At 40.2% G+C, this 265,561-nt stretch overlaps 5 protein-coding genes and 1 long non-coding RNA gene across 8 annotated transcripts; 3 read left to right on the top strand and 3 right to left on the bottom strand.

Annotated features, from left to right (window-relative positions):
- Window positions 1-19,198: 19,198 nt before the first annotated feature.
- INSL6 (insulin like 6) lies at window positions 19,199-32,769 on the bottom strand. The gene is made up of 2 exons (XM_019463728.2): window positions 32,412-32,769; window positions 19,199-19,607 (listed from the first exon to the last, which is right to left on the bottom strand). The coding sequence occupies exons 1-2, from the start codon at window positions 32,692-32,694 to the stop codon at window positions 19,249-19,251; spliced, it is 642 nt and encodes a 213-aa protein (XP_019319273.1). The 5' UTR covers window positions 32,695-32,769; the 3' UTR covers window positions 19,199-19,248.
- A 40,249-nt stretch (window positions 32,770-73,018) lies between these two features.
- Window positions 73,019-78,566, bottom strand: LOC109261743 (prorelaxin). Its single transcript, XM_053907752.1, has 2 exons — window positions 78,229-78,566; window positions 73,019-73,455 (listed from the first exon to the last, which is right to left on the bottom strand). The coding sequence occupies exons 1-2, from the start codon at window positions 78,434-78,436 to the stop codon at window positions 73,118-73,120; spliced, it is 546 nt and encodes a 181-aa protein (XP_053763727.1). The 5' UTR covers window positions 78,437-78,566; the 3' UTR covers window positions 73,019-73,117.
- On the top strand, window positions 74,137-151,192 carry LOC128778546 (uncharacterized). The gene is made up of 3 exons (XR_008424114.1): window positions 74,137-74,548; window positions 111,091-111,235; window positions 151,082-151,192. It is a non-coding gene; the product is annotated as an uncharacterized LOC128778546 (long non-coding RNA).
- PLGRKT (plasminogen receptor with a C-terminal lysine) lies at window positions 97,061-139,914 on the bottom strand. 2 transcript variants are annotated; one of them, XM_019463730.2, is made up of 6 exons: window positions 139,808-139,914; window positions 138,512-138,611; window positions 136,584-136,670; window positions 101,800-101,930; window positions 101,113-101,222; window positions 97,061-97,356 (listed from the first exon to the last, which is right to left on the bottom strand). In XM_019463730.2, the coding sequence occupies exons 3-6, from the start codon at window positions 136,662-136,664 to the stop codon at window positions 97,235-97,237; spliced, it is 444 nt and encodes a 147-aa protein (XP_019319275.1). In that variant the 5' UTR covers window positions 136,665-136,670; window positions 138,512-138,611; window positions 139,808-139,914; the 3' UTR covers window positions 97,061-97,234. The 2 variants fall into 2 exon arrangements, with proteins under 2 accessions (XP_019319275.1, XP_019319276.1); XM_019463731.2 differs by having other exon boundaries at window positions 139,804-139,874.
- CD274 (CD274 molecule) lies at window positions 151,193-174,069 on the top strand. The gene is made up of 7 exons (XM_019463729.2): window positions 151,193-151,289; window positions 155,864-155,919; window positions 156,793-157,134; window positions 165,392-165,679; window positions 167,826-167,936; window positions 169,649-169,708; window positions 171,125-174,069. The coding sequence occupies exons 2-7, from the start codon at window positions 155,868-155,870 to the stop codon at window positions 171,145-171,147; spliced, it is 876 nt and encodes a 291-aa protein (XP_019319274.1). The 5' UTR covers window positions 151,193-151,289; window positions 155,864-155,867; the 3' UTR covers window positions 171,148-174,069.
- Window positions 174,070-206,773: 32,704 nt separating this feature from the next.
- PDCD1LG2 (programmed cell death 1 ligand 2) lies at window positions 206,774-264,826 on the top strand. 2 transcript variants are annotated; one of them, XM_019463734.2, is made up of 7 exons: window positions 206,774-207,177; window positions 219,247-219,312; window positions 228,480-228,785; window positions 237,394-237,663; window positions 244,753-244,887; window positions 250,193-250,242; window positions 261,720-264,826. In XM_019463734.2, exons 1-7 carry the CDS (start codon window positions 207,156-207,158, stop codon window positions 261,723-261,725), a joined length of 855 nt encoding a protein of 284 aa, XP_019319279.2. In that variant the 5' UTR covers window positions 206,774-207,155; the 3' UTR covers window positions 261,726-264,826. The 2 variants fall into 2 exon arrangements, with proteins under 2 accessions (XP_019319279.2, XP_019319280.2); XM_019463735.2 differs by having other exon boundaries at window positions 219,172-219,312.
- Window positions 264,827-265,561: the final 735 nt, after the last annotated feature.

The raw sequence follows: 265,561 nt of genomic DNA, 5'->3' as shown, positions 1-265,561 counted from the left end.
GCTCCAAACAAAGGAATTTAAGTGGACAACAATTTGATAAGCTGTAGAAAGTAAGTCTTTACAGAAGGAGCAGTATAAGGGATAATACTACTTTTTGCTGGATGATGAAAGAAAGTTGAAAGTAAGTGAATTTGGGGGGCACCTGCGTGGGTCAGTCAGTTAAGCATCCAACTCTTGGTTTCGGCCCAGGTCACGGTCTCATGGTTTCATGAGTTCGAGCCCTGCGTCGGGCTCTGTGCTGGCAGCTCAGAGCTTGCTTAGGATTCTCTCTCTCTTCTTCTCTCTCTGCCCCTCCCGCACTCATGCTGTCTCTGTCTCAAATGGATAAATTAAAAAAAGAAAGTAAATGGATTTTTAAAAAGTTTGGACTAGGCGACCTTTGTCTGTGAGAGTACTCTGCCAAAATACAAGGAAGCATTATTTAAATTGAACACTCTTGGGGCGCCTGGGTGGCTCAGTCGGTTAAGCGGCCGACTTTGGCTCAGGTCATGATCTCACGGTCCGTGAATTCGAGCCCCGCGTCGGGCTCTGTGCTGACAGCTCAGAGCCTGGAGCCTGTTTCAGATTCTGTGTCTCCCTCTCTCTGACCCTCCCCCGTTCATGCTGTCTCTCTCTGTCTCAAAAATAAATAAACGTTAAAAAAAAATTTTTTAAATACACTTTAAAAAAAAATTGAACACTCTTGGGGCACTTGGGTGCCTCACTCCATTAAGCATCTGACTCTTGCTTTCATCTCAGGTCATAATCTCATGGTTTGTGAGATTGAGTGCCTGCTTGGGATTCTCTCTCTGCTCCTCCCTTGCTCTCTCTCTCTCAAAAGAAATAAACTTAGGGAAAAAAATTTTAAGTAAATAAATAGTACATTCTCAAGTCAAGACATATCTTTGGTTGCTTGAAGAACTGAACCATATTTTCCAAAGTGACCATAATTGCTACATGAAGAAGTATTACTGAAATGTGATAAGAGAATCCAACATTTAGATGAAACCATATTATGGCTGTAGAAGCCAAATCCAAGGAAATTACTTTAACTTGCAAATGTCACAGATTTGGTCAGGAGCAGAGCCAGGCTAGAGCCCAGGTCTTCTGGCTCTGACTGATGCTTTAAAACATTTTTTTTAAATGTTTGTTTATTTATTTATTTTGAGAGAGAGAGAGAGAGAGAAAGTGCACACACGTGCACATGAGTGAGCGGGAGAGGGGAAGAGAGAGAGGATCCCAAGCAGGCTCTGCACTGTCAGCACAGAGCCCAGCATGAGGCTTGAACTCTTGCACCGTGAGGTCCCGACCTGAACTAAAATCAAAAGTTGAACATTTAACCAATTTGAGCCACCTAGGCGCCCCTGATTGAATGCATTTGATACTCAACATGCTACATTACCTTATTTTTAAAGAAGTGAGCCAGGGTTATAAGCAAGCCATAAACTTATTTAGTCTTTTAACAAACCTTTTTTTGAGGACCTACCGTGGAGACGTATGCTAAACATTGTTGGTGAACAAATATGTTCAGATAGATGGGGTTTTTAATTGAGGAGGGACCAAGAAGTATCCTTAGCTTTAAATTTTTTTTTTTTATGTTTATTTTTGATAGAGACAGAGCATGAGCAGGGGAGGGGCAGAGAGAGAGAGGGAGACACAGAATCTGAGACAGGCTCCAGGCTCCGAGCTGCCAGCACAGAGCCCAACACGGGGCTCAAACTTACAAGCCGAGAGATCACAACCTGAGTTGAAGTCAGACACTTAACCGACTGAGCCACCCAGGTGCCCCTGTATCCTTAGCTTTGAAAAGACAACTTGCAAATATGTCCAGGGGAATAAAGCAGAACATTAAGCAGCAACACACCTCTAAAACAATGTTACTTGTGATGAACAGTACAGGAAAATAAGTGGTAGGTAAAAAATGAAGCAGCATCAGTTATGCATATAATATAGCAGGTGGGTATTTAATATGTTTGAATCAAACCAATAATCTGGGAAATGTTAACCTAGAACCAAGATTGCAAATCTATTTTGTATGATATTGAATGACCCAGAGAATTACACCAGCTAAAGCCATACTAAGAACTGTTCACAGCTAGCAGTTCAAAACTCTCAGAACTCATCGTATTTTCTCCACAAGAGTTTCTTTTCCTAAGGTACTTAGTCGTAACAATGACAACACAATTCTCTTAAGTCATCAGAGCTCAGAGCCCCTGAGTAAAAACCTTTGACTATGGTTTTTATCTCTTGCACTCTCTTTGCATTCTTTCTTCTCACTGTCTTCTTCACCAGTCCCCTGTAACTTCCTACCTGGACTATCGTAGTAACCTAATTAGTCTTCCTACCTTCTCAGTCCTGCACATCACTGTCAGGTCTTTCTTCCCATAGCACAGTTTTAACCATATCCCTTTTCTGCTCAGGCTTTACACCTCTTCCCATTTCTTAGAGCATGAAGTCCAGCACCCCAGGCTGTCACTAGAGGCAGAGCCATAGTTTAACATCAATAGGTGTAGGGCTTGCCCTGTGGGTTGGAGAGGAAGAAAGTGTTTCCCCCCTTTTTAAAAGACACCATCCTTTGACCACCTTTTCCACTTGGCTCCTGATATTACTTTCACACTGCTTTCGCTAGCATCTTTTTTTCATAATCTTAACAACCGTTATGTCAACATACTTTAAATTACTGAAAAAGCACCACTTTTCAGGAGAATTATCCCCAGGAGGGATAACTCCCTCTGTTCTCCCAGAAACCAGGCTTCTGTCTGTCATTCCAAGTCCTCCAACATGAGTCCCAAACTGACTTACCTAGATTTATCTCTTAATACTCCTCAACAGTAATTTCCAATCCAGCCAAACTGGTTTATTCACCATTCATTCCCTGGAAGTATCTTGTACTTTCAGGACTAGGGAGGTGTGGAAAGAAATGGAAAAAAGTAGAAATGGGTCCAACTGATGGATTGGATGGAAGAAATGACAGGAACAAATCAAGAATGTTTCCTTGGTTTTGGTTTATGGATGAGCTATTTATTTATGTGGGGGAGGAGGGAATTTGGACAGAATTCCATTTGGGACATGTTAAGATGTCCATTATTTTTCCAAGTAGAGATGTCATGTAGGTAATCATTTAAAATAATGGATATAGTTAAGGTCACATAAGGAAGTGTTGTTACAGAAAGGAAATGAATAGAGGATCGGGACCTGAGACAATCTAATATTTAGAGGTTAGGTTGAGGATGAGTCAGCAAAGAAAGACAGAGTGGTCAGTGAAATAAGAGGAAAACAAGCAGGGTCGAATTTCATGAAAGCAAGAGAAATGGGTTTAAGTGGGAAAAAGTGGTCCGTCATTTCAGATGTGTTTACTGAAGCATCAAGTAATAGGAGCTTTGTGAATTGGCCACGGTGAACTGATGGGTAAATTCAGTATAGTTGGAGGACAGCTTCCAGACTGGATCAGGTTGAAGAGGTTACGAGGTTGGTAAGGAAGTAAAGACAGTAACTGTAGATCACTCTTTGAGAAGTTTTTCCATGAAGGGGAACGGGAAAATAAAGTGATAGTGGGCAAGAAGAGAAAATTCTTGAATTTTATTTGAGAGATAGTACATCAAGTTTATATGCTGATGGGGTGAGCCATGAAGAAAGAGACCGATGGAGTGAGAATTTTAAAAGGAGTGAAATTTTGAATGGGATCCAGAGCACAAGAGAAAAATGAGTCTTTAATACATCACGGACACGTCTCCATTTGTAACCAGAAGGAAGATGGTAAAATGGGGTAAATACAAGTAGGTTTTAGATTTGGTAGTAGAAACATGAGAGCATTTTCCTCTGATTAACTCTATTCTCACTGAAGTTTAAAGTGAAATACTAGTCAAAACTGGTAATTTGATGGTGCACCCATGTCTGGTTTGATTGCCTTTTTTTTTTTTTAATGTAGCTAAAATTTCTGCTTTTGGCCATGATGGAGGAACTTGAACCAGATGTGCCCTTCCCCTATAAGCAACTAGAAAACTGGTCAAATAGGAAACATCTAAATACAGACATTGGATAATTGGCTCAACTGTGATCCCTAAGGGAAGAGAAATAAATGATGTGAGCCTTACGATAGTTTCAACAATAGAAGGTATCTAGACTGAAGCACAATGAGAAAAACAACAACAAACCAGTCTCACTGTGCTGTGGGTTACTATCAGGCAGTATAACATCTGTGCCCTGGAGTCCCAAAATAAAAGGGGAAGGGAAATTTAAAAATTATTTAAAGAATGAAATTTTCTAAATTCCAAACAATAAGCCTACAAAATCAAGAAGATCATGAATCTTAAGCAGAATGAACATAATACATCAGGGCACATTATAAACTGTAACTTAGAATTATATTTTAAAAATCCTTAAAGACTTTTTAAGAAAATCAGGGGCGCCTGTGTGGCTCAGTCGGTTAAGCAACTGACTTCGGCTCAGGTCATGATCTCACGGTTCGTGGGTTCAAGCCCTGCATCGGGCTCTCTGCTGACAGCTCAGAGCCTGGAGCCTGCTTCGGATCCTGTGTCTCCCTCTCTCTTTGCCTGTCCCCCACTTGTGCTCTCTCTCTCTCTCTCTCTGTCTCAAAAATAAATAAAATGTAAAGAAAATCAAAGGTGAGAAGATCTATCCACTTACTTGTACTCCCAGAAATAATAAAGGATATTCTTCAGACAGAAAATTACACCACATGGGAACTTGATCCGACAACAAAGAAATAAAGAGAGCCTTTGGTGAATATGAGGGCAAATATAAAATGTTTTATTTCTGATTTCCATGAAAGAGAATTGGATTGAGCAGAGCCATCCATCCCCCACTTTCCAGTGCTGCTCTCCTCCTTCATTTCACTTCTTCCACCCCAATGGCCATGGCCATTCTTGGCATCCCCTATGAGTGATGACATCTCATCAGGGCAGACCATAGAGATCCTGAGCTTCAGTGCTGTCGCAAAAAAGATGGTGGAGCACAAGAAGATCAACAACAGTCTTAAACAGTTAAGGGAGCAATTAAAAGAACTTACCGATCAGTATGAAAAGTCTGAAAATGACCGAGGGACCTACAATCACCCAAGTCGGGTCAAACTGCGTGAAGTACTTTAGAAGTTAATTGAAAAATTCGTTGTTGGAAGAGCCAAAATATATTGTCAGTTGTCATGGTTAGCTTGAAAAAAGCGGCATCCAGGAACAAGAGTTGCTTTGGATATGATTACATCGATATTTGCCAAGATTCACTGATCTTACAGCATGTCTCATAAGGATGTAAGGAATATTTCTTTTTCTGAGGTGGAGGGATTATCTGAACAGATCGGAGAATTCAGAGGCAATACAAGTACCTCTTACAAACCTAGAATTATTCCAGTATAGGAATAATATCTCCAAAAGGCTGTTTGTTATCTGGGCCGACAGTTAGGAAAAACACTAATGGCAAGAGCTGCTGTTAACCAACTGGAATGCAATATCTTAATCGTAGTATACAGTTGTACTGTAGACAAGTACACTGGTGAAAGCACCCATTTGATCAAAGAAATGTTTACATTAGGAATCATCAGTCATGCATCATTTTTATGGATTAAAAAAAAATGCCATTCATGGATACTGGTCTCCCGGAAGTACTTCAGCTGATAGGTTGAGAGGACTTTATGAGCTACTCAAATGGATGGATGTGATACTCTGCATAGTTAAAATGATCATGGCTATCAACAAGTACAGTGGATTCTGCTTTGCTGTCTCCAGATAAATAGAAAAAATATACATTTATTTATAAGCAAGTTTAGATATCCCCCAAATCTACGGAGGTACCATTACAAAGCATGATAAAATAGATTATTAGAAACATTTATAAGGTTTTCAGATGGCTGTAATGGAGCAGACCTGAAAAATGTTTGCACTGAAGCCGGCATATTTATAATTCATGCCGATCATGAGTTGGTAGTATAGAAAGACTTCATGAAAGCAATCAGAAGTAGCTGGTTTTAAGTAGCTAAAGTCTGATTGGACTACAAACCTGAAATCCAAGAAGCTAAAGTATCAATTGGATTGGAGATTTTTGATAGCTATATGACACATTGGCTTAATGTAATAATCAGTTATAGATGTATGTATGCGATGGCAATAATGATTAAAAATGTATGAATAAAAATTATTTAAAACAAAGTAATGAAAATTTATTATGCAATTTGTAATAGATGTAGAGTAAAAGATATAACAAATAGAAAAGACAGGAGGGAGAAATTAAATATATTGCTGAAAAAGTCTTAAACTGCCTGTGAAGTGATATATTATTATTTGAAGGTAATCTGTGATAAAGATGTATATTGTAAGCTCTAGAGCAACTACTAAATATCAAAATTATCTAACTACTAAATATCAAAAATTAAGAGAAATAGCTAAGTAGTATAGGAGATAAAATGGAATTATTAAAAAAAATCACCCCAATAGAATGCAAGGAGAGAAAAATAAAGATCAAATGAGACAAATACAAAATAGCAGGAGCGTAGATTTAAACCCAAATCATATTGATGATTAAATTAATCAATGATCTAAACATTCCAAATACAAGACATATTGTCAAATTCAGTGAGAAGGCAAGAACCAATTACATGCTGTTCACAAGGGACCAATGTTAAAGATGAAGATACATAAGAAGTAAACAGGTGGAGGGGTACCTAGGTGACTCAGTTGGTTAAGCATTGGACTCTTGATCTCAGCTCCGGTCTCAATCTCAACATTGTGAGTTCAAGTCCTGCAGTGGGCTCTGCACTGGGTGTGGAGCCTACTTCAAAAACAAACAAACAAAAAATATGGAAGAATTATATACAATGTGAATGCTAATCAAGTTGGGAGTGACTATATGAATATCAGGAATATGATAAAGGGAGACATAATAACCAAAAGCAATTTGTCAAGAAGACATGGCATGCGCCTAGTATTATCAGCATTTTGAAAGACATGAAATATAAGTAATCTAAAAGGACAAATCAACAAATACACAGTTCTAGAAATTTCAACACTTCTAATTGACAAAGCAATAAGAGGAGAGCAAGATCAGTAAATATATAGAACATCGAACACAATGCAAATCAGCCAACTTGACCTAAATGACATTTATAGAACACTCCACCCAACGAGAGCAGAATACACATTCATATCAAGTACACATAGAATAAGCATCAAGATGAAGCATTTGCTGAGCCATACAACAATTCTCAACAAATCTTGAAAGATTAATATTCTTCTCTGTCAACAACGTAACAAATCAATAAAAGGAAGATATTCAGTACATGCTGTGAAACACAGGACACTTAAACTGAGTCAAAGAAAAAATACAAGAGAAAATAAAAAATATTTTGTAGGTGCACCTGGCTGACTCGGTAGAGCACATGACTCTTAATCTCACGTTCATGAGTTCAAGCCTCATGTTGGGCATAAAACCTACTTTCAAAACAATTGTAATGAAAACATAAAAATACGTATGCAGGTAAGCTGTGATAAGAGTGACATTTATAGCTTTAGATTCCTCTATTAATAAGGAAGAAAAGTATAAATAACTTCAGAAACAAGAAAACAAAGGACATTTTTAAAATGTTTTTCATTTATTTTGAGAGTGAGAGCACAAGTGGGGGAGGAGCAGAGAGAGAGAGAACCCCAAGAAGACTCCATGCCTAGCACAGTGTGGGGCTTGATCCCACCAATGTGAGTTCATGACATGAGCTGAAATCAAGAGTCAGGGGCTTAACCAACTGAGACACCAATTGCACCAGAAATTAAATTCAAGTAAGTAAAGAGGAAGAACTAAAGCTAGGAGTATAATTCAACAAAACAGGAAAAAAAAAAAAAAAAAAAAAAAAAGAAGGAATACAAGTGAGAGCAAAAGCTGCTACTTTGAAAATATCAATACAGTTGATAAACTTCAGGTAGAATTATCAAGAGAAAAAGTTTAAAAGGACATAGATGACCAAAATCAGTAACTAAAGAGGTTATTATTCATACCCTACTAACATTTAAAGGATCATGAGGGAAATATGAACTTTATGCCAATAAATATGACTAAGGACTTAGACACAACTGATTTCTTGAACAAAAAAATGCCAAATAGACTAAAAAAATTTTAACTTAAAAGGATGCCTGGGTGGCTCAGTGTTTAAGTGGCCAACTCTTGATTTCAGCTCAGGTCATGATCTTACGGTGACATTGAGACCCACCTCAGGCTCCATGCTGACAGCACAGAACCTGCTTGGGATTCTCTCTCCCTCTCTCTCTGCCCCTTCCCTACTCACAGTCTCTATAAATAAACAAAAAACAAACATTAAAAAAATTATAGTTAAAAACTTGAATCCAAAGTCACTGTAAATTTCAGGAAATAAGAAATAAGATAATTCTACACAGATTCTTTATGAAAATAAAAGCCAACACTTCCCTACTACCTTCATGAGGCCCCCATTACTCTAATACCAGAAACAAAAAGATATAAGAAAACTATACACCAGTATTTCTTATGAGTATTGACACAAAAACCTTTAACGGGTAGCAAAAAGATCCAGGAAAAAGGGAAAAAATATGATATGAATATGTCACCACAGATACTTTAGATTTTATCTGAGGAATACAAAGTTAGTTTAACCTTCAAAAAAAATCAATGAAATACACACCATATTGACAAGATAAAGAAGAAAACCTATATAATCATCTCATATGCAGAGAGAGCAGTAAACAAATTCAATACTCATGATAAAAAACCCTCAGCAAACTGGGAATAGAAGGGAACTTTTTCAATTGGATAAAGTGCATCTGCAAAAATCAAGCTAATATCACACTTAGTGGTAAAAGAATGAATGCTTTCCCCCTGGGACTGGAACAAGGCAAGGATGTTCACTCCTTAGTCTACATTGTACTGGAGGTCCTAGGCAATGCAATGAGGATGAAAACAGAAATAAAAGACCTCATACTGGAAAGGAAGAAATAAAATTGCCTCTACCCATAGATGACATTATTTGTGTAGAAAATCCTAAGCAATTTACAAAACAAAAAACCTACTAGACCTACTAAGTGAATTTATTATATTGTAGGATGACCAAAATACAAAAATTTACTATTTTTATATACTAGCAACAATTAAAAAGTAAAATTATTCAAAATACCACTTAAAATAACATAGAAATAAAATACTTAGGTATATATTTAACAAGATATTTGTAAGTACCATACATTAAAAACTACAAAACCATGTTGAAATTGAAGGCCAAAAAATGGTCTACGCTATTTTGTAATTTTTAGTGTACAATACTTACAAATATCCTGTTAAGTGTATCCCTAAGTATTTTATTTCTAAATGGAAAGACATACCATGTTCATACATCAGAAAACTCAATTCTCAAAATGATCTGTAGGTTCAATGCAGTACCAATCATAATCTCAGCAGAAAGTTATAAAAATGAACAAATATAAAATTTATATGGAAATAGCAAGGACCAAGAATAGCCAATACAATTATTTTTATTTATTTATTTATTTATTTATTTATTTATTTATTTATTTATTTATGTATTTAAAGTACTCTCCTCGCCCAATGCAGAGCCCACCAAGGGGCCTGAACTCACAACCCTGAATTCAAGCAAGACCTGAGCTCAAGACCTGATCTGAGATCAGGAGTCAGACACTTAACCAACTGAGCCAAACAGGAGGCACCCTGGCAATACAATTTTTAAAAAAGAAAACAAAGGTGGGAGGACTTAGACTACCTGATTTTAAGACTTAAAATAAGGCCATAGTAATAAGACAGTGTAATGTCAACATAAGAATAAATGTAGAGATTAATGAAATGGAATACCGTATCCTAAATAAACCCACTCATACATATGGTCATTTGATTTTTGTAAGATATGCCAAGGCGACTGGATGACAGAACAGTCTTACAATTAATGTGCTGGAACTACTGGTTAGCCACTTGGAAAAAATGAACCTTGGCCTCTATTTTCACCATACACAAAAATGAACTCAAATGGGTTATAGACCTAACATAAAAGCTAAAACTATAAAACTTCTAGAGGAAAATTTAGAATATTGTAACAAAATTGGCAAAGATTTGCTAGCTACAAAATGCAGAGTACCCCAGTTATAGGAGAAAAATTGATAAATTGAACATCATAATTTAAAATTTCTCTTTTAAAGATACTTTAAGGAAATGAAAAGCAAATCACAGAGTGGGAGAAAATATTTGCTTTTCCTATAGCTGACAAAGGACTTGTATGAAGAATTTATGAACAGGCAACAACCTCTTTGACTCAGCTGCAGGAACTTGTTACTTGACATGTCTCCAAAGGCAAGGGAAATAAAAGCAAAAATGAACTATTGGAACCTCATCAAGATAAAAGTTTCTGCACAGCAAAGAAAACAATTAAAACTAAAATGCAACCTACAGAATGGGAGAAGTTATTTGCAAATGAAGTATCAGAAAAAGGGTTAGTATCCAAAATCTATAAAGAACTTATCTAACTCAACACCCAAAAAACCACACCTAATCCAGTGAAAAAATGGGCAAAAGATGTGAACAGACACTTCCCAAAGAAGACCTCCAGAGGCTGACAGGCACATGGAAAGATGTGCGACATCACTTATCATCAGGGAAATACAAATCAAAATCACAATGAGATACCACCCCACACCTGTCAGAATGGCTAAAATTAACAACTCAGGAAACAACAGATGTTGGTGAGAATGCATAGAAAGGGAACCCTTTTGCATTGCTGGTGGGAATGCAAGCTGGTGCAGCCACTCTGAAAAACAGTATGGAAAATAGTATATTAAAAATAGACCCAGCAATTGCACTACTAGGAATTTGTCCAAAGGATACAAAAATGCTAATTCAAAGGGACACATGCACCCAATGTTTATATAGCAGCACTATCAACAATAGCCAAGTTATGGTAAGAGCCCAAATGTCCATCAACTGATGAGCAGATAAAAAGATATGGTGTGTGTATACACACACACATACACACATAATGGAATATTACTTGGTGATCAAAAAGAATGAAATCTTGACATTTGCAACAAATGGATGGGACTAGAATGTATTATGGTAAGTGAAATAAGTCAGTCAGAGAAAGATAAATGTATGATTTCACTCATGGAATTTAAGAAACAAAACAGATGAACATAGGAGAAAGGAAGGAAAAATAAGATGGGGAGGCAAACCGTAAGAGACTCTTAAAACAGAGAACAGACTGAGGGTTGCTGGAGGGGTGTTGAGTGGGGTGATGGGCATTAGGGAGGGCACTTGTCGGAGTGAGCCCTGGGTATTCTATGTAAGGGATGAATCACTAAATTCTACTCCTGAAACAAAGCAAACAAAATTTATGAAGACCTCTTACAATTCATTCATAAAAAAACCTAAAACGATGCAAAATATTTGTACAAACACCATATAAGAGGAGATGTGTGAATGGCCAATAAGCATATGAAAGGAGTCTCAACACCATTACTCATGAAGAAATGCAAATTAAAACCACAGTAAGATAGCACAACATCCTCACTACAGTGGCTAAGATTGAAAAGACTATGTCAAGACATATGTAAGTCAGGATCCAGTCTTTTGCACTTTATGGCTAAATATATTCAAAACTCAGGTTTGTAAAAGATATAAACGTAAAAATTTGAAAGACTGATAATACTAAGTGTTGGTGAAAAGGTGGGACAACTGGAGCTCACTTTGGAAAATCACTTGACAATTTCTTACGAAGTTGAATATACATTTATCACATGCCACAGCATTGCCACTCCCACAGATTTACCCAAGAGAAATAAAAACACGTTCACAGTAAAACTTGTACGTGAATTTCATAGCAGCTTTATTCCTAATGTAATGGAACGCTACACCAAAATTGAAAGGAACAAATTACGGATTCGTGCAACAACACAGATGTATCTGAGAAACCTTATGCTGAGTGAAATTAGCCCAGCATGAGTATGTACTGTATGACTCCATTTATATTCTACAAAAGGAAAGACATCCATACTGGTAATGGTAATCTGGGCCAGGATTGACTTGCAAATGGGCAAGCCACTACTAAGCATTTCGAATTTCCATTTGAGATGAAATCCGTTTACTACCATCCTTGCCTTAAAACAATTCAAAACCACTTTCTAAACCAATGTCAGGCGCTTTATCACTCAAGCCCACCCAAGAAAACATGAATCACATCAGGTATTTGAACAGTAAATTTAACACAAAGAGTTAGATTTGTATTAGAGGACCAAAAAAGAAGTCAAATAGCAAAGTAACACAGAGATTAGAAAACAAAACAAAACAAAACAAAACAAAAAAACACATAAAACAAACTTTAGGAGGCAGCTACCATGCCTACACAAAGGAAAGACATTAAGGTTATCAGAACATGGAAGCTTAGAGGAAGGGCACCCATGGAGTGGGGACCCAGATCTCTGAGGAGAATGTATTGTCTGCCCAGCTGGTGCTGGTACTACAGGGCCCAGGAAGGGCCCCCACAGAGATGGGGCTCACATTTTTGAGGAAGGGGTGGCAGTCAGCTGGCATTGGTATCTCTCAGGGAAGGTGATGATGCTGGTTGTGGGAGTTGAGGATAAAATGAAAAAAGCTGTCACTGCTAATGGGTAGAAATGCTGCTGGGTGATTTTGAAAGAAATAGGGAGCGAGAGGGGAAAGGGTTCCCTCCAGTGCCCCACTGGCAGCATCTAACAGGAAGCCAGCTAGTAAAGGCAAAATGTGGTGTACAGGATCCGAGTAGCAACATCACAGAAAAATACAGGAGATTTAGGGCTGAGAGCCAACGACTACTAGCCAACAAATCAAAGTAGAAATCAAAGCAGAGACCAAATCAATGAACACCAAACAAATATGTGTGAATGATTTCAGCTCATGATTTTATTGACCCGAGGGTTATTGAACAAGATGCTGGGATCAAAATCTTGACCCAGCTCTACTAACTAGGAAATAACATAAAGGAGCCTCAAAAAGTTGCTTACTCTCAAAGTATCACAGCTTCCATTCATTTTTTCCTGCTTCAGGATTGTTCTAAGGAGTCTGTAAGAAAAATGTGAGTATTGCTTCGAAATGCACAAAATCATTGCTAGCACAATTATAAATATTACAAGGTAGACATTAAACCAAAGAACACATTTAAATCATCCTAACATACAAAATATTAAAGTGAGTAGGGACATATACAGCTATGCAAATAACACACTTGGTTATTAATCTCATACTTTTCTAATTCAGACTTTTCATGTGTGTATATCAGTATGCTAATAAACTGTACTTTTATTCTTTTTATTGTTCTCAAGGTAGCTAACTTCTAACTAGCTTGAATCTAGCTTCAGGATAGATTCCAGTGATTCATCACTTACATGCAACACCCAGTGCTCATCCCAACAAGTGCTCTCCTCAATGCCCATCACCCACCCCCTGCCCCAACAGCCTCTAGCACCCCTCACTTTGTTCTCTGTATTTGAGAGTCTCTTACGGTTTTCCCCCTCTCTTTTTATCTTATTTTTCCTTCGTTTCCCCTAAGGTCATCTGTTAAGTTTCTCAAATTCCACATACGAGTAAATACGTGATATTTGTCTTTCCCTTACTGATTTACTTTGCTACTTTGCTAGTTAATAATACTATTAAAAGTATTACTTTTAATACCCTCCAGTTCCATCCACGTTGTTGCAAATGGCAAGATTTCATTCTTTTTCATCATCAAGTAGTATTCTAGTATATGTATATATCCATTCATCAGTTGATGGGCATTTGGGTTCTTTCCATAATTTGGCTATTGTTGATAGTGCTGCTATAAACATTGGGTGCATGTGCCCCTTCGAATCAGCACTCCTGTTTCTTTTGGATAAATTCATAGTGGTGCAATTGCTGGGTCTTAGAGTAATTCTATTTTTATAATTTTAGAGGAAGCGCCACACCATTTTCCAGAGTGGCTGCACCAGTTTGCATTCCCACCAACAGCGCAAGAGGGATCCTGTTTCTCCACATCCTCGCCAACATCTGTTGTTTCCTGAGTTGTTAATTTTAGCCACTCTGATTTGATGTGAAGTGGTGTCTCAATGTGGTTTTGACTTGTATTTCCCTGATGATGAGCATCTTTTCATGTGTCTGTTAGCCATCTGGATGTCTTCTTTGGAAAAGTGTCTATTCATGTCTTCTGCCCATTTCTTTACAGGATTATCCCTTTTATTTTGTTTTGTTTGATTGCTGAGGCTAGGACTTCCAACACTATGTTGAATAACAGTGGTGAGAGGGGACATCCCTGTCATGTTCCTAATCTCAGGGGGAAAGCTGTTATTTTTTTCCCATGGAGGATGAGATTAGCTGTGGAACTTTCATATATGATTTTTATTATGTTAAAGTATGTTCCTTCTATCCCAGCTTTCTTGAGCGTTTTTATTAAGAAAGGATGCTGTATTTTGTCAAATGTTTTTTCTGCATCTAATGACAGGATCATATGGTTCTTATCCTTTCTTCTATGTGATGTATCACACTGATTGATTTGAGAATATTTGTGATGTATCACATATGTGATGTATCACACTGATTGATTTGAACCAGACCTGCAACCCAGGAATGAATCTCACTTGATCATGATGAATAATTCTCTTAATATACTGTTGAATTTGAGTTGCTAGTATCTTGTTGAGAATTTCTGCATCTATGTTCATCAGGGATCTTGGACTATAATTCTCCTTTTTAATGGGGTCTTTATCTGGTTTTGGAATCAAGGTAATGCTGGCTTCATTGAATGAGTCTGGAAGCTTTCCTTTCATTTCTATTTTTGGAATAGCTTGAGAAGAATAGGTATTAACTCTGTTTTAAATACCTGGTAGAATTCCCCTGGGAAGCCATCTGGTCCAGGACTTATTTGTTGGAAGATTTTTGATAACCAATTCCATTTCTTTGCAGTTATGGGTCTGTTCAAATTGTTTCCTCCCGTTTGAGTTTTGGTAGTGTGTGAGTGTCTAGGAATTTGTCCATTTCTTCTAGATTGTCCAGTTTGTTGGCATATAATTTTTCATAGTATTCTCTAATAATTGTATTTCTGTGGTGTTGATTATGATCTCTCCTTTTTCAATCATTATTTTATCTATCTGGGTCCTCTTTTCTTTTTGAGAAGTCTGGCTAGGAGTTTATCAATTTTGTACAGTCTTTCAAAAAACCAGCCCTTAGATTCATTGATCTGTTCCACTGTTTTTTTTTTTAAGTCTATATTGTTTATTTCTGCTCTAATCTTTATTATTTCCCTTCTTCTGCTGGCTTTGGGCTTTTTTTGCTCCTTTAAGAGCTTCTAGCTCCTTTAGGTGTGATGTTAGGTTGTATGTTTGGAACCTTTCTTGCTTCTTGAGATAGGTCTGAAATGCAATGCATTTTCCTCTTAGGACTGCCTTTGCTGTATCCCAAAAGGTTTGGGCTGTCATGTTTTCATTTTCATTTGCATCCATGTATTTTTAAATTTCTTCTTTAATTTCCTGGTTAAGCCATTCATTCTTTAGTAGGATGTTCTTTAACCTCCATGTATTTGGGGCTTTCCAAATTTTTCCTGTGGTTGATTTCAAGTTTCGCAGTGTTGTGATCTGAAAATATGCATGGTATGATCTCAATCCTTTTATACTTGTTGAGGACTGTTTTGTGACCCACAAATGGAAAATGTTGCATGTACACTTGAGAAGAATGTGTATTCTGCTGCATTAGGGTGAAAAGTTCTGAAGATTGGATGTTAAGTCCATCTGGTCCAATGTGTCATTCTGAGCCATTGTTTCCTTATTGGTTTCTTCTTAGATGATCTGTCCATTGCTATAAGTGGGGTATTTAAGTCCTCTACAATCTTGGTATTGTTATCTGTACATTTGTTTATGTTTGTGATTAATTGATTTATATATTTGGATTCTTTCATGTTGGGAGCATAAACATTTATAATTGTTAGCTTTTCTTGATATCATTAATTATGATGTATTGCCCTTCTTCATCTCTTGTTACAGTCTTTGTTTTAAAATCTAGTTTGTCTGATATAAGTATGGCTACTCTGGCTTTCTTTTGACATCTAGTAGCGTGATAGATGGTTCTCCATCCCCTCAATTTCAATTTGCAGGTATCTGTTGTTGGGTATTTGGCTACTCGATCCACTGGTCAGTCCTTTGCAAAGCTCCTGCTTGCTCATTGTGGTGGATTGTTTGGACCTTCCACCAGGTGCGCTTTGATTTGTTTGTTTTAGTAACCCTGGAAAAAAGGAAAGTGTGTGTGTGTGTGTGTGTGTGTGTGTGTGTGTGTGTGTGTGGGAGGGGAACCTGATACCATACAAAGAGAAAAATGAAAGGGGTGGGAAAAAAAAAGACCAAGCAGAGCATCAAAGAAACTGTAAGGCTTAATCCAGAGAGAGAGAAAGGAAAGTAAAGGAGATATAGAAAAGGTGCAAAAAGAATAGAGTAAAAATGCTTCATTAAACAAACAAAACAGAGAAATATATATATAGATATAGATATAGATATAGATATAGATATAGATATAGATATATAGGAATTAACCAAAAATCAAGTCAGAAACTATGAACCTTATTCCAAAGGAAATAAGAAGGTAGAAAGAAAAAGAGAAGAAAAAAAAAAAAAAAGGCAAGCAGACTAACATACAAAACCACAGGTTAGTTGTCTGTTGGTGCCTGGGACCGTGGCCGTGCTGGTCTGGAGGAGAGGCTGTCTGTTCGCTCATTGTCAGTCTCGCTCTAGTAGATAAGCAGTTGCCAGGCACGGAGGGGCAGGGTTTAGTGTTAAATGTCCCACCTCCACTGGGGGCCGCTGTATCGTTCCCTGAAGCCCCACCGTGTTGGTGATGGGGAGAACAATGGCTATGGTGACACCCCAGTCTCTCCTCCCCAGACCTGGTATCTTGAACCATGTTGTTCAGGCAGCCCTCCCCGAATAGTGGCAGTCAGCTTGCCCTGCTCTGTGGTCCCCCACCCGTCCTAGGCGCTGGGCTGGAATTCAAAACCCTATGTCTCAAAGGGCCCTGCACCTGGCAGGTTCTGTTCTGCCATAGCACCACTCAGCCTTGCTGATCAAAGGCCTAAAGGGCCGCCTGGGTGGCTTAATCGGTTAAGCGGCCCGACTTCCGACTCAGGTCGTGATCTCACAGTTTGTGAGTTTGAGCCCCGTGTTGGGCTCCGTGCTGACAGCTCGGACCCTGGGAACCTGCTTCCGATTCTGTGTCTACCTCTCTCTCTGCCCCTCCCCCGCTCATGCTCTGTCTTTCAAAAATGAATAAATGTTTAAAAAATTAAAAAAAAAAAAAAAGGCCTTTGGCTGGTGCCTGCAGGGTCTTTTATCCTTGGGGAGGCAATAAACCCTGTTCCCACAGTACTCAAGAAAGGAAACTGTTCTCGCCCAGTGTGCCCCTGAGACCGTCACTGCACCCAGGGCCAGCTCCCTCCCCACCAGAAGTGTGCTCACACGGTGGGCTGAAAACTCCAATCTTCAGCTCCTGAAGCTATTTGCAAAATCGAAACTGGCACTCTCCTTATTCCCCGCTCCCCAGTCCCTGGTCCAGAGACGTTTTTCTCTTGTACTAACACAATACCACACTTCCACAGCCTGTCTCTTTTGTGTCTCCGCAGAAGGGGTTCCCTTCCCTTCGCGCCTACACCGTTTTAGCTCTAATTCCTATACTCACACCTCTGTCCCGGCCAAGCCGTCTCCCTCCACCTGTGGAGATCTGTCACTCCACAGACTGATTTCCCGGATGTTCCAAGTGATCTGACCTCAACATAGCTGTGTTTGAGGGCCGAGGGAAATCCTGGTCCCCCTATTCTCTGCCATCTCAACTCCTCTGTCTCCTGTATTTTTGTTCTTACACTATAAGGACAAACCTATAATTCAAACTGGACTCAAGTGCATCGCCGCGTTTTGGTCTGAGCACAGGCGATTCTTGCTGTTGCATTTTCATCTAACGCTCAGAAGACTTAATCCACCACTAAACCATGATGTGATCTGTCATTTTGTATCTAAACAGGTGGCTCCCCATGTTTAGAAAGGTAACTGAATGTAGACTACCCAGGAACTGTTCAAAAAGTTCAGACATATTTATTAATGCATTATAAGTGTATATGATATAAATACGTGTGAAAAAGAACCTTTGTCCTAAGAAATAACAGCACCAAATAGGAATAAAAAATTTAATTGTAAAGAACATTAACAGTACATATTTGAGAAACTGAGAAATATTTCAAATGATGCTTACTTCCTAATTAACGGTGGAAAGTTAAGAATTCCAATTTGGATTCTATGGATTAAGTTTTTCTCTGATTTGTACCATTAAAAATATTTCACATGTGGACAAAGAGTGGAAAAAATACACCAAAAACTTCGTGTTATAACATCATATTGAGTTGAGATATGCAAGCACATAAATATAGGATTTCAACAATACTCCATAGGACTTTTGCCAGTGGTTCTTGACCTTTAACCGACATCAGAATGAGCTGGAGGGCCTGTACCAATGCAGGTTGCTGTGCCCCACACCCAGAGTTTCTGATTCAGTAGTTCTGGGGTGGGACTCGAGACCCGCATTTCTAGCAGGTTCCCAGGGGATGCTAAGACTGCCGACTAGGTCAGCACTCTATTCTGACCAAGCCAAAAGGGAGTATCACATTATATCAGTACCTTCACAGCAAAGACATAGTATCCTGGAGAGATTTGTGTAATCTCGAGACATTCACTGAACTTTCTTTAAGTCCTCAATAGGAACTTTCTGACCAGTTACTATAATAAAACTCAAGGAATTAAAAGTGTACCTACTATTGCAGTATAAGAGCTCCTACTAGGAGTGGTAGTTGGTTAGTTATTTTTAACGTGGTCGGACAGATGTACTGGCATACTGGAGTGAGCCTAATGGTCATCGGCATCAGTCTGTATGTCATACAGATGGAATGCGGAACATTCCATACTCCATTTAAATGCAGCCTGAGAGAGTTTCAAGCACAATGACAAGCATGAACAGATAATTCTTAAGGTGTCTACATGGATCATGCCACTGCCAGTAAGATCTTCTTCAAATATAAAAATATATGAAAAATAGGGGTTACCAAAGAAAATACCAAGATTTCCTATTAACACAGAAAGTATTATTAAGTGCCCGCAAGTACATTCAGGTGGTATTCACAGCAAAGAACCCACAAGGACAATTACCAAAAATAAAGTAAAATAAATATATTAAGCTTTTATTAAGTTAGTATCATTCCTATGATGGTTAGTATATTTCAGTCACAACTGATGGTGCATGTTTCTGTAAGTTTTTATAATCAATATATGGAAAGCATGCAATGCTGAGTTCTTCTTTGGTGCATCCTTTAAGACAACACTTTTCTGAGTATCCCCTGCGCTTTCTTTGGGGATGTTTCCCCCAAAACACACTGCTTAAGGTTTTAATTTTGTTTCTGTTCATCTTCTGAAATTCTAAGATCTCATGAATATATTGGTTGATATCTTGTGATGAGGACAATTCTCTTGTCTTATCTGGTGGCAAGTTGGCCCTTTTATATCTGTACTTAGGCAGTGACGACATCTCCAAACTGTTTATTGCTTCTTCCTCAGAGGCAGAAGTAGAAACTGTTGAGAGACAAGAAGAAAATCCTACCTTGTTAAAATCTTCCTTTAGCTGAAAAAATTAATAATACTAGAATACTAAAGTCTGCTAATTATTAAAAAGAATCACATTTTAAATAATAAAATGGTTTTCGAAAGCAATATATGTATTTCAACTAAAACAGCTGTAGGTAGTATTTTCCTACAAAAAAGCTTAGAAACCTTTACACATTTTTTATGCAAAAACATTTTTTATTGAGATATCAGTCACATGTAAAGTCACATATAAATTCAGTATTTTGAAGCATACAATTCAGTGGTTTTTAGCGTATTCACAAGGTTATGCAACCATCGCCACTGTCTAATTCCAGAACATTTGTATCACTCTAAAAAGAAGCCCCATACCCATTAGCAGTCACCATTTCCTTCTTCCTCCAGCCCCTGGCAATCACTAATCTACTCTTCGTTTCTAAGGATTTGCCTATTTTGGAAATGAAATCATACCACATGTGGCCATTTATGTCTGATTTCTTTCACTGAGCAAAATGTTTTCAAGGTTTATCCACGTTGCAGCATGTATCAGCATTCTATTTCTTTTATGACTGAACAGTTTTCCATTGTATGGATATACCACATTTTGTTGATCCTTTTATCAGTTGATGGACATTTGGGTTGTTTCCACCTTTTGGCTATTATGAATACTGCTGCTATGAATATTCACATATAAGATTTTGTTTCAATGTATGTCTGTAATTCTCTTGGGTGTATACCTAGTAGTACAACTGCTCGATCATACGGTAAATTTAACTTTCTGAGAAATCACCGAACTGTTTTCACAGTGTCTACGCTATTTTACAGAGCTACCATTGATATACTAGGGTTCCAGTTGTTCCACACCCTCATCAACATTTGGCATTTTCCATTTTTGATTATAGCCATCCTAGTGAGATGTGAGGTGGTGCCTGCTGTTGCTTTGATTTGCATTTACCTAATGACTAATGATGTTGAGCATCTTGTCATGTGCTTATTGTATATCCTTTTTGTAGAAATGTCTATTTAAACTCTTCGCCCATTTTTAACTTGGGTTACAGTAATCTCTTCTTATCAGCAATTTCTCTTTCCCTGGTTTCAGTTACCTGTAGTCAACTGTGGTCTGGAAGCAGATGACCCTCCTTCTGACAGAGCTTCAAAAGGTCAGTAGTAGCCTGATGCTACATCACAATGCCTACATCATTTACCTCGCTTCATCTCAGCACACAGGCATTTTATCATCTCGCATCATCACAAGAAGGGTAAGGACAGATAACATATTTTGAGAGAGACCACATTCACATAACTTTTATTACAGTATATTGTTTTATGTTATATTTTATTATTAAGTTCTTACTGTGCCTTATTTATAAATTAAACTTTATTGTAGGTATGTATGTATAGGAAAAAACAGCATATGTAGAGTTTGGTACTATCCTTGGTTCCGATAGCCACTGGGGGTCTTGGAGTACATCCCCTGCAGATAAAGTGGGATTGCTGTATTTGTCTTTTTATGCACATCTTATAACTAAGGGGCTAGTGGAAGCCATTTTGGTCTTTGTTGAAATACAAGGAAATGAAGAAGTGGTGATATGCTCAATGAACTGATTGCTATTATTCTGCTCTTAACTCAGTATTATTGGAAAAAATCACAATCAATCCAGAAGGTAATTATTTGGAGGCTTGTTGGATTTCCATCATTGCCCTTGCCTATCTACTATCCCTTCTAGAAGGATATATTTGCCTATAATCACTGCTGTGGAGCCAGCCCTTAGACAGTCATGTTCTGAACTACATGATTCTACCCTATAGCCACAGTTGAACAGACTGGAGATTGTTAGTACCTGACCCCAAAGAAACCAATCAACTATGGTGGCCAACAATCCATGCCATGTGAAAACATGAGTTGGCCCAATCAATTTCCTCTCTGTGAACTTACAACTAAGAAGTAATGAGAAAAAGATTAGTGAGAACCAAAACTGAAAGGGGACTGTGAAGCTTGTCATGACAAGCTAAAGCCAAAAAGGAACGTAAATACTAGAGGAGAAAAGATTCAGAGAGAGAAAAAGAGAGAAAGTGGTTTTTAAAGCTGATGCAATTCCTTAGGCTTTCCAGAGCCTTTCCAAGTCTTTTCCTACCTCTTGTTTCTATAATAACTATATCCCCTATCATTTTTTCTTAAGGTTATTTAGATAAATTATAGTTAGAGTCCTATTAGAACACCTTTTACTAATTTTATATTTATATATGTATACATGCATGTATTTATTTTTAAAATAGGCTCCACACCCAACATGGGGCTTGAACTCACTACCCTGAGATTACCAGTTGCATGCTCTACCAACTGAGCCAGCCAGGTGCCCCACTAACTTTGTATTTAAAATGCTGAAGCTGAATTGTGGAACATTTAAACTTTAGGATAGATATTAAAGATACTGAATAGTAAGTCATCTAAGACAGATAAATACGTGATTGATTAAAATGGGTCATAATTAACAGAGTACACTGAAGGGAGAAAGTAAATTAGGTTGTCTAGGCACATTGAAGGAAGAGCTTCCTGTTGGGATGTGCCAGGTTCTGTCACTCAAAGAGTAAAGAAAAAACAAGAAGAAGGAAACTCTTTCACGAGTAAAGGCAGCTAAAGACTAGTCAATGAACTACATGTCAAATTGGGGAGGGAAATTAAGGAGAAACAAGCTGTACTCACAAGAAAGCAAGAAAGGTTAACATGAGCATTCAGATAAATGGATTTGAAAAAAGAGTAACAGAGGGGACCCAAATAGTGAAAAGGTAAGAAATCAGTGAAATACAAAACCCAAACACTGTGTTTAGAAACCCAAAACGGGTTCTTTAAAAGGATTAATAGATACAACTCTAGCCAGACTAATCAAGAAAAAAGAGATGAAACGGACTACAAAAAAGAACAATAGTTGTGTTTTTTAAATAAATGAATATGAGGAATGCTTATACATTTAAAAATCAAGATGAAATGGATGAATCACGAGAAAAATATGAGATGCCTTAACTGGCACAGAAAACTTAGAAAGACAGACATGGGTGGTTTTAGAAGTAGGTTCTACCTGCTTTTCAGGAACAGTAAATTCTAATCATATACAGGTTGTTCCAGGAAAAGAGGAAAAAGGCAAAACCTGGCATCTTTTGTGAACCTAGTGTATGCTTTATTCCAAAACTGGATAAGAGCAACACGATTTAAAAAACAACAACACACGAGCCTATTTACTTATAAATGTTTATGTGGAAGTCCTAAATGAGATATTAGTTAACTGAATCCATACACGTATTTTACAAACCATATCAAGAAAGTGTTTATTCCAGGAATTCAAAGATAGGTCAATACCCTAAAAATCTATCAATGCAATTTACCAAATTACTAAGCCCCCTACTCACTCTCAGTTGGGTTTGCTCTCTACCTAAAAGAAAAGGAAAGCAATCATAAGAGACTTGCATTTGGTTCCTTCACCATTTTTTTTACTCACCTTTACAGCCTGCACCCATACATTCTGCCTTCCTACTGGTTTACACAGGTGAGCTACGCACTCTAAAGCCAGTTCCTCCATTTATGGACTGGATCTCATCTCCTCTCACCACTCCAGCAATGCTGTTCTATATCCTTCATCATCAACGCTTCATGCCTATTGAATACGCCTATAAGCACACAAAATGTTATTTCTCCCACTTAAAAAAAGCCAAAACCATGTCTCCTGGCCTTGCTTACCTTGCCAGTTACCATGGCAAAACTCCTTTATCGTGTTCTATTATTTGTTCATTCCTTTTCTCTCACTCTGCCTTAAACCCTCTCTAATCAGGCTTTTCCTGCATTGCTGCACCAAACTTCTCTTTTGAAGGTCACAAATGATCTCTCTGTTGCTAAATTCAACAGCCAATTCTCATCTGACTCACTTTCTTCACTTGGTTTCCAGGACACCACCTTCTCTCTTCTTCCCACCTATTTGTTCCTTTTCTGTCTCCTTTGCAAATATTTCCTCTTCAGCTTTTTAATCTTGATCCCCTAGGGCTCAGTCCTTGGTACTCTTTTCTATTTACACCTCTTCTCTTGGTGATCTCATCCAGTCTTATGGCTCTAAAAATCATCTATGTACCTATGATTCCTAAATTCCTATCTTCAAGTAAGATTTTTTCCAACCCCCAGATTCTTATGTCCTACTTCCTTCCTACTCACTGTCTCCACTTCAGTGTCTCAAAGTCAACATGCACCAAACTGAACTACTGATAGTCTTCTAGACCTGTTCCACGTGGGGCCTTTATTATCTCAGTTGATAGAAACCCTATGCTTCCAGGTGTTCAAAGCAAAAATTCTGGGATCATATTTCAAAAAAATTATTGGGGGGCCCCGGGGTGGCTTCGTAAGTTAAGCGTCCTAATCTTGATTTTTGGCTCAGGTCGTGATCTCATCGTTCTTGGGATCGAACGCCATGTTGGGCTCTGTTTGACAGCATGGAGTCTGCTTGGGATCCTGTCTCCTCTGTCTCTGTCCCTCCCCTGGTGTCTGTCTGTCTCTCTATCAAATACCTCACCCTGCAAAGCAGGGCTCTGCTTCTGATCCTGCCTCCCTACAACCTGTCCTCAACACAGTAGCCAGAGTGATCCCTTTAAAATGCCAATTAATGTCATTCTTCTGCTTGAAAGCCTTTACTCAGAGTAAAGCCAAAATCCTTAAGATTGGTCTAAACAATCGCCCTAGGCCTGCCCAGTACCTCTCCCTCTGCTCTAGCCACACTAGCCTTGCTGTTCCCTGCATAAACGGGGCAGAGATGTATTTACTCTCCTCTTTCCTCTGCCTAAACACCCTTTCCCCAGCTGTCTGCTTGCCTGAATCTTTTACCTCCTCCTTTCTCAAACCTCACCTTTTCAGTGAGCCCTGACATGACTACACTATTTAATCCTATAACCCACCCTCCAGCTGCCCTCACTCCTGATCTCCCTTATTATCCTCCTTCACTCTTTATTTTTCTATAGCTCTTATTACCTCTGAATATTTACTCATTTATTATGTTCACTTCCTACACAAGCTCCATGAGGCCAGACATCTTTGCTTTGTTCACTTCTATATCCCAAGTGCCTGGCACTTAGCAGGTACCCAAGAAGTATTTGGTGAATTAACAAGTAAAAGAAAAATCATATTAATATGCAAAATGATGTCCCCCAAAAGGCCTTGAAAAAGTTCAGCCCTACTTTTAATGATTAAAAAAATAGCAACTCCTTTATCTTGGTGGAGATGATATAACATAAACCTATAAACATTATACCTAATGGAGATATTTAAATGCATTCCCCTTTAAAATTGGGAACATGACAAGACATCACACTGTTACTACTACTTAACAGCACTACAGGACCTGGCCAATGCTAGAAGGAAAGAAAAAAAGACTGGTGTAAGGTTTAGAAAGGAAGTGACAAAACTATCATTTGTAATTGATAGAATCATCTATAGAAACAAACTCTTCGAACTATGAAGATAGTTCTGCATAATTACTGAATAAAGATCAACCTGTAAAAATCCTTTGCATTTTTCTAACCAAAAATCACTCACAAAAATACAATTAGCAACAAAACAAAGTATTAAGGATTATACAATACAGAAAGTCTCTCCTGAGAAAACTTTAAAATTCTAATGATAGAATATGAAAATATTCCACACTTACTTTAAAAACTTTTTTTGTGTGTTTATTTTTGAAAGAGAGAAAGAGAGACAGAGAGTGAGTGGGGGAGGGGCAGAGAAAGAGGGAGACACAGAATCCGAACCAGGCTCCAGGCTCCAGGCTGTCAGCACAGAGCCTGATGTAGGGCTTGAGCCCACAAGCCTTGAGATTATGACCTGAGCTGGAGTCAGATGCTCAACAGACTGAGCCACCCAGGCACCCCATGCTTACTTTATTTTCAAAAGATATAAATCTTCTTCAAATTAATCTATATATTCTATGCATCTCAATTAAAATTACACATGGATTTTAATTTTATTTTTTTATTATACTATGCTCACCACAAGTATAGCTACCATATAGCACCATACAATGCTGTTACGATGTCATTGACTGTATTTCCTAGGCTGTACCTTTTATTCCCATGACTTAGTCATTCCAAAACGGGGAGCTTGTATCTCCCACTCCCCTTTACTGATTTTGCCCATTCTCTCCACATCCTTTTCCTCTGGCAACCATCAGTTTCTTCTCTGCATTTATAGGTCTGATTCTATTTTTGTTTATTCATTTATTTTTGTTTATTCATTTGTTTATTCATTTATTCATTTGTGTATTCATTTTGTTTATTCATGTTCACTGGAATCATGTGGTATTTGTCTTTCTCAGTCTGACTTATCTCACTTAGCATAATACCCTCCAGGTCTATCTATGTTGTCACAAATAGCAAGATCTCATCCTTTTTATGGTTACATAATATTCGTGTGTGTGTGGGGGGGGGGGGTGTATACCACTTTTTCTTTGTCCACTCATCTATCAGTAGACACTTGGGTTGTTTCCATTTCTTGGTTATTGTAAATAATGCTACAATAAACATAAGGGCACATATAACTTTTTGAACTAGTGTTTTTTGTTTTTTTTGGGTAAATACCCATAAGTGAAATTACTGAATCATATGGTATTTCTATTTTTAATTTTGAGGAACTCCATACTGTTTTTCACAGTGGTTATACCAATTTACATTCCCACCAACAGTGCAGAAGAGTTCCTTTTTCTTCACATCCTTACCAACACGTTATTTCTTGTCTTTTTGTGTTTTTTTAAAGTTTATTTTTGAGAGAGAGAGCGGGGTGGGGCAGAGGAAGAGAGGGAGAGAGAGAATCCCAAGCAGGCTCTGTGCTGTCAGCATAGGGCCTGATGCAGGCTTGAGCCCACAAACCATGAGATCATGACCTGAGCCAAAATCAAGAGTCAGACACTCAACCAACTGAGCCACCCATGCACCCCTCTGGTCTTTCTGATTTTAGCTATTCTGATAGGTGTGAGATGACATCTCATTGTGGTTTTGATTTGCATTTCCCTGATGATTAGTGATGTTGAGCATCTTCTAATGTGTCTGTTGGCCATATGTCTTCTTTGGGAAAATATCTACTCAGGTCCTCTGGCCATTTTTAAATTGTTTATTTTTTTGGTGTTGGGTTGTCTAAGTTCTTTCTATTTTTTGACTGTCAACCCCTTATCAGATATATCATTTGCAAATATCTTCTCTCATTAAGTAGGTTGCCATTTTGTTTTGTTGATGATTTCCTTTGCTGTGCAAAAGTTTTTATTTTGGTGAAGTCCCAATAGTTTATTTTTGCTTTTGCAAAAATATTTTGCTTGCCTTAGGAGACAGATCTAGAAAAATGTTCCTCTGGCTGATATTAAAGAAATTACTGCCTGTTCTCTTCTAGGAGTTTTAAGGTTTTAGGTCTCACATTTAGGTCTTTAATCCATTTAGAATATATTTTTGTGTATGGTCCAGTTTCATTCTTTTGCAGGTAGCTGTCTAGTTTTCCCAGCACAATTTACTGAAGAGACTATCTTTTCCCCATTTTATATCTTTCTTCCTTTCTCATAGATTGACCATATAGGTATGGGTTTATTTCTGGGCTTTCTAGCTTGTTTTTATATTGATCTATGTGTCTATTTTTCTGCCATTCTGTTTTGAAACCATACTGTTTTGATTACTATAGTTTTGTAGTATATTTTGAAATCTGGAATTGTAATTCCTCCTGCTTTATTCTTCTTTCTCAAGGCTGCTTTGGCTATTTTTTTTTTTTTTTGTGGTTCCATAAAAATTTTAGTGTTATTTGTTCTAGTTCTGTGAAAAATGCTGTTGATATTTTGATAGGAATTGCACTGAATCTATAGATTGCTTTGGGTAGTATGTACATTTAAAAAACATTAATTCTTCCAATCCATAAGCATGGAATATCTCTCCATTTGTTTGTGTCATCTTCAATTTCTTTCATCAATGTTTTTATAATTTTCAGAACATAGGTCTTTCACCTCCTTGGTTCGGTTTATTACAAGATATTTTATTCCTTTTGGTGCAAAACTACATGGGGTTGTTTTCTTAATTTCTCTTTCTGCTACTTCATTATTAGTGCATAGAGACACTACCAATTCTGTGCATTAATTTTGTACCCTGCAACTTTACTGAATTTATTTATCACTTCTAATAGTTTTTTTGGTGGTGTCTTTAGAGTTTTCTATGTATGGTATCATGTCATCTGCAAATAGTGACAGTTTATCTTCTTCCTTACTAATATGGATAGCTCTTATTTCTTTTTCTTGTCTGATTTCTGTGGCTAGGACTTCCAGTGCTATTTTGAATTAAAGTGGTGAGAGTGGGCATCCATTTCTTATTCCTGATGTTAGAGGAAGGTCTCTCAGTTTTTCGCAATTGAGTCTGAAGTTAGCTCTGGATTTTTCATACATGGCCTTTACTGTGTTGAGGTATGTTCCCTCTAAATCCATATTGTTGAGAGTTTTATCATACACGGATGTTGAATTTTGTCAAAATATTTTTCTGCATCTGTTGAGATGATCACAATTTTTATCCTTCATTTTATTCACGTGTCATGTTGAATGATTTGCAAATACCGAATCATCTTTGAATTCCCAGAATAAATCTCATTTGATTGTGGTGGGTGATCCTTTTAATTATTGTTGAATATGGTTTGCTAATATTTTGTTGAGGCAGACAGATTTTTTTAATGCTTATTTATTTTTTTAGGGGGTGGGGCAGAGGATCCAAAGCAGGCTCTGCGCTGACAGCAGAGAACCCCATGTGGGACTCGAACTCACAAACTGTGAGATCATAACGTGAGCTGAGACCTTATGCTTAACTGACTGAGCCACCAGGCACTCCTTGGCGGATGGATTTTTTAAAAAATTCAGTACACTTACTCTTAAATATATAGGGAAGAATAAAGGTCGAGAATTAGCTTAGTGGATCTTAAGAAGAAAAAAAAAACAACATTGGAGATGTGCCCTCCTATAAATGACATCCTACAGAGTCATATCATTAAAAACAGTATAGTAATTGTACGAGGTCAAACAAAAAGACCAATTAAATAGAATAGGAAAACTCGGGCAAACAATAAACAATAAAGGTAAGTCTAGAAGTCAATGGGAAAAAAATTATTATATAGTAGATGGTGTTCAGAAAACTAGCTGCTTTTGTAGAGCAAAATAAGACTTCTTGAAAAAACTAAGATAGTAATCCTTGCCATAACAGACACAGTGGTCTCCAGAAGAATTAAGAACCTAATGTGAAAAGTAAATCTATAAAGTTGGACACTCAACTGACTGAGCTACCCAAGCGCCCCCCAAAAAGTTTTTTTGATATCACTGCACCAAACTATCTTTCTCTATGTCAGAGTCAAATAGATCATCAGAAGATTAAAATTGTTGGTAACTGACTTGATCTAACATAGAAATGTGTCCTGCTAGTACAAGTTAAAGTTAATCAACTTTTCAAGCCACATTCAAATGCAAAAGAAATGGCATAATTATACATTCTCTATTGGAAACACATACCTCTCTACAACTTATAATTATTCACTGGAAATTAATAGGATAGATTGTCATCTTATAGATAAATAATTTTTAAAAATTTGGCACAAATTCAAGACAGATATATAATTTTCACTCATGGAATTTGAGAAACTTAACAGATGAACATAGGGGAAGGGAAGGAAAAATAAGATAAAAACAGAGAGGGAGGCAAATCATAAGATACTCTTAAATATAGAGAACAAACTGAGGGTTGATGGGGGTGGGGGTGGGGGTGGGTTAAATGGGTGACGGGCACTAAGGAGGGCACTTTTTGGAATGAGCACTGGGTGTCATATGTAAGAGATGAATCATTGGGTTCTACGCCTGAAGCCAGGACTATACTGTATGTTAACTAATTTGCAAATTAAAAAAATGAACTTGACGCAAATTCGTATTGATAACTTAAATCCATTTGTCATTCTCCCACACATTTTAAAACAACTGTAGCTTTATTGCCACATGACATTTCCACTTCAGAAAACTGTCCTTTACATAGTTCCCACAATAACATGTTTCCATGAACATGACAGTTCTAAAACGTTGTAAGATACATTTTTATTTCCAGGGTGCCTGGGTGGCTCAGTCATTTAAGCATCCAGCTTCAGCTCAGGTCATGATCTCAGTTTGTGGGTTGGAGCCCCGCCTCAGGCTCTGTGCTCACAGCTTGGAGCCTGGAGCCTGCTTGGGATTCTGTGTCTCCCTCGCTCTCTGCCCCACCCCCCCTTGCACTATGACTCTCTCTCAAAAATAAATAAACATTAAAAAATTTTTTAAAAAGAAGATACATTTTTATTTCCTACAAATCTTGTTCCACTGAAGCTCCCTCCTCATTGAATTACTGGCATTTATTCCTCCAGGGAAGTGTGAATAATACCTGAAACAAAGGGGTCATTAATCAGCTCTGAGTTTTAAAGTTACTCTGAAAAAATTTAATAGCCTTGGGGCACCTGGGTGGCTCAGTCAGTTGAGCATCCGACTTCCGCTCAGGTCATGATCTCGGGGTTTGTGGGTTTGAGCCCCGCGACGGGCTCTGTGCTGACAGCTCGGAACCTGGAGCCTGCTTCCAATTCTGTGTCTCTCTCTCTCTGCCCCTCCTCCGCTCACTCTCTGTCTCTCTCTCCTTCGGAAATAAATAAACATTAATTTTTTTTTTAAACTTAATAGTCTTCAGAGCAGGCTTTGATGAGAAAAGGGATTCCAAAGCTCCTTTTAAATAACAAACTCAAGCTTGTTGGGGCGCCTGGGTGGCTCAGTCAGTTAAGCGTCTGACTTTGACTCAGGTCATGTCGTGAGTTCCAGCCCTGCGTCGGGCTCTTTGCTGACAGCGCAGAGCCTGGAGCCTGCTTCAGATTCTGTGTCTCCCTCTCTTTCTCTGCCCCTCCCCCATTAATTGTGTCTCTCAAAAATAAACCTTAAAAACACTTAAATAAATAACCAACTCAAGCTTGGATGTCTGAACGTAAAATTTGGACTATAATATAGGTAGTGGGAACGTCAGGCATCTCTGGGAGTTTGCAAAAATGTGGACTGTCAGGGCCTCCCCCCAGCCCCTCCTGAATGAGAACCTGTGTGTTCACAGTTTTTGTTCCCCAGGTGAATCATATGCATGTTAAAGTGTGAGAATCACTGAATTAAAGTACAAGTGGAAGGCTGGGGAGAGACCCTTCTTCCATTATAAGAGCAAAATAAAGTGAGTTTACATTAGGTAGGTTTAGTGGTAGAAAATGATCAAGATTCAGTCTGATGGTTTCTGCTATGTCTTTCAAAGTTTTCATCCCCTTAGCAGCAATAGGAAGAATGGAATGAGTTCTGTTCATTCATTTATTAAATAAGAAGTTAACAAGCACCTATGATGTGGGAGGCAACTTAATTTGTTTCAGTCATCCACAGGAAGGTGTTTTTTTGGCATGATAGTCCGTTTCCTTCCTTAATTTCAGAAATCTTGCCTGTAGCAAAATTTGTCCAAATCAAATTAATTACTTTAAAGGCAATAATTTCAATGACACTGTGCTATCGACAACCTATACATAAAGTTCATTTTCTTTTAAAATGGCAAACCATGTTGGTACTAAAATGTACAACTACAGTTGGAGGAGACCAGTGAATCTGAAACAAGAATATTCTTCCTAAAGACTGTAAAAATATTAAGTATACATTCAGCATATATTAAGCACATACTATGTGCCAGGCCCTCTGCTAGGCGTTTCAGATAAAAACGTGCATGAAACAATCCCTATAATATGGTATGGTATACAGGACTGGCCTTATGGGGGTGAGACTTGTGCAGTCACACAGACCCAGTGCTTAGGGGAACTTTGCATTTTCCTTAATGCTCTATTGTCGCAGTCTTGAACGTCTCAAAAATTTTATCTTGCAATTGAAGTGTACTTAAGTATGGGAACTTTTAAGTGAAGTCTGATGGGACAATGGACCGTGTATGTGAGCAGCGGAGACACAAAAAAAGGGGTGGGGGAAGCTTTTTATTTTAGTACCTTCAATGGCCCTTTCTTGCTTTTGAATAAGGCGCCCTGTATTTCTCTTCTGCACAGGGCTGGGCAGATTATGGGGCAGGTCCTGATGATGGTTAGATAGATCTACTGTGTTAGGCATTGTGGTAGATGGAAAATGGAGTGAGTAGCTACGAAAGAGTCAGTGATGACCTCACAGGGAAAATGAAACCTAAGAGTTTTTGAAAGACAAAGCTGAGTTTGCCAGGTGACAAGTGTACTCCAGAAAGGGAAAGCTAGAGAAGCAGCAGCATTCTTTTTTTTTTTTAATTTTTTTAAACATTTATTTATTTTTGAGACAGAGAGAGACAGAGCATGAACGGGGGAGGGTCAGAGAGAGAGGGAGACCCAGAATCTGAAACAGGCTCCAGGATCTGAGCGGTCAGCACAGAGCCCGACGCGGGGCTCGAACTCACGGACCGCGAGATCATGACCTGAGCCGAAGTCGGCCGCTTAACCGACTGAGCCACCCAGGCGCCCCGAGAAGCAGCAGCATTCTTACATAAATGTATAGATTTATGTGTGTATACTTATTTCCTCTAAGTTAAAAAAAAAAAAAAAAAAAGCTTCATTGTCTGCTGGCAATACATTGGCTTATAAAATTTTTTATTTTTCTCGGTACTAGGCACAAATTCCATTACCCGAGGAAGCTCACCGCCTGGTAGAGCAGATTTGGGGTAAAGAAATGTACAAGGGTGAACAACCACGCCTTTGGTTTATATTTTTACCTGGGTTTGTGCCTCTCGCCCAGGCTGGGAAAGTGGTTTGGGAGCTTTCCAACCGGTCGGGAATGAAGGTCTCAATCTTCTCGTTGGCCTGGGGAAACAGCTGGATCTTGGGGGTTTCCTCCTTCAAGAAGTGCCAGCTGACATTGCCACAGAGTTTTATTATTTCCTTCATGAGGTGCCTGCCGCACAGCCTCCTAGCTCTGCTGATGTCGCTCAGCTCACGGGAGAACCGAACTAACGGGAGCCCCAGCCACAGCAGACACAGGCAGAGGAGCCGCGGCATCCCGGGGCCCCAGCAGCCAGGTCCGCGGCGCGGTGTAACTGCCTCCGGGCCGCCCGGCTCCTCCCGGCACCTGCGCTCGTGCCCGCGCCCCCGCCCACCGGCGCCGCGCACGCGCACCTGGCCGGCTTCCGAGCGCGTGCGGACCTCGCGAGAACGCTGAAGCGCGAGGCGTGAGGTGCGAGGCGGCCGCCCTGCGTGGGCTCCCAGAGCCGGGTAGGTGGCGGGCCGTAGTTCTTGAAGTCCTTCATTCGTTTTTCTTGTCCTCCCCTGTAGAGAGACGCATCCGCGAGCCGTGGGGCGCCGGTTAACTGGTAAAATCAGAAAAGGCGTTGCTCCTTCTAGCGGAGTGCCTTTGCCGCCCTTTTGCCTGGTTGGTCCCGGGGCGTCGCTTCCTCAGAAACACGTTCTCTCGGCTCCCCGTCGGGGTGCACCTCGGTTTGTTCGTGCGCTTGTTTGATACCGTCTGCCCCCAAGCCCCCCAGCTGCGTGCGGGCATGTTTGCTTCCCCCTGTACCCCAGGGCCTGGCGCGGTTGGCGTCAGAGGTGTTGGCGCCCCCGGGCGCGCTGGAATGTGCGAGTGTGAGTTCCCCCGGCCCGATTCGGGTTCCGAGCGGCCCGAGGAGAACCCCGCCCGCCCCTCCGGGAGGGCAGCTGGGATGCTAATGTGCCGCCGTCGCGAGAGATTACAGAGGATTGTCTGTTGCCAAATTGTAACAAGCCTGCGACGGGGACCCCCTACGGGGTTTGCCTTCTAAGAGTAACAGTATTTTGCTAAAGTAGGAGCGGGGCGGCGGGGAAGGGCAGGCAGCGCGGTGGGTACCGGTCCTCGGTCCGTTTGGAGAAGATTGGATTGGATAAGTGCAGTGGCTCGGAAGGATGCAGTACCGGCCAGCAGGGGGCAGTCGGGGGCCGTGCGGGAGGAGGAGTGAGCGGCCCCTGGATGCCCGAGACCCGCGCAGACCCGCGCAGACCCGCGCGCGCCGTCCGTGTAGACTCCCCGTCTCCCTCTCCTTTTTGCCGCCCGCCTCTGCGTCTTCATCTCCGTTCTCCCTTTTCCTTTCTCCCAGCGTTGCCCTGCTTCCCCTTGGCGTCAGGGGGCGCTGTTCAGTTAGCTGGGCTCGGATTTTTTTTTTTTTTTTTTTTTAAGATCTATGTGATTTGATTAGCACAATGTCATGACCTTCCTGGAAACACAGCGAATGTCCAAACTGTAGTGGGCCGTGAGCCCTGCGAGAACGGAAGACATTCATTAGACTGAGAGGAAGGTTTAAAGCCCACAAAAAAGCCTCTCAAGCAATGTATGTCAGAACCTGACCAATTTGGTTTATACCCCCATTCACTCACTTTGCACTCTCTGTATCCGCGCCCTGCTTTGTGTTTCTCCATATGCGATTCATTGCAGACTGGCATACTATATATATTTTATTTCTCTACTTGTTTACTGTCTGTCTCCTCCTACCAGAACGTAAGCTCCGTGCAGGCAGGGATTTCTGTTTCATTTTCTTTGATATCCTCTGCCTTGAACAGTGTCTGGCACATACTATGTTCTCAATAATACATTAATGTTAATAATTATAACTGATAATATATATAGCAAATAATAAGTGAAATGTTAATAGCATTAACACTCGTATAATATTTAGTGGATCGATTAATGAATCCTAGAGAATTGACTACTTGTTCCTTTTATACCCTATTTATTTCTTACTTTTAGAGAGAGAGAGTGCATAGGGGCTAAAGAGAGAGACAGGAGGTGAGGGACACAGGGAGAGAGAGAGAATCACAGCTGAGCGGAAATCAATAGTTGGAGGCTCAACCGACTGAGCTCCCCCCCCCGCCCCCGCACCCCTTTATACCCTGTTTCATAGTTATGTCATAATTATGGTTCTTTACTGCACTATGGTGAAATTTTCTTTTAATTATGTACTTATCTACTAGTTGTAAGATCATTAAGAAGTAGAACCATTTTTGTCTCATATTTATTATCCAGTGCCTAGGAGAATACCTACTAAATAGACCGTTAATAAACATTTTTGGAATGAATGAACACATTCTTAACTACTAATGTTCGTTGTTGTTCTTTTACCTTTTTTAGTTTTTTTTCTTTTTTTTTTTACTTTTTGTTATTTTATTTTATTATTATTTGTTTTAATTTACATCCAAGTTAGTTGTCATATAGTGCAACAATGATTTCAGGAGTAGATTCCTTAATGCCCCTTACCCATTTAGCCCATCCACCCTCCCACAACCCCTCCAGTAACCCTCTGTTTGTTCTCCATGTTTAAGACTCTTATGTTCTGTCCCCCTCCCTGTTTTTATATTATTTTTGCTCCCCTTCCCTTATGTTCATCTTTTCTGTGTCTTAAAGTCCTCATATGAGTGAAGTCATATATTTGTACTTCTCTGACTAATTTCACTTAGCATAATACCCTCTAGTTCCACCTACATAGTTGCAAATGGCAAATTTATTCTTTTTGATTGCCAAGTAATACTCCATTGTATATGTACACCATATCTTCTTTATCCACTCATCCATTGATGGACATTTGTGCTCTTTCAATTCTTTGGCTATTGTTGATAGCCCTGCTATAAACGTCAGGGTGCATGTACCCCTTTGAAACAGTGCACCTGTATCCCTTGGATAAATACCTGATAGTGCAATTGCTGGGTCATAGAGTAGTTCTATTTTTAATTTTTTGAACCTCCATACTGTTTTCCAGAGTGGCTGCACCAGTTTGCATTCCCACCAGCAGTGCAGAAGAGATCCTCTCTCTCCACATCCTTGCCAACATCTGTTGTTGCCTGAGTTGTTAATGTTAGCCATTCTGACAGGGGTGAGGGGGTATCTCATTGTGGTTTTGATTTGTATTTCCCGATGGTGAGCAATGTTGAACATATTTTTTTATGTGTTGGTTGGCCATCTGGATGTCTTCTTTGGAGCAGTGTCTATTCATGTCTTTTGCCCATTTCTTCACTGGATTGTTTTTTGGGTGTTGAGTTTGATAAGTTGTTTATTGATTTTGGATACTAACCCTTTATCTGATATGTCATTTGCAAATATCTTCTCCCATTCCATCGGTTGCCTTTTAGTTTTGCTGATTATTTGCTTTGCTGTACAGAAATTTTTATTTTGATGAGGTCCCAATAGTTCATTTTTGCTTTTGTTTCCCTTGCCTCTGGAGATGTGTTGAGTAAGAAGTTGCTGCAGCCAGGATCAGTGAGGTTGTTGCCTGCTTTTTGCTCAAGGATTTTGATGGCTTTCTGTGTTACGTTTAGGTCTTTCATCCATTTTGAGCTTATTTTTGTGTATGGGGTAAGAAAGTGGTTCAGGTTCATTTTTCTGCATGTTGCTGTCCAGTTTTCCCAGCACCACTTGCTGAAGAGACTGTCTTTATTCCATTGGGTATTCTTTCCTGCTTTGTGAAAGATTGGTTGGCTCATTGTTGTTCTTATTAACAAGATCCAATGAATTTACTGAACAGAACAAATTATTAGTGAAGTGACTTATTTTGAATGAATGAGTTACAGTTATTACTAAATGAACTCCCAACTTATTCATTAGTATCCTGTCCTATTTTATGCCAGGTTATTGCCATAAAGTGGGAGCTACCTAATAAACCACATTTGAGTATGTATAAGTTTTTTTTTTTAAAAAAATACTTTCTTTTAAAGTTTATTTATTTATTTTGAGAGAGTGTGCACAAGGGGGAGAGGGAGAGAAAGAGAATGAGAGAGAGAGAGAATCCCAGGTAGGCTCTGCATTATCAACGTAGAGCCTGATGCAGGGCTTGAACTCAGGAACGGTGAGATCATGACCTGAGCCGAAACCAAGAATTGGATGCTTAACCCAGGCGACCCTTGAGTATTTATAAATGAGAATTTCATTTATGCAAGATAAAATATGGGATTATTAGGAATTATACTAGAATATTCGTTTCTCAAGTTATTTTTAGCATTTTATGTTGATACCTTAATATGGGAACTAGGATTCCCATATTTAATTCTTTCAATTTTTAGGTTTAAAATTTGTAGGATACAATTAATTATAATAATTATAAGCTTGCTTGATTATTGTTATACAGGTAATGTCTTCTTTACCTTCTGCTTTCTGTCCAGTTTATTGTGTGTCTCCTACTATAATGTTGGTCTTGTTAACACTTTATTTTTGGTGTTTACTTCAGGTATGTATTCCAGAATACATACCAATAGTATGTATTTAAAGATACGTTTTGAAAGAATGTTAATAAAGCACTTATGTGTTGAGGAATTACCATGTCAGGAATTATTATACATATTCATTTATATGTATTCTTGAATACATACAAGTAATACATATCCAAAGATGTGTTTTTGAAAGAACGGTAATAATAACATCATTATTGAGTGATTACTAAGTGCTTGTCCATTTTTACCCCATTTAATCTAAGTGCTTGTCCATGTTTTACCCCATTTAATCCTTGTAGCAATCATATCAAATAGTACTGTAACTGTCCCCATTTTATAGATGAAGGAGCTCAGACATAAAGAGATTAAGAAACTTGCCGAAGATGACAGAGCTAGCAAGGGGCAGAGGCCTGATTAGAAATAGTCTCGCTCTGGAGCCCAAACTCTTAACCTATGTTATATAACCATAATTTGTCAAAAAAATAAAAAGAATGTGGTTTGGTGATGATGGTACATGATATCATAATATCAAAGCAAATCTTTTGAGACCAAAACCTTATATGAAAGGAAACAATAGTTCGGGGGGAAAAAAAAGTCACACAAAAACAAACAAAACTAAGGTAGTGGCCTCAGAATGGGTTTAAAAATTCACTCCATTGAGGGGTGACTGGGTGGCTCAGTCATTTAAGCATCTGACTTCGGCTCAGGTCATGATCTCACAGTTTGTGAGTTTGAGCCCCGCATCAGACTCTGTGTCGACAGCTCAGAGCCTGGAGCCTGCTTTGGATTCTGTGTCTCCCTCTCTATCCCTCCCCGACTAGTGCTCTGTCTCTCTGTGTCTCTTAAAAATAAATAAATGTAAAAAAATAAAAAAAAAATTCACTCCATTGATAGTAAAGACACTTAGTGCCTGATCCCAGCTATCAGACTAGGTAGCTATACAAACCTGCAGAAATCATATACCACAGGTTACTTATGTGTCTCGTGAGTATAAGAACATGTGGCAGAGGTTAAAGGCAGATAATAATAGTACCTTCTGATAAAGCTATTAAAGGGTTAAATCAGATAATGCATTAAAATGAGATAATACATGAGCCAATAAATGAGAAAATACAATGCCTGACACATAATACTCAGTAACTATCAGCTGTGGTAATTATTGCCAACTCTATTTTTGTTGGAATGTGAGAATCAAATAAAATATTATGTATAATACTCTTCTAAAAATGTTGTATTCTATTATATATCAGATATCAGACTTTTAATTTGGCAAGGGTTTGAGAGAGTGCATTTGAAGTCAATTTTCATGTTTTTATTATTAGTACAAAAAGGATAGTATGCAGTCTATATAGTCTTGGTCCAGTCCTAGAAGAGATTTTCTGTTAATTCGGTTGGGGGGAAAAAGTCTTTGGTGTTTAGGAGTTATAAATGAAATAAGTGAAATAACTTTAAGTATAAGAAGCTTAAACTTATTTTAATTATGTTGAAAACATAATGGAGTAAAAACATTACTGGTTAAATGTTGAAATTAACTGTGGAGAGTTTAACTAAAATAATTTATGGAAGGGAAGGGCTGGTGTAGGCTGCAGTGGTCCTGGAAGGCTTCATCTAGGAGACAGAAACTAACTGGGCTTTGATGGAAAGGTAGGCAGTAGAGAGGCAGGGCTGACATCTCAGGAAGAAGGGAACATGGCAGGTGCAAAGGCATGGATGGAACTGAGCGAGACATAGTCTATGGAAATAACCTAGATAATACTTTATGTTTGGGATTAGTAGGAGATGAAGTATGGCAAGAGAATAAAGAAGACTTTAAAATTCAGACTAAGGAGTTTGGATTTTATTCTGTTTATCCTATGGCAAGTAGGAAGTTATCAACTAATTGGGATAAGGTCTGAACATGGTGAAATTAAAGCTTAAGGTAAATAATTTAACTCTATACAGAAGATGATGGAGAAGAAAAGAAAGTGAAGAAACCAACCAGAAGTCCACATTATTGATCCATGAATTTTTGGTGAGAGCTAGGAATAGGATGGAAGGAGTGGAAATAAGCCAAAAGGACTGATAAGAGTGATTTTTAAAGGAAGCATCATAGGATTTGGTGGCTGGTTGAATGTAAGCTGGAGGTAGGAGAGAGAGAGGAATTTAAAAAGACTGGGGCTTTGAGTTATGGAGAATGAAAAATGCTGATGACATTGAGGAGAAATAATGAGGGGAATTGAATTGCACAGTAAAATTTAGACATGACACGTTTCAGATGACTATAAAACATTGAAGAGGAATTACCTAATACAGTAAATGGGAATATGGTGCTGAAGGTATGCTGAGATTTCCAGCCTGGAGATCCAGATTTGGAAGTCAACAGCAAAGAGTTGTGAGATGAAGCAGTAACAATTCATCATCTCTTTAATAGATGAGTAGGGTATACAGTTTCAAGACAGAAGAGGGACTTTCATGTGGGAAGAAGCAAGGAAGGAATTAAAAGAGAGAAGATAAGAGAAAGGATGTAAACACAATGATGTCATTTCATAAAAGCACAACAGGAAGTAAATGTAAAGAGAGGGTCATTAATGGAGTGAAATATCAAAGAGAAGTCAAGAAGATGAGAGTTAAGATTGAATTTTGGGATTGGAGGCTAGTGTAGAATCTCACAGGATCAGTTCATAGTGGGTGCTAAAGTGCTTGGAGCAGTTCTCTTGGTTTGGCAGAGGAAGGGTTGATGCAAAGACAGTTTTCTTTGCTTATAAAAAATATTAGGAACAGAGGAAGATTCCTATGCAGAAGGGGAAGTTGATAATGTATAAGGTCAAAGTGCATAGCAAGATAATTAACTGGGTTATTACTTTTTCTTCTTAGATATCTCTTTGCTTGTATTTTCTTCTTGTGTATTTTCTCCCATACCATCTTTTCACTTCAAATTTAAACCAAGTATCCAGAGCCTAAGTCTTTACTTCTCTGATAGACTTTTGTGTGGCAGAAAGCAGAAGCTGCTTAAAGTTGTTCCCCCTATGGCCTATAAATACCCAAGTCAACCAAAAAGTATGGAAGCATGCCCAATGGACAAGTAAGAGTGAGAGAATAAGAGTAAGGGAGAGGAGAGAGAGAAGATTTACATTAGAAAGAGGTTGAAGTCCTGGATTCCTGAAATGACAATTTACTGCTGTGTTAATGCTCAGTGACAGTGCTGTGGAGAGGTGGAGACCTCAGAAGGGATGGCTTTGTGATATACCTAGGGAAACAGGATTCTGAGCAGAGAAACAAGTCCCCTTGGCAGAGTTCTGTTGATCCCCAGTGAGGGAGGCAAGCACCTGAATTGAGGGGACCATGCAGGCTGGGTGGTAGGTGTCACAGTGGTGAGCCATTGAAACCTATGGGGACTTCATGCTTTGGTGCTAAGACCCTGGGTTTCAAACACAGCTTAATGGGGGAGTTCCATTAGAATAGTGTCTGATGCTAAATTCTCAACCCAGTGACAGAATTGGATTTATATTGATTTGTTAAAACTAAAGAAGAGGGGCACCTGGCTGGCTCAGTCAGTAGAGCATGCAACTCTTGATCTCAGTCATGAGTTCAGGCTTCATGTTGGGCGTGGAGCCTACTTAAAAACAAAACAAAACAAAACAAAACAAAAAATAAAGAAGCTAGGTATTTCTTGTTCAGCAAACACCATGCTTGCAAATTCATACCTGTTAATCAAAGACACATTCTTTTAGGAATTATAAAGGTATGGGTTACATCTCACACAGGCAGGCAGAAGGGTTATATTTTGGGGGGCACTTTTCCATCTATAATGGAGGAAAGATAGGGTAGGAGAAGTGGTATGTATGGAAGGTGAGAGTAACTGAGTCACCAGATGGTCGCGAAGGACCTCAGTGTAATCAGTTCAATATGATGGGAGAATAGTGGGGTGCAGAGGGGACCTTGGAGCAAATGGAGTTTTGGAATTGACAATGAGCAATGTGCTGGGGAATAAATAAGATACAAATGGAAGTGTTAAAATCAGCAACAAAGTTTCCATGGTGAAAGTGTGACTCTTGAAAAATGTTGACTTTCTCCCTGAAGAGTTATAATGTATAGGTCTCTGCTTCCTTAATGAGAAGAAGCTCTTCAAGGTGGCCTCAGGGAGGACATGATGAAATTCAGAGGCTAGGTTGTAATTAGCCATGTCTTGGGATTTGGAATATGGGAATTGGTGTCTTCAACTCTTATAATTCTGACTAAACACTAAGATGATACCATTCTAACAAATGTTCATATCATTTCACAGATGATTTTGCATCCATAAATGTTCTTTAACTTCTGAAATGGTTAGCCTGAATGTGCTCCTTTACCAATCTAGCTCTCTTCTAGGATAAAACATTATTTATTCACTTATCTAGAGGACTATTCATTTATGTCACTTCTCTTAGAAGCATGAAAATACCCTAACCTGCAAAATAATTGAGTTTATTTGGGCCCCAAGTTCCAAATGTATTTGGTACTGAACCTGACTGTTTTCAAACATGATTTCTTTTTTTTTTTATTTTTATTTTTATTTTTTTATTTTTATTTTTATTTTATTTTTTTATTTTTTTTTTATTTTTTAATATATGAAATTTACTGTCAAATTGGTTTCCATACAACACCCAGTGCTCATCCCAAAAGGTGCCCTCCTCAATACCCATCACCCACCCTGCCCTCCCTCCCACCCCCCATCAGCCCTCAGTTTGTTCTCAGTTTTTAACAGTCTCTTATGCTTTGGCTCTCTCCCACTCTAACCTCTTTTTTTTTTTTTTTTTTTTTTTCCTTCCCCTCCCCCATGGGTTTCTGTTACGTTTCTCAGGATCCACATAAGAGTGAAACCATATGGTATCTGTCTTTCTCTGTATGGCTTATTTCACTTAGCATCACACTCTCCAGTTCCATCCACGTTGCTACAAAAGGCCATATTTCATTCTTTCTCATTGCCACGTAGTATTCCATTGTGTATATAAACCACAATTTCTTTATCCATTCATCAGTTGATGGACATTTAGGTTCTTTCCATAATTTGGCTATTGTTGAGAGTGCTGCTATAAACATTGGGGTACAAGTGCCCCTATGCATCAGTACTCCTGTATCCCTTGGATAAATTCCTAGCAGTGCTATTGCTGGGTCATAGGGTAGGTCTATTTTTAATTTTCTGAGGAACCTCCACACTGCTTTCCAGAGCGGCTGCACCAATTTGCATTCCTATCAACAGTGAAACATGATTTCAACAAGACAAAAATTATAATTGGGCTTAAGTAGAAAATTGCAAGTTTTGTGGTTTAATGTTCACATGGTCTATCTTGGCAAGATCAATTAAAACATCTTGTTACTTTTGTGTGTACCTGGTGTTAGGTGTGTACAAAATGAGTTATATTGGGTTAAATAATTAAGCTTTTTATAATCATTATGAAGTTAATAAAGTTAAAAATGTAATTGATGCAGTGATTCCATTAATTAAAAACAAACAGACTTTTTTAGCATTAAAAAGATTGAAAGGAAGCACATTGTGGAGGGACTGTATATTGTTACAGAACAAATGAAGAATGTAAACACTAATAATGATTCCTCATGTTCTAGTAACCATTCATGACTGATTGCGTTGATGGATGCATCATGGAGAATATACATGATGATAGGTGAAAAATCGACAATTACTCTATTGTGCATATTTTCAGAAAAATTTTTTGTTACAACCTTTTTTACAACATAATTATATTGATAATTTCCTTGTCCTTTTGTTGGGAAAGTAGTGCCTCCCTCACAGAGAGGTGCCTCTCAGTGATGACTTCAGCTTCTGTGGCAAATTAGGAATGTTTTGTGACATCATTTTTAAGGTTCCTGCATGTTGGCTGATGGAGGGTGATAAGACTTGCGGTTAAGAAAGATGGGTGGGAGATCTGGAAAAATAAATCTGTGTCAAGGAGAATCAGGAAAATTATAAAACTTTGTATAGGCCAAAAGTTAACCATTGCCTCAAGATAATTAAACTTGCAAGAGCATCAACAAGCTCACCGTGACTTACTATACAGTATTTCCAGGGTTCGGTCGCCTCGTACTCTTCCCCCTGGTGCTAATGCTTGCACAGTGATGCTTTTAACCCCGCTCGCACGGTGACACTATTTGGATAGATTGCTGCTTGCATTTGCACGTGTAGAGTGGGGCTGAGCTCAGGCAGTCAGTGAGGTCTGGAGCCAGGCCCCACGGGCCGCCGCCGTCCCCATTAGTTGACAGCCTGACAGCAACCAAGGGGAGATGCAGACCTGCAGGGGCAGGAGCTCTCCCTCCCGGCTGCTCCAGATCCCCTAGCAGCTCCTCAGGGATGTTGGAGATCCTCCCGTGGTGTTTCTCACACAAAATCATTATGTTATCTAGGAATTCGGTGTCGGGTAACCTCACCTTTTCGTCGCTTACCACTAGGCCGTGCTTTCTCTACAGAGTAGGCTCAGCAGCAGCCAGGCTCCCTGCCCGCCAGCCCGTGAGATTAAAACAGGCCAGCATCCTGGATCGGGTCTCCCCTGCTCTGGCGTTTCAGTCTTTCTCTCGGGACTGCAGCTGCTGTTGCCTACTGCCCTCACCTGTGTACCTGTCCTGGGCTTCAGAATACTTTCCCTTCCTGGCTCCAGGGAACTTTTATAGCCTTTGGTTTAATAACACTCAGCTCTTGAGTCAAGGGTCCCAGCCCCACCCTATTTCTCCAACAGGTTCCACAAAATTTGCTTCCTCAACACTGTTTCTCCCTCTGCACCTCCCCTCCCCTCATCCCATTTCCCTACGTGCTCTCAATATTCTTCTACTCCTTGCTTGTTTTAAAATTTGAATTTACCTCTTCTTCCCTCCTCTACAACTATTTTTTATGCTTAAATATTTGTAATTTTTAATGCCATTTTCTTATTTAAAGGTATGTTATGGTTATTATAGAAAATATAGTTTGAGAGAGAGAGTAAAGTGAGTGATGGGCATTGAGGAGGGTACCTTTTGGGATGAGCACTGGGTGTTGTATGGAAACCAATTTGACAATAAATTATATTTAATTAAAAAAAGAAAATATAGTTAAAAAAATAAAATGGACCTTGTAAACTCATCAGCTAGAGATCATCTTAGTTTAATACTTGCTGCACAACCTATTATTTTTACAAACTACCCTGTTTATATGTATTTCGTCTTCAAGCATTAAAAAACCGTACAACAGTTAGATTGATTTCTGTAGTTCCTTGCACATTAGTCTATAGTATTGTGATGGATGGACAGAAAATTGTTCACAAAAGAAAGAAACCTGATGATGTTTAAACCAAGTCCTGTGAAAAGTATTAAAATTCCTAAAATATCACTTTACGTTTGTACAATAATGTGTAAAGTTTACATGGACTTTTCTATTCCATATTGCAGGGGACGGGAATCCTAAGATTAGAGGGATCTTCTGCTCTCTGGAGATCCTGATAAGGGTTAGGAAAACACGTGGACCTCTGGTTTTGTCTCTTCAATCTTAGCACCAGATTGAGGATCTTACAGTGGTGGGTAATCAGATTGTATCACTTTCTACCAATTTCATTTTCTTTTGATTTCCCTGGGTGGTTGGTGAGTTGTTACTAGCTATCTGAATATTTTTTATTTGAAATTGTAATTATCATCTCTAGATACCGGAGAACACACACACACACACACACACACACACACACACGCACGCACGCACACACACACACGCACACACACCCCAAGGAAAAATCAATAGGATTTCACAGTTCCAGGAAGAATATGTTGGTGACACATATTTGTATAAAACCCTTTTATCTTTATGATGGATTTATGGTATTCTGTGATTGTTGCATTTTGTGATCAGGTTTTTGTCACTTTTTAAATTTTAAAATAAGTAACACATCTGGCGGAAATGGGCTCATTAGATGACTCTCAGAGTATACATAAACTTTTAAATACAAATTGGATCACATGTTTATAAACCTGTTTTGTTTGTTCAAAATCCAGTCAGACTAGATCTGCTCCACTCAGGTAAGCCTGAGGGCTTACTGGGGAAGTTATAGTACTTTTGGAATAAGCTAATAAAGATTCTCAGTTTCCAATAAAAATATATGATTTAGATCTCTCATAATTGGAGGAATGCTATTTGTCAGATACTGGCCATTGTGTAACTCTTCACATAATATCTGTCTAGAGCTATGGGATGGTCAGACAAGTCATTTTAGATACATTTTCATTAAGACAAGCAGTTTAGGAGAGGCTTTTAAAAACTGACGTTTTGAAGGTATTTTTATGGGTTGACCAATTTGGATAACAGACCATGTGCCATAAAGTTCCGCAAAGTAATTGATAATTTAATGTATATTTTTAAAAGTCTATTTTTGTGAAAAAGAGCAAGCATGAGCGCAAGGTGGTGGGGGAAGAGCAGAGAGCGAGGGAGACAGAGAATCCCAAGCAGAGCCCGACCTGGGGCTCGAACTTAAAAACCATGAGACCTGAGCCAAAACACTTAACTGACTGAGCCACCCAGGTTCCCCTGTAATTGATTATTTAGAAATGAATTTCCAGGTGTCTCTTCATATCATGCTGAAAATTCTTTATAAACCTTGTTTTCAATTTTATATGTTCTAGATATTAACCCTAGATATTAACCTTGTTTTTGATTTGCAGTTATTTTCTCCCATTTTGTGAGTTTTTATTTCATGCTCTTGATAGTGTCCTTTGATACATGAATGTTTAAAAATGTTTTCTTTGGGGAGTGCCTGGGTGGCTCAGTTGGTTGAGTGTTTGACTTTGGCTCGGATCATGATCTCACAGTTCATGAGTTTGAACCCCACATCGGGCTCTGCGCTGACAGTGTGGAGCCTGCTTGGGATTCTCTCACTGTCTCTCTCTGCCCCTCCTCCACTCTCACTCTCTCTCAAAATAAATAAATAAACTAAAAAAAAGACAGGAAAAGCTATTTACAAAAAATATTTTTCAGTGTTTTCTTTGGGAGTGCCTGGATAGCTCAGCTGGTTAAGCATCCGACTTCAGCTCAGGTCATGATCTCAAGATATGATCTCTATTGTATCACTATCATGATCCTTGTGGGCTTGAGCCCCATGTTGGGCTCTCTGCTATCAGTGTGGAGCGCACTTCAAATCCTCTGTCCTTCCCCTCACCCCCATCTCAAAAATAAACTTAAAAATTTTTTTCTTGAAATCGACTTATTTTTATTGTAGTATAATTAACATACAATGTCATATTAATTTCAGGTGTACAACATATTGGTTTGGTAATTCTATACATTACTCACTGCTCACCACAATGTGTATTCACCATCTGTCACCATCAATGTTATTATAATATTATTGACTAAATTCCCTATACTGTACTTTCTTCATCTCTATAACTTATTTTATTACTAGAAGTTTGTATCTCTTTATTTCCTTTATCTATTTTCCTATACCCCTACCCTCTATACCTCTGGCAACCACCAGTTTGTTTTCTGTATTTATGGGTCTCTTTCTGCTTGTTTGTTTTATTTCTTAGATTCCACATATAAGTGAAATCATACGGAATTTGTCTTTCTCTGTCCGACATATCTCACTTAGCATAATACCCTCTATGTCCATCCCTTTTGTTGCAAATGGCAAGATTTCATCCTTTTTTAATGCTTGGGTAATATTCCAGTGTGTATGTGTGTGTGTGTGTGTGTGTGTATCCATTCATCTGTTGATGGACACTTCTTTATCCATTCATCTATTGATGGACACTTGAATTACTTCCATATTTTGGCTATTGTAAATGATGGTTCAGTAAACATCAAGATGCATATATCTTTTAGAATTAGTGTTTTTTTTTCTTTGGTAATTACCCAATAGTGAAATTGCTGGATCATATGATATTTCCATTTTTAATTTTTTTGAGGAATTTCCATACTGTTTTCCACAGTAGCTACACCAGTTTACATTCCCACCAATAGTGCATGAGGGTTCCCTTTTCTCATCTTCATCAGTATTTATTATTTCTTGTGTTTTTGATACTAGCCATTCTGACTGGTATGAGATATCTCTTGTGGTTTTGATATTCATTTCCTTGATGATTATTGATGTTGAGCATCTTTTCTTTTTTTTAAAAAAATTTAATGTTTATTTATTTTTGAGAGACAGAGAGACAGACAGACAGACATGACCAGGGGAGGGGCAGAGAGAGAGGGAGACAAAGAATCCAAAGCAGGCTCCAGGCTCCAAGCTGTCAGCGCAGAGCCTGATGTGGGGCTCGAACTCATGAGCTGTGAGATCATGACCTGAGCTAAAGTAAGATGCTTAACTGACTGAGCCACCTAAGCACCCCATGTTGAACATCTTTTAATGTCTGTTGGCCATCTGTATGTCTTTGGGAAAATGTCTATTTAGGTCCTCTGTCCATTTTTAGATTGCCCATTTTGGATTGTTTGTTTTTTGTGTTAAGTTCTTTATATTTTTTGGATATTAATCTCATATCAGATGTATCATTTGCAGATATCCTCTCCCATTCAGTAGGTTGCCTTTTTGTTTTGTTGATGGTTTCCTTCCCTGTTCAAAACCTTTTTATTTTGGTGTAGTCCCAATAGTTTATGTTTGCTTTTGTTTCCCTTGCCTAAGGAAAATATCCATAAATATGTTGCTCAGGACAGCGTCCAAGAGAACAAATGTTTTAAATTTTGTTGAAGTCCAATATATCTATTTTCTTTTGTTGTCTATGCTTTTGGTGTCATATCCATAAAATCATTGCCACATCCAATGTCAACAAGATTTTCTCTTGCATTTTCTTCTAATAGTTTTATTTTTAGCTCTTACCTTTATGTCTCTGATAAATTTTGAGTTAAATTTTATGTATCATGTGAGGACAGTGTCCAAGTCCTTCTTTTGCGGGTGGATATCCAGTTTTCCCAGCACCACTTGCTGAAAAGATTGTCCTTTCTCTATTAAATCGTCTTGGCACCCTTTTCTAAAACCATTTGGCCAAACCAAGAGTTTATTCTTGGCCTCCTTGTTCTGTTCCATTGATTTATATGACTGTCCTTATGTCAGTACCTCACTGTTTTGATTACTGCAGCTGAAGCTTTGTAGAAAGTTTTGAAATCAAATTTAAGGGAAAAATAACTTTATTATTATTTATTTTAGTTCTATTTCTGCCAAAAAAAAAAGTCATAGGCATTTTGATAGGGATGCCACTGAACCTGTAGATCACTTTGGATAGTATTGACCTCTCAACAATATTGAGTGTTCTGATCCATGAACATATGTGTTTTCATTTATTTATGCCTTGTTTAATTGCTTTTAACAAATGTTTTGTAGGTTTCTCTTTGTTTAACTCTATTCCTAAGTGTTGTATTGTTTTTGATGCTCTTGTAAATGGAATTGTCTTCTCCATTGCATTTATGGATGTTCATTGTTAGTGTATATAAATATAGCCAATTTTTACATGTTGATTTTGTATCCTGATACTTTATTGAAATTTTTTATTAGCTCTAACAGTTTTGTGGAATCTTTAGATATTTCTCTGAATAAGATCATATTGTCTTCAGGCATATAATATTTTATTTATTCTTTTCCAATCTGCATGCCTTGTCCTCCCTTTCTGTTATATTATTTTTCTGGCTACGATATTGAATTGAAAGGCTGAAAGTGGTCATCTTTTCCTTGTTCCTGATCCTAAGGGATAAGTTTTCAGTCCTTCACTATTGAGAATGATGTTAAGTTAGGTTTTTCACACATACACTTTATCATCTTGAGGAAGAGTTTTTCTGTTCCTAGTTTGTTGGTAGTTTTTTTTTTTTATCATGAAATGGTGTTGAATTTTATCAAATTCTTTTATGACATGTTTTCCTGCCATCATTCTATTAATGTGGTGTATTACATTAGTTGATTTTTGTATGTTGAATTGTCCTTGCATTCCAGGAATAAATCTCAGTCATGAGGTGGGTATCCTTTTAATACTCTGTGGAAATGAGTTTGCTGTTTTTTATTGAGGATTTTGTTGTCAGTATTCATAAGGGATATTGGTCTGCAGTTTCCTATGTAGTGTCTTTGTCTGGATTTGGTATCAGAGTAATGTTGGTCCCTGAGAATGAGTTAGGAAGTGTTCTACCTCTTCAAGTTTTTGGAAAATTTTGAGGTTTGATTTTAATTCTTCTTTAAAGGTTTGGTAGAATTTACCAGTGACACCATCTTGTCCTGGGCTTTTATGTTTGTTGCCAGAATTTGATTACTGATTCAGTATCCCCACTGGGTATAAAATTATTTAGATTTTCTATTCTTCATGATTGATTTTGGTAGATTAATTTTCTTCTAGGAATATATTCATTTCATCTTGTTATCCCTTTTATGTGCATACAGTAGTAAGTAGTATTCTGTTACAGTACCTTTTACTTGTCTACAATCAGTAACATTATCCCAGGCTTCATTTCTAATTTTAGTAAGTAGAGTCTTCTCTCTCTTTTTTAATCAGCATGCTAAGTGTTTGTCACTTTTGTTGATCTTTTCAACAAAAATTGAAATATCCAACTTTTGTGGTAGAGCTAATTATTCACTGAATTTTATCAGTGTTTACTTCATAGATTTGGGGGCTCTGGAGATTGTTACATATATGTTTGTAACTGTTATATATTCTGAATGAATAAGCCCCATTCTTAATATTTATTGTTATTTGTAACAATTTTTGACTAGAAATCTATTTTATCTGATAGGAGTATAGAATCTCAGTCTGTTCGGTCTGCTATAATAAAACACCACAGACTGCATGGCTTATAAGCAACATTTCTGCCTCACAGTTCCAGAGGCTGGAAGTCTGAATTCAGGGTGCCAGCATAGTTCAGTTCTGGTGAAGGCTGTCTTCTGGGTTTCAGAGTGTCAGCTCCTTGCTGTGTCCTCACATAGTGGAAGGGGCTAGGGAGCTCTGTGGGGTTTCTTTTATACAATATTAATCCCATTCATGAGCACCATCATGACCTAAGCACCTCCCCAAAAACCCTACTTCCTAATACTATCACATAGGGGATCAAGATTTCAACATAAGAATTTTGAGGATCACACAAACATTCAGACCATAGTGTATACCAGTCCTAGTTCTCTTTTGGTTCATATTTATATGAAAATTTTTTTCATCCTTTAACTTTCAACCTATTTGTGTCTTTAGATTTAAAGTGAGTCTACTGTAGACTGGATGTACTTACAATATATTTACTCATTCATTCTGCCAATCTCAGCCTTTTGAATGAAAACTTTAATCCATTTATATTTAAAGTGTTACTGATAAGGAAAAGCTTACTTTTCCTATTTTTCTATTTGTTTTCTGTATGTTGTAAAGCTCTTTTTGTCCTTATTTCCTTTGTTACTATCTTCGTTCCTGTTTCTGATTTTTTGGTAATGATATATGTTTATTTCCTTCTCATTTCCTTTTGTGTATATTCTCTCTGTATTTTATTGTGCTCACCATGGTGACTGCAGACAACTTCCTAAAATTATTACATCTAATTTTAATTGATACCAATTTAACTTCAATCCCATACAAAGTTTCTATTTCTATATAACTCTGTTCTCACCATTTTATATTATGGATGTCACAGATAACCTCTTTTTACATTGTGTACACACTACCATACTTTTGGAATTTTTTTAAGTCTTTGTGTCTTTTAATCCTATACAAAATTTTAAAAAAGGAATTTCAAACTACAGTGACAGTAATACTGGTTTTTATATTTGCCCTTGTGTTTACTTTTAAGAGAAATATTTATTTTTCAATATGCCTTTGAGTTATGTCGAGTATTTTTTAATTTTAACCTGAAGAACTCCCCTTAGCATTTCTTTTAGGGCAGGTGTGGTGGTAATAAATTCCCTCAATGTTTTCTTATCTGATATGCCTTATTTTTCTTTTACTTTTTTATTTTTTGAGAAAGAGGGTGCAAGTGAGTGAGGGACACAGAGAGAGAATCCCAGGAGGGGCAGAGAGAGAGAAAAGTGGGCTCATCCAAGTGGGCCTCGAGCTCACCTGAAGCAGGGCTTAAGCTTACCTGATATGGGACTCAAACTCACGAATTGTGAGATCATGACCTGAGCCAAAGTCAAATGCTTAATGAATGAGCCACCCAGACACCCCCTTTTACTTTCAAAGGACAGTTTGCTATACATAGAATTATTGGTTGTCTGTTTTTATCTTTCAGCACTTGAAATATGTCATTCTACTAGTTTCTGGGTTCTGAGGTTCTCACTGAGAAGTAAAATGATAATGTGATTGAGGGGCCCTTGTATATGACAAATAACTTTCCTCTTGCTGCCTTCAAGATGTTTTCCTTGCCTTTGCCTTTCATTTTTTGCTTCATTATGATGTGTATATTTGGTTTATTTTGTATTTATCCAGCTTGGAGTTTGCTGAGCTCCCTGGATTATACATTCTTGTCTTTAATCAAATTTAGAAAGTTTTAGTCATTATTTCTTCAAATATATTTTTTGCTACTTTTTCTCTCTTAATCTTATGAAATTCCCATAATGTATATAGTGACCATTTGATAGTGTCCCAGAAATCTGTTAGGCTGTGTTTATTTGTCTTCATTCTGTTTCTCAGACTCAATTATTTCAATTGTCTTTTCTTCACATTTCCTGATTATTTCTTCTGAGTGCTCAAATCTGCTAGTGATACCCATAGGTAACTTCTCAACTTAGTAATTTATTTTTTGGCTTTTTCATATTTTCTCTTTGTTGATATTCTCATTTTGTTGACACATTAATTTATTAATTTTCTTTAGATATTTGTAGTCATTTCCTTTAGTTAATTCAGTATACTTAGAACAGTTTTACTGAAGTGTTTGGTACATCTAGTGTCTGGGCTTCTGCAAGGATGGTTTCTGTCAATTTATATGGTTCTTTTAAATGATCTTTGTTTTCATCTTTATATATGCCTTGTGATTTTTTTGTTGTTGTTAGAAATGAGGCAATTGGAAAAACTGCTCTTCCAGTTTTAGCAGGTTGTCTCCGAACTGATATGACCTTCCACCAATGAGCTAGACTTGCTCTGATCCTGAGAACAGCCAGAAGTGAAAGCCTATTCTCATATCTTTTCTGAGCCTGTGTCTCGCCTTGTCCTTCCTGTGAGTTTCTCCATTACTCTGTGTGCGCAGGTGCTTTAATGTGTTAATTCCATGAAGAGTTTTGCCCCACTTCTTCTCCAGGCTTGAGATTGTCTATTTTAAGTCTCCACCCATAATCTCTTGCCTCTGGTGTTTTGTGAGTCTGTAGACTCTTTGCAGATTTCATAAGCAGTGCCCTCTGCTTTCCCACTTGAGATCTGAGGTGGGTTAAACAAATGCCAGTCTTTTGGATAGCTGTCAAATACAATAACTTACAAATGTCAACTCTTCACTCTGGTTCAAGAGAGGGAGTTACTAGACTTCCCCCTCTTCCAGGCCAAGACTAACACTTCATGTGAGGGTGGGACAAGAACAATTAAAATACCACAAATCACTAATGTTGTGAAGGTGACATTCATTAAGCTATCATAACTAGATTGTTTTCATGGTTTTCAGAACTTTTCTGCAGTTAGTTTGGCCAGTTTCTGCTTATGTTTCCACAGGGGAACAAGAGCTTGTAGCTTCACAGTCTGCCATTTTGCTATTTTCTATTATTAAAGGACATTTTGTAAAATATCTTTAATCTCCCTAAATGGAAATAATACTATGCATAAATAGAAAAATATTCTCTACAAATATATTGAAGTCTTTGCATTGAAAATATAACTGTAAATTATTTCAAGTTTTTACAATTTTACTTTTTCATATATGTTTTATGATAATACATAATTTTAACATGTCTTGGCTTTATCTGAAGAAGCATCTTGTTTCTTTTGCAACTAAGAAAGGTCATGCACATTGTTTTTTTGATGTAGCATAATTTTTTCAATTGCTTTTATTTTTGACTTTGAAATTCTGTCAACTGGCAAAAGAAACTACTTCAGTATCAACTCATTTCGAGTAAGAAATAATTGAATAAAGCATCAAAGAATTATTGGTTTAGACAGTCATTTATAATGTACCTAGTATGTAATAGGCACTGTTCTAGAAGATGTAAAGAACATGAGTATAAAGTTTTCAGTTCAAGGACTCATAAAATGTTTAGACATATTTCCTGAGACCTGGCCATCTTGATGAACAAAAGTTAAATGGATCATAGAGCATCTCTAAGCAGACCATAAGGTTAGAACTGAGAAGAGAGAAAGAACACAGATATATTGAATTCTTGACTAGTTTGTGGGCATCCTACATGACTCATCTTTTGGAGTTCTCACTATCGTCCATTGATGTGGACATTTCCTTTTTTTTTTTTTACAAAGAAGACATCAAGTTGAGAAAGGTGAAAGACCTTGTCAAGTATAACTTTGGCTTTCACATGTACAATATGTGGGCTTACCCTACAGTTGAGGGTCACTGAGAAATTCGGGATTCACAAATTTGGGGCACAACTAACGTGTTCACATGTCCTTGAAAAGAGACAAAGAAACCTTTTTAAAGAAAAGATACAAATGTTCTAATGAATATAGCTGTTAAGTGCTGGATCTGTAAGTCCTACCCCATGTCTACTGGATTCTAACATCTCCTTTTTTGCTACTGTATCCCTTGAATCCAACTTGTGTTGGAGTTAACTAAAATGATGAAGGTGAATAGATACAGATCAGTATCTTTGAATGAATCATTTGTGGTGTAAGAGCCACAGGCATGATCAAAACTTTAGGTTGACTTGCCCAATCCCCTTTTTCATCTCTTCTTTCAGCTTACCTCAGCTCTTTAGTCTGTCAGTGCTAGGAATGATTTCCCAGTGTCTCTTAATAGAGACACTGTGTTTCCCTCCCCAAAATTTATTTGTTGGATCCCTAACCCCCAGTACTTTAGGATGTGACAATTTTAAGAGATTGGGCATGTCAAAAGGTAATTAAGGTTAAATGAGGTCATAAAGGTTGGTCCTAATCCAATATTACTTGTGCCCTTATAAGAAAAAAAAGAGGGACATGGAGTTGTGTACACACCAAGAAAACACCATGTGAGAATATAGCAAGGAAGCAACTATCAGCAAGCCAAAGAGAGAGGCCCCAGGAGAAATTAACCCTGCCAGAACCTTGATATCTTTCAGCCTCAACAATGTGAGAAAAAAAGTTACTGTTGGCCATCCGGACTGTATTGCTTTATTATGGCAGCCCTAGCAAATGAATACAGATTTTGGTATGGAGAAGTGATTGTGATTAAAATCTAATACGGTGCAAGTGGTTTTAGAACTGAATAATAGTTAGAAGCTGGATAATAGAGGTTTTAAGAGAATCCGAAAACAAGTTTAGATTGCCTTGAAGAGATTGTTGGTGGGAACATGAATGGTAATGGTGGCTTTCTGTGTGAAATCTCATACAGAAATGGAGAATATGTTATTGAGACTATAGGAAAGATGATTCTTGTTATAAAGTTGCAAAGAATTTGTCTGAGTTTTCTTCTAATGTTGTGTGGAAAGTAGAAGTTACAAGTGATGAACGTGGATATTTAGCGGAAGAGATTTCTCAGTGAAGTGTTTAAGGTGCTGCCTGTTTTTGCCTCTGTGCTTATAATACAATGCTAGAGGAGAAAGATAAATTGAAGAAATTGTTAAGGAAAATGGACCAGAACTTGAAGATTGGTAAAATTCTCAACCTATCCATATTGCAAAAAAACAAGAAATTTTCCTGGAGAGGCCATCGAGAATATGGCTTGATGATGCAATAACTCCATAAAGAGATTACCCGTGGATCTAAGCAGAAGCCAGAAATAATGACGGGTCTGTGCCAGCAGAAATGTGTCCAGATTGGACTAAAGGAACAAATGTGGAACAAAATGAAAGAAGCCTTGAACTTCTGGGATTCTACAGAATGGAAGAGTAGAACTATTCCATTATGAATATTATTCTTCAGGAAAAGAAGGTAGGGCCTTACCTACAAGACATTTAACGATGATTCAGGGATTAGTAGGGCTGCTTCTGCACCACAGGTCCTGGGGCAAAGCTGCTTCCTCCTTTATTTCAGAAGACAAGACTGCTATCTCCCATTGTCTCATGGGTAAGACTTTTGCCCAGAGTTATGAGAAAGTGCAGCTGCCCAAGGTAGAGCCCCAGCAGGTCCAAAAGGCAGAGCATCAAGCCAAAAAGGATTATACTTGAGCATTAAAATCTAAAGGAATTTGCCTTGTCATGTTATATATACACTTGCTTGGAACCCATCACCTTTTCTCTTTTTTATATTTTTCCCTTGTGGAATTGGGAATGTTTATCCTATGCCTATCCCATTGTTTCTCACCATTGTGTTACAGAACATATAAACTGCCTGATTTCACAGGTTGTCCTGCAGAAAGGAATTTTGCCTCAGGATAAATCATACCTTGAGTGTCACCCATATGTGATTTGGAAGATCTTCAGATAAGACTTCAGACCTAGAATTGATGCTAGAATGGGTTAAGAATTTCGAGCTGTTGGTGCGTCTGGTTTCGTCTCAGATAATGATCTCATGGTTTGTGAGTTTAAGCCCTGCATTGGGCTCTGCGGTGACTGTGGAGCCAGCTTGGGATTTCTCTCTCCCTCTCTTTCTGTCCCCCCTCCTCCCGCTTGAACTCTCTCTCAAAAAATAAACGTTAAAAATTTTTATTAAAAAGAATTTTGAGCTGTTGGAATGGGAATGAATGTCTTTTGCATGTGAGAAGGTCATGAATTTTGATGGGTTAGAGGATAGAATGTTATAGACTGAATTGTGTACCCCAAATTAATATGTAGAAAACCAAACCCCAAACCCCAATACCTTAGAATATATTGTGTTTGGAGATAGAGTCTTTCAAGAAATAATTCTGGTTAAATGTCATGTAGGTAAGGCGCTAATCAAATGTGACTGGTTTCCTTATAAGAAGAGGAAGAGATACCTGGAATGTAAGCACACAGAAAGAAGGACATGGAAGGACACATTGAGAAGGCAGCTGGCTCCTATCTAAGGAGAGAGGCCTTCAGGAGATACCAATCCTTCCAGCACCTTAATCTTATACTTCCAGCTTCCAAAACTATGAGGAAATACATTTATTTCCTTCAAACCACCAAGTCTCTGGTATTTTGTTATTGCAATCCTAGAAAATTAACACAGGCAGGTAGCAGTGCTTGTGTGATACACTTCTGACCAATGCAGTGTAAGAACATATGTGAAGGTTTCTGACAAAGCCTTTGCTTTTCTGATCCAGGCACTAAGCCTTCTCATGTCCCCTTCTTTCCCTATTTATAATGTACGCTGATACTGGGAGATGCAGCAGTCATCTTGGAAGCATGAGGTGGGAGCATAGGAAGAAGGCCTATATGCTAAGCTTACAGCTTACTGGAAAAGTGAGAGAAGCCTGCTGGCATCAGTGGCATGCTAGATGTTTACTCCATAGGCTTCTTTAAGCCACTGTTACATTATATTCTGTTATTTACAGAGAATACAGTCCTAACTGACACAAATGTATAACTGGTATAATTTTTTTATGTGAAATAAGCTTACATTTTTCAGTTTCTCATGAGAGTATTAGGCATGCTTTGTAAGCACTTGAAGTAGGTATTTAAAGAGTGAATCTCCTGGTCTTTCATATTTCACAGTCAGTATCTTTCCAACTACTTTATATCTTCCATGAATTCCTACCCTTTTATCTGATTGTCCACAGGAAACAACCTACACTTACTCCCTCTGATTCTTAGGGCTTTGAGGAATTTTTAAAATTGTAAAATTTGAAAATCTTACATTTTGAAATCATAGAAATCCACATATGTGAATGTAAGAAATCATGCAGCAAGGGGCGCCTGGGTGGCTCAGTCGTTCAACTCAGGTCATGATCTCATGGCTTGTGGGTTCGAGCCTTGTGTCGGGCTCTGTGCTGATAGCTCAGAGCCTGGATCCTGCTTTTAATTCTGTGTCTCCCTCTCTCTCTGCCCTTCCCCCGCTCACACGCTTTCTCTCTCTCTCAAAATAAACGTAATAAAAAAAATTTAAACGGTCATGCAGCAAGATCATGTTTATGCTCTACCCAGTTTTTCTTGATGGTAACATCTTGTGAAATTATAGTATAACACCACAACTAGGGTATTGACATTGCTATAGTCTAGTTATAAAACGATTCTAAAGATTAGTTGGCCAACTAATCTTTGACAAAGCAGGAAAGAACATCCAATGGAAAAAAGGCAGCCTCTTTAACAAATGGTGCTGGGAGAACTGGACAGAAACATGCAGAAGGTTGAAATAGACCACTTTCTCACACCATTCACAAAAATAAACTCAAAATGGATAAAGGACTTGAATGTGAGACAGGAAACCATCAAAACCCTAGAGGAGAAAGCAGGAAAAGACCTCTGACCTCAGCCGTAGCAATCTCTTACTTGACACATCCCCAAAGGCAAGGGAATTAAAAGCAAAAATGAACTACTGGGACCTCATGAAGATAAAAAGCTTCTGCACAGCAAAGGAAATAATCAACAAAACTAAAAGGCAACCAACGGAATGGGAAAAGATATTTGCAAATGACATATCGGACAAAGGGCTAGTATCCAAAATCTATAAAGAGCTCACCAAACTCCACACCCAAAAACAAATAATCCAGTGAAGAAATGGGCAGAACACATGAATAGACACTTCTCTAAAGAAGACATCCGGATGGCCAACAGGCACATGAAAAGATGCTCAATGTCGCTCCTCATCGGGGAAATACAAATCAAAACCACACTCAGATATCACCTCACGCCAGTCAGAGTGGCCAAAATGAACAAGTCAGGAGACTATAGATGCTGGAGAGGATGTGGAGAAACGGGAACCCTCTTGCACTATTGGTGGGAATGCAAATTGGTGCAGCCACTCTGGAAAACAGTGTGGAGGTTCCTTAAAAAATTAAAAATAGACCTACCCTATGACCCAGCAGTAGCTCTGCTAGGAATTTACCCAAGGGATACAGGAGTACAGATGCATAGGGGCACTTGTACCCCAATGTTTATAGCAGCACTCTCAACAATAGCCAAATTATGGAAAGAGCCTAAATGTCCATCAACTGATGAGTGGATAAAGAAATTGTGGTTTATATACACAATGGAGTACTACGTGGCAATGAGAAAGAATGAAATATGGCCCTTTGTAGCAACGTGGATGGAATTGGAGAGTGTTATGCTAAGTGAAATAAGCCATACAGAGAAAGACAGATACCATATGTTTTCACTCTTCTGTGGATCCTGAGAAACTTAACAGAAACCCATGGGGGTTTCAACTGAGGGTTGATGGGGGTGGGAGGGAGGGGAGGGTGGGTGATGGGTATTGAGGAGGGCACCTTTTGGGATGAGCACTGGGTGTTGTATGGAAACCAATTTGACAATAAATTTCATATATTGAACAAAAAGAATTAAAAATTAAAATGATTCCAATACTACAAAGATCTTCATAGTCATACCAAATTCCCTCCCAGGCTTCCCACCACCCCCCCCCCCCCCCCACCCCCAGCCTACTTCAGTAGATAGGTCTTTGTATAATTGTGTCATTTTAAGAATCTTTATAAAGGAATAATGTAATATGTAACCTTTAGGTCTGCCTTGTTTCACTTAGCTTAGTTCTGTGGAGATTCACCCAGGTTTTTGCATGGATCACTACTTGGTTGCTTTTTATTGCTGATTATTATTCTATGACACAATGTACCAAACTTTGTTTAAACACTTACTGGATTTATAATCTTTAGCTGTTTATTAGGAAAAAAAAGTAACTTTCCAATGAAGTCTATCTTCTATAACCTGGATTCTCTTTCTCAGTAGCATGACTTATGTTTGAGTTCAGCCACTGGTCTATAGTCCTTCTCCTACCTTAGGCCCTAAAACCCTGCCCAGTGATTCCCCAATGTTACAGCACATTAGATTCACCTAGAGAACTTTCAATAAAAATCCCATGCCTGTGTTGCTTGTCAAAACAATTAAGTCAGTATGTCCCAGTGTCAAAGCTAGGCATCTTTTTTTTTTTTTTTTTTTTTTTAAGGATTTCCTCTTGTCTCCAGTTTGCTGTAGAATTGAGGAATCACCACCTAGTGACTGCCCAAGACCCTGATGCAACATCTTAATAGTAATCCATTTACTTTTAAGTTGCCTATATATTCCTCAAGAAATGGCAAAAGTTATAAATACACCAACCATTAGCAAGAATTAGTGGAATATCAGGAGGACTAAAGAGCATCTTCCTAAAACTGCTCTTTCCATCATTTGTAAATGCCCAGTAATTCTAAAGATTTTGCAGATACTTCTCACAAGGTATAAGGAAGAGACACGGATAAGTGTATTGACTTTTCTTATCTCTATATACATATGGAGAAGGAAAATATGATCAAATATATATGAAGTTGAATTCTTGGGTTTTGCTATACTGCTCAGTAGTCTTTGAATGGACTTGACATGTTGATGTGTAGTTCACGTCCCTTGCTTTGATTAGTATTCAGTAACTATCCATATTGTCTTCTTTTTCAAATACTTGTGTACAAATCTGTTACATAATTCAAGTGGGCTCACTTGAAAGCTCTGAGACTCTGGGGAACTGAGAATTTCAGAAATATCTTCTGTGTTTGATGCTTTGATGCTAAGACCCCATGTTTCAAGGCACAGCTTAATGGCAGAGTCCTATTAAAATAATGTTTAAGTATGATATTCCCACCCAGTGGCAGAAGTTTAATTTATGTTCATGTGATTAAAATGAAGAAGTTAAATATTTCTCACACAACACAGAGAGTGCTTATAAATTCATACCTGTTACACGAAGAAAGAGTCTTTCAAGACAACTTATTTTATCACTTAAAAATGCATGCTAGAATCTCTTCGAAGAATGAAAGAACCCTAGTTTAAAAAACAACTGAGCTGTGATGTCACCAAATGGCGATGTAGATTGTTCCTGACTTCACTCCCTCTCCTAAGAATAGCAACTGACACCTACCATGGACAAGACACGCTGAAAGAACATGGACTAGGACCATTAACAGGGGAATGAGGCTGAAACAACCCCCTGTACCACAGAGACCAAGACTACATAGAAGAGTAAGAGGAATAGCTATACCTGATGGCATTGCCCTTCCCTCAGGCTCACAGGGCACCTTGCTGAGGAGTCTCCTCTGAGCCTACAGTTCCTCCAGTGGGTCAGAAGAGTCCACGGGGGATATCCAGCTTCACCAGCATTGTGGGTCACTTCATGGGAGTTCCTGCACTGGTTGCACTCCAAGAGTATCCTGGGGAATCTGCAGTACTCAACTAGGGTCAATCTGTGTTGGAACCATGGGGAGGGGCTGCAAGCAGTTAGTACTTGGATCTTGGTGGACCAAGTTCTTATCTGTGAGCTCAAGTAGGGGGCCTAACCAGTGATTTTGCTAATATGCAGAGCCAAGTCAGTAGTATACTCTGACCAAGGAACTCGGTGGGGTGCAGGTCTGCTTGATTCAGGTCCTCAAACAAGGAGTTTTGTGAACCTTGGATCCTAGTCTGCTCACTCCCAGGCAGAAGAGCTGAATCATAGCCCCACCTAGTGTAGAGTATGGCTTCCAGCCCCATCTGACAGGAAGGGCTGACGAAAACACTTAGAAGCTTCTCAGTAATCTAGCATTGCTTAAACTGAGAGATGGGTGGGCAGAGTTTATTGCCCTCAGAGCAAAGTCAGTGCTTCTGTTTGGACAAGGAACTTGAGTCAAGAATACAAAGAACCTTGGTGGCCTTGGAGCTGCTTCTCCTGTTATGCCTAGGGAGGGAAACTATTTAATAGCCCCATTTATTGTTGAATACAAGCCTTCAGCTTGCCCAACCAGAGAACCTTACCAGAGCACACAGGAAGCTGCATAGCCCAGCCATCAGCCATGCTTACAGTGGCACTTGAACAGAGAACACAGCTTGTGGGTTTCCCTTCTGCAGAGCAAAATTGGTGGCCTCACATGACCAGGATATTCCGTTTATACTCTTTCCTGGTTCAGGTCCCACAACAATGATCCATGCAGGCTCTGAGTTCTGTATTGCAGCCCCATCAGGGCAGGGGAGATAAGTCATAGCCCCACCTACTGTTGAGTCGAGTATCCAGTCCCAAGCATCTACTAAGCCTGACCAGAGAATTGAGGCAACTCTGGAGCTTATCCTATAGCCTCACTTGGGCAGGGAACCAAGCCAGTGGTCCTATTCAGTTATTCTCAGTCAGTGGCACATACCTCCCCACACCTGCCCTCAAGAGCTTGAACAGTTGCCTCACCCAAAAATAAGCCCTAATAGGAGATACCACCTGCCCCTGAATGTTACCTAAAGACATGTCCAGAAATCCAGATTGAACTGACTGGTGAAGAAATGTCTGCCAAAGCAAACCTGCAAAGTTTGGATATGAGGAGAATGCTTACTCAAATAAGCAGATACCAATGTCAAGAATCAAGAATTATTTAAAAATCAGTAAATATTGCACCAAAGGAAACTAATAAATCTCTAATAACTTATCCTAAAGAAATGGAGGTTTATGAGAATTCAGAAAAGGAATTCCGAAAAAGTCTCTTAAACTTAGCCAACTGCTTGAACACAGACAACTAAACAAAATAAGGAAAATAATGCATGAAAAAAAAATTCAACAAAAATAATAGAAACCATAAAAAAGAAAGAAAGCAGAAATTCTAGAGCTGAAAAATACCATAACCAGATTGAAGAATTCAATAAGGACCTTCAAAACTAGTCTCAATCGTGTAGAAAAAAAGAATCATTGGCCTGGAAGATAGGACATTTGAAGTTACCCAGTTGGAGGAGCAAAAAGAAAAAAGAATAAAAAAGGGTGAAGAAAGAAAGCCTGTGGGACTTCTGAGACACAATGAAAGAAACAATATTCTAAAAGGAGAAGAGAAAGGAGAAAGGGAGAGAAAGTATATTTAAAGCAATAATGGCTGAAAACTTCCCAAACTTGGGGAAGACATCCAGATCCAAGGGGTCCAGAGGACCCCAAAGAGAGTGAATACCAAGAAACATTGTAATTAAACTTTCAAAAGTCAAAGACAAAGAATTATAAAAGCAGCAACAGAAAAAGGAGAAGTACATGCAAGGGAGTAGTCCATCAGACTACTGGCAGACACTACTGGCAGATTTCTCAACAGAAACTTTTCAGGCCACAAGAGAATGGGATGACAATATTCAAATTATTGAAAGGGAAAAAAAAACCTGCCAACCAAGAACACTATACCCAGTGAAGCTGTCCTTCAGAAATGAAGGAAAGATAGATTTTCCCAAATAAATAAAGGTGAGATGATTTATCACCACTAGAACTGCCTTATAAGAAATTCTAAATTCTAAAAGAATTCTTTGAATAGAACTAAAATAATGCTAATTAAAATTGTAACATAAGGCATTATAAAACTCACTGGTAATGGTAAATGTGTAGTCAAAGTTAGATTCTGTAATATGGTAATGATGGTGTGTAATTCACTTAAAATTCTAGTTCATATGTTACAAAACAAGTGTAGTATAAATAACTATAAATAAACAATCTATTATTAGTTACACAATATAAAAATATGTAAATTATAACGTTAATAACTGAAAATGTGAGGAAGAGAAGTAAAAGTGTAAAGCTTAAGAATTCTATTGTGGTTTAGTTTGTTCTTAGTTTAAATTAGGGTGTTATAATAACCTTAAGATATTTTATGTAAGCCTCACGGTAACTACAAGGGAAGAGCCTGTAGTAATTACATAAAAGAACATGATAAAGAAGTCAGACCATATTGATACAAGACATCAAAATGCAAAGACGACAGGTTAAGCAACAAGGAATGATGAATCCAGAATACAACCAGAAAACAGTTAATAAAATGGCAATAGTACGTCCTTACTTATCAGTATTTGCTTTAAATGTAAGATGGCTTAAATTCTCCAAAAGACATAAAATTGCTGAATGGATTAAAAAAAAGTTCCAACAATATGCTACCTACCAGAGACTAACTTTACCCTTAAAGACACATTATACTGAGAGTGAAGGGATGGAAAGAGATATTTTAAGCAAATGATAACTACAACAAAAAAGCAAGGGTAGCTATATTTGTGTCAGAAAAAAAAAAAGACTTTAATCTAAAAGTGGTAAAAAAGACAAAGAAAATCATTATATAATGCTAAAGGGGTCAAAATTTCAAGAAGATATAACAATTGTAAATATTTATGCACTAACATTGGAGTACCTAAATACATGAAGCAAAAACTAACAGAACTAAAAGGAGAAATAAACAGAAATACAATAATAGTTGGGGACTTAGTACCCAACTATCAATGATGGATAGACCATCCAAAGAATTGAATAGCAGTATAAGCCAAATGGACCTAATAGACCTACACAGAAAATTCTATCTGACAACAGTGGAATATACATTCTTCTCCAGCATATGTAGAACATTTTGTAGGATTAACCATATGTTAGCCCATAAAACAAATCTTAGTAAATTCAAGAAGACTGAAATCATACCAAATATTTTTTCTGACTACAATGGTATGAAACTAAAAATCAATAAAAATAAAACTAGAAAATTCACTAATACATGGAAATTAAACAATAACCTTCTGAACAACGAATGAATCAAAGAAAATTGAAGGGGAAATAAATATTACAGGCATACTTTGGAGATCTTGCTGGTTTGGTTCCAGACCAAAGTCTTGCCTTTAAAGAAAATCCATTGGAACTTCCAAATGCCTGACAGCATCAAACTTACTTTCATCTGTAATTGGCTGAAGGACACATTGCCCTTGATTCTGGTTCCCTTTAGTGTCTCACTTAGTCACCCTGACACCTTTCTTTTTTCTAGCCTCTCTAAGATAGAACATGAATCAAACACACGAATCAAATAGACATTGTCAAGAGAAATTTTAAAATATGTTGAATTTAATGAAAATGAAAACACAACTTGTAGGATGTAGTAAAAGCAGCACTTACAGAAAAATTTATAGCATTGAATGCATGTATTAGAAGGAAGAGATATCCAAAATGAGTCATCTAACCTTCTACCTTAGGAGACTAGAAAAAGAATAGCACATTAAGCACAAAGCAAGTAGAGACAATTAGGCTAGAAATCAATGAACATGAAAACAGGAAGTCAATAGAGAAAATCAATGACATCAAAATCTGGTTTTTAAAAGATCAATGAAATGATAAACCTCTGGCTAGATTAAGAGAAAAAGAGGGTAGACACAATACAAATATCAAAAACGAAAGAGAGTCCATCATTACAGATATTATGGACATTAAAAAGATACTAAAGAAATGCTGTGAACAACTCTTTGCCCACGAATTTGATATAATAGATTAAATGGACCAGCTCCTTGATAGATACAATCTTCCAAAGCTCATGTAAGATTAAACGGATGATCTGGGGAAGATTGTGGCATAGGAGGACCTAAGCTCATCCCATTTCATGTTTACAACTAGATATCATCCCCATCCAAGTAAATAAGCCAGAGAGCAGTCCAAAGCCTGGCAGAACAAATCTACAATGATAGAAACTAAGGAAAAAATACAACATATCAATGAAATCAGGAGCTGTTTCTTTGAAAAAATCAATAAAATTGATAAACCTCTAGCTAGGCTTACCAAGAAAAATTACAAAGAACTCAAATAAATAAAATCACAAATGAGAGAGGAGAAATAACAATCAACATCTCGGAAATATAGTTATAAGAGAATATTATGAAAATCTGTATGCCAACAAACTGGACAACCTAGAAGAAATGGATAAATTGTTAGAAACATGTAAACTGTCAAAACTGAAACAGGAAGAAATAGAAAATTTGAACAGACCAATAACGGGCAAAAAAAAGGAATCACTAATCAAAAACTCCCAACAAACAAAAGTCCAGGGCCAGATGGCTTCACAGGTGAATTCTGCCAAACATTTAAGGAAGAATTAATGCCTATTGTTCTCAAACTATTTCAAAAAATAGAAATGGAATGAAACTTCCAAATTCATTCCATGAGGCTAACATTACCATGATACCAAAACCAGATAAAGACTTCGCTAAAAAAGAGAATTACAGGCCAATATCTCTGATGAATATAGATGCAAAAATCCTTAACAAAATACTAGCAAACCAAATTTAACAATACATTTAAAAAAATCATTAATCATGATCAAGTGGGATTTATTCCTTGGTTGCAAGGGTGGTTCAATCTTCACAAAAGAATCAACATGATACATCATGTAAGAGAAAGGATAAAAACCATCTGATCATTTCAATAGATACAGAGAAGCATCTGACAGAGTACACCGTCCATTCATGATAAAAATCCTCAACAAAGTAGGGTTAGAGGGAATATACCTCATTATAATAAAGGCCATATATGAAAAACCCACAGCTAACATCATCCTCCATGGGGAAGAACTCAGAACTTTTTCCTTAAGGTCAGGAACAAGACAATGATGTCCACTCTCCCACTTTTATTCAACATAGTGCTGGAAGTCCTAGCCACAAGCATCAGACAACAAAAAGAAAAGGTGTCCAAATTGGTAATGAAAAAGCAAAACTTTCACTATTTGCAGATGACATGATACTATATATAGAAAACCCAAATACTTCACCAAAAGCTGCTAGAACTGATAAATGAATGAATTCAGTAAAGTTGCAGAATACAAAATCAACCTACATAGATCTGTTGCATTTCTATACACCAGTAATGAAGCAACAGAAAGAGCAGTTAAAACAATCCCAGTTACCTAGGAGTAAACCTAATCAAAGAGGTGAAAGATCTCTACTCTGAAAACTATAAAACACTGGTGAAAGAAATGGAAGATGACACAAAGAAATGGAAAGACATTCCATGCTCATGGATTGGAAGAACAAATATTGTTAAAATGTCTATACTAACCAAAGCAATCTACACATTTAATGTTAAAATGTTTATACTACCCAAAGCAATCAACACATTTAATGTGATCCCTGTCAAAATACTACCAGTGTTTTTCACAGAGCTAGAGCAAACAATCCTAAAATGTGTATGTAACCACCAAAGACCCTGAATAGCCAAAGCAGTCTTGAAAAAGAAAAGCAAAGTTGTAGGCATCAAACTTTTGAACTTCAAGTTATATTACAAAGCTCTAGTAATCAAAACAGCAGGTACCGGTACAAAAATAGATCAGTAGAACAGAATAGAAAACCCAGAAATGAAACCACAACTAAATGGTCAGTTAAAATTTGACAAAACGGGAAAGAATATCCAATGGGAAAAGGATAGTCTCTTCAACAAATGGTGTTGAGAAAACTGGACAGCAACATGCAAAAGAAACTGGACCACTTTCTTACACACGAAAATAGATTCAAAAGGAATTAAAGACCTAAATGTGAGACCTGAAACCATAAAAATCCTAGAAGAGAACACAGGCAGTAACCTCTTTGACATCAACCATAGCAACTTTTTTTTCTAGATATATCTTCTGAGGCAAGTGAAGTAAAAGCAAAAATAAACTGTTGGGACTAACATCAGAATAAAAAAACTTCTGCTCAGTGAAGGAAAGAGTCAACAAAACTAAAAGGCAACCTATTGAATGGAGAAGATATTTGCAAATGACTTACATAATAAAGGGTTAGTATCCAAAATCTGTAAAGAATTTATAAAACTAATGTCCAAAAACCAAATAATTCAATTAAGAAATGGGCAGAAGACATGAATATACATGTATTCCAATGAAGATGTCCAGAAGGCCAACAGACACATGAAAAGATGCTCAACATCATTCATCATCAGGGAAATGCAGTTTAAAACTACAATGACAAATTACCTCACAGCTATCAGAATGGCTAAAATCAACAACACAGAAAAACAACGGATGTTGGTGAGGATGTGGAGGAAAAGGAACACTCATGCACTGTTGGTGAGAATGCAAGCTTGTACAGCTACTGTGGAAAACAGTATGGAGGTTCCTCAAAGAGTTAAAAATAAAATAACCTATGATGCATCAGTCTCATTACTGGGTATTCACCCAAGGAATACAAAAACACTAATTCAGAAGGATATATGCACTCCTTAATATACATTCATACATACAGTGGAATATTATTCAGCCATAAAAAAGAATGAAAATTTGCCATTTACAATGACACGGATGGAGCTAGAGAATATATTGCTAAGTGAAATAAGTAAGTCATAGAAAGAGAAATACCATATCATTTCACTCATATGTGCAATTTTAAAAACAAACAACCAACAGGGAAAAAAGAGAGGGAGAGAAATCAAGAAATAGGCTCTTAATTATAGAGAACACACTGATGGTTACCAGAGGGGAGGGTGGTGGGGGGGATGGGCTAAATAGGTGATGGGGATTAAAGAATGCACTTGTGATGAGCAGCAGGTGATGTATGGCATTGTTGAATCACTATATTATGTACCTGAAACTAACATAACCTTGTATGTTAACTAACTGGAATTAAAATAAAAATTAAAAGAAGAAACTGCTGATCTTAATACAAGATGTTAATAATAGAGGAAACTGTTTCTGTGAGTGAGAGGGGTAAATGGGAACTCTGTACTTTTTGCTACATTTTTTTGTAAACTGAAAACTTCTTTAAAAAATAATGTTGAGGCAGAAAGTTAAGATGGTGGAGGAGTAGGAGGACTGAGATTTTCTTTGTACCTCAAACATGGCTGTATTGAGGTCAGATCACTTGGAACACTCAGGGAATCGATCTGCAGTGTGACAAAGGATCTCCACAGTTGGAAGGAGACAGCTTGGCAGGATCAAGGCACATGTATGTGAATTTGTCTCTGTGGAGAGACAAAAGGGAGAGAGCAGTTGTGAAAGTGCGGCATCAAGCGAGCACAAGAGGAAAACCTCTCTGGACCATGGATTGGGGAACAAGAAATACAGAGAGTGCCAGTTTATTATTCGCAAACAGCCTTAGGAGCTGAAACTTGGAGGTTGGGAAGTGCAGGACTTTCTCTGGAGCAAAGCCGGAGCCTTGGCGCCTGCTCCTGGGGAGGAGGGAGCCAGTCTGGAGTATATAGAGCACAGTAGTGATCACAGGGGCACATTGGAAGAGAATAGTCCCCTTCCTGGAGTACTTTGGGAAGAGGGTTTATTGCCTCCCCCAGGACAAAAGACACTGCAGGTGCCAGCCAAAGGCCTTTTATCTGCAGGGCAGAGGGGCTCTACTCTAGAACAGGGGAGAGGAGCTACACCAAGCTGGGTTTTGAATCCCAACCAAGCGCCTAAAAGGCATGGGAGAACTGTGGAGCAGGGCAAGCTGACCGCCCGGGTTTTCTGTAAGGGCTGCCTAAACAGTGTGGGTTGAGATACCCCATATAGAGTGGAGAGATGCCATCTCGCCCCCAACGCCAACATGGTGGGACTTCAGAGAGCAGCAGACCCCAGCAGAGGCAGGACACACACACACCCAACCCGCCCCTTCGTGCCTGGCAACTGCTTATCAACTGGAGCAAGACTGACTGACCCAACGCAGCTGGCCTCTCCTCCAGAACAGCAGTCACGGGTCCCAGGCACCAACAGACAGCTAGTTTTACTTTTTTTTTCCTTTCTTCCCTCTTCTTTTTTTCTTTTGGGATCAGGCTCATAGTTTCTGGTTTCTTTTTAGTGCCTCTCTCTCTCTCTCTATGTATGTATATATATATGTCAATATTATATGTATTATTATATATTGTATGTAATATATAGTATATGTCATATATACTATTATATATTATTTGATCAATATATATGTTGGTCAATATATAATGTGTGTGTGTGTATAAATGTATATATATACACACACACACACACATATATATATATATATATAAATTTTTTTGACAAGTCATTTTTGTTCTATTTTTGTTCTATCTTTTCTCTTTCTTATTCTTTATTTTCCTTTCTCTTTCTCTGGACTTAGACTTATGGTTTTTTGATTCTCTGGCTCCCCTTTCATTTTTCACTTTTTATGGGATCAAGCTGAGCCCACTGCCTTTCCTTTTTTTTCCCCAACAAATTGCTTCAACAAATTGAAGTGCATCTGGTTGAAGTTCCAAACACTTCACCACGATGAGCAAGGAGGAACTCTGCAGAGGACTGGTCAGTGGGATAGAGCAGCCAAAATGCAACACAGAGTGCATGAGATGTACCAAAAAAACACTTCCTGAAGTGCGAGGCCCTGGACAGCGTATGACCCCTTTTTAATATATTAACTTATATATTTAATATATATATTAATATGTGTCACACTCTCAAGTGTGGGTGGCATAACAGGTTTTAAAACACACAAAGACAGAAACCTAGCCAAAATGACAAAATGGAGGAATTCTCCACAAAAGAAAGTTCAGGAAAAAATCACAGCCAGAGAATTGTTCAAAACAGATATAAATAATATATCTAAACAAGAATTTAGAATAACATAAAACTAATAGCTGGGCTTGAAAAAAGCATAGAAGACACCAGAGAAGCTCTTGCTGCAAAGATCAAAGACCTAGAACTAGAACTAATATAAAAATGCTATAACTGAGATGCAAAATAAACTAGATACAGTGACAATGAGGATGGAAGAAGCATAGGAGAGAATAGGTGAAATGGAAGATAAAATTATGGAAAATAATGAAGCTGAAAAATAGAGGAAAAGGAATTTACTAGATAATGAAGGGAGAATTAGAGAACTAAGTGATTCCATGAAACAAAAAAATACCCATATCATAGGAGAAGAAGAAGAGTGAAAGGGAAAGAAGGTTTATTTGAACAAATTATAGTTGAGAGCTTCCCTAATCTGGGGAAGGAAGTAGGTATCCAAGTCCAAGAGGCACAGAGAACTCCCTTTAAAATCAACAAAGACCGGTCAACACCGCAACTGAAACTGAGAAAATACAAAGATAAAGAGAGAATTCTGAAAGCAGGTAGGGGAAAAAGGTCCTTAACCTACAATGGTAGACACATAAGGTTAGTAGCAGACCTGTCCACTGAAACTTGGCAGGCCACAAGGGAGTGTCAGGAAATATTCAATGTGTTGAATAGGAAAAATATGCATCCAAGAATCCTTTATCCAGCAAGACTCTCATTCAGAATAGAAGGAGAGATAAAGACTTTCCCAGACAAACAAAAACTAAAGAAGTTTGTGACCACTCAACCAGCCCTGCAAGAGATCCTAAGGGGGACTCTGTGAGTGGAAAGCACTAAAGACTACAAAGGACCAGAGAACATCACAAAGAACATGAAACCTACAGATAACACAATGGCATTAAATCCATATCTTTGAGTAATCACTCTGAATGTAAATTGACTAAATGCCCCAATCAAAATACATAGGGTATCAGAATGGATCAAAAACAAAAACAAAAACAAAACCAAGATCCATTTATATGCTGCCTACAAAAGACTCATTTTAGACCTGAAGACACCTGCAGATTGAAAGTGAGAGGACTGAGAAGCATCTATCATGCTAATGGATGTCAAGAGAAAGCCGGAGTAGCCATATTTATATCAGACAAACTAGTCTTTAAAACAAAGACTGTAACAAGAGATAAGGAAGGGCATTATGTAATTAAAGGGTCTATCCATGAAGAAGAGCTAACAATTATAAATGTTTATGCCCCCAATGTGGAAGAACCCAGATATATAAATCAGTTAATCACAAATATAAGGAAAACTTACTGATAATAAGACAGTAATCGTAGGAGACTTTAATACTCCACTTATAACAATGGACAGATCGTCTAAGCAGAAAATCAATAAGGAAACAATGGCTCTGAATGACACATTGTACCACATGGACTTAACAGATATATTCAGAACATTTCACCCTAACGCAGCAGAATACACATTCTTCTTGAGTGCACATGGAACATTCTCTAAAATAGATCACACACTGGGTCACAAAACAGCCCTTGATAAGTATGAAAGTATTGAGATCATACCATGCATATTTTCAGATCACAATGCGATGAAACTTGAAATTAACCACAAGAAAAAATTTGGAATGCCCCCAAATACATGTAGGTTAAAGAACATCCTACTAAAGAATGAATGGGTTAACCAAGAAATTGAAGAAAAATAAAAAAAAATACCTGGAAGCAAATGAAAATGCAAACAGGACAGTCCAAACACTTTGGGATGCAGCGCTGGCAGTCCTAAGAGGAAAATGCATTGCATTTCAGGCCTGTCTCAAGAAGCAAGAAAGGTCCCAAATACACAATCTAACCTAAAGGAGATAGAAAATGAGCAACAAGAGGCGCCTGGGTGGCTCAGTCGGTTGAGCGTCCGACTTCGGCTCAGGTCATGATCTCGCGGTTCGTGAGTTCGAGCCCCGCGTCGGGCTCTGGGCTGATGGCTCAGAGCCTGGAGCCTGCTTCAGATTCTGTGTCTCCCTCTCTCTCTGCCCCTCCCCCGTTCATGCTCTGTCTCTCTCTGTCCCAAAAATAAATAAACGTTAAAAAAAAAAAAAAAAAAGGAGCAACAAATAAAGCCCAAAGCCAGCAGAAGAAGGGAAATAATAAAGATTAGCGTGGAAAAAAATGATACAGAATCCAAAAAAACAGATCAATAAGTTTAAGAGCTGTTTTTTTGAAAGAATAAAAAAAAATTGACAAACCCCTACCCAGACTTCTCAAAAGGAAAAGAGAGAAGACCCAAATAGATAAAATCATGAATGAAAAAGGAGAGATCACAACCAACACCATAGAAATACAATTATTAGAGAATACTATGAAAAAACTTTCATGTGAGAAATAAATTAAGCATACAACCATTAGTTTTGCATGAGGGTTTTAGGAGAACTTTGGTAACATGAGAATTAGATATCTTGAAGCTGTTAACTGATTATTTGAATGTATATAGTAGCTGGTTCACTGTAGACTGTACCACTTAAAGTGTGGTCGTATCATCAGAGGTAGTGAATGCAGATTCTGAGACCAGGAACCCTGCCTTGAGGGCTTTTATGGAGGTACATATCAGGGATGCAGGCCAGGACAGGGTCTTGGGAGATACCTTCTGTATCTAAGAATGCCTCTTCATGTGTTGGGGCTGTAAGTTTCCTGGGTACTGCCGTTATTCTCCTTTGAAGGACTTCCCATTTCAGATAGCATTCTTCCTGGCTTTGTCCAAGATGGCTTATAGCCTCTGAGGTTCTGCAGCTGTTTATGAAGTTTTACAAGGTGGCCTTGGTTAGGACTTAATAAACCTTAAAGGCCTCATTATGGTGAACCATTATGGAGATTTAAAATTTGGGAGAAATTTTTAAATTCTGTTTACAGATATTTGATAGAGATTAACTTGCTATTTAAGTGTACTTTTCTATAAATGCTACCTAAAACTGTATGTGTGTGTAAGTCAAAGGAACTGGCTAAATACTAAGATATTTGTTAACTTACTATTCTAACAAGTTTTCATATCATTTCACAGTTATTTTGTTATAGAAATGGCTTGTAAATTCTCAGTGAACAGAAAGCTTGTTCCCTTGTTAAACAGTTCTGCTGTAATATATGACACTCAGTTGTTCACTCTCTTCTATATATCTGTTCATTTTTCTTCTTAAAAAATAATTTACTTTTAATGTCTTAGATGGTAACATTAGAAGAACCCTAGTTTGAAAAATCCAACTAAATTAAATGGATTTAGTATCCAATCTGATTGTTTGCAATTAATAGTTCAAGAAGACACAAACATCTTTTAAAACCTATAAGAAAAGTCCAAGTTTTGTGACTCTGTATATCTGATTTGAGTTTAAAATCACTAAAAACATTTTGGTCCTTTTTGTGTACCTGGTGTTAGGCACTGTATAAGTTATTTTTTATTTTTATTTCTTTTGCTATTAAAATAATTTGTTTAATATTAAGTAGTGAAATAACATTTGGACATTAGGTCTAGAGGAGAAAGAGTGGGTGACAGATTATAATTTATCAAATACAAATTTTAAAAATAGGCTTATCCTTATTCACTAATGCAAAGCATAAGTTTTTGCTAAGTTATCTATTAAAATTTTTTTAAGTTATTATATGTGTTTAAAATGATAAAGATTATGTCATTTTAAGTTAACAGTATTAAAAAGGCAATAACCCAATTTAATTACCATTAATTTAAAAGGCAAAAATATTTTTTGGAATAAAAAGTTATTATTAACACAAACTATAACAATTCAAGGAATATTTTGTTACACACCAAATGAAAAACCCAAACACAAAATAATGATTTCTCATATTTTAATAATCAGTGGGGTGACAGAACCATCAGTGAATGTGTCAGGAATACATGTGAACACTGGATGAAATACACAATACTTTCATCTCAGCATAAATCAGTAAGCTCTTTCCTGGTACAACCTACGTTACAACACCTGTCACTGTATCTTATATAGTTTGATCTCTTTATTCGAGAATGTGCATCTAACCTTGATCTTCCTAATTGTGAAAGACTTTGGTCTTCAGCTTCATTTTGTCTACCAAGAATACTTTTCTCCACTTCTTCCAAGTTAAGATTAGAATCCTTCAATGAAGGTTGTAGTTCTCTGAATGATGGCTCCCTCTCAGACAGTGTTGCCTTCAGCTCTTGTGGCAAATCAGGAACGTATTCCAACATCCCATTCAAGGCTTCTGCACCACTTGTGATGGAGGAGGACACGATTTCTAAATTAAAAAAAAAAAAAGGAGGGGGTAGAGAAAAATACTCAAGGAACATCAGAAAAAAAAAATTTTGCAGAGACATGAAAGAACGTATTGTCTTAATAGAATTAAACATCAAAACAGAGTTAAGTATCCTGATTAAACAATTTAGCGGATTATAGTTGGGCAGCTTAAATTACTACAGCATTACTAAGATTCTGCTTTACTCCACAGACCTCGTGTCTGTCTTTCTTCATGTCCCCTTAATGCTTTCATCATAGTCTTTGACTCCTTCTGACATTTCTGAAGTCATCTTGGTCATCGAAGAAAACACTCAGTTTGACTCCAGATTAATTTTTCTTACCTGACTAATTTTTTTCTGTTACTAACTTCTGACTTAATTCTAACTTAATCCTCTCAAACCTTCCATGGTGGCAGATTACTGCCTCAGGATAAAGTTAAAAAGGCAGAATTTTCAGCTCCTCTGATCTAAAAGGAGATATTGGTCTCTGACATCCCTCATACATCTATTTAACAATTTCTTTTCTCCAGAGTATTTACTCCAAATCAGTAGTATTTTTTACATTTACTAGAGAAATGGGCTAAAAGAACAGTGACCAAAATACCAGTGACTTTAAGAAGAGATTGGTATCTGTTGTGCTGCGTGTACTAACTAATGTACTTTGTATGACTTTTGTTCCAGTGTTGTGGATCACGCAAGTTCTGCATGTTAAGGGAGTCTGTTCTTAAACACATCCCAGGATGGGCAAATAAGAAGGTTGGAACTTGGACTGGGAACCTGCAGGAACTAGCTGATGTCTTCCTTTTTTTTAATTTTTATTTTTAAAAAATGTTTATTTATTTTTGAGAGAGAGCACGCGAGCGAGCGAGTGGAGGAGGGGCAGAGAGAGAGGGAGACACAGAATCCGAAGCAGGCTCCAGGCTCCGAGTGGTCAGCACAGAGCCCGACACGGGGCTCAAACTCATGAACTGTGAGATCATGACCTGAGCCGAAGTCGGACACTTAACCGACTGAGCCACCCGGGAGCCCCTGGTATCTTTCTTCTTAGATCAGTTGAACCTGCATTGACTGTTTCCATGTCTCTGGCACTGCCAGGTAAGAGATATAATAAAAAGGAAACATATTTCCTGCTCTCAAAAAACTCTCGGTCATGTAGACTCTCTCCTAACCTTACGTATTCCATGTACACAACTTTGAGAGTTTTAGCACCAGAAACATTAGAAACACAGATGAAGTTTAAATTATAGTATAAACCTGTATCAGTTCTTGCTGTTCTTCATGGACAGCCAACTGTCCTTTTCAGCTTACTAATAAAGTGTGGCTCTTGAAACAGTGGAAACAATGAAGCCAAGATATATAAATCTAAACAATGGACTGTAGATTTCTGGGTAACCATTGATGACTATTGATCAGAGGAAATCACACCCCCTCACCCAGGCAGGCATGAATGCTCTGGGGCTGGCCCCTTTCCTGTGAGTTCTTTAGCAAGGGTCTCCATGCTCTCCTTTCAGCCAGTAACAAACTTCAATAGTTGGGAGTTTTCAAGTGAAAGAAAACAAACTCTAGTATTTTATCTTTCCTTCTGATGCTCGTTCTCATTCATGTTCTAAACCTGACAGATGAGAATTTGTACCATTTCTTTGGTAGTCAGAAGTTTTTGCATTTTCCTTCAGTAAGATACCCCAAGTTTAATTCAATCTCCCCATAAAACTGTCCTTGCTCAAACTTAAACCTTCTCTAGTTGGGGCCTTATTGAATGCAGAGAAAAACTAATAGTAACTTTAGTAACTTTCCATATACTTAATGCCAGTTAATGAATTAGGCAAAACAATTGTAGTTTCTGCTGTGTTTATTCATAGGCTGTGTTTTTGGGCATTCTTTTTCACATCTTGACTATTGTGAGCAATGCATGTGGGAGTGGTAACATCTCTTCAAAATTTGGATTTCATTTGTTTTAGATGAATATGCCGAAGTGGAGTTGCTGGATCATATGGGAATTCTTTTGTGTTGTTGTTTTTTGAGGCATCTCCCCAGTGTTTCCCACAGTGCTTGCACCATTTTGCTTTGCTTTCCCACCAGCAGTATACAAAGGTACTAGTATTTCCACATCCTCAACAATTCTTGTCTTTTTTTTTGATAATAGCTATCCTGACAGCTGTGAAGTGATACCATTGTTGTTTTGATCTCCATCTCCCTGATGATAGTGATATAGAGCTTTTTTCTTATAACTGTTGGCCCTTGTATGTCTCCTGTGCCAAAAATGTCTGTTCATGTCTTCAGTCCATTTTGTAATTGGATTATTACCTTTTTTGCTATTGAGCTGTAGGAGTTCCTTATATATGTCGGAAATTAAACCCTTCCAGATATATGATTTGCAAATACTTTCTCCTAATCCATAAACTACCTTTTTACTCTGATTATTTCCTTTGCTCTGAAGAAGCTTTTTAGTATGATGTAGTTCCACTTGTCTACTTTTGCCTGATTGCACTCATTTATTAAAATTATTTTTTAAACTTATTTTGAAACATTTTCCAATCAACAGCTTTACCTTCTCAAGTGTAAATAAAAGATAATATTCTAATCAACCTGAATTCATATAAACATCTCTCTCTCTCTTTTTTTACTGTTTATTTATTTTTGAGAGAGAGAGAGAGACAGAGCACAAGCAGGAGAGGGACAGAGAGAGAGGGGGACACGGAATCTGAAGCAGGCTCCAGGCTCTGAACTGTCAGCACAGAGCCTGATATGGGGTTCGAACTCACAAACAGCAAGATCATGACCTGAGCCAAAGTCAGATGCCTAACCAACTGAGCCACCCAGGGGCCCTCTTAATTACTGTGTTTTGAACTAAAATTACTAACATAGACCTCTTTTAGTTAAAAATATCTCTTATTTTTTAAAGGGGTGCAATGAGTGTTATTTCTGCATACACTCTGGTAAAAAAAAAATGGCTAGCTAACAATAATACAAAACAAAAACTAACAATAGAGGTTTTATAAGCTCATGAATCACAAGTTATTTTGATTGATATGTACTTCCAAAATGATTCTTACCTAGTAATTTAAGCATTTTTCTTGATCTTCACTTGCAGGCAATATTTTGTTAGTTTATTTCCAGTTAAATTATGTACTGGGTAGCAATGAAGACAGTCCTTTTAAAAAACTTTAAAATCGCAATACTCTGCTACAGAAACAGAAATTTGGCCAAATAGCTATATTTAAATGTGCTCAGAAAATCGTGTTTAAGTAACAATTTGGAAACAACCTAAATGTCCACTAAGAATGGTTAAATATATATAGTAGATTTGTGACATAAAATACTATAAAAATTTTTTAAATTCACCAAGGTGGGTCTCAAACATACAACTCCAAGATAAGAGTCACATGCTCTACCCACTGAGCCAGGCAGGTGCCCATACGTTTCTCATTAACAGTGCCTGTCAGTTTCTCATTTAATGTAGATGTTTTCATTTTCTCATTAAATTCACGTATTTTTTCAGAGTCTTTAGTATCTGTGTTTTTTATTTTTTTATTGTATTTATGTGTATGTTTCAGTCTTTAATATGAGCATATTATTTACTGAGAAAAAGTGAATTAACAAAGGAAACACAATGCAGTCTGGTCTTGCCGACTTTGAATGAGTAAATTTCTAAACTCTGTAGTGTAGAATATAAGCATTAGGTAAAAACTTGCATTAAATAAATCAGTCTCTGACCAACAGTATAGAAAAATAAAGTAAATAGCTTTATAATCGTACTTTAAATCCCATAAAAGAGAAGTAAACGTGCTTAGTGTGCACAATGATTTTACGTGAAGGTCACTTAAATATAGGATATATTATGTAGCCTATAAAATATAGTTGTGATTTATCATAAATTGCATACATGTTTTAAACATAAAACACTATTCATAATTGAGCTTGCCTTTTCTGAATTTAATATAACCCATTACACTGATTAGATGTGAAAGTTTGTATTGCTACTTAAACTTAGGTTCCATTTTATCTCTCTAAATAGTATTACTAACAAAGTTGTTTTTTTTTTTTTTTTTTTTTAAACCATTCCAGATTTGAGCTGTACTCAATTCTGAGGGGTCAGGTTTTCTCCTGTAGGGGATCAGGCCTTTTTCTTTCTCTTCAATCCCTTCTCTCGCAAATGAACTTCAAGGCCCATTGCAAAGAGGGTGGGAGGCTAGGCTCTCCCCTTCAATGAAATTTACAAATAAAAATAAAATTAAAAGAGATTCTCGATGGTGTGGGCCACAGTCCAGATTTTTTGCAAAGGAGGAGAGTTGTTAAGAAAACCCTTCATATTTACCACTCCAGGATCCTAGCAGTGGTCTCCGAGTTCGGTCCCATGCACTTTGGCACTCAAACCAGCGCACACGACCGTCTGCTCTGTGCCCTGCGGACTTGACTGTGGTGTCCAACCCAGGTGCGCCCCCACCTCCAGCGGGTCTTTGGGCGACAGAACCACCTCTGTGGCTCCCCCTCGTCCCCATCCCGATCATCCTGACTGCCAGGAGTTGAAGGGCACCAAGTGCCTCTCAGGAAAGGCCTCTGCTGTGCCCGATGCTTTCACTTCCTCTGGTGAGATCCCGGGTGCGACCTCACTAGAAAAGCACATTGCAAGAGAAAATTCCAAACTTTTAGGCATCAGCAACCTCGGAGTCAGGGCTAAGCGCGGGAAGCCAGCGCGGTCTGGAGCCGCCCAGCGCGGGTGCGCCTCCGAACACAGCCAATGGGAAGTGGGGAGCGGCGGGGGCCGGAGCGCTCACCTGGGAGTGCGGCGGGTGCCTGCCGAGGTTCCCGGTGTTGCTGACTCTTTCTTCCCAAGGACGATGAGCCGCAGATCCGGATTTGTAGTCGGACAAACTCCCGGCCGCATGCCTTTAACACTTCCTCCTGCTGGGCTGGGATCTCTCTGGCACGTAGGCTCAGTAGCAGCCAGACTCCCAGCAGGTGGGATAAGAACAGGCGCAGCATCTTGGACCAGAAAGCTGCTGCCCTGGGCGTTTGCTTTCCGCTAGAGCCTGCAGCCGCTGACGCCTACCGGTCTCTGCCTGTGTTCCAATGCTGGACTTTGGGGCTGCTTTCCTGGCCAGGTTCAACCAAGCTTTTATAACCCTTGGGTGACCACTTAGACCTGAGTCAGTGGTCCAAGCCCCACCCTTTTCCCCACCCACCTCCTTGGACTTCCCCCTTTCACTCCTCCCAAACCCCCACCCCCTATCCCACCCCACCCGCCCTCCGTTCACCCTCCCCAACTTTCCTCCGCTTGCCCATCTTTCTGTTCTTGGATCTTTTGCAGCTGTATATATTTTTCTTTTCTTACCTTTAAAGTATTTCACATACTTTAGCTAAAGTTAGTGAAGATTTAAACTTTTCTTTATCATAAAGTTATGCATGGCCCTTACACTAAATTATATCAAGAAAAATAAAATTGAAATCACCTATATTCTCATAGTTCAGAGTTTTCCAGCATGACCATTTGTTGTATAACCTAATCTAAATAAGTTCATTAGAATAGTGTCTGGTATATCAGTCATTAAAAATACAATGAATGAATGGATAAATTACTAACAAAAGAGATATCTGATGACTTTTTTAAAAATCCTGGTTAAAAACATTAAAATTATCAATGCATCACTTTAAATTTGTATGATATCTTAAGTTTACAGTGCACTTTCTCTACTGACTTTCCTTGACTCTTCTGGGAGATAGTCTAATTGTAACCAGTTACTTGAATATTTTAATTTCAGATTGTATTGTTTCTATATCCCTAGAGACTGGAGAACACACACACACACACACACACACACACACACACACAGAAACAAAAAAATGCCACAATTCTAGAAAGAATATTTTGATAATATAGGTTACAGCACAGAAATCATGTCTGTTTTTTTACTGTATTTTATGTTTACTGTATTTAGTGAGCTTCTAATTTAACAGTTTGAGATAATATGCTCATTAAATAATCTTTCTAGATGGACAGTAACTTTTAAGTGTAAATAGGTTCTTTTTTTCAATAATTTATTTCCTTGTGTTCATAATGTATTCAGATTACCTCAGTTCCACCAGGTAAACTAGAGACATGGGGGAAGTTAGGGTAGCTTTGGGTTAAAGTAATAACAATCAGTTACAGATACAGCTATGGGATAGAATATTTCTCATTTCTAGGTTGCTGCTAATTTCAACAGGACCCACTTGGCATTGATCAAATGCTAAGCATTGTGTAATGAAACACACACACACACACACACACACACCAGCCCTGACCAAAGCTATGAGATGGTCAGAGGTAGTGCTTTTACATGGGTTTTTGCTAAAACAAGCAGTTTGGGAGAGGCTTCTCAAAACTGAGGTTTGAAGGTTTTTTTGTGGGTTCACAATCATTGCAAAAAATAATCCATTTGCAAGGCTGCCCTCCAAAGTAATTGCTTGTGTAAAATGTAAATTTCTAGGGGGGAGGGTAGCTTTGGAGGGGGTGGAGTGCATTAAAAATGTAGTAGGTGACTGATACCAGCTTCCTGTGACCATCTCAGATGACCTCAAGGAACAATTAAATACAGGAAGAGCCAGAAAACCAGTTAAGCAAAGGCATGCAAGCAAAATTTTTAAACAATCAGATATGATAGAAACATGTATAAAGATGACCTAAGGGTCTTTCACATGTCTCTGTGGAAGTCAAAAAACCTTAATTGTTACAACCATAACAAATTCTACCTTGTGACTTGTCTTTGTCCTTGTGACTTGGAGAACTGCTTGCAAGCACGCACACCCTTTCTTCTTTTGCATGTAGAGTCCCCTGTATCTAATAAACTTGGGGCAGTTCCACAGAGTAATCTGAAAACCTGTATCCTTGGCTCTCATCTTCAGTAAAACAACAGATAAAAGGATTTACTAGCCTGCTTTGAGGCTGGTTTTCTTTCAGTCATCAGGGGCATTTTTACTTTATCTGTGTCGTCTTGTAGAGTCCTTGCAGTTATCCAGTGAAAGGGCCGTTCTCCCGTTTTACAGGGAGAGGAAGCAAGTTGAGAGTAGTCATGTAACTTGTACAAGTTTGTCTAGCGCACATGCCAGATGGGGGCTTACTCTACTGTGAAGAGTAACAGACAACAGTGGGATTCACAGGCTTTGTAGGCATGGCTAAAAGGCATTTCTTTCATGTTGTTAAAAAACAAGAAAGCCCAAAGAAACCTTTCAAAAGAGAAAAATCAAATGTATGCCATACACACATCTGGTAAGTGCTGGAGCTGGATTCCTGCCCATGTCTTCTGGATTCCAAAGCCCCCTTTCTCTGGTTCTCCTGCAGCCAGCTTCAGTTGGAATTAATCTGCATGGTGAAGGTTAATAGATACTCATGAATGCCTTTAATTGTAGGTACAAAGCGGTAAGCGGAACTATAGATCGATTCTTGAGGTTGTTGAGTTGTAGAAATGGTTTCCAGATGTCTCTTGTAGGTAACAGGGTCCATGTGACACAGTTCTGGTCAGTACAGTCATACGCAAGCAGTGGAAGTTTCTGGCAAAGGCTTTGCTTTTCTGATCCAGACACTAAGCCTTTTTTTGTTCCTTTCTTGTCCTAAAGTGGACATTGAGATCCAGAGGCGCAGCGGCCATCTTGGGACCATGAGTTTCAGCAGCAGAAGGAGGAAGGCTTGCATGCTAAGCATAGCTGACCAGAAAGGGAAGAGCCTGCTACCCTCATTCACATCTAAACGAGTGATTCCCTAGGCTTACGTTTAAAGCCACTGTTGCAGGGTCTTCTGTTATTCACAGAGAACACAATCCTAATTGATAAGTATATGTGTAAGCAGAGTACATTTTTATATGAGAAACAAATGAAGATTGCATTCATTAGTTTCTCATGAGGGTTTTAGGCACATATTAGTAGCACTTGAGATAGATATTTTAAAGACTGAAGTAATCATTTGAGTGCTTTTACAAGATGGCTTACCACAGATTATCTTTGTACCTCTTAAAAGCCAGTCATCTAATAAGAAGCAGTGACTGTAGATTCTGGGAGCAGGAGACCTGCCTCCAGGGATTTTGTGGAAGAGGTGGTAAGGGACTTGGGCCAGGGCAGTTTCTGTGGAATTGCCTTTTGTGTCTGGGACCGCATCTTTGTCCTATCAAGGCTGTAAATTTCCCGGGTGCTGCCCTTGTTCTCTGGGTTGGATCTCCGTGTCACAGAACTTTGTTCCAGGTGGCAGACAACCTCTGAAGTTCTACAGCCCCTTCTTGAATTCCCTTGCTCATGGTCTCCTGCCTGCACTCCATCCAGTTGGGATCAGCCTGTGGTTCTAAGAGAAACTCAGTTTTTTAAAGACATGAGATTCTGCTCTTTTATATTTCACCATTCATCTTTTTCTACCAGTTTTCTATCTTGTAGCAAATTCTCATTGTTTTCTCCGATGTGTCAGTAGCAAACCATCCCCCTCATTTCCCGTGATAATAAGTAGTGCATCAGATCTGGTTTTGTATGTTTCTTCCATCATTTCATTGGGATCTGTGGAAGAAGGAGAGGTAAACCTTTGTATTTTTTCAAGAGTAGTGATCAGAAATCAGTGCTGACTCTATGTCTCATAGACATCCTTGGACTACTCTAGATATTTATGCTTTCACTTCAGGTTATGCTGCTTTATCAAGAAGACTGAAACAAAAACTGAAGGGAAATTAGGATCTTCAGAAAGTTCTCTTATCAGCAAAACTTTGGGAAATCTCTAAATTTTTCTAAGAGATTAGAAGAGATAAATAACTTCAATATTTTCTTATTTCTACTCAAACAACAATGCATGTGCTAAGCGAATGTTGAGAAAGAATTATGCCACTCTTTGTATACTTCATACTTCTTGTGAACAGGGACCTTAGGTTTGTTCACTGATGATACATGTTTGTCATATAGTAGACACTCAGTAATAGGTCCCCAAATATGCTAGTTTTATTGATCCCCATAAATATTAATATATTGGGGCAAAAAATTAAGACCCAACTTCATATGCCGCCTTGACACCTGGTGAAACGGAGAGACTTAAATGGCCTAACCACAAGTTCCCCACCACACTCTGCTCCCACAGTGGAGTCTGGCTTTCCTAGCCAAACAACTCTCCTCAAGAGAACCAGGCCCAGTTCTTACACATCCCTCAGTAGTAGGTTTCATTTTCCTGCCAGCTCATGGCATCACTCAAAGAAGCCAATCACATCCTCTCGTAGTAACTACAGTTTTATCTCACCCTCTTGCTACTACAAGGCCTGCCTCATGTGGCCCCCGGCTGTTCACTGTGTTCTGAGTGCAGCTCCCATTTCGCCTTGTGTGGCTTGCTGTGTCCTCCCACACTGAGCCGTGAGTATATGTGACTAATAAACCGACAGTCTCAGCTGTCCGGTGTCGGGCGTTGAATGTTGTATGTGGCCATCCTTGTAACTTGGGGGCAGAATTTCCTCCCTCACCAATGGGGTGAATAGGGGGTAATTAAAACATTTGGATCATGAACAAGGTGGCCCATTCATGACCAAGGACACCTAGTCAGCTTTAACTAACTCCTCTTGGCTAACTGACTGGTTCCATCATGATATGGCAAAGGCCCCCTCAGACAGAACCGCCAGTTGCCGCATGCTTGTGTTTTGGACACACTTTTTGTCTTTGTCAATATTGCCGTCTCTTCCAACCCTAAAACGCTCTTGTCCCCCAGATAAGAATTGTTGTTAACTTACAATATACCACAGCTTAACATGTTGTTGGGTTTGGCCTGTGTTTGTCTGGCAGGTGGTCTCTGAGCATCCCACCTGTAAAGGCAGAGAAAACTAACTTTAACTAATTATCTCTTGAGGCCCACTTACCAAGGGTCCAGCTACAACAGTGTGGTCACCGCATCCTGGTGACCATCACTGACAGCTTAGGGGCAGCCATGTGGATATTGTGACTGTGCACCCCTGGGACAGGCTCAGAGTTGGTTTTCTGTGAGTTTTGTGGAAAAGGAGGAGACCAGCATCCTGGGGAGAATGAAGCATGGCACCCCAGTTGCAGGCCTGTGGCCAGGTGCTAATGAGAAAAGAAAAGGTGAAGCAGCATTTGGTACCAGCTCCTGCCAAAATACCAGAGGAGTAAGTAAGTCAACACCCTCCTAATGCAAAATCCCAAGCCAGCATACCTGGGTTTTGCTTAGTGTTGCTGATTGCTAGCATGCCAAAGGGCTAATCTGACAATCACGGAACTTGATGGCTTCCATCTGAGCCATAGACCAAAGACCTTATTGTATGTGGACCTTGACCCTAGGGAGATTAACTGACATTCCCTGGAGGAGAAGATGGTTACCTAAGAGGGTGGCCGGCTGCCGGTCTTTTGAACTTTTCCCATAACCACTCAGAAGGTCTGCACTATGGGTGATTGGATCAAGACTGAAACTAAAAGCTATGACTTTTTGCAGTTAGAAATATGAAAATTTTAAATACTGAGAACAAACTGAGGGTTGATGAGGGGTGTAGGGGAGAGGGGAGAATGGGTGATAGGCATTAAGGAGGGCACTTTTGGGGATGAGCACCGGGTGTTGTATGTAAGCGATGAATCATGGGAATCTACTCCCAAAGCCAAGAGCACACTGTGTACACAGTATGTTAGCTAACTTGACAACAAATTGTATTTTTTAGAAAATAGATGAAAACTTTTGAGAGAAATTGTACAGAGAGAGAGAGATGCAGAAAAGAAAGCCAATAGGTGGCTTGTGATTCACATATCCAATAGCAGACAGCACAGCAGGATCCTTAAATACCTCTTCTGCTGCTGCTGCTTCTTATGCTGTTGTCACAACAAAGATCCTGATCCTCAGGGTTACAAGGAAAGACATCTGTGGCATCCCTGTGGCACAGCAAAGGAGTTCATTTAAACTTCTTTAAACCCTATAAAGCAAACATTGCCATGGGGGTGACCACTGAGCCTGATGATACTTGAGACTCTGGGGGAAGATATTTATAAATAAGCATGGGGTAGAGAGGACACCCCCTGACACCAGATTATATTTAGTAGCCAACCAAAAAAGGGAGAGGGAGAAAGAAAGAGAAGGAAGGAATGAATGAACAAACAAACAAATGAACCTGGCTATAGGGGAAGGGGAAGGAAAAAAAAAAAAGAAAAACTGAGGCCCACAGTTAGACCCAATTGGAAGTCTAAAATTTATTAAAATGATGTAAATGGCAAAGAGATAAAAGCATATTTATTGGCTCTTAAACTTCTACAGCACAGGTTCTGAGTTAATTTTAACATCTTCTGAAATGTACCGATTGGTACCAAATGGACATAATACTGGACTCAAATTACTGGTACACCTGGGGATCCCACTACATATTAATATGGTACCCCCTATAATCCTCAGAGGTTACTACATATGAAATGGAGAACAAATAGGTATGTCTCACTTTAACCATTGGAACTGTTGCCTTGCCTAAGTTACCCAATTGCCCTAAAATAGGTCTTAGTGAGCATAGATGCTCTGACCCAATAACTGGTAAATTAAAGTCTTGGGGCGCTTGGGTGGCTCAGTCTGTTAAGCGTCCAACTTTGGCTCAGGTCATGATCTCACGGTTCAGGAGTTTGAGCCCCGCATTGGGCTCCGCACTGACAGCTCAGAGCCTAGAGCCTGCTTTGGATTCTGCATCTCCCTGTCTCTCTACCCCTCCCCTGCTCTCTCTCTCTCTCAAAAATAAAGAAGCATTAAAAGACATGCATTTTCAATGTGATCCTTCCCATCCTTCTTTGGGATAGCATGATTTTGAAAGAAGGAAAGAAAGAATGAAAGAATGAAAGAAAGAAAGAAAGGAGGGAGGGGAGTGGAGGGGAAGGGAGGGGAGGGGAGGGGGGTTTTGGTACTTACAAACTGGCTTGATAGAATGGGACCCCATTGACTCATCTGTACATTTTTACAAACTCCTGGGCAGTTGTGTAAGACTTACCCCAGGGCACCCCTTTTCCCCATTACCCTTAATCTAGCATCTTTTCTTCATTAAGATGACTGATCCTTCAGATTAGCCAATGGTCCGTGGCTCCCACTCCCAATCTGGACCTTTAATCCAGCCCAAAGTTTCCCTAGTATTTCAACACATTAGAATCACCTGGGGTCCTTTAAGAAACAGTAATATTATGTTGCGTGCTAAAACAATTGAATTAGTGTATCCCGGTGCGGGAAGTAGGCATCAGTATTTTTAAGCTCACTAGTTGTCTCCAGTGTGCTGAATAGTTGACAAACTACCATGTAGCCACTGCCCAAAGACTCTGATGAAACATTTTAGGAATAATGCTATTTAAGTTGTTACTTACGCAATCCTGAAGAAATTAATAAAGTTAGAATTCCTAAATATACCAGTCTTGAGCTTAAGTGGGTTACGCAATACTTTAAATGTATTGTAAAGAACTGTCAGTATTATAAGGATATGCTAATATGGTGGAAAACAGATATGTATGTATGCTAAGGGGAATATGTTTCCTAATTTGTCTGAGGTTCCAGCCAGTGTTTTATAGAAACACAGTAATTATTCTACTTTGATCTTTTAACAATGGAACATGTGAAAAATTAATACAAAGGTGTTCAGTCATGACTATTAAGCCCAAATAATCATACTTTATTCCTTCCAACTTGATTTTCAGTGTTAACCTTGTATTTTGCAAGGACATCACATGTCACTTATATTTGAAGAGATTAACAAGTTATATTTTATATTTACTTGTATCTGGCTCAATATACCAACCTTGAAACAGCTCAGAATAATCTTTACTACTATTCTCGAACAATTCTGAAGCACATATTAGCATGCGAGAGAGGACATATTAAAGCTTTAGAAATACATATAATTCTGTTGATATTTAAGGAGTATTATTTTTATGGAAACAATGTTGAACAGAATTGCAAATTGCCCTTCTTATATAGTGAAGTTTGTGAGGGTTGATGGGGGGTGGGAGGGTGGGGAGGGTGGGTGATGGGTATTGAGGAGGGCACCTTTTGGGATGAGCACTGGGTGTTGTATGGAAACCAATTTGACAATAAATTTCATATATAAAAATAAAGGAAAGGACAGTCCTGAAAAGGAATTTCATCCTGGCCACAAGAGTATTTGGCAAAAATATTAATATACTCTACCACATCAGTGATTATTAAAATTTTAGTTCATGTAAAAAAAAAATAAATAAAGTGAAGTTTGTTTAATTCTACTTTTTTTCTTGGTTAATATTGACTGGTAGATGTGATTCTTTTTTTTTTTTTTTTTTTTTTTTGAAAAGTAAAGGTGATGCCCAAAAGCATTTGACAAAAGAAATCATTCTGAACTAAGCTGACTAGTGGAGAAGAAAACTGATGAAAAATCTAGGGCAAGTTCTATGCCTCTGTATTATTGTGAGCTCTCTTCATCTATGATTCAGTGGTTTCTAACAAGTGACTGACTGATTTTTGATGAGGGTGCTTTTCCTGCTGTTTGGTGTGTGTAGAATATCTGCTCATTTAATTACAATGAATGAAGAGACCTTCTTCGTATCTTCTTTCTTGCTTCCAGAGAATGAATGAATCTGACCCAGTAATCAGCTGTTTTGAATACGTAGGACCACTTCCCTAGAAGGCACAGTTTTCTCTGAAAACCCTGTTTTCCTGCTTTCAGGTTTTCTTGTCTATAGGTCCAGATAACTCAGATAATTCTGGATTTTCTACAGCCCTGGTTTCAGTTTTATTCTTTTCAATAAATATCATTTGTTTAATGCATAACTAAATGTTATTTGAATTTTTATTCCTTTTTTTAATGAAGTGTCATCTAAATGCACCTATCAAATATAGCCCCCGACCAAATCACTTTCTCTAGTTTTATTTCTCAAATATGTTCATTGTGTCCATAGAAAATGAATAGTCAGTTCTCTGACAAATAGGGTATACAGTTAATTGATAAACAGAGAAGGGCTTGCAGTCAGCTGTATGCTTGTCCTTTGTCAATTAGAACTCATCAAGTTATAGACTAGAGTGAAAACAGCAACAGACATGGAATACGCGTTGGACATAGGACAGTAGTATTAGGAAATATTGAATGCCTATTATCTGCCAAATACTTTGTCTGCATTATCTCATTTTATCACTCTCAGCAACCTCTGAGCTGAGTAATATTAGTATCACCAAACTAAAATTGAGTGATAGAAGAACAGAAGTTCAGTTACATGTTCAGGTCTGGTGAGCACTGGAGTGAAGGGTTCAAACTGAGACTCAGTCTGCAAAGCTTGGGCTGTTAACACTTGGATACTGACTACAGTTTCCTGAGAAACTTTGTAAACATGATTTCGTTTTGCCCACTCAACAATCAGGTTACACCCAATAGTGGAAATGTTGTAATATAAGCTAAGTACCTTTTAAATTGACATTTTATGCTCCTAGCATCACTGGCTATCTTTTAGTAGTCATCTGTTAATTTTGTATACCTGGAAAGCTAAACAGTAATGGTTATTCATCACTGTTAAGGGAAAAAATATACATTTACAACAAAGATAAAAGAGAGTCTAGGGACATCTGGGTGGCCCAGTCGGTCCAAGCGTCCTAGTCTTGATTTCAGCTCGGGTCATGATCTCATGGTTCATGAATTTGAGCCCTGTGTTGGGCTCTTCACTTGGAGCCTGCTTGGGATTCTCTCTCTCCCCACCTCTCTCTCTGCTCCGCCCTCACTCTCTTTCTCTCTCAAAATAAAGAAATACACTTAAAAAAAAAAGAGAGTCTAAATGATTGAACTGTCAATTCAAGGCAATGGTTCTCAGCTAAGGATAATTTGGAGACATCTTTGATGGTCCAACCAAGATAGAGGAGGTTTGCTATTGACGACTAGTGGGCAGAGCCCAGGAATGCTGGTAAACATCCTACAAAGATGGAACAGCCCCCTACCACAAAGAGTTATCTGGCCCCAAATGTAGTGAGGTTAAGAATCCCTGGACTAAGGCAACAGAACAGTCTCATTTATAACTAAAATTATATGCTATTAAAAACTACTGTTAGAATTATTCAAGCAATTATAAATGCTGAAATGGTGGTTGCTTTAATAAATTTATGAGGCTAATGGTCTGGCATATTGAACGTAACAGTATATTTTGGTGAGTTATAAAATATATTGCTTTAATGCTGGTGTTTAGACTCAAGTTCTCAATTAACTGGCAGAGTAGTAGATATGTAAATATTTCAGGAGCCAATACACTTCTCCAAAGTGTCTACACCTCATATAGAAACTGGTTGATGGCCCAGGACTCAGTCCTATTCTATTGAGGACGGGGTTCCATGGTTACCAGGGGTTTTGTTCCTTGGTTGCTTTGGCCTTAGAATCCTACTCTCTGCTCACTGACATTGCCAAAACAACTCACTGGGATACTTTTCTCCAATAAACACAAATACTCTTTAGTGAAAACCTCTCTATCCAAATTCTAAATAAAAGGATCTAGCCTAGGGGTGCCTGGGTGGCTCAGTCAGTTGAGCACCTGACTGTTGCTTTTGGCTCAGGTCATGATTTCACCGTTATGAGATCGAGCCCTACATAGGGCTCTGCACTGACAGTGCAGAGCCTGCTTGATGTTCTCTCTCTCCCTCTCTCTGCCTGTCCCCCACTCATACCCATGCTCTCTGTCTCTCTCAAAATATTCAAAACAAAGGATCTAGCCGATAAAATCAACATCATTAACATAAAATCTAAAAGTAATTTTGTTTCAAAAATTCTGAATATATAAATTAAATGACAGATGTTAAAATTCAGTTCTTTCATTCTTCTTCCCTTCTCTTTCTGAATAATTCCATGCTAAAGCCATCAGGAAGGGCAGAGCAAAGGAGGTGTCCAGTGGTGGCTCAGAGGAGTGAAGGAGGCCATCCACACTGGGGGCATCAAGGAAGGGAAGGTGGCCTAGTGAGAGGTGTGTGGGCCTGACTGGCTAAGGATGGCTTCTGCCCAGTGGGGCAGGTGAGTGGGGTGAGTGGGTGAGGAGCACATCTGTCTATGTGATGAGTGGCCCAACACATGTGGTCGGAGCTCAAGCAGGGTAAAGAGGGGGATCTGTGATGGAAGGCTTCCCAGCTCAGGATATCGACAAACAGACTGAGAAGTGCAAAAAGAAAATGAGGTGATCTCTTAGGAATACTGATGGAAAATTACTAACAACCAGGAATTTCTGTGCCCAGTCAAGGCATCAATCAAGCATCAGAAAAGAACTGTTAAGGGACACCTGGGTGGTTCAGTCAGTTAAGCATCTGACTTCGGCTCGGGTCATGATCTCACAGCTTGTGAGTTTGAGCCCCGCATTGGGCTCTGTGCTGACAGCTCGGAGCCTGGAGCCTGCTTCAGATTCTGTATCTCCTTGTCTCTCTCTGCCCCTCCCCTGCTCATACTCTGTCTCTCTCTCTCTCAAAAAATAAATAAACGTTAAAAAAATTTGAAAAAAAGAACTGTTAAGTTTAGATACGTAAGGTCTTAACAGGTTTCCTCCATTTACCCTTTCTCGGAAAGCTATAGGAGGATGAGTTCCAGCAAATGAAGGAGCACAACATAGGGTATAGGAAACAAAAGATGCAACACAGGAATAAGGAGAAGAGAACCCCTACCATAGGTGAAGGGAGAGCTGAGTACCAGGTGTAGAGGGAAAACAGTCCAGGTGGGAGCAGGTCAGGAGTCTGCAAGTTTGTTCAAGAAGGAGATACTGATAGACTAACTGATGTGAATGGACATCTTGGGAGAAACTGACTAAGAGTTCATGGCCACAGAAGTGATAAATATATCGAACATTAAGCACATGAAACAACTAGACTTACTAATTCCAGAAAAGCAGGATGCCAAACAAGAGAGAGAACGTAGTATATTTTACTACGTGGCACAGTTTTGCTAAGTGTTCGTCATCATCACAATGTAAGCCCTGAACATTGATCTAACAAAACGATCACATAAGAGTATTGGAAAGACGGGTCAATCATTGGGAAGGGTGCAAGTGTGTGGTATCGAGACGGTATAAGGTGGGAGAGGTGAGACGGTATAAGGTGGGAGAGGTGAAAGCAATTCCTCATGATTTGTATGATGTGTCAAGAAATTATATTTTTAAAAAGTTGGGAACATTAGGAGATAGCTACACTGGAACGTCACTTAGAGATGTAAAGTTAAAGTTACACTGTTGGTATTAAAATATGAATTAAAATATGAATATGCCATTTCAGTTTAAGTTGATCTGACTTCCAATTTGTAGCACCTGCATCTCTTGCCTCCAGGTTTTCTGGCCTCCAGCGCCCACTTTGCCAAAACACCCTAAGTGCTGGAAAGATAATGGACTGGGAACAGCCCTCCACCAATGAACTCAAAAGTAGGTTTTTATACCCCAGCTCTTGCATTTCTGGGGTCAGATAACTCTGGGTGAAGGGGTTATTCTGAACCATTTCTCAGAGTTCCCCAGCAGGGTTAAGTTGCCCACAGAGGTAACTTCCTGGGTAAGATTTCATTTACTAGCTTTTTTCTCTGTCCTATCTTACTCCACCAATTCCCCACCAGAGTTTCTGGGATTATGTGCCCAAGTAAATGACTTGCTCAAGGCACTATTGCAAAATTTGCTTCAGGGAGATCCTATACTGAGACAGCTAAAAGAGATAAAAGTGATTATCTCTGAGGAAAAAGAAATGGGAGGGAGAATGGAATGTCTTATCCATCACCCATGAGGCTATTTGAATTTTTTCTTTTCCTAAAACAATCCTAGTAGGAAATTGATGTCTCTGCTTGAATTGCTGAAGAGAACTTACTAAAGTTAGAAGTTGAACAGAACCCCCTTTACCTGCCTACTTAGATTTTCAGGCTGTTTCAGAGATGGCAGCCTTGTCCTAAGCTTCCAGATCAGACAAGGAAACTGGCTGGAAGATCAGTCCGGTACTCTGTCCGTAGTCCGTGGTTATTGAATTCAGAGACATAACCATCCATAGGCTCAAACTCTATTCAAAACCCAAGTGTCTTTTTGTTGTTTCTAGTTTGAAATAGGTAGCATTAGTTGGAAGCCTTTCAAAAGTTTTAGATCCTTGAAGAGGAAAAGAAAGCATTCCAGAGGCCAACTTTTCTCTGGAGTAATTTAAGAAGATGTGAACTTGTCGAGTATTTTAACCTATATTGGGTCCCTAGCAAGCTCGCTCTCTTTTCAAAATCACCTTGGTGAATAGAATTCACCAAGTAGTTCTATCTTCTACTCAAGTCACATCTTCATCAGCAGTAAATTAATGGTGTGGGGATGGTATGAAGAGAAGGAAAAAAAACACCTGTATTCCTCAAATCCCAATCGTATTATCCTGACATTCTGACAGCTTTTCACAGACCTCCCTTAACACATTTCAATGTATACTAGTATCTCTGATCCATTGACTTTCACATGTATTCAACAACTGTTTCCTTCTAGTTTTTTGAAACCTTCACCAAACCAGAATCCCAGATTGCCAATCCTTTCTAGGACATGAATTCATTGTGGACACATCCTGAACTCTGTTCTTCTAACACCAAATGAAATCCTAATACCAACTCAGGGTCAGTGTCTGCCTATCCCTCACATCCAGGCAGAGCAGAAAACATCCACAGAGTGCTGCTAGCCATAATGGAAGTCCTCCAAGAAAAAAATAAATAAACTGAGGTTAGCAATCCATCATTCAATCCTGTGACACCTGTGGACAGAAAAATTTGAACCAGAAATGTCATCTAAACCTGAGACTTAGCAGCACCATTGAGTCTTTATCAGTGACCTAGGTTTCCAGTTACCTTTATCAGCAGTCATGATGAATTTGTCCTGTCCAGCCACATTTCTTACTGTCTTCCAAGTGGCCAGAGGAACAAGTTAGCACAGCAAAATAAACTGGGCTGCAAGAGAATCCCACAGGTGACTTTGGTCCCTGAGGGGCTCAACTCCCCCTACCAGTGGCTCCCCTGGCAGCCATTTTTGTGCTGTTTACTATGAGGGGCATTTGAGTCAGCTTTATCCCTTCATGAAGACTACTCATTTTTTTTGGCCTTCTTATTTTCTAGGCCTTTCTCACTTTCTCTCCCCCGCCCCTAGTCAGTCTGGGCTTCCTGGTGCACCTGCAGGCCAAGCACTGCTCCAGTCTTCATAAATTCCAAAGTTACCAGTAGAAAAATCATCAGAGATGCTAAGTAGTCATCCCTGAATACTAGAATCTACTTTCTGCAAATTGTACAGTTGGTAGAATGCAGGTATTCCTGAAATCCCCTGTAGGCATCCACAAGGCCAAACCTAAGGAATATTTCCAACCCTCTTGCAGAACAAACACACTCCAAGGCCAAGAGATAGTGTGATCCCTGGCTAGTGGACTTTATTTAATAATATTTTCCCAGCAAGAGTTTGTTCCTTTCCCAGAACAGTGGAGCAGAAACACTATCTAGGTTCTGGCTAGTGTCTCTAGAATATAACCTTTGACCATGCGTGTATTAAATTGTCAAAGTCTATAAAATATATTATGAATTTCAGATTGCTCACATTCAGATTACATTGGTTGTAGATTATTCTTTGTAATTTGAGTCTGCTCCCTCCTCATCTTCTTCTAAACCCTGCCCTTCTTTTTTTTTAAAATTTTTTTAAAAATGCTTATTTGTTCTTGAGACAGACAGAGCATGAACGGGGAAGGGGCAGAGAGAGAGGGAGACACAGAATCCGAAACAGGCTCCAGGCTCCGAGCTGTCAGCACAGAGCCCGACGCAGGGTCTGAACCCACGAACCATGAGATCATGACCTAAGCCAAAGTTGGATGCTTAACCAACTGAGCCATCCAGGTGCCCTAAACCCTGCCCTTCTAATCCCCTCTTCTAAGGCTCTGAGACTGAGTATCTATGATATTATAGAAGCATATTTTTGATTTTGACTTTCATTGTCACTGTTCTTTCAGAGTCAGGGAGAATCCTGCCAGGAATTCAAAACACCAACATTTTAGTACAAACTACCATTACCAGATGTGGAATTTTAGGTAAATCACAAAAAGCCTCCATTTTCTTGAGAAAATGTGAAAATGGGAGCTTATAGTAGACCATTTCCAAGGGTCTTCTCTTTTTAACATCTGGACAATAACTTCAGTATTTGTCATTAAAACTGTTTTCAGTAGATTTAGGACACTTTTATAATCTTTACAAAGTGAAGTTAGGTACTGGACCATAAAGGACCCTTCAGTTTTACCCCCAAACACAAACTGAGTTGGGTATAATATCATATAAACTTAGTTTATTTGTAATTTTAGTGACTGTAATTTTAGTCCCCAGTTCTCTCATTTAAATATGAGTTAAAAACGTTCAAAATGGCTAAGTACTGTGATTTTATAAACTGTTTTTGCTATTATATTATTTTATTATTATAAAGTGATTTGATTTCCAATAAGGGTCATTCTGGTGCAGAAAATTTTGGGGCCCGTATTTATTTCCTTCCCACCACGACTTAACCTCCACGTGAAGGTGAGGGAATCTCTGCATTGCTTTGGTTAGGTCTGCAGTGTCTTGGGGGAAGATGAACAGCCACATAGGATAGGGATGAGATTTTCCCCAGCTTTGTTTCTAATCACTGAAAAGACACTGGGTGAGGTTACCCTTATTCAAATCTCTAAATCTTTGCTTATAATCAGACCTTAGTTTCTTATTTTTCTTCTAATATATTTTCTTACAACAATTTCCTTATTCTTCTTGTAATATCACAAAGATCTGTAAATATAAGCTACCTGAACAAAGACCACATCATGTTCAGTATTTAGAAATGTTAGATGTCTAGGGGTACCTGAATGGCTCAGTTGGTTGAGCGTCCAACTTTGGCTCAGGTCACAATCTCACAATTTGTGAGTTTGAGCCCTGCATCGGGCTCTCTGCTGTCAACTCAGAGCCCACTTCAGATCCTCTGTCTCCCTTTCTCTCTGCCCCTTCCCAGCTCATGCTCTCTCTCAAACATAAAAAAACATTAGAAAATTCAAAAAAAAAGAAATGTCAGATGTCTAGTTGGTAATCAGAATTTAATAATAATAATAATAGTAATTAATGCAAGTATTAACATAAATGGCTAACAGCTCGAGTGTCAGAGCAAAAATGTTTGTCCTTTCAATTATAAATGTTATTATATTTCATAATATAAATATTATTATGTTTAATAATAAGGGGAAAAGCATTGGATAATCAGTAATACAAAAGACAATTGGAATATATTTTAATACAGTTGAATTGCAAAGCCTTTATTTAATAGCTCTGCTTTGATTTTTGCCTCACAATAGGCACAAACAAAAATGTGAGTGTGTGTGTGTTTAGCAGAGGCTCTATTGAGTAATAATTACTAACGAACTCAGGGTTAATGCCAGGGTGAGAGGCCAATACAAATGAATGTCCTGGTGGTCCAGAGGGACCCCAGCCTGATATGTTGCACACTGACACACATCTTGTGTAAGGTCTTTAGCCAGTCAGTCTTTGCAGGACACTTAAGCCCATTCTCGGTGGGCCCTGGCTAGACCGTGTCAGGAATGTTCGGACAGAATGATTGAATTTAAGGTAAAAGAAATGCAATTCCAGATTCTGGCATGGTCTATGAACCAGTGCTAGATGTTAAGTATCCTTTAGACCACCAGTGTGCCTCCTAATCACTACTTTCCCATGTCCTCCAGGAAATCCATGCTAATGATTCAATGAAGAGAACTTACTTTCTTCTCCCTCCACAAACTCAAACTAGTTTCCCAGTTTTGCTATTCTTCTGTGTCACTTTCCTGAACCTATGCTCAAAGCCACAGCCTTAGTTCAGGCCCTGGCCAGTACTCGGGTGGACTATTGCCGTTCTTCATTGCATGGGCTCTGGGATCTTCCCCCTATAGTGACTAATTCCAGTAAAACCCAGTGCAGATATTTCATGCCCATTACTCTCAGGATGCAGATTCCTTAAACCCAAAGCCATTCCAGAGATAATCTGTGCCTCCAAGTGCATTTCTTAACACGTCCCTCACAGGAGGAACCCCCCAGCCTAGGCAAATCGAACCAGCAGCAAATCCCTGGAAGTGACATCCTGTCTTGCCTTTAATCAAGCCTCTTCTTCTGCCCAGCATGTCATTGTTCTGCACCTCCTTATCTTCATGGAGAACTTCAGTGCATCCTTTAAGACCTCACCCAACGTTCTCTACAACTATGATTCTGTCAGAACCATATGTTGATATGTGGTCAGTTGCTTGAGTATAATGACTATTGTTTATAACAATGGCTTGTGTTCCCCCTTCAGATTTCATCTCCTCCTATTCTGCTTGGCCTTTCTATTCTTTGGCCATGCCAGGTCTCAGAGTTTTTCCTCTGGCTCTTCCCTTTGCTGAGATCCTTTCCCTGTCCCCCTAGCTGCTCTTCACAGGACCGGTTAATTCACCATTCAAGTATCAGCCCAAACGTTACCTCTGTAGAGAGGCAGTTCCTACTGTCCCAGATCCATAGTCCCCCCCTCCCCACATGCTCCCAATCACTCTGTTATCCTGTTTTATTTCTACTGGAGCATTCATCACCATCAGAAATGGTCTTGTTTATCTCCATTTTTTTGTTTTTTTTGTTTTTTTTTTTAATTTTTTTTTCAACGTTTTTAATTTATTTTTGGGACAGAGAGAGACAGAGCATGAACAGGGGAGGAGCAGAGAGAGAGGGAGACACAGAATCGGAAACAGGCTCCAGGCTCCCAGCCATCAGCCCAGAGCCTGACGCGGGGCTCGAACTCACGGACCGCGAGATCGTGACCTGGCTGAAGTCGGACGCTTAACCGACTGCGCCACCCAGGCGCCCCTCTCCATGTTTGTTTGTTCCTTTCCTCAGTTCTTCCACCCCTTACTAGAACACATTCCTTTGCCTGAGATGCACCAACCTTGTCTGTTCATTCACTCATGTAACCCTAGGGCCTACAATAGTGCTTGATACAGAGTAGGTATCAGGAAATATCTTTGTAACTATTCTATTATATGTAGGGTTTGCAACTGTAGGAATGGGGCTAAATAGGGTTATCTTATGAGTATAGGTTTCCTGGTGAGTGGAAGTAAAAAGGTAGGATCCTAATCAACCTCCCCTCATTGCCACCTCTTTAGCAGCTCTGTCCTGAATCATCATTTGACTGTGTTTACCTTTTGTCTTTCACAGCTGTCTTCGCTTGGCAAGAATGTGTTAAAGGTCTAACCTTTTCAAGGCCTTTTAGAGCATATTCACTGGAGCCAAACCATTTAGGTTCAAGTCTATATATGGCTCTAGGCAAGTAATTTAAGTTCTCTGTGTCTTAGTTTCCACAGCCGTAAAATGATGCCTGCTTTATGGGATTGTTGGGATGATTACAATAATATATGCAAAAAAATAAGTGGCCATAATAAGTACAATATTCATGTTAGTCATTAACATTAGTTGTTTTCTATCATGTAGAGACAGGACAGTCGACAAATCCAAATAAAAGAAGTATTGGTGGGAGAGAAATGTGATAGGGAACATGTGTGACAGAGAAATGAGAGCAGCAGGACATTTGCTTCCAGAAATTCAAAACAACATAATTTATTAATTATACATTTAGATATTTGTAATACACACATATATAGGAAATAAGTTATTTAGAGTACCTCCATAATTTTGTGTTGAATGTTATAAATATTATTTTAAAATCATTTAACAAAACCCATCTTGCATTTTAATATTTTAAAATAAAATCCATTATATCAAAATCTCAAGCATCTAAAAATTGTAAAAACCATGATTCAAGTCAACAATGATGTGTTTTGAGATTCAGTGGGTAAACATAATTTCATTTGTCTACGAAGAATTTACTCTGTTCCCTTCTGGCTTTTTCAAGGCTTTCGAAAGTGATCATTCCTTTCGGCAGCTGCAACTTACTCTTTTCTGTTTCCAGTATGTTCTCAGCTTCACCTTAAATAAAGTACAGAAATATGCAAGGTGACAAAATGGCCATTAGTGTTTTGTGAGAAGGCCAAATTGCTATATCGCAATGACAAGCTGTAACAGTGTTGGAGGCATGCCCCTAAATCTCACATTCACATGTTTCACCCATTGTCCTTAGGGGAAGGAAACTCCCAAAGGAAGGCCATTCTTTCCTTTGGGAGGAAAGGAATTCTGAAGACTCAGAGATAAATGATATGCCATAGATTTTACTTGATAGAAGACAGCATTTTAAAATGTAAAAGAAAAAGAATACCACATGTAATACTTAATCCCTTGAAGGAAAGTCAGGATGGTAAGCCTTAGTTGTGTTTGGAGGGGTTTGGGATGGAGAAGCCAAAAAGTCTTTGCTATATTGCCCTTAATATGTAAGTGACACACATAAGAGAAAATAAAGCTTATTAAAATTCTACTTTTTCAGAAAAGCTAATCTTTTACCTGAAACCACTTATACCCAAAATAATATTAAATGTTCTTTAGTCTGTATACATACATACACACAAGAATATACATTAAAAATTTTTTTTTAATGTTTTATTTTTTATATTTGAGAGAGGGAGAGAAAGCGAGACAGAGCGTGAGCAGGGGAGGGGCAGAGAGAGAGGGAGACACAGAATCTGAAGCAGGCTCCAGGCTCTGAGCTGTCAGCACAGAGCCCTAGGTGGGGCTCAAACTCACAAGCAGTGAGATCAGGACCTGAGCCGAAGTTGGACGCCTAACCAACTGAGCCACCCAGGCTTCCCAAGAATATACATTTTTATAAACAATTCCTCTTTCAAATAACAGCTAGTACTGTCTTGGGCCCAGTTGAAGACTAATTAGCAAGATTAAAAAAATTATAATCTACATTGTTGACATTCTATAAACTTTCCTTGGGAATGAAGGCAAATGTTTCCTTTAAGTACCTCTATTTTAGCACACAGTTTATTTGTACCCCAGGCCCAAGAGGGTGGGCTTACAATTTTCAAATTATAATGTTTCAACCATCGGCAAACATCTTTTTTTTTTTGCCTCTGTCTTAAGTAGTAAGTAAAAATCATTATAAATTATATGTAATTAGACAAGCCTTTGATGACATACTAGATGTTTCCATGTGATAGGGCCTCACATACTGCAAATTCTCACCATGTGTTTGCAGAAAGGCTGATGATAAATTCAGTCAAACAAGGGTTGTATATATTGGGTCATCACTAGTTAACAGGGCTAAATGTTATAACCTAAACTTTCGAAGATGGCACATTTCCTGGTAGATTAGAGGAGCCCAACATGGGGCTCTAACTCACAACCGTAAGATCAAGACCTGAGCTGAGAAGAGCTGACCGAGCTGCCCATGTGCCCCTATATATATTTTTTAAACAGGAAATTCCGACAGTGTGTCTTGAAATTTTAAAATTATATGTTCTGTGGATTCTGATGGACCCGTAATAAAATTACTTCCCAAACATACAATCACAGTGTTCTTAGAAAATAAACTTGTTCTCTATTAGTAATATGATCAAGTGAATGCTGTGTAACAGGCTTGACATTTAATAGTACATATTAATTTTTATGAGGCGCTAAGAATTCTAATGTCCATATAAACAATGAAACAATTGAACTCAAGACTAGTGAGTTTTCCCCCCCATTCTTTTTTATGGTGGTAAAATACATATAATATTTACTGTCTTAACCATGTTGAGTCTACAGTTCAGTGGTATTAAAAACATTCATAATGCTGCGCAGGCATCCCTACCATCTATCTCCAGAGCTCCTCATCTTGCAAAATCAGACTAATGAATTCTTAAGCAGATGAGTAGCATGAAACTGAGTAGGTTATTGAAATGAGCTTTAACATTGGTACATCAGTTGTGTAGTTAGTCTCCTGCATAAAATGAGATTGCACTCCAGAATTTAATTTGTAGGTCAGTGTTTAATGCATTTTCCCATAGTAATAATGCAATCAAGAAATTTCTAGGCCATCAACAAAAAACTATTTAGCCCACAATATAGCTGAACTATGATATGATACCAATAATGCTTGACCCCAAGGAACATTTTTGCAGAGTTTTTGTGTGGAAAATGTATTTCCATCTTCAAATGGGAATTTTTAAGAACATATAACCCTTGTATCTCTCTAGGCTTGGGAAAGAGAAGTTCTACTCCCTGATTCCAATACCTGCAAAGGAGTCTATACTTCTTCCCTTCCTGTACCAAATCAGTCCCCACAGAGCTTGAGAGACAGTGATGTGCCCACAGAGCCCATGAGAGGAAAGGCTTGGGAAAGCACTGTTTCCAATATGCTCTGGGTCAAAGGCTCAAGAAGAAGGGACAGTGGCAGTGCTATTTTCTAGGGCAATAAAATCCAAAGTTCTGTGCGAACAGCATGGTGCTGGTGATTATTTAACAACCAGCTCTCCCGGAAAAAAAAAAGCATGTAAGTTTATTATGAAGTTTATTATATGAAGTTTATTATAAATTTTACTTATATAAAATAAATGTAGCACACAATTTATAAAAAAATAATAAAATGTTCTGTATACTTTATCATAAATTTCCCATAGCAAATTGATTCTCAGAATGTTTTTATTGTTTTTTTCCTGAAATATTATATTCATAGCTAATCTATAGTTGTAATTGATGAGAGAGTATAATTCCAACATGAATATTTGTTGGTATTTTCATTTATACTAATGAGTAGGACAAAAGTGGAAACAATAACATATGTTGGAATGTTATTTGTTTGAGAATGATGTAAACAACTTAGCTGAATCGCATAACAGTTTTTATTTTATTTTACTTTATTTATTTATTTATTTATTTATTTATTTTTCAGATAACAGTTTTTAAATGTTGGGAGAATATTTCCTCAACTGTTTGTGCTAGTCACAGTGTAATAGCCATTGACACAACAAACATTTAAGCACAATCTACAGTATTAACATTTTCTTCTTCACTTCCTTCAGTCTAGACCATGTTGGCAAGCTTTCTTAAAAGGGCCAGACAGTAAATATTTTAGGCTTGTGGGACCTTATGTCTCTATTGCAGCCACTCAGCTCTGTTGTGGTAATGGGAATATATCCACAGACAATTCAGAAATCAATGGGCATGTCTGTGTTTTAATAAAACTTTATTTGCAAAAACATGTGGCCAGCCTGCAGGCCATAGTTTGCCAACCCCTGGCTTAGACAATCAACAAAATAGTAAGTCAAGCCTTGATTTGGTGTTTGCAGATTTCCATGTGTAAATATTCCCACCATGACCAACTTCAGGCTACCAATGGGATGCCACTGAAGTCAGGGTTGTATCTGTATCTTATTGTGTCTGTCTATTGTATCTGCATTTCTGCCATGCAGATACAGTAGATACACATAAAATAGATACACATAACTTAGGAGTACTGATAATAGTAAAATAATGAAAAACTGGTAAGTTGAGTATATATTACCATTGTTTTTAATAGAATTTAATATTATTTTTGTAATTTATTTAATTATAAGTTTATATAATTTAATTTTTAATAATGACTGTATTTAACAACCAGCTTACAAATTCCTGAAAATTTGATAGTTCACGTGAGCTGGTATGAGTTGACTCTAGCACACTGCTATGAGAGGCAGCAGATATGTTGGTCATTGGAAGCTCAGAGAGGGGTCTTGTCAAAATGCCCATAAATGAAGGGATCATAAGGAGAGGATCCTTGAACCAGAAGATGAATCAGAAATAGACTCTGCTTTATCAAAAACTGACCTTTCATTCTTTGGAGAAGGGTTCCATATCCTAAGTCATACTGGTAGGTGAAGACAAAGCCTAATGGAATGATAGGGAAGAGGAAGGCTGGCTTCTTCCTTCTTATTGCTCTGGTTCAAGAACAAAAAAGAATAAATATCAAGAATGGCATGTAAATACTTATCTCCATACTCAATGAAAAAAAATTACCTGCTTTTGGACGAATGTCCTCCATTTTAGAAGGTAGTTAGTACGTTTGAGTATTTTACAGAAATAGAATTTTCTTACCCACAACCTCTCCCCAGAGTCTGCAATTCTCAAGAGCAGAGTCTATGACTTGCTCGTCTTTATTTGACATTGAGGCTCAGATTAATCATTTAAAAAATGGTTAAGTATTGCTATATCCCCCTTATGGATTGTGGAGATAAATTAGCAGAGGACTTCTTCTATCTTGGTATTAAGTCAGTCTTGTAACTTATAAAATGGAGAAAAGGATAGAAGAAATCTGAGACACTAGAGGTAGAATTAACTATTTCTACCCTGGTTCTACAGTTATCTCCAAGGACTAAGCTATAAGGGGTTACTGTTTTTACGTATACACTATTTGCAACAAAGTCCTATCTTGGTCAACTTGATAATGATATGTAATGTCAAAAGAAAAAATAAGTAAATTACTTAAGACAAGTTTAAAGTAAATAGCAAACATACCCAGCTGTTAAAGAGATGGCTGCAATGCCAAAAAAAGTTCCAAAATATTTGAGGAATTCTCGAGACCAAGCAATCTGCAAAGCCATCTGCCTTTCTCTCATTTCATTCTGCATCATTAGCTGTCTTTCCAGCTGAGGAAGAAACAAATAGCAAAGTCTGGTTACTCATCTTTTGATTTGGAGCACAGAGTTAATAATCTGCTCTTCCAAGGGATTTTCATTCTTCATTTGTTTTTATTCGTCTTTTTTTTTTTTTTTTTTTTTTTTTTTTTAATCTCAATAGACTTTGACTGAAGTTCCTCTGGACAGCTATCCACAGCTGTCACCTTGGCAGTGAAATCTTCCTGGAATATATATACAGACTGGATATGATATTCTTCTTCTGTGTCCTCAGGTCTTGAATGCATGTGATCTGGAACTTTTATTCAACCCTAAAATATATGTTCAGCCTATTCTGTCACTTGTGAGGAAAGATCTATGTGCTTTTAAATGCAAGTACATCTTATTGGCCATTATTAGAAATTGCATTGAAATCATTTTTCTTTCCAAATTTATCTGGCTGCAAATTGACATTCACTTGATGTAGCAGGTCCATATCATTTTATGATATGATTGTAGAGGGGTTTTACTCTAAGACATCAATAGAGATTTTTCTTTGCCATAATCTTCTTTTTGCCTCAAGTGCTTTGTCACTTTAGTCAGTGTCTTCCGCTTCATTGGAGCAGAAAGCATATACAGCCCAGAGCACAAAAGGAGACTGGATTTCTGAAGGGATATTTAGAAAACACAAGAGAAGCAACTGTCTGACAGCCCATTATTTTGAGAAATTCAGATTCTTTTTTTAAAAATGTTTTCATTATTTATTTTTGAGAGCAAGAGACAGAGTGGGAGTGGGAGAGGGGCAGAGAGAGCGGGAGACCCAGGATCCAAAGCAGCTCCTGAGCTGTCAGCACAGAGCTGAACATGGGGCTCAAGCCCACGAACCGTGAAATCATGACCTGAGCTGAAGTCGGATGCTTAACCGACTGAGCCATCCAGGCACCCCAAGAAAGTCAGATTCTTGAGAGATAAAAGTTGTTTTTTAAATTCTAAAATCTTGGCACTGTGTATCATTAGCAGAATATAGAGGACAGCAAGCATAGAATTCATGATGTAAACCATAGGGTGGGAAGGAATGGGAAATAACGTGACTCCGTTTTCCCTTCTTGCTGCCTTTCTACTGTAAGAAGGAACTAGAAGAAGAAAGGGAGATTTTAGATTTAAAGATGGGGCTTGGCTCCTTGGCCCCTCTTAGGGGTTGAAACTCTGGAGGGTTGTGATGGATTTAGGGTTTGGGGATCCCCAGAGTGCACCTGTGGGCCTATCTTCTGTTGGGAATTCTGGCAAGGGACAACTGAAGTGGAGCAGAAATGGTTGCAAGGCAGATCTAGGCTTAGAGCAGACCTGAGAGAGGCCACTCAGTCTCCCTCAGCCGCCAGGGGGTATGGAGAATGTTTGCAGGGTTCCTGTGTCAACCTGAAGAGGGTCATAGAAGGTAGCTGACAATTGAAGGCAGGTCTGGGCTTACCAGATAGTCCACAAAACCTAGAGCCTGGGGACTCCTTAACAGACACTCAGGCAGGGGCCATAAACCATGTGCTGGGTAGGGAAAGTGGCTGGATGTCAGGGGAATAGCAGCATCCTAGAGTCCAGAGATGATGGCCAAGCCAACCTGAAACATGGCTGAATACCCTTCGAGGAAATAACCTGGAGCTGCCCAGGTTGATCAAACAGGAAATAACAGCAGAAAAGCCTCCTCCAGCCAGAGTGTTTTGTGTACATGATTAGTTAGCATGTGAAATGCATCCTTGCTATATTACTTATTCAAAAACTTACATGATAGTTCATAGTATCCCCCCCCAAAGTGATGTAGATGCATCAATTAATCATTTGTGTTGTTATCAAAATGCAGCTGAATCCAATCATGAAACAGATGAACACAAGATCAGTGGTTCTGAATCGTACCTGCACATTGTGAGCCTCTCGGGAACTTTTCAAAATCCCAATGCCCAGGCCCACACCCCGGACCAGTGAAACTAGGATCTGGAGTGAGGACCAGTCATTAATATTTTTTAAAGGTTGCCAGGTAATTCCAGTGTGCAGCTAGGATTGAGAACCACTGCCTGAAAAAACTCACAGCCTAGGTTTTCCCAACCAAAGATCAAGCTGAAATATCAGTCTGAAAACTGATCCTCTGGGAATTCTCAACAGATTGGGAACAGAGGGCTTTGTAAGGTTGGTGGAACTAATCTGTATGGCACTGTCGTGGTGGAAAGGTGACACTGCATTTGCCAAAGACCTTGAAACTTCACGCCCAAAGAGTGAATCGCATTGTATGCAGTAATGAAGCATCCTGGATGGGATCGTGGGACAGAAAAGGAAATTAGGGAAAAACTAATGAAATTTGAATATGGAATTTATTTAATAGTGATATACCAATGTTAATTTCTTAGTTGTGACAGTTAAAATAATGTTAGATATTAACTGTAGAGTATACTAAGTATGGGGTATTCAAGAACCCTGTCCTCTTTTTTTTTTTTAAGTTTATGTATTTTGAGAGAGATGGACAGTATGAGTGGGGGAGGCAGAGAGAGCGAGAGAGAGAGAGAAAATCCCAAGCAGGCTCTGCACTGTCAGAGCGGAGCTGGATGCAGGGCTCAAACTCACAAAACCGTGTGACCATGACCTGAGCTGAAACCAAGAGTCAGACGCTTAACTGACTGAGCCACCCAGGCGCCCCTGTCCTCTTTTTCTATAAAACTAAAGCTGTTCTAAAATTTAAGTTTATTTTAAAAATGGTTATGAACAAATCTTATTTTATGTGTCTCTTCTAATAAGAATAGAGGCATTCATCTCTGTATATCATAAATTGTGATAATCAGTAAGACTGTGTATCTACAATAAACTCTGAGCCTAGCATTAAAAAAAAATCTATGCATACCCTCTCTGTGGGCAAAAAAATTCCTGATGAAAGACATCACTGAGCTATAATTTTAATTACCAATTAAGTTTATTAATTATCTCATGCTTCATAAATTATGCTTAAAATCATAGGCCTAGATCTAAATACATTTCAAACTTCAAATTAATTAATGAATTTTATTAACAAACTTTTTCAGCAGCCATAAGGGATAATTCTATTAATTTACCAATAATAGGCATCATGTAAATAAATGTACATTCATTTTCACCCTTCTTCCCCAAATATTGACACATAAGAAATACGAGAAAAAGAGAACATGTACAGTAAGTTTCCTTAGCAGTTTTTTTAATTAAAATAATTTTTTTTTATTGTTTATTTTTGAGAGATAGAGACAGAGCGTGAGTAGGGAAGGGGCAGAGAGAGAGGGAGAGACAGAATCTGAAATAGGCTCCAGGCTCTGAGCTGTCAGCACAGAGCCCGATGCAGGGCTTGAACCCACGAACCGTGAGATAATGACCTGAGCTGAAGTTGGATGCTTAACTGACTGAGCCACCCAGGCACCCCTCCTTAGCAGTTTTTAACCCAAATCATAAATGTAAAATTCTTCATCCTATTTTAAAAGAATTTTAGATCTTTTTATAATAATAGGGGTTTTTTTGTCTCTTATTTTTGGTATTGCTTTACAAAACAATTTGAAATTAGAATGTTACTTCTTATGATTTCAGACTCTAATGTTCTTATAGGTTTATGTGATACTAGTTTAACAGTTATAGAACCACAATTCATTTTAAAGAGAACATAATAAAAGGGAACTAGCCTATTAAAAATAATTGTAATAGGGGCACCTGGGTGGCTCAGTCGGCTAAGTGTCTGACTTCAGTTCAGGCCATGATCTCACGTTTGTGGGTTTGAGCCCCACGTTAGGCTTTGTGCTGACAGATCAGGCCCTGGAAGCTGCTTCGGATTCTGTGTCTCCCTCTCTTGCGGCCCCTCTTCCACTCATGCTCTGACTCTGTCTCTCTCTCCCTATCAAAAATAAATAAACATCAAAAAAAATTTTTTAATTGTACATAGTAGTAGAAACCATATCCTGACTACATTCATAAAACTGTTATATCTGCTCTTTCTTGTGTATTTTATTTAATTTTAATTAATTTATTTATTTTAGAGAGAGAGTGCATGGGCAAGTGTGGGAGGGACAGAGAAAGAGAGACTCTCAAGCAGGCCCCATGCCCAGCACAGAGCTGGACACGGGGCTCCATCTCACGACAGTGAGATCATGACCTGAGCTGAAATCAAGTCGGTCGCTCAACTGACTGGGCTACCCCAGGCAACCCCCTCTTGTGTATTTTAATTCTTCAGTTTCTGTGTTTATATATATATTTATATTATACATATATATTTTTAAATAAATATATATTTAACATATTAATATATTTAATTGTTATATTTAAATAATTTAATAAAATATATTTTATATTTTATATAAAAATATATATTTAAGCTTTATCTATCTATTTATTTATTTAGAGAGCACATGAGCAGGGAAAGAGGAGAGAGAGAGTCCCAAGCCAACTCTGGACTGCCAGAGAGGAGCCAGCTGCAGGGGCTCAGTCCCACGAACCGTGAGATCATGACCTGAACTGAAATCAAGAGTCAGACACTTAACCAATTGAGCCACCCAGGCACCCCTCTTTGTTTAAAAAATATTAAGAACAGTCACAAAATTACTGACCTCAGTAATTTATCAATCTCTTGAGTTTCAGAAGGGACAATTACATAAAGTTCCACAGACCACTTAATGCAAGTTTCCCCTTAATACAATAATAAAGTGATTAAATTTCACTTGGATGCAGAAAATATTTTCAGAGCTCAAAGAAGGCAATGACATTGTCCTATAAATTATTTTCATTGCATTTTTTTCCATTGAAGCCTTTTCTATTTTTGAGAAATAATTAGACCAATCTTGAAAAAATTCAGTTACTTCTGTCTTTTTAGTTTCCAGTGGCCTTTTAACTTATGCATAATATAGTCCCAAGTAACAGAAAAGTTGTGTTTTTATTTCCTTAATTGGGCAATGCCAAAAAGAATTCTGTGTCCTGTCACAAAAGAAGTTTTTTTTTTTTATCAGAATTGAAAATATTTCATATTCGTCGGGGCCTTTGTTAAATTAACAGAGACATCATTGATACCCCCTAAACTAAAAGCAAAATCAGAATTTCAGATAAATAGAACATAAACTAAGATTGCTAACATGAAGCATCTGTAATGAAAACTGTAACAAGTAGATTTATCTTTAATTGGCTCTACCGATAGATATATTTTAAGTTTATTTATTTTGAGAGAGAGAGAGAGAGAGAATGAGCAGGGGAGGGGCAGAGAGAGAGGGAGACAGAGAATCCTAAGCAGGCTCTGCACTGTTGTTTCAGAGTCCAATGTGGGGCTCAAAACCAGGAACTATGAGATCATGACCTGAGCTGAAATCAAGAGTCAACTGACTGAGCCACCCAGGTGCCCTGCTCTACAGATATTTTAAATGCTCAACATCCAGTAAATAGTTTGGGGAGAATCCAGAAAGGAAAATGAGTAATAAATTCAAGTTTTTTACAAAAAAAAACTATTTTTTTGGTCAATGACTTATGAAAGTAACTGAACATAAACAAAATCACAGTAGTATTTAGAAGCTTAAAAGCTTTGCTTACAGCATCTTGTTACATATCTTCCAATAAAGATTAAACACAATTAAATCCATTCTTCCTCTCAAATGTTTGAAAACAGTAAGGTCTCCCTAAATAAAAGATAAGAATGCAAGTTTGGCAAAAACCTTTTATGTTAAGTTATGGATTCCAAAATAAATGGAATCTCCCCAATGAGATCAGAAGATGCTAACAAGATAAGCAGAGCCTGGGAAAGAACAAAAGACCTTTGACCTTCTCAGCCATTGTCTAAAAGTCTTTTAAGATCACTCCTAACTGTGTCTGGTACTGAAATTGAAGACAATTCCACAACTTAAGTAAAAAACAATATGGGCGTTTTCTTTTATCCTGGTTTTCCTCATTTTAAAGAGGACATATTTCTTAGTTTGATAATTAATGTTTCACTTTGTTGATCCTAACTGTGCACAAAACTAAAACCTCTATAATACGTAGAACTAAGAATCTTAGAACCAAAATATGTTTCAAAAAATAAAATCAGAAAATCCTTAAGAAATTGCAGGATGCTTATTTTTACTTCATTGTGGACACTGATTTGCTAATTGTGACATACGATTGAGGATATACGATTCGCTAATAATAGTAACGTGGCTCATGAGGTGCTAAGCACTGTACTCGTTTACATACATTGCCTTTCCCACAAAACTCTACGAGGTTGGTCTATGAGTTGAAAAAAAGGGAATCCATTCCAACTAGTAGTTTAAACAAAATGACAATTATTGCAGGGTATCTCGCAGCTTAAGAATTTCTGGGGGAGCAGGGAAAATCAGTTTGCATTCTGTATTGTCAGGAACAACACAACCAGGAGAATGCTCGGCCAGAACATGGGACTTTTCTGGGGGAACCCCACAGCTACTGTCTCCTGTCACATACTTGGGTCCAAATGCTGAAACTCCACCTCCACATTCCCAAAATACCAGTCACTTCTACAGTGGTTACTAGAAGATCCAGTGTCTTCTTGGAGCTTTACACTGCCCACATCTACCTCCAGAGTCTCCCTCAGGCATGCCCTACCTGGCAGAACTAGGTTAGATATGAAACCCAGCTGCAAGGGAGTCTGGGAAACTTGCCTTTGACTTTTCCAGCCTCTGTTGTATCCACAGGCACTTGATAAGGGAGTTGGAATGGAACAGAAGTTAAACAATCCAGTCAATATTAACGGCCACAGGAGGTATTATCTAGTTTACAGTTGAGGAAACTGAGGTTCAAAGTTTGAGTGATTTCCCCTGTGGCCTCAGTTATTAAATAGCAGACCTGGGATTCTAACCCAGACCTGCCTGTCCCAAAGTCCAAATTTTCAGTCTACTGTTAAGTATACTGAAGTATCAAGTCAGTATAGAAAATAGGGGTGAATGGCAGGGTATGTGATCATCATCTGAAAAACCTTTAGCTTTCCATATATTTGATGCCATAATTTTAGAAAGATTGCATAAAGCTCTCAATTGACCTGGGATACAGACTGACCTGAATATTCTGTTTAAATCTCTTTGAAAGAACCTCAACAACTCACTGCCTCCAATTTCTTACCAGCATTTCATGCTCCCCTCTCCTCAGTGATTTCGGTAACTACCACTCTCTGAATGTGAGCATTTCATGGTCCTTACAAGACGCCCTTGTCAGTGCCACGGCGGATTTCTCAGAGAACCAGTAGCCACCACCACTTCCGAATAATGACCAGGGTCTGCAGACTTGACTGTCTAAACATTTCTTTGAGATGTGACCTCCCCTGTCCTGTTGCACAGGCATGGGTTTGGGGCTCTGGGATCTCTCCCTGAGAGAGAACAAAGCCAGCCCATGGCTTTGTAAGGAAAATAGTGTCTGTGCTCGAGATGAGGGCAGAACAGGGAGCAACGGAAGTTCTGAAAGGTCAAGACCTGCTCCCCTTCTGTAGACAGGATACAAAAGGAAAAGGAAACTCGTAAGAGCAGATGAGCACTGGAGCCTTTTCCAGAAACGGTCCTTCAAATCCTCTATTTGTTTACTTTGCCCCCAGAATTTCCTGCTTGGTCATCTTCTCTTGGTCTTCCAGTTCCTGGTGATACCATCTCTTCCTGATGACTTCTGAATTCTAAATCTCCATCCTACAACTCTTTTCAGTGGTAGATCCTATTTCCAGCTGCCTTCTGGGGACCTCCCCTGGGAGAGGGATGGGCAGGTCTTACCGTAATATCTCTGCATACCTCCTGAATCCAGTCTCTTTCTTCCGTGCTGCCTTTGTTCCAGCTCCAGCCCAGAGCATCATTACTCATCAAAAAAAGTACAGCGTTACCGCCATCTGTGTTCTCTGGTCCTAGTTTCTTCCCCAACCTGTCCCTTTTTTAATACTTGTCTTTTTATATTTGTTTATATTCTTGTCTTAAAACGATTCTTATATTACTTTCCTGCTGAAAAACTTCCACTGGCTCTTTAGTTCCTAGACATGATGTAGCCTTTTAAAATCCTATTCTGTTTCACCTCTAGGGCTTTGTGTCCTGCCACCCTTGTCCTAGACACCAGCCACCAGCCTTCACCTGTGTCGGGCATTTTCCCCTTTCCACACATTTTTGTTTATGGAAAGAGATAGACTTTGGGATTGCATGGACTAGGTTCACATTCCAGTTACATCACTTACTTGCTGTGTGATTGTGGGAAAGACCCCTGAATGCCTTAACTCAAATTCCTCTGTCTCCAGGAGCAACATTAGCTGCCTTACAGGGCTGCTCTCCTAAATCCCACGGTGTATTTGCAAGGGCTGGTGCGCCAAGGGCACTGGTATGTGTTAGCCTCTTTGTCTTGCTGTTTCCTCTCATCTCCTGTCCTTGGTGGTTACCTAGATTTAGAGACTTACTCTTTTCCTTTCTTCGCTCTCTCTTCCCTGGAGAGTTTCTGTTTTCCTGACTTGAGAGTTTATCTTTGCAGGAGGCCCTCACATCTCTTTCCGGAGTGCTGTCTACTCACTGAGCAATGCTGCCAGCTGCAGCCATCTCTCTAGCATTCCTGGCACTACCCTGAATTCAACACCACCTGCATTTCCATGGTGGTTCCTTCAGACCAGCTCCTTGTCTTCCTCAGAGGCGCCGTGATTCTCCCAGGGGAATGAAAACTTTTATTTCATTTTCAACTTACTCCCCTTCTTATTCCCCCCAAGTTCTAGTTAGTCCAGAAATCCCACCCACTTTTCTTTCAAAATTTCCCCTTTTCTCCATTCTTGCTGCCTCCCCTGCTAGCCTTATATGTCTAGACTGCGGTATATATCTATTAACAAAAGCACTGTGGCACAGAGGCCACAGTAGACACCAGGGCCAGGCTGCCTGCCAGGGAAGCCTAGTTCCATCACTTGCAAGCTGTCTGGATTTTGGTGAGTTCTTGCATCTTTCTGCGCCTCAGTTTTCTCATCTGTAAAATGGAGCAAATGACAGTGCCTACCTTTTAGAGTTGTTATAAGTATTCAATGAGCAAATACATGCAGAGGTCTAGAGCAGAGCTTTAATAAGGGTTAAATAAAAGTTAGTTGCCATTATTTGCCTAGAAAATAGATACAGAATTGTAAGATTGATTATTTGTAAATATCGATTCTGACCCTGGTGCTCCCCTCCTCGAAAACTTCTAATGCTTCTATTTTTGCCTCTCTGCTCAGTTTTCCAGGTCCTTCAGACCATATCTGTGCCCCAGGATGTCCTAACCTTGTTGTCTGCTGCAGCCCCTCCCAGCTTTGGTCAGCCTGGCCTCCTACAGTTTTCTAGGTGGGACTCCACTCATCTCTTCCCAGCCCTGTGACCTAGGTGAGTCACGACATATGTATGCTCTAGTTTTCTCATCTGTAAAATGGGGATAATAATAGTACCTACCTCGTGGGTTTACTTTTTTATGGGGCTAAAAAGAAATTATGTATATAGAGCATCTTTTTTTTTTTTTAAACATGCCTGTGGTTGGTGGAGGAAAGGATGTTTGTATGGGAAGAACAGAAGCAGCTTTACACAGTATCAGATGGAAATACATTTCTGTAAATCTTGAAGCCTAGGGAAGTAAAAATATGTTTCAGGAGAAAAAGACAAAATTTGCACACAAGTGACAATATGATTCCTAAAAGCTAATGGTTATTGAGCCATTTACTCCTTGTAACAGTCTGTTTGGCAGAGGTAACAAACATCCCCATTTTTCCAAAAGAGGAAACTGAGGGGTAAGAATGATTAGGTAACTCGCCTGTATCTGTAGTTCTGTTTGTACTGGGTTTTCTTTTACCTCTTAGATGAAGAAACTGTAGCTCAAGAAGGTTAAAAGGCACGTGCAAGTTTGCCAAATGAGTAGTTGGCAGGGCGCAAGCTCCTTCTCTGGACTGTGGATCCATTGTTCTCAGTGAAACCTATCTTCCGTACTATTTATTTTCAGATAATAAGTCCCATGTTCATTTAGTAATAGAAAAATGTTTTATACAACCTAATTCATCAGATGTTTAGTTTACTGCAAATGTAACTTAACCCAACAATAATCAATAACTTCTTTATAGTATGGGCTTTAAATGTTGTAATATCTAGTTATTAATGGGGTTGCTGCAATCTCCCAAAGATTAGCCCAGCATCGTAATTTTTGTCAGTTGATGAGGACAGGCCAAAAAATAAGAAATGCAGAAACGCTACATTTTCAGCAATATTAGGAATCATCTGTTCATATTTAAAAGCATTATCCTGAGGTACCTGGGTGGCTCAGTTGGTTAAGCCTCTGACTTCAGCTTAGGTCATGATCTTGCAGTTTGTGGGTTCAAGCCCCATGTCAGGCTCTGTGCTAATGGCTCAGAGTCTGGAGCCTGCTTTGGATTCTGTCTCCCTCTCTCTCTCTGGCCCTTTCCTGCTCGTTCTCTCTCTCTCTCTCTCTCTCTCTTTCTCTCTCTCTCAAAAATAAACATTAAAAAATAAAAATAAATAAAAAATAAAAGCATTATCCTGAGGACTGAAATATACTCCTTCTAGCAAGAAATTTGCAAAAGATTTCTAACCATTTTAACAGACATTTGTCTAAAAGCTATATACTGCTTTTACTGCAGTATGTGGTATAAATGCTGCTGCCTTCATAATAGAATATAGCAAACCAAAGTAGTTTGGTTATTTATTTATGAATTTAGTTAGCTAGTAGTTACATACCTTTTTTCTAGGTTTGAACATTAGGAACCTTCTTTTAGTAAAGACATAGACTCATCATTAGCTCTCCTGGGCTGTAATCCAGCTGTGCTGTCATAGTTCACTGAGTGGTCCCAGGCCTCTGCATCTATTTTCTGTCTCCTCCTGTATCAAGTGCTTATTTCTCACTCTTAGTAGTAAATCCTCTTCTAAGCACCAGTGTCTCCTGGTTCCCTTTCTTTTTCTCTCCCTCTCAATGATCTGTTGCTTTTGATTGTCTTAGGGGCAGTAAGAGAGCAAAGCTTGTTAGAACTGTGTATAAAGTAGAAGTACATATGGGGCGCCTGGGTGGCTTAGTCGGTTAAGCGGCCGACTTCGGCTCAGGTCACGATCTTGCGGTCCGTGTGTTCGAGCCCCGCGTCGGGCTCTGTGCTGACAGCTCAGAGACTGGAGCCTGTTTCAGATTCTGTGTCTCCCTCTCTCTCTGACCCTCCCCCGTTCATGCTCTGTCTCTCTCTGTCTCAAAAATAAATAAACGTTAAAAAAGAAATTAAAAAAAAAAAAAGTAGAAGTACATAAATTTCTAATGAGGACCTGATAGGGACATCCTATGAGTATGTTATACTTATTACAATTATTATAATAATTACATATATTATATGTATACAATTGTATATAAATATAGCTGTTATAATTATTAATAACAATTGTTATAATTATTTGGTTCTTTCGTCTTTAAGTTATTTCTCCTTGTTTCCTCATCATGTGCCAGACAAGAAGTTGTCAGATACATGACTTTGGTCTAATGAGATGCTATTACAGTCACAATAAAATGGAGAATAATATTGTTTAACACCTCTTACCATGATAGCCAGGAAATTTGCAAAGTATTTATTTTCAGGATATGAGCCAAAGCAAAAGAGAAGCAAAAAAAAAAAAAAAAAAAAAAAAAAAAAAAAAAAAAAGATAACACTAACCACACTGAATACAACTATAACCATGTAGATATTCTTTATTTAGTTTCTTCTCAATGGTAGTGCTTCTAATCCTACATGTTGATGTCTTCAGGGAATCCTGAAACTGAAGGTCTTTATCCAATAAAAAGTACTTTTGTACTTTCATGTAGTTTTATTACGTTCAGAAATGTTCTAAATCTAAAATAATTATTCCAAAATACTTCAGCAGATGGAGAATCCAAGCAAGAAACAAGAGTCATTAAAGGCTATGCTGAGCAAAGACTTTCCCACCTGGCTGGCAGGAGTTTTTAAAACATTTTTTTGACAGGGGCACCTGGGTGGCTCAGTCGGTTAAGCGTCTATGACTCTTGAATCTGGCTCAGGTCATGATCTCACAATTCATGGGTTCAAGCCCACATCAGGCTCTTCACTGGCAGCATGGAGCCTGCTTGGGATTCTGTCTCTCCCTCTCTCTGCCTCTCTCTGCCTCTCTCTCTCTCTCTTTCTCTCTCTCTCTCTCTCTCTCTCTCCCCCCCCTCAAAATAAATAAATAAAGTTAAAAAATAAATAAAACATTTTTTTTTGACAAGCTGATTCTAAAATTCCCTCAGAGGAGGAAATATACTACAACATGGATGAAACTCAGAATTATTATACTTTGTGAAAGAAGCCAGACAGATACAGTACTGTATAATTCCATTTGTTTGAAATGTCTAGAAAAAGCAGATCTATAGAGACAGAAGGTAGATTAGTGATTTTCCAGGTGGGGTGTTGGGATCCAAGACTTACTGTAAATGAGCACAAGGGAATTCTGGAGATGATGGAAATGTTCTAAAACTGGATTATGGTGATGGTTGCAGAACACTATAAATGTACTAAGAATAACTGAATTGAATCCTTACAATGGGTGGATTTTATACTATGTCAATTATACCTCAGCAAAGGTGTTTAAAAAAAAAAAAGAAATGGGACAGACTACCCTTTCAGCATTAGTCATGATAGGTAAGTGACAGCATGTGTTTATTTAAGTTTTTTTTTACTGTTTATTTAATTTTGAGAGAGAGACAGAGTGTGAGCAAGGAGAGGGGCAGAGAGAGAGGGAGACACAGAATCTGAAGCAGGCTCCAGGCTCTGAGCTGTCAGCACAGAGCTTGACACGGGGCTCGAACTCGCAAACTGTGAGATCATAACCTGAGCCGAAGTTGGATGCTTAACCGACTGAGCCACCTAGGTGCCCCAGCATGTGTTTATTTTAAATCATTATAAAAAATAAGAAAGATATGTGGTTATATAGTCGCCTGACTTCGTAATTCTTCCTGTATCTTAAAAAGGCCTTTTGTATTCCACTCTCAGTAAATTATTCAAAAACATCTGAACCACTTGGTAAGGAATAATTCTAGTCAGATGCAAAAAATTATAAATAATTTTATAATAAAACATTCCATCTTTACATTTATAAAAGAAGAAAGGAAAAACTGTTTAGCATTATATATATATATTCCTTTTCACAAATCATTACTTTCAAGCATTATATTCCATATTTTTCTATTCTCATACCAAAACACACCAGGTTTTCCTTGCAGTGGCAAGAGATGGGAAGAATATTGGGTTTTTTTGCTCAGTAAATGTTTCTGTATTTTCTTCAAGTTTTCTTATGTCTGATACTAATATCACCGTCCTTGAGTATTAGATGCTTACTTGCCCTATAGACGTGCCATATACACCATAGTAAATTTTTGGTCAAGAGGGTGAGTTGAAGTGATCTGCCTTCCTTTAAAACATTGCTCAGATATCAGCCCATCACCATTTTTTACAGGGTATTTGGGGAGCTCAGTTTGTATGGTTGTTAACCTGGATATTCTTTTATTTAGAAGAAAATATGTTTGCACAATAACTAAAATCAGAATCCAATTAATATCAGAAAGTTAATATAGCGACATAATTGCTAATAGGAAGAATTCATGGGGTAGGTCATCTCCAGTTCTTATGAATTTTTGGCAAACCTTATATTGGAAGTTTCTTATTTAAACCTGATTTCAGTATAAAGACAGAAGTAGGCTGTAGAAAGAATCCATTATTTAGTTTCCTGTTTCTGGGAAATAATACTTCCAATATTCATGTTCACATGTGATTTTAAGAATAAAATACCATTTCATTATTATAAGAAAATAACCATTAATTCCTGAAATGGAAGAAATTGTTATTTTTACATTTTGTCCTTTTCTGATGTGTATGGGTCTAAGAGTTTTACAGAAAGGTGAGCCTGACCCAGTCATAACCAATAAATCTTCGATTTGCTGCTGTTAAATCCCTGCAGAAATATTCATTCCTCCTGCAATATAATGCTAAGTAAAAACCCAAACTGAATAGCCACAGACAGGGAGAGGTCAAATTGGGAAACATAAACATAAATGTAATTAGAGGTTTGTGCTATAAAATGTTCTTCTATAATCCTCATGAATGTTTCTGCTTAATGAGAAAGAGATACATTTTTTGTGATGGGATGTTTATTCACACTGACCTCATTTTTGAAAACTAAAACCTAATTTGATAGTACTGATAAGCAAGCTAAGATGTGAAGTATTAAAAGCAATAGTGGCTTAGTATCAGCCCACAGTGGGAGGCAGGGGAAAGGCCACATAAAAGACAGTGTGGTAGGAAGGGAAAGGCATGAGTTTTCATGAAAGATATTGGCATCATTAATTCTGAGTCTGGAGGAAGACAGCACTCCCTGTATCAAATCCAATAGAAAATCAATTTAGGGCACCTGGGTGGCTCAGTTGGTCTCAGCCACTCTCCCGCTCTCACTCAAAATAAATAAATAAACTTTAAAAAAAGAAATTGTAGGAATATTGAGGATTTGAGCAACTAAATTAACAAGTTAATTTTATGTATATGTGTATAGCCCAATAAACATAGGAAAATATTCTTTATAAATATTTAGTGAACATTGTATTATGCCACAATAAAATATCCCAATAAATTCTCAAGTCAAAAATCTCGTAGACCATTTTTAACCATAGTGCAGTAAAAGTAGGAATTAAAACAAATGGATAATGATTATTTATAAGATTTGAGAAAATAAGTTGAAAAATGACTAAACCCCCCCCCCCAAAACTATGAAAATCAACAAGATAATTTAGCAGGATGGCTGAATATATGATCATATAAGCTCAACATACAAAAATTAAAAATGTTTATATGCCAGAAACCATTAAAAACAATTCATAATATTATAAATACTATATAATACCCAAGAATAAATTCCAACCAGAATCATATCAGGAATTATCTTAGTGAACTTCACAAGCTTGTTGTACATTTACTTAGATGAAAAATATGCCAGAAAAAACTATTTTGAAAATTGCTTTACCTGCCAGACATCCAGAGTTACTGTAGCGGTGTGTTGTACATTATGGTAGCCACTAGCAATATATTAACTTGAAATTAATGATATTAATTAGAATAAGATAAAATTCAAAATTCAGTTTCTCACATGCCTTGCTGGAACTTTAGTTTTTACTCTGAAGAATATAGGAAGCTGCTGGAGGTTATAAGCAGGAATTTGTGTGATTTGATGCTTTAACAGGACCAGTCTGAGAGATGAGCATGTGTGTTCATAGCAGCAATATTCATAATAGACCCAAACTGGAACCAATCCAAATACCCATCAACAATAGAATGGATAAATAAATCGTGGTTTTGTGTAATTGAATGCTACAAAGCCTGGAAAAAATGAATTATGGCTACAAGCAACAATATGAATAAACAATGTGGACATAATATTGAATGGGAAAAAAAGACAAAAGAATGCATACTGTGTGATTGCATACATACGAAGAATTAACATAGGCAAAACTAATTTATGAGGATAGAGGTCTGGATAATGGTTGCCTTTAAGCAGTGAGAGAGAGAGAGAGAGAGAGAGAGAGAGAGAGGCAGGAGGAAGCCTCCTAAGGGCTGAAGATGTTCTATATATTGATCTTGGTGATACTTATACCATTATAAACATATGTAGAAATTTATTGACCTGGATACATAGGGTTTGTGTACTTCACTATGTCTATGACATGCTTCAGTATAAGAAGGAAATAAGTTGTAGGGGAACAGTTAGGAGGCTATAGCACGAATGGAGGCAAAAGATGGGGTTTGGAGCAGTGTGGTAGCAATGGAGGTGGTGAGAAGTGGTTGGATTCTGGATATTTTGGAACTTAGAGCTGAAAGTGATTTTCTGATGGACTGGGTAATGGGGTGTGAGAGAAAGGGAAGAGTAAGAGGTAACCTCAGGTTTGAACCCTGAGAACAGCATGGTGGTCGCACTTGTGGAGATGGGGAAGCCTCCAGGATGAGCAGATCTGATGGCTAAGAATGGGATCGGTGGGGTGAGAATAAGGAATTGTGTGTGGTTTGAACATGTTAGTTTGAGGTGTTTATGGACATCTAGGTAGATACGTCAAGTAGACAGTATGATCGGTCTAGGGTAGAAATATAAATCTGAAGTTATCAGTTATATAGGTGGTATTTGAAATTAGGAGATGGAATGAGATCCCCTATGACATGAGCACAGACAGAGAAGACAACTGTGATATGAGCCAGGGCCACTCCTGGAACGTGCAACAGGGAGCAGAGGAGGCAGAAGAGACTGAGATGGCTTCATTAGCGAAGGAGGAAGGGAACCAGGAGATAGGCTTTCCCAGCATTGAGGACAGTAGTTTCAAGGAGGGAGTGATCAGTGATCAACTGTATCAAGAGTTGTTGAGAAATCGAGTGAGCCAAGCCCTGAGATATTAATTCTGTTGATTAGTGATAATCTGAAACCATGCCTGTCACATTGGTAAACACTCAAATATCACAGGCTATGTGGAGAATATCATGGGGGATATACCTTAAAACCGATATAAACTCATTATTCTTGGCAGGAGATCATATTTTTGCAGTGAAGAAAATAAAAATTCTTCAGAAATGAGGTCACTCTCCTACTCTTTCCCTCTGACTTTCCAAGTTTTGGCTTAAAATTAGCAAGTATATAGTCCTAGGGAACTAGTCTAGCCTTCTATCACCCTGGTCCTAAAGAACATGGAGAACTGAAGTGTTTTCTTGTCTGTTCCATAGTTTAAAGACTGCCCAAACTTGTGATGGAGTGTTCCTCTTCTGGGAAACAGGGCTGCCACTTACTCAACCTCCTGGTGCCTCGGTTTCCCATCTACAAAATGGAAATAGTAGTAGTGGCAATCTCAGTATGTGTAACAAGGATTACAGGGGTTAATATGTTCAGAGAGCTTAGAATAGTACTTGGCATAGAGAAAATGTTAAATAAGCATTAGATATTTATTATCTTATCCTAGTGCTCCTCCTGCTGAAGACCACCAGAAAAGTAAAGTAAAAAAAGTAGAGTTCATTGACTTGTTGCAGCGAAAGAGAAACACCATAGGAAGTGTGGGGTGTCTCAGTAAGAGACTATTAGAAGAGATTTATAGGACATGGACTTGTGTTAAATAATTTGGGGGAAGGTTCAGAGATCATCTGGACTGAGTGCTGTCAGAAAGTGGGAATAATTCCATGACTGGATATTTTAAGTCTTCTTATCTAGAAGGTGGCAGGTACTAAGCATGTGCAAGTTGTAAATAGTAGAGAAGGAGCAGCCCTCACATTAGTCAGCATGGGGCGGGGGGGTCACCCAGTCATCTCTGTAGTTTGGACAATGTCCATTTCTTTGTCTATTTTCTGACATGATTATAGAGTGGTCTTGTCTGATGGTGGTGCTCTCTGAAGCTGCTTATGTTCCCTAGGAGAACACCATGGCCTAACTGGTAGTGCCAGGGCCTAGCTGTCAGGGGTACATTTTTCTTTCTCAGTCTGTACCAACTGCCATGTGCTTTCAGGGGGTGATTAAAAGACTCTGGGAAGATTTTTTTAATTTATTCTGATAACATCTGAGTAATGAATCATCAAGGAGGACCTGGGGAGGTGGCCAGAGAGGATAAACTGATCTAGGAAAAATCTGAGGATTCAATCCTAAGTGTACCCATCGTCTCTGCTTTGCAGATGACCCACTCTCTAGAAGCTCTTAGAAAGGGAAAGAATGTTAGTGGGTCATCCACAGTGATACCAGAGAGAAAATAGGAAGTGACGGGAGTTTGCCTCTGGCCCTCGGAGAGAAGGGATTCTGGCATGAATTCCAGGGTAGGATGGCCTTCTCCTTTGTGACCTAAAGCCTTTACAAATATGAAGTGGAGGGACTTGCTTCACAGTACGTGAAACTCACCTCCTCTGAAGGATAGGGACCCTGGGAGCTCTCAATGAGAATGTGCTTCAGGAAAACCTAAGTGACGAAGAGAAATGTCAAGGAGGAGTGAGGAGCAAAGGTGAGGTTTCCAGGGGCCCGAAGTGTAAAATACCCAGGATGGTTGGTGAATGTGGCCAGATGCACCAGGAAGGTATCATCTGATTTAGATATTCATTGAAGAACCAACACAGGCTGTCTAGAAGATTCTGAAACCCTGGTGCCAGCCTTCATCTGCCTCAGGCTAGGATGTTTTTTGGCTTAGAATCTCAGGAACAGCACACTCTGTATCTAGTTAAGTTTATATTTTCATAAACTAGTTATGTCTCTATTTTGCTTACCTTTGTCCATGTAAAATTAACCTGTAAAACCATGGGAGTGCTAAGGGAAGATCTGGACATGTTGACAGAATTGGCCAAGGCGGACTGATGCTAGACCATTTTCAGAATCTGAAGATCACAGGAGAGGCCAAACAGAGGGGCCTTAGGCAGAGACTCAGAGAGGTAGCTGTGGGGCCTGGAGACCCTTCCTACATGGGCTCTCTCCCACAGGATCCAAGGGCAGAACGTGAACACCAGTACACCATCCTCGCCTTTCTTCTACAGTGTTTATTCTTGGTGGCCTTCCATAAGTCACCAAATAAAGGTGGGGTTTGTGACTTTGGAGCCAGGGAGATCCAGACTCTGACCTCAGGCTCCTTTGGTGTTAGCTCTCTGGTCTTAGATGTGGGACTCTACACAGCAGTTACCTCAATCCATCAAATGCAGCGATCACACACCTACCTCACAATTGACTACTATAATGCCTAATTGTCAGAAAATTGTTGCAAAGGAGATATTTGTTCTTTTGCCCTACTAGGTCTCCCTACTCTAAATATCAAAGTAGCAGAATTTTCTAAGAAAAACAAATGAAGGATATATAGCATATACCAACAGAAAAATACTTGGCTGAATTTATGTCGGCCACCAAAAGACCTTGGAATTTGGCTTCAAAGATTAAATGTTTGTATGTGCTTAAAGCATCATTCAGTTTATCTATAATCATTGATTTAACACAACTTTATATGATGCAATATGGTTTTGATTTGTGCTAAATCAAAATAAGATTACTTATCTTTGAAGCATTTGCAATTTTTGACATTTGATTATTCAGGGTGAAACAGAAAATAGCCAAGATGTCCAAAAACATTGCCTGGGGGGAAAGGGCTAAGATAACAGAAGGAAGTCATAACCAACTGCAATACTAATTTTATCTAGATTATCACAATATTTTTCATGAGGGCAGCGCACTTTGGGTTTTATGTCAGAAAATTCCACAAAACTAGTTTGTCACATGTAACGAATTGTGTTGTTGGGTAAAAGATGATGTCACACTGGCTATTCCTTAGTCTTTGGTCAGAAGCAGTGGTAAACTCGGTGTTGATTCAGCACTGCCTTCTCCTCATCACCCTGTGAGCAGTGGCACACATTACTGAGACTGTCCTCCAGAATCAAAGGCAGGGTCTGTGGCCTTGGAGCAGAGGTAAGGTTGGCCTTTAATTGTATTCAATCATGAGGAAAAAAGGGCAGTCCCACAGCCACCCTGGTATGTTCATTTGTTTTCATATTTTGTCCAGCTCAGCTGTCCTCAGCCTTTTAGTAAGCCAAGACACCCTAAAGCTGGCCACTTGTTAGGTTGAGTAGAGAATCTGTGGGAAGGAGGTTTGGTTGGAAAAGCCTCACAGATAATTCAATGCACCTTCCCCTTTCCACCGCTACCAGGCTCAAGGGGGTAGGGGCACATTCTCCTCAATCAGGTAATCCTACACCAATCTCCATTGCTGCAAGGGTGCACAGAGGTGAGGAGTTGGCCTGGCCTGGGCAGCAATGAACCTCACACCACTTAGAGCTCTGTTATCTGCACTATGAGGTCCAGAAGGAAAGGCAACAAATCTCTTAGAACAACAATGCCGGGTACTAGGGTTTAATCAAAACGAGACTGAAACAGTCTGCACATTTTGGAACAAACCTCTTGATTTTTCAGTGTCTTTGTTTTTTCCTTTCTCCATTTATATTTTAGACATTGTGATAAATTATATAATCTGCTCTCCTCAGGACTGCTCCAGGGAGGGCCTCTTGGGATAAATTAAGTGATACTTGGCAAGTTGTCATAGATGTTAACAATAAAGATGCTATATAATTCTGAGTAATTGCTTAGGGTTGATATGCTTATGTAACTTGTCATTGACAATAAGTCCCAGAAGGGTGTATTTCTTATTTCCACAGCTTATCCTAAATTTTATCTTAAAACTTCTACTTGTGCTTCCCATTTACTATGTCACTACTGTGTAATTATTACATAGATATGCATAAGCCAAATTGTTTAAGGTTAACTTACATTCTCATATTGGTTAATGCCCTGGATTTTGTGTATGTCTTATGAATGAATAATTGAAGCAGGGAGAGACAAATATGGTTATGTAAAAGTGCGAAAAGTAGTCAGACTCCCTGGTTTGAATCTTGGTTCTACTCCACACCAGCTGCGTAACTTTAGACAAGCTCCTTAACCTCTCTAGGTTTCAGCTTCCTCATCTATAAAATGGTCATAATAATAGGGTCTCTTTACCAGGTTATTATGAAACAAAATAAGAGAATACATAAAATGTATAGAATAGTGGCTGGCATTTAACAAGCACTCGGTAAAAATTGGCAATTATTATTATTATTTTTAATGTTTTATTATTATTTTAATGTTTATTACTATTATGTTTAATGTTATTCTTGAGAGGTAGAGAGAGAGAGCACAAGCAGGGGAAGGGTAGAAAGAGAGGGAGACACAGAATCTGAAGCAGGCTCCAGGCCCTGAGCTGTGAGCATGGATCCTGATGCGGGGCCCGAACGCACGAACCGCGAGATCATGACCTGAGCCGACGTTGGACGCTTAACCGACTGAGCCACCCAGGCGCCCCACATATATCCCTTTCTTAAGAACTGTGAACATTAATTATATTTATCTTTGTTAAGTCAATTTTTCAAAAATTTTGAAAGGCCTAATGATCTAGAATTTTTGATGTAGTGGCTGAGGTTTATTAAATTCTTGGGAAGTAAGAACTTGCGATCCACATTTACTTGCTGATCAGTTGGGAAGGGAAGGTGGAGAGAAAGTAGAGGAGGCAAAATATATTTATGAGGTTTTCAACATAGTCATTGAGGGGAAAAAATGAATGGTTCAGATGTAAGGAAATGAAGGAAGAGGGGAAAATAATTGGAAATAATATAATTGAATGAAGCTTCCCAATATGAGGACTCTTTCATAAGGAGTTTTTTTAAAGTAACTTTCCATTTACAAAAAAGAACCACACATTAGATGCTGCAAACAAAATTCACTATCACTTCCCTCTAACACTGACTTAAACATGCCTGTTTTTTTAATCAACTCCCTTTTTGCCTGAGATAGAGCCTAAGGTTGAACTCTTTGCAAACCACATTCTGATGTGTTGCTGGTTCCGAGGGCAGAGATCAGGGGCAGAGGACAGACTTTTATTAAGGCTTGGGTGAAATTAATTATGTAAGCTATAAAAACATGTGTCTGAAGAAATGAATCTTACCTTGACTAGGTGATCATTACTCTGAGGCATGATATGAATTTGTTTCCAATAATTGGCAAGAGAGCTTCACAGTCAGTTACTTAATCCAGAAGTCATTGAAAGCTTGGTCAGCAGTTCTGACCGTGTCTCTGTAGATGCATCCACAGTTCAACCATGTCTCTGTAGGTACCTCAACAGTTCTAACCGTGTCCCTGTAGGTACCTCCACAGTTCTGACCATGTCTCTATAGGTACCTCCACAGAAACATGGAGCAATTTCATTAGGAAATAAGGGAAGTGATCATCAGGGAGTAAGACCATATGAATCAGGGAGCAGAGCATAACGTAGGCAGCGATCATCAGGGAATAAGAAAGTATGGATAAGGGAGCAGAGCATAACATAGGCAGCGATTATCAGGGAGTAAGAAAGTATGGATCAGATGGGAATGCAAGCCGGTGCAGCCACTCTGGAAAACAGTATGGAGGTTCCTCAAAAAACTAAAAATAGAACTACCCTACAACCCAGCAATTGCACTACTAGGCATTTATCCACAGGATACAGGTGTGCTGTTTCGAAGGGACACATGCACCCCCATGTTTATAGCAGCACTATTAACAATAGCTAAAGTATGGAAAGAGCCCAAATGTCCATCGATGGATGAGTGGATAAAGAAAATGTGGTATATATATACAATGGAGTATTACTCGGCAATCAAAAAGAATGAAATCAGGGCACCTGGGTGGCTCAGTCGGTTAAGCGGCCGACTTCAGCTCAGGTCATGATTTCGCAGTCCATGAGTTCGAGCCCCGCATCGGGCTCTGTACTGACAGCTCAGAGCCTGGAGCCTGTTTCAGATTCTGTGTCTCCCTCTCTCTGACCCTCCCCTGTTCATGCTCTGTCTCTCTCTGTCTCAAAAATAAACAAACATTAAAAAAAATTAAAAAAAAAAAGAATGAAATCTTGCCATTTGCAACTACGTGGATGGAACTGGAGGGTATTATGCTAAGTGAAATTAGTCAGTCAGAGAAAGACAAAAATCATATTGCTTCACTCATATGAGGACTTTAAGAGACAAAAAGATGAACATAAGGGAAGGGAAACAAAAATAATATAAAAACAGGGAGGCGGACAAAACAGAAGACACTCATAAATATGGAGAACAAACTGAGAGTTACTAGAGGGATTGTGGGAGGGGGGATGGGCTAAATGGGTAAGGGGCATTAAGGAATCTACTCCTGAAATCATTGTTTCACTATATGCTAACTAATTTGGTTGTAAATTTTAAAAAATAAAAAATAAAATAAAAGAAAGTATGGATCAGCGAGCAGAGCATAATGTAGGCAGCGATCGACAGGGAATAAGAGGAGGAGAGCATAATAAGAGGAGGAGAGGCAGCGATTGTCAGGGAGTAAGAAGTATGCATCAGGAAGCAGAGCATAATGTAGGAGAAGTTGAGAGGAAAACATTATATTCAAGAACATCTTTAGAACAGTGCACATTTCTCTGTGTAATAATCTCTGTTCACTACCTCACACTGCATTTTCCTTTGTCCTTCTGCAGTATAATTTGGAAGCCCATCTCTTGGAATAGGCACTAAGGACCAAATGGAGATGTGGTTTCTTATTCCTAATTTGCATGGTTCTGATTTTCCCAAAAAATCCTCATGTACACATCAACTCCCCCCAAAAGTGGGTTTTTTACTTGGTCATGTATTATTAATAAATGCACTAGGGCTGTATTCTTTAACATAATACCTTCAATCATACTTTGTAATTCTAAATGAATCTGTCTCTGGGTGGTTTATGAATGCTAACAGCAAGACCAAAAAATGTATTTAAATAGAAGATTTTCACATATGAAAGGCTATTTTTATTTTTACATTTAAAGGCTCTTAACATCTAGAAGGCATTTAAAAATATTAAATGAAGAACTTTTTTTAAAAAGTATATTTATTTTTGAAGGGGAGAGAGACAGAGCATGAGTGAGGGAAGAGCAGAAAGAGAGGGAGACACAGAATCCGAAGCAGGCTCCAGGCTCTGAGCTGTCAGCACAGAGCCAGACACGAGGCTCTAACTCACAAACCGTGAGATCATGACCTGAGCTGAAGTCAGATGCTTAACCGACTCAGCCACCCAGGCACCCCTTAAATGAAGAACTTTTTAGGAAGGACTGAAACCTAGCAGAAAAATGCTTTTGCACTCTAGGTAATCCCTGCTGGAAGGCTGTGTAGAAACAGGTAGTATTTTGTTGTATTTATATCATAATAGGTCTCATTGTAAGAGATAGAAGCCAGTTTGGATAAATTTAAAGCTACAACAAATTTGTCACAGCAGTAAGAAACTAATACAGTGCCCATACATCATTTGAATAAATAATATTGCCCACACAATGGAGTACTATGCAACTATTAAAGAAAATGAGAAAAACCTCTAAACAGCTTTGGAGTGATATACTGTTAAATGTATAGGCAAGGTATAAAAGGGTATCATTGGTACACTACCCTTTATGTAAGAAAGAAGGAGACAAAAGAAAATACGCACGTATCAGTTTATTGTGCAAAAGAAGTGCAGTAAGGATAATTGAAGACTAGAGAAATTAGGCACCTATAGGTTGAATGTGGGAAGGGGCTATATAAAAGAGAGGGGTGGGAATAGGTTAGCTGGAATGAGGAGGGAGATACCCTTCTTGGAGTGTGTCTTGCTGTATAGCTTTGATTAGTAGAACACAGTTATGTTTTATATACCCCCCTACCCTACAACTAATTAAAACTGACCAGACATAGGGAGAATATAAAGTATAAATATTACAAATAAATAACCTAACCATTCTGAAGGAGCCCAGGAAGAACTAACCCAATTCACAGGAAAACAGTATTTTGAGTGGATATTTATTGTAAAGGGGAAAAGAACAAAAAATGTACTTTAGTTAATGAATCTGTTTCTCACCGGGGTATATATTGGCAATTTTAGAATTATTTTACTTGTCTACTAGGAGTGAAGTGAATATATTATGGAAAATAACAGCCAGGTTTCTCACTGTCTGATAAAGAACATATGAGGATAGGGAAAGACTAGAATGAGGCGTCATAATGGATTGATCAGAGATATCAGCATGAACTTCTGGTTTAGTGTATGTGCATGGGTTAGTACATGTACATGTCTTTGCTGAATAGGTCCAGGAACAATGACCATAGCAACAAACACATCTAGAGTCCAGGTCTTGATTTCTAAGTACTATTCTCCAATAAGAGGAACCAGGACTCCTTGAATAAGTGGTTAAATTCCAGACCTGGGACAGGGACAATATATATGGACTATCTTTTGATCACAGAAAATAAAAAAATATTCAAAAAACGTTGGGGTATGTCAAAAGGACCTAGGAGCCAACTTGAAGGAATTTCCAATAGCCAAGACAATAATTTAAACCATAAAGTAAATAATGGTGGTACTAGATTATAACCCATAGGATAAAATGTCCATGAGACCATATTGCTATAAATAATTTGGGTGAAGAAGGAACAGCTTTTCCAGTGAACAAATACAGATGGAATGAAGAAGATACAAAAATCACCACTAGGCAGATACTACAGTAATAATTGTTGCATGTAAGATCCCACCAATGGGTGCGGAGATCAATGGACACAAGTGTGAGTAGTAGCAAGATATTAACTGAGTCTCAAAGTATCTCCCCAAAGGTATTTATCAATTAGAAAACCAAAAATAGTAAGTTTACAGTGGAGAGACTTGCTAGGCACCACCTTAACCAAGTGATCAAGGTTAACGTTACCAGTAATAAGACATACTGACATCAGGTATCCTCTGATATGGTGCAATGAGAAAGACACAATAGCATTCTGTGGTTTAAGAATAATAGCAAAAAGTGCACAACCTGAATCTAATTGTCAGAAAACACTAAAAGAACCCAAAGTAAAATAAATTCTTCTAAATAATTGACCAGGACTTATCCAAAATACTTATCATGAAAGCGAAGGAAGGAATGAGGAACTGTCACAGATTGGAAGAGACTAAGGAGACACAACAGTTAAATGCAGTGTGAGATCTTAGATTGGATCCTGGAACAGAAAAGGGACATTAGAAGAAAAATTGGTGAAATATCAAAAAGATCAGTTGTTTGGTTCATTTTATTGTGCTTATGTTAATTTCCTGGTTTTGATCATTGTACTTTGATATTATAAATTGTTAATATTAGAGGAAGCTAATAAATGAAGGGTATCCATAAACTCTCTCTGTATTAGTTTTGTAATTTTTCTGTAAATCTAAATTTTTATTTATTTTTATATTTTTAATCTTGTTCTTTTTTAATGTTTTTTTTTTAATTTTTAAGAAATATTTATTTATTTTTGAGACAGAGAGAGAGTGCGAGTGGGGGAGGTGCAGAGAGAGAGGGAGACACAGAATGCAAAGCAGGCTCCAGGTTCTGAGCGGTCAGCACAGAGCCTGACTTGGGGCTCAAACCCATCGACTGGACCATGAAATCATGACCTGAGCTGAAGTCAGTCGCCCAACTGCCCCAATGTTTCTTTATTTTTAAGAGAGAGAGAGAGAGACAGAGCATGCGTGGAGGATGGGCAGAGAGAGGGAGGCAGAATCTGAAGCAGGCTCCAGGCTCTGAGCTATCAGCACAGAGCCCAATGCAGGGCTCGAACCCACGAACTGTGAGATCATGACCTGAGCCAAAGTCGGACACTTAACTGACTGAGCCACCTAGGTGCACCTTATTTATTTATTTTTTAAAGTTTATTCATATTTTTTTTGAGAGAGAGACAGAGAGACAGAGAGACAGAGAGAGAGAGAGAGAGAGAGAGAGAGAGACAACAAGTGGGGGAGAAACAGAGAGAGTGGGAGAGGGAGAAAGAATCCCAAGCAGGCTCTGCACTGTTAGCACAGAGCCCGATTCAGGACTTGAACTCACTAACCATGAGATCATGGCCTAAACTGAAATCAGATGCTTAACCAACTGAGCCACCCAGGCACCCCTAAAATTATTTTAAACTAAAACATTTATTAAAATGTGGTTTCACTATTATTTTATACTTAGTAAGATTATTGAAGAATAATGACACTTTGAATTGTTACCTTAATGTTAACTATTAGAGATATTTATAGGGGATATTTTTTTTTTTTGTCTCTTAAAAATTCTCCTCCTCCTGCTGCCCCACATTCTTAATTATCTTAAGGAAGAAAATGAAGTAGAAACAAGACACATATGAGAAGTGTAAAGATTTTAACAGCAAGCCTGCATTAAATTATTTTTAAGAGTAAGGTAGGGTGAGAGGGAGAAAGAATACATGTTATGAAGATTTATAGAGAAAACAAAATTATTAAAGCTATAGTACCATTTTTTAATTAACAGTTTTGTGTCCCAGACTCTGTATATATTGGCCGTTCAGAACATGCTTTACTGAGTTAATAAATAAGTAAAGTGACCACCCTTGTTCAAGCAATGAAAAACTAAAAATGAATTAAAATTCACTCTGATCAGATTTATGAAACAGAATTATAGTTGAGGGAAGCAAAGAAAAAGAAAAGCCTTCTGGCAGTCTATAACTGGATTCATTGATCTCATTTAAGTTTGTGAACAAACCTAAAACCATTGTGTCCCCTTTAGAGAACTGATTGAAGGGTCCTGGACCCAATGTCAGCAGGGAAAGGCTAGGTAGCACAAGATAAGCTTGGTGGCTTGACCCTTGTCATTTAGTTGTTTCCCTCTGTAGAGATAAGTACCTGTGGCATCAATGACCTCATTATTTCACTTTCATTTCCTACCCTTCCTCAATATGGACAGAATATAGGAAATCATAACTATTTTCATTAACTCCTCTAAGTGATTCCATTAAGTGATTAATATTTTGCCCCACATTTAAAGAGATTTGCTGAAGATTTTTAGCAACCTCTTTAAAAGTCAAATAATGTATTCAATGTATTTACCGAATCCCTCATAATGTAGTTAAATTAACTTATTTCTATCCATTTCAACTTTAGTAGAAAAAGAAACCGGAAGGTTGTCACTGTCTTGAACTTCAGGTACTTGAAGACCACTAATAGGCCAAGATGCTCTTTTCAGAGAGCCTGAACCCTGATGAACAGATTCGTCATCTGAGTCAGTTACAGATTTAGTATGTGACTCCTAATCTTAACTGTGCAGTGCCTGACTTCTTTATGTTCATAAAGAATGAGCCTCCTGCTAACTGGATATCTACATGCAAAAGAGTAAAGTTGAACCCTTACTTCACACCATATAAAAAACTAACCCCAAATGGGTCAAAAACCTAAATATAAAGCTAAAACTATAAAACTCTTAGAAGAAAACACAGAAGCAAATCTTTATGATTTTGGATTTGACAATGGTTTCTCAGATATGACACCTAAAGTACAAGCAACAAAAGAAAACATAAATTGGATTTCATAAAAATTAAAAACTTGTATTCATGAAAGAATACTGTCAAGAGAGTAAGAAGACAACCCAAAGAATGGGAGAAAATATTCGCAAATCTTGTTTGATGATGATCTAGTGTCCATCATGTATAAGCAACTCCTGCAGAGTCAAAAACAAAAACAACCCAATTTAAAAATGAGCAAAGGACCAGAATAGACATTTCTCCAAAGAAGATATATAAATGGCCAAAAAGTCTGTGAAAAAAATGTTATTAGTTATTAGGAAATTTCAAGTCAGAACCACAATGAGAAACAACTTCAAACCCATTAGAATGGGTAGAATTAAAAAAAAAAGAAACGAAAAGAAAAAGGAAGATAACAAGTTTGGGCAAGGAAGTGGGTAAATAGTAAGCCACATACCTTTTGGTAAGAATGTAAAATGGTACACCCACCAAGGGAAACATTTTTGTGGTTCCTCAAGAAGTTAAATATAAAAGTAGGTGATCTAGAAATTCCACTCCTAGGTATATACTCAAGAGTTGAAAAGCAAATGTTCAAACAGAAACCTGTATAAGAATTTTCACAGCAGCATTAATCACAACAGCCAAAAAGTGGAAATATTAATGTCTGTAAACTGATGAGCAGATAAACAAAATGTGGTGTATCTACACAGTGGAATGTTGTTTAGCCATAAGTAGGAATAAAGCTCTGACTCATGCTACAACATAGAGGGACCTTGGAAAGATTATGTTAAGTGAAATAAGCCAGACAAAAAAATAATATTGCATGATTCCATTTATATGAAATGTCCAGAACAGATCAATCCATACAAAAGCAGACTAGTGGTTGCCAGGGATTGGGGTGATGGAGAGTGACTGCTTAATGGGCATGGGGTTTCCTTTTGATGAAAATGTTATGGAATTCAGTAGCAGAGATGGTTGCACAACATTGTAAATGTCACTGAATTGTACACTTTAAAATGATGAATTTTAGGGGCGCCTGGGTGGCTCAGTCAGCTAAGCATCGGACTTTGGCTCAGGTTATGACCTCATGGATCGTGGGTTCGAGCCCCGCGTTGGGCTCTGTGCTGACAGCTCAGAGCCTGGAGCCTGCTTTGGGTTCTGTCTCCCTCTCTCTCTGTCCTTCCCCCACTTGTTCTCTCTCTGTCTCTGTCTCTGTCTCTCAAAAATAAAATAAAAACACTTAAAAATTTTATAAAATGATGAATTTTATATTATTTGCGTTTTACCACAATAAAAATAAACCTCAAGAATAATCATGAGTGAGGGACAAAGGTAACGGGGATAAGGACTGGACAGCAATGAGTTTCAGAGGGTTAAGTTGAAGAGAGTTCCAAATCTAAGTTGGTGAGCTTGTGTTGACATGGTGATCTTTTAGTCAGGGCACTTCCTGGCCACTTCTGGTTCTGGAACCATCTCCCACTTGCTCGTCCTTCCACATACAGAGTTGGCTGCTTTCCTCCCTCTTCACTCCCTACTTTACCTTTTGGGCTCCTTGTTGCCACAAGACTCTCTACCAAGCAGACACTGTACTCTCTTGTTTTCCTCAGAACATTAAACCCTTCTTATTTCAAGAAGCTTTCACCTCAAAAAAACAAAACAAAAGCAAAAAACAGATGAGAGGGCATAAGAATGGCAGGTTGTTGGGAGTTATAGGGGTTTAAGCAATTTCAGAAAGTTCTCATAATAGTTATTGCTGCTCTAATTTTTATATATTTGAAAAAGCATGTATTGAGTATACATTATATTTTATGTTGCAGAAACAATCCTATCAAGAGTCCATGCTGCTATATAGACAAATTCCTACAAACTTAGTGGCTTAAAATAACACAAATTACTATCTTATACTTCTGGACATCAGAAGTCTGACACAGGTGTGAATGGGCTAAAATCAAGGTGTCTGCAAGAATCTCCTTTTCGAGAGTCTAGGGGAGAATCTGTTTCCTAGCATTTTCCAGTTTCTCCAAGCCACCTGCATTCCTTGTGGGGGATCCCTTCCTCCATGTTGCAGTCCAGCAACATCACATCTCTCTCCCTCTCTCTCTCTCCCCCTCTCTCTCTCTCTTTTTAATTTTAACTCCAGTGTAGTTAATGTATAGTGTTATGTTAGTTTAAGGTGTCATTATAGTGATTCAACAGTTCTGTGCATTCCTCACTGCTCATGTAAGTGTGCTCTTAATGCCCTTCACCTATTTCACTCCTCCCTATCCTGCCTCCCCTCTGGTAGCCCTCAGTTTGTTCTCTACAGTTAAGAGTCTATTTTTTTGTCTATTTTTTTCTTTGCTCACTTGTTTCTTAAATTCCACATTGGTATTTCTCTCTCTCTCTCTCTCTCTCTCTCTCTCTCTCTCTCTCTCTCTCTCTTTTGTCCTCACCTCTCCACTTTTAAGAATTTGTGTGTTTAGGGGTACCTGGGTAGCCCTGGGTGGTCAGTTGAGCATCTGACTTCGGCTCAGGTCATGATCTCACAGATCGTGCGTTCGAGCCCTGCGTCAGGCTCTGAGCTGTCTGCACAGAGCCCAGAGCCTTCTTCAGATTCTGTATCTCCCTGTCTCTCTTCCCTTCCCCTGCTCATTCTCTGTCTCTCTCTGTCTCTGTCTCTCTCTCTCTCAAAAATAACCATTAAAAAACTAAAAAAAAAAAAAAAAAAAAAAAAAGAATTTGTGTGTTTAGATTGGGTCCACATGGATCACCAAGGATAATTTTCCCATCTCAAGGTCTGTTCCCTTAATCACATCTGCAAGGTCCATTTTGCCACAAGATAATACATTCACAGTTCTAGAGACTACTGTGTGGACATCTTTAGGGAGCCAATGTTCTGCTTACCACATACATATACACAAACAGCTGGTTATTTGCAGCATGACTCACCCTTGATGATAAATTCCTTGAATTTAGATGATAAGTTCCTTGAATATAGAGCACATACCTTAGGCATTTCTGAGTCCTGCTTAGCATACAGCACATTATTTTATATATATTAAATATGTATTTTTTGGTTTATAACTATACCTCATTTCTTTAACACCAAACTAACAATAGACATACAATCACGTATTTTTTAAATCTTGAGTTTGTTGTCTATACACAGTAAACGGTGAATAAACTACCTGACTTATCTTTACATGGATCATAACTGCTTTGCTTACAGAGTTCTAGAGCACAGCAAAGACTTATGGAATCTTCCCTCATTCTTTCTGCTTTCCGTTTTCAGTTTCCATTCCGTTATATAATATCAAAATGCTTTTCTGGCCACTCAAGTGATACGAAATTAGTTTAGGTATGCCATCTAATGGCATTTTAAGAAAGTATTCATTTTTCTTTGATACTTCGTTTACTTGAGTATAGCCACCATCATGAGTAAGAGAGGCTAAACAAAGCAATGGGAAACTGAAGTTTGCTGATGATATGAAAACATCATTCTAACTAGTAGTATAAATCCCCTCTAGCTCAACTTGAACCAAAGTTGTAATGAAGAGAAAACTTTCTGATTTGAAGTCTTTTACAAATTCTTATTAATCAGACTCCAGTGACTGATTTAATTTCCTGATTAGCTTACTTAAATTGAAAACTATTTGGTTTCATCTCCAATATGCATTGTGTTAAATCCCTGCCAATCATTGATTATAATTATGTAGCATCATGGAAAGCAAAAGGGCAAAGACCTCAAACTAGACTGTGCATTACAGTCTCCTGGAGAGCTTAGAACAGTGACAGCATGCCCGGCCAGGAAGAGATCTGATTGGTCTGGGGTGGGACCTAAATATCCCAAAGCCCTGAGTGAGTAGAATGTACAGCCAGTTAAGAACCTGGGCACTGGTATGAGATGTAGCTGAATCTCTAATTCTTGTTCTTTTCCCTGAATGAAAAAAAAAAAAAACAACAACCGAATAATATGGAATGATTGAGTTATTATTTATCTCCTTTTTTACCAAAAAAAAAAAAAAAAAAAAGTAGAAGTAAGAAAAAAAAAAACTGGGAAAAGTATTCTAGTCATTAGGCTTTTCTTTAATAAGAGTTTTGCTTTATTTCTTCTCTTTACCCCTTTTATTGAGATGCCATCAAATAGGAAAAGCACCAAAAGACATGCCGTCATGGGCTAAAGGCATTAGTACATATGATGTTTCAACTGGGATTTTTAAAAATATTTTAAAGAACTTACAAAGACAAGAAATCTTCTACCCTAGTGGCCCATTCCTTACATTTTCTGAGTCCTGCCCAGTCCCAGGGGCTCTGGGATATGAGGTCAATTCCAGACTGGCTTTAACTGTTTGGGCTCACTCAACATATAGGATGGAACCTATAGGTAGCTTCAGGTGTATTGTGATAACAAAATTCTTCAATTTAGTAATGGGTTCATCGGTACTCATTTTATTATGCTTCATAACTTATAAATATATTCTCTAGAATGTATCAAATGTTTTGTGATACTTTTTTTTTCAATAAAAGAATAGCTCTAAACCCTAAGAAAGATGTTAGAAGTTTAATTCCTTTAAACAGGAAATATTTGAGGACCCACCTAATCTTCCAAAATTTCTTCAGATTATGTTTCTCTCTAGCCTGTCCCAGTTAAGATCAGAACTCAAGTAGCTTTAAGGTGGAAAGCTGCTTTAATAGTGTTGATCTACATTCTTTTTATCATCCTTCCTTGAAATTAGAAGATAAATAATAAAGTCTATCCTGATCAACAAAGAAAAACTAATCATCCTAACCAAACACATGTTGGGAGAATCAAACTGCATGGGCCATTCCTGTACTTTTTGCTGGGTAGGCCAAGGATATAGGGTCTGACTGTTCTTTACATGGGCCATTACTCAGGGTTGTGTTTGCAGTGAGAAACCTTGAGAAATGAAGTAACAAGTCTTACCTAAGAGCAGCCTGGCTGACCAGTCACGGTAGAAGTAGTAGATTCCATAGCTCACTGTTCCTCCGCTGTGTCCCGAACCCATTGTACCCACCTCAGCATCCAATTAAGCCAACCTGCATGCCCTCTTGAGACTTGAGGGGCACAGGGAAAACTCATGCCAACCTCAAGCTCATGCTGCTTACTGTGCTCTGAGTAGTGAAGTCCTCAGTCTCTGATGGAAGTGTCTCCTGTATTCTGCCAGCGTCCAATAAATAGTAACAGGCTAATTTGTTATCTTGCAAATAGGATAAAATCCCACACCCTTCACATATCCTGACTTCAAGGGAATGGATGTAAAAATCTATAGTTTCCAAAGATCTTGGACAAAAGACTCTCTGGGCATATGACATTCTTGGCTGGTTCATATGCCTAATGTTTAATCTCCCCTAGGTCACTTTTCTGTGTTACAAAAATTCAGTTTCCATTCTTTAAATTGTCCCATTCCCCCAAAAGAAATCGTTGTCCTGCACAGGACACTCTTAATAGCAATCATGGCAGCAACCATGAATACTTATAAAGTGAAAGACACTGTTCTGAGGACTTGAGACATTGTCCTATATACTCTCTTTACACGACCATCATTATCCTCAAAGCAACCTTGTGAAGGGGATACTGTTACCTCCAGTTTATAAACCAGGAGGCTGAGGCACAAGTCATACAGTTAGGGGTAGAGATGGGATTCAAACCTAGCTGGTCTGTCTTTAGTCCTCACTTTTAACCACTCACCATACTGCCTCACAGTAGGACCTTCTATCCCCAGGGCCATAATGAACCCCAGAAGCCAAGAGATCTTTGTTTGAAACCTTAGGAAAATAATTTCAGTCAAACCTTTACAACGTTTCATAATACTTCCTGACAATTAGGCAGTTAGACAATACCAGGCAATTAGACAATCTTCTACTTTGCTACTTCTACTTTGCTATCAGCCTATGTCTAAATCCAGTGTCAAGTTTTCACAGTGTGTATTAATTTCCTATTGTTGCTATAACAAATTATACTTGAAGCTTAAAACAGCATAAATTTATTATCTTATAGTTCTGGAGTCAGAAATCCCAAGCGGGCTGTGGGACTGTGTTCCTTCTGGGCTCTAGGAAAGAATCCACATCCTTGCCTTCTCCAGCCTCTCCAGAGGCTACCTGAATTCCTTCTTTGGCCCTTCACTCTATCTTCAAAGCCAGCAGTATAGCATCTTCAAATCTTTTTTTTTCTCTCTGACTTTGACCCTCTGTCCTCTCTCTACCCCTTATTTTTTTTTAACATTTATTTATTTTTGAGACACAGAGAGACAGAACATGAATGGGGGAGGGTCAGAGAGAGAGGGAGACACAGAATCCGAAACAGGCTCCAGGCTCTGAGCGGTCAGCACAGAGACCAACGCAGGGCTCGAACTCACGGACCGCGAGATCATGACCTGAGCTGAAGTCGGACGCTTAACCGACTGAGCCACCCAGGCGCCCCATCTCTACCCCTTATAAGGACCATTGTGAATACATTGGGCCCATCCAGATAATCCAGGATAACCCAGGAGCTTCCTTAGCTCAAACTCCTTAACTTAATCACATTTCAAAGTCTCTTTTGCCATGTAGGGCAACATATCCACAGGAGGTTAGGATGCACATATTTGGTGAGGAGAGGGGCATCATTCTACCTCCCCTACACTCTAAGCAGTTACGTCTTCCTTTGGTATGGAAATTTTTATACTAGGATCTAGATTGGAGATTTAAACACGCCCATTTACCAGATAATTAGTAATCCATTTCATCTTGGCTCCAAGGATAGAGGCCCAAGAGCATTTTACCTTTTGGGGCCAAAGAGAACAATACTGCTGGAGTATGTCATAGAAACTTTAACCACTGTAACAACATAAAAACTTAATTATTTGAAAATGTACCTGGAGTCGAGCATTCATAAGCATAAACTCCTGTTGGTTTTTCATGTTTTCATTCATAGATTTTGAGAATATAAACCCCATCTTCACCTAAAATGTAAAAAAGCAATGAGGCTTAAAATGATATATTCTACATGTATCCTCATATAGGATGCTTTGGACTGCCCATATAACAAATACCAGATACCAGATACCATATAAAAATGTAAAAAAAAAAAAAAAAAATCAAATTCTGAGCTAGGAACACAGTGTGGATTACAGTCCTTTCTTCTAAGTAGCTGTCTGATCTTGGGCAAACTTAACCAGCATGGCCAACATTTGCTAGCCTATGACCAGCTGACTGAACGAAGATGATTTCAGAATCTCCTCCTTCTCTATAGGTATACAGCTCCATGTTTCCTGATTTTGCTTCCCACTGTAAATCTTGAAGAACTGAATACTTAAAAACAAACAAACTAAAAGATCACTCTCTCTTCTGTGAGGGACAGTTGTATAGACCTTCTATACAACCGGATGACAGAAACTTTGCTTCTGAGAAGGGACGATTCAGAAGATGCATTGAGGACACCTTGAAGACAGATTTCTCTGTGCTCCTTGCATTTGTGTTTAGGAAGTTTTAGGTGTTTCCAGGTCACTATGTCAACACTCTTCCTGTGATCCCTGGCCCTCTCCTATATACCCCTATTGTGTCAGCCACTGGTGGTATCCCTTGGCCATCCTCTTCTGGCTTCACCTTTCTTCTCTTCAGCTTCTACTGAAGGTCTCAAGAGGGGAAGACCATAATGACACTTAAATGTCCTGGGAAAAGCAATTTTTAAATGAATACATGGTATTGCCTATCTTATTTATCATGCTTAGGAAGTTCTTAAGTGCTCTATCACTTCTAGGGAGCCAAAATTTCAATTTTTTGTTCTTAATCCAATTGGGTAGGTACAGAAGGCCTTCGGTTTATTATTAATTTTACTTTCAGAAGATTAAAAAAACTTAGGGGAGCTACCACCCGCTCTCCCCTCAATAACAGTGCTGATTCTCTTTGGTAGGCTACCAAGCAGGTTGTGAACCTCATGTCGGACCGACCAGCCTCAGTGCTTTCCAATGGACCCACACTCTTCTGTAGGAAACCCAGCAGAGCTTATGTTTTTCACAGCCTTATCATGAAATAGTGGGTTCTGGCTAGCTGGGGAGAAGATGATGGGGGAGGGAGGGAATTTTGTGCCAGGTGGTAGAATAGTTATCCTTGCTAACTAGGTTCCAGGCGAGTGGGCACTCCAAGCCAGACTTCAGTGACTTCCCTGTATTCTTGCCAAAGATGCATTCTTGATTTACAGGGACCTCAGAGCCAGAGTCAGCCTCAGTACTGGGCATAGGAGGCTGAACAACTCACTGGAGAGAAGAGGCAGGTCATGAGGTTTCTCTTCCCCTCTGCCACAGCCCCACTCCGTCCCCTGTCCAGAGAGTTAGAGGCCACCCACTGAAGGTAGGGAGATGTAACAGAAGTTCTTTCCTTTTTCTGAACTTTGGCACCCCGAGTCAGTTGTCTGCAACAGCAGGCCAGAACCTCCTTGAAGGAAGTAGCAATATATTATCCATCTTGGAAGTCCCCCTGATGTTTTTTTCCCATAAATGTTTGCATAGAACATGAGTGATAAAAGAGAAATCAAGCTTAGGTCACTTGCCATTCTTTTTTTTTTTTCCTGCACATAGGAGTAGATGATTGAATTTTTACATATGTTACAAACATTTATGAAGAAAACAGCTGTCCTCTAATCCCATTCCTACACACACACTCTCACCCTGTAAATTATAGAACTGTGTCTCTTGCAGTGCCCCTGTTGAGAAGGGGGTGGGATCTCTCCTGAAGTGGAGAGACAGTGCTCACATCAGACATCTAGGGAGGAGAAACTATCTGGAAGGTTAGGGTATAGACTTACCTGTTCCTGGGCCTCAGTTTCTTGGTCTTGCTCCCAAGGGTTAAATGTAGAATCCAATCAGGATGAAGAAGTTCCCTGTGGTCCCCAAGGGAACCCACACCTGAAAATAAGTGTACCACACCTTGTGAACTATGTCCCAGAGTTCAGTATCTTCAACCTTCCCCTCCGTCCCCACCCTAACAAAGGCATTGTCCAAAATCTAAGCGGTTCCTTAAAGTGTCCAGAATACTTTCAGCTTTCTCCCATTCACAAAATATTTATCAGAAAATAAGCAAGAGTGATCTTGCAATAGGGATAACTTTGAATTCACCAAATTGAATAAGGTGTCTTTCAAAAATTACAACTTTATCACTGGTGACAAATGTCTTACTACTTACAGCTTAGATACCAGTGTGTCTCAAGGGGCTGAGAATGCTGATTCGGGTCCCTTCTGCCTTCATTTTTCCTTTGATTACTCCTGAGACCTTAGAAAGGGCTCTTCAATGCCTCAGGCCCTCAGCTATGCCATCGTTTAAGATGGGAAGAGGTATATCTGAGGAGAATAGGTAGGGGCTGCAAGTTCCGGGCAGCCCTACTCCTGTCACCCCTGGGAACTATGATTTGATTTTACGAAAGAAAGGAAGGAAGGAAGGAAGGAAGGAAGGAAGGAAGGAAGGAAGGAAGGAAGGAAGGAAGGAAGAAAAAAAAAGAGAAAGAAAGAAAGAAAGAAAGAAAGAAAGAAAGAAAGAAAAAGAGAAAGATTCATGACCCATGCGTGACCTGTTATCCAAATGTCTGTGCTGATTCATTTCCTGATCAAATGGTACATTACCTACATTTAAGACTAGTGGCACATTACAATAATTTCCTGTACGTTTTTGCATCCCGGTCAAATTAGGTCACTCCCCACCCCCCCGCGAATTCCAGCTCAGAACCCACAGCTTCCGGGAGGTTTTCCCTATGGTAACTCCACCCGCGCTCCCTGGACCCAAATGCCGTAACTTGGGTATTTCCTGCAGTGGTATGCGGAGTTCCGCGGATAATGCTCTGCCTCCTTTCCCAGCTCGATTACATCGATTCTGGAGAAGCCAGGGTTCCTTGCGAGGAGAGCCCGCTCTTTCGAAACGAGGTTGGGGATAGCGGTCAGCACCCGGGAGGACGAGAGGAGAGCCAACTAGGGGTGCCCCCGAGGAGCGGGCGCCCCGCGCTGCCCGGCAAGCCCGGGACCCCGGAGCTCGTCGCCGGCAGAGGCGGCCGCGCGGACTCCCCCCTCCCCATCAGCCTTCGGCCAGTCCCGCGGGCCCGGCGCTCACTCACTGGGCAGCAGGCGGCGGCCGAGGTGCGGGCGGTAACCGCAGCGGAGGCCTCCAGGCCCGGAATCCCCTCCACCGAGACTCGACCGGGACTCGGCGGGCGGAGCCTCGGGATTGGACGGCCTTGACAGTGATTCCAAGGCTTAGCCAATCAGCGCAGCCCTTGGCTTCCTGAAAGACGCCCCTCTCCTGCCCGAGGCCTAGTGTACTGTGTCCCGCCAGGTGCCCGGGAGAGAATGGCGAGATCAAAGAGGCAAATTCAAACCAACAGCGGCTCAGCTGTCAGGTTTTGAGGGGACGAAGAGGCCTCAGTGAGGTTCGTAAGTGACCCATGTATGAGAGAAATCCCTGCTCCCGCGCCCAGCTGAGCTTCTAAAGAGTTTAAGGAGCCATCTCGTTGTTACTCTCCAGGAGCGGTGTCAACCACACAGTTGGGTCTGTTTTCCAGAAAAGAATGTGTCTGATGAGAGGTTGTCACTTAAACATATGATCCACAGTTGCATTTTTTTTTAATTTAAGTATAGTTGACACACAATGCTACATTACATTCAGGTGTATTTCGTGATTGACAAGTCTATATACCGTGCTCCCCACAAATGGAGCCGCCATCTGCCCCATACAACCGGATTATAATACCATTGACTATATTCCCTAGGCTGTCCCTTTCATCCGCGTGACTTCTCCTCATCCCATAACTGGGAGCCTGTGTCTCCCTCTCCCCTTCACCCATTTTGCCCATCCCCTTACCCCCCCCCCCCCAATCTGGCAACCATTGGTTTCTTCTCTACTTATGGGTCTGTTTTTACTTTTGTTCGTGTATTCATTTGTTTTGTTTTTTAGATTCCACATGTAAGTAAAATCATATGATATTTGTCTTTGACCTGTCTCACTTAGCATATTACCTTCTACCTCCATCCACACTGTTACAAATCGCACAGTCTCATTATGGATGAGTAATATTCCAGTGTGTGTGTGTGTGTGTGTGTGTGTACCACATCTTTTTGTCCATTCATCTGTCAATGGATATTTGGGTTGCTTTCATATCTTGGCTATTGTAAGTAATGCTGCAGTAAACATAGGGGTGAATATATCTTTTTGAATCAGTTTTTTTATTTTCTTTGGGTAAATACCCAATAGTGTAATTACTGGATCATATGGTAATTCAGCTTTTAATTTTTTGAGGAACCTGCATACTGTTTTCCACAGTGGCTATACCAGTTTGCATTCCCACCAACAGTGCATGAGAGTTCCTTTTTCTCCACATTCTTGCAAACACTTCTTTTGTTTTTGATTCTAGCCATTCTTACTAGTGTAAGGTGATATCTCATTGTGGTTTTGATTTTCATGGTTTTGATTTCCCTTGATTAGTGATGTTGAGTGTCTTTTCACATGTCTGTTGGTCATCCGTATGTCTGCTTTGGAAAAATGTCTGTTCAGGTCATCTGCCTGTTTTTGAATTGGACTGTTTGTGTCTTTTGGCGTTGAGTTGTATACATTCTTTTTATATTTTGAATATTAACTCCTTATCAGATATATCATTTGCAAATATCTTCTCCCATTCAGTAGGTTGCCTTTTTATTTTGCTGATGATTTCCTTTGCCATGCAAAAGCTTTTTACTTTGGAGTAGTCCCAGTAGTTTGTTTTCTTTTGTTTCCCTTGTTAAGGCCAGTGTCAAACAAATCACTGTCTATGTTTTCTTCTAGGAGTTTTATGGTTTCATCTCTCACATTTAGGTCTGTAATCCATTTTGAGTTTATCTTTGTGTATGGTGTAAGAAAGTAGCCCGGTTTCATTTTTTTGCATGTAGCTGTCCTAGCTACATTTGTTGAAGAGACTCGATTTCCCCATTGTATTTTCTTGCCTCCTTTGTGGATTAATTGGCCATATAAATGTGGGGTTTATTTCTGGGCTGTCTATCCTGTCACTGCACAATAGTATGGTACTGCACAATAATAGACACAAAGCTCCCTGTTCCCTGTGAGTAAGCACCAAACCAACCTCCTAGGCTTGCCTTAATGTTGTCAGCACTGACCCTTAGTATTCTGGAGCTTGGGTCCTACATTCCAGACGCTGTTTGTTGAGTGGCTGGATGGGGAAATCTTACCAGCATTCATGTTCCCAACTGTGGGAGTGGGTGTGTTGTCAAGGTATCCTTGGTGCCACAGGAGCAAAGCCATATGGAACCTCGATTCTTTAAGGCAGGATATCAACTGATAAAAGAAGCAGGGAATAGTATTTGAGCGCAGAGACCCTAGCATAGGGACCCCTGGATTCTATGTCAAACTCTGTCACTGTCGCTTCTATAAATCTCTAAAACTATATCATCTCTACAATAGGACTAAAAGCCTTCGAACTGTGAGGACTAAATGACATAATGTGTTTAGGCAATTCTCACAGTGTCTGGCACATAGTTTGTATTCAATAACCAGTCATAACCAGCAATAGTTGGGAGCAGAAGGGGCCAGAGGGGTGGAACAGTTACTAAAACCAGGCAAGAGCCACAGGTGTGGCTGTAGGTGAGGGCTACCCAACAGAAGCTATGCTGTTCAGCAGAGGAAGGCAGTCAGTACTGACCATTAGCCCAGCAGGGTGAGATTCTGTCATTGGAGCCACTGCCACACCCTCAGCTCCAATTGAGGACAGAGTGGAAAAGAAAGGCCCGTCTGTGTCCTCTCATGCTCCGATATCCTGCTGAGGTCTTCCATTAGCTGGATCTACCCCGAAGCCAAAGATGAGGAAACCAGGCTCATGCAGTTTTTAGAGGTCAGCCTCCTAGGCACAAAGACTGCTGGGACAAATGGAAAATGTCCAGCACACCATTTCTACAAACTTTGACCATGTTTGGAAGTCCTAGTTCAAAAGAAAGGAATGTTTCTACTACAGGACTCAGCTGTGGTTCTATTGAATTGGAAGCTGGATCTGCCCCCTTCATCATTTTGGTTTCTCACTGTGATGGAATTGGGATAACTGATCCCAATTACCAAGGAGAAATTGGGTTGCAGCTATACAATCAGGGCAAGGAGAACTCTGCACGATGACCAGAGATTCACTGGGCATATCTGAATACTCTAATGGTCATTAAATAACTGCAGGAACTTGATAAGGTCGAGACCACTTAAATTTCAGAACATGCAGAAATTAAATGTTGTATCACCACACCAGGCAAAAAATTCCTGATCTACAAAGGAACCGCATAGGGCAAGGGAAACATAAATGAAGTAGGAAGTTATAATTATCCATTTTAGCCTTGCAACAAGCTGTTGAGACAGACAGACATGTAAAATGTTGATCATTTCTTCCTTGCCCCTCTTTCCTTGTTACCTTGTGTCAAGAGTGCTGGTGGAGACAAATATTACAATTTAGTTTCTAGGTCAAAGTATACCCAAATTGACATCACCTCAAAGCAGTATAGTGGTTGGTAGGCTTCTGATTCTCATGTGTAGGGGATGAGCTTCTCTTCACCTGATCAATGGCAAGAATAATTGCTGAGTGGCAAAACAGGCAGACCATTTGGGTTTTCTGTTTGCCTTTCCTCATATCCACTCTTCCTCCCCTGCCCTGTTCTATGCCTCTAGAGGCAGATCTTTTTGGAGAGTATCACCTGGGCTCACCACAGCTCGTTTTGTTTCCATTTGTGTTCGGACACTTCGAAAAGGAGACTGGAAGCAGGAGGAAAGAGGTAGGATATGTTTTCTACTTTCCTTCTCTGTTTGGGACTGATAACCTAGTAGTGGCTGGGTCCTTTCACAATTGGAACTCTTGACCAGAGGCCTCTCTTCTGTGGCTCTAGCTCATGGAGCTCTGGAAATGCTTTCCTCCTTTGCATGTTAGTGCAGAGATGGTATGGACTTCCCACGGTTGCTAGTTGTTGATGGTTCAGGCCCAACTTCATGGTTCTCTTAATCTCACCCACACCCTCTTAAATAGTGTATTCGTTAACATCTCTTCAGTTTGAACCGAGTAGAATTCCAGTTCCCAGTGGAAACCCAATGGATGCACTTCAAACGATATACCTACATTATGCTCTTATATGTATGATATTGTTCACAATTTTATTTTTTTAAATGTTTATTTATTATTGAGACAGAGCATGAGCAGGGGAGGGGCTGAGAGAGAGAGGGAGACACAGAATCTGAAGCAGGTTCCAGGCTCTGAGCTGTCAGTACAGAGCCCAATGTGGGGCTCGAACTCACGACCACGAGATCATGACCTGAGCCGAAGTCAGATGCTTAACTGACTGAGTCACCCAGGTGCCCCGATATTGTTCACAATTTTAAGATAGAAGTGAAAAAAGTGACCATAGAATATATACCTTTGGAATTAAGAGAAATCTACGTATAGTTATTGAACACAATGGAATATGGGTAAGAGGATTAAAGGAAATTATTTCAGTATCAAATGACATATAACTTTGGGTGTTTGGGTGGCTCAGTTGGTTGAGTGTCCGACTCTTGATTTCAGCTCAGGTCATGATGCCAGAGTCATGGGATTGAGCCCTGTGTCGGGCTCCATGCTAGATGTGGAGCCTGCTTAAGATTCTCTCCCTCTCTCTCCTCCCATCTCCCACTCTCTCTCTCTCTTAAAAAAAAAAAAATACAACTTTAATGAGTATGTGTATTATTTATAACTGTATGAATTACTGAATGTTTGTATGTTTTTACACACACATACACACACACACACACACACACACACACAAATAGGTGCTTTTAATCATTTTGCATGGTAGCATGATTTTCATGTTAGATAGCATTCATACATCCCACTTTTTAAAAGTAGGCTCCACACCCAGCATGGAGCCCAGCACGGGGCTTGAACTCACAGCCCTGAGATCAAGACCTGAGCTGGGATCAAGAGTTGGACAATTACCCAACTGAGCCACCCAGGTGCCCCCATATGTCCCATTTTTTAAAGGTGTATGACTTTCTGCAAGTGTGTATACAATTTTCATTGTTGGATTTTTCTTTTTTTTTGCTACTGTCAATAACACTGTGATAAACAGCTTCATATATATAACCATTTAATATGTTGATTGTAAATACCAAGTTGAGTAGTACACATATTTTAGAATTGATGTAAAATCCTCAACTCATTGAAAGTCCTTCCCCCCAGGACCGTAAAATTATTCACCATTTCCCTGTATACCATAAAGTAATTTTTAAAAAACAACATTTTTGAAAATTCAAGGTATGTATGGTAGTATTTCCTTTTAACAGAGATGCTTTCCCAAGGACTATGAATTTCTCCATTAATCTGAGAATGAGGTTTAGCCAAGAGCCTCGGTCTGTGAAGGAAGGCATCTAGGTGCACAGTGTGGGCCGAGGCCAGAAGCTCTTCAGTAGTAAGCTATTCTGGAACAGTTTCCCAAGCTGTGGGGAACACGGTCTGAATTACAACCTTACACTTGAATCATGGAACATGTTTATACCTTTGAACCAACAGAGAACATCACTGAGTTTTGTACGTTCTCCTGCTTCCCCCAGCCCCTGGCAATTCCTAATCTGCCTTCTGTCTCAATAGATTTGCCTGTTCTGGACATTTCACATAAATGGAGTCGTACAACATATATGGTCTTTTGACTCTGGCTTCTTTCACATAGTATAAGGTTTTCAGGTTTCATCCAAGTTGTGGCATATAATACTGCTTCGTTCCTTTCTATGGCTGAATAATATGCAAATGTGTGGGTGTACCATCTTTTGTTTATCTGTTCAAAATTGATGGATGTTTTGGGGGCATCTGGGTGGCTCGGTCAGTTACTTCTGACTTCAGCTCAGGTCATGATCTCACGGCTCATGAGTTTGAGCCCCACGTTGGGCTCTGTGCTGACAGCTCAGAGCCTGGAGCCTGCTTCAGATTCTGTGTCTTCCCCTCTTTGTCCCTCCCCCACTCATGATCTGTCTCTCTTTCAAAAATAAATAAACATTAAAAAATTTTTTAAATTGATGAATATTTATATTATCCCTATCTTTTGTTATTATGAGTAACACTACTATGAACAGTTCTCAGGCAGATATAGATATAGATATAGATGTAGATATACATATAGATACAGATATAGATATAGATATATGGGAGTGGAATTACTGGGTCAGATAGCAAGCGTGTTTCAGGTTTCTTTTCATTTTTTTAGTGTTTATTTTTGAGAGAGGGAGAGAGAGTGGGGGAGGGGCAGAGAGAGAGGGAGACACAGAATCGGAAGCAGGTGGCAAGCTCTGAGCTGTCAGCACAGAGCCCAACGTGGGGCTTGAACCCATGACCCGTGAGATCATGACCTGAGTTCAAATCAGATGCTTAACCGACTGAGTCACCCAGTTGCCTCTTTCACTTCTTGAGGTTGAACAAATACACAGTGCCAGCAGCAGTAAGCAAGGATACCAATTTCACTGCACACTTGTATAGTGGTTAAGAGCTTAGGCACCAAAGTGCCTGGGTTTGAACCTTGGCTGTGCCACTTCTGACTGTGGAAGCTTACACAAGTTACTTAAGCACTGGTGCCTCAGTATCCATATCTCTGAAATAGGGGTGATAACGGTACCCTCCTCATAGGATAAAACTTAAAGCTAATATATGGAAATTACCAAGACAGTGTCCGACATGTACAAAATCTATGTCTTACTATTACTATATTAATCTTTGCTATAATGATTGCTTTTTGTTTTGTTAATTTGATAGTTGAAGAAAGTGATGATATAGTTTGCTGAGGTGTGCCATGAGGTGGCGTAATCGGAGATGACAGTAATTTAAGGGGGCAGCAGAGTCAAGGAAAGCTTTTTTCAGCAGGAGCGAAGGGTGATTATATTTCAGAGTGTAAAGTGAATAAAACCAAGGCTTCACATGGTTCAGTCCAAGCATGTAATGGCTTTCTAAGGAAATATAAACTGACAGCTGAAATACTGAAAAATAATACATAAGCTTTCTGAAGAATTTCCTGCAAATGTTCTCCTCAGCCTGTTGAACAGACTCCAAGATCTTCTCTATATATTTCTCTCGTTCCCGATTTTTTTTCCACTCACAGTACCTATTTATATTTCTCCTCCTTCTTCCTTCTTCTCGACTATGAGAAGACCACTAGACTAGACCCGGGCTGACTTCCTCTTTCTCCAGCCCATGCGGCTCACATGACTCTGTTCTCTGCCTGTGACTCTCAGCCTCCTGCACCCCTGAGAAATCAGCACAAATACCCTTTTTAAAAATTTGAGAAACAGTCTCTGAACTGTGATGAATAAGGTGATCCGCTTTATTATCTATTACCTTTCCTTTTCAACTCTTCACAAGAAGGGCACAACATATGTTTGTGCTACCCAGGGACACCAAAAAATCATACCCAGACCTCAGTCTTCATTCTGTTTCTGTTGTTCCTATGGCAAGCATCCCTGGAAATGCTGTACCACTTGGCCTGCTATAGTCCCATTGATTTCTTCTAAGTGAATCTGGGAATAAGCATTTCAATGTTAGAATGTATTCTTCCCCATGTCAGCTCCCCATCTTCCTCTTGCCCCCCATAAACACATGAAAAATGATGACCTAACTGGGTTAAATCGTTTGTGGTTACAGCAGGCATTAATTATCCCCTTTACCAAAACCAATCAAATGAGGGTTATTTCCAGAATTATTGGAGTCTGTGAAATACAGGGTGACAGATACCAACCCTACTGCACCAGAAGCAAAACTAGGACTACCTTTCCAACCCAAACCTAGGCCAGCGCTCATGGGTGATGGGGAAACTGCTTATCTTCCCTGCCTATCTCTCTTTCTCAAAACAGAAAGGCTTTAATGTCCTTTCAGTGAAAGGTGGGGAAAAGAAAAAAAAAACCAACTACTTCTCATTCTTTTATGATGAGTCTGCAGTCAGGAGTGGCAGATTAAGTAGGTTGTCAATCCTGTGACTTGGATGTGACTATAACCTTTGAATAAGCACTTATTCAGACCAGAGAAGAAAAATCAGTTATTTCCTTCAAAGGAGAGGCTTTGAAGACTTTTCGGTATTGAGAACTCACATAGTTCTTGGTTTAAATCTCAGTGTGAGTATAAGATAATACTTCTGGAGGCAATTCTACAAGAGACACTGGAACTAAATCATGCCCTTAAATCAAGTGGAATGACTCAGAGGGGACTGTTTGACTTGTATAACATTCACTTACGTAATTTTTTAGTCTAGGATATTAAATCAATAAAGAATATTTTCTAGTATCCTCTAAAAAGGGTATCTCCCACTTGTAAACTTTACTTTTAGTGCCTTCATTTATTGAGATACCTTAGAACTAAGTCATTTCCCATAGAGTCCCAAAGTCCCACAGCATTGATTCAAGTCATAAGTATTTCTGTGGGTTTATTAATTCCTGAGGACAGGGGACATTGTTGGAGATCTCATCTTTGTTTTCAAGTGCCCACAGCATGGGAGCTCCCCTTTGAAGACTAGATAGAACTCTTCAGTTGGCCAGCCCATCCCCAGCTGAGGACAGGGAGGAAGGAGACAAATACAGTGTAAAGTGAGAGAGGCACCTGAACACGGGTGTCAGGTGATGACAGCTGCTTCTCTCTGACCATCCCCGTGTGTGAATTACTCCTGTATTTTAAACACTTGTGTGACCAGGGCAAAGTGTTATCAATGAAATCTGTTTGGCACAGATGTACAGATTATGAACAGATGATGAAGGAGGAAGCCAACAGAAGGCAGGAGTTGGCGGATAGGGACACAGAGAGAGAGATGGGCATAACACAGGGCAGCGGTTTATAGTTGCGCACAATCAAAAATAGAACGTGGAGACACATTTGGATATTCTCTCTATCTAGTAATAAAATGCATTTGTAAACTTTCAATGCAAACCAAGCAGGTTGTTGATATTCTTAAAGTCTCTTTATTTTATCCTGTTTGTGATGATCAAGAAAGTTTACCGGAAATTGCTCCTTCACCAGGAAATTTTAATGGCACTTCAAGCCCAGTTGTTCAGAACCTACAGTCTATCCTCCTCTTAAGAACAGAACAAAGATCATCTCTCTCGTTTTAAGGGCAAATGTGGAAGTGGGATAGGCAGAACTAGAGTGAAGGGTGGTACTGATACTCGTTAACCAAATTACAGGAAAGGGTGCTACGTCTGCACTTGCAAAGAACTCTTGGTTCAGTTTTTCCTTAAACATTATACCATCAGTTTTCAAAACTTTAGTGTGCACATGAACCACCCAGGGATGGTGTTGAAATGTGCATGTCCAGACCAGCCCCAGGAGAACTGGATTCAGCAGAGACCTGGATTCTGTATTTAAACACCTACGCCAAGTCAACTGTGATGCTAGTCAACCTTAGAAACACCCTGAGAAATGGCCCATTGGCAATGATGAGTTTTTTCCTCTCAAAATGAATAGAGCAGCGAGAAAGGATATGGCAATACTGAAGATGATCTGGATGTCTCATTCCACACCTTTGGCTTCTCACTGGTCTCCTCCTGTCTCAGCACTTCTCCGTCTACGTTACCCAAATCACAAAGTCAGGATTGTTTTGATTCTCATGTATATTTTTACGTTTTTTTAATTTTAATTCCAGTATGGTAACATACAGACTCACATATATTTTTTGAAGTGATAAATTCTCCTTTTTTCTAAACACATCCTGGTTTGTTTGTTTGTTTGTTTTTTAATATCTCCAGAAGGTACCAAAAACTTCATCAAGAACCTTGATAAGCTGTATGGGAAATCAATGGCTGAAGGGTGAAAACAGGTGGGGGAGATGAATAAGATCAGCAATCATCAAATTACTAATATGTAAATCACTGAGCAGCAATCTGAGTAAATACTTTCCATTCCCATCATTGAGTTCAGAGAAAGGCAGATTCCATTCACTCTCTGCCTTCTCTGTTGATCATTATGTAGACCCTGGACATCACCTTAGTAAAGCAAACAATAAACTAAACACCCTCCCTCCCCCCTCCTCTCAGTTTGAAAAATTATTCATAGATCATAGAGGCCATCTAAGAGGATATTACTTAATCCTCACTACTACTCAGTGAATTGGTTGCTCAGGATAACTTAGCTAGTTAGCAGCAGGTGGCTCTAGAGACAGTTTTTTTCTTTCTTTTTTTCCTCACACAACAGTCATGACCACACTCACAGGTCATGAAATCTTGTGTCCTGGGTCTTAACTCTCATTTTTAGAAAAATGAAAGATAAAATAGAAAATATCAAAGTTGGGATAATACTGCCGTATTCCACTATGTGGCCTCAAAAAGAGATTTGAAAGAGGGAGCGTCTCAGCTGAATCTCCAAGTATATTTACAATTTGATTGAGGCTAAAGAGAATTTCACACTCTCTACCAGATTTTTAGAGCAGTATCATCCTCAGTATTTTTCTAGGTTAAAGAATAAAAACGTGATACTCTTGAGAATGTGAAGTCTTACTTGGGAAGCAAATGCCATAACCAAGACAATGGACAACTTGATATTCATCCGTTATGCAGTATTTTGAATTGCAGTTGAAATTAATAAGCAGGAAAGTCAAAACAATGAAGAGTTCAGGTTACCAATTTAAAACTACAAAGAGAGGGAGACAGAGACGAGAAGGGAGGGAAGAAGGAAGGAGGAAGAGAGGGAAGCACCTACAAGTCCAGCAATGGGGAACGCTTAAGTAAATTATGCCATCACCCTCTGTGTGACTCACATGGTTTTTAGCTAGTCTCCTCCATCGGTCTGGAGGGTTTTCCTAATCTTCGCCTAGAATGTGCTAACCTAACCTGAACCCCCAAGGATGGCAAGACAGCAGGGATCGAGAGCATTCTTAAAAGATGTAACTGGTGATGGGAAGTTCTTTTCATGTCAAAGCAACCTAAGTTTCATTATGTCGAGGAACTTTGAGGAAGTCCTCAAAATTCACGTATTAAAAGTATATTTCCTATTACACACACCCGTACTTTCTAGAATAAAAACCAAAGCCATATGGGCTTGACATTTTACTTCGTATGTATTGTGGAATTACATCCAGCTACGACAAGATGTACCCTCGTCTTGTGAAAAGCTTTTATCAGAAGGCTGTGGGGGTTGGGGGGGGGGGGGACCTGATGGGCAGAACGTCAGGTGTCTGGATTCCTAAAATAAAAGCCGTCTGAAGTCTTTGTAATCAGCTCAGACGTCAGTTTGTTTTCAACCTCTGTTTTATTTTTTCAACCTCTGTTTTAAAAGAATAGGTCGGAATTATTAGATTGCTTTAATGCGGAAGCTTTTCTCTTTAACAGCTGATTTACAAGAACCCGGGCCTCTACTTTCGCTTTCGGTTTCAACTTTTTCTCCTAGAACGCAACCGCTAACTCCCCACTACGAGCCCAGCCTAGAAAACGGATCAAGGACTAAGGGCCCGCCGGCGTCTCAGGGGCGGGGCTGCGGCCGGGTGGGGCGGAGCCCCGCCCCGCCAGCTCATTAGCGCGAGAACCCGCGCCGCCTGCTGCTGCAGCAGCTCCGGGGCCACCGCGTGCGGAGGCGCCGCCAGTCTCCCCGCCTGCAGGTAGGGAGCGTCCTTCCCTCATGGGGTGCCCACCGCGGGATTCGCTAGCTGTCCCGGTTGGGGTTGGCGCTTTAAAAAAATGCTCTTTAGACCTTTGGAATGGAGAGGGGAGGCGGACGTGGGAAAGCGTTGCTGGTTGGATGGGGCAATAGAGCAGATCAGCTGCATAGGTTAATAGGAAAAGCTAAAACGTTTAGCCTTTCGCCAGGTGGGATTCAGTTTTGCTTCATGTCAGTTTTGTAAGTATAAGTTTCCGCGCGTTCCTGAATATGGTCCTGACTTAGGTAGCAGAGTCTAGGGGGAAATTCCTAGGCTGGAGGTCGGACACCTGGGTCCTCGTCCATCCTCGTCGTACACCTGCAGCATCTCCTAAGGATCCCCTCCTACTGTAAGATCCAGGAAACCTCAATAGGAGTTCTTCGCGCTGCCTGCGCTGAGGACCTGCAGGAGACCTGCAGGCTCCAAATGGAGCCTTTGGACACACTGATCATGGTCTTTGTCTTATAACACATTGTTTCACCTTGTTTGCATCTAAGAAATACCTTGTATGATTTTCTGTGGATTAAACAGTCTTCTAAAATGTGATATATGTACCCACACATACTCATAGTATGTATGTGTATATGTGTATGTATATATGTGTGTACATGTAGATACAGTTTTTTTAGTGGCTGCATCCCATGTTACTGGGTAACCAGGCAAAATTAATATCCCATTCTGGACATAAAGATTATTTACAGTGTTTTAAGTATCTTAGCCATTCAGTGAACATCTTTGAATGTAAATCTCTGGGATATTGCTGATTATTTCCTTCAGGCAAACTCTTGTAAGTTTAACTACTTAGGCAAAGAGCCTGAATATTTTAAAGCCCTTTTTTTAAGTTTTTAATGTTTTTAATGTTTATTTTATTTGGGGGGTGGAGTAGGGGCAGAGAGAGAGAATCCCAAGCAGGCTCCGCACCATTAGCGCAGAGCCTGACATGTGTCTTGATTTCCACCAACCATGAAAGCATGATCTGAGCCGAAATCAAGAGTCAGAGGCTCAACCCACTGAGCCACCTTTTGAGGCAAATTGAAAAATCACCTTCAGGATAGTGCCACTTTCCATTGAAGTTGCCAGCAGTTTTTAAGGTCTATGATAGTCTAAAGAAAAAATTAGCCTTTTTTGGTGGAAGAGAGTAGGCAGAGGTTACAGGACAGTAGTTAGAGTGTAGTCTTACAGGAAGCCACAGAAGTACTGCTGGGATTTGAAGTCACCTGGGAATCATAGAAGAGGGTCTCAGGGTGACCGAGGGAAGGGAGTTGGGCGCAGGGTTTAGCTGGGTTTAATAGGTCAACTCTCTTGATCTATTGATGGGGTGGATTTTCATTTTGTAGTTACATTGTCAAACTCCAGGAAAAAAAATTTTTTTTAAATCAAATTATAGTTCATTTACATCAGGTAAAAGTCAAAGGAAACTCTAAACCAAACATATCAAGACACTGCTTACTCCTACTTATTGAGAAAGGAAGCTTGAATTCTTTTCCATCTTTTCCTCCTACCCTGGCTACCCTTGGGAGATGGAGGGGGTAGCATCAGTTCCAAAGGATTATACTGAGTTCCCCAGGGACAAACCTGCTTCCCCATCCAGAATGAACCATCATTTCTTTCCTAGTTCAAATTTCCTTGCTCTTTGAATGCTCTTGTCAGGGAATCCAGATATACCATCATAGTTTCTTACTTGAGGAAGATGTCAGTGTTCTCTTAGACCAGCTGCCCTGATGTTCCAGAGGGAATCCCAGGCAGGCTCCACACCATCAGTGCAGAGCCTGATGTGGGGTTCAAACTCATGAACGATGAGATAATGACTTGAGTCAAAATCAGAAGTTGGACACTTAACCGACTGAGCCAGCCAGGTGTCCCAGAATGTTCTTTGTCCTCGATCAACAATTCCACTTGGGGAAAGTCTATCCTAGGACCTAGCATGGGGCTGAGCACACAGTAGGCACTTCCCAGATATTTGCTGTATACACAAATATGTATGATATTTTTAAACAATCTTATGCCTAACTATAGGGGAAGTAACCATTATGGAAACAGTAAGATACTTAACGAATATCATTCAGTAAAATGGAAAATGTTTGTATTGTAATACTAAATGAAAAAAAATGAGTGTTAAATGTAGGATAAGGTTATAATTGTTTTTAAAAAAATTCATAGGGGAAAGGACTAGAGGTAAAATATTTGCTAGAATGCTCATAATGGTTTCTCAGTCTTAGCACTGTTGACAGCTTGGCCTAGACACTGCTCTGCTGTGGTGGCTGTCCTGTGCTTTGTGGGATGCTCAAAGACAGCATTCTTGGAGACCAGCAATCCTCACCCCCACCCCACTGCACTTGGACACCAAAAATACATCCTGGCATTAGCATTTGTTTCCCAGGTTAAAGTAATGGAATAGTGGGTGATCTTTCCCTTCTTTTCTCGTTTTCTTCAATGTGTTTATATTATTCTAATAATGAACAAAAAAACAGGAAAATAAATATCATTATTCTCCCTCAACTCTGATGCTTGAGGTTCCAGGGTTCTGTCCCTTCTGCTACTCTGCCTCACAAACATTCTGCGGGTTGGCAGGATGAAATGCTTCACTAAATTCATTTTTATGTTTTTCTGATAACTAAAGGGAAACATATCCATTTATTTGAAAATGTGCACACAGAAACACCAAAGAAATCATTAGTAAGATCATCTACTTTTTTTTTCTTTTTCTCTCATTCTTTCTTTTAAAAATTATAAAAAGGTGAAAACCTGCTTATCATCCCTTTGATTTCACTCCTAGAGATAATCACCATCAGCGTGTTGGTATGGATTTTTCTGGGTATTTCCTATGTCTAAACACACACACACACACACACACACACACACACACACACACACACAGATTTTTCTTTGTTTTCACTACAGTAGATTTCTGCTACATATACTGCTCTGCAAATTATGTTCTACAGCTTTGCAAAGTCACTACAATTCTATCCTTAATGGTATTACATTGTATGACTATAACAAAATTTATTTAACCCTTTAGGCTTTCTGGAGTATTCCCCAGTTTGGGGCTAGTGTTAGTAGTATCACCGGTTTACATGTATTGTTTATGTAGGTGTTCTTGTAGGATATATTTCTAGGAGAGGAGGTGAGAGCTCATATATCATATATACATTTAAAATTTTAATGGGCATTACCAAATTGCCATCCCAAAAAGGCTGTATAATTTCACATTCCTACCATTAGTGAGAAAACCCATTTGTTCATTTCTTACAAACACTAAATATTAGGAATCTTTATAATTTTGGCTAGGTTGATAAGTGAAAAATAGTACCTAATGTAAACTATACTTTTTTAAAAACTGTTGAGATTAAACATTCTTTCCTGTGTGTATATGTCATTTGTACTTCTTATTCTCTGACCTGTATGCTAGAACTTTTTGCTCATTTTCTGTTGAGTTGTATGCAGTTTTCTTTTTGATTTTTAGGAGCTATTTGTGTATTAGCCTAAATCTTCTGTCTTATATATGTGTAGCATAGATTAATTGATCAGTTGTGAGTTTTTGTATGTATACAAGAGGTCAAAGAGACCTTAAGAGGGAAAACTGACTTCTCAAAGTGTGTAAATACATGTATAATACAAGAGGGAGAATGTGTTAATAAAGAATAGAAAGAGTGACTGTGAGTTATTAACATCTTAGTATGAATTGGTTGGAGCCTACTGTTTCTCCTTCTGACTCCTGCTACTTGTAGAATCAATTTTATTGAGAGAATAGGATTTATAATTTGGAATAAGTGAAGGACAGAAGAGGAGATTTAGAAGGATGGCCCCTGGGAGAGAGGTGGCGTGGTTGGGATAGTGCTATGGAAGGCTTGAGTAGTTAAGGGTAGAATGAAAATATTCAGGTGCCATGAAGGGGGAAAAAAAGAGTTAAAAGGTGGGAGGTGTGGAAGTCAGACTCCCTTGAAATTTTTCACAGAGCAGGTTTGGATTTCCAGATATGTTCCACTGCAGAAAAAACATGAAATAGTTGAGAGGGTTTAGTGTAGTATTTTCTCCTTGGCGTCTTTTGAGTTCTAGTATAAGTTATTTTCAGACCTTGTAATTACATTTAAAGATTCTGGGAAGGGAAGGAAAAATAAGATAAAAAGAGAGAATGGGACAAACCATAAGAAACTCTTAAACACAGAGAACAAACAGGGCTGCTGGAGGGATGTTGGGTGGGGGGATGGGCTAAATGGGTGATGGGCATTAAGGAGGGCACTTGTTGGGATGAGCATTGGGCGTCATATGTAAGTGATGAGTCACTGAATTCTACTTCTGAAACAAAAAAATAATAATAAAGATTCTCATCATAGTAACTTTTTTCCATTTGGCTTTATATGACTGTGGGATATTAAGTAAAGGTATTAAACTTCTAAATTCCCTATTGCACTTCCACATTTATGAATCAGGCATTGTCTGGTTATCAGAAGACTCAGTGAGAACTGCCAAGACCTGTCATCGTTGAATAAAGCATTTTTCTTTTTGTGTTTTCCATAATTCGGTCACTCCAGAAAAATGAGGATATTTAGTGTCTTTGCATTCATGGCCTACTGTCATTTGCTGAAAGGTAAGACACCAGATCGTTTCATTAGGTTCTATATTTGAAATATTTTACCATAAGTTAAAAACTAAAATAATTATTTTAAATGGATGTCATTTTTTTTTAGAGAACATTCTGTTTTTCCTTCTTTGTTTCATAAACCCATTTCATTGGCCAAAGATACAGGGAATATGGTCAAACTGAAAGAAAGAAAACTTATCCATTAGCTATTTGTCTATTACCCATTATCCATTTCCCAGGGATAATTCCTGAAAATATCTGGGGAAATGGTCTGTGTACGTACTTTTATTCATTTATTTTAAACAAGAACAGGATCGTTATATCCACCTTCCTCTGCAACCTGCTTTTCCCAGTGAGTATATTCTACAGAAGAATTATAGTATACGTTGAAAGTGTCAGGGTAACACAGTACTGGCATCCTCCTGAGACCCTCCCTAAATCTCCATACCCATGTACCTCTGGCTGGACAGCTGGTCAAGAGTTTAGGACAGTAAGGAAAGAGGACTGTTGGAATCTATCATTCAGACTGTCTAGAAGGTAAATAGGTATCCAACCAAAGGACATTATGGGGGTATCCGTATGAAACCAAGTATTCCTGGTTATAAGTACACCATCACCATGTCATATTTCTACAGTAATATAGTTTTATGATTTGGGGACAGCAACTTGTTTAGTGGATTTTACTATTCTGACTCATGGATGAGATTTAGGGTTCCAAAGTGTGCTCCAAAGCCACTAGATAAAATATGTATTTTAGGGAAGTAAGTCCTTGAACATAATGATCACATAAGTGACCAGATAAAGTGTAAACCCTGCGTCAGTCTGCACATTTTTTGAGGAGTTTCCCATCTTCTGAAGACTGATCATCTTTCTCTTCAGCGTTTACGATCACAGTGTCCAAGGACCTGTATGTGGTAGAGTACGGCAGCAATGTGACAATGGAGTGCAGATTCCCCGTAGAAGAACAATTAGACCTGGTTTCACTGATCGTCTACTGGGAAATGGAGGATAAGAAAATCATTCAGTTTGTGAAAGGGAAGGAAGACCTGAAAGTTCAGCACAGAAGCTACAGTCAGAGGGCCCAGCTGTTGAAGGACCAGCTCTTCCTGGGGAAGGCCGCGCTTCAGATCACAAACGTGACCCTGGAGGATGCCGGGGTTTACTGCTGCTTGATTGGCTATGGCGGTGCTGACTATAAGCGGATTACTTTGAAAGTTCATGGTAAGAGTAGTCCCCAGGTGAAGAGGGCCCAGTCTTGATGAAAACCGTGTCCTGGTGCTGGGAACATTTCCTTCTTGCAAGTGGACCTCGATATCCATGGTGTCAGTCTGTTCATTCATTCCTTCACACACTCATCAGGGAGCATTCTGGGAACACTTCCTATTCAACAGCCCCCAGGAATCTAGAGCCAAACATGGCAGGGCCCTTTTTCAGTTCTCCTAAATATAAATTTCTAGTATTTACTTTTTTATTATTGTGAAAGTAATATATGTATTTGCAAATAATTCAGATACTATGGAGGGGAGTAAAATGAATTACAAAAGTGCCCTTCCTCCATTCACTGCCATTTTCCATGGCACACAAAGATGGCAACCACTGTTCATGTGTCCCTCCAGGAATTTTTTTATTCCACTATAATTTCTTAAAATTTTATGAAGCCTGCCATCATTTTCCTTCCTTTATGCCTCTCTGTGTCAAGTCCCAATTAATATGTTAAAAACAAACCCCACTATAAGGTTTACATTCAGAAAGACTTGAAGTCAGTCTATGTAGGCAAAAAATAATCCTACCGAATACAAAGGAAACTATTCTTCAGAGACAGTGTAAACTAGGCTCATTGGGCATATATTCATCTTGAAAATATGTACCACTGTTATCTTGGAGTGTTGCAGAGGAACTGTGAATGTCAAATTCCTGGGTACTGACCCACAGATACGTCATCAGGTCACTTAGGTTCAAAGTTTTGCATTGCCACTAGCTAAGAAAAGGAAAACACCTTCAACACCTTACTTGACCCCTACTGCTTTCACTGTTTAGATTCACAGAATTGAAACATGAAAGGATCCCAAGTAAGAGAAGCTAATCCAAAGTCCCAAAGAACAGAAATCTCCCCTAAGGGATCTTTTGCTCACATGCTTTCCACAGCAACATCCTGTCCATAGGCTTATTGAAATTATTATCTGATACTAAGCTGAAATCTGTTCTCTCTAGTCATAGTTTTGAGATTATCTGCCTGCCTTTTTTGTTTACATGATGATCTTTTAGTATGTGACCAGAATCTAATCATTACCCTACTTGCTCTTTCCATTCCTGGTTTACCCACCTTCCATTGGAAGATCAATTTTATAAGTAGAAAAAGTTTATATTTATCATAAAGGGATAACTGATTATTATAAACTCAAAATCAAAATTTTGTAGGAATTCGGAGAAATGCATCTATTTTCTGGCACATTACTGAGTTTCTGATTCTGGATCAATTAGTACTACTGTTGTCAAGAAGATGTCACTTGTCTTGGGAAGTAGATCTAATTTTCATTATATTTTACCATATACTTCCCCAGAACAGCAAGCCGGTGAGATCCCAGGTTGGGATTTTCAACTTTCCTTCAGTCTGTCAGCAAATATCAGGCACTAACTGTTTCATGGCATTGAAGAAATTATCAAGACTTAGCCCCACGAATGGCCAGCATGGCTGGATCTAGGTTGGAGAAAAAGAGCAAAACCCTGTGGTCAGGTAGAAGGAAGTATAGGGTATAAATTTCTGCTTCCAGAAAAGAGGGTCTCTCATCAGCCATTAGGGGGTATGCAGAGAGTGGAACAGTTGTCCTGTAGCGAGTGTGAGTGTTCTTTTAGGTCCTCTAGGCTCTGTAATGTCCCTTGTTGATCTGTGACTTCCTTTGCTATGGTTCAACATAATAGAAAACCTTATAGCCTTGATGGTTTTTCCAAGGAGGGGTTCCTAATGGAACAAAGCAGATGAACATCCAGGTTTGAGGGTCTGATTTATTTTTGTTTTTTAAAGTTTATTTATTTATTTTTGAGAGAGAGAAAGAATCCCAAACAGGTTCCATGCTGTCAACACAGAGCCCAACACAGGGCTTAATCCCACGAACTGTGAGATCATGACCTGAACTGAAATCAAGAGTCTGATGCTCAATTGACTGAGCCACCCAGGCACCCTGATTTGTTTTGACCATTCCATTTTGTATTATAAATTACTAACTTTGGCACCCTAGTCCCATCCCTCTTGTCATCTGTACACAGTGGTCTTGGGTGTTGAGTTGAACTACACTTGACAGCAAGCCAGCCACCAAGCTTCACATGCACTGAGGCAGAGTCATTCGTGGAAATGTCCTCTTTCATGAGCTTCACAACTCAAGCAGGTTAGAATTCCTGAGTCATCTCCATATGCAAATGATTTCACAGTAATGCTGTCAGGTTCCTTTCCCCATCACTGTCGACCTGAGTTAACAGCAGCTTTCCCACAGAGAGTTTACTCACCCTGGGATTTTAAAGGGGAAGCATTTCAAAACTGAAATGTGTAAGAGTTTAGTTTTAGATGAACTCAATTACTATATAGTTACCCTGATAAAGCTCATTTGTTCATACAAACCAAGGATTCATGTTGTCATTCCCCACCAACCGCATTTCTCCCCCCAGATTCACCAGCCATCCCCATTTAGGTGTTCTCTGTAGTGTTCCTCCCCATCTAATGTATCACAGAACATACTTATCCCCATCTAACACATCATATAAATGTGCCTGTTCTGTTTGTTATCTCTCTCCTCTTTCTTGAATATATTTCGCACAAAGGCAGAGATTTTGGTTTGTTTAATCACTGTTTTATCCCTAGGACTTGGCATACAAGAAGAGTGTGACAAGAACACACACACACACACACACACACACACACAATATTTGTTGAATGGGGTGCCTGGGTGGCTTAGTTTGTTAAGCATCTGACTCTTGATTTCATCTCAGGTCACGATCTCCTGGTTCATGAGATCGAGCCCCACGGTGGGCTCTGTGCTAATAGCATGGAGCCTGCTTGAGGTTCTCTCTGCCTCTCTCTGGCCCTGCCTGGCTCTCTTGTGCATGCACACATTCATTCGTATTCTCTCTCTCTCTCTCCAAACAAACAAACAAACATGAAAAGAACATAAAAAATATATTTATTGAATGAATGAAGTATTTCCTCAAATAGGATAAGCCTAACCTTTTTGAAACATGAACAAGTTTGAATATGTGAAAATTTATTTCTGAGTCTGTTCATGAGGAATTGTCAGTACTTTCTGAAGAAGACTGTCTGAGGACACTTAAATAGAGGTAGTAAGGAGAGGAGCGGCAGCAGCTCTAGTAGCTGTCCTAGTAGTAACTGACACGTATGTAGTAGCTATTGCATCCCAGGCCCTGTCCTAAGCACTTTTCCTATATTAACTCACTTAACCCTCAAATGACTCTATGGGGTAGGAGGTCCATCATGGGGTAGGAGGATGCATGTTTTCACATTCGACTATCTCTGCAATCTAAGTGTGTCTTTCAATAGATGCCATCTTGGATTCAGTGATGGGTATGGTGTGATTCTCATTTTATGAATAAAGAAACTGAGCTCCGGGGCACCTGGGGGGGCTCAGTTGGTTTAGCGTCTGACTTCAGCTCAGGTCATGATCTCACGGTTCGTGAGTTCGAGCCCTGCGTCAGGCTCTGTGCTGACAGCTCGGAACCTGGAGCCTGCTTTGAGTCCTGTGTCTCCCTCTGTCTCTGCCTCTCTGCTGCTTGCAGTCTGTCTCTGTCTGTGTCAAAAGTAAATAAAACATTGAAAAAAATATTTTTAAGAAACTGAGGTCTAAAGAAATTAAGTAATTTACCCAAGTTCAGCTATTAGGTGGTAAAGCCAGGTTCTGAACTCAGGTAATCTAGCTCTTAAGTCTCTGTCCTTAATGACCAGGTTTTACCCCTTGTATTTATCCCTCCAGGGCATATATGGAATTGTATATTGACTTCAAAACTACTGTGAACTTTTCTTGGTCTTGATATGACCACTGGATTAGCACATGTGTGCTCTATATCTAGTAAACCAGTAGTCTGTAAATGTTTTTGGTAACCTACCCATCAATAAAGTAGATTAGCTAATATGTGTGTGCAGTTATAAAGGATGTACTTGTGCTAATATAAAGGACATAGCATAAGAAATTGACTTTTTTAAAAGGTAAAAGAAGTTGAACATCGCTAATTTCATATGGTTCAACCTACTGCATTGTGCATTCCATAAATGTACAAAAATAGGGGGCTCTGGGGTGGCTCAGTCAGTTAAGCATCCAACTTCGGCTCAGGTCATGACCTCAGGGTTCATGGCTTTGAACCCCACCTAGGGCTCTGTGCTGACATCTGGGAGCCTGGAGCCTGCTTCAGATTCTGTGTCTTCCTCTCTCTGCCCTTCCCCTGCTCACATTCTTTCTGCCTCTCTCTCAAAAACAAACATTAAAAATATGTACAAAAATAGAAAATTTTAAAGGATGGAATAAAAATTTAACATACCGTATTTTTAATGCCTCGCTAATTATGATGATTCACTATCATTAGCTAATACTTCAAGGTGAAGTTCATTGTTAACAAAGTGGATGGTCTTGACAATCTTGAGGGTTTTTTTCAGTTTCAGGTGTACAATTTAGTGATTGAACACTTAACATCCAACATTAGGTGCTCATCACAACAAGTGCCCTCCTTAATCCCCATCACCTATTTCACCCATCCCTCCACCCACCTCCCCTCACGTCCCCTCTGGTAACCATCAGTGTGTTCTCTATAGGTTAAGAGTCTGTTTCTTGGTTTGCTTCTCTCCTTTTCTTTATGCTCATTTTTTTTGTTTCTTAAATCCCACATACCAGTGAAATCATGGTATTTGTCTTTCACCATCTTGTTTCACTTAGCATAATACTCTCTAGCTCCATCCATGTCATTGAAAATGGCAATATTTCATTATTTTTTTATGGTTAAGTAATATTCTGGTGTGTGTGTGTGTGTGTGTGTGTGTGTGTGTGTGTGTAGTGTGTTGTGTGTATATATATGCCGTATCTTCTTTACCCATTCATCACTCGATAGACATATGGGCTATTTCCATAATTTGGCTATTGTAGGAAACAGTATGGAGGTTCCTCAAAAAGTTAAAAATAGAACTACCCTATGCTCCAGCAATTGCACTACTAGGTATTTACCCAAAGGATACAAAAATACTAATTCAAAGGTATACGGGTATCCCAGTATTTATAGCAGCATTATCTACAGTCTTTAGGTTTTTCAAACCATCACCTTGTCAGGTCCAATTAGGCATTTACTCTTTTAACTTCATAAAGTGTCATTCCTGCCACTTCCTTGTGGTTTGTGCTTGAATTCTTAGTATTATCTTCCATCTTCAGTTTCTCTGCGGAGAAACTTTTAATTAGTTGTTCATTTTGTAAGCAGGTTCAGTCTACTTAAAATTAGATAATCTATAATAAGCCCCAAATGAGTCACTATTCTCCCTTTGGTGTTGTAAAACCTCCCTCTTCCCATATGACCCTCATGTGGCATATGAAGCAAGCCCCAGTATCAATTAGCAAAGCTTTAAGCTTAGATTATCTCTTAATTATTATGATAAAAATATGTATAAGTGGAAGTTCTCATATTTTCTTTTTATACCCAAATACATGTGCCCTACTTTAGAGACTGATACCGTGGATATCTAACCATGAGTAGAACCAATGCACTCATTTATTGGGCACTTAGAGGTATACCACATTTATACATTTTCTTAGCATGAAGCAACATTCTCCTTTATTATTCCATTAAAAATTATAGTAGAAGAGTAAAAAAGCAAACTTTTTACCTCTAATCCTTTACTGTTATCTGTGATTTTACTCTTGAAACTGAAATTGTCCAGAGATCAAGCTCTGTGCTATGTGAACTAGAACCTGTTACGGTAATATTATTGCAGGAGGTATATAATCAGTGGATTGATTGATTTATTTATTATTTTGAGAGAGAGAGAGAGAGCGCATGCAAGAGCAGTGTGTGGGGTAGAGGGAGAGAGACCATGTTAAGCAGACTCCACGCCCACTGCGGAGCTTGACGTGGGACTCAGTCTCATGACCCTGAAATCATGACCCAAGCCAAAAATCAAGAACCGAGCCACCCAGGTGCCCCAGTGGATTTATTTTTCTTAAAGAATTCTTGAACATAACAGATACAATGTTGAGGGCCCAAGTACTCATGAGAACCATTCTTTATGTGTTTTGAAATTGTCATTATGTTGATTTCCAGTGTTTCTATTTGTGGTTTCATTAAGAGCACAAAAACATCACATCATTATTTCAGTTTTGTTTCTGGTTGTTTTGTATCAAATTTCTGTGAATATATCTTATCATAAAGCCATTGTTAGGCCTTTAGTAAAGGAATGGAAAGTTAAGGCTCTGGGTGAACCGCTAGTGATTTCACTGAAGCATTGGAAGTAAAATAAAGATTACCAGCATAATAATGGCTCGTTACCATGCTTGTAATGAAAAAACATGAATAAAGGTCTTAGGTGATGTAAATAGACTAAACAATCTACTAGAATAGTCAGTACACATGGTATCTTAATCCTAAAAGGGTCCTAAACTGATGAGCTAAATTTTAATTGATGATCTAAAATTTAAACTTTATATCTTGAGTGTAATAATTATTTAAATGATTTATTAAAATAGCCAGCATAGTGGCGCCTGGGTAGCTTAGTCAGTTAAGGCATAGAACTCTTGGTTTCAGCTCAGGTCATGATCTCATGGTTCATGAGTTTGAGCCCCACGTGGGGCTCTGTGCTGACAGTGCAGAGCCTGCTTGGGATTCTCCCTTTCTCTCTCTCTCTCTCTCTCTCTCTCTCTCTCTCTCTCTCAAATAAATAGATTTTAAAAATAAATAAAATAAAGAATAGCATAAAAATGTTCAAAAAAGTAAGTACCATAATATGGAATTCTGGATGAGATCCTAGAATAGAAAAAGGACCGTAGGGAAAAACTAGTTAAATATAACAAAGTGTGAAGTTTAGTTAATAATAATGTACTAACATTGGCTCCTTAGTTATGACAAATGTAAGATGTCAGCAGTGGGGGAACTGGGTGATAGGTATGTAGGGACTCTGCACTATCTTTGGTGTAAATCTTTCTGTAAATCTGAAACTACTTTAGTATAAAAAATAAATTTAACCTTTAAAAAGTGTTATCAGGAACACATAGCAGTTTTTATAATGATATCATGCTCTTTTTCATACCTAATTTCTGATCCTTGACCTACAGTTGAAAAAGTGAATATTATGCTAAGTGAAATAAATCAGGTAGAGAAAGACAGATATCATATGTTTTCACTCATATGTGGAATTTGAGAAACTTAATAGAGGACCATGGGGGAAGGGAAGGGGGAAAAATAGTTTCAAACAGAGGGAAGCAAACTATAAGAGACTCTTAAATACAGAGAACAAATTGAGGGTCGATAGGGGGAAGGGGGAGGGGAAATGGGTGACAGGCATTGAGGAGGGCACTTGTTGGGATGAGCACTGGGTGTTGTATGTAAGCAATGAATCATGGGAATCTACTTCCAAAGCCAAGAGCACATTGTATACACTGTATGTTAGCTAACTTGACAATAAAGTATATTTAGAAAAGAAGAAGAAGAAAAATAGTAAAAAAAAAAAAGGTGAGTGACACATGAAAATCAGATTTTCTGTTTATTAAATAAAGTCTAAGAAAACTGTGCTGCCCAGCTGAAGAGGTTCAATGTTATGGAGATAGATTTATGGCAACAAAAAGAAAATATCCAGGAATAAATTTAAGAAGAAATGGTTTGGCCCTTTGTAAAAATTATAAAGCTTTCCTGAGAAACATACAAAGACTTGAGTAAATGGACAGACATACTTTATATTTGGATAGAAAGACTATTGGTTTCAGGAAGACATTTCTCTTTAAATTAACCTGTACATTTACTTGAAGTCTAAATAAAAGCAATATGATTTTTATGGCAAGGTAGTTGTTCCTGTAAGTTCAAACTTAGCCCAGTTGTGAATAGAAGAGTTGAAGGAGGGGCGCCTGGGTGGCTCAGTCGATTAAACATCCAACTCCAGCTCAGGTCACGGTCTCACAGTTCATGGGTTCAAACCCCGTATTGGGCTCTGTGCTGACAGCTCGGAGCCTGGAGCCTGCTTCAGATCCTGAGTCTCCCTTTCTCTCTGCCCTTCCCCCACTCACACTTTGTCTCTCTGTCTCTCTCTCAAAAATAAATAAATGTTAAAAAAATTTTAAAAAAGAGTTGAAACAGAACTAACGGGTTCCCCACTGCTGAGACGTTTGAACATTAAGCTTATTTCTCTGAGAACCAGCCAGAATTGATACTTTTTCTAATGTAGACAGCATCAAGCTACATACATAGTTTTGTCCTAAATAAAAGCCCTGCCTTCTTTCTGCTCATGACCTAGCCCCATATCGAAAAATCAACCAAAGAATTTCTGTGGATCCTGTCACCTCTGAACATGAACTAATGTGTCAGGCTGAGGGTTACCCGACCGCTGAAGTCATCTGGACAAACAGTACCCATCAAGTCCTGAATGGCAAAACCATCATCTCTGTTTCCAACATGGAGACAAAGCTTTTCAATGTGACCAGCACGCTGAGAATCAACACAACGGCTAACGAGATTTTCTACTGCACTTTTCTTCAAAGATCAAGTCCCGAGGGAAACAGTACTGCTGAGTTGGTCATCCCAGGTAATATTCTGAAATGTCTCAACTAAAATGTGCCTACTGCTGTCCCCTGGCCTCTAGCACGATGCGTGTTCACTGTAGGCATTCATGTGTTAAATAGATGAATGCATGTATTACCCTGTATTTAAAAAATGCTTCCTCACCTCCACTCATCTGAGTCCTATTGCTATTTAATAAGCATTCAGCAAATATTATTGAATACGCCCTATGTTCCAGGTATCAGGGGTTCATAGAAAAGTAAGACACCATTCAGGCTCTCCAGGAAAAGGAAAAGTTAAACAGATAAGGCAACCCCATTCCATGTAGGAAATGCTCTTATGGCTGAGAGAGTCTGGGGGAGTATCTGAAAGGAAGACTCAACACAGGCAGGGTTTCAGGAGTCCAGATCTGAGCACATCAGAGCTGCTCCTTTCTTTCCAGGGTTTCTCCGGTAGCAAGCAAATGGAAATCTATCCTATTCTAAATGGTACAGGTCATTTCTCCCCATCTGTCCCCCAACCCCAGATATAGTCTATGACATTCCAACTCAAAGCAGTCTGCTGAGCACTTAAGACATAAGAGACTCAATTTCTGCATGTGTCACGCTCCCTCTACAGCAATAACCTGTCAGGCAGGGTTATCCTAGGGGTAAATAAGCTACAGCATGTGAGAGGGATTTGAGACTCTTGCCTGCGCAGACTCCGTTATTGTTTTCCTTACTACCCTACAGAAGTGAGTAAGGTGGGATACAGAGTCTGGTGAGAGGCTCAGACCTTTAGAGAGAGACAGGAGAGTACGATGTTAATGTAACCCCAGAGGTGTTCTGAGAAGCACTTCTCAACGCCCCCTCTTCTACTAGATGTTATCAGTAAAGCTTCAGTTACTTAAGAAAAAACAACTAAGAGGGGTGCCTGGGTGGCTCAGTCGGTTAAGCGTCTGGCTCTTGGTTTTGGCTCAGGTCATGACCTCATGATTTGTGAGTTCGAGCCCCACTTGGGCTCTGCACTGGTATTGTGGAGCCTCCTTGGGATTCTCTCTCCCTCTCTCTACCCTGCCTTCCCCAGTTTGTGTGTGCTCTTTCTCTCTCTCTCTGTCAAATTAAATAAATAAACTTAAAAAAAAAAAAACTAAGAAATTAGGTGGAAAGGTCAAACAATAGGAAAAGGTAAATAATACTGGATTGGTCCTGTGAATGAAAAGAGCAAAAAAAGTTTAGAAACTTAAAGAGATGCTCTTACTGGGTTATGAGTCACTTTGGTAGGGGCTGCTCTCATGGGCTCCTGCCATTTAAAAGTTGTTTTATGACAGCTTATTTGTGGGAAGGCTTACAGTAACTCGCCTAATTGCTGGTGTTTGTTTCCTCATCTATAACCTGCGATTTTATTTTAATATCTTACATGCCTAACTCAACTTAACTTTGAGATTGAAATAAAATAGATATAAACAGGTTGTAAACTGTAAGCTCTTAAAGAAAGGTTGACCACTGTGTGGTTTTAAAGCTTGAATTAGGCCGTCAGGGATCATGACTAATGGTTAGGAGGTGGGAATTAGCAGTATCTGAGCATCATGTGCTGAGGGAACCCCTTTTCCTCCTGCACGGAACCCCAGACAGATTGGTGACAGGTATGAGTGATTGGATGGCCCGAGATGTTCAAACTGAGAAATAAAAGGTAGCCTGAAAAGGCCTTTAGTGGCGGCCACGTGTACGGGGAGGCAGGAGCTCTCTGCCAGGACCAGGTGGCCTTCATGTTCCATCTCCACCACGTACAGCAAGCCATTGGCTTCTGCATTAAAGAATGCGAGGAGAATAATAAGGCTCCCACGTGGTACTGAGCTGCTGTGGTGAGCACTTCACAAACGCTAGCCTCGCAATAAATTTATTATCATTTCCATTTTGTGGGCCGGTTAAAGGATTTGCCTGAGACCTCAAAGCTAGGGAGTGGCAGCAGAATTGAACTCCAGGCCCGTCTGTCCAAAGCCTGGGCTTCTTTCTCTTTTCCGTGCTGTTCCCATTCTCATGTCGAAGGCATCTCGCCGTTCTGGCCACTCGCTGGCCTGGCACTTTTGGCCACCTCAAGCTGATCTGAATTAAACCTCAAGGATAGTTACTCTCTCGACCCCTTCCCGTCAAAATGTTATCTTCAGTTTCTCTTTCTCTTTTGTTTTTCAGAACCATTTCTGGCTCCAGCAAATGAGAGGACTCACTTCATGATTCTGGGAGCCATCCTGTTGTTTCTTGTCGTGGTCCCGGCTGTCACTTTCTGTCTGAAGAAACAAGACGGTATATCTTTTATTGCAGTTGGGGCGCCGGGCATATGGGCAAGCGTATGGGGTGCTGTTGTTGCCACAGTGGCTCTTATAGGCAGAGCCAGGGCTGCTAAGTCTTGTGTAATGTGCAGGATAGTCCCATGTAGCAGGGGGCCCTCCCGCCCCAAATGTTAGTGGTGGCCCCACTAGGAAACAGTGATTTATAAAATGCTGCCTTTCTATTAGCATTCACTTCTAAGGCCAGCTTTCAGTTATGCAAAGTAGGTCTTAGCTGTGCTAGCGTGTGAACCTGTGTGTCATGCGTCACTCCAGTCCTGCTCCTTTCGCTGTTCTGCACCATTGCTTACATTGAGGATGGCAGTGAGCCCTTGAAGTAGCATTTCCAAGGGGGTGACAGTTGGATCACGGCTGCAGGGAAACCTGATTTGCCTTTGCAGCGTGTCCCAAAGACATTCCGCTGTTGAGTAGAGATGGCAGTGAGGCCGAGCAGGATTGCGGGGTGAAGAGCGTGTGTATGGGGGTGAGGGCGGGAGAATGGGTGTGTACACAGGGTGAAGAAGACCACGCGTCATACAATTTCTTTCCATCATGCAAATAACCACAGACTTAGAGTAGGAGAGGAAAAGCTAAAATACCTGCCGGTTTCGGTTGAATTTAAGTCTTGCATTAGTTGTACTGCTGTATTGAGTTGGTTTCTGGGCACCCTGAGGAATAAAGATAGTTTTTCCTGTAGAGCTGTGATACTCCTACCATAGAGTATTTTATAAGATTTCTGGCTGAGGGTGCTATATAGTTTTTGAAATAATTTGCATGTGTTTCTCTATTTGCCCATGGGAACAATTAGAATCCAGGAAATTGAATCTATTCAAATAATTTCCTCCCATTTTAAGATGATTCAAAGTAGACATTTCCCCAATACTTTGAGAAGTATATCAGGGGATCCAATGATGATCTGTGTGTAGAATTATCTGAGGTCAAATAGGGAAGTGGAGGATGGAAGGGAATTCCAATGGTGGTTGAGAAATTCCCCACAACCCCTAATAGGGTGAGTGGATACGGGAAAGTGGTGTAATTAAGTGGAGGTCAGCTGTTTCTAAAGAATACGTATTTAACAGAACTGAGACAATGAGCCAGAATGTAAGGATGAAGTTTCAATGATATGATGACCCTGAAATGGAGTTGATTTGTCCAAGGAAGTGACTATTGCCACCTTGCATTTTGAATATTTCCCCATGAAAAATAATTTTTGGCATTAGGAATGACTAGAAAACTAGTGTATAATAAAATACCTTGGAATATGGTCCATCTCTGAGGGAAGGATGGAGAATAAAAGTATACACTGCTAAAAAAAAATCTCGGAGCAGGGCACCTGGCTGGCTCAGTCAGGAGAGAATATGACTCTTGATCTCAGTGCTGTGAGTTTGAGCCTCACACTGGGCATAGAGATGACAACTAAAACAAACAAACAAACAAACAAACAAACAAACTTAAAAAAAAAAAAAGAAAGAAAGAAAATCTAGCAGCAAAAGAATATGCCCTAAACTGTTGAATTGACCTCAGGGGTTGGAACCCATGGAATAAATTTGGAAGTCTACCAGATTTCCTAGGGGATTAAAAATGTTTCCTAAGAACCTGGAATTTAAACTTGAGTCACTGCATGGGATGTAGAGTTATGTTATATGGGGATAAATATGATTTGTTGTTTTCTTTTTTTTTTTTTTGAAGTGCGAACGATGGATGTGGAAAAATGTGACACCACAGATATGAACTCAAAGAAACAAAATGGTAAGAATATTAGCAGGGGTGAGGAAGCTGAAGGAAAAAGAAACAAAAAGTTAACAAGAAGAAAGCCATCAGCTATAATCTCCCCTTGCTGTAAAGAATGCTGGCTGTTAGAGCGACGGGCTCCTCCTTACCTCCACCTGCGATAAGGGGCCTCCTCTCACTGTCAGCCAGGAGACTGAGGAACAGCCCTGGTCCACAGCTTTGGGGATGGCAGGAGGACGTAACTTCTCTCTGCTAAATTTTTATTGCTCTGGATCCTAACACCTCCCTGCAAAAGGGGGGACCAAGTTGAGTTAGGTGGGTGGATGACAGATGGATAGATGATAGAGAACTTGAGTAGCAGTCACTGTGTTAACTGCATAGGCAGTTCCTTATTTAATCTCTCCCCCACAAAATCAAAGAGATAAATACTGGAATATTCCCCATTTTATAGTAGAGAAAACATAGGGTTAAGAAGATCATGTAAATTGCCCAAGAACACATACCTGACAAAAATCAGGCTTTGGAGCCCGCTAGCCTGACCATTGATCCTTACTCTTAACCTGTCCACTAACATTCATTTCACCACAGATGTCTGCATTGACAAAAGGTAGAAAGACCTCACCCAGCTGATTGAACTAAGAAGAAAGGTTTATTTTTTTCAAGTTTATTTTATTTATTTTGAGAGAGAGAATCCTAGCAGGCTCTACACTGTAGCCCAGAGCCCAGGCTCAAGCTCATGAACCTTGAGATCATGACCTGAGCCAGAATCAAGAGTTGGAAGCTTAACCAACTGAGCCACCCAGGCACCCCCGAACTAAGAAGAAAGTTATATTAAGATTTCTAATTCTTTCTAAAAAAAATTTTTTTTAATGTTTATTTTTGAGAGGGAGAGAGACAGAGACAGAGTGCGAGTGGAGGAGGGGCAGAGAGAGGGAGACACAGAATCCAAAGCAGGCTCCAGGCTCTGAGCTGTTATCACAGATCCCGATGCAGAACTCGAACCCATGAATCACGAGATCATGACCTGAGCCAAAGTCTAATGCTTAACTGTCTGAGCCACCTAGGCACCCCTCGAATTCTTTCTAATTCAGATAGAAATGAAACTTCATGACAAACCCAAATTTAAAGGAATCTAATTAGTTTGGATAAGCCCAGGCAGGTCTCATTATGCTGTCCATCCCACTCAGTTGTTTTGTAAAACCAGTGAACGTTAGGAGCATCTTAGGGTGACCAGCCATCTCTCTCCATTTGCCCAGAATTAAGGGGTTTTTCAGGACATGGACTCTCAGTTTTAAAACTAGGACAAACCTAGGTTGATCACCCTTTATGCTGCAGAGGTAACTGGACATAAACATAATTTGCCTCTTTCTCTTACTGCAAATTTATTATATCATCTAGCAACCATGAGTTATGTTTCTCATGATCACTCTCCAGATCTACAATTTGAGGAGACGTAATCCAGCATTGAAATTCCTGATCTTAAAGCAGGGATTCTCAGCCTGTGGTTTGGGCTCGTCAGGGGTAAGCATGACCAGAGGAATGCGGAGGGCCAGGCGAACTGCAGACGATGTCGGATGTGAGAGGCCCAAGCACTGAAAAGTGGAAGCCAGGAGAGAAGAGGAGAACAAAGCAAGGTGTAAGCAGGGGTCACCTGCCAGGAAACCCTGTGGCCTCAGCATGACTGGGGCCTCAGACTTACGGGCACCCGAGAAAGAGAGAGGACACTTCCAAATTGTCCGTCGCTCATCCTAGGAAAACAAGTTGAGATTCCCTGATTTAGTGGTCAGTTCCTACAGAAGTGCCCGTTGGCTTCACCAGCATCTCTATTTGTCGTCTGTGTTATTGAGAGCCCCAGTGTTGCAGCAATATTTAAGTATGTTATTTCTATTTATTTTGAGTGTGTGGAGTCTTGTCATGTGAGTGTGGTTGTGAGTGATTTCTTTTGAAGGAATACTATGGTGGAAGTTAAAATTTTGCCACGGAACTAAACTGCTTAGTGACTTGGGTGTGTTCAATAAGATGTGTAGTGTTTTTAAATTTTTTGGTAATGTTTCTTTATTTTTGAGAGAGAGAGAGAGAGAGAGAGAGAGAGAGACAGTGGGTGAGCAGGGGTGGGGCAGAGAGAGGGGGAGACACAGAATCCGAAGCGGGCTCCAGGCTCCGAGCTGTCAGCACAGAACGCATCTCAGGGCTGGAACCCATGAACCATGAGGTCATGACCTCAGCCGAAGTCGGACACCTAACTGACTGAGCCACCCAGGTGCCCCAAGGCGTGTAGTATTTATAAAGTGCTTGGTATCCACCACAGCTACCAGGACGTAGGAAGCATAGAGAACAGACTGATGGTTTGTATAGGATATTAGCTTATTTAGCCCCCCAGTACTTTGGTTGACATGAAAACTCTTCCTCTCACACCTTAAGGCGAGGTATGTTACTGCAGTGTCTGTTCCATTTTACCTCTCAGCATTACAGCCATGTGGCATCCTCACACACAATGTCACGTAATGCTTGTGACAACTGTATTGTGGTAGGCACCGTTGCTACCCCCATTTCACGGTGGAGGGAGAGGAGGGATAAAGTAACTGGCCCGAGCCAGTAAATATCACACCTGAGATTTCCACAGCTGTCACTCACTGGCCCTTTAGAAGACAGTTGAGGGCTGTGTTTTGCTTTAAGCAATTCATTCATTCAGCAGAGACATTTAGGAAGTGCCCTTGCACGTCCAGCACTTTGCCGGGCCGTGACTGAAGAGGACAGAGTAGCTCTCCTCAAGGAGCTCGTGGCATGGAGGAGTGATGGGTCAGAGAATATATTATTACAACTTAGTGCAGCGTCACAGTATAAGGTACCGGAGGACCGCGACGGTGTGGAGAGTCTGGAAAAGCCTCCAAAAGGAGGGATGCCAGTCAGTGTGTTCCTCAGAAGCTGAAAATACATTTTCATAATCCAAGTGATTTTAGTTTATGAGGAGAAGTCAGCATTTTTAAAAATTGTGGACGATAACTCTTGAATCCCTTTTCTCTCATTGTATTTACCTCTGATTTACTTACCTTTGCCCTGCAGTCTGATGTCGATATATGTCGTGTTGGTATTATTTTTAGCAGTTCTTTCTTTTTACTTAAGTGCTGTTGAATTCTGAATTCCTCTCTTTCCGTGATTCAGAATTCAGGTCTAAGAGAAGACATTAAAAAGTCTTCATTCCATTCTCGCCGTCGAGTTTTCCTTTGCAGAAGCAACCATCCCTGCCTTTTATTTATGTGGTCTTCTAAAGACCATCTCTGAATATATGTAGAAATATGTATGAAAAGTATGTCTTTTATTTCTTTCTCTTTTTCACGTAAGTGGTAACACACTATTCACCTGCTGTGCACTTTGCTATTTTTATTGAATATATTATTCCTCATGTAGCGGCTGGAACCAATGTGAAGTTCCCAGAGGCCAGGCGTCATGTCTTCTTTGCTTCTTTGCTTCTTCCATAGCCTGTTAGTATCTTTTCTAAGACTTAGTACATCCTAAATATTACTTCATCCACATTTAGACAACAGCATTTGTTGAGTGCTCTGTGACTGAGTTTGGATTTGGTTTCTGTTGTGTTTCTCAAAGTGAAACCCTTGGGTTCTCCAGGGTACACGGGGTCAACCTAGTCCTAAGGGCTGACTTTAATACTAATTCTCTACGACCAAATCATGTGTGGAACTTGTTTTTTCCTCTCTGTTTTCTCTTGAGTATAAACTAGACTTTGATGTTGCAGTTGCAAAACTACATGAGTGGGTTTTATTGTGTTTTGTTTTTTGTTTTGTTTTTGTTTTTTTGAAATTCCAGTACTGTACTTGGCCTCTCACCTGTGCTAGAAAAGGTGAGCCTGAACCCTTGAAAAGGGCTGTGCCTGAACCCTTGAGTCCTACCAGTTCTCATCACTACAAAGATCCAAGATACTGCTTTTCAGAACTTTGAATTTACATGCCCTCTCTGGAGGCCCCAGCGTATTCCTTCTGTCTTCGCCATCTACCTGTGTTATCAACAAGGAAAACCTTTGCTTTGCCACATGTCAAGGCTGAAGAAACAGAATCTCCAACAGAACAGAACTCCTTCTGTTCTCTTTTTGTACACGTTCATTTGTACAGCATCCGTTGTTTGCGTGACTGTATCCTCTGTGTGAGGTACAAGAGAGGGTTCTGGCTGAGTTGGAGGACAGTCTGTTCACTCCATTCCTAAATGTTAATGCCTTCTTGTGGTGTTAGATTTGTAAGGCACTTTATATCTTTGTCTTGTGTTTCACTGTAAAAGACATAGGCAGAGAGGATACTTAGTTCTGCGTTTTAATTGTCATTATTTACACCTGCATTAATTTAATAAAATATTTATTTTGTTCCTCGGTGCACCAGCCTGTCCATTTTCTTGTTTTCTAGGTTTTAGAAAACCACGTCCAGTTTAATATCCTGGTGGGAAAAGTTGCTTAGAATATCTGCAGCTACCTTCCTAGTAATTTTTTTCATAGCTGCCATTTATGTTGCATACTCTTGAGTTAAGTGTGATGAAATCGATCAAGAGAATTATTTGTTTAAAAAGGATGTATTGAAAGTTTTCATTCTCTCTTACTCGATAGCTTCTTTTAGGACAATACCAAGAAAAGAGTCAAAGTTGTGTCACACAAATTGAAGATCTGAGGGAGGAAGGAGAGGAGGGAGGATGAGAGGGAGGGAGTGGTCCTCAAGACAGCTCTGAGGAGGGGCGCCTGGGTGGCTCAGTGGGTTAAGCTTCTGAGACTCTTTATCTCGGCTCAGGTCATGATCTCAAGGTTTGTGAGTTTAAGCCTTGCATTGGGCTCTGTGCTAATGGCACAGAGCCTGCTTGGATTCCGTCTCTCCTTCTCTCTGCCCCTCCCCTGCCTGTGCTTACTCTCTCTAAAAAAACAAAACAGACAGCAATAAGGAAACTGAAGGGGCTTTCCTCTCAGAGAGTCCTCTTCGCAGGACAGTAAACATGGACATGAAGGCCAACGCCTGTAAAGCTGGATGTATTCCAGTCTTCACACTCTGAAAGGGAAGTGAGACATCTTAGCGTGAAGTCAAGTGGAGGGTTAAAGCCTGGTCTAGGATGGGGCCATAAAAAGATTTGTAGTTTTATTTATTATTATTACTATTTAAGTTTATTTATTTATTTTGAGAGAGAGACCGCATCAGCGGGGGGGGCGGGGGTGGGGGGAGAGAGGGGGGGGGGGAGAGGGGGGGGGGGAGAGAGAGAGAGAGAGAGAGAGAGAGAGAGAGAGAGAGAGAGAATACCAAGCAGGCTCCACACTGTCAGCGCAGAGCCCAACGTGGGGCTGGAACCCACGAACCATGAGATCATGACCTGAGCTAAAGTCGGAAGCTTAACCGACTGAGCCACCTCGGTGCCCCAACCAAATATATTTTTATCTAAATATTTTAGAAAACTTAGATTATTACTATTTTAAAAGTTAGAATTCAGAGTTAACTTTTGCACAATTGCTATCCCTGGCCATATTTGTGAAGACAGATGCATTCCATTTTTATGACTTTTCCCTGCTCCAGGCCTCCAGAGTTTCAAGGAAATCAGTAAACCAACTTACCCTTATTATAATTTAAATATTCTCAGAATTATTTATATTTTAAAAGAAACTAAAGTTTGAGGAAACTGAAACAATTGTTAGTGGTGAGGTTTTGTCATTAAAAGTCATGATAATTACCGTTTATTGGGCACGTACTTCAGGCTAGACACTGGGATTATATTAGCTCATCTAATGCCATGGGCTGGTGATGAGATATACCAAGCAATAGTTTTTATTATAATTCTTGCTGATTATTTACTTATGTCTTTTCCCTCAACAGAAAAATATAAAGTGGTCATTTAAAAGTAATGTATATAAGACTACTATGACATAATTTCGAATGGAGAATAGGTGGCCAAATTGGCTGAAATGTACATTTCTTGGTTTCTTTTTTTCTCATTTAAGTTAATTTATTTATTTTGAGTAAGAGAGAAAGAGAGTGTGAGCGAGTGTGCAAGTAGGGGAGGGGCGAGAGAGAGAGAATCCCAGGCAGGTTCCTCACTGTCAGCGTGGAGCCCGATGCAGGGCTTGCCCTCGCGAACCGTGAGATCGTGACCTGAGCCGAGATCAAGAGTCAGATGCTTGCGGCGCCTGGGTGGCTCAGTCAGTTAACCATCCAACTCTTGATCTTAGCTCAGGTCATGATCTCACGGTTTGTGGGATCGAGCCTCACATCGGGCTCTGTGCTGACAGCATGGAGCCTGCTTGGGATTCTCTCTCTCTCCCTCTCTCTCTCTGCCCCTCCCCTGCTCTCTCTCTCTCTCTCTCTCAAAATAAAAAAAGAGAGAGAGACTTAACCCACTGAGCCACCCAGGTGCCCCTACACTTCTTGGTTTCTTAATTATGAAGTTATCATATTTTAGCTCCATTTTTTCATCAATTTATGATCTGATTGCAGATTCTGTAGTATAGAAGAATGGAATTAAATGAAGCAGAAGTTCAGAACCTCTATCTCCATTGAAGAAAACACAGATCCCCATCTTCCTCCTTCTAGTCAGTGTCATCTTTCTGGATCTTTCTAGATCTCTTGCAGAAAATGAGAGTCAAGGCTGCGGAGATGGGCAGCAGTCTGGTGTGGAGTTAAGTCTCATGCAGGCCTCAGGATTCAGCCCCTCAGTAGGGCCTTTCAGGCCAGGTGGCAAATCTGGGGATGATCCAGATAGGGAGGGGAGATGAGATGTTAAGACCCTAGGCACTGCAGAAGGGACACCCCCTTCAAGGCTATGCCTCAAACAATAGGCAGCCACATCCTGGCTGGAGGGAAGGTAAACGGAGGTGAATCTGATCTTGCATCATCTCCAGGCTGGAGACCAGCTGAAGGATCACACTCTCAGATCCAGTGCCTTGAGACTCCTGGGGATGACTACGATGGTGGCAAAACCGAGTTAGGATGGTGTTCTGGTGCCTCCATTTTGGGGAAGGAAAATTCTCAAGAAGTAAATGGGTTTACCAGAAGAAGTCTTTGTGTCAGGATTGTGGCAAATCTTAACATATTAATCTGATTTTGCTTCCTGTATTTCCCTCTACCTCTGTTCTCCCTCTTTGTAGTCTAGGGGTTGATTTCCCTTCCCCAGCCCATGCCAAAGATGAGATATAGTGCCACTTAAAAAAAAAAATTTTTTTTTAATGTTTCTTTATTTTTGAGAGAGAGAGCATGCATGCAAGTGGGAGAGGGGCAGAGAGAGAGAGAGAGAGAGAGACATAGAATCCAAAGTAGGCTCTAGGCTCCGTTCTGTCAGACCTGATGCGGGGCTCGAACTCACAAACCGCGAGATCATGACCCAAGCCGAAGTCGGACACTTAACCTACTGAGCCACCTAGGCACCCCGCAAGTGCCACTTTAATACTTGAAATTCCACACATGTTTCTTCACAGTTCCATTACAACCATATCCGTGGGTCACAATTACTTGTTGGCCAACTTCTCTAGGCCAGGCATTTACAAGGCATAGCAGAGGAGTCAAAGATGTGAAATGTGGCCACTGCTTTCAAGAAGCTTACAGTCTAACTGAAGACATAATACATAAATTCAAGAAGAATTAAGTCATAATTCAAATGTTGGAGAATATGAGACTTGAAGAAAATGTCTCAGGACAGTGAGAAGAGAGGACAGCAAACATTATAAAGTAGAAGAAGGAGGAAATCATTGGTGCCAGAAACTTTCACCAATGAGGCCAGATTCAACTTGGACCCTGGAGAATGGAGAAGATGCCTGCGTCTGATGGTGTGCGTTTCTAGTCCGTTCAGGCTGCTATAGCAAAATACCACAGAGCAGCTGACTGGTAAATTTATTTCTGACCTTTCTGGCGACTGTGAAGTCCCAGGTCCAGGTGGGACCAAGGCCAAGGCCAGCATGGTTGTCTTCTGGTCAGGATCCTCCTCTTGGCTTGTACCCAGCACCTTCTCGTGGTCTCTCCACATGGTGGAAGGGGCAGAGGATCCCTGTGGTGTCTCCTTCATAGGAACACTGATCCCACTCATGAGAACTTCACCCTGATGACCCAAGAACCCTCCATAGGCTCCATCATCTTCAGACCATCATCTTTGGGGGTTAGAATTTCAACATGTGAATTTGAGGGGACACAAATATCCAGGCCATAGCAGTGTGGGCAGCTGCTGCCCCTCCTTGTCGTCGTCATCATCCTCCTCTTCCTCCCCTATCCCCCTCCCCTTTCCCCTTTGGATAAATTTAACAATGGAAGAAAATCCGTGATCCCTTACATTTTAGTGGGAATGTAAATTGCTACAACCTCTGAAAAGGATAATTTGGCAATATCTATCAAAATGATAAATGACCCAGGAATTTTCCTTATAGAAATTTACCCTACAGTTCTATTCTCGTATGTGAAAAATGACATGTGTGTCAGGATATTCACGTATCCTTACTGTGAAGGATATGTGAATTAATAAATATGAGATTAATTTTGATTTAAAAAAGGGTTTTAAAGCTGAAAGGATTTCAGCTTTGTTTGTGATAGCAAAACATTGGAAATAACCCAAATGTTCATCATTTGGGAACTGGTTAAATGAATGGGGCGTTGCATCCAAACAAGAATATTAGACGGCCACATAAACAGATGAGGAAGTTCTTTCTGTACTGATATGAAACATATCTCTGACATATAGTTATTGTTAAATTGAAAAAAGAAGATATAGAACAGTATAGTATGAGCACTTTGTACATTGTATTATGTGTGCATTTATACTATGAACACTTTGTACACCAGGCACTTAGTGTGTATACTGGGTACACTTAGTTTGATATTATGTACACTATCCTTGCAGATATAAATTTTGTATTATTTGAAAGGGAAAAAATGTAGATACATATTTACATGTATATGCAAAAAATGTATATCTGAAAGAATGCATAAGAGGCTGATAAGACTGGTTGTTTTTGGAGTGGCATAGTGGGTTCCTAGTGGGACAATCTTACTGGTAGGACCTTTTGACTTTTGAATCATGTGAACATACTACCTATTCCAAATAAATTATAATTTTTAAAATCTGAGCTCAATTATTTGCCTTCTAGGAACTTTCAAGTACTACTTGTAAGAAATGATAACTCTCCTTAATGTGTAAGACTAAATACAAACATCAGAGGTGAGGGAGTTTAAACAACTAAATTGAACCACCAATGGATTTTCAATCTGGACTGAATTATTTTCTTTCATTTACCTTTTCCCCAGTTTTCACTGGTTTCACTCCCAGTATGGCTTGACTATGGAAAAGCATGATCAGTTTACTTATGGGCTCTGACTGTGGGTTTAGATCCATATGATACTGTTTAAAAAAAAAAAATGAGTAGAACAAATCAACCCATTGTTTATGGTGTTATAGATATGAAATATGTTTCTTTTGATATGAAATCACTAAAACATTTGGATCTTGGGGAAATTTGCAAGAAAGATTCCAATATATGTATCCAGTCTAAGAACTGAGTTTAACACAAGCAAAGTTTCTGCATAACTGCAAGGTAAAACTTTTGGCCAGCATTTGGGGGGTTATTGGTGACTATCAAAATCCCCCAAACCTAGGTTTCCCCTTTCAGATCTTGGCTTCTCCTTGGGAAGGTTTGGCCGTCTGCCCCAAGACCAAGCACCCAGACTTTCACAAGACACAAAAAGCTGTTTCCACCTCAGTGCTTTGCAGTTGTGAAAAATGAAAGATTATGGAGAAGTTACTCAGTAGACAACAAAACTTGCATAACTGAAACTGACTAGAAGAATCTTTTTGTGAGAATTAAAGAAAATGCCACATCAAGCATGAATAATGAAAAAAATTTAAATCAGCAACAACAAATGACTGAGAGCAAGCTTTATCCGTTAACCACCTCTCTTAGCAAGACAGAAACAAATTGTCAATGCTAACATGTATGAGATCCAACAAAATGGCCTCTTTCTAGGACACAGAAGATGCTTGGGGACTTCAAAACTTGATTAAAGTGATTCAGACATGTAGGAGAAAACTGAAAAACAAAAACAAAGACAAAAACAACAAACACATTTTGTTGTTTTACCACTGTTCTAAAAGTTGCTTCATCCTGGGTGACTGTGGAAGGTAAAAACTGAAAAAAAAAAAAAATCTAGCTGTACTGAGAAATGTACATATATTTAGGAAAAGTGAGAGATTGTGTAGAAACCTGGAGTCAGACCCAAGTTCCACTCTTAGTAACTCTGTGACTTGGGTATGTGATTTAACTTCATGAGTCTTGTTTCCTTATGGGTAAAACAGAGTGAGGTCTAAATGCGACAGCATATCTAATGCATGATGGATGGTCTAGTCAGTTTGTGTATTGATACTATCAATGCCAAGAAATTACTTATTAAATTATTTTAAAGTCCAGGAGCTATAAATCCAACCAGACTGGTATTGGTAATGGACGACTTCAGAAACCATTTTTAAATCAAAATTAATTTTGTATATATTACTAAAACTTATTTTTAAAAATTAAAAAATTTTAAAGTTAAAATGTTTAATTTTTCTTTCTATAAAGTAAAATAACTGAATTAAAGTTGTGTTGGGTTGATGGTCATCGTAACAATTTTGGAGTTTTTCATTATGTTACAATTGACTAGAATTTCTTTTCTTTTTCAATTTGCCCATTTAAAATTCTGGCATTGATCCCTTTTCGATTCATCTGGATCTCTCATGTCAGTAAATGCTGAACTCTACCGTAAAGCAGAAATTACTTGCATAAGATAATGTAACTTATTTAGGGACAGTTTAGAAAATGTTTATTTGGATACCTGTGTTTTGTTTTTAAAGAAAGATGCTTCACTTCTTGGTAATTTCAGAACAAGCTGTTTTCTAGTGGAAAGTAATTCCTCTTTTTACACCTCAAGTTAAATATTTCTGTCTATCCTTCAGTCAAACTGAAAACAAAATATAGCAAAACAATGACCCTTGTTGGTTTCTAACTAAAGAGAAACAAGTACACCATCAATGAGAACTTGCCCTCTTTGTTTGAACAAACACGCATTTAGTGCCTACTGTATCTACTTGGCTTCATGAAGAATATAGAGATGAGCCAGACATCCACACTACCCTTAAAAACACCACGATTGAAGCATATTATCATTACTTATGGGCATAGAGCCGCCTCCTCCTCCCAAAACAAAACAAAAGACACAAATAACAGTGTTAGAGAAACCACTGAATCGCCAGAAAATAATTAAAGCAGTTTGAACTCAATTTTTATCCTCTCTACCACTGAAGTTATATTTTCTCAATCCTTGGCGAGTTCGTGAATTTTGGTGCCTCATTGATTCTAGCCCAAATGTGGTATTTTTGTAGTGGCATGAGTTCTGCCATATCAGAGCACTGGAACATATGAAAGAGGTTTAATAAATAGTATTAAGACTTAAAAAAATTTTTTTAACGTTTATATTTTGTGAGAGAAGGACAGACAGAACATGAGCGGGGGAGGGGCAGAGAGAGACGGAGACAGAACACGAAGCAGGCTCCAGGCTCTGAGTTGTCAGCACAGAGCTCAATGAGGGGCTGGAACCCACAAGCTGTGAGATCATGACCTGAGCTGAAGTCGGACGCTTAACCAACTGAGCCGCCCAGGCACCCCAATAGCGTTAAGATTTTTAAAACATTCACTATATGTTGGGCAATATTCTCCGTGCTTTGTGTGCATTGACTCATTTAGTCTTCCTAAAATCTCTACGAGGAAACTACCGTTATCATCTCTTCTTGACAGATGGAGAAATGAAGGAACAGAAAGTTTAGATAACTGGACCAAAATCAGATGTCTGCAGGATGCAGACACAGTGTGGCTTCAGATCCCGTGCTCTTACCCTCCCTGCTGTGCTGCAGCCAAAGACTGCCTGGAGGCATGTTAATGAAGAGGTTTCAGAGTTTATTACCACTGGGACCTACCTGGGTTGGACAACTCCAGAAGCAGTCAGATGTTCGTTTGCCTGTATAGTTTTGTTTTTCCAGGCAATGGGGGATAATCTGACTAGTGTTGTTCTAGATATTCTAGTGTATGTCTTTGATGAATCCTTGAGCTCATTTCTATTCAGTATATAACTGGTAAGTTCAACTGCTGGGCCATCAAGATATAGACATACATAAGAGTGGGATTTCTGGGGCATAGTGTGGAAATGTTGGGAAATGTACCAATTCGCATTTCCAGCATCAGCGTGTGAGAACTCTAGTTATTCCACTTTCTCACCAACATCTGGCATTTTGTTGCTTCTATTTTAGGCATTCTGGTAAATCTGTAGACATATCAACTATGGTTTTCATTTGCATTGTCCTGATGGCTGATGGAATTGAGCTCTTTTTCATGTTTGTGGGCTATGTGGCAATCAGCTTCCATGAAGGGGCTTTTTAAGTGTTGTGTTCATTTTTTATTAGGTTGTCTATGATTGATTTGTAGGAATTCTTATCAGATTCTACATATAAGTCCTTTGTCAGATATTTTCTCACCCTGTGTGTTTCCTATTCTTTCTCTTAGTTGGGTCTTTTGATGATCAAAAAGCTCTTAATTTTACATAGTCCTATTTACCAATTTTCCCTTTATTTTTTTGTGGGTCCCATTTAAGCAAAGTTTGCCTACTCCAAGGTCATGAAGACCTCTTTCCACGTTTTCTTTTAAAATATCTACTGTTAACTTTTCACATTTAGATCTTCAGTCCTTCTGGAATTAATTTTTTGCATATCACATCATAAAAAGTATTTCTACTTTTTAAAAAAGTGTTTATTGGGGCGCCTGGGTGGCTCAGTCGGTTGAGCATCCGATTTCGACTCAGGTCATGATCTCACACTCATGGGTTCGAGCCCCACGTCGGGCTCTGTGCTGACAGCTCAGAGCCTGGAGCCTTGCTTCAGATTCTGTGTCTCCCTCTCTCTCTGCCCCTCCCCCACTCGCATTCAGTCTCTCTCTCTCAAAATAAACATAATAATAAAAATTTTTTTAAGTGTTTATTTTGAGAGAGAGAGAGTGAGGGAGGGAGATAGAGATCCCAAGTAGGCTCTGTGCTCTTAGCACAGAGCCGGATGTGGGACCCAAACTCACCAACCATGAGATCATGACATGAGCCAGAGTCAAAAGTCAGACACTTAACTGACCGAGCCACCCAGACACCCCACATTTTAAAAAATCATATGGATAACCAATTGTCTCTACACTATTTACTGAAAAGACTGTCTTTCCCCTTGCTCTATAGCAGTGTCACCTTTATCATAAACCAATTGACTGTATCTCTGTCTACATATCTATTTATCTGTTCATAGACTCTATTCTAGTACATTGATCAACTCGTTTTTTGTCTAGAAAATTTTGTTAAAGCAGTATTAATGAGTTTGAAATTTGCCTCTTTCGGGGCGCCTGGGTGGCGCAGTCGGTTAAGCGTCCGACTTCAGACAGGTCACGATCTCGCGGTCCGTGAGTTCGAGCCCCGCGTCAGGCTCTGGGCTGATGGCTCGGAGCCTGGAGCCTGTTTCCGATTCTGTGTCTCCCTCTCTCTCTGCCCCTCCCCCGTTCATGCTCTGTCTCTCTCTGTCCCAAAAATAAATAAAAAAACGTTGAAAAAAAAAAAAACTTTAAAAAAAGAAATTTGCCTCTTTGTATTAGGGCAACACTTGAGTTGTGGGTTTTCATCTGTAGCTCTAGCCAGGCCATGGCACCCACCAAGGCTTTCATCCTGTGGGTATTTATATGATGAAAAGACAATGCATCTGTTTCTCCTACTGTTTTCCCTTCCCCCTCCCCCCCGCAAATCTTTATTCAGTCTCTTTCTCTCTGCATGTGTTTGTCTCTTTGTAAGTATAAAAGCAGCTCATCGTTGACTTTTTTATTGGATATCTTCTCTTCTTTGGGCAATATTTTAAAAGCAGATGAATATAGGATTTAATGTATTTTTTATAATAAAGAAATTAAGGTACACTTATCTATGTATACTTAAATGAATTTTTCCTACTATGAATTTATTGCACCCTAATTTTAGAAAAATATTTTGCACTCTCACCCTAAAAAAATGGGTATTTGAATTCTACAAGGAAATGATTTTGTCCCAATCTAACAACCACTACAAAACAATACATCCTTTCTGTTATAATTTAAACATCTATAATAAAAAATAAATATTGTATATAACTGCATTCCTAGAATGTTTGCTGACAGCTACAATATTGTAGGGTCAAATGAGCTTTATCTCATACTCACATGTTTGGGAAGCAATATGCAAAGCAATATGCAAAGCAGATCCTCTGTTGGGATGTCTGTTGGCCTCACAGGGAAATAGACTAAAACAGAAACAGTGGGCCATGCTCATCATTTGTGCCTTTCTGTTAATGGTTTATTAAGGTTCCCAGTCACCAGAGCTAAAACCTTTGGACCATATTTACTCTTCTGTTTTCTCATAGCTCAGCTTCAATATTGACCTAATCTGCTTTCACAGAATTTCTTCTTCCAACTTCTTCTTTTGTGAATTCACAATTACTGCCCTCTCTTGGTCCTTCTATTAGGATGTTCATATTGACTTAAACAAAAGGAAGATCATTATCTCAGCAAGAAATATACATGTAGAATGGCTCTGTCTCTTTCTCTGCAATTCTCTTGGCCTCACTCTGTGGTGGGGGTGGGGGGTTGACTCTATATACACAAGCTTGTAGCAAGACAGCTATGGTAGTCCCACATTCCACACTGAGCAGCCACACCTCGTGTGTCTCACTGGCCACGACCAGGCCCCATGCCCATCCCCCAAACCAATTGTTGGCAAGGATTTACCCAGGAGCCAGGGATGAGACCATCTTTTTCTGGGTCACATGAGGATAGATACCTTAACAAAGTCGGGGCCTTGCCACAGTGGAAGATGGGGGTTTGAATGGTGGTAGACAACCAACAGTGTCTGCTCCAGACCCTAATCGCCTCAGTTTAAGTAACTGTAAGCTTCCTCCTAACCATGCTCCCTGCCTTTTGTTTCAGCCCCCATTTTCTCAGCATTTATAATAAAGTCACCAGAATTCTCCTTAAACATATTTCTGTCATCACAGCACTTTCTTAGTATTACAGTGGCTCCTCCCTGAGTGAAGGATAAGGTCTGAACACCTTGGCATCCCTATTCGAGATGCCCACAATGAGCCTCCAACCTATCCCTTTATCCTTTCTTCTCCTACTCCGTTATAACAAGGGTGGGCATTTTTAAATTTTCTGTAAAGGGCCAGATAGTAAATATTTCAGGCTTCGCGAGCCATGTGATCTCTGTTGCCACTACTCAACTCTGCCATTAGAGTGCAAGAGCAGCTATAATTAATATGCAAACAAACTAGCATGGCTGTGTTCTAATAAAACTTTATTTACAAAAACAGTAGACCAGAGGTAGGCCCCAGGTCACACTTTGACAATCTCTGACTTTTAAGAAACCCCTTACTCCACTGAACAAAGCAGCATCCCATTAGAGTCATAATGATGACAAGGTAATGGTCTGAGGCAGTGCTACATATGCAGGATATATGGCAGGGTCCAGGCTTCCTGTCTGATACATCATCAAAATTTGCAATAGCAGCAAGATTTTCTGTAAATGTATTAATTCAGCGAGATCATTATAGTGATTCAAAGATCAAAAGATCCTACAGGGCTGTGTTTCAAATCTTCTCCAAGCTGTGGCACACGGATTTGCTGGACTGAGACAAATAAATGGGTTTATTTCTCTCCTGTGCAGATAACCTCTTGGTGAGTCATCAGTTCAAGCTCATCTTCCTACCCTCACCAGCAGATACTCACCCTAACTCCTACAATCTTTTTTTTTTTTTTTCTGATCATGCTATTGCTTTTTTTTTATTGTAAAATATACATAACAAAATTTACCATCTTAACCATTTTTAAGTATACATTTTTAAATGCATTCATGTGCAACTATCACCACCATCCAGCACCATAGCCCTTTTCATCGTAAAAATTGACATTCTGTACCCATGAAACAGTAACTCCCTATTCCCCACTTGCCCTTGCCCCCGGCAACCACCAATCTATTTTCTGTCTCTATGATTTTGATTACTGTAAAATATTTCGTATATGTGGAATCATACAGTATTTGTCTTTTTGTGGCAGGCTTATTTCACTTAGCATAATGTTTTTGTTTTTGTTTTTTTTTTAATATTTATTTTGAGAAAGAGAGCATGAGCACAAGCAGGGAGGGCGAGAGAGGGAGAAACAGAGAGAGAGAGAGAGAGACAGAGAGAGAGAATCCCAAGTCTCCATGCTCAGCACAGAGCCCAATGTGGGGCTCAAGCCCATGAAATGTGAGATCATGATCTGAGCTGAAATAAAGAGTTGGGTGCTACGGGGTGCCTGGGTGGCTCAGTCGTTAGGCGTCCAACTTCGGCTCAGGTCATGATCTCACGGTTTGTGAGTTTGAGCCCCATGTCGGGTTCTGTGCTGACAGATCAGAGCCTGGAGCCTGCTTCGGAGTCTGTGTCTCCGTCTCTCTGCCCCTCCCCTGCTCGTTATCTCTCTCTCTCTCTCTCTCTCAAAAATAAATAAATGTTTAGAAAAATTTTTTAAAAAGAAGTTCAATGTTCTATTTCTATAAGAATAAAAAAACAGTTGGATGCTTAACCGACTAACTCATCTAGGCACCCACTTAGCATAATGTTTTTAAGGTTTATCCAGGTTGTGGCATATGTCAGAATTTCTTTTCTCTTTAAGGTTGAATAATATTCCATTGAATGTATACACTATATTATGATTATCCATCAATCTGTTGATGGGACACCTAGGTTGCTTGCAAGTTTCAGGTATTGTGAATAATGCTGTCATAAACATGGGTACACCTCCTTGAGACCCTGTTTTCAATTATGTTCTGTGTATACTCAAAACTAGAATTGCTGGGTCATACAGTGATTTTTTGAGGAATTGATATATTGTTTCCCGCAGTGGGTGCACCATTTCATTTTACATTCCCATTAACAGTATGCAAGGGCAATTTCTACACATCCTCACCAACGTGTTATTTTCTGGTTTTGTTTTTGTTTTTGTTTTTGTTTTTTTTTGGCAGTAGCCACTCTAGGGTGTAAGGTGGTATCTCATTATGGTTTTGATTTGCATTTCCCCAGTGATTAGTGATGTTGAACATCTTTTCATGTGCTTGCTGGCCATTCATGTATCTTCTTTGTAGAAATGTCAGTTCAAGCCCTTTGCCAGTTTTTAATCAGGCTTTTATTGTTTTTGACTTTTAGGAGTTCTGGATATCAATCCCTTATCAGATATATGATTTGCAAATAGCTTCTCCCATTCTGTTGGTTGCCTTATTGCAATGTTTGCATTGTCTTTTGATGTGCAAAATTTAAAATTTTTCATGAAGTCAGTTTGTCTATATCTTCTTTTTTTGCCTGTGCCTTTCATGTCATATTCAAGACAAATCCAATCTCATCAAGTTTTTGCTCTATGTTTTCTTCTAGAAGTTTTATTATTTTAGCTCTTACATTTGAGTCTTTGATACATTTTAAGTTAATTTTTGTATATGGTTTTAGATAAGGGTTCAAATTCATTGTTTTGCCTGTGGATATCCAGTTTTCCCAGTACCATTTATTACAAAGACTGTCCTTTACTTACTGAGTGGTCTTGGCAAGCTTGCCAGAAATTATTTCATCATATATGTTGAGGGGTTTATTTCTGAGTTCTCTATTCTATCCCACTGACCTATATGTCTGCCTTTTCCCCAATATTGTACTGTTTTGATTACTACAGCTTCGTAGTAAGTTTTGCAATTAGGAAGTGTGAATCCTCTAGCTTTGGTCTTTGTTAAGATTGCTCTGGCTATTTGAGGTCCCTTGAGATTCCATATGAATTTCAGGATGCATTTTATTTATTTATGCAAAAAAATACCATTGGGATTTTAATAGAGATTCACTGAATCTGTAGATTGCTTTGGGTAGCACTGGCATCTTAACAATATTAAGCTTTCCAACCCATGAACATGGGGTGTGTTTCCATTTGTGTCTTATTTAATTTCTTTCAGCAATGTTTTGTGGTTTTCATTTTGTGAGTCTTAAACCTCCTTGGTTAACTCCTAAGTATTTTTTTCTTTTTGATGCTATTGTAAATGGGATGTTATATCTTCTTGCTGTATTGATTTTTTATTAATATGTAATGTCCTTCTTTGTCTCTTGCAAACTTTTTGGTTTTAAAGTCCGTTTGTCTGGTATTAGTATAGCTACCCCTGCTTTCTTTGCATTACTAGTTGCATGGAATATATTTTCCAACCTTTTACTTTCCATCTTTTTGTACCTTTGGAACTAAAGTAAGTATCCTATAGACAGCATACAGTTGTATCATGTGTTTTGATCCATTCTGTCAATCTTTGTATTTTGACTGGATAGTTTTAGCCATTGAAATTTAAAGTAATTATGGATAAGATGGGACTTAATTTTGTCATTTTTCTATATCCTATATAGCCTATAGCTTTTTTTGTCCCTCATTTACTGCATTACTCTCTTCTTTTGTGGTTAATTTTTTGTAGGGAAATGCTTAAGTTCCTCTCTCTCTCTCTCTCTCTCTCTCTCTCTTGTGTATATTCTATAGCTATTTTCTTCATGATTCCCATGGGATTACATTTAACATCTTAAAGTTCTAACACTCTAATTTGAATTTATGCTACCTTAACTTCAGTAACATACAAAAATTCTTCTCCTTTAGGGGCGCCTGGGTGGCGCAGTCGGTTAAGCGTCCGACTTCAGCCAGGTCACGATCTCGCGGTCCGTGAGTTCGAGCCCCGCGTCGGGCTCTGGGCTGATGGCTCGGAGCCTGGAGCCTGTTTCCGATTCTGTGACTCCCTCTCTCTCTGCCCCTCCCCCGTTCATGCTCTGTCTCTCTCTGTCCCAAAAATAAATAAAAAACGTTGAAAAAAAAAATTTAAAAAAAAAAAAAATTCTTCTCCTTTACAACTTTTTCCCCATCCATTTTGACTATTGAAGTCACAAAATTATATCTTTATATACTGTATCCCCCAAAACATAAACTAATAATTCTTTTAAGTGCATTAATTTCTTAAATCATTTAGAAAACAAAAAGTGGAATTACAAAATGTTGTTACCATAATACTAGCTTCTATAATTGCCTGTGTATTTATCTTTATCAAGATTTTTATTTCTTCATATGGCTTTGAGTTACTGTCTGTTGTCGTCTCATTTCACCCTGCAGGACTCCTTTGAGCATTTCTTTGCAGAGCAAGTCTAGTAGTAATAATTATCGGCTCACTGCCTTCTGGCCTCCAAAATTTCTGATAAGAAATCTGCTGATAATCTTATCTGAGGATCACTTGTATGTGATGAGTTGCTTCTCTCTTGCTGCTTTCAAGTTTCCCTCTTTGTCTTTGTCTTTCAAAAGTTTGATTATAATGTGTCTCAGTGGAGTTCAGAACTGAAAGTTCATTGAGCTTCCTGGATGTTTATATTCATGTCTTTAATCAAATTTGGGAAGTTTTCAGCCATTATTTCTTCAGATATTCTCTTTGCCCCTTTCTCTGTCTCTTCTCATTCTGGAACTCATGTGATGCATGTTCTGGCTCACTTGGTGGTGTCCTACAGGTCACTTTGGCTCTGTTTACTTTTCTTCAGAGTCTTTCCTTTCTGTTCCTCGGACTTGATAATTTCCATTGTCTTATCTTCAAGTTCACTGGTTCTTTCTTCTGCCCTTTCAAATCTGCCATTGAATCTCTCTAGTGAATTTTTCATTTCAGGTATTGTACTTTTGTGCTCCAGAATTCCTTTTGGGTTTCTTTTTAGGTTTTCTATCTCCTTATCAGTCTTCCTGTTTTGTTCATATATCATTTTCTTGACTTCCTCCATATCATCCTTTAGTTCTTTGTGCACCTTTAACACACTTGTTTCAGAGCATTTTTCTAGTAGATCTGCCATCAGGTCTTTATCAGGGACAGTTTCTGTTGATTTATTTTTTCCTTTGAATGCACCATACTTTCCTGTTTCTTTGTATGCCTTATTTTTGTTTTTGTTGTTCTGGTAGAAAATAAGACATTTGAATCTAATAATGTGTTAACTCTAGAAATAAGATTCTCCATATTCCCTAGAGTTTGCTGTTTTGTTGTGGTTTTTGTATATTGTTTTTATTTTGTTGTTGTTGCCGTTGTTGTTACTGTTGTAGTCTGTCTCTGTGCCAAGAATCTGTGCCAATTTTACCAAGGTGTAAACTTAAGGTCTTCTCAGGTCTGTTATGAACCTATTCCTTTCTCTGGCCATATGCAGTCACTTTAAAAATTTCCCCATATCTGCAGTTATAAATGTCCTAGTCTTTGTTGTCTGGGTCCCCAAAGGGAAAAAAGAGAAAAATGTGAAGTTTTAGGGGATAGTAAGAAAAAGGGCTTTGACCCTTTAAGTCCCCTGGAAGTCATGTCAGCTGGAGGGGGAGGGCATTGCAGCAATGAGAGGAGGTGCAACAAAAATGGCCGCTGCCTCTTTGTCTGCACCTCTGTGGTTAGATGCAGCAATCAGTGATAAGAGCAAAAATCCTCAATATTTGGAGAATAGGGTCTTTTTTGCCTGCCCTGGCTCCCACAAGCTGTGTGTGGGCTATTCCAGGAATATGTGCATAGCTAGCCTCCTGCCATAGGAGTAGGGGTAGGAAATAGGCAGCTGATATTGTGCTATGAGCTGAAATGTATCAAAATTAATTGCAATTTACCATGCCTTCCCCTGGAAATTGCAAGTCTTCAATAGATTCCAGAGTTCCAAAATAGTTGTATCAGACAGATTCTGCCACTGTAATTATTGTCCAGGTGGGAAAACAAACTCCTGATGCTTTTCTACTCCATCATCTTTCCCCTGCTGACTCACACAGTCTTATCACTGCCTCTGCCTCCCTGTAAGAGACTGAAGAAACAAAAGGAAGAAACCCAGACATAGTTTTCATCCAGGATTACACTTGTATGTACCGGACAGTGGTTGGGAGAGTGTTTTATTGACTCACAATAATTCATGCCAAGTATTAAAGTATTTCCAATGGACATAGGGATCACAAGCATGGCTGAAGACTAACGTTTGGCTTTAGTTAATTAGTTGGCACCTATGTCAACAAAGAGTTTAATAAAACTCTGTTAGAAAATAGGGTAGGAGAGTGATTGAGAGCAGGGACTGTAGAATTAGGCTGTTTGGGTTTGAATTCTGGGTTTGCTGCTTCCTGTTTCTTTGATCTTGGTTAAGTTGCTGTACTTCTTTCTTTCTTGATGTGTGTAATGGAGCCAATGATAATACCTGAATCAAGAGAGCTGTTAGGATAATTACATGAGTTAATATGTGTAAGAAAACTCAAGCACATTGTAAATGCTGAACATGAGCTGGTAGAAGAATATGTATGTTCTGTCCATAGGCATGGGGTAAAATTTCTATAAGAAAAGGACAGAGTCAGTATCTACTTGGGTAGGCAGTCTGCTCTGTGTAGTCAATCAAGGACTCAGATGGATAATGGCCCTGTTATATTCAGTATGTGGTTTCTGAGGTTTCCTTAGGGGGCCTCCATACAGCTTGTTAAACTAGGAGAATATAGAGGAGCTCAGTGGAAAGTTTTTATGAATTGGTTTTATTGGTTAGAATTTCGTTGGTTAGAATTTCATTGGTTAGAATTCAGTCACAAGATCATACCCAATTGCAAGGGAGACTAGGACATATAATCTAGCTGGAAAAAGGAGTTTATGAATTTGGAGGGAGAGCTATCAGTGTTGGCTACAGCTGAACATCAAGACCAAATTAGTATTGGTATCCCAGCAAGAAAAGACTACATTGAATTAAAATAGCTATAATGTCATTGGCCTCTATTGAGGTTGTTTTAACAAAGCACTTTTTGAAACTGGTCGTTGAATATACTGTAAAAATATGGATGAGGACATTGTTCACGTCATTACATAATGTGCTTTCTAAGGAACTCTAGGAAAAATTTCCCTTTGATCTTAATGCCAAAGTAATTGTGTTTCCTCAAGTGAGAAGTTTTTTTGTTTTACCATCAACCTTAGAAGTATTAGTAATTGTTTAACTGTCCAACATTGGATTGGAAAACTTATAGCAAATTTAACTTTTTAATTCAACTGATATTTAATGAGTATTTACTGCCTGGCAAGCTTTGAGCTAGATACTGAAGATATAGGAAAGAACAAAACATACATGGGTTGGATCCTGCCTGGTGGAACTTGCAATCTGGATGAGGGTCTGGGAGTGAAGGTGGAGATACATAATAAACAGATAAATGACTACATAAGTGCAACAATACCAATAAATAAGAGACCAAGGTAGGGGCACCTGGGTGGCTCAGTCAGTTAAACATCTGACTCGATCTTGGCTCAGGTCATGATCTCACAGTTCGTGGGTTTGAGCCCCACTCTACACTGACAGTGCAGAGCCTGCTTGGGATTCTCTTTCTCCTTCTCTCTCTGCCCCTCTCTCCCCATTCAAAATAGGTGGATAAACTTTAAAAAATTAATAAAAAGACCAAGATAAAATTTAAGAGTCATGAAATGACTTTACAGACAATGAATAGGGAAGGGATTTCTCTGAAAAGGTAACATTTAAACTGAGCCGTACAAAAGTTGTTGTACTTCCAGCAGGATGTACAATTTGCACAAAAGCTTTAAGGTGGGATTGAGCTTGACATGATCAAGGGATAGAAGGGAGGCCAGAGTGACAGGAGAGTAGCAAATGAAGGAGGGAGAAAAGCACAAGATGAAATTGGAAAGCTAGCCATATAGGACTTTGAGTGCATGGTCAAGAGTTTGGTTTCCATTCTAAATGCAATGGGAAATTGCTGAAGGCTTTAAGCAGGAGAATGATTGATCCTGCTTGTGTTATGAGATCACTTTTGCTACAATGTAGGGACATGGAAGCAGGGAGAACAATCAGGTGATGGGTGTCAAGGTCTGGAAAAAAGCAGATGGTAGCTCAACCACAGCAAGCCTGTGTATTCTGACAGGGAGCATGCATTCCTGGCTTGTGCCCAGGAAGAAAAGGAGACTCCGTGGTTTGGGCTTTATTCTTCTTTCCCTACCCTTTCTTGACCCACTTTCCATTTGTGCTTGTTTGTTGTATGTTAGAGAGCCTTGTGAACAGCTTTAAATTCTTTCTGGATATTCTGTATAATTCTACAATCCTGGGATATAGATCCTTCTTTGTTCCAAAAGTGATTCATTATATTGCTTAGAAAGAATAAATATTGTTGGGGCGCCTGGGTGGCTCAGTTGGTTAAGCATCTGACTTTGGCTCAGGTCATGATCTTGAGGTTCTTGAGTTCAAGCCCCACGTTGGGCTTTGTGCTGACAGCCAGAGCCTGGAGCCTGCTTTAGATTCTGTGTCTCCCTCTCTCGCTGCCCCTCCCCGACTCGTGCTGTCTCTCTCTCTCTCTCTCTCTCTCTCTCTCTCTCTCTCAAAAATAAATAAACATTAGGAAAAAAAGAATAAATATTATTTCTCAAGAGGTTTGGTATTTCTGGGTAGTCAATTGGGAAGACAGTTGGGACTTCTAGAGAAAGTGGATCCAGAGGACCCAAACTGCTACTTAAGAACAATTTATAAATGTAGATTATGGAGCTCAGAAAGAAGTTTCTCTTTGATATTTCTCCTAGATTACATGAAAGAGCGTCACTGGGGAATTCTGTGGACAGTCAGGGAAGCTTCAAGTTTGGTGGCTCTAAAGAGAGGAGTTAAAATTGGGGAACAAAGGGGTGAACGTGGAGAGAGGGAAGTAAGACAGGAGACTACTTCCTCAAAGTCAGGATGGTTATGAGAATGCTCTGGTTTGAACTTCAAGAAGTTACTGGAAATGAATAATGTCACACACACACACACACACACACACACACACACACACACATCTATTGAAAAGATATAGCAAATGTCTGTTGCAAGCCAGCTTTTGGCAAATTAAAGTACCATGATGACCCTTCAATTTGCTAGGGGACAAGAGGCATTGACTGTCCCAGTGTGGGTACGGACAGGGAGTGAGTATCCTGGCCATTGTATCCATAATGAACATGCATTTCTCCCTCTCTTGAGCCCTCCTGGCTAGCCCAGTTTCCTTCCTTCCCAGCCAGCACACCACAGCTTGCTCACTCAGTCCACTGGGTCCACTCCTATATTCCCAGCACATAGGTCTCTTCACCCTTAGTATCATGTCTGGCTGGGCCTTTAGCAGCCTTTGGTACCTCATTTGACTCGACTATTTTCCTGTTCTATTGAGCATGAAGGTAATAATTTAACTACCTTAGGCATACAGTATATAGAGTAAATGGTTTGTTGAATTTGATTGCTTAATATTTTTAGAAAACTAACAATTTGTAGAGATAAATTTGTATGTATGAAACATATGTGTGTATACATAGGTGATATAAAGATATATAGACACACACACACACAGAGTGTTTGCCTGCAAGAGAGATCAATAACGCGTATGTCTATTGGACACAAAGTAGCTGCCGCCTATGAAGAAAGGGACAGAGAGAACAAGAGGGGAAGAGTAAAGGAACTAGAGCTGACAAAGAGTAGAAGCAAAAATGTCAACATACCCCCTACTTTTAATGCAAAGCATGCCACTGTCAGATAATGTCACAATTCCTGCCACTAGAATCCATGGTTCTGTCCCTAAAGATCTTGTTCTCTTTTATAATCCCAGGCCAGGAGGGGCTCCATTCAATCCCCTTTTATTTGTCAGGTTTGATACTCTTAAGAGGTCTCACTTTAAACAGGCTCGAGAACTCCCATTGGTTTCTCTTAAGGTTATCTCATATATATATATATATATATATATACACACACACACACACACACACACACACATATACACACACACATATATATACACATATATATACACATATATATAATATATATATATATACATATATAAATATATATACATATATATATATTTATGATTATTTCAGTAGTGTCTGGTTGCAGATAGAATCAGAGATGCTCACTATTACAAACACAAAGGAGAGCAATAATAAATAAAAGAACTTGGAGCTAGACTATGGGGGCTAAATCTCAGTTCTCCCATTTACTCAGTATATGTCCTTCGGCAAAATTGTCTGCCCTCTCAGTGCCTCAGTTTCCCTATTTATAAAATGATACCAATGAGCATACCTACCTTCTAGGGTTGTTGTAAGAGTTAATTGGGTTAATACACATAAAGCACTTGGAACTGCCCTAGCAACATTTAGAACGCCATGAAGGTTAGCTTGTATCGCTGCTTTCCTCTTCAGCTAGGAATTACTACAAGTAGGAGTAGACTGCTCATTCCACCAGTTCTTCCTGATCACTCCTCTCCCACACCAAGCCTGTGTGATGGGATGCCCCACCCTAGAGCAGGATCCGAGGATGTCGGGAAAAGAGGCTGGAGCCCAGTGTGTGGAGTGGTGGACCTTGGGTTTAAGGTGAAGTGCCAGGTGTTTCTTTACCTTCACCCACCTGTTAGAAGAGCCCATCTGACTGCCCAAGTCTTGTTCAGTCCAGCCCGTGTCCAATTCCTTCCCATACTCATCTTTTATTACTCTCTGGCCAGTAGAAGGTGCTGAATCTCATGGCCACCTCTCATCCTTCTTACTGTACGTATCAGCTCCGTTTGCTAGGGAAAAGGCCCAGGATTGCTGGCCAGGTGATAAAGAAAGTGTGGGGCTGGGGAAAAATCTTCCCCAAACATGATTGGAGCAAAATACCCTTGGACATTATACCCTCAGCAAGTTCCTCAAAATTTAAGTGACATTTTTCAGACAAATGAACTTTCCTAGTCTGATTTCCTGGAAAAGCCAGATATTCAAAGAAATTGTACGGCCCTGGTGGCCAAACAAGGTCAGTAAATTCTCCCACTGAGCCCCTTCTCAGGCTTGAAAAATTACCTGCTGGCACAGGAACATGTTTGAAACTTGTGGGCGGGGACTGCCTCCAAATATTTGCCCTCCCACAAACTCACCACTGGCCCACTTCAACTCCCACAACTAGGTCCTGAATTGCGGCAAAAGCCACATTCATGTAAGTACTGTCGAGCCAGATGACCAGCCAGTCTGTTTTTCCACAATATGTGTTACTCTCCTGGGACACATGTCTTCAGGTATATACCTTTTGATGCAGACAGACTACTTACAGCAGGTTTTTCCAAGGAAATAATCAGACAGGGACCCATGTCATATATACACATAGGTGAGGTCATTTGTGGTTCCGTTGTTTTATAATATCAGCAATACTGGAAATCACCCAAGTGGTTCTCAGTAGTGACGGCTTAAATAAATTATGGTGTAGTGATGCAATGAAATACTCATGAGTCATTACAAGTAATCATGGGATCTATAATTGTTGACATGGAAAGATGCCCATGGCAATTTTGATGAGCGATAAAAGAAGTTCAGTGAACAAACAGCATCTTAATATAATGGCGTTTATTAAAATTGCATTCATACATACATGTGTGTCCAGAGAGCTATAGAAAATTATGTTCACCAAAATACTAGTGATTATCTCAGGTGTATTTGGGTAATCTTATGTATGTATGTATGTATGTATGTATGTATGTATTTATTTATTTATTGTTATTATTTTTTTTAGAGGGAGAGAGAGAGAGAGCGCACGAGCAGGAGAGAGGAGCAGAGGGAGAGAGAAGGAGAATCTCAAGCAGGCTCCATACTCAGCGCAGAGTCCCATGACCCTGGAATTATGACCTGAGCCAAAATCAAGAGTCGGATGCTCAACCACCTGAGCCACTCAGGCGTACTATTTGGGTAATCTTTACTCTTTTCTTTAAAAAAAAATATATTTAGCAATGATACAATGTGTCATTTTGCAATCTGAAAAAACAAACTAAACTTTTTACATTTTAATTCTGAGGGGAAAAGAATGAGCTAGGTTTTAATCATATTTTTATGAATACAATCTTGGGTTGACCATACCAACCAGGTAACAGCATAAGAATAATATAAATAACATTTATTGAGAACTTACTATGTGTTAATAGGCTCTGTCCTAAGCACTCTCCATGTCTCAAACCATTTAATCTACACAACATTCTACATTTGACATTTACCCCTGTTTTACAGATAATGAAACAATACCAAGAGAGAAAGTCCTTTGTTCAAGGTCTCAGGGCTGGTACAAGATGAAACAGAGAGTTGGGCAGAGGTCTCTGATCATGACCCGTGTGCGGCTCCATGGACAGTTCACCTGCTCTTTATCTGCAGGGAGGTCTGAGAATGGGTGAGTGGGTGATAGGAGTAGCACTCCATTCTCTTCCTCTATTGTTTTGAAGGGTCTTCAGCCTCCCATTGGCTACCTGTTCACTTACCTCCTCTCAACTTCAGTTTCCTCTTTCGTGAAATAAGAAAGACTTCTTAGACCTCCTGACTTACAATGCATTACTCCCCTCTGTACCATGTATGGACCTAGGAGTTACTTCTGTTGTGGCACTTACACTGCCCCCCCTGTCATCACCAACATCCTATCTCAGGCTGAGAGGCCCCTGGATCCCTCAATGGGCAAGTCGTCAAGACAGGCTAGAAGACAGCTGAGTTGGGCGTTCTCTGTGCCTGCATTTACCACTCTCTACAATAATTCTGTTCATGTGTCATTCTCCCCACTGGACATGGCCCCTCAAAGCAAAGACAATGTCTTGAGCACCTCTGCATCCCCAGTGCCAGGACCATAACATTGTTCAATTAAACAACACCCTTTGTGGAGTGAATAACTAGAAATTACAGCCATGTGGCCTTATGCTATCAGAGTAACAGTCTGGGAAAGCAATGCTTGCATCTGAATTTATTTTTAGTGTTCTGTTTTCTACCTTGTCTGGCACCACATTCAGAATAGAAATGTTCATTAAATAAAGAAGTCACTAATTTTTAACATGCCACTTATGCAAAAGGCACCAGCAGGCCCTGTTTTATATGAATTACCTAATTCAAGAAATACTAGGCTTTCTTTTTTTTTAATTTTTAATGTTTATTTATTTATTTTGGGAGAGAGAGAGAGACAGAGAGAGCAAGTGGGGGAAGGGCAGGGAGAGAGAGGGAGACAGAGAATTCCAAGTAGGCTCTGCACGGTCAGCGCAGAGCCCAATATGGGGCTCGAACTCACGAACTGTGAGATCATGAACTGAACTCAAGAGTTGGATGCTCAACTGACTGAGCCACCCAGGTGCTCCAAGAAATACTAGGCTTTCTATATAAGTTAGAAAATATTACAAAACTCCATCTCGTTCTTCAGACATTTTACCACCATCCCTCAGAGCAGCTAGTGGGGAGTAGAGGCTGATTCAACGTTTCTGCCCTCTGTGTCAACTGCTGTCTACTTTACACATAGTCCCACCTCTCTGCGATTACTATGGCTTCTAAATCCCCACGTGCCACGAGTTAGGTGAGTAACTCATGGCTGAATGCTTACGTATTACCCCCCCAAGGGTAAACCGAGGATCCTGATATCTGCTTTTCTTACAAAAGAAAATCCAAGAAACATAGACAGATACAAGGCACATATTGAAATAGCCACTTTTGGCCGGGGAGTTCTCATTTTCTATTCCTCCCTTTTACTCACTTTTCTTCACAAGGATGGTGGCGAACAAAGTAATCAAACCTAGGGATTCTCTAATGCTGAGCCATCAATTAGGGCATGCTGATGACATCCAAATCACCTGTTTTCAAAGTTTCAAAACATGCATATCTCTGCACCTCAACCATGGAGATTTTCAATCAAAAGGTCTGGGGGAGTGTCCAGGCACCTCTATGTTTTTAAAGTTCCCCAGGGGATTCTGATGTGCAGCCAGGTTTGGGAAAAACTGATATGGGTCAGTCTCCTCAAAACGTGAGTCAGCTGTCTTCTCCTGTCTCTGACTGTATTTGAAAAGATGAAAATATGCATCATTTCACTTTCTTTTTTCTTTTTTTAAATGGAGTTGAAACCAAGAGTCAATGTGAGAACTTCTTATTTCCTTTATCTGAGGTTGAGTTTAGGTGTCCCCTCCACTTGACCAGGCACTGCGTCTCCTCCTAAAGATCTCTAAGGGCAAAGGATGCCAATCTAGACTTCAGGAGAAAGATTCCCTCCTCCATTCCACTCTGGGACCTTGTTGTAGTTGTGGTGAACCGTGGTTAGGGAATTCCTGGACGAAAGGGCTATGTGATGCTATGTTTTCTAAAAGAAATACACATTTGGCCTTTGGTTTCTGTTTCTGGCACAGAGCTCCTCAATACCTTGGAATTTCCTAAGTGATGAGGACTGTAAATGTGTTTCTGTTATGTTAGTGAGGTGACTTATGGATGCATCTAAGTTTGGGGCTGGTTTCCAGGAGAACCAACCAGTGATTAGAGACGCGGAACTTTGGAGTTTTAACGCCCTGACCTCCTGACAATAGAGAGGTGTCAGAGGTTAAATCAATCACCAGTGCCCAATGATTTCAACCAAAAATCATGCCTATGGAATGAAGCCACTAAAAACCCAAAAGGGGGGCACCTGTGTGACTCATTCGGGTGTCTGACTTTGGCTCAGGTCATGATCTTGCGGTTCAAGGGGTTCAAGCCCCATGTCAGGCTCTGTGCTGACAGCTCAGAGTCTGGAGCATGCTTCGGATTCTGTGTTTCCACACTGTCTGTCTCTCTCTCAAAAATAAATAAACATTTTTTAAAAATCAAAAAAAAAAAAAAAGGAAAAGTTCAAAGAGCTTCCAGGTTGTGGCGTCAGAATTGCTTCTATATGCCACTGTGCTGGGCTCAAACTCTATCAGGACAGGAGGGCCTTTGTTCAGATCTCACCCTTTGTATCTCTTCATCTGGATGTTGATTAGTATTTTTAATATCCTTTGTAATAAATTAGTAATCTAGCAAGTAAATTGGTTTCCTGAGGTCTGTGAGCCTGTCTAGGAAATTACTGAAACCCAAGGAGGGGTGGTGGGAACCTCTGATCAGTAGCTGGTCAGTCAGAAGCACAGGTGACAGTCTGCATTGTGACTGGTATGTGAAGTGGGGACAGCCTTGTATCACTGACCCCTCCACCTGTGGAATCTGATACTACCTCTGGGTAGATAGTGTCAGAATTGAGTTGAATTGTAGGACACCCAGCTGGTATCCAAGAACTGCTTGTTGGTGTGGGAAAAAACTCGCCTCCAACACACACACTGAAATGAGTACACAATTTTAAACTGGTTCTGGGGATCCTTCAGTCCTGAGTTCCTGGGACCACACCAGGTTCATCTCAGAGCAGGCCTCAATGTCTGGGGCCAACACTCTTGCCTCCCTCTGTCCCTCAAGAGATGAGCCAAGACCAGGAAAATGGAGGAATGTTGGGATGCATGTAGACAGTTTAGTTCCTTAACTGTCTCTACCTTGTCCTTCCCCCAAAACCACCCTAGAAATGACGCCATGCCTATGTCAGCATGTAGCAGTAAGGGGATCTCAAGCTCCGCTGCTCCTCTGTGTTATTAGAACTGTCTGATGTAATGGAGGCCACTTGAGCAAAAATGGTAATTCTACCAGCTACCTAGGCAGACCTGACACTGGAACCACAGGCCGGTCTGCAGAAGGGACTGGAATGAGGACCAGAATTCTAGTCAGGGCTGTCTCTCCCTTCCCTTCTTTGGTTTCCCTCTGAAGAGCTTGCCTAGGCTACATGGTGAAGAGGCCTTCTGCCTTCCTGCCCATCCCCCTGCCTGATGGGTAGAGAGAAACCTTCATCGTATCTCAGTCCAATCTCATACCTCACAGGTCATTTATGACTCAGCTCAGTTCCAGCTCTTTTAACAACTTTCTGATATATAATTCACATACCATACAATCCACCCCTTTAAAATATACCATTCAACGGTTTTTTGTATATAAACAGAGTTGTGCAACAATCAGTACAATAAATTTTAAAACATTTTCATCATCCTGTAATGAAACCCCATACCCTTTAACAGTCACACCTCTATATCCCCTCCTAGTCCGAGTCCTCAGCAACCACTAACTACCGTCTGTCTCTAGGGGTTGTCTGTTAAAGACAGTTCATATCTGTGGACTTATACAGTATGTGGTCTTTTGTGACTGGCTTCTTTCACTGAGCATGATGTTGTCAAGGTTCAGCCACACTATAGACTGAATCAGTACTTCATTCCCTTGTAAGGCTGAATTCTTTTCCACTGGATGGATGCACCAAAGTGTATGTATCCATTCATCAGCTACTGGGCAGTTGAGCTCTTTCCACTGGGGGCTATTATGAATAATGCTGCTAGGAACATTGGGGTACACTTTTTGTATGGACATACATTTTCATTTTCTCTTGGTTATATGCCTAGGAGTAGAACGCTGGGTCATACGGTAACTCTACGATTAACATTTAGGGGAACTGCCAGAGCCCAGTTCCACTTGAAATTCCAGTCTCACATCCTTTTCAATCTCCCCCTACTCCAGGAACAGGGTAAACATGTGGGTCAGCTCTCTTGGAGTGAGAGAGGCAAATATCCCCAGGATGGGTCTGGGTCAGGCCAGTGATGGTACTCTAATAAAGGCCAAGGACCCCTGTGCCTGTGGCTTATCCCCCTTCTGTGTCCCTTGAAGCCACAGGAACCATGGAGTTTTTAATGGCCACTGAGGGCAGGAAGGCCTGGGATGAGGGGTGCCTCCATTTTCATCATCCCTGAAAACAACCCCACAGCCCTTCTGACATCCCAGAAATGGGGTACTTTAGGGAACTTCTCACCTTCAGAAACCCCAGGCAAGCAGCAGGTGTTACATTTTATGAAGAGCACTTTCAAACTTCAGGATGTCCAGCATCCCTTTCTTCCCTCCCAAAGATGAGAGGAGAAGAGAACAGTACATATCCCCTCCAGGACCCCAGAAGGTCCTTCTGGTCTCTGGAATCCCTCTCTTGTGTTTTAAATTTGAAAGGCTGGTGGAAGGGGTGCCTGGGTGTTCAGTAAGTTAAGCTTCTGACTCTTGATTTTGGCTCAGGTCCTAATCTCAGGGTTCGTGAGTTCAAGCCCCACATCAGGCTGTGCACTGACAGTGCCTGAGCCTGCTTGGGATTCTCTTTCTCTCCCCCTTTCTGTGCTCCTCCCCTGCTTGCATGAGCTCTTTCTCTCCTTTTTTCTCAAAATAAATAAATAAACTTAAAAAGAAAAAAAGAAAAAGAAAGGAAGGAAGGAAGAAAAGAAAGAAAGGAAGAAAGAAAGAAAGAAAGAAAGAAAGAAAGAAGAAAAGAAAGAAAGGTTGACCAGTTCAACCTCTCCCACCCCTGCCTTTTCCACCCTCATTTCTCAGCCCTATGCCTCAAAGACTCCCCTTACTGAGGTCTGACAGTTGTGACTTCAGTAACTTTATTCTCCACAAGGAGCTATCTCAAAGGAACTTCTTCCCTAATAGTCAACTGAGGGGAGATGGACTGGGGAAATACTTCATCAGTAGCTCCCATGAACCCATTCAACTTAAAATAAACCTCCCTTTTATCTGAGTTGCTTTCAGGGAATGAGCCAAACTTTGACCTCGTTCCTTCTAAAAATAAACACCCATCTCTGTTGCTCTGGCCAGAACACCCTTCCCCACCTTCCCTTCCCTCATATTAAGGCAAGGTCTTCCTTAGCAGGTAGGGATCAGGTGGGTCACTAGAGGCCGACCTCCAGTCCCTGGACTCATCATGAGTCAAGGAAGACTGGTTTCCAGGGAGGCCCCAGGTGGTCTCCTCCCCTCTCTCTCTGCCTCCAGTTGCCTGTGACCTTCTCCATCTTCAAGAGAGGGGGCTAGCCATCATTGCCATTCATCACATTCCACATCAACACACATCAAAGCCTTAGTTGCTCAAAGAGGTAAAAGAACTGTATGCTAAAAACCATAGAAAACCTATGAAATAAATTGAAGACGACACAAAGAAATGGAAAAACATTCCATGCTCATGGATTGGAAGAACAAATATTGTTAAAATGTCGATACTACCCAACGCAATCTACACATTCATTGCAATCCCAATTGAAATAGCATCAGCATCCTCCTCAGAGCTAGAACAAACAACCTAAAATTTACATGGGACCACAAAAGACCCAGAATAGTCAAAGCAATGTTGAAAAGAAAACCAAAGCTGGAGGCATCACAATCCCGGATTTTAGCCTATACTACAAAGCTGCAATCATCAAGACAGTATGATATTGGCACAAAAACAGACACATAGACCAATGGAATAAAATAGAGAACCCAGAACTGGACCCACAAATGTATGGTTAACTAATCTTTGACAAAGCAGGAAAGATTATCCAATGGAAAAAAGTCTCTTTAGCAAATGGTGCTGGGAGAATTGGACAGCAACATGCAGAAGAATGAAACTAGACCACTTTCTCACACCATACACAAAAATAAACTCGAAATGGATGAAAGACCTAAATGTGAGACAGGAAACCATCAAAACCCTAGAGGAGAAAGCAGGCAACAACTTCTTTGACCTCAGCCTCAGCAATTTCTTGCTCGACACATCTCCAAAGGCAAGGGAATTAAAAGCAAAAATGAACTACTGGGACCTCATCAAGATAAAAAGCTTCTGCACTGAAAATGAAATAGTCAACAAAACCAAGAGGTAACTGACGGAATGGGGAAAGATATTTGCAGATATATTGGATAAAGGGTTACTATCCAAAATCTTTAAAGAACTTACCAAACTCAACACCTGAGAAACAAATAATCCAGTGAAGAAATGGGCAGAAGACATGAATAGGCACTTTTCCAAAGAAGACATCCAGATGGCCAACAGACACACCAAAAGATGCTCAACATCACTCAACATCAGGGAAATACACATCAAAACCACAATGAGATACCACCTTACATCGGTCAGAGTGGCTAAAATTAACAACTCAGGAAACAACAGATGTTGGCGAGGATGCGGAGAAACGGGAACCTTCTTGCACTGTTGGTGGGAATGCAAAATGGTGCAGCTACTCTGGAAAACAGTGTGGAGTTTCCTCAAAAAATTAAAAATGGAACTACCCTACGACCCAGCAAAAGCACTACTAGGAATTTATCCAAAGGATACAGGAGTGCCAATTCAGAGGGGCACATGTACCCCAATGTTTATAGCAGCACTTTCAACAATAGCCAAATTATGGAAAGAGCCCAAACATCCATCAGCTGATGAATGGATAAAGATGTGGTGTGTGTGTGTGTGTGTGTGTATACACACACACACTCACACACGAATACTACTCAGAAATGAGAAAGAATGAAATCTTGCCATTTGCAACAACATGGATGGAACCAGAGGGTATTATGCTAAGTGAAATAAGTAAGAGAAAGATATCATATATTTTCACTCATATGTGGAATTTAAGAAACTTAACAGAAGACCATGGGAGAAGGGAAGGGGAAAAAGTAGTTTCAAACAGAGAGGGAAGCAAACCATAAGAGACTCTTAAATACAGAGAACAAACTGAGGGTTGATGGTGGGCAGGGTGGGGAAGGGAAAATGGGTGATGGGCATTGAGGAGGGCACTTGTTGCGATGAGCACTGGGTGTGGTATGTAAGCAATGAATCATGGGAATCTACTCCCAAAGCCAAGAGCACATTGTAACATACACTGTATGTTAGCTAACTTGACAATAAATTACATTTAAAAAAATAAAATAAAACCTTGGTTTCTGACTTTGGGGAGGTTGCTAAGGCTAGTTCCAGATAAACTCCTGACTCCTTGAAATTCTCACCCCTTCCCAAGTTCTTGGTCTTTGTTCATTTCTCCAAAACCCTGGGTGCACTTTTTTTCTCATTCTTAGGCTGGATTCTTTTATTTTTTCTGTATAAGGCCAAGAAGGGCGGGAAAGGTTGGACTTGTTGTTTGGATCTCGAACAGTTAACACTGATTTATCTCCTGCTATTGGACAAGGACTCTTCTAGATGCTTTACATGAACATTTACATCACATTACATTATATACACTGCATCTGGAGGAAAATATCTGGGGAAGAAAGAATAGAAGTGAATTCTGCCCTGCATTTACAAAGTGATCCTGGTAAAGCAGAACAATCTCTCTTTGCCTCAATTTTCCCTTCTATGAAATGGACCTTGGAGGCCTCGGAGACTGGTGGTAGACACTGGTGAGGTCATTATTATGCTTATCATATTGCAGTATTTGTGACCTACGTTCTAATTTTCCATTAGTAAGTATCAATGCAACATGGAGGGGTCTGTATTCTGCATGTCAGCTATGCCTCAGGGATCTTTTGTGACAAAGAGAACGACACTAAATTAAATAAATTGGAAACAAACATAAACCCTTGGCCAAGTTCTTAAACTGACTTCTTGTTGCTGTTGGTTAGCAATTGAACTGTACTGTCCATTACTGATTTTTGATGATTATTTCCACATCTTTACAAAAGTCATCTGTGTCCATGGCAAGTTATTTAGGAAATAAAGTAGAAGTCACAAGAAGAAACTAAAACATCACCTGCAAGTCCTCCACCCAGAAATGCGCTGTTAACACTGGTATCTACCCCTCCGGTGTTTCGTTGAGGCAGATGGATTTCTGAGGCAGTAAAGTGTGCTGAGATTCCAGTTTGAATTTCGTTTGGGAACTTTGTCAAAACTCCCAGCCCTTCTCTGGGTTTGAGATGAGTCTTTTTGTCCCCCCAAACCTCAGTTGCTCAGCAAGAGCCCAGAGGAAAGAGTGGAGGGAAGAGGTGGACAGAGAGGGAGGGGGCTTAGAGCACAGAGGGAGAGATACAGCGGGGAGTGGGTCTCCCCCTTCAACACGGGCAGAACTCTGATGGATGGTGTGGGGATCTTGAAGACACTAAACTCTGAGAGCCACACGGGGGACCTATGCCCTCTCTTTAGACTATCACGGTAACTGGAGAAGGTCAGGTAAGAGCAGGCATCTCCCCTGAAACCACACACCCAGAGCTGTGGGTGGAGAAGCAGGTCCCCAGAGGAAGTCTGGCTTCCCACAGACACAGCCCCATCCCTGAGGAATAGGCAGCCAGTCCCGTTTGTAGCCAATACAAGTTTTACTCCTTCTTGTTTAACGGATGCAGTTGAAAGAACAAGGAAGAAAGAAGAAGGCTGCTTTTTCAGAAGAAAACCAATTAAGGCACGTCATGGAGAGAGTACGAGAAAATATTAGATAAATGCGGCTAAGAACACACACCCTACGTGCACCTCAGAGCCTTGTCCCTGCTCAGGCCACACCTATGAGCCCAAGGGGATAGGGCGGCAGGAATGGGTTGGTCATCCAGCCTTGTGCTCAAGTTGGCCTGTTCTGCACCTGCTTTGAGTCTCACTGCTGGAAAGCCTCACATGTAGTGGGACCACAGAGGCCTGAGTCCAAATTCAGCCATGCAGCTGAGGAAAGGTTGCTTGACCTCGACTCTTTCTTCATACGTAAAATGGGCCCGATGGTATGTAGACCACACATTGCTCCAAGAATGGAGTCCTGTAGTGGGTCAAACAATTTCCCCAAATATTTATGTCCACCTGGAGCCTCAGAATGTGACCTTAGGTGAAGCAAGGTATTTGCAGAAGTGATTAGTTAAGATGAGGTCATCTTGGATTAGGGTGGGCCCTAATCCAATGGCTGGTGTCCTTCTAAGAAAAGGAAAGGACACTCAAAGATACACAAGAGAAGAAAGTCCTGTGAAGATGGAGACAGAGATTGGAGTGATCAGCTACAAACCCAGGAGAGTGGCCAAGGCTTGCCAGAATCACACCGCAAGCTGGGAATCAGCAAGAGGGCATTCTTGACTGGAGCCTTTCGAGGGAGTGGCCCTGTGACACCTGATTTCACCCACCTTGCCTCCAGAAATGTGGGGAAACCTTGAGCATACTGTCTGCTGTCTTAATCCACCCAGTCTGTGGTAACTTCTTACAGCAGCACTAGGAAACAAACAAAGGCACCTGCAAAAAGTCCCTGGCACACAGCTAGAATGTGCTGGTATTCTCTTCCTCCCCTTTTCCTACTAAGTGCACCAGCTTCTTCAGGGACACATTGCAAGGTGCACCTGAGGGCAGAGGAGCAGTGCTTAAAAGCAAAACCAAAACTTCTCAGTAGGCTGGGTTTCAGCCAGTTCCTCAGACTTAGTTTTGGTTTGAATTACCCTCGTGTTACAAGGAAGCCTGAGCTAGATGGAGATGATGTCTTTTCTTCTCTTCCCTAACGTACCTTACGTGACAGCTTTTTGTGGCCCGTCCTCATATGTCCCTCTGCCAGCTGGGAAGAATCCTGGCTGGGAGCTGAGGCTTGTTGCAGTGGTTTAGGGAGCAACCTACAATTTTTTTTTTTTTTTTTTTTTTTTGGTTTTGTTTGGTTTCGGCTGTTTATTCAGTTGACTCCTATGACAGAGTCTGACGCAGGAGCTACTGTTTGTTGTTTCTTTTCTTTAACGTCTTTGCCTGTGGGGCCAAGTTCTGATGTGAGTATCCAGTAGGTTGAGATTTCCTCCTCACTGAACTGGTGTTGCAGACGATGATGAGGCTGCCACGGTCAGGTAAGTGTGGGCACACTTTCCCTTCACATCATTGCAAGCAGGAGAAAATCTGCCTCGGCAGTTATGTTCAGGCACGCTAACAAGCTAATATCTTGCTGTCTCCAAAATAGTGGGATTTCTCAAGCTCGCTCGTATACGTATTACTCATGTTGGGAAGATTTATGAGCTGAGATTTTTTTTTTTTTCCTGCACAGAATAAATATGCAGTGCAAAAAAAAAAAAAAAATTAAGTATCTTGAGATTGTCTCTCAGCTTAGAATTTGGGGAAGGTTAATGGAACTTAAAAATTTGTTTTTTTGTTCTGTTTTGTTTTTTGTTTACTTCAGATCTCTGGTTGTAATTATCCCTTTGGCAGGCAGGCAGCGTTCCAGACTAATCTGCGTTTACAAGCTATGCTCTAAGAGTAAACTGTTTATTTTTTTTTATTTATTTTTTAATATATGAAATTTATTGTCAAATTGGTTTCCATACAACACCCAGTGCTCATCCCAAAAGGTGCCCTCCTCAATACTAAGAGTAAACTGTTTAAAACCAAGAAAAGCAACAAAAAAACCAACTACAATTAAATTAACTTATAATACATGCAACTGTTAGTTTTAATTAGATTAGAGGCCTACTAAATTAGATTTGAGGCCTACTAAAAGACTTACTTTTCTATATAAAACGATTAGAGCAAGATTAGCTAACTGAAAGAACACTGTTGCTATGTATTGCTCACTGCCTGGGTGCAAACAGTAGAAAAGAGAGGACCGTGGATTTCATGTGGGAGAGGGGTGAAGTGAGCAGCTTGAGTGAAATTGCCTATAAATAAGCTTTCTATTCCTGAAATTCTATGATTCGGTGCAAGGGAATTGCAGACATCGATTAACACAGTGCACAGTAAGAATATTCAGTGTGAATAGTAATCAGACGTAGTATCCAGAGTTAAATGCCAATTGACTGGATTTTCTCTGAGCTCCCTCCCAAGCCCAAGAAGTCAATGAATGCACGAACACCATATTGCTCCTGCCTCTCAGAAGTGGTCTATGCGCCTTCATTACCAGAACTCTCTCTACCAGCAGCTCTTGCTGACCTGCAGCTTCCAGATGTGCTCTCCCCAGATTTCTCTTTCTCGGGAGACTTGCCATTCGACTGGAGGTCTTCAGGGACAAGGACTGCACCTTTTAGGTTCTCTGAAACTCAAGTGCCTGGCACAGTGCCTCAATCATGCAGAGGTGCTCACTGGGTGCCTGTTGAGTTGCAAAACGATTTGATTTGATGAATCCACAGTTGAATCACCAGATGTGGGTCATTTGTGTGTTTGTGGAATACACAGGGAGCAGATGGGGGTTGATTTGAGAAGGATACAGTGCAAATGAGCTCAGAGGCAGTATTTCAGGTTGTGCTTCTGAGTCAACTTGCTTTAAGATGCATGGGATAGAGATCCATAGATTGTTGTGTGACGTCTTTATTCCACATAGCAGTGCCCAAATATACCACGTACCTTCACTGGGACATACTTAAGTCACCCTGCGGTGAGGCTTCTGCAGCCTGGTCTCTTCCTGTCACAGCCTGCTCTACCATTCCACCTGTCTCCTGCACCTTGTGGTCCCCCTGTCTTTAATCAACTGACAGAATTCCAATAGATACAGGAATCTGAAAGTTTATCCAGCACCAATCACCTCAATGCCTTCCAGCACTCTCTAACACCTCTGGAGGCTGGTTTCCAGTTCTAATTTTCCAGATCTGTATTATCAATCCCTCTGCTTCTTGGGATTTTCTTCCTTTGGCTCTGAGATACTGCGGTGGGGAGCTTTTCATACTCTTGGACCATTTCTTCTTTGCCTTCTGCTCTGGACTCCTACTCCTGCTCTTCTAATTTGGAGGCATCCGTCAGAGAGAATTCAGACTTTTTTTTTCTCCAACCTGTGTTTTTATATACTTTCCCTCTGAGAGAATTAATTCATTCCCCCAATGTCAATTGGCATTTGCATGTTGGCAATAACATGTTTGTCTCTAGCACTGAATTGTGCCCCAAACGTGAGGCTTTCATCTGTCTTGAGTTGTTTCAATTACTTCATGACTCAAACCCCACTCGTGGCATTCCCTGTAAAACGGCTCTTGATCTAGTCTTTCCTCCACTCTACCCCTCTGCAATGGCATCAGCATTGTGTCTTGATTTTCAGGCTTCAAAACCACAGTCAACTTGTTGCTTCTCTTTCTTTCCTGTATGGCTGATCACTTGTCAATTGTTTTGTCAATTGTTTTGTCAATTGTCTTGTGATGAGTTTCTCCTTCCTCTGCCTTTCTTCCCTTTTCTGAACCTAAGTCAGGGGCTTTACCAAATATCTGAATTAATACTATGACCCCCTCATTGAGTGACTGGCATTCAATTTTACTCCCTCATTTCTATACAAAAAAAAAAAAAACCCATAGATTTGATCTGTTTCACATACTTCTTTGGGATTGTCACTCACTTGTTGACAAGCTATAACTGGCATTAAACTATTGACAGAATGTCTCAACCCATATTACCGGTCTAGATATGCTGTTCCTGGTCCTCCTCGATAAGCCCTGTGTGTGTGTGAACCTCTGAGATTACTTCTAACTCTTCTGCAGGAGCCTCCAGAGTAGCTCCAACTCCCCAAATCCCACTCAATCTTGGACGTATCCTTCCACCAGGCAACTTGCATGGTCTGGGCATTTTCATATAGAAACCTTTCACATCGCCTCTTACTATTTTTCATGTGTACAGAATCTTGATGTTCTGACTATGGTATAATGTCTTAGAGGGCAGGGATCCTTTCTTACATGAATCCTTGTCTTGATTGCCACTTTGATTTGAGTGAATTTTCTAATTCAAAGACGTGCAAAAAGTGGGAGCATCATATTCATTGGCTAAAAAGTTGAGATGCAATTTAAGTTAAACTTGAACTGATGTTAAATTGACTAATGTCTCAGAGTGCCTGGGTGGCTCAGTTGGTTAAGCACTGACTTTGGCTCAGGTCATGATCTCACAGCTGGTGGGTTCGAGCCCCACATCGGGCTCTGTGCTGACAGCTCAGAACCTGGAGCCTGCTTCGGATTCTGTGTCTCCCTCTCTCTCTACTCCTCCCCCTCCCCTGCTCATGCTCTGTCTCTCTAAAAAATAAATAAACACTAAAAAAAAAGTTTTAATTGACTAATGTCTCTTGATGCCTAGCTCAGAGCTTTCCACCATGCCATCGAGAGAAGCAGCTTCCCTAGTGGCCTGGGGGAGCCATCTGAGCATGACTCTTCACCAATCTAAAAAGAGTGGCCCTTATTACAAACAAATTTTAAGTCATTCCATATTAAAAATGAGAAATTCTGGTCTAAATAATAATAATAAATACATACATACATGCATGAATAAATAAAAATTTTAAAATAAATAGATTAAAAAAGAGTGGCCTTGCTTCTCTCTCTCAAGCCTGAGCATCTTGTGACTGAGAGCTCCCTTCATGACTCTCTTTAGGGCCACAAGAAAACATTCTAGAATTTAGTGTCTTCTGCTGTCCTGTTCCGTTTCATACCATGACTAGACCCCAACCTCTACAGTATGTTCATAGGCAGAATTGTCAGGAATTACCCAGAATTCATTAAGAATTATCCAGAAATTTAAGAAATTCAGCTAAACTGATCATTTGATTGAAAAAATGCCTTTTCTTTTCTTTTCTTTTCTTTTCTTCCTTCCTTTTTTTTTTTTTTTTTGAAAATGTTTTTTCTAGTCACATTCTAGTGTATTCCTTAGAGGGGAGCTTGCCCGAGTACAGACAGCTACAATGAACATCCTCTGCCTGATGGAAACTCCAGCACAAACAAACACATACATAAGGAATATACAATCAGGATAAAAATGAATGGCCATGTAGGCCTGGACAATTATATACTTATCTCCAAAACAAAGGTGAATTTTAGAAGGGGAGATGGAAGGAAGAGGGAGCATGGGTGTTTGAACACATTCATTTCATCTCATGGAGAGGTGTCCTCTCCGTGCTCTTTCAGCCAAAGGAGTGCCTTACATACGGATGCTTTGTAAATGATGCTTGAGTGAATTAATTTGGGCAGTGCACTCCATAAGTTTTCCAAAGTAACTCTTTCAGGCTTTGCCAGTCTGAATATAAAAGAGTTCAAACTTACCAACAGTAAAGTTTCCCAGAACCTGCTCTTAGAAACCCATTTTACAGTGAGTGACATAAATCGATGAAAATTTCTTGTTTGATGATAAAATGATTAAACAAATTAAGTTTTCTGTTTCTCTCATAGAGGAAGGAGTCAACTGGGGGCCAGTAGTCTCAGAGTATGATACCATATTGCCACACATGCACTCATTCATCTGTTCCTTCAGGGGACAGTCATTATCCATTATAAACAGTTATAAACATTTATGAAGCACACAGACATGCATACACACAAACACACACCAAGATAAAGAGGAGTGTTATAAGGACCTAATACAGTACAAAGAGCTCTTGTTCTAACATGAAAGACAGACATGTAACAAATTAATATACCAACAAGGAGTTGAGTGCTAACATTAGTGAATAGCAGACAACAAATGAGCAGAAGGAACAGCTTGGAGCAGCTAGAAAAGGCTTATCTACTTGTCTTGAGTGCATAAGAATGTAAGGCCACTTAAGGAAATATTTATGACCCAGTACAGTTTCTTCGAGCTCCAGTAGAAACTGAGATAGAGGGGAAGTAAGATTGGACAAAATAAATGGAGATCAGACAAGAGAGATTAGAATCTCAGAGCACCTGTGAGGGCCTTGTCATGGAAAGCACCTGTATTACTTCTGTGGCTAAGGCAGGAGGGACCGGATCTGAAAAAGTTGTGTAGCCCATGCAAAGAAGAACTTTACCTTATAAATCACGGGAGCTATTGGAATCTTTTAAGCAGGAGTGACATGGTCACATTTGATTATTCAGTATTCAGGAGAGTCTTCCTGACAGGTAAATGGATAATTCATTCATCCAGTATGAACCGAGTGCCAGACACAGTTCTAGGGACTGAAAGATGTTAATAAGCAAATCAGACAAAGATCTCTGTCATTTTAGTGATTAGATTCTTATCGAAGATAGTAGATGATAATATAACAAATGAGTGCATTATGTGGCATGTCAGATGGTCATGAGTGCTTTGGAAAATTGAGAGAGATAAGGAGAATTGGGAATGCTGGAGGAGTGGTGGTGTTGTGATTTTGCATAAGACAGTCTCATCGGAAAGACCAAGGAAAGTCTCTGCATTTAGGGAATTGCACACTGGCAACAAGGTCTGCTTTTGAGGGAATGGATCTGGGGAAGAAGCCCCAAAGACCTGGCATCAAGCTTAGGGCCACTTAGAGAACTCCAGAGTCCCAAGAACCCAGATTGTGGCGGGTTTTAGGGGCAGGTCAAGGGCCCCAGAGGACGCTCTTAGCTCTGTAAACACCATGAGCATGGCCACTGTCGAGTCCACTAAAGCACAGGGCTCAAGGCGGTGGTCCCTCTTGCCTGGGCTACTAGACAGACTTAGGGCTTTATTCTAAGTGAAATGCTAAGCCATCAAAAGATTGTGAGCAGGATGCTCTGCCATGGTATAAAGCGGAATGACGAGATGCTGAATAAAGATGATGGCAGCGGGGTGGTACAAAGAAGAGGCATCATCCAGAAGTATCCCGGCATAGAATTAATAGGACTGGGGGATGGACTGGATTTGCAAGACGAGAGACGAGTAGGTTCAAGACGACACACCCAAGATTCTGGCTTGAGGTGGGTGTTCATATTATTGGCATTACAGGAATATAGGACACAAAGAGTTTTCATAAAGTGCCCAGGGTCTTAGAGGTTCATAATTCTAGACCCAGGTTTTGAGCTCAGATGTGTCTGACTTTAGAGCATGAGCTCTTATCCATTGCACAAAAGAGACCTATCCCTAGCTGGAAGAAGCTGCTGGTTGGAAAGTACCTTCATAACAGTATCTATCTCTCTGTGGAGGCAGTGTGCAAGGAAAGTCCCCTTAGACGGGCAAGGAAGAAGGGGAAGTTACAGCCAGGTCTGGGTGAGCCAGGCGTCCTTTCTGTTGCCAGAACGTGTTACACGCTATCCTTCTTAGCTCTAGAAATAAGAATGCTGGGCAAGTGCAGCATGAAGATGATTTCTTTTCTGGGTACATTTGCATTTTCGATAAGGAAGAGGGTCTTCAAGTCCAGCTAAGGTCTAGCATTTCCCTATGGAAAGCACTTGATGGAGCTCCTAGTTGGTACCCGTGGTAATATGTCTCTTTCTAAAATGAAAACAAGATTACAGCCCTCTGTGGACCTCACAATCCCTTCTAGCTACTGCCTCGTTGCTCTCTCTTGTTATAACACTCTTCTCTGAAGCACTGCCTATATTCTGTTGTCTCTACACTCTTAGCTCTTATTTTCTGTCCACTTCACAGTCTTTTCATCTGCACCAAATCCATGGACGTCCCGCAAGTGGGCTCTCTCATGACCTCCACACTGCTAACGCCAACTCTCAGCAGCATTTGGCTCAGCTGAACACCCCCTCCTTGAAACACTGTGTTTTAAATTCTAGGTTTCCACGGGGCACCTGGGTGGCTCAGTTGGTTAAGCATCCGACTGCAACTCAGGTCATGATCTCACGATCCATGGGTTCAAGCCCCGCGTTGGTCTCTGTGCTGATAGCTCAGAGCCTGGAGCCTGCTTCGGATTCTGTGTCTCCCTCTCTCTCTGTCCCTCCCCCACTCATGCTCTGTCTCTCAAAAATGAATAAAAAAGTATTACAAAAATTAAACTCTAGGTTTCCTTATAATTGAGGTATGGCGAGGCCAACAGATCGGGAGATAACTGCCATTGAAAAAATAGGTTGTTGTGTCTTCAGATCTTGAGAGAAGGAGGCATGCCACCCTTCAGGGACTACCTAGGGGAGCACCCGGCTCAGACAGGAGGCAGAGCGGAAAGGGAAATGTGGCCAGGAGTCTTTATTGTGGTTTCCACAAGAAGGGATGGGAAGGCAGGCTTAAATTGTCTAGTTTGAAATTATTCATCGGGATCTGGAACATAGGGGTTGTCCCTTATTGTGTGGTACCTGGCCCCAGGGTGGTTGGGGCAGTAAGGAGGTGGTTGGAGTGTGGGGTTCTGGATTGGTTGGTTTGCATTTGAAAGGCACCCTCCTGGTGAGTTGCTCACTGCCTCTAGGAATTGACTAATCGTTGGGGTGGGGACGGGGGCTAGTCCCTGCAGGATCAAGAGCCCAGATGTCCAAGTATCAGAAAACTGAAAATAAAAGGCAGGATTAATTAGCCTTTTTACCCTTCCCCTCAATCTTCTTTGCTAGTGCCCGCCGTCCCAGGGATCCATAAATGTTGGAATGCCCCATATTCCAGTCCTTCGACACTTTTTCTCCTCTGTCTCTCTCGTGGTGATGTCACGCAGCCCTATGGCATTAAGTAACATGTAGACATTGAGCACTCCCAAATTTACCTCTACCCCAAACTCTGGACCCCCTGTTATCCAACTGCGTACTACACATCTTCATGTGAATGTCGAGCTGGCATCTCAAACCGAGTACGTGCCAAACACGTCCTGATTTCTGCTCCTTAATCTGTTTCTCTCCTCCATCTTCTCCAGTTTAAAAAATACCACCTGCATTGCCCTAATGCCTCAAGTCTCAAATGTGGAAAATTTCCTGCATTTATCTATTTTTGTCAAACTACATATCCAACCTGACAGCAAATCTCATAAGGTCTTATTTGAAAAGACAGAAGACCTAAGTAAATGGAAAGACATGCTATGTTCATTTTTGGAAGACTTAACACTATGAAGATTGGTATATTCCCCAATGGATCTACAGATTGAGTGCAATTCCTATCAAGATTCAAGATTCCAACTGCCTTTTTTTTTTCCTTTTTGGAAATGGACAACCTGGTCCTAAAATTCATGTGGAAATGTAAGGGAGCCAGAGTAGCCACAGACCCAGGAGCTCAGTCTTTCTGTGAAGGAAGCCTAGTAGCTAATCATTCACGGCTGCACCCTGAAAGGCAGGGTGCCGATTAACATACCTGTAGGGGCTGGTGTAATCCTTTCCAGAGACCTTGGAAGGCTGGTGCTATTTGCACACTCATCCTCTGACGTACTGCAGAACACTAGTGTCTCCTGCCAGGGAGCCTTACAGGGTATACTGGGGTTTTGCAGCAGCTGTCCAGGGGACTCCTTACCCCTTCATCACCCGGCTCTGTTGGCCAGAGGGCTTGAATTCCTAAGTTCCAGAGGACTGTGAAATTGAGAGACAGCTCTGGGCAGGGTGATGCCTCCAGAGCACTGCACAAACAGCACACTGATGCACACACCCCAGTCTTTCTGTGAGGAAAGCCTTTTTGCTTCTCCTAGGGCTGCACCCTGAGGGGCAGGGTTACAGTCTTGCACACATTTGGTGGCCTGCAGAGCTGCTCCTGATTAACGTAGGCTGTGGGCGCCATCTTGGTGCCCTCCCTCTGCTTCATTTCAGTTCACCAGCAGGACCCAGAAGAAAGCTTGTAAACTCATCTTGAGCCCAAATTGTTGTGACTGCTACCCAGAGGACACCTCCAAGTTGCCTGGTTCTGGTGGCCAGTAGGACTTACACTTGCAGGCCACAGGACTGTATTATTTCTATACTTTTGCAAGCTGATGCCTGAGGATCTGACTTTCAGTCAACCTGAATCTAGATGTAAAGATCCTCCCCTTTTGGATACTAACAGGCACATCCTCCACTACTGGGAATTATTTTAAGAAAATAGAATCAGCTGCTTGGACAAACATAAAGATTTGCAAGACAACCAAGAGATGAGACATGGTTGAACATTAAGGTTCATCTCCTACATAAGACCAATCCTTCAAGACTGGGAAAGTAGTTGTTCCATCTACAGTGTAGAAACAGAGAGTTCAGCAAAATGAAGAAAGTGAGGAATATGTTCCAAAGCATTCAATAACTAGTATTGGAAATATTGGACAACCACATGAAAAGAATGCAACTGGACCACTCTCTTACACCATACACAGAAATCAGTTCAAAATGGATTAAAGACATGGATGTAAGACCTGAAACCAAAAAAGTCCTTGAAGAAAACATAGGCAATGAGCTTCTTGGCAAAAAAAGACATATAGATAACCAACCGGTACATGAAACAGTGCTCAATGTCACTAATCATCAGGGAAATGCAAATCAAAACCACCATGAAATATCACTTGTTAGAATGGCAAGTATCAAAGAGACAAGAAATAACAAGTGTTGGTGAGGATGTGGAGAAGAAGGAAGCTCCTGTGCACTTTGGTAGAATTGTAAATTGGTGTGGCTACTATGGAAAAAAGCATGGAGGTTCCTAAAAAAAAAATAAAAATAAAACTACCATATGGTCCAGCAATTCCATTTCTGGGTATTTATCTGGAGAAAATGAAAATGTAACTCAAGATATATACACCTTCATGTTCATTACAATATTATCGCAGTATTATTTATAATAGCCAAGATATGGAATAAACCTAAGTGTGTGTGTGTGTGTGTGTGTGTGTGTGTATGTTTGTGTATGAGAGAGAGAAATGGAATGTTATTCATCAAAAAAAAAAAAAGAATGAAATTTTGCCATTTGCAACAACATGGATGAACCTCAAGGAGATTACACCAAGTGAAATATGTGAAACAGAGAAAGACAAATATTGTATGATTTCATTTACATGTGGAATCTAAAACAAACAAGACAACAAACAAACCAGGCTCATAGATACGGAGAACAGATTGGTGGTTGCCAGAGGCAGGTGTTTAGGGGTGGGAGAAATGGGTAAACTGTTTTTGTTTTGTTTCTAACTTTAAAAATTAAAAAAAAAATAGGACTTCTTAGAGAAAGGTTAACTGTGTGTGTGGGCAATAGACACATGAAGTCAACTTAAGGCAATTTGTACAGAAAGCAAACTTTCCAAGATTGATAGGATTGTGTGAAAAGCAAACAGAGGCTACCTTGAAGGGACTTCCAGTAGCCAAAACTATAATGATTTAATCTATAAAAGAACAATTATTATCTTTTTAAAAACCCTCAAAATGGGATCAGAGACCTAAATATAAGAACTGAAGCTATAAAATAGAAGAAAACATAAATCTTTGTGACCTTGGATTAGGCAATGGTTTCTTAGATATGACACCTAAAGCACAAGCAATAAAAAAGAAAATAGATAAATGGGGCTTCATCAGAATTAAAATAATTTGTGCTTTAAAATTAAATTAAATTAAAATATTTGTTCTTCAAAGAACATTATCAAGAAGCTGAAAAGACAAGTTGCAGAGTGGGATAAAGTGTTTGCAAATTATATATTTGATAAACAGTTTGGCAATTTCTCAAAAAGTAAACATAGAGTTAGTATTTAACCAAACAGTTCCACTCCAACATATTCAAGAGAATTGGAAACATGTCTACACAAAAATTTGTACGTGAGTGTCCATAGCAGCATAATTCATAAAAGCCAGCAAGTAGGAACAACCCAAATGGATCGTTGGCGTATGAATGGCTAGACAAGATGTGGTATAGTTATAAAATGAAATACTATTCTACCATTAAAAGGAATGAAGTACTGATAGGTGCTACAGCATAAATGAATCTTGAAAATATTAAGCTCAGCGGAAGAAGCTGGATTCAAAAGGCCACAATGTGTAATTCCATTTAAATGAAATATCCAGAATAAGGAAAACAATAGAGACATAAAGTGTACTGGTGGTTGCCAGAGGTTGGAAGGAGAGGGAAGGGAAATTGGGAAGTTTCTGCCAATGGGTATTGAGTTCCTTTCTGGGGGGTAATGAAAATTATCCAAACTTAGATAGTGGTGTGGGTTTCACAATTCTGTGACTATACTAAAAACCACTGAATTGTCTGTGTTTTCCATATTTATGTACATACACATGCATGCACGTGCACACACACACACACACACATAATCCTCTGTTGTATGTCAGTTACACTTCAATAATGCTGTTGGGAAAAAATAAATTTAAAGAACAAATGTATATTTGTATATAACATATGCCACTTCTCACCTCCACCAGCTCCATCACTCAAACCAACCTATCTTCATCTCTGCGTAAACATGCCTCACTGATCATCCTGCTTCTCATCTTGTCCAACCCACTCTCCTTCCCAAGAGTCTGTTGTCTACACCGAAGTTGAGTCCTCTTTTAAAAATGCAATGAGATCAGGTCATTCACCAGATCTAAATCCTCTGCTGGCTTTCCATCACACTGAGACCTCAGAGCAGATCTGCTTGTACCTGATTTGGATGTATGGCTCCAACCAATTTCCCTTGGAGAAATGGTTCCATAGCTAATAAAATTTTGAAAGCCTCTGTGAGGACAGAATAGCTGACAGTAGTATATCCTGTCCCTTTTGCCTCAGCCACCAGAAGTCCTGGGATGGGAGAAAGCCTGTGAGCAAATGTGGAAGCTTAGGAGTTTTAGCAAGACCAAGGTTAAGCACCCGCTCAATGTCGCCACTTCTGTGCTCTCCCTGTCTAACCTGCTTAGTAACAGGTAGTTCAGATAATGGGCAAACTCCATCACAACACTCAAAAGAACTTGTCACTTTACCTGCTCAGGGAAATATCAAGTGCTTATTGAGAATTTAGTTCTGTTCTACTGTATGCTATCTTTGAGTACCTAGCTCCCAGAGTTCAAGCCCACCTCAAGAAGCTGGTATGCATTATTCACTTGACAATCATTTGATTTTCAAGGATCCACTACTGAAAAATCTATGGGAGGCTTTGTGGAAGGGACAAGGAGGTTCAGACAATCAGCAGTGTGGGTGACTCGTGAGGACTGGTTCATATTCAGAGAAGGAAGAGCTTCTAATTTGGATCGATAAAGAATGCCTCACTTCCCCTCACCCCCTCTCCGGCATTCAACTTATAACTTCTCTTCCAGGCTCTGCTCTGCCCCCTCTGCTGCCCCCTCACCCCCAGAACAGTTGTTTACGAGTCATTTCCCTGTTTTCAGGAATGAGCAAATCACCAAATCACAAGATCCAGCAAAACTGCAGAAGGCCCTGAGACTTTCAATTATTTGTTTCAGATCGGGTACAGAGCATGTTCCTCCTGCTGATGTTGAGCTTGGGAAAGCAGCTTCATCAGACAGCAGGTAAGAAAGGGCAAAGGGAGGGGCCTGAGAAAGAGGAATAGGCAGCTGACCCAGGCTGAAGCCAATGGTGAAAATGAGGTCCTCAGGCTGAAGGCTTTCTTTGAGAGGAAGTGTGATTACTGTCACATGCACAGTAAAAAGAAGGGTGCCCAGGGTGGCTTGTATTTTCCCATGCCCATGTCTTACAGGAACAGTAACCATTCGGCAGATGAAGGTACTGGAATTCAGAAAGCTATTTAATTTTCCTGAGATTATGTAGTCATTAGGCGTCACAGGCAAGCTTCCTGCAGAACTTTCTACCTTACCAGCCTACAGTGATGATGAGAATCAAGCATGGCCGACAATCCCTAGTCTTCCCACTTGGAATGGGTTTTTGGAGTTAAGTTTGATCATGGACATATACTGAATGTTGATACTACACATTTACAAAACCAAAAAATATGTACGATGAATTATGTTTATGAATTAGCCAAAAGGAAACTATAAACATATCGTATCTTGGGGCACCTGAGTGGCTCATTCGGTTAAGCATTGGACTCTTGATTTTGGCTCAGGTCATGATCTTGCAGTTCATGGGTTTGAGCCCCACATGGCACTGACAGTGTGGAGACTGCTTGGGATTCTCTCCCTCTCCCTCTCTCTCTGCCCCTCCCCCATGCTCCCTCTCTCTCTCTCAAAAGAAATAAACTTTTAAAAAATCTAAAAAAGAAAAGAAAAGAAAAAGTAAAGTGGCTCTATATATTTCGTTGGACATGCCATGCTGTAATTTATTTATCCAGTCCTTTATTGATGGAAATTTTAGTTATTTCAAAAAAAAATTTTTGAGTCTTGCTGGATTAATGCTTGGAAAAAAGTCTGCTTCCTAAAGACTGTGATGAAAACGAACTCAGGGTATGACTCAGGTAAACCATTTATCATGAACGCTTTCCTTACCTGTGTGCCCTGTGTGTGGTGCTCTATTCTGTTATCTGTAAAACAATTTAAAATTTGAAGAGAAAAATTGGCAGAAAACATTTCATTTTTTAAACATTTATTCATTTTTTAATATGAAATTTATTGTCAAATTGGTTTCCATACAACACCCAGTGCTCCTCCCAACAGGTGCCCTCCTCAATACCCATCACCCACCCTCCCCTCCCCCCCCACCCCCCATAAGCCCTCAGTTTATTCTCAGTTTAAACATTTATTCATTTTTAAATTGGCGTACAGTAACATTTAATCTTTTTAGTAAAAACATCTATGAGTTTCTGGCAAACATGTAGTCCTATAACCACCCTTACAATCAAGATCCACAACAGTTGTACCACTTGCCGAGCAAACACACAAAAACCATCCCCAAACTCTTAAAGCCAGGTGACCACTGTTCTCTGTGCTAGAGTTTTCCCTTTTCTAGGATGTCATGCTAATGGGATTATTCATTAGATATGCTTTCTGTCTGGCTTCTTTCACTTAGCATAATGCAATTGAGATTTATCAATATTGTTAGATATATCAATAGTTCATTCCTTTTTTCTTGTTGAGTAGTATTCCACTGTATGTACATACCAGAGTTTGCTTATTCATTCCCCGGTTGAGGGACTTTTGGGTTGTTTCCTGTTTTGGGGCAATTATGAATCAAGTTACTATAAATGTTTATATATAGATTTTCATTTTAATTTCACTTGGGTAAACACCTAGGAGTAGGATGGCTGGGTCATATGGGAAGTAAATATTTAACTTTATAAGAAACCACTAAACCTTTCCATAGTGGCTATACCATTTTTACATTCCCCTTGCAAAGTGTGAGAGCTCCAATTGTTTCACATTCTTGGCAGCACTTGGCATTGACATTGTCATTTTTTTTAAGTCATGCTAATAGGTGTGTAGAAGTATCTCTTTGTGTTTTAATTTGCATTTTCCTAATATCTAGGAAAATAGATATTTCTTAATATCTAGGGATGATGAGCATATTTTCACATGGCAGTTGGACATCTATATGTCTTCTTTGGTAAAATCTGTATTCAAACTATTTGACCATTTTTAACTAGAATTCAGAAAAGCTATTTAATGTACCCAAGATTATGTAGTCATTAGGTGTCACAGGCAAGTTTCCCTCAAAACTAATGTCCTTTCTACCTTACCAGCCTACAGTGATGATAATCATCAAAAATGGCAGACTTATTGGGGTGCCTGGGTGGCTCAGTCGGCTAAGCATCCGACTTCAGCTCAGGTCATGATCTCATTGTTTGTGAGTTCGAGCCCCGCGTCGGGCTCTGTGCTGACAGCTCGGAGCCTGGAGCCTTCTTCGGATTCTGTGTCTCCCTCTCTCTCTGTGTCCCTCCCCTGCTCATGCGCTATCTCTCTCACTCTCAAAAATGATTAAATGTTTTTAAAAATGGCAGACTTATTAAGTTTTTTTTCATTTTCTTATTAAGTTTTTAGAATTCTTTGTATATTCTAGATGCAAGTCCTTTATCAGACGCATGATATGCAAATATTTTCTCTCAGTCTGTGGCTCATTTTTCATTCTCTTACCAGTGTCTTTTGCACAGCAAAGATTTTAATTTAGATGGAATCCAATTTGTCTTTGTTTTCTTATATGAACTGTGCTTTTGGTGAGATGGCTAAGAACTCTGCCTAATCCAAACTCCCAAAGATTTTTTCCTATCTTTCCTTCTAAACATTTTATTTAAACATTTTTTTTCAATGTTTATTTCTTTTGAGAGACCGAGCGTGAGCGGGGAAGGGGGAGAGAGAGAGGGAGACACAGAATCCACAGCAGGCTCCAGGCTCCAAGCTGTCAGCACAGAGCCTGACACGGGACTTGAACTCACAAGCTGTGAGATCATGACCTGAGCCGAAGTCAGAGGCTTAACCAGCTGAGACACCCAGGCGCCTCTCTTCTAAACATTTTATAGTTGTACATTCTTAGGTTTACCATCCATCTTGAGTTGATTGTTGTCATCAAAGATATAAAGTATAGGTTGAAGATCTTTTTATTTTTTTGGCATGTGGATGTCCAATTTCTTGAGCCCCATTTGTTGAAAAGACTATCCTTTCCCCATGACTCACCTTTGCACCTTTGTCAAACATCGATTGACCATCTTCGTGTGGATCTACTTCTGGACTCCATTCTGTAATCTGTTCTGCTGATCTCTGTGTGTACACTTTCATCCATAGCACACTCTTCGAATTTCTGTAATGTTGTGGTTCTTCTTTTCTTATAATTGAATTTCAAAACCTAAGAACATCTTGTAACCCAGATACATTTAAGGGGAAATATTCATTTCTTTACTTTGTCGTGTCTTGGGGGGAAAAGTAGCCCCAACTGTTATTCCTTTTATTGATGTTTTCTTCTTTCTCCATCCTCCAGAGAAGAATAAAACCAGGGGGGCACATGACCATGGTGATGCTTGAGGTCACTCTGCGGGTAGGGACCACACCCTGGGTCACTCCACTTAAACTATCTTCAGCCTCTGAAACCACTTGTTTGGACCCCTGAGGTATACAAGGCAGAAAATCAGGTTTGGGAAAGGATTTCTAAGAACTGAGATGCACCCAGGCCATTTTCCTACAAAGAGAAGCAGATGAATCAGGTGCCCAGAACAGGCTTCTATCCTAAAGCAGGAACTATAGTTTTCTGAAGACTGTGGTTGTGTAAAGCAGCCCCCACCCTTCAAGTTCATTAAGTACACAGTCTGAAAAAAACACTTAAGCTTCTGTTATTAAATGGGGGAAAAAAAAAGTATAAAATTAGCTTAAAGGGGAAGCTATCTTGGGAGGTCATGCAAATGATTTGTTTTGTGTTTCTGGAGATGTGACAGGTGCTGACTCCTATTGATGCCTGATTGCAAGTAAAGTGCACAGCTTCCCCAAGAGCTTTCAGAAAGGTCCAGCACTACTCAAACCAGCTTCTTTGATCTGATTAAAAAGCTGCATATATGAATTTTGCATGCCCTGGCCAAATTTTTTTACCCTTTAATTCAGTCAGGGGGCCCAAATGATAGGAAAACCTGTTTTGCTCTAGGTTTTGCCTGCTTAATTTTGTAGTAGTGGAAACTTTCCGATTTTTTCCTTTGTCTCATAACTTTAGGAGTTCAATGCTAAGTTAAAGCATAATTTCATAACTATATTAACTTCAAGCTATATTACAAAGGTATAGTCATCAAAACAGTATAGTACTGGCATAAAAACAGACACATCACTCAATCGAACAGAATAAAGAACCCAGAAATAAGTACACATGCACAGACATACACACAGAGAAAGAAAATATATTTTTGTTATCATAAAGCTGAAAAGAGTATCTATGTCATTTGTGGATGTATTGTATACATGCCAGTGGATATATAGTCATATCTGGAGAGTTGTTAGCACAGGCTTTCAAGACACGGAGATCTGAGCTGAAATCCCCACTCCATGAGCTGCCATTCTTTGGTCTTGGGCAAGTGGTATCACTTCTGTAAGCCTACATTTCCCCATCATAAGACAGGCATGGTAACTCCCACCTTGCAGAGTTTGGGGAACATCAAGTGAGACGCTGATGTAAAGGTTAGCTCAGTGTCTGGCTCATTGTGTTCAATAAATGTTAGCTATCTCTCTGCTTCCCAGTAACAGTCCAAACGCGGGCTAATGTTAGAACTCTTGTTTCCCAGACATGAATGTTGACATGACTCAACTCAAATTTGTTGGAGTGCAGAGTCTGCTTCTCTAGTCTGAGGCACGGCTTGAGATTCTAAATTCCTAACTTGCTCCGAGGTAAAGCTGAGGGCACTTTGAAAGGCAGGACAGTAAAAGGCGTTTGTGTGTGCAGATGTTTTATTGATCTAACCAGTGGTTCTCAATACCTCTACACGTTAGACGCTCTGAAGGAAATTTTGTTTTAAAATTGATGCTGGCCTCACAAAAGAATTAGAATTTATATTTACAGGATCCAAGGTGGTACTCCTGTATCCCTTGGGTAAATTCCTAGCAGTGCTGATGCACAGGAGCACTTGTACCCCAATGTTTATAGCAGCACTCTCAACAATAGCCAAATTATGGAAAGAGCCTAAATGTCCATCAACTGATGAATGGATAAAGAAATTGTGGTTTATATACACAATGGAATACTACGTGGCAATGAGAAAGAATGAAATATGGCCCTTTGTAGCAACATGGATGGAACTGGAGAGTGTGATGCTAAGTGAAATAAGCCATACAGAGAAAGACAGATACCATATGTGTTCACTCTTATGTGGATCCTGAGAAACTTAACAGGAACCCATGGGGGAGGGGAAGGAGAAAAAACAAAAAAAAAGAGGTTAGAGTGGGAAAGAGCCAAAGCATAAGAGACTCTTAAAAACTGAGAACAAACTGAGGGTTGATGGGGGGTGGGAGGGAGGGGAGGGTGGGTGATGGGTATTGAGGAGGGCACCTTTTGGGATGAGCACTGGGTGTTGTATGGAAACCAATTTTACAATAAATTTCATATATTAAAATAAATAAATAAATAAATAAATAAATAAATAAAAATAAAGGATCCAAGGTGGGGCCTGGTATTTTTAAAAAAGTCTTTCAGGTGATTCCAATGACGGCCAGAGTTGAGGCACTCTGCTTAGTGATTCCGCTGTGCATCGAGGCTTGAGAAAAATATCTTCACACAGTTGTTTGCAAACATGTTTTTATCTCCTCTGCAATTTACAATAAGCAAGAATAATTTGGGATTTTAAACGTGTATTTCATTTCCTAAACTCATTTTTATATGATAATCAAGCTCAAAGCTTTGCATGTCTTAGAAGCTTTGAGACAAAACTACACCAAATAAGAACTCATCCTCCAGTTACCCTGGGCCATCAGATATTTGATTCATGTTTGCTAATTGCTCTTTCCTCCTGTGAACATAAAGTGAAAACTGTTCACCTGCCTAAGAGGTAACGTACTTTATGCCACAGCCCCTGCACACACACTCTGTAGAAGGCAGAGGAGAGAAGCAAGCAGAAAATGGATTTTTGTCAAAGGCCCAGAGCGTAAAGAGGGGAGTTCTGCCCTCTGCTATGGGGAGTTCCAGAGGAAGTTACAGACTGTCTCTCTCTGTCATGAGAAGAAAGCCTAAGTGTGGTAAATAAATTTGTTAAATAAATTCAATAGAGGCAACACCCAAAGTCTTCTGACACTTGTTATATCTCAGATTCAGGGACTGAACTTTCTCGTAAGCCCCATTTCTCTTCCCTGTTTCCTGCTTTATCATGTGTAATAAGATAACAGAAGGAGAGTAAGAGTAAATCCCTGCATCTGGCACACAGAAGATGGTTACTATACATTTGGTGAAAGAATAAGTAAATAGTACTCTTCAGGCCAGAGTGCATTTGATAGCAGATAGCTCTGTCTTGGTTATAGGGGGACTTCATAACTCAAAGTTTGGAGATGGTTCCCATCATCAAGGGGTCTACCCTTAAGAGGGTCCTATTATGGAGACCCAGGGTGAGAGGTATTACTCTCAGGTGTTCAGTGGATTTCATGAAATGGAATCATGCAGGAAATTCAGAAGCACAAATCTCTTTCCACACGTGTCATTCCAGAGTCTTCTCAATCTGTCCAAGCAAATGCAGGTGTGATTAACAGTGTTTTACAGAGAGGCCCTCATGTTATACACCTGCCCCCGCCCCATCCTGCACCACAGAATGCTGGGCAGATATGAACTCTAGCACTGTTAGAAAGTCACCTTCATGTTCTGGTCATGATTGAAATCGGGTTTGGAGGCAAGATATAAACTTGCCAATCATTTTCGATAAATGTCAAGTTTTGTGCATAACTATCAAGTTTGCTGTGTGATGATTAAGAATGACAGTCTGTGCAATTTGGGTAAGTTGCAGTTTGATGAGAGGAAAACAGAAGTGAGTATGGTTAGGCTTGTCCTTTCTTCTTCTTCTCCCTCTTTCTGTCATTTATTTGCCTTTAACTGGAACTTAGTATGTGCTAGGCACTGGAGATACCAAAACAGACTCAACCTGGTCACTGCCTTCAAAGTCTTGCAGGATAGTAGAAGGAGAAACTCAAGTCAGAAGAGAAATTGCCATGTGAATCCTTCAAGCAACAGGAAACCCAAAATTTACGTATACTGTAAAATCTGTTGCCCAAGATGGTCAGGGAATGGGCTGTCCTGGTTGATAAAATATCGTGGTCAATAAAGAAAGGCCATGTATTGCATAGGTGGATTACCACTTCCCCAAGAATTAAAACATGGTACAAAAGAAAGGAACTGATGTTTACTGACTGCCTGCTACCTGCCAAAATAAGGCACTTCATATGTGCTATTTTGCCTAGTTTTCCCCCACAATACTTAGATGCAGATTCTAACCTTACACCTGTATAGATAAAGAAGCAAAGACTCACAGAGCTAAATGACATGTTCAAGATCAAAGCACTCATAGTCTCAATACTAGTCAAGGTTCATCTGTCACTAAATCCCATGCTCTAACTGTACCACTTTTCATAATGGTAAAAACTCCTTGAGTAGCATCTGCTTAGATCCCATCCCCAAGTATGTGTTGAATGGATGTTTTGACTAATCAAATTAATGGATGAATGAAGGAAGCTCTCCTGAATACAGTTTTATCTAATCTTTTGTCAGGATTCAGAAATGACTTTAAGATCTTGCTGCACCTCGGTCATAATGAATATCCATCCGTTAATGATGGAGGCAGCATAATTTTCTACAGTTGCCCACACTTTATTCATGCATACACCACCTTCGTTCATTTTACTTTGCTTTACCACTCTTCATGCTATTGCTTTTATGGGATTCTTTAAATCAACTCAGCTTTAATTTTTTGAACAAAATGGTATACCCCTGGGGTAAATGGAAAACCAGTATAGTATCACTGTTACTGGTAAATAGAGGATATGAACAAAAAAAAGTGCAACAAAAGTAGTGTTATTAAATTCTACCCAGATCTACAGTATCTGCCTGGGAACTTCCTGTTTTATTAAAAGAAGAAATAGCGATTGTTGGAGGTGTGAGAGTCTAATTGCAAATTATATGTTGTTTGAAAGACTGAAGTAGAATTGAAGAGGAAATAAATTTCTCTCTGGGTAATTCAGTTCCCTTTAGGCCTTAATTCTACCCTAGATAAAATTATTTCATGTGCTTCATAGGTGCCTCATATTTTGGGAAATACCTTTGCAGTAGAAACTATTGATTTTTAAGTCAAACATCTAACTGGCTCTAAATTTTAACTTTACTAATTGTGTGTCCTAGAGTGAATCACTTTGAGCCAGTTTTTTCAACTATAAAACAGTAATAATAATACATATTTCATGGTTACATTTTCAGGATTAAGTGGCATAGTTATAACAAGCCTAGCACTTGGGGTGCCTGGGTGGCTCAGTCGGTTAAGCATCCGACTTTGGCTCAGGTCATGATCTCATAGTCCGTGAGTTTGAGCCCCACATCAGGCTCTGTGCTGACAGCTCAGAGCCTGGAGCCAGCTTCAGATTCTGTGTCTCCCTGTCTCTCTGCCCCTTCCCCACTCACACTCTGCCTCTCTCTATCTCAAAAATAAATAAACATTAAAAAAAAAAAGAATAACGAGCCTAGCACAGTGCCTGGTGCATAATAGGCATACACTAAACATTAGTTCTATTCCTCTCTTCTCCTTATTGACAGAAAATAAACTTCTCCAATGGGGTTGTATGATGCGATGGGTGAGGGCACTAGGGACATACCTGGGTCTGATCCTGGCTACTTTTCTGTGCCTCAGTTTCATTTTCTAAAAAGAGGATGGCTCTACCTTGCTGGCTTCCTGGGAGGACAAAATCTGTTAGCAGATGCCTAGCATATACTAAGAACTCAACAAATGATAGTTGTTACTATTACTATCACTTGTGAGGGGAGGTAGTATTTGGCAGGGAATGATATAATTTGATCCATATGGAGAAAATGAGTCTGGGTAATAGCTGACAGGCGAGCCATCAGCTCCACAGTTGTGGAGGGTTGAGAGAAGAGAACTACCTCACAACAGTGGATCCAGAATTCCACTCTTGCCCAGACAGAATAGGGCACAGCAGAGAAAGAGCCCAAAGGACTGCCCAATGCGTGACAGGTGTCTCCTGGAAAATGGGGGTGTGATGGGTCTCCTCAGCTCCCACTCGGCATGGAACTGAAATGTGAAGGCAGACAATGGGAGAATGTTTTGTGTTCTGTTCAGCTTTATTCACAGTGATGGTCTCCCAGGAACTGTACACAGTAGACTACGGCAGCAATGTGACCCTGGAGTGTAGTTTTGACACTGAAGGTCATGTGGAACTCAAGGACTTAAGGGCCAGTCTGCAGAAGGTGGAAAACAATACATCTTTGCACAGCGAAAGAGCCACTTTGCTGGAGGAGCATCTGTCTCTGGGGAAGGCCTTATTCCACATCTCTCGGGTGCAAGTGAGTGATGCAGGACAGTATCGCTGCCTGATCATCTATAGGGTCGCCGGGGACTATAAGTACCTGACTCTGAAAGTCAAAGGTGAGTAGTTTCAAGGACGAGAATCTTTGGAGGCATCGGCACAAGCAAAAACTGGGAGATGGTTACAAAGAGACCGGGCAGTCTTAGAGAAAACAGAAGCACCTGCGCAGAAGTATTTTTTAATCTCCGAGTGTAACGCAGCTGAGGTGAGGGGAAATAGGGGCAGGAGTTGCAAGAATAATGTGGGTCTGGAGGGAAGGCAGGAAATGCGTCCCTGAAAGGCGGGAGGACACCAAAGCTAAGCCCTGCCTTGCCCACAGTCCTCCAAAGGAACAACACTGACCTGATTGTTAAGCTCCTCTTTGAGAGAAGCTCATTCCTCTGGTCCAGAGTTTTTTAAGCCATGGTTTGCCAACCATTAATGGATGGAAGTATCAATTTAGTGAGTAGCAACCAGGTAGGTGTCTTTTTCCCAATAAAATGAATGAGCAAAATGAATAGATCAGAAGGCATCACATAGTAGGGCTGAGTGTTGTCTTGTGACACTCTTGTTTCAGAGGTGTGTGTGTGTGTGTGTGTGTGTGTGTGTGTGTGTGTTGGTTTGTGATGTAAAATATTTTTGCTCACTCTGGGTCACAGTTTAAGAAGTTTGGAAAACACTGCTCTTGTCCAAGCTTCACCTATTGCAGATGAAGCAGCTAAAGTCCAGAGAAGTCAAGTGGGTAGGCTGGGGGAGCCCCGTTAAGTCAATAGCTGTCCCCATTCCTCTAGGTTAAGGGCTCTCCTTACCCCGATACAAGCCAAGAACCTAAATCCGAAGAGAATCTTCAAGTTCGTGTTTGTTCTGGAAAAGGTCATTTTGGAAAAGACCATAAAAGAACAACAGATTTGGCTCTGTTCATCAGCTTGTGTTTTTCATCCTGCCCGGACTGCTCTGGGTTTTTTCTCTGTCCCCTTCCAATCTCACCCATTAGGCCTCAGAGGATCTGTTCTGTCTTCTGGAAAGTCCATAGACTTTGGTCCCTAAAGACCATTGACCTTGGCAGCAATGTTGTAACTTTATGATCTGGCACAAAGAAGGACAAACTAGAAGGGTTAGACATAAGGGTGAATGTTGTTTCCACCTGTGGCCTTGGGCAGGTTATTTCACCTTTCATAATCTCACATTTTTCTTATTTGTAAAAGGATAACAATAGTAGCACCTACCACATAGGATTATTGTAAAAATTGAGATAATGAACATAGAGAACTGAGCATGGTGCTTGGCACATGGTGAGTGTCCAGGGAGTCGGTTTAAAGGCCTCCTCTCATCTCAGCCATCAATAAGTCATCAGGAAAGTCATGTGCTTGGATGTAACTGACTTCCACCTTCACTGCATTTCCTACACCCAGAACTGGAATGAATGCTACAACTTTGAAGTTAGCCTGAGTTCAATTAATGGGAAGAAAGAGGGCTCTACATTGTCATGATCTCCTAATGTGTTCAGTATCTTCACCCCTCACTCCCTGACTCCATGTTTGTTAATCTCTATTTAAGTGCTGTAATGCATCTAGGGTCTCTGGGCAATTGGGGGCCAGTCATTTCATGCTTTCTGTCCAATTGAAAGCTGCCATTCATTCCTGGAAAGCCACTCTGCCAGCTTCGTCACCTAGCTCAGGGATGACTCAGGTGTGGAACAGGTTAATTCCTTAAATCCGAATTATTTATTCTTTAGATCATTGATGGTCTTTGAACTAAGGTAGATGGATATACGAAAACTATACTAAGGTATATGGATATATGAAGACAGTTTTAGGAAATGAGTTTCTAATTCCTAATCTTCCCCAACTACTCTTTCCCCAAATTGAGTGTGCCTGAGAATACGCCTTCCAGGCAAGTCTCTTGGGGTTCCCCTAAAACACTTCCTCTTTGATCATTGCCTTCTTCCACTTCATAAAAAGTGTGCCTCTCACCCATCGTGAATATGGTGCATTGCCCTGGGGCATAGAAAAACATGGCGCTGACCAAAAGAGTGATTAGAAATATTGATACCATATCAAACTTTAAAGACTAATAAATACTTCTGAAAAATAAGTGGTATCAAGTTCTGTGTTCAACAAATTTGGAGAAGGCCCTAATAGAGTTAATAGATGATAGCAAAAAATGAAATAGTTTTTTTTTCCATGTAAATCATAATGAAGTGACATTCCTGTAACAAAACTGCTTCTACTCCCACTTACTTATTCACATGAGTAAGCCCTTCTTGCCACAAAAACGGAAAGTCAGAAATAGAACCGATGCTTACCCTTGCCTCATTCCAACCACAAAGTCATATACATCCTCAGATAAGTGGACAAGTTGAAAAAGAGAACCCCATCCATCCTATTAAGAGATACATTTCTAGTCAACTTGCCCTTTTATGCTTAATCATTATCACCATTTTTACATCTGGATCTTACATGTGCTGATAATAATAGAAATGAGATTTCCTTTTTTTAGTATTTTAAAGGTTTTTATTTATTTTTGAGAGAGAGACAGACAGGAAGATCATGAGCAGGGGAGCAACAGAGAGAGAGGGAGACCCAGAATCTGAAGCAGGCTCCAGGCTCCAAGCTGTCAGCACAGAGCCTGATGCGGGGCCCGAACTCACCAATGCCAGATCATGACCTGAGCTGAAGTTGGTTGCTTAACCAACTGAGCCACCCAGGTGCCTCAGAAATTAGATTTCAGTGCACAAGAAAACTATGAACACTTGAAGCCTCGTGATCACAAGGAAAAAACCGACCCTCAAGAGCGAGATGTATTTTGTTGTTGCAAAGAAACATAAGGATAATCAATAAAAGAACTTCCAAACATGTTGCATTAGGATAAAATCCTGCATAAAAAGTGGCATGGGAGCGGAGGGTCACAGAATGACACAGTGTGAAAGAGAAACCGTGTAAAGCTCGGACCATTAGAGGAGAATTTTTGTATATATTTTTCCACAGATGGTGGCATGTGTGAAAGATATCTAGCTATCTTTTGCCCTCTAGACAGCATTAGATACATCTGTAAGAGTCAAATCATTGTTTTACTTAAAATATAAATATTTACAAAATGCTAAACATAATCTATTTTCCCAATATAGAAACTTAGGAAAATTTTTTTTTAATTTTTTTTAATGTTTATTTATTTTTGAGACAGAGACAGAGCATGAATGGGAGAGGGTCAGAGAGAGAGGGAGACACAGAATCCGAAGCAGGCTTCAGGCTCTGAGCTGTCAGCACAGAGCCCGACGCGGGGCTCGGACTCACGGACAGCGAGATCATGACCTGAGCCGAAGTCGGACGCTCAACCGACTGAGCCACCCGGGCGCCCCGAAACTTAGGAAAATTTTTAAGAACCGACCTAAGACGTGTGAGAAGGGGCATACTGCATCCAAGTCCTTTTAGAAGGAATGCAGGCAATAACAGGAAAAGCTGAAGACCGTCAGCTGAGAGTATTCTAACCTGATCAGGGGTCTCTGGAGAAAGCAGGGGAGATTTGGGACCTTAGTAAGGATTTGCTTCAACGAAACAGGACTAGAGGAAGGATGTGCTTTTTCCTTAAAATGCCTCATCTATGGCATAAACTTGAAAACAGGTTTATAGCAACTTCTTGGACGTCCAGGCAATATTTCATATGAAATATAGTGAAAAGAGCGCTAACTTCAAAAGTACAGGAAAGTCAATACTAGGTAGAGTGGCTCGAGAGTCCAGAAGAGAGGTTTCTGAAGGGGAAGGCTGCCACTACAGGACTGTGAGTAACCTGTCCGAGGGAGGTCATGGAGCATGGCCTAAGAGAAGAGCACCGTGACCCCGAGAGTCCAGAGAGGCCAGGGCTTGCGCCCTCAGGTTGAGAACTGGCCTATGCAAAAGATCCCAGACAGTCCCAGAACAAGTCATAAGAACAGAAGAGCCAAAGCAGCCTGAAGTCTCCAGGCAGGGTGGGAGATGGGAATGGGAGACGGCCAACCCCCAGAACAGGCTGAGGCTCACAGAAGTGTTTCCAACCGGTGAAAAAGCCCCAAGCTCCATGGGCATACAGCTTGAGCAAGTCGAGGAAGGAGGTGGCAAGGCTTCCATTTTTCTCTCACAATGGCCTTCACCCTAAGGAGGGCAAGACAAAGGGCATGGGTGGGGTGGGGGGGAACAGCCCAAGGGAAGTGATGCAGCCTGGAAAAGATAATGACAGCCTCTGGACCTAGAGAAAGCATTTGCTTAAGACACTTACTAATAGGGCTAAATCTCTCCTTTCAGTGCCTTTCCCCACTTGGGGAAACAAAAGGGTAATAAGGAAAGCTGGAATTAAGAAAACAATGTCCTGAATTCTGAAATGAGGAAAAGTGCCTGCAACTTACAAACTATTTAACCTGAGGTTCCTCTGCAGCTCATTTAACAGACAAATTGGGAGCAAGCCTAAAAGATTTATTTCAGCAATTACTATAAACCCGCCTATGTTCTGTTAAGACCGAGGTATTTGTAAAACTATATTTTTTTCACCTTAATTACTATCATTATGATAGAGCAAATAATACAATGTGCAGCTTTTTCTTTATTTCAGAAATGCTAGAGTTGCCAGTAGCATAGGGATCATATAGTGAGAGACGACCAGGGAAACAAAAACCATTTAAACCAGTAGAAATTTCAATCAGAAAATAGCAATTCTTTTGATGGAACAGACTGAACAGCCAACCTGGGAACAGTGTGGCAAATCGGCAATTAGCAAGAGCAAGAAGCTGTTGCCCGCACTGGACTGGAGGGAGAGGGGGAAGGCAGGAGTACTGGAGTTCAGAGGCCAAGGTCATTCTACAGACGCTAGAACCACAACGGGCCCATCCAGTGGTAGCAGGAGCCGAGGAAGAGATGTGGGTGCTGGTGGAGAGGCTCCTATAGCATAGACCATAGGGGAGAAATACCCCGACTTCTCCCTCCCGCTTGCCCTCCAGTCTTCCCACCATGCCTCCTATTGGCTGTCAGGAGCCTGGGGAGATAGCCTGCAGGAGTCTCCTAGATCATTCATTTAGTAAAATTGATCTCATGACCTTAGACTGTATTAAAACCCTGTGTTGGGCCTAAAATGTGCTCCACACATAGGAAATAATTAGTCCCACTATACTTTGTGCTGCTTAAAGTCTGGAATATAGGTCATGTTATACTGGCAAAGAAAGTGAATCCAAGTCTGGTCTGAAAACTGTCCTCTGAGATAGGGTTGAAGGAAGTAGCCATGTTTTACCCAGAAGTCAAAGACGATATGGAATCTTGCCAGTTATCTTCAAACACCCGAAGGATCATATGCAACAGTGAATAATAATTGCTAACATTAACCGAGTTTTTGCTATATTCTAGGCACCTAAGTCATTCAATCATCCTAACACCTCTGTTAAGGATAAGTATTATTGTACAACCAGAAGGCTCGACAGGTCATGTAACCAGCCCTTGGCTCAGCATAGCCAGACCTTTCAGACTTCTGTCTACTATGCTGCCCCCATGTTGTCTTATTAAACCAGGCAATTACCAATGGGTTGAAGCTGCCCAGAAGCAAAGTTTGGCTTGGCAGAAGGATGATCTTTCCAATGAAAGTTTAGCTTTCTTATTGTCTAATCATGGTAATGGCTACTCCTGAAAGTAGGAGCTTCTATTAATCGATGTATTTTGCCCAGAGTCAGTTATCTAGCAGGTTACTAATATCAGAAAAGTGTTAGTAAGATAAAAGGAGACACTTCATAAAGATAAAGTCAAGACAACAGGGAGACATAACAATCCTAAATGTGTGTACATCTAGCAACATAGCTTCGAAACATATAAAACAAAAATAAAACAGACCTAAAAGGAGAAATAAATCCTCAGTCATGTTTGGAGATTTCAACTCATCTCTACTATAATGGATAAACAAAAAAGAAAATAGAAGGGTTCAGTAAACACAACCATCTTGGCCTGACACATACAAAACTTACACCCAACAACTGCAGAGTAGGAAGTTGGACTATTTTTAACTTTAAGATGACTTTCATCTCTGAAATTCTAAAATTTACTCATCTTTTCCTAAGAATATCTCCCTTAGTCCAGCTTCCCTGTTGTGTGTTGCTAATATGTATTTTCGGCCACTTCCCAAATTTGCATGAGGCTGTGGAGGTGTCTTTAATGTTGTAAACATGCAGGCTGTGGGCTCCCATCCTTTCCCCAAACCTTGCTGGTTCTTTTAAGTGAACATCTCTCTCATCTGCTTCCTCATTTGTATATCCCAGATTATAGCCTCAGCCTACCTCCCGATTCCTGGCCCCCCGACCTCTGAAACCACCTCTCAACCTGGCCCTCAAGATCAGCTTCTTGTTCTGAGCTATCCTGCAAGAACCAGCCACACCTTCATATGCAACACATTGCTGCTATGAACCCATTTATTCTTCTCCATCCCCCCAAAGACCCCAGAACTTACAGAAATAATCTACACCAAAATAGGATGAAATGATTATAAGAGGACATCAAACCAAGGGAAAATACGTGTAGGTAAATAACGTAAAATGAGAGATAAGGTGAGTCCTCAAAAATTCATGCTTCAAATACTATTGAATTTGTACAGGTAGATCAAAATTGGCTTCAAGGACACTGGTAGGTCTAACCGGTTCAACTCCTCAGCAGGATGCTTCAAAACCTGCTTCTCCTCATCTTCCACTAGTTCTGTGTGTCCCTAGTTCCCCCTGGGAAAACACGTCCCCCTCCCCCCTTCCTGTGTCTGTTGCTCTATCCCCAGACTTTTGCAATTACAGAGAGAATCATCAATTCCAATGCAGAATTCAGAATAACGTGGCCACGACTGGCATGAGTTCAAGTCCCTCTACCTACCCCAGATTCCAGCTGTTTTGAATTTTACCTACCTCATAGGGTCCTTGGAGAGTCTAACTGGGATAATGTGTGTCAAGGAGATAGAATCAGGTTTTAGAGCCACTCACCCCTGTTCCTTGGACCCCTGGTCCAAGTCCTTGACCAGGTGAGCTCTACGCACAAGAACCAATAGTCAAATGGGAAATGAACTCCATTTGTTAAATTAGTACCTGGATGAGCACATGATTTTCTCCCTTCCCCTCTCGGTACTTTAAGGCTTCTCTGGTGATTTACACTGGAGAACATGACTTAGAATAAGGGCCTCTTTTTTCCTGCACCCCCATCCTAACTTAGAGTCCAGGTTTGCCGAACAGACCCTAAAATTACTCATCTATCCAGCCTCATGGATAATAAAGTCCATCCCACCCACCCAGTCACAAGCAGAAGCTGGAATACTGTGAGCCAGGAAGATTTCAGAGCTTTTTGAGGCAGGCAGGTCAGTAGGCCCAACTGAGTATGCTCTACTGCATGGAGACAAGAACTTGAAGAGAGGCCCACAGACCGTGAACCACGCTTCCAGATGAGGTCACTCACCGCAGTGAACAGTGACCCCGTGAGCGTCTTTGGCTATAACTAATCAAATTAGCAACTCACCACACAGAGACACAAAGGGAAGTACTCAAGGGGCAAAACTGTGGAGAGGGGCCTGAACATTCCTCCCCCTTCCACAGTACATGAAATCACACAGCGTGAAGCTTAGCACCTAGAAAGCACTTACTACCTCATACACATTTGATGTTTTCCACAGGGCTGTCCTCATGATTTTAATGTAAAATTGCTTTTCAGGATGGGTGTGCCTGTTGATACTCCTCCCAACAGTAAGAAAAAAATGGTTTCATCACACCTGAGCCACAAACACAAAGATTGTATCAAAATTCTGTTTCTTAAAAATTTCCTAGCTAATGGAAGTTAGTACTCATTTCCACTTCCCTCCACCAAAAACCAACAGATTACTTTCCATACTCCCTGGTATCTGCATATGTTGTTAATATGTCTTTATTTGGGGCTATCATCTAAGATAACAATTTGTCCTTGTGTCTTATTGCTTTCGATGTCATTTGTATGCATTTTAGATCTCAGTTTTTTAGAGGGTAGGGAGCCACTTTGGATTAATTTACTCAGCATACACTATACACAGGTGTGTGTGTGTGTGTGTGTGTGTGTGTGTGTGTGTACAGGATAAGTAAGTTATATAACTAATTCTTAACTCTTTATAGATAGAATCTAGGTCTTTATTTTTTTCTCCTCCTAATCTCATAGAGAAGGGAGGAAAAGGGGAAGTGGGAAGAAAGTTTTCTTCTGAAAAGATGTTGGAAGAAGCACCAAGTAAAACAAGAATGTGGGGATTATCTAGTGATTTCATTTAACCACCTTCTGTCTTTTCTCCAGTCCCCGGTTGTAAGATAATTTACAGGAATACAGGAAGCCACAGAGTGTGATAGTGGAAAGCACTGTTGAGACTTGGAATCAAACTTCCAATGTGCAGATGTTGGCTCCAGCAATTATTAAAGCCTGGTGACTCTGGGCAAAATACTCAACCTCACTCGCTTCAGTTACCTCCAACAAAAATTGGGAATACCAACAACACCATTTTTGTTATATTATAAAAATGAAATCCTTCGATGTCAGTAGCATGATATCTGGGACACAGGAAATGTTTAAAAAATTAAAAGCATAATTACTTAATATTGATAATGATAATTTTAGCCATTTCACATGGCAGTGAGTACGGAGATCTCAAGGAATCAGAAAAGAAAAACTTGCTTCTTTTTCTTTTTGTATTATCCAGCTTCCTACAAGAAAATAAACACTCATATCCTTAAGATCCCAGGGGTAGATGAGGTACAGCTCACCTGCCAGGCTGAAGGTTATCCCCTGGCAGAAGTGTCCTGGCCAAACGTCAGCGTCCCTGCCAACACCAGCCACACCAAGACCTCTGAAGGCCTCTACCGGGTCACCAGTGTTCTGCGACTAAAGCCACACCCCGGCAGAAATGTGAGCTGTGTGTTCTGGAATGCTAACGTGAAAGAACTTACTTCAGCCGTCATAGACCCTCATGGTAAGAGCAGCCCACCCTTCCCGACTCCAGTAGTCAGGAAGTAGATGGCATACTCAGAATGAGTAATTGGAGGATAGCGTAATACAAAGTCTATTTGTGGAGGTGTGGTCAGGATCTCGAGAAGCGAGTAAGGTTATGGCCGGACCCTGGGGCTTCAACAGTCAGAGGAGTGACTGCTACTGTTGGGGTGGTTCCCGGATGGAAGCCAGGGAAACAAATACCCCAACCTCACACTCCCCCCAGCCTCCAGGCTCCTGCCTGTGCCTCCCATCCGCGGCACCCAGCTGTGAGTCAGAGAACAAGGGAGTCCCACTGATGTGTTTCAAAAAGGCCAACCTCTCAGAGCTCAGAACCCAGTGTTGAAGTGCAGAGGGTGAATCTCAAGAGGAAACAGATAATAGCCAGCACGAAAGCTAATCACTGTAATTCGGGCACGGTGCCTAGAGAGTCAGCAGAATAAATGTGACTTTGCTGGCTCTGCTGACACTCAGGTGGGTATGGGGTTTTCAAGGAAAGCTGGCCTTTTGTAAAATCTTTCAGAGCCTTTGCTGATGGCTCTGTGCCCCATACTTTAGAACTTCATGCACCAGGGAAATTTCAAACAATTTGGGAGTCTGTTTTATTTTGTAGTTGCTGGGTAAGAACATCTATTTGCCAAATAAGAGCAACTCTACACCTAGTATCAAAATTCTTCCCTAGGAGACGGGTCACCTTCTCACCAAGCTCATCATAAGGTTCCTCTTGCCCCATCTAACAAACTGCTGCAAACTTTGTGGGCTTGAGACAACACGAATTTATTAGCTTACACCTTTGAAAATCAGAAATCCCAAATGGGCTTCACTGGGCTTCAGTCAAAGTGTCGACAGGGTTGCAGAGGCGCTAAGGGAGAATGATATTCTTGTTTTTTCTAGCTTCTGCATTCCTTGGCTCATGGTCCTCTTCCACCTTCCAAGCCACCAGCTGCATCCCTCAGACATCTGCTTCTGTCATCACGTCTTTCTTTAATTCTCCTGCCTCCCTCTTCCACCTTGTAGGGACCCTTGTAATTGCATTAGATGCCTTCCCCCAACCTGATAATTCAGGTTAATTTTCCCATTTCAAGGTCCTTAATATAATCACATCCGCAAAATCCCTTTTTGCCTGTGGGGTAACACGTTCACTGGTTTCAGGGATTAGAACATGGACATCTTTGAGGGAGCCATTATTCTGCTACCGTACCAGAAAAGGATGTAATCTCCGAATAAAGGGCAGTCCCTAGCACTGCTTAAATTTGACATAATTTATAGAAACTTTAATATTGTCATTATATTCCACTTTTTGCCCTTTGTCTTAGTTAGACAAAACAGAGCCTACGATAGGAGCGCGTGTGGCATGCCAGTATTTAGGTGGTGGCCTCAGGGAGCAGGGATGGGAGGCTTAGGAGATTCAGACCAGAAGCAAGAATTGAAGTTGTTGCTATCAGCAAAACGGGAGCTCAAATACCCAAAGACCACCTGGGAAGTGTACAGACGGCCTCCCACGATGCTCACTCAAAGCACTTCAGGTGGAGTTCATCTCCTTTCACCCCTGTTGGTTGACAGCAGTCTGCAGGACTGTGCACTCCATGCTGGGAGCTATGCATGCATGTGGGCTGAGTGAGTTCCCCCCAGCACCTGTAGTGTCAAGTAATCCCAGGGCAGAAAGCAAAGTACCCATTTGAGGTGAATGAAGCAAGTCAAAGGTCACCCAGACTTCTCCCGAGCTGTGGCTGAAGTTAGAGGTGAAGCCAAGAGGAAGTGAGACAGGACTGCAGCAGTCTGTCCCTTGCCCTATAAGCCCCGTGACTAAGCCTTCAGGCTGGGAGGCAGCCATGAAGCCATATGGTATCTCTTCACAAGATTTCATAGGCAAGAGTTCATAGAACAAGCTACAGTTCTGGCTGCTGAAGTGGATGCCAAGCCATAACCGATCATTGTCCTCTCTCTCATCCCCACACATTCTAGATCTCCCTCACTCAGCACTTCAGATGGAGCAGAGGAGTGGGGGCAGGGAGTGGGCTGGTGACACTCGCTTTCAACCCTGAGAGCACCGAGCCCTTGGTTGCCTTGCCCGGGACAGACTGACTTGCTGAAGTTGCCTTTTCTTTGTTATTACTGAACGTGGAAGTACAAAAATCAGAGAATCCATGGATCCCCGAGTTCCAGACCTAACCTTCTGTGCCTGCATTAGATAGCAGCTCTCACGTTCTTCATGGTAATCAAGACTAATCGCTCTGTCAGTAGAGAAATTCTTTTCTCTGCCTGCTGGTCCACCCATGGGTAGAATTCAAGCTATGAATTTAGGTGCAGTAGAGCATATCCCTTGATGGAAGCATTTGCCACTAGGAAGCTGGACCTTTAATCCAGTAGAGCCTAAATCTGTGCGGATAAGAAGGAAAAATCCCACATGTGGGTCACTGGACGTAACAGTGAGAAGGACCAAGCTTCAGCATTGAGGAAACCCTGGCACAGAAGCAGCATGTGCTTGAGGTGAGACTATCAGGGGGAAGTGAATCAGAACCTGACTGGAACCATCCATCATTCAGCTACATTCATCCCTGGCTGAAATCAGGGCTGGGACAGACAGGATAGAAGCTGGGGCATCAAAGATATCTGCTCTATCTCAAATTAATTCATATTTCATCATGAACTGGCAGGACTGAGGACTTTGAAGTGACTCAATCCCCATCTCATCATTAATTTCCCAGGATTTTCTTCAGGAGGAAAAAACCCTCCCTGACATAGTTTTCAGGGGCAGCCAGCCGCCTTCTCATTGCCACCCCCTCTACCAACCCCCCCCCCAACCTATCCACACTTTACTACCCAATTCCAACACTAAGGTTAGCCCAGCTTCTTTCTAACTGAATGGATTTGAGAAAGTGAGGCAGTAAAGAGAGATGTCATGCTAAGAATCTTGGTAGAAATGAAGACATTAGAAACACCTCATTTTTAGGGTCAACTTTGAGGAAAAATAGTGAATTAGGCAAGCTGGTCTTTAACATTCTCTACCTCTCTTTTTATCACAGTGCAGATCCTCAGACTTGACACCTTATGAAAATTGAGATACAATTAATTCATACTAGGGCTTTAGAGGCTTAAATACTAACAGTCACAGAGGAATTTGTTTTTCTTGGAATTGTTGAGTAACTGTCCTTTGCTGTGTGGAATTTCCTGCCTGGTTAAGTGTAGGCCAGTACTTTGGATGGAATGTGGTTTTCCAGAAGGATCAGGGAAATAGGGGCCTGGGTAAGATGAACTTGGAGATAACTGGAATCTAGCCTTTGCACCACCGATTACATCAGTGTTTTTTTCTTTGCGGTGGAGAAGTAGGAAGGGCACACTGACCATTCCTCTGGAGACTTGAACCAGTGATAAATTATGAATGAATGAAGGTGGTTCTTCTTTCCATGGAAGTCAGTGTAGCTGAATGAATAGTCAACAATCACAGGAGAGGCCCGTGGGGTCTGCATCAGCTCAGGATCTTCTAGGATATCACTCATAAATGTAACTGGCAAGGGCACGGAGAGATTTTCATGCAGTTAGAGACTTTCAGCCTACATTTACCTATTCTTCCCAGAATTGTATTCATGCTACTACCTCCTGACATGGCTCCTGGGCTCTGGTCAGCTCTCCTTCCTCACCAGTGCTCTCTGAGATTTCTGGCACCTCTCCCACCCCCATGATTTCTCTGCTCAGGCAGTTTCTTCCACAGAAAACATAACTACTCACCCTCTTCACTGCCCTGAAGTCTGCCCTCTCTCCAGAGCAGCTTAGATAATCCCAGGGCAAAAGGGGTCCTTCCCTTATCTCTTCTTCTAAGACTGATTACCTGTACCATGACTTGGTTTGCCTGTGACTATACTTGTCTTTTATCTTTCATTGTATTTTAATTGTTCACATGGGTCTTCTTTGTGGCAAAAGCTAAAACAGTATGCCCATACTAAGCTAAAACACACTGCCCATACTAAGTGCTCAATTAATGTCAGATTAGTGGGTTGGAGGATTAGCCTTGATAAAACAGTCCCATTATCCCAGCCAACAGACTGTGTGGACCACCAGATCAGAGCAGTCAAGTGACCCCCTGGTTTGTAGCACTAATACCAGCAACAAATAACCAGTCACACATCCTCCCACGGTTCCTGGCATTTTAAGCTGCTTTATGACTGTCCTTTTTCTGGTCATTCTCATCAGTTGAGTTGCTCATTGCTGATTCTGTGACCCATCACAAACTTCTCTAGAAGTCAGTGAATAAAGCAAATAGAGCAATGAGAGTCTGGTGGTGGGAGGTGCTCCAGTGTTTGTAGGATGGATGACTGAACATCCTAACTTGATCAGAAACAAAAGGGCAATGGGTCCATTTTCCTTTTGAAACAGGGTTTCCTCTGCTCAGCCCATTGTTGCATTTCATGAGGAAATACAATGGGATTGGAACACAGGAAATAACTATAAAAACATTTTTATGGGGCTGGAAGTGAAGCCATCCAAGGAGACCTGGAGGGGACTCTCTGGCAGTGGTCAAGAGCATGGGCTCAGAAATCAAACAGACTTGATATTTAAATCCTCTCTCTGCCACTAGTAGCTTTCAGAACATGAACATATAACTGAGTCATCCTAGAACTTGGTCTCACATTTGTAGAATAAGAATAATGACAGATACCTCAGAGGGTGATGGTGAAGATTAAATGGAATATGCCTGCTAAGTCCTTAGCACTCAGAAAGTATGGAAACGGGGGGGGGGGGGGGTTGGGGGGGGGGGGGGCAGGGAATATAGTGCCTCTACCAAGAAGCATGGCTTCCTTGAGTGCATGGGACTGTGGGGAGGATGAAACCTAGTTTTCCCATTGTATCATCATATCATTGTTAAGTAACATGTAATTATTATAAAATAATTTATAAGAATATGTATTAGAATAAAGGCTAAGCTGCTACAACAGAGAGACCTCAAAATGTGACTCAAACAAGATAGAAGTCTATTGCTCTCTTAGGTAATTCAGAGCAGGTAAGTATCTATATTCCATAAAGTTATTCAGTGATCCAGGTTCTTTCCATCTTGTTGCTCGCCGTTCTCTAAAATGTTTTCTCTGTTGAATTGTCAAAGTCGGGTCACTGCCACATCAAAAAGGAAAGAGAGTCAGAAAGGAAGGTCAGAAAGGAAAAAGAATGGTGGAAGACTTGTCCAATGTTTTAAGGCCAAGGCTCAGAAGACCCATGACTTGAACTTAGTTTACATGGCTGGCCCACATCTAACTGCAGGGGAGGCTCCAAAATGTAGTCTTGAGAAGCCATGTGTCCAGCTCATGACCTCATACTAGGGGAAAAGAGAGAATGGATTTCAGGGATGAGCATCAGTCTGCCACAAGGTAAATAAGGACAGGGAGGATCGGGCTAGGTAGACTAGGTAGACAGTGATTAACTCGGCCCAACAAATCCTTACTGACTGACCTCTTTCATGTAGCTGGCACTTGGCTCTATAGGGGATTCAGAGATGACTTAGGTGAAGTCTTTGTTCTCCAAATACTTACAGTCTAAGCAGACTGATGTTCGTTGTTGGAAAGTCTTGAGGGACGAGTAGAGCTTCTGTATGCAGAAGGGACTGTGAAGGAACCTTCAGAGGACAAGGGTTTGTAAAGAGTCACTGAAGTAAGGACTTCTCCTGTCGTGGGGACACTGAAGGTCTCGGGGCCCCTTGACTCACAGTGCTACTGCAGTGGTACTTAATAAGCACTTCCTAAAAGGAAAAGAGCTGTTGTAATTAGTACAAGCTATGCAATGTGTGCATGAGCCAGGCTTCTGAATCCTTTCTTCCTTAATGTTCACCACACTGTTTTCAATAAAGACAAATATCTGCGGGGAATGGAGATTTGATTAAACCAATCTGGGCTTGCAATCCTGGCTTTGCCACTTATTTGGCATTGATAACCTCAGATAGATTTTTTAGCATTTCTGAGCCTTACTTCCTGAACTCTAAAATGAGGGGCTCAGAGTAAATGATGTCCAATCCCTTCTCAACTAAAACAATCTGTGATTCTCAGATGGCACTGAGATGGGGGAGAGGGAAGGCAGTTGGCAGGATTGAGCCTTTCCTCCTGAGCACTGTTGCCAGGTTTCTCCTGGACCATAGTGTTATGTTTATTCTGCAGTAGTTACTCCATGGGGCAAAATTCAGGCTTTTGGAAAGGGCACAGCTTACCTTGGGTGTGCTTCTTTCTCCCCATTGCGAAGCCCCCTCCAGTTCTTCCTCACTGTCAGTCTGGAACCCTTATTCTAACTTCTAGATACTCAGAACTCTCCTTTACAAGGCCTTCCCCTGTCTCCAAAATCGCTCTTCTCACCCGCCTCTCCAGTAAACTCACCTTTTCCTCAGTGCCAGTCCTCAGTGATTAGCTGACACAAGGAAGAGGACACGCTGTAGTAATTCACACTAAGGTATGAATGTCTGGATTTTGTATGTTAACACTATCTACAATATTATACTTTTTTCCCCAAAAGGATCCCTGTTAACCCTTGAAATTGATTGACTAATGGTATAGATTCTAAACACTGTGAGTGCTTGACAGTGGAGGGGGAGTACATGTTTGGGTTGAGAGACCATCCTACTGGAAAGAAAGAGATGATGATAGATAGATAGATAGATAGATAGATAGACAGACACAGTAGATGGATGATGATGATGATTGATAGATAGATAGATAGATAGATAGATAGATAGACAGACACAGTAGATGGATGATGATGATAGATAGATAGATAGATAGATAGACACAGTAGATGGATGAGAATGATGAAAAACATAGAATCTGGAACCAGACAGCCTGGATTATATCTCAGCTCTGTCTCTTACAGTGCAACTTTGGAAACATTTCCCAGACTCTCTGGACCTCCCTTTCTTCACTGGTAAAATGAGGGTCATAGCAAAGCCTGCCACATAGGATGGTCGTGAGAAGTAAATGAACTAGTACGTGCAGCATACACAGAACAGTACCTGGTTATAACCTCCTCAGATGGTCAACTTGTTGGTCTATCTCTAAGTTCCCATGTAATGGGATTCTGGTGTTTTGTTTTTTTCATCCAGGTGACCTAGAACCCAAGATCCCTTCAAATTGGCTGCTTCCTGTTTTCATCCCTTCCTTCATCATTGCTTTGATTTTCATAGCTACGATGACAGCCCTAAGGAAACAGCTCTTCCAAAAGCTTTATTTTAGAAAGGGTAAGTGTGTTTTGTTCATGGTAACCAAGTGGACTGGGTGTCTGCAATGTGGGGTTCTGCTCCCCAGTTTCATACCAATCTCCTCAGGGCTTATGAATCCCTTTGGGCTCATCCTGATGATTTTTTTCCCCAGAAGAAAACGGCCCTAGTCTTCTTCAGTGAGCTGAAATCCTCATACGGAATATTTTTAAAGGAATGTTTTGTTCCTATGCTGAAATAGTTTGCTTTGTTCTTTGAGCCAAGAAGAGTCGTTAGCCTCATGAGATCAGTGTCATTTTGGTAATGCAGACAACTATGTGGTCAGAGTTCACGGGCAGGAGGATGCCAAGATCACTTCTGAGGATTCCTTCAGTTCTCTCCCCCTCTTGCCACATTCTGGGCGTCAGCTGGGCTAAGCCCTCCCCAACCCCTAGGAATCTGAATCCCTTGGTTGGTAATGAAAGAAGAGAAGTGTGTGAGGCCATTTGCGGGCAGGAAGACCACCTGTTTTGATGGCTCTCTAATGTCTTTCAGTGGCTCCCCTGGAGTCCCTCCTCAGCCTATCCTATTCTCACCCACCTACTCCTGTCATGTAACCTTTGAACTCTGGCCAGAATATCTGCAGACTTGTCTTCTGGTTTACTAAACTACTCCTTTTTCAGCACCCAGTAAGCTCCTCCCAAGGTCTACACATGGCCTTGTTTATAGAAAAGGAAATGACATCTGGGAATAATCCAATAGGAATTGGGGGTGGCCATTATTTGAGAATTGGGAGGCTTTTTGGTGTTTGTTATGCTACATTTACAGTCTAACCTCTGTATTCTCATCTGTCTCAAAATACTATCATGCTCTATTTGTCCACTGCCCTATGTATGCATTAACTTGGGTGCTAACCACAAAACTCTCTACTATAGAACCCAAGGAATTGTTGTCAAAAGAAAGGGGAGTGGAGGTTGAGGAAGAAGGAAGAAGGAAGAAGGGAGGAAGGAGAAGAGGAAGAAGGGAAAAAGAAAAAGAGAAAGAAATGATAGAAATGGAGAGGAAGGGCATTTCACCATAAAGGAGGAATTATAGTGTCTTCTCTGACAGAACTTTAACTAAACAGAATCACTTCTTTTTTTCTTTAAACATTTTATTTGGGGGAGGGGGAGCAGAGAGAGAGAGAGAGAGTTAATTTCAAGCAAGCTCCCCCTTAGCACAGAGCCTGACAGGAGTCTTGATCCCACTGACCCTGGGATCATAACCTGAGCCAAAATCAAGAGTCGGATGCTCGACTGACTGAGCTGCCCGGATACCCCAGACAGAATCACTTCCACAAATCTATGACCTCAGAGAGCCATGGCAGATGCCCCTCATTAGAATTTAATCTTCTGTCATTCTTCCTTCACCTCCCCCATACACACCCCTCAGGAACAGGTCTATACCAAAGTTCTAGGCCTGCAACCTGAGAACTTAGTCACCTGAGAAATGAGCAACAGAGTTTTCTGTCCTTACCCTGTCTGGGGGAATGAAATGGGGTCACACTGAAAGGTAGAGCAGAAAAAATTCTTTCCCTTATCCTTCACCCCAGTCTCAAGAGTGAGCGAGGCTATCAGTAGTTCCACACTAGGTACAAGGCTTGGGTACCAACTGTGGTGGTAGACATTTGTTGCTAATAAGAGTTGAGAGAGTAAATTTCCAAATGGTTCCTTATTTGTTTGTAATGAGCCAGAGGGAAATCATGGCTGCCTGTATAATACAACGCCATACCCCAACTCACATGCACTGGGATCTGCTTTCCCTCATGGGAGGCACATGGACACACACGCACACACATCTGTGTGCCTTGCATGTGTCATGAAAGAAGGTTGAGAATGGCTGACCCTGTAAATAGAGCTTTAAACCAGAGTCAGAAGGCTAGGTTGGGACCTGAAGCTGCCATTTATTGGCTCTATGATCTTGTACGAATTACCTAACTTCCTTGAGATGGCTTTTTCTATCTGTAAAATGGGAAGCGACATGAGAATGAGCGTTTTACTGCTTATTGACCCAACCTCACCGCCACTACTGAGGTTCACCTGGACTGGAACAGAACCCTCCCAACTTGTCTCCCTGCACCCATTTTTGCCACCTGCAGTATGGGTCTATTTTCGCTTCTAGCCAGAACAGGCTTTCAGGTTCTCAAGTCTACACGTCTCCATGATCAGACCTTGCCCATGGCTTCCCACTGCTCCCTAGGCGAAGTCCCAACATGCCCTGAGTGGTGTGGCTCACAATTCTGGCTTTTTCCTGAGACACCATCACCCTCGTTCTCTAAGCTCTAGCCATGTGAGGGTCCTAAGTCCTCAGTGCCACCCCACCCCTTCAGATCTGAGTTTTCTCATGTAGCACACGGTCCTCTTAAAGTATTTTCTTCTCTTTGTCCACCTGACTTGGTGTCATCCCTTAAAACTTGGTGAAGCTACTACTTCTTCAAGCCTCTCCTGATTCTGCCCCCCTCACCACACCCATCACAGGACATCCCCTTGTGAGATGCTTCCGGTACCTACTTCTCCTTCCAGCACCCTCAGCACACAGTTATATGTCTAGGACCTGTTTCAATACCTTGGGCCACAAACTCAATTGCGTCCCTTTTAATTTTCCAACTAATTCCTCAAGCACCCACCTGCCTGTCTTAGACATCCAATGTCTCCCCCTTACAGCATGGACTTCCCCACCCCCAACATACTGTCACAAGGCCAACTTAGCCCACAGGGCTGCTGCTTCCAAACAGACAGGGAGGCTCCTGGGGAGCCAGGGCAGTTCCCCTGAGGGCCCTGGTTTTGAGCTCTTTCTATTCCCGCCAGGCACATCTCTGTTCCCTCTGGGGGTCTCCATCGACCATGCAAAGGCAGCCTTGCTGGTCCAGATCCCCACAAAGACCAGAGTGACCCAAGCTGACACTTTTCTGGCCCCCCTCATGTGTGCTTCCATGGTTCCCGAAGCAGGACCCTCAAGGGCTGATGAGGCAGAAGGGGCTTCCCGCTTTCCCCACAGCTGTGCCCAGCCAGCTTCTTCTGGCTGAGGTCTTTATGTTAAGTCTGGGATGCCAGTCCTAACTTCCTTCTCTTGAGTTCCTCTTCAAGCCATTGCTGTCCTGAACTTCTCAGTCTATCAGAGAGAGTCAAGTAAAGGGGTGGCTCTCTTAGTCCCTCTCTGCCCAGAAAGCTCATTGGCTCCTAAACGGACTTGCCCATCTATGACTCAGCGACCAGCTCTGCACACCACGCTGTACAGGGAGGGCAGCTGTGGCCAGTCCATAGAAGGTTCTGTTTACCATCACTACCTGAGAGGAGCCCTCAACAGTGCGGGGCTCCAGGTGACTCACTGTGTTCTAGAGAAGGAGCTGGCAACTTCTGTTGCAAAAGTAATGTAAAGTTCTGCCTCATCTGTTGGTCTTTAAGTTTCATGACTGCAGGGGCTGTGTTTCTCTTATTTACCAATAAATGCCCAGTGTCTGAAACATTGCCTGGCACATGTAGATAGATGTTCAATAAAATTTTACACATTGAACCTACTATACGCAGGTATCCATGCTAACTTGCTCTGTATAATATAATAGCCGTATGTGGTTATTCAAATTTAAATTAAATAAAAATTCAATTCCTTGGTCATGTTTTAAGTGCTCAATATTGTTAGTGGTCAATAGCCACGTGGGGCTAGAGGCTATTGGACAGAGCAGATATACAATATTTCCCTCTTTGCAGACAGCAAAATATGTCCCTCTTTGGACAGCACTGGGCTAGACCCTTTACAAACTTCTTTTCAGTTAATTTTACAAAAACATCTTGAGGCAAGGAGTAGTGTCTACACTGCACATGAAGAAACTGAAGCTTCAAAAGTATTCTTAAAGTCAAATAGCTGGGGTTTGAACATAAGTCTGTCTGATGCTGTATGGCCTTCTTGTTGCAAAATAATAAAAACTGACTCAGTCTGGATAGTATTATGTTGGGCAATGGAAGGAGAGAGTCTCAACCCAAAATAATTGAATGGCTTGATCATTGGCTGTGCCGATGGCAAAGTCAAGAACAGAATCCAGGAGGAGTCACCAGCTATAAAGAGACCAGATCTCTAGAACAGGCCTGCAGCTCATAAGAATAATATTTCTCAAACTTTCTGTTATAAGGAACCATTTATTTTTACATTTCCAATATGTTAGCGTCAGTGCTTTTGCAATATATACTAAAACTTAATTACTAAAAAGTAAAATAAAAAGAACAAAGACATACAACAATAAGGCCAGTTTTTACTGGATTCAATAAACCTCTGACATGTCAATAAATATGATCAGAAAAAAACACAGTAAAAGGATTACTATAGAAGTTGCTAAGTGTTATACTAAATCTCGGTAATTGTCTCACTGTGGGCTGGTAACAAATCGTTCACCCACCAGCCCCAGCCCATGGACTCTACACTTTGAATGGCACTGCCCTAAAAGACTGAGCTGGAACTTTACAGCGATTTAAACCAAAGACCAAATATGTTGTCTGATGGTTAAGGAAGCACTACAGCATGGCAGCACTTTCTCAAGTGTTAGAGAGGACTGGACTGAAACTCCATCATTCATGGGCAATTTCTATGGGTTAACTCTTAGGCTCCTTTCAAATGTAACTCCTCTTCGGGGAGACTTCAGTGCTGGATAGAGGCCCTCAAAGTCCAGGCCAAGGGTGGTATTGTCATGAGGCAGTTGCTAAAAATCTAGTGTACAGAGCAAAAGCAGAAGTAGGGATGCACAGAGTTTAGGAACCCGGGCATCAAGCTCTAGAAGAAAATCAGAGCTGGGACAGGGAACACGTGACACCAAGGGTTGAAAAAGAGATGAAACCAGGGAAACAGTGGTGAACAACATCCTGTTATGTGAACTTGTGCTTCTGCCCCGAGTTCCTCTGGAACAATATCGGTCATGTACACCTTAGTATAAATTAATTGATCAGCCCTTTTGCTTCATGTAGGGCAGACCAGAAGGAAGTGACAGTCAAGAGCAAAGCAGAACAGGGAAAGAGAATTCTGAAGCCAGACGTTTCCTGGGGCTGAATACCCAAATTAAGAGTCCCTCAGCCTTTGAGTGCCTGGTGGCCAGGGGCTGAGAAAAGAATGGAAAGTAGACCTACTATTTTGTTCAAGGTTTTTGCCTAAGGGTACGGTTTTCCCTTATCTGTTGTTCAGCCTGATGTCTCAAGCCACAGTAGGCATTTGGCTTCTACATGTGATTTATTTGGATTAACTTTTCATTCTGCCATCTGTTAGCCTATAAACAGAACACTTTTCTCAGTAATCTTATCCTGTCCCTGGGATTTCTCTTTTTCAGACACAACCAAAAGATCAGTCACCACAATAAGGAGGGAAGTGAACAGAGCTGTAAGTAGTCGTGACTTACCTTATCTCTTTCACCTCTTTTCTTCTCCTAGGTTAAATTAAGAAATAAGCCCTGTTCTCGGAATGCACAAAAGGGCAATGGAATAGTTTCAGCCTGCACAGAATCTTCCTGTTCAGGGCATTTCTGCCCGTTGCTACTGTGACCTTAGGTTGTTCCACACCTCTCTTGGAGGAAAAAAAAAGTGTCTGCTGTGCAGCCACAGAATAGTTGTGTACTCTTTGGTCTGTCTCTATTACTAGGCATTACCGGGAATCTGCACAGGACATCAGGGCCCACATGCTTAGAAACATGTTTAACACTTAACAGCAAGGGAAGATACTCAAATCTGAACCGATCAACAACTCATGTTTTTGCAACCGTTGTTAAGTACATCATTGGGGGCTGTGGGTCAAAGTTGGGAGAATAGAAGTCTCTTCATGAGGCTGACAGGCTTGGAGCTGGAATTTGTGGGAAAGGATATGATATGGAGGTCAGGAGAATTGGGGTTGCTAAAAATCATTCAGCCTGGTTGGATGAAATGCTTAGACCCTGGGGAAGTGGTGTTTTGGGGACCAGACCTGGGTCCTCTTGCACAATGGGTATTTCTATCTTTCTTAGGAAAACCACCTTTCCTTTTGAAATCTGGGGATCACATGGTGTGACGCACGAGCTCATGAGTTTGCCAAAATCATAGGCAACTCATAGAAATTTGTAAATAACTTTGCTATCAGCTACTTGAAATATTCAGAACTGGTCATTTTAGAGTTCTGTTGAATGTGTCTGTAAAATTCCGGAGGCACCAACTGTGAAAACAACTCTAAAAAACCTTCAACACCAGGGTCAGTGCCTGGCAGCTCAGAAGTACAAAATATGACTGACAGGAATGACATTGGGCCCTGCTCCCTCCTACCACATCCCTGAAAGCCATTCGTGAAAACACATCCCATTACTGCAATACTCGTCCCTGGGCACAGAACAAGGAACAAAGGCAGTTTAGGTCTGGACTATACTTAAGGTCTAGTTGTGCTGAATTGCTCTGAATCAACAATGAGATATTCTTAACTCAGAAAAGTTTCAGATTATTACTGGCAGTACTAACTGAAACATCTGTTCCTTGAGAAACAAAACTCCTATAGTCCGATAGACTGGGATACTTGGTCTACATGTGGGTTTCCATGGGAGAGACCTCAGTATTTGTGCTTCATGAGCTCTGAGTCTTTGTATAAGCGTCTCCTTCAACTGCTCAGCATAAGGAAGAAAGAGAAAAAGGGTGTCTGCTGTAGAGCCACAGAGCAGTTGGTTTGAGAGCAGAGGTGGTAAGGTAAACTCAGATGCCGAGACGGCCAGGCAAGTATTGAAATGACAAAGAAGGGCACACTATAACCAGATAGGGGATGGTGACCAACTGGAGGGCATATTCCTGTGAATTTAGCACCAGGCTAACATTGTTGAAGAAGATGAAATCCAGATTTTTCTATAAAATGTCCTAGTTATTAAATGCTTGCTGGAAGTATTTCAAATATCAAACAAACCAAATAAAATATGTCCACAGGCTAATTGAACCTATGAGGGACCAGTTGCAACCTGTCCCCTAGAGAGAAAGTATTGTCAGAAAAGGGGTTAGAATCTGAGTAATGAAGGCAAAACCATGTATGTGAGGAATTGAGGGAGGCTCAAAGGCTTGCGGCCATTCTGCATGTCTCATCCTATGGCCTGCCACAAGGCCTGAGTAGCACATGGTTAATAGAGGGACTTTCTTGGATTAACAGGGTATCACAGCCATTTTTAAACAATGCATCTCCTTATAAGCAGAAAAACCTCATACTCTTTTTTAAATGGTAGGTGAAATTCAAAGTAAAGTAAATATCTTGGTCAAAAGTCAAATTAAAGAAATTAGACTGGGGTGCCTGGATGGCTCAGTTGGTTAAGCATCCAACTTATGGTCTCAGCTCAATGTTGATCTCAGGGTGGTGAGTTCAAGCCCTGCATTGGGCCCCATTCTGGGGGTGAAACCTACTTGAAAAACAAAAAACAACAAAAAGAGGAAAGATAGGGAGGGAGGGAAGGAAGGAAGGAAGGAAGGAAGGAAGGAAGGAAGGAAGGGAGGGAGACTAATTCTCTTCTCTTTCCCCCCAACCAGTAACATATATTCGTCCATTGTGCCTTCTAACCTGGGGAGGGAGAGTAAAGGAGGTGAAAGAATGATGCTTCTCTTCTCTCTTCCTCACCCCTCCCTGGCACTTAAATATGTGGTGTGATGTAAAGAGGTCAGGACCATTTAGATATACATCAAAGAGGGCTCACACAGGAATGTTCCTGGTACTTTTATTTACAATAGCAACAAATCAGAAATACAGGTGAATAGGAAATATAAACAACTAAAATGAAAGCACAAAAAATAGATGTATTTTTGAGATGGATAAATCTGAAAAATATAATTTGGGGAGAAAAGATACACAGCAGAAAGATAGAGACAATGTGTGGGCAATTATAGAGTTTAAAAACTGCAAACAACCTCTATGTAGTGTTTATGGAAACAGTCATGTGAAGTAAAAGTACAAAAACAACCAAATTTAACCTCTTAAACCGGGTGGTAGGGATGCCGATGGTGACGATATTATTCTCCTAGTTTGTTGTATGCCTGAAATGTTAATTTTTATAAAGAAGAGGTCATGACTAAAATTCAAGAGATTTAGACTCCAGTTTTTCTGTGAGCTACACAATCTAAGGTAAGATCCACCAAGGGGCACTTGAATATTCTCCAGAGAAACAGAACCACAGAACCACTAGGACACTGGCAAGTATGAAATCTATAGGGCAGGCTTGGGGGCTGGAAGAAGTTCGGGTAGGAGTTGAAATTAGGAATCCAAAATCTGTAGAGTAGGCCAGTAGGCTGGGAACTCAGGTGAGATATCTATACTACAGTCTGAGGCAGAATTCCTTCTTCTCTGGGAAACCTCATTTGTTGCTCTTCAACTGATTGAATGAGACCCACCCACATTCTGAGAAGGCAATATGCTTTATTTTTTTTAATTAAAAAAATTTTTTTAACATTTATTCACGTTTGAGAGAGACAGAGACAGAGCATGAATGGGGGAGGGGCAGAGAGAGAGGGAGACACAGAATATGAAACAGGCTCCAGGCTCCGAGCTGTCAGCACAGAGCCTGATGTGGGGCTTAAACTCACAAACAGTGAGAACATGACCTGAGCTGAAGCCAGACGCTTAACTGACTGAGCCACCCAGACACCCTGAAATTTGCTTTATTTAAAGTCAACTGATGACAAGCATTCATCACATCTACAAAACGTCTTTCCAGCAACATCTAGACTAACATTTGATCAAACAACAGGGTACGATAGTTTAACCAAATGGACACAGAAAACTAACCATCACATGCACTACCACAGGAGAGAGGCAGTCTTGGCTGGAGTAAGTGAATTTGTCAGACCTTCCTGAGCCTCAAAAAATAGAAGTATGTGACTATTCTCTGGTCACAGAGTTGTCCTAGAGGCCAGGGCTCTGTCTAAAACCTGTTCATCCATGAACCTGCCACCCCGGTGCCTGCAGACTCACTATTTAGGGTTTTCTATTTATTTCACAGGGCTGTTTCTCCTCAGCTCACTGCCTCTTTCAACAAAAAAAGGACATGTGTGGTATCAGAATTCTGCACTTTATGTGTTTTGAAATAATGAATAGTTGAGTAAATCAGGAAGGGGAAAAACAGCCCTGTCACCGAAAATGCTTGATAAAATTAAACTGAAGGGTTTGGAAATGACTTGTCTGTCTTACTATCCATTTGTCTGTGCTTCTTATAGTTTATTCTGCAATAAATATAAAAATTGACTGATTTTGACCTAATTTGTCTTACTACTAAACGATGAATCTTGCTTAATTTTAATTGTGTTGGCCAGCTCAAAAATAAATAACTAATACAACTTTTACAACTAAAAAAAATTTTTTTAATGTTTAATTTTATTTTGAGAGACAGAGAGAGACAGAGCGTGAGCAGGGGAGGGGCAGAGAGAGAGACACACACAGAATACGAAGCAGGTTCCAGGCTCCGAGCTGTCAGCATAGAGACTGATGTGGGGCTCGAACCCATGAACTGTGAGATCATGACCTGAGCCTAAGTCAGATGCTCAACCGATTGAGCCACCCGGGCACCCCTAGAACTTTTTAAAAATTACATATTTTTTTCTGAGCAAAAATGAAAAAAAAAATCCATTGCACACAGATTACCGTGGTTAATATTTAATAGTGCTTTAATTTCTAATGTTTTTCTGTATTTAAATTTTATGAAATTAAATTATAGTATGTATAGCTTGATATAGTTTTCTGTAACTTAATTTTATGTCATTAGTGTTACCCATGTGCTAAAAATATAATTAATGGCTTTGATATTTTATTGTATATATGGACTAGGACTTATCTAATTCTCTATTGCTCTACCTTTAGTATCTACCTCAGAGTTGTTTTATGTCTTTGTTATTTAAATATTGTCACAATTAGGGGCACCTGGGTGGCTCAGTAAGTTGGGCGTCTGACCCTTGATTTTAGTTCCAGTCATGATCTCATGGTTCATGAGTTCGAGCCTTGTGTGGGGCTCTGTGCTGCTTGGGATTCTCTCTCTCTCCCTCTCTCCCCTCCCCTACTCTCTCTCTTTGTTTCTCAAAACAAACAAGCTTACAATAAATAAATAAGTAAGTAAATAAATAAATAAATATCATCACAATGAATAATCTTATACACAGATCTTCATCTGCAGCTCCGATTATTACCATAAGGTAAAATCTAAGATGTAAAATTACTGGAGTAAAGCTATAGACATTTTTAAGACTCTCAAAATATATCGCTGAATTGCCCTCTAAAAGGGTGTACCAACTTATACTAGCAATATATGAAAGATGTAGTTTCATCATTGCGTTTGTTCCAATGCTGGGTATTATCGTTTTTAAATTTTGCTAATTTAGAAATTGAAAACTGTACGTCATCATTACTTTAATTTGCATTTTCAAGTTATTAGTGAGATAAAACATTTGCACAAATTTACAGGTTTTATCTTCTTTTGGGAACTGCCTATGTATCTTTTGTTCATCTTTTTAGTTATGTCTTCACTTACAGTTAATAGTAACCCATTACCTGCTATATATTTTATAAACTTGCCCTTGATTTGTCACTTACTGCTAAGCTGCTTCTTCTTATCTGAAGAAAACAGTATTGGGTATAGTAAAATTGGGCTCACAGGACCAGGTCATAAACATAAATGTCCTATATGTCACATATTTATCAAAAGGAAATAAATGTATTAATTATAACAGTTATGCTAGATAAAAAGCTTACAGGCAATAGGATCCACGGTTCCCAGAGGACCAAGTTATACATCTCTAAGAAGCAGGTGCAGTGCCTTCTTCCTTTAAGAGCCCATCCCATCCTGGGATGCATTGTACTTTCAGTAGGCACCTATGAAATGCTGGCCAACCAACGTTAACATTCTATTATCCACTAACATATATCAACTCCTTTTTAAGGATTAGGTGAACTGTAGCCAGGGGGCCAAATTGCTTCCTGTTTTTGTAAGCAAAATACTATTGAAGCACAGCCGTGCTCACTGTTTCCGTATCATTCCCAATGTTCACACCCTTGCCCCCCGCCTCTGATGGCAGAGTTGAGTAACTGTCTCAAAGCCTATATTGCCCATAAAGTCTAAATACTTTACAACCTGGCCCTACAGAAAATGTTTGGTGCCCCAGAAGTTCTCCATGGCTCTGTGCCTTCTCTCACAGTGAATGTACTTGGTCTTGTGCTAAATACTCTAACGCTACCCCCAACTCCTATCTCAGCTCCATAAAGTCTGAGGACAGAGCCCCTCTGGGAAGAGCTTGGTCCAGCCAGCTCAGAGCTCTCGATCTCCCACCTCTATCTTCTGCCATCCCAGCTCTGCCTCACCTCCAAACCACCCACGTGGGGACAGTCAAGTTCTAGGCTGTCCAGGAGTCATCCTGACCCTCCTGTTCTTAGTCACATCACCTCGGTAGCTAGAGTCCTGGGACTTGCCCTGAGCATATTTGTCACACATAGTTCTCACAAGACTTTGATACAGATAAACAGTCTCCCTTCCCACTTAAGAAGGGATGGGCTTGGTGGTTTTGCTTCACTGACCAGAGATTGAAGTGAGACCTGATTAATGTGAGAATGCCCAGCAGGGCTCAGAAGCTCAGGCATCAGCTGTACAGGGCTTGATTTTCCACTCCATAGCTCTGCCTTGAACTTTCTAGGCAACTCTGGGAAAGGTGTTGCCTATTCTTATTCTTGTGGAAATCCAGACTTCTCAGCCTCCCCAGATGGGCTTTCAAGGCCTTAACTTTATTACAGGATCAAAAGACTCAGATCAAACTAAATGTGGCCAAAGAGCTCATTACCATCCTTCTCCATGGTGGATGTGGTGGTCATTAGTGTTATTTCACATATTTCCTGGATCTCTTGCTTTTGTGTGATGTAATAGGATTGCACTTCTCTGCACTTAATTTGTAGTTAGGTGTGGTCATGTGATTTGTATTGATCAACTAAATATAAGCTTAAGTGATGTGTGACTTCTGGGTAGAAGATGTAAGGCCTAGCTTGTGCTTTGCTGTATTCTTTTTCCATCTGGTGCGGCAACTAGCAACATTTGGGGTAGTGTTGCTACATCAGCATGGGTCTCTGAGTAACTACAAATAATGGTCAGCCCCTTGCTGACCCTCAGTGGACAGGGAAGCTTTGTTTACTATTTGATTTAAATAATAGAGATTTGGGGGTTGTTTGTTACTGCAGCATAATCAAGTCTATCCTGACTGATTCAACAGGGAAATCCTGGAACCTCAACTCAATACACTATATATTGTCGCTTACAGTTCTGCTTCTCAGGAGTGATAATATGGGGAAAGGCTTTCTATATAACAAAAAGAAAAGAAGAGTAAGATATAAAAATATACTTACTATATCATTAATGCTTTATTTAAAAAATGTTTTTAATATACCGTCACACCCCTTTCTCCCAAACAAGTGAAGAAAAATATTTAAATGCCCATAAGCATTATATTCTGGAAACTTGTATTGTTTTCTTCTTATATATTTTCTGAGTTTTCTTTGTACTTGAATACATTTTAAAATGTTCCAATGTTGGGGCACCTGGGTGGTTCAGTCGGTTAGGTGTCCGACTCTTGATTTTGGCTCAGGTCATGATCTCGTGGTCGTGGGATCAAGCCCTGCATTGGGCTCTGCCTTCAGCACAGAGCCTGCTTGGGATTCTCTCTCTCCATCTCTTTCTGCCCCTCTCCTGCTCACGGGCACGTGCTTTCTCTCTTACTCTCTCTCTCAAAATAAATAGACATTAAAATAAGAAAAATAAAAAAGTAAAATGTCCCCATGTATCACTTTTAAGTACCCAGGGGTGCTTGTTAGATGAAGGATGATCTCTGTCTCTATCCTCACCTCTCACCGTATGTATCACCTCTTTGTATCCTATATAACAAATGCATATACAGAGCTCTCCATGGGGTCCTTGTCAACTTTAGGGAGAGGAATGCTATACCCTGTTTCAAGGACACATACCAATGTCTTAGTTGATTTTCAGAGCTTCTTAACGTAGTGAGCCTACAAGGAGTGGATCCATACTCCAAGGATGTAAGAGATCAGGCTTGGGACCATGGCTTCTTGATCTCGTGCAGGCCACCGAGCTATCAACCAGAATAGCTTCAGGAGTGGATTCTGATCCCATAGATCTATATCATGTTTCCTTTTAAAAAAAAGTTATCCTAGTCATCATGACATGGTTTGTTAGAGATTACAAACCATGTAACCTGACTTCCTCATTTTACAAATGGCAAGATTTGGACTAAGGGATGTTACATAACTTTCTTGAGTGAAATAATAACAGAAAAATAAAAGGTCTTGTGATTCCCAGTATAGTGCTACTCGTTAACTCATTCACTCTGAAATATGCACTGTCTATTTGCAAGACTCTGTCAGGTAGGCTGTGTGGAAGTCGTGAGGGTGAATGAGGCACAACGTTAGTATTCCAAGATTCTTACAATCAAGAGTTGGAGATAAGGTACTCAAAACACTGTTTTCATTGGTATAATTTGGGCTAAAATGAAAAGAGCCCAGATTTCTGTATACCCCCTAGCAGTTGATCAAATCTGTGTTTGTTTTGTCTTGTCTGAGTCTCTTGTCTTCCCCTTAGGAACTTCCACCTAAGAACTGACCATAGCCTCCACAGGCCGCCATGGTGCAGGTGCCTTCTCTGTGCAGTGGTTTCCAGTCTTTTCTTTCTTTTCTTCCCATGATAACCCTTTCATAAAGGAAACATTAGACAGAACACCTGTACATACTGAGTGGGGAAACTTGAGTCCTCCTCCTCTGGGTCTCCTTTACTGTCACTACTATGCACACACTTCTGTCGTGAATGCATGGGGCTTTTTCCCCACCCGGAAGTTCTCTGGGATACCAGCTTGGTGTCCTACGATTTAACTCAAGTCTGACCCTGTGTCGCTGGGGATGGCATGAGATCCCACCCGTTAAGGGCTCAGTCCCACAAGACTGCCCTCCCCACCCTCCACCCCCCACTTCAGATGCCAATGGCCAGCCCAGGCTGTCACCTCTGCTTCTGACCAATCAGCTATAAATAATCTGAGGTTCCCACCATCCCCTCCTCGGGTTTGGTGAATTTGATAGAGCGCTTCCCAGAAGCAAGGAAAACAGTTTACTTACTGTTTATTAAGTTACAATAATGGGTTATAAACAATACAGTGAACATCTGATAGAAGAAATGCATATGGCAAGATATGTGGGGGCGTCCACACTCTGTGTGTGTGCCACTCTCCCAGTACCAACTTGTGCTCCACAACAGAGAAGCCCCTGGAAGCCCTACTTCAGGGATTTTTATGGAGGCTTTATCACATAGGCATGACCAATCATTAACTCCATCTTTAGCCCTTCTCCCCTCTCTGGAGAATGGGGTTGGGGTGAGGGGTGGGACTGAAAATTCCAAGCCTCTCACCATAGCTTAGTCTTCTTGGTGACCTGTCCCATCCAGGAGCTCATCAAGATTCACTTCATTACAACAAAAGACACTGCTGTCATCCAGGAAATTTCAAGGGATTTAGGAACTCTGTCAGGAAGTGAAGTCAAAGACCGAATATTACGACAAAGATGTTCCCAATGCTCTTATCACTTAGAAAATTACAAGTGCTTTAGGAGTTCTGTGCCAGGAGCCCCGGGCAGAGACCGGTATATATATAAATATATTTTTCAATTATCTCACAAAAGCATGTTAAAACAGTGGTGAAACCAGACTGAGGGGTATATACACCCTGCCTTAGGTCCCTGCAAAGGCCTCTAAGGTACATTGTGCTTCTCGGAACATATTTGGAAAATCATGAAGCGCTCAAACTATCACTTTATCCCAAAGCCCACCTTATGTACCTATCCTCAGAATCCCCAGAAATGCCCGCCCCACATCCAGCTTCCTTCCATGTAGAGCGGAGCTGTTCCAAGGAGGCGGGTGGGGGCTGAAAGAGGAGAAGAGAAAGTAACCTCCTCACTCACCTGGTTTGTGAGGGTTTTAAGAAAAATGTTTATTTATTTATTTATTTATTTATTTATTTATTTATTTATTTTTGAGAGAAAGAGAGAGTGCAAGCAGAGGAGTGGCAGAGAGAGAGGGAGAGAGAGTCTCAAGTAGGCTCCATACTGTCAGCACAGAGCCGGCTGTGAGGCTTGAACTCATGAACCATGAGATCATGATCTGGGCAAAATCCAGAGTCAGACGCTTAACTGACTGAGCCCCCCAGGTGCCCCTGGGCTTGTGAGTTTTTAATTGTGTGAGAAGTCTGTGTATTTTGTATTTTAGTTCCCTATGGCTTTACAAGAAGTACAAAAAATACATGAAAATTCAGAGATGGAGAAAGTATCACTTTAGGCTGGGGACAATCAGGGAAGAGGGAAGGCTTCATGGAGGAGGTGACATTTGCACCAGGCAAACATGCGAATAACAGACTATTCTAGATAGAGGGGACACAGGGGGAAGGGCAGAGGCAGGGGGACATCACATCTGTAGGAAAAGGCGTGTGATCCCAGCCTGGAAAAAGCTAGGTGTGAAGCCAGAGGGAAGCTGGTTGGGGGCCCTGCTGTGAGCCAGGAATTCCAGGCAAAGGAGGTTAGATGTTGCTCCTTAGGCATGCATGCCTCAGGTCTCAGCAGGAAACAGAGGCCACACTCAGAAGGGGTGACTGAGGCAAGCTTACTAGCTGCAAAGGCAGGAAGGGGGCGGTGGGGAGGTTGAGCGACCTGAAACTGGCAAGAGCAGGGGAGAGCTGAGCACCCCTAGGCCTAGAGGGGACGGGGGAAGGCATAGTTAAATTTTTTTTTTAATGTTTATTTATTTTTGACAGAGAGAGAGAGAGAGAGGCAGACAGAGCATGAGCGGAGGAGGGGCAGAGAGAGAGGGAGACACAGAATCCAAAGCAGGCTCCAGGCTCCAAGCTGTCAGCACAGAGCCTGACGCGGGGTTCGAACTCACAGACCGCGAGATCATGACCTGAGCTGAAGTCGGACGCTCAACCGACTGAGCCACCCAGGCGCCCCAGGGGAAGGCATAGTTACCAGAATGCTGGTGAGAACAGCAATAGGAGAAGGCCACCTGCAAGGCTTTGCATGGCATCAGCTGGGCTCCCCCGTGCATTTGTGGTCAGTTGACAGATTGTTTGGGGGATGCTGGTCTTAGGTGGCCTCATTCATATGTCTTGGAGTTGCCGCTGGCAGTCAGTTGGGCCGTGTGTCTTCAGCAGGTTTGTCTGTGCTCTTTTCAACACAGAAGCGGGTCCAAAAAGAGCAAAGAGAAGGCAGACTCTGCCACGCATGTGTTTTTCAGGTTTCCGTCCACATCTCATTGACCAAAGCAAATCAGAGCTAGGCCAGATGCGCCTGCAGCCTGTGTGGGAGGTTGCTGAAGCGCATCCCAACCTCACTATGCTACTCGTTACAGCCTTCTTTATCCCCTAGTCTGAGGGAAAGCATGGCATGCAAGCCGGGGGAAAAGAGAGCCCAGTGAGCAGTCCAAGGTCACCCTCCGGTGACCTGAGCAGGGTAGAGCAAGGTGGAGAATGCGTCTGCAGGAGCCAACAGACATATCTGGCTCCGTGGGGAGCTACAAAAGGCTTTGAACGGGAAGCCCCGCCAACCGTGCTCCAGTGTCACTGGGCCGACTGCAGGCCTGAGAACAGAGCGGAGAGGCCTCTTGCAACAGGTCTGGAGAGAGAGGCTGAAGACGTGGACGAGGACCATGGTGCAGGGGGGAATCACAAAGGTCTTGAACTCTGCTGCCTCGAGATAGATGAGCTCTTCCCCCACGGCCGTTTCTCACTCCAGTCTGTTTTTGAGAGGTTATCTCTTCTCTAATCAGCAAAGTGATTTTCCTATTTGTGGACTTGTCTCCCCAGATTTGAACCTGTGTTTTCAGGAGCTGGGGTGACCGGATGGGACGTCCTCGAGAATGTTCTGGACTCTGAACAAGAATCCTCTGGCCTGCAGAGCTCGTTGTTTGCACTTGTCCAATGCCTTTGTGGCTCCAGCACTGAAGAGGAGACTGCCAAGAAAGCGGGCAGCGCCTGGCCATGGTGTGCTCAGAGCACGTCAGGCAGTCCGCCCTCCCCACATCCAGGCACCCACCCCTGCAGCCTGTGACCCTAAGCAAGCACTACTGCACTTTAGAAAACGACCGCCCCGGACCCGAGACCCCAGTGAGTGCTCTGCAGCTCGTTCTTGCTGCCAGACTCAACACAAAGGGAGTTTCCCCCCTAAGTTTCCAAAGTGATTTCCAGAAGCGGAGATGAATGGAAATTTTCAGTTATAGGAAAGGACGAATTGCCAATAGAGTTATTTTCTCCACTGTTTCCTCTGGGTATACTGGAAAAGCCTTTTGAGACCATTAGAGTTTACACACAGTCAAGCCATAATTGACAAGTTATGTGGCTTACTGGAATCTTGACATCTGAGTTGTTTAATTAACAGAAAGCATTTAAGTACACAGTGGGCGGCTACAAATCGTGGAGAAAAGCTGTTGAGTATTTTGTGAGGTCTGAATCACAAAGCATTTTTTTTAACCTGCAATGGCACCATGTTGGATGATTTTGTTTTAAACTACATCTTTAAAAAGTTCTGTTTTCTTAACCTCGGAAACCAATGGCATACGTTAGAAAAATTTAGCACGCTAGTATGCTGTACCTGCAAAGATTTCCGATGGGCATCCATAATGGTCAAAGTCCCAAACTAGGGCTCCTTTCCCGGCCCTCTCTGTGACTTTAAACTTAACCTTTCAGTGACTCGGTTCCATGTCTGTGACACAGTGACGCTCACTAGTCAAGGCCTTTGATGGTTGGCACTTTAGAAACGCCGTGGAACCCCTTCCGTGCGTGTCAAGGGTAACAGCACGCAGCAACAGCAGGTTAACCATGTGAAATTTGGTCTGTGTACTGGGGCCATGGCGTTCGGGGCACCTGCTGATCTATGAACTATCCAAATGTGTACATTATCTAGAGCCGAGTCTTAGGTTAGCAGCTTATCTTTCTCAGTTTTGAATCATGAGGATTTGAGCACATGTTACATCTTCTCCTTAGACTCTAAGCTCCTGGAGGGCAAGGAGGGAGGAGGGGTTTGTCAGTCCTGCAGCCTGTTGCTTGGAGTAGATGCCTCATGCATGATTGGCTCTGAGACTCGTCGTAATATTGAAGAAAATGGCGACTCGTGACATCCTTACTTTTTATGACATTAATAGGATTGGCTAAAAGTATGTAAAGGCAATCCTTGAAACAAAAGAGCCGAATGAACACTAAGTCTTTAAAAAAAAAAAAGTACCTTTTACAAAGGGAGCAAAAATAGTATTCGGGAGAGTTTGCGGAACTGAGAAATGCCAGACAAGCAAAAACCACCTATGATCTCATCATCTCAGCACAAGTATTTTCATTTTTGCTGTTTGCATTTGGTCCTTGTCCAGACATGTATGCGATCTCAGCTAGCGTTGTAATTTTCCATCCTTTTTTCAAATTTGTCATTGTACCACAAGCTTACACCCTATATTGTTGATTAGTCCTCCTAATGATCACTTTTAATGGGTGCTTGAGTCACAGATCACAATGAGATGTGATTAGGCACAAACTCTGTTCATCACCTGACCACTGTAAGCCTCTCCTTTGACTAGTGGACCACAGGTGACATTTGGGGTTCCTAAGGACTGGTGTCATTTCAGAGCAGCGTTCAGGAATCCCTGAAAAGCCTGGGTATTTCCATTTCCCCCAGTGCACAGACACCTTCAGGAATGCCTTGAAGTCCCCTTGGGGATAGCTTGAAAGAAGATCTACAGTACCCATGGCATTGTCGCGGGGTCCTTTCTAAGAATTTGGGGAAGAAGCTGTGATTCTCAGTTGTGAAAACTCAAGCCAGGTTTCTATTCTATAGATCAAGCCATGCTTTGGTAGGCCGGACAACTACTTAATTCTTAGGGCCAGCCACTACTAAAGATTTCCTGTAAGTAAAAAAATCCGATTGCTCTTCTGGGATCTTATCATCTCATTGAAGTCAGGAAGCCCATATCCGTGGCAGCATTTCCTATCATCATCTTTGTCCTACAGAAAACAGCCGTCTGGTGGCACCCAAGGTTGTGGGGCTCCCTCACTAATGCATTTCTCAGTGCTTTAGTGAAGGGAATATCCCTTGGGCCCTTTCAAGGGGAGGAAAGATGCACAGGTTACACATGACAAATTGCCCCATTATTCCATAGAAATTCTATCAACTTGCATCATTGTTGTCCACAGGGGTCAGCCAACCAACTGAGTAAACAGACCACTTCCAGCTGCTCCAACAAATACATTTGTCTCTGCTTGCTTTTCCTGTATAACAAAACTTAGGGCTTATGTTTATCATTTATGTATTTATGATTCTGTAGATTAGCAACTTAGGCTGGGCTCGGCTGGGGCAACTCATTTCTGCTTTCCACGGCATCAGCTGGGCTCCCTTGTGCATTTGTGGTCAGTTGACAGATTATTTGGAAGATGCTGGTCTTAGGTGACCTCGTTCACATGACTTCGGAGTTGGTGCTGGCCGTCGGTTGGGCCGTGTGTCTTCAGCAGATTTGTCTGTGCTCTTTCAACATGGAAGCGAGTCCAAAAGGAGCAAAGAGAGGGCAGACCCCAGTGTGCAAGTGCTTTTTAGGTTTCCGTCTGTATCACACTTTGCTAACGTCTCATTGGCCAAAAGCAAGTCAAATAGCGAAGCCAAAATCAATGTGGAAGGAATTACACGAGGGCCTGATACACAAAATGGCATGATTCCCTGGGGCTACTGCTGAAACAATCTACGGTAGCATTAAGTCCAAAAACCTATGGAAAGTGTATTATATCAGGGCTACCTAAGTTTGGCCCCAACCCAATGTTGTATTGTGTTCTCCTTGATCTGATACCCTTAGAATCCATCTCTGCCTATATTGGGTCTGTTCTAGCATGAATTTAACAAAACCTTGTGATTCTTTTGGAGTAAAGCCTTTTCCTCCAGAGCCAGACTCTGCCCTTCTCTCCCTGAATATGCTGGGATCTGACTCTAGATAAAAGCCTGAAGGCCATGGGCATTGGGAGCAGTGGGGTTTTAAAAGATTAGGGATCCCCATGCAAAGGCAACTGCCTCAGACGTTCTTACTACGGGTTTTCAAGCAAAGGAAGGCTGGTATTATCAAATGGGAAATGAGAGGCTTCGTCCACTATCAAGGGAAGATCAGTGACACTTGGGGGGAGGGGGAGGTCCAGATTTTCAGCTTCATCCACGCCCACCCAAAGGTTCCTGTTCCTCATGTCAGAGTCGATTCCTTCTAAATGACCACCTCCACTCTCGCATATGAGACGTGGCCCATCTGTGAATGTTTCGTTTGGGTCTGCTTTTCTAAACATGTCTGTCCTATAACTATAAGGAATAAGAGATATTTTTAGAGCAGCCTTGGAAGCCCTCTGATTCCTTAGAGATGATTTGAGCTGAAAGCTTGTTGTTTATTTCCATCCTGCAAGCACCATGGTGCAGTCGGAAGCAGCCGGCTCAACTTGCATTCCTCGGAATCATCTTTACCAGCGTTAGGCAGCAGTTAATGTGTCTCCAAAACCCTGCCTCCTGCTGGCACTCCAACCCAGCGAGAATAGAGGACAATTTAATGAATCATAACGCCATTGCATGCCATAGATTACCCGCTCCCACTTTCCATTGGCAAAGAGTTCAGCTCTGAGTTCAAAGCAAATAAATCTCA

This window comes from Panthera pardus, unplaced genomic scaffold (genome assembly GCF_024362965.1).
Source record: "Panthera pardus isolate Hobbes unplaced genomic scaffold, ASM2436296v1 HiC_scaffold_20, whole genome shotgun sequence".
Classification (NCBI taxonomy): Eukaryota; Metazoa; Chordata; class Mammalia; order Carnivora; family Felidae; genus Panthera; species Panthera pardus.
Note: the sequence above shows the minus strand (reverse complement) of the source record. Positions and strands in the feature narration are given on the sequence as shown.

Bases quoted from the DNA above. Each gene is read 5' to 3' on its own strand.
- PDCD1LG2 (XM_019463734.2), top strand. From the start codon at position 207,156: ATGATGAGGCTGCCACGGTCAG. The intron at 219,313-228,479 runs GTAAGAAAGGGC...TGTTCTGTTCAG, and splicing joins GCAGCTTCATCAGACAGCAG to CTTTATTCACAGTGATGGTC. The intron at 244,888-250,192 runs GTAAGTGTGTTT...TCTCTTTTTCAG, and splicing joins AAAGCTTTATTTTAGAAAGG to ACACAACCAAAAGATCAGTC.
- PLGRKT (XM_019463730.2), bottom strand. From the start codon at position 136,664: ATGGGGTTTATATTCTCAAAATCTATGAATGAAAACATGAAAAACCAA. The intron at 101,931-136,583 runs GTACATTTTCAA...TTTCTTCCTCAG, and splicing joins TTATGAATGCTCGACTCCAG to CTGGAAAGACAGCTAATGAT. The intron at 97,357-101,112 runs GTCAGTTTTTGA...ACTTTATTTAAG, and splicing joins CCTTCTCCAAAGAATGAAAG to GTGAAGCTGAGAACATACTG.
- INSL6 (XM_019463728.2), bottom strand. From the start codon at position 32,694: ATGCCGCGGCTCCTCTGCCTGTGTCTGCTGTGGCTGGGGCTCCCGTTA. The intron at 19,608-32,411 runs GTAAAAATATAA...GTCTCTCAACAG, and splicing joins GGCGAGAGGCACAAACCCAG to TTTCTACTTCTGCCTCTGAG.
- LOC109261743 (XM_053907752.1), bottom strand. From the start codon at position 78,436: ATGCTGCGCCTGTTCTTATCCCACCTGCTGGGAGTCTGGCTGCTACTG. The intron at 73,456-78,228 runs GTGAGCGCTCCG...TTTTTAATTTAG, and splicing joins GGCACCCGCCGCACTCCCAG to AAATCGTGTCCTCCTCCATC.
- CD274 (XM_019463729.2), top strand. From the start codon at position 155,868: ATGAGGATATTTAGTGTCTTTGCATTCATGGCCTACTGTCATTTGCTG. The intron at 165,680-167,825 runs GTAATATTCTGA...TTTGTTTTTCAG, and splicing joins TGCTGAGTTGGTCATCCCAG to AACCATTTCTGGCTCCAGCA. The intron at 169,709-171,124 runs GTAAGAATATTA...ATCACTCTCCAG, and splicing joins GAACTCAAAGAAACAAAATG to ATCTACAATTTGAGGAGACG.